The 204,119-nt window shown below is 52.6% G+C and overlaps 8 protein-coding genes across 8 annotated transcripts; 5 read left to right on the forward strand and 3 right to left on the reverse strand.

Moving 5' to 3' along the window:
- Nucleotides 1–7,703: 7,703 nt before the first annotated feature.
- On the reverse strand, nucleotides 7,704–9,361 carry NKX2-3 (NK2 homeobox 3; the record flags this gene model as incomplete). The annotated part of the gene is made up of 2 exons (XM_082286552.1): nucleotides 7,704–8,344; nucleotides 9,019–9,361. 2 exons carry the CDS (start codon nucleotides 9,359–9,361, stop codon nucleotides 7,704–7,706), a joined length of 984 nt encoding a protein of 327 aa, XP_082142678.1.
- Nucleotides 9,362–33,123: 23,762 nt separating this feature from the next.
- GOT1 (glutamic-oxaloacetic transaminase 1) lies at nucleotides 33,124–37,384 on the forward strand. Its single transcript, XM_082285778.1, has 9 exons — nucleotides 33,124–33,337; nucleotides 33,659–33,840; nucleotides 34,394–34,517; nucleotides 34,702–34,814; nucleotides 35,020–35,124; nucleotides 35,679–35,829; nucleotides 35,965–36,130; nucleotides 36,259–36,401; nucleotides 36,683–37,384. Exons 1-9 carry the CDS (start codon nucleotides 33,223–33,225, stop codon nucleotides 36,820–36,822), a joined length of 1,239 nt encoding a protein of 412 aa, XP_082141904.1. The 5' UTR covers nucleotides 33,124–33,222; the 3' UTR covers nucleotides 36,823–37,384.
- A 1,724-nt stretch (nucleotides 37,385–39,108) lies between these two features.
- On the reverse strand, nucleotides 39,109–58,779 carry CNNM1 (cyclin and CBS domain divalent metal cation transport mediator 1). Its single transcript, XM_082286413.1, has 13 exons — nucleotides 57,251–58,779; nucleotides 47,435–47,578; nucleotides 46,727–46,867; nucleotides 46,292–46,461; nucleotides 46,004–46,103; nucleotides 45,779–45,826; nucleotides 42,759–42,821; nucleotides 41,635–41,792; nucleotides 41,236–41,413; nucleotides 40,783–40,896; nucleotides 40,575–40,691; nucleotides 40,192–40,319; nucleotides 39,109–39,822 (listed from the first exon to the last, which is right to left on the reverse strand). Exons 1-12 carry the CDS (start codon nucleotides 58,755–58,757, stop codon nucleotides 40,240–40,242), a joined length of 2,820 nt encoding a protein of 939 aa, XP_082142539.1. The 5' UTR covers nucleotides 58,758–58,779; the 3' UTR covers nucleotides 39,109–39,822; nucleotides 40,192–40,239.
- Nucleotides 58,780–69,759: 10,980 nt separating this feature from the next.
- HPSE2 (heparanase 2 (inactive)) lies at nucleotides 69,760–175,308 on the forward strand (the record flags this gene model as incomplete). Its single annotated transcript, XM_082286416.1, has 12 exons — nucleotides 69,760–70,019; nucleotides 71,038–71,195; nucleotides 82,743–82,904; nucleotides 141,030–141,203; nucleotides 141,765–141,936; nucleotides 152,543–152,590; nucleotides 159,491–159,584; nucleotides 162,007–162,113; nucleotides 162,921–163,035; nucleotides 173,807–173,952; nucleotides 174,914–175,060; nucleotides 175,143–175,308. The coding sequence occupies 12 exons, from the start codon at nucleotides 69,760–69,762 to the stop codon at nucleotides 175,306–175,308; spliced, it is 1,749 nt and encodes a 582-aa protein (XP_082142542.1).
- A 1,678-nt stretch (nucleotides 175,309–176,986) lies between these two features.
- Nucleotides 176,987–181,664, forward strand: HPS1 (HPS1 biogenesis of lysosomal organelles complex 3 subunit 1; the record flags this gene model as incomplete). Its single annotated transcript, XM_082286414.1, is given in 18 exon segments — nucleotides 176,987–177,158; nucleotides 177,161–177,318; nucleotides 177,385–177,527; nucleotides 177,787–177,895; nucleotides 178,096–178,256; nucleotides 178,333–178,435; nucleotides 178,536–178,640; nucleotides 178,727–178,796; nucleotides 178,901–178,968; nucleotides 179,508–179,675; nucleotides 179,750–179,926; nucleotides 179,996–180,063; nucleotides 180,192–180,314; nucleotides 180,416–180,476; nucleotides 180,672–180,821; nucleotides 180,918–181,031; nucleotides 181,161–181,243; nucleotides 181,502–181,664. Coding segments are annotated over 18 exon segments (2,196 nt in total).
- Nucleotides 181,665–182,980: 1,316 nt separating this feature from the next.
- On the forward strand, nucleotides 182,981–187,217 carry PYROXD2 (pyridine nucleotide-disulphide oxidoreductase domain 2; the record flags this gene model as incomplete). Its single annotated transcript, XM_082285834.1, has 16 exons — nucleotides 182,981–183,137; nucleotides 183,564–183,583; nucleotides 183,811–183,904; nucleotides 183,978–184,051; nucleotides 184,157–184,303; nucleotides 184,447–184,600; nucleotides 184,808–184,869; nucleotides 184,983–185,080; nucleotides 185,493–185,634; nucleotides 185,727–185,861; nucleotides 185,961–186,033; nucleotides 186,144–186,300; nucleotides 186,434–186,588; nucleotides 186,711–186,817; nucleotides 186,923–187,043; nucleotides 187,147–187,217. The coding sequence occupies 16 exons, from the start codon at nucleotides 182,981–182,983 to the stop codon at nucleotides 187,215–187,217; spliced, it is 1,767 nt and encodes a 588-aa protein (XP_082141960.1).
- Nucleotides 187,218–190,380: 3,163 nt separating this feature from the next.
- Nucleotides 190,381–195,263, forward strand: LOXL4 (lysyl oxidase like 4; the record flags this gene model as incomplete). Its single annotated transcript, XM_082285835.1, has 14 exons — nucleotides 190,381–190,654; nucleotides 190,782–190,960; nucleotides 191,110–191,321; nucleotides 191,824–191,862; nucleotides 191,985–192,201; nucleotides 192,341–192,524; nucleotides 192,783–192,937; nucleotides 193,256–193,423; nucleotides 193,633–193,795; nucleotides 193,918–194,161; nucleotides 194,432–194,547; nucleotides 194,637–194,773; nucleotides 194,964–195,075; nucleotides 195,193–195,263. The coding sequence occupies 14 exons, from the start codon at nucleotides 190,381–190,383 to the stop codon at nucleotides 195,261–195,263; spliced, it is 2,271 nt and encodes a 756-aa protein (XP_082141961.1).
- A 2,054-nt stretch (nucleotides 195,264–197,317) lies between these two features.
- On the reverse strand, nucleotides 197,318–203,618 carry R3HCC1L (R3H domain and coiled-coil containing 1 like). The gene is made up of 6 exons (XM_082286417.1): nucleotides 202,215–203,618; nucleotides 198,496–198,671; nucleotides 198,314–198,384; nucleotides 198,105–198,200; nucleotides 197,806–197,946; nucleotides 197,318–197,641 (listed from the first exon to the last, which is right to left on the reverse strand). The coding sequence occupies exons 1-6, from the start codon at nucleotides 203,613–203,615 to the stop codon at nucleotides 197,586–197,588; spliced, it is 1,941 nt and encodes a 646-aa protein (XP_082142543.1). The 5' UTR covers nucleotides 203,616–203,618; the 3' UTR covers nucleotides 197,318–197,585.
- Nucleotides 203,619–204,119: the final 501 nt, after the last annotated feature.

Below are 204,119 nucleotides of genomic sequence, written 5' to 3' on the forward strand. Positions count from 1 at the left end.
TGCAGCTTTGCCTTTAGCCCTCACTGTGCACTGGGGCAATGGGGACAAACCCCGTGGAGGCAAAGGCATAAATGGACCAGGGCTGGGGGCAGATTCACACTATTAAATCCATCAGCTGCTGGAAGAAGCTCTGTAAATGTCAGTGGGTGACGGCATGATCGAAAGTGTCTCCAGGGTGTTTTCCAGGAATAACTACCCACAGAAGTGCTGGGGGAGGGAATGAGACCCCCAGGAACAGGGAAATGAAAAGTCAGCACAGCCCAGAAATGCTGCTATGTGAGCAACTGGCTTAAAGTGTTCCCCTAGCAAGGGCACAGCCTTTCTGGTGGCTCTGCCAGCTTACCCAGCAGCAGCTGGGTGTTGCCCAGTGCAGGCAGCAGCAGCCCTGCCGGGAATGGCTCTGCCTCTGATGGGTTTGGCACTGCAGGGACAGTAGAGGTGCCATGGGGATTCCCATATATGCCTTGGGCCAGGCCACAATGGACAGGAAAAATGTCCTGCTGCCATCTCTGAGCTGAATGCCTGTCACAAACTAAGGGCTGGCCATGGCAGCATGCTGCTGCCACCCAGCTCTGCTAGGGTGGGAGTGTTCCCTTGCCAGCCAGACTGGTTCCTCTGGCACCTTTGGCACGATGAGATGCCCAGAGGCAATGGAGTTATTGGCTGGTTCAGCTATGGCCGCTGCCTTTCCAAGGTCTGATAATGCCTCTCTGTAGCCACGCTGCTCTGGGTCTGTCCTCTGGCCTCCTAGGTATTTGGCTGTGCTTCGAGTGAGATCTCTCCTCCTACAGCCTCTTCTGAGTAAAGAGACTATTTTTGGCTTTCCAGCAAGGAAGCAGTGCTCAGCCCGGCAGAGTTTTGGAGACAATCCCTTTTCCTTTCACTTTCCTGCAGGATCTCCAGCCACATCCAGCACAGGCAGGGATTTGCTGCCTTGCTTTCTTGTGTCCAACTGCCCTTTGAGCCCTGTCCTGGGTTGGGTGAGCCCCACAGCCCCTGAGCAGGGAGAGCTGGGAAGTACCACTGGTCTGGCCCTGCTCCAGGTAACAGGTCTGGGGCTGCCGCAGCTGTGCTATGGCACAAGCCCAAACTATTTCAGGCAGCCTGAGGTTGCCATGCCAGGAGCAGCCCAGGAGCCTCCAGCTGCCTTCCTGGGGTAACTGGAGATGACTGCACTCCTGCAGGTTAAGGGCAGAGCTGGGGTGAGGGAAGCTGGGGGCCGAGGGTTCATCTTACTCAGTGAAAGAAGGGGAGATCTCTCCAATGTCTGTCCTGTACCTTCAGCTGGGGCTGGTGGGCTCCTGGGCTGCTCCTGCCTTCATGACCCCACACAGGGCGCTGAGGTCCCAGTGCTCGGAGGCTTTTGCCAGCCCAGCTCGGGGGCAGGCAGAGGAGCAAGAGCACTGCCCTGGAAACCACATCCCTGTGCTGTCTCTGCCAGCACCCTGGGCTGCCCTGAGGTTTCCTGCCCCACAGCCCCTCTGCAGTGGGTGCCTGACAGCCCTGCTTGGTGGGAGGAGGTGGCTGGAGCCCACGAGGAGCAGAGAGATGGGCTCACCGCCTCCCTCCTGCCCCAACCCACCCTGGCTCTGGGATTCCTCAGGGCTCTGTCAGGCCTCAATAAAGTTGTACAAGTTCTCATGACCTCCCGGCCTTACAGCAGTGCCAAACGCAAGCGCCAGGGCTCCTGGACACAGAGCAGACATTGCCTCTGGTGGGCCTGGAAACCCCTTCTGACCCACTTTGCTGCCTGGGTTAAACTGAGAGACAGCTCTGGGCTAGGCTGGTCCCAGCCTCCGTGCCTCTGTCCAAGCATGGCACTTCAGGGAATAGCCTGAAAGGCTATTTCCCTTTCTAGGCAGGGAAGGTACCCTGAAAGGTAAAGCTGAGGCTGAAAACCTGCTTTCTTGTCTATAGAGAACCACTAGAAGAAGCAATCCTCTGGGCTGGGCTGGAACAGCTCTTGGCATGTCTGCTCTGATGGGGAGATACTGATAATACCCATACCTAGTGCAGGCTTATGTGTCAAATTCCCCCACCACGGGACTGCAAAGTGGCACCCTGGCTGGAGCTGGGTGTGGGCAGGGGGCCTGTTGCACTGGGGAGGCGGCAGAGGTGGGGAAGGAGCTGCTCCTGGGCTGGATGGGAGTGGCACAGGGGTGGCAGCAGGGGTCACTCTTGCAAGCGTCCTCCATGAGGGCAGCTCGGGCACGCTGTGACACTAGAGCTTGTTCTGGGATCATCCTCAAAAGCAGCTGAAGCGATGGCTGTTCCAGGAGATTGGTAGAGGCTTCAGCCCTAATCTCCCTGGCCTAGCATGCCTGCAGCCAGTGTCAGTCCCAGAGAAAGCCTGCAATGCCCCCCGGGGCAATATGGCTTTGGGACTGACATGGGAGACTCCTGGCAGGCACAGACCATGCCTGGCACGGCTTGGTGGTGCCAAGAGAAATGTAAATCCAAGCACCTTTGGACGCCCGTTAGACCTGAGCAGTACGTCAGCTGGCTTATTGCCAAGGGCTATAAAAAAGGTAGGGATTGGGCCAGTACTGGGCTGTGCCTCAATGCGGGACGCAGCTCCCTCTGGTGAGGACGCAGCTGTGGCAGGCACCAGGCGCTGGACACCAGCAGCCGTCCTACGTCCTTGAGCAAGAACTTGCTCGGAGGAAACACGTTAGCTGGAAGCCGCAGGCAGTGTCAGGGCATCAGGAGTTTTAGGGGAGCTCCTGGAATTAAGTGAAACGCATCATTCCGGGGCAAAAAAAAAAAAAAAAAAAAAAAAAAAAAAAAATCAGAGCTAAAAGCCTACTGGGTCTCTCACAGAGAGAGAGACACGCCGGGCGCTCGTGCTCAGCTAAAAGAACACAGCAAAGCATCGCTCGCTAGCAAGGGTCCTGCAGGGTGGCTAGAGGCTGGGAAGGGACACTGGCCTCGTCCCCAGCTCTCCCGTGGCAGCGGGGCACGGGTGGGTGCGTGCCTTTGCTGCGTGCACAGCCCGCAGCGATGCTGCCCGGTGCAGCAATGCTCCCGCGTGGGTCGGGAGTCCCCCAGCTCCCGCAGGGCTCTGCCGGGGGGAGACACCCACCTGCCAGAGCCCACGCCACCCGCCCAGGCTCCCCGATGTCCAGTCTGTCCCGCTGACCTTCCTAGCGGGGACACCACACCCTGCCCCGATGCTCCGCAGCCCTCCAAGCCTTGCAGGGGGACTCGGGCACCCCCAAAGCGAGCCAACACCAGCTGCAGAACCTCCTCGGCGCGGGACGGCGGGGACAGACGGGTGTCTGTCACTCCCTGTCCCCGGGCACTGGCCGATAGATGGCGGTGGCGTATCTCGCTTGGGGACAGGCCCCGGGAGTAAGTGCCCCTGTCCCTGCTGGCAGCCCGGGGGACCTGAGGATCCCAGGCAGTACCCCGGGACCCCGCTGGCCCCGGCACCGCCCGCCCGCAGCAACCCCGGGCGCGGACAAGCGTCGTCCCTGGGGAAGTGTCTGTGGGTTTTATTGCCTAGGTGGGAGACGGTGGCATGATGCAGCCAGGAAGGGCTCTGACAGGACGCAGGGGCAGCTTTGACCTTCAGCAGCACTCTGCCCTGGAGGGGACGAAGATTCAGTCCCCCTCTGTGGATGGGTCATCTGGATCCTTGGTTGAATCAGAGAGGATGCCTCGTGGGTCACCTGGATCCCTAGTGGCAGCACTATGCCTGGTCTCACCGTTGCGGGAAGAAGGAACAGCTAAAACACGCAAGTCCCATCACCCTGCTCAGTCAGGTGTAGTCATCTTGTGATGCAGTGACTCATCCAAGGGAGGGAGGCAGGTCCCTGCCCCTTTGTGCTGGCAGGCAAGTAGCGGGAGAAAGCCTCACTGGAGGCTCCGTAGCACAAGTACCAATATTTTCATTACCTGATCCATGCCTGGCAACGGCTTTCTTGGCACTGGAGAGTTCTTGTGTGACAACCTCATATTGCCATTGCCAGGAGGAGCTTCCAGCATCTCCAACACCTGATGCTCCACAGAGCCCCAGTGCCCGAGCAGCCTTGGCAGCTCCCAGCTCAAAGGCTGGGGTGGCTGCAGTGGGAAGCTCTGCAAAGCAGGAGCTGCCACTCCACATAGAGCAGCAAGAGCTGGGCACCACACTAGCAAACATCTGGATCCCCAGGCTCCCAACCCAGGCAGCAGGAGGTGGCTATGATCAGGTTGAAGCAGATGGGACCAGAACCCAGGGATGCCTACCCAGATCCACGGGCAGCCTGTCCAGCCTCACTGGGAGCAGGCATCTCCCTCTGCATCCAGGGGAGCTCCATGCTTATGGCACCAAGTGGGTGGTGGAGACAGAAGAATGAAGGATAAGAGAGGGGTGACCTCAGCAGTAGGGAGGGAGAAAGGAAGGGAAAAAGATGTCAGGAAGGAGAGGAAACCAGAGCATATCTGTGGTGCTGCAGAAGGAACAGCACAGCTTCTGTGTAATCCTGAGCATGATGGAAAGGCCACAGAAAACCACCAAGAACTGGGCTTTGGGTGGAGCCTCCCTAGGAGCCACTGGACAGAGACAAGTTCTGCTCATGGGCTCCTCCTTGTATAGGAAACTTGAGTAAAAAACACAACTGGAGCCTGCATACAGAGTGGGTCTGAGGCCTGGGAATTAAAACCTAGCTGCCCCAAAAGTCCCTCCTTCCCTTTAAATCAGTGCACTTAGAGAATTCCTGTTTGAAATCAATCAGCACCTTCCCAGCTTGCTTCCCAAACAGCAGTAAATCCCCCAATCGACCAGGAAGAAACACACGCCCCCTGCTCCTTGGTTATGGCCATCCCCGTCCCTCCCTCCCTGATGTCCCTCTGGCCATGGCACCACCACAGCGGGACCATGCCAAAGGAATTTCCACCAGAGATTTCCCTGTGCCTCTCACCCTGCTGGAGGCATCCCGCTTCATCCTGTGGGGGACAGGGTGCATCATGGGCGGGTGCTGCCTCCAGCACAGCCACGCGGCAACTTCCCTCCATTGTGTCTCCCCTCCCTGGGCAGCTGGTCCAATCTGCAATCTCCCACCATCTCCCTCCCACTGGCCTCCGCCGGCTATTCCTCCTCTTTGGAGCGCTCCACTTCCGCCACCCTGCTCCGGGCCCTCCAGTACCGCCAGCTCTTTGTGCTGTTTTGTCCTCCCCATCAGGAGCTTTGGGCGAGGCTCTGCAAGAGGGATCCCTCCCACTAACCCCTTACCCTTCCTCCAATCTGAGCTGGTGGGACAGCTGGGATCTGTCCCAGCAATGGGGTTTATTATGGTGGACATCTAGAAACTTCCAGCACCACGCAACATCAGCCTGCAGTCAGACCTCTTGGAATCCCCCAGCTGGGCGTCGTTCCAGCTCCGTGCAGGGAAAGAAGGGTCAGGGTTGTCACCAGGGGCAAGTGGGGGAGCTCAGCACTGACCTCACAACTATGGCTGGGTACTGTTGGTGCTGGATCATGCTGGTCCTGCCCAGCATCACCTCTTGCAATGCAGCTGTGGGCTCCCTGTGTGATCTTTCACTTTACAGACCTGTCCATGCTCTAGAGACTGACTACAGACCCGGGCAGCATGTCCCATGCTGGGGCTCTGGTCTCATCCAGAGGCTCTGTGTGCTGCTGAGATGCAGTGGATTTCTCATCAACTGCCACGTACTTTGAGGGGATGTGTTAAGGTGGGAACTCCTCTCACACACCCTGATTTTGGAGGAGCTGCTATTGTGGTTACGGTTCCTCTGGCTTGCACACTGAAGCATGAACTCACACGAGTCCCCTATCTTTGCAGACAGCAGTCTGGCAGAACACGGAGGAAAATGCAACTCTTTCCTATGGCAGAGACAAATCTCCCCAGCCTGACTGCTGCTGTGAAGAAAGAAAGCGCATTACCTTTGTTCTTGGCTATCCTGTTTCTACCCACGAGACCACAGGGCCTTAACCACTCATCTCCGAAAGCCAAGAGCAGGGCCTGGGCTTCCTCTCCTGCGACACCTTACTGCCATCCAGCAAACAATCAGCTGGGCGTGCCGCATCCTCTCCGAGCGCCGGCCCCGTGAAGCCTGCCAGCCCCGGGGTGGCTCGCGGGACAGCGGGGTGCCGTGCCGAGCCAGGTTGGGAGCCGGGGGCCCTGCGGTTTGTCCTCTCTGTCCCTGCAGTGGAAAGAATTTCTCCCGTTCCTTTCAAACAGCAAACCCCGAAGGTGCACGTTCAGCTTGAACGCTGGGAATGTGCAGCCTAAAACCCGGGGTCAGTAGCGTCAGCGGTCGTTGTTACCTGCTGCTTCTGCGAGGGCAGAGCCTGGTCCTCTGCTCGGGACAGAGGGACTGTCACACAACACACATTGGGAGGTCAGGGGAAGGACAGGGTGGGCAGCGCTGCGTCAGAGGGGTGGCATATCGAGCCCCTGGTCTGCGTCCTTCGCGCCGGCTCCAAGAAGGCTCCGCTGGAAATACCTTCGGAGCTCCAGCGTCGCGGCCGGACAGATGTGCGGGACGGCACGGGAGAGCTCCCAACGCCTTTGGTCCCCGCTGCCGCCCGGGGTGCCCCAGACGGGGCTCTGCGGGTGTCCGGCCCTCCCCGGCGCGGCTCCGGCCCCGCGGCGGGGCTCGGCAGCACCCGCACGGCAGAGGCACGGCCGCGGAAGCGGGGCCGCCACCGCCCCGAGAGCGCCTCGGCGGCGACAGCGGGACGGGGCGGCCCGGGACGGGACGGGACGGGCGGCAGGCGACCCCGCGGCCGGTCCCGTGGGGCTCGGGGGCCTCGGCGGCCCCCTCCCCCTGCAATCGAGCGAAATGGCTGAACATGTAGCAATAATGCCCCGGCATTCAGGCTGCCCGGCCCGGCCGGCCCTAATCAGCGGCCCGCGGACCCCCCTCCTCTTCCCCTGCGCTCCCAGAATGGGGAACAAAACCCAGCACGTTTCTGCAGCCCCCGCGCATAAAGCGCCGGGCCTGGGCCTCAGTGGGGGGCAAAGCGGCCCGTCAATCTCGGCGCCGGGGCCCCTTTGTCCCTCGCCTCCCTGCCACACCTTTTGTTCCCGAATCCAATAAGCGCCTATTCCCGCTACCTTCCTCGGCGGCTCCTTTCAGCGCTGGCCCGGCGGCCACAATGGGCCCGGCTCTGAGCTACGCGGCCCCATTCAGCGCCCTTGGCACGCTCACAAGCCGGCCGGGCCGCCCTGCCCCGCGGGCACGACGCGGCGACCGCCCCGCCGCCGGGCACGGGCCCCGGCCCCTCCGCCGGGCACCGGCCGGTGGACGAAGGAGGATCGGGCGGCGAATATTGCACCTGGTTTATTGACTGACTGGGCGAGCTGGCGCTGGCAGTGACCGATACAGAATAGAGACAGGGGCCGCGGCACTAGCGGGCCCCGCCGTCGGCTTTTTACAAGCAAAGCTGCTCCGCTGGCGCGGCGCGATCGGCTCCGGCCCGCCCGGCCCGCCCGGCCGTCGCGGCGGCTCCGCGGGGCGGCGGCGCTTCGCTGCGGGCTCACGCGGCCCCGTCCCGCCGCTCCGCTCCGCTCCGTCCGTCGCCGGCCCCGCACCGATGCTCGCGGGAGCGCCGGGGTCCCGCCGCGCCGTCCCGCCGCCGCCTCCGCCTCCGGTCCAGGGCGCGTGGCGCGCGGCCGGGCTGCGGTGCGGGTGATAACGGGGCCGCGGAGCCGCCGGGCCGTCCTGTCGGTCCGCTCCCGACCCTCAGTGCGTGCGGGCTACCAGGCCCGGATGCCCTGCAGTGCGCCCTGGCCGCAAGAAGGCCCCGCCGCCGCCTGGTGCAGCGGCTGGCTTCCGCCGCTGAAGCCCCCCAGGCCGCTCACGTTCACGAAGGGGCTGGCGGCCGCCGCCGGGCTGCAGGCGGCTTGCATGGACGCGCCGCCGGTGCCCGCCGGGTAGGTGCAGCCGTAGCCGGGGTTGTAGGAGGCAGCGTTGCCGTAGCCGTAGGCGGGGAAGCCGTTGTAGGAGTAGGGCCCGTTGTACGCCGAGCTGTAGCCCTGCGACCCGCCGAGGCACGGCTTGCCGTCACGGACCAGCACGGGCACGGCCACTCTGCGCGGCGGCGGCGGGGCCGCCGGGCCGCCCAGCTCCAGCGACTTGTCCTGCCGCTGCCGCTTGCACTTGTAGCGCCGGTTCTGGAACCAGATCTTCACCTGCGTGGAGGTGAGCTTGAGGCTGCTAGCCAGGTGCTCCCGCTCGGGCGCCGACAGGTAACGCTGCTGCTTGAACCGACGCTCCAGCTCGAAGACCTGCGCCTGGGAGAAGAGTACGCGCGGCTTCCTCCGGCTCCGCTGCTTCGGCCTCTCCGCCTCCTCCGCCTTCTCCGTTGCGTCCAGCGGCTTATTCAGGACGCAGCTCTCTGTACGGGGGAGCACAGGTCACGGGTGTGCCTCGCCAACGCCGGGCGCTCGCTGCTCCCGACCGGCCCCATCGGCAGACGAGAGCTCCGCGCCGCGCCCTGGCCGACCCCGCGCCTCTACGCGCCCGTCGGGGCACCGCGGTGCGGGCGGGAAGGCAGCCCTGGGACCGGACGTCTCCGGCACCGCCTGTGTTTGCGAGGGCCCGATTCGGGCGGCGGGGCCAGGAACGTCCCCGCACCTCCAGGCCGGCTGCGGCGTTACCGCTGCGGCACCGCGTGAAGAGCTCCGGGCCGCGTCGCGCACAGCGCCGGGCACCTGCTCCGCCGCCGGGCCCCGCCGCAGCGGGTGCGGACTGGGCCTAACACGACCCGTTCCTCCCTCTCCGCTACCGAAATTACGGAGCGCGGGCCTGATCCGGCACCTCCGGGCTAGGGCCATGCGGAGGCACTCCCCAGGGAGGAGGCGAGCGAGGCGCGGAGGAGGGCGGTGGCAGCCCCGCGACGTGCCCGTCCTGACTCGACATGATCAAGGGACGTGGAGCGGGTTACAGCTCCAGGACTTGGGCTTTGCGGGGCGATGCCCGAGGGCTGGGAACGCACCACGAGCAGCCAGCGCGTGGCCCGTCCCGGCGGGGCGGTGCAGTGCGGGGAAGCGCGGCGGAGACGATACTCACTTGGGTCTCGGACCGCCGGGTCCAGCTCTTCTCCCGGGCCGGAGGCCTCGCAGGAACCACGCAGTACGGCGTGAACGTAGTTGTCGGCGGAGATCCGCGCGTCCGCCTGGCTGCCGGGCGCTGCCATGGGGCTCAGGTAGGAGAGCTTTTCCTCCTCCTCTTCCTCCTCGCCGTCGGAGAAGCGGGCGCCGTCGGCGGCCGCCAGCAGGCAGGCAGCGGGGTGGAAGTGGTGCTCCAGGTGGTGCGGGAGCTGGGCCCCATAGTGCGGGTCCTGCTGCTGCTCCAGGTTGAGGATGTCTTTGACAGAGAAGGGTGTGGAGGTGACGGGGCTCGGTAACATCATCGGGGCAGCGCAAGCGGCCAGGCAGTCCCGCGGGCCCGGCGGCGCTCGGGCGGCTGCTCGGCGGGGAGCGCCGCGCCCGGGTCGGGGGGAGCAGGCAGCGCCGAGAGACGAGGGGCCGCGCCTGCTTCTGTCTAAGTTGCCTCCATTAGCTCAGCGCTGGGGGTCTGCGTTTTGTTACAGCTTCTGCAGGGACAGCCAAAGGCTCGGGAGCCTCCTCTGCCCCGGGCCGGCACGTCACGGCAAGGAGGGGCCGGGGGCGGCCTCGCCATTGGAGGGAGGGGGAGGCAGAGCCGGCCCCCTGCCCGGCTCCGGCCGCCCGGCCAGAAATAGCAATGTATTAAGGCTGCACTCGGGGAGGCTGCTTCCCCGTAGAGCGCCCCGCCGGCCCGGCACCCGCCCGGCGGGCGCGGGGACGGTGCGCCGGGGTCGGGGTCCCCGCAGAGAGCCGCGGCAGCCGCCGCCGCGCCCCCCAGTGCTAAGCACGTGTAGGTAGGTAGGGACCCCCTCCCCGGCGGGCCCCGCTGGCCCCTGCCCGCACACAGCTCGGTCCGACCCCGGCAAGGGCCGACATGTGCGGCTCCGCCGGCCCGGCCTCCCCGCCCTACCAGCACGGCCCCGCAAGTGCCTCCCGCGGCCCAGGACGCGTAGCGGAGGGGGAGGTTCGCCTCCGCCACCCCGCACCCCTCCCGGAGCCGACGGCGACCCCGCCGTCCCGGACGGACCGTAGCCATGCGACGTACACGTAGCCGACCCCCTCTGCATCCCCCTGCACCCCCGGTCCCTCCCGCCGGTGCCCCCGCAAATAACCCCGCGACCGGCCAATCTGCAGACCGGCCCAGCTCGCCGCAGCCGGTGCGACACGCGTTCGCACAGGGAAAAGCGCGCTTCGCCGCCGCCGCCGGATCGGGCCCCGCTGCCCGCGACCGCCAGGCCCAGTCGGGGCGGACCGGGCCGGGCCGGGCTGGCAGGCCGGGACCGCGGTAACGCGGGGCTGGGTGGAGAGCGCGATACCGCGGTCGTCGGTGTTTCCTTTCGTTGTTTTTCGTTTTCTTTCGTTTCGTTTCGTTTCTTTCGTTTCTCCCGCCGGTAACGGGCGGCCAGCGGCTCCGCGGAGCCACCTCGCCTCCGTGCCGGCGGGTGACGCATCGAATGAGCCTGCCGACCCCTTCCACACCGCGGGTCCCCCCACAGGGCTTCGCCGGGTACCGGCCGAGTCCCCCGGTGATGCGGGGGGTGCCGCGGCCCCTCGGCGCTCCCCACGGCCCCCGGACTTTTGCAGGGGCTCCGAGCTGCCGCGGCGCCGGGAGCGGCCACACCGAGGGAGGCGCAGGGGGTCCTTGGTGAGATATTTCGTTGTGATTAAAATCGTGCTGCCCCGCAGGGCTTGGATCGGCGACGAGGGGAGGCCACTGGAGCCGGGCGCGTACGCCGGGCAGGTGAGTGTCCCGGCGCCGGGGCTTCGCGGGGCCTTCCCGGGAGTTTCTCTCTTGTTGTTAACGTCCGGTGGCTCCGCCGTTTAGCGGCTCTATCCGTGCCCTCGTACCTTCGTCTTTCTGCACGCCCCCGAGATGTATTTACTGGTGGCACAGCCCGGGACAGGAGCCGGAGTCCCGAGCACTTCGCCGGAGCTCATGTGCTACCGGTGCCGCGGCGAGGCCGGTTCCCGTTCCCCCGGCACACCGGACTGCTGCCACCACGCAGCTTCAAACCCCTCGCCATATAAATTCAACGATTCGATCTCTTCTCGCCGCTCCCCGCCCGCTCCCCATGCGAGACGCCTTCCTGCGGTCCGGACGGTGTACGGGGAAAGGCGCCCGCAGTAAGCAGGCCTGACCGGGGCCCGACTCTTCCCCATGCCGCCGGTGCGCAGAAAAGCCCGGCGCTGCCTCTCTGCCGGGGCCCCGAAAAGAATTAGTAACAATTAGCTCCTTATCGGTGTTACACATCCGCCACCGTCCCGGACCTGTCCCGCCCGCCTCGGGGCCCCGGGCTCGGGGACGTGCAGGCGCGGGGCCCGGTGGCAGCGCGGCGAGCGGCCGGGCTCTGCACAGCGCCGCGCTCCCCGGGAACCCCACTGCGCCCGGGCTTCGCGGCAGGGAGAACAGCGTCAAGGGCCGGTGCCCTCGGTGGTGGCGGCCATAAGAACTGCCGGGCTACAGCCGATGTCCGCCTGCCCGTCCGTCTGCGGAGCAGCAGCCGCCGTGCCGAGGGCCAGGGCCCGGCCCCGGCAGGGTCTGGCTCGTTTGGCGCCATCGCGCTCCCGCCCGCAGAGGGATCCCTGACGGGCCGACTGCCAGGCGCGGCCTGTGGGCTCTGGGAGCCCGGGTCGGCCATAAACAACGCTTCGGGATGTCTCCCCAATGGTGCGAGTGGTTCTCCCGCTGGGACCCACTCATTTGTGCTGCTGCCGGCCCCACGGACTGCTCGGGGAGCCCACGCCCGACGGAGGGAGCAAGCCGCGGCCGGGCCTTTTCGGGGCGGCCTCATCCTCCACCAGTCTCCCGCTGGGGTAACTGAGCCCGCGCTTTCCCCCCATGCCAGCATCCCCTCTTTGGTGGAGGCGGATCGGCGGTGAGTTCCCGGCTGGAAAAGCCGAGGAAGCGAGGTGATGGTCGGGCCCGACCGTGCCTATACCGAGGCGGCTGGTGCCGAGGAGCACTACTGGACCGAGGCGAGCGGTGCAGAGGTACAGAAACCAGGGGGAGGGAAGGAGCGGGGCAGCCCTGGTACCTGCCGGCGGGCGTCAGCCCCAGGATGTGGCTGCAGGGCTTTCCCGAGCCGGCTGGGCTGGGGTCACCGGGCTATTAATGGTTATTATATTTATATCATTAGCGGCGTCCCCTGAGCTCTGTTTACAGCAGGGCCTTGTTGTCCCGGCCGCTCCTGCGCTCTGTTTAGACAGGGGATTATTGTAATGGATGGAGCTCGCCGTGCGGATGCTGCAGCGGAGCCAAGAGAGCCAAGAGCCTTCCCCCCCCCGGGCCCGGGGAGGGAGCAGCAGCCCTGCTGCGGCCGCGCACACCGCGGCGGGCGGGCGGGCGGGCGGGCGAGCGAGCAGCGCGCTCCCGCCCGAGGGCCCCGGCCGCAGGCAGCCCGGTAGCAGCGGCCGCGGCCAGGGGCCTCGCTCGGGGCGATGCTATCAGCCCCAGGGCTGCTAATTGCTCCATTAGTCTCGCGGGTGCGGAGTGCTGGAGCCGGCCCTGCGCTAATGGCCGTAAACAAACAAACACGCTAATCCGGCCCTGTCTCCAACCCCCGTGCTCGGGGAGCCAACGGGGCACGGCGGCGGGAGGCGCTGGCCGGGCGGCACCCACCTGCCCGCCGCCCCAGGAGGCCCGTAGCCGGAGCGGACCCGCGCCGCCGGGAGCTGCCCCCCGCACCCGGCTCTATTTACACAGAGCCTGCCCTTGTGTAAACGCTGCGCGCCGTGGTTTATCTCAGGGCCCGTCTGGTTCTCGTTCTCTGTCAGCAGCGCCCGGTGAAGGATGGCCCTTTCCCAGGAGCTCGGTCCTGATTTATGTGAGAACCGCAGCGCGCCGGGGACGCCCCCGCACGGCGGGGCCGGCGACGCGACGCGGAGAGGCGGCGGGTCCCGGGGCAGCGACCCGCCGCCGGGGCCGCCGGTGGGGCCGCGCCCCGTGCAGCCCGCACCGGCCCCGCACGGCTCGGTCACCTGCCAGCAGCGGACCCCGCCGTCCGGCACGGCGCGGCACGGCACGGCACGGCGCTCCGCCCTCTCCCGGGTCCGGCTCTCCTCGCACACAGCCTCGGCGCCCCTCACGGTGCACAGCGAGCGCGCCCCGAGGGGCTGCGCCAGGAGCGGACACGGAGTGGCTCCGCCGGCAGCTCCCAGCCCGGACTCACTCCCTGAGTGCGCCCGCCTGGTCACGGCTCCCGGGGGAAAGGATGGCGTTTATTCCTGCCCTGTCGCTTGCACAGGAAAGGCTCTTTTTCACAGCTCTGAAAAGAAACGTTATCAGTATTCCTCAGGAGAGCAGAGGGCTTCTGCAGGCAGTGGAGCCAGGTCCGGGCATGGGATGCTGCATGCTCACCCAGCAATAGGCTGTCTACATCTCCCATTGCTGTGTCAGCTGTGCCTGGGCAGTGCCTAGACCGTCCTGTTCACTCGGGTCTGCCGCTTGACACCTGCCTGCACCTCTCCGAATCTCAGAACCAGCTGGCTTGGTTTGACCAAGAACCACCCAAATAATGCCCATTTTCTTGAGAAATACATCACTGCAAATATCTGCTTTTCTTCAGTATTTTTTTGCTCCATTGACATTGGCTGATTTACTTCTGTTTCACAGTTCTTGCAGGGATGTATGGCTTGGAAATATGTCCTGAAACAAAGCCTCAGTGAAAAATAACTGTTTTCTTAAGGTCAGAACCAGACTCTAGCATTCTACACATATGTTTTCAAGGTGGGAGGTTGGGTTGAAGGATACCAGTAGCTGTGTGAAACATTCAGTGTTCAGCACTTAGAGGGATAGGAGCAGCAAATGCAAGGGAGCTGCCCATTGCAGCAAGGGGAACTCAATAGGCTTGGACACCAAAGGGGAGGTTGTCCTTGATTTCAGTGCCTGATGGGCCTCTGAAGCTGGGGCTGACATGTTGAGCTTGGTGAGAGCCAACTTGCAGGAACAGGTAAAGGTCATCCTTCATCTAAGGCAATGCAGGATAATAAATGCCAGTGCCAAGGACCCCCTCCTGTCTGCTTTTATTTGGCATCTCTTGTGCACAAAGGATATCCAGGCTTCACAAAGCCACCCTGCTGCACAACACAGCCCCATGACTGTGGACGTGCAGAGGGTAGCAAAACACCTCTTCCTCTGGAGTAGAAGCTGTCATAAATCACAGTTACTGACCGTGCAATGAGAGGGTCCCCTGTCCAGCAGAAGGAGGACACTGCTGCAGGCACACGTACATCACCCCGTTGGTGGAGCACACCCCACAGCCTTTCTGGGAGCCCCTTTGCTCCGTGTCTCAGAAGCCATTGCTGTATGTTTGCGTCCACGAGGTTAAGAAGCTGAAATTCATCCTTCACCAGAGGCCCAGCATGAGGCTTGCTCACCACTCACATCCACAGGCCTGCGTACCACTTGCATCCCATAGGGCTTAAGTGGAGCCTAAGTGGACCCTGGGCCTTGTGCTGGCGACCTGCCCAGTGCTGGATTTCAGCTCCGAGCCCAGGCCTGCTGCTCTGATTCATGCACGTAATCCTGCTGAGGTCAGCGGGTTTCATCCTGCTCCCACCACAGCCCGCGGGACAGTTCACACGAGAGTGGCAGGGTTAGGCTCTGTGTTTGCATGTGCCATAGAAAATGGAACAATTAAGATTAAACCAATTAAATTTTAACAGGTCTGGAAAGCGTTTTATTACATAATAAACTGGAGGGATTAACCACGTCGGGCTTTGCTGTGTGTGTGCTGGCGGAGTGGTTCCTTGCTGTCCGCAGCACTTGGTGTTCCTCCGGGCTGGGGACCTCCCTGCGCTGCCGCTGGGGCCGGCTCGCTGGCAAACACAGGGGCCTGGGAATGCAGCTGCATGCTGGCTCCTGCTCCTGTCCAGCACTGTCCCCCGAAGCATTCTGGGTGCAATGCTTTCTTTAGCCCAAGCAAAGCCTTTTCTAGAAGAAATTCTGCAAATTATACGGTGGCTATTTCTATGGCTTCCTTTGGGGAGAGGGAAGCCCTCGTGCTTCTGTGCTGGTGAGGAGCAAGTGGCTTGGCTGGCTCTGTGCAATGTGGTGACAGATGTCTCATCTTGGAAACAGAGCTGATAAGTTACTCTTGTTTAGGGCATCTGCCTGGCAGCCAGTCTCCACTTCTCTCCCTGATTAATCAAGATTCCTATGGCTGTTCCCATGCAGATGAAGCCGTCCCGGCCATGGCTACCCCCAGAGCTGGCAAATCTGTGCAAGAAATGGTACACCACTGTGGGTTTGCCAGGGTGGTTTCAGGGTAATTGAGCTGAGAAAGGATGCAGAAACCAGCTTTGGCAGAAATTATGCTGCAACCTTGGCTGAGCACATGCATAGGACAGTGCACAGGCCTCTGTGTGGTGGCATTCCTCAGCTCTGCTGGCATTTGTCTGTAAGGGCTGACATTTTCTCCGAGGGGCACCCACAGCCAGTGGCTGTTGCACTGTTCTGTCTTCTCAACTGTAATTTGATGCTGACCAGCTCAGGAGGATTGGACACAAATATCCTCTGTCATGCAACAACCTGCACTTGGGGGCTAGGAAGGAAGATGGGGCTGGGGAAGCTCATAATTTCTGTCTCTTCTGGGTAAATATGGGTTCAAAGCCTGTCAAGCTCAGCCCAAAGACATTTTGCACGATGCTTCCAGAGGCTGCAGCAGGCCAACTTCCAATGCTGTGTTGGGTTTTTCTCTGGAGGTGGAAGGGTTGCTGTGGGTGGGGACTGTGGCATGTTCAGGGACAGTGAAGGCAAACTGCTCCCTGGCTGATTACCATGCCTGGAAAGGTTAATGGCAGAGCATTTAATACCCATTCTTTTATTTTCCTTTGGAATACTTTTTGCATTTAGCCATGGCTGCTAATGTGGTTCCCTCCTGAACCCAGATCGTCACCGACAGCTGCTGTATAAATAGGGCAGCCCCTGTGTCCTGCACACGGGAAGGCAGGTAGGAGATTTGCAAGCTTCTGTTAATAGTTTATCTCTGAGTCTGCCTAATGAACTATCCTGGCAATTACTGTGCAGAAATTGTTAGTGTATCCTGATGATTCAGAACTTTCTAACAACAACTCTGGACCAAACTATAAACTGTTTTTCTATCTTGGAGTGGAGACTTGAGAGAGGACTCCTAATTGTTCTCATCCCCTCAGGGGCCAGAGCTGGATTATCCCACACAGGCTTCTCTACAGACTTGTTTTTAGTCTATCGGTGGGCCCTCTGCCAGACCAAAGGGATGGGGAACTGTTTTCCAGATTTAAATCCCCCCCTCCACCCTTCCACTCCACTTACACCTCTGAGGAAGAGCATGGATTAGAAAGGATTTGCCCTCATGGGGCTTTGGTTTGGGTTTGTGAAGATCTGTCCTTAAAAGCGTTGCCTTTTTTGTTTTATCCCTATGTAAACCTAACTCCCAGCTTTACGTAGGGAACGGGCAGAAGTGAAGTGCTGTGTTGTTCAGAGTAGAGATCTCCCATTTCTTTTGAAATACCTGCCTTTAAATGGTATTTCCTCTTGGAGACAATGGCTTAACGTGAAGGACAAGCAGGTGCGGATGGACAAGGGTGGTGTTTCAGGAGCAGGGCATGGCTGGACCCCTCCTGCTGTGCTTCAATCATGCCTACAAGAGGCTGCGTGACTCAAAGACGCAGCCAAAATATGTCCCTGTGCCAGCACTGACAGGGCAACCTGGATCTCTTGGTATGGTTCCTGTCTTGTCCCAGTGCTGCTGATGTTCCAGCACACTGGAGACCATGGGCATCCAAGCATCTCTGGGATGCTCTCCCAGGGACCCATCCCGGTGGTCTGCCCCGGGATCCATCCTGCACTGTGAATGACCCATGCAGCAATGCTGTGTCAGGCCAGCAGTCAGGCACTGGGGCCATAGCAAAGGTGTTGGGGAGTTCACATGGAGCCAAAGTAGTTCTTCCCTTCCTCATCCTTCCCTTGCCGGGGTGGCAAAAGGCCACACTGCCGGCCATGCCCTGTCCCACTGGAAGCACTGACGCCTGTCTGGCTGCCAGGACACCCTGCCAGCCCTGTCCCAGGCACGTTCCCTGCGCCCAGCAGTGGCGAGTGGGCTCTGTGCCGCATCCTAGGGCTGCCTGGGCCCAGGCTCCCTTCTCCAAACATCCCTCCTGCCGTGCACCCGTGGTACCCCCGCGACTCACCCACGTCCGCCCCGCGCACCCGCCCTTGCTGACGGTGGGGAAAGTAGGAGCCGTGTCCTTGCGCTGACCTTCGTCTGACCTTCCAGTAACGCTCGAGAAACCCTCGGAAAGGCTTTCTCATTGTGCAGCCCCAGGGTTTCCAGGGAATTAGTCAGCAGGCTGGAATTGTGCTCTGTGTATGTGACCCCCCCTTATCCCCCCCTCCTGCCTCTCCCATCTCTGGAGCCGGACCGGTCCAAGAGATATGTTGCCAGGGTGACAGCGAGGTGTGATGGATGGACAGAGAGTGGCTGTGGAGTGGCAGGGCCGCTGGTCAGTAACCCAGGGCTGTGTTTATAAGAAGGAAGAGGCTGTTTCCTGGAGCTAACATAATGCAGCTCTAAAAAAGGCAGGGGAAATACATCATGCGAGGGGAGCGCGGCCCGGGGAGGGGAGGGCCACGGGGAGCTCAGCACCACAGCGAGCCTGCAGGTCAAGGTGCCTTTGACAGGGGCCTTTTTTATAGGCCATTTGCGTGAGAGTTCGCTGCTGTTTCTCTGCAGCCCTGACAGCGGCTCAAGGCCCAGCCGGGGTTTGGGGAGGGTCTAATCTAAACTCGCCGATTTCCAGCCCTTCTCCTGCAGGACCCGCTGATTTATTTGGAAAATAAATAATCGACACTGACTATTGTTTCGTTGCTGTGGAGCGACAGGCCCCTGCCCTCAGCTTGGGGCTCTGCCCTATCCCATGGCGGACACTCGGAGGAGCAGGGAGCTGTGGAAGGACCCTGGTGCTGAGAGAGAGTGGCTTAGTTCAGTGCCACAGGGGAAGGGGCGATTCTTTTAGCTGTGGTCCCTGCATGGGGTGGGCACCTGGGGCATCACTCACAGTGCTCGTTGTGCTGGACTCAGAGCTGGGGCAGTGGTGACCAACTGGACAGGCAAGGGAATATCCCATCCTCCTTCCCAAATGCCAGCTGTGGCTGTTTTCCTCCCTTTAGCCACACTGCAGTGCGTGAGGCTCTTGTGCCCAGCACTGGCATCTCCCCCAGTGTGGAGCCAGGGGCTCTGCAGCCCCACACACCTGCTGCTGCCACAGCAGTGGGGTCGTCCCCATGGCTCATGTCACCTCTGAGCCCTGCAACCACGCCTCCCCTAATGTCACCCCTTCTGCCGGAGGGTCTGACTGCAGGAGAAGCTGCTGCTCCTGGTGCGGCAGACAAGGGTTTTCACTCCCCAGCCAGCAGTGTGGGAGCTGAATCCCCCAGGCAGGTTGGGACACTGGGGCCTGAATCATCATGACTAATCAAAAGCAGCACCCCAGAAAATAGACCCTGATTTTCCCCTACCAAAAAAAAAAAAAAAAAAAAATTCCAACTAAAGTATTTCAGAAAAAAAATCCTCACACAAAAAAGGGAAAAAATCAAGGATCATTTTGCTGTAGGCCCCAACCTTTCTTGAGTAGGCATAACTGCTTCTACTACAGCTGAAAAATTATTTAAATGTTGAAAATTTTTTCTTTTTTCTTCTATTACTTTTATTCTTACAACTCTTCAATGGCTGAGGAAGTGATACTGCATTTAGGGTTTTTCTTTTTTTCTTTTGAAAAATGCTCTAATTTTGTAAATCTTGAGAGTAGGGAATAAAGGATGAGAAAAGAGGAGGAAATCCAGCATGAACGTCAGCCATCATCAGGCAGCTTCAGGGCGGCGGAGAAAAAGAAGACAAGGAAAACCTTGAAACACAATGCTTTCAAATTTCAAACAGTTTTCTGCTTTAGAAAACTGAAAGGAAAAAATTGCTTCAAAATATCCCATTGAAAAGTTAAACGAAATTTCTTTCCATAGAACAGTTTTCAATCTAATTCTTTTTGAGCAAGAAAATTTTAAGCAATTTTTTTACAGAATAAGCATAAGTTTTATAATTTGTTTTCCACATCATTAATAATAATTCTACCTCAATATAATAATAAAAATCATCAATTTACATTTTTCCAGCAAATACATGTATTTGGTCCTGTCTTCACTAGTGTGGGAGTAATTTTTAAGTGGAGCCTTACTTTTGGCTGAGGCTTTTGCTTGTCCCTTTTTTCATTGGAGGAGTGTTCTGTCTTCAGTGCTTTCATACTTCCCCCACTCTAATTCATGCAAATACTGCCACATGCCCAAATTCCTCAATGAGTTCAATATTTATCAGCAAAATTTTTTTTTTCAACCCAGCCTGTTCAGTGTCTAAAGCCACTTTCTAAATAACTATTTGATGAGTATTTGTGTATTTAACGTTTGCATTGTTCTAAGTGACTTTCAACATCAGATTCTCTCACCCACTTTTCCTTCAAATTAGCACATTCACAGGCACTTATATATGAATTTGAGTTTGCCCAGATTTTATAAAGCTGTATTTGAACGACTTGCAAAAAAACCCAATCCATATTTTGAAGCTATTTCGTTTTGTCTGACATATCCTTCACAGCTGCCAGTGCAGGGAAAGGCAATCCATACTTCTGGAAGCCCTTGTGCTGGCAGTCTGGGACAGTGCTGTCTGTCCGGGGGCAGCTGGATCACACTGGTCCCTGAGCAGCCCATCCCCACTGCATGGATGTCTAAAATCAGCCGTGAGCACGGGCTGAGTTTTTTAAAAAAGCACTCTTTATTATCGTTTTCATGCCCAGTTCTTGTTGGATTTGTGTCGGCCCTCTGTGGCACCCCGGGACACGCGCTGTCCAGGGAGGAAGCAGGGCTGGGGAGGGGCAGAGGGGGCTTGTCTTTCCAGCACTGCAGATTAAGGCTGCCTGGCTCCTCTGCAAGCCTCCCCAGGTGGCCATGATATTTCTAAAGGACTTGTCCCTGTGCCGCAGTAAGCTCATTAGCTAATTCCCTTATTACAGAGCATCAACTGAAGCATGTGTGTTTAGGCTGCCAGGGAGCCCCCTCTCACCTTCCTCCCCAGCTCTTCTCCCTTCCTCGCTACCCCCTTCTCTTTGTTTTAGCTGAGAAGGTGGGCTTTTAAAAGTCCCCTTGCCCAGCCATTTGGAGTGCAGGCTCCTCCCTGCCTGGCTGGTCTCAGTCTCAAGGTACCCGCAGTGACAGGGGTGGCCAGGGCAGGACCCCACTCGCCCAGCATGGCAGCACAGTGCTCTCGCCTCTGCCCAAGGGGCTTTTTGGGCCTGTTCACATTCCCACGTCAGTCTCGGAGCTTGGCCAGGCAAAGGCACTGAGGGGCTGATTCAGGCAAAGTGAGGCATGGGGAGATTCCTAGGAAGAAGACTGTGGCATGAAACAGCCGTGGTGGGATGCTGCTCTTTGCATAGTCACCCTGGGTTTTGAGAGGGTTGATGGGCTCTTGCCCCTTGTCCCCTGACCCCAAAGCTGTCAAATTCTCACCTGGAGGTGGGGAGCCAGAGCTTGTGGGGCCAAGCCTTTTGCCCTTAAGCACGGAGAGCCTGGGGACCCTCTTCCCTCACCTCCTGCTCTGGGAGATGCCCGGTCACAACCCCTGACTGGGGAAGAGGGATGGAGTGGCAGCCCACCCTCTTCCTTCTGGGGGGCCACACCGCAAAATCCACCTCGCGCCGGCGCTTTCCGGCCCTCTGTGAGAATGTACAGTTTGTGGCTCCTTCATTGACTTTGAAGAATGTCCCTTTATTCACAATGTTATTTCCTTTAATCACTGTGAGGTTGCAGGAAATCTTCTTGGAAAATTGTTTCAGATTGGCTGGAATTACTGTACTGTTGCAGGGATGGAAAACTCACTTGAACTTGTTTTCATTTTACCCTAAAAAGTCACTGTCCCCAGAAGGTTCAGATGAATTTGGATAAACATGTGAGTTCTGAGGATGTAGCTGTTGTTGAGCATTTCTTTTCCCTCCCTTTTTTTTTTTTCCCAAATGAATCTTTGTGGCTTTCCAAGTTCCTGAGCTTTACTCAAGACCAGGGGTACAGAACTAAAGGAAAAAGGGACCTTTGACATAAACAGATCATAAACAGAGTGAAGACAGGCAAATATATCATTAAGTGACACAACCCAAGAGTTGAGAGATAAAGAAACAGTGACAGCTTTGGCCATCAGCTGGGAGCTGAATCAACCAAATTTTCTACCTGAGCATTTCTGTACTGGCTGACATAGGAAAGACAAGATGTGCTAAATCTTGGCTTTCACAGGAGTTTAGTCCCATTTCCACATGAAATTCTTGAATTCTTGTGGGTAATGGAGAAATGTGGTCTAGGTGAGTGTGTTACTACATGAGAGCACAGTTGGCTGCAAAAAGGTATTGAAAGGGCAGTTTCCCATGCTCAGTCCTCAGACAGGGCCTGGTCTTGGTTTAGGGGTACTCACTGCTTTCATCAGTGATCTTCACCTGCAGCACCAGTCTGCAAGAGTGATTTTCCTGAGAAAGCGAAGAAACCTGAAATAAACCTGTTGATAAGAACAAATATAGGGCTCTTCTATGAGTTGGCAAAAATCAACATTGCAAGCAGTGGCTGGGGAATGAGCAAGGTTGCTCTGTGGGAAAGTAGCTGGAGGTGACAGTGGGTCCCACAAGGAGCGTGAGACGGCAACAGCCCAAATGAGAAGAGCAAAATCAGACCAGCACATATAAACAAGGTGTTTGTAAGACACCTGATGTGATCCTGCTGCATTTAAAGAGTGTAAGACTCAGCACTGAATTCCACTTGGGGCTCGGTGTTTCAAGTTGCTGCTCTTGGAGAAAGCCCAGGGAAGAACGAGATCAGAAATTCAGAAAACATGACATACTGGAGAAGGCTGAAGGGTAGCTTAGTATCACAACACCAAGACTGCAGGGAAATAAGATAAAAGTCTTTAAATGCATAAAGCCCTGCTACAAAGCACGAGATAATGGGCTATTCCTTGTTTCCAGGTGGGTAGAAGAAGAAGCCATAGACTCACCCTGCAATGACTGCGGTAAAAGGGATTAAAACTTGTTTTTCCTGGGAGCCGTCGTCACCACTAGAGGCTTCTTTTAGGAAGAGTTTAGACAAAAGCTCCACCAGGAAGGGTTTGATTTGTTTGGGGGCAGGCAGACAGGCTAGGTGACCTTTCAAGGGCCTTCCAGGCTTATTTTTTATAATTCTGTGAATACAGATACTAAAAAGAGGGAAGATCACTTTGCCTGTGGCCAGTCTATTCAGGACTGGTCCTTGTCAGGTGTGTTTTGCTTCAGCTGTGAATGTTTCCATCAGCGCTTTTTCTTTTTTTTTTTTTTTTCTTTTTTTTCTTTTTTTGTTATTTACTCTCAACCAATTTTTTTCCCTATTGAAATTTTCCCCTGTTTCTGTACATCACTGTGATCCTACTTTTCCTGGAATGGTCATACGCCTTGTGTGGTCCCCTGAAGCCCCGTACAGAGAGACCATTTCTTCCCCACCCAATGTGCCATACATCACACAGCATCCAGAAGCATCCTGGGGCAGACCCCGTATCTCTCATGAACTTGCCTGCTGACAGACTCCTGGTGTTCCAAGCTCGTGCCTCACTCCTGGTTTCAGTCCTGTCACAAGGCCCAGCGGGTCGTCCGTGGGCTGGGTGTTTTTCTGTTTCTAAAACAGGAGCAACAACTGTCGTCCCCCTCCCTCTGTGGGTTTGCAGATGTCAACTGTCCAGTGTTTACACTGAGCTTGTGCAATGGGAATTCTTCTATGTGTATTAGTAACACAATGTATTTTTACTCACGATGTTTAAGATCAGAGTTAGTCATTAGATCACCTATGCTGATCTCCCCTGACTGCCTTGTCTTGTTACTCCTTCTGGATCTGAATAACCTGGGCTTTCACTTATGCACAAAAGCATCTGGTCCGGAGGTGCGAGGGAGTTCATGGTTTGGTCTTATTTAATCACTGATGGTTAATCCACCAGCTAATCAGCATTGCTCAGTAAATGTATGTCGTATTTCTTATGCAGAGTTGTCTGGCTTTTAATTTCCAACCATTGATTCTTGTTCTGCTTTTTTGGCTGGAATAAAAAGACGTTAGCACATGGTATTTTCTTACTGTGAGAGTACTTGTGCATAGCAGTCAAATTTCTTGAGCTTTTTTAAGAAGAAAACAGGTTGAGCTTGATTCTGTCACTGTGGGGTGCGTTCTCCTGCAATTGTGTCTTTTCTGTGCCTGTTTTCTGCACTCTCTCTCATTTCACAGAATAATTTTGGCCCCAGGAACTCTGGCAGTGCAGCCCGCTGGTTGGGCCTCAATCCACTGAATTTTGGAAATGTCTGAAGATGCAGATTCCATCATTTCACTCAGTTTTTAAGTCACCTTGTTTCTTCTTCCTTCCAGCCCATACCTCCCCACTCTGTCTGCAAGGACACTGTGGGAAATATGGGGGGTGGGGAGGGGGTGGGAATCGTATTTACATCTCTCACTTCATCTGGATCTTTCTAATGTGGGGCACCAGGCTAGTCACAGTATCTCAGGGTTGGCATCCCATCCTCTGCTGCACAGAGCACTGCCTCACAGCTCCCATTTGCTGCTCTCCCAGCTCTGGTGCCCAGGACTGTGTTCACCATGTGGTCCCAGCACTGCACTCACATCCAGCTGTTCACCCCCAGGACCCCAAACAATCCCAGTCAGAGCCAGAGCCTTGTGTTAGTCCCTGCCGCCCAGAGGGATAGCCCACTTTCTTTGCCAACACATCCAGTTTGGCATTTGGCTCAGTCAAAACCCACAACCAGGTACTCCATCTTTTCCATGACTTGTAGGGCTGTAGCCAAGGCTAGCAGCAGTGGACTGGTGCCAACACTGAGCTCTCCTGTGCCTGCACTGGGTACCTGGAGACCAGTGCTGACACCATTGCAGCAACACCTCCCTGTTGAGAACAACTCCTGGAGACCAGTCAGGGTGTAGGTAATGAGTGGGCAATCAGTATTAATTAAGACAAATACTTAACCAGAATATTGTTAAGCACCTCGCAGATACCCAAGGGTCTGACACCTCACTGCTCCCTGTTTCTTTGAAGCCCTTGCTTTTGGTCCTACGGGCAGTTTGAGTCCCTGCTTGAGACACAGTCAAACCTCTTTGTTCCCCGTTTTGAAAAAGGATTTCCTCAGAAGATCCTAGGAAGAAGCTATGGACTCATAATACCTTCACCATATATGGTGCATTTCATCTTTGGTTTGTGAGCGTGCGTTGCCCTGCATGCCGCACGCAGCCGGCGAGCGCGTTATCCAGCCCGGCACCGCTGGCTGCTGCAGAGACCCGAGGCTCAGCACAAAATCAGGTACATTTTGGCCAGGCTTCTGCTTTTCCTTCTGTGCAATGTCTACACTGGACGAGTTTGGCCTGTGCAGCGATGACTGGTGGTGCTTACATGTGCTTTTACAGTAGCATTTCAAAGGGCTGGTTGCAAGGAGGTGCATGCACATTTCCTGTATGTCTGGCCAAAAAGCCAACACTTGAGAGCACCGGGGAACCCTACAGTCCTGAAGAACATGCCATTTTGGTGTTCACAAAAGACAGTTTTGTCTAAACCTGGGAAACGTCATGGAAGGTGCCAGCATTATTTTCCTGCTCCTGGATTTGCTTAGTTTTACTTCTCATTCTGTTAGTCCGTGACCGTCCAGCTGGCTTGTTCCTGCACTGCATGGGTCCCAGCCCTGTGAGATGTGGTGGAGAGATGTGCCTCGTTTGGGAGGGGGACTCAGGTTTAGCCTTGCTCTCTCCTAACAGCTCAGAGGTGGCAAAGTGCGAGTAACTGCTGCAGTGCTGGTGTGACAAGTGACAGGCTGGGGGAGTACAGGTGTGCAGCTGCAGAGGTCAGGTATGTCCCCAGGTGTCAGCCGTGCCATCGGGGGCACCTTTTGTGCTGGTCAGCCTCCTTAAACCTGCCCAAACATGCCAGAGACTCTAACGGCCAGGCAGGAGGACAGACCCGGTGCTTCCAGGTCTCCTCTCTTGACATCCGCTGAGTCCCCTTCCCGCACTAATCTTGTCCTTCTATCCAAAACAATTATGGAGGGCTTGTTGTTTTTGGCACAGTCCTTTATTTACAAATCCCATCCTGCTTATAGCTCATGGTTTCATTATCCTCTAGATGTTTACAGAGCTCCTTTTCTTAATATTTGTGCCATTATTTTACTAGGGATACGGATGAGACTTTCCAGACAGTGATTGTTTGGCTCATCCTCTCCCCCACCAGCTCTTTCTGCAGAACTGCACATCTCCCCACTGTCCCTGCCAGCCCAGGGCACCCAGAGGGACAGGGATGGACAGGACTATGGGCAGTAGAAGACAGTTGCCCTGTTCTGAGGGGAGGGATGTGCAGAGGGTTGTACCTTGGATCTCTGATGTCGTCTTGAAACTTTGTGCTACTAATGTGCACCTCCCAACCCGTCTTCCCCCTCTGCAGGCTTTCAGCTGGCTGGGGACTGCGTCCTGGGAAGGCAGACAGTGGCAAACCTGTCACTGAGATTTTGGGGTCATTAGCATGGTGCAGACGTGGGTCGGCGGCTTATGCCATGCGTGGCTCTGATGCTGGTCCCTGCCCCTGGGCTGTCTGTCACAGGGGCTTGTTTAACCTTCTTTGCAACAATATCACAGTCTTTAATCTGTTTATCCTCATAACCCTGCTATGAGGTGAAGGATAGTTATCCTCATTTCAGAGGTAGGGAACCGAAGGGATTCTTTTCAAATGTAGATCAGTGTTTAATGATGCAGAGATAAAGATTTTAAAAACATGCCTGAGACAACAGGCGTATGGTGTGTAACTGAGCTGTGTTTCTGCAAATCCCATTAAGTGCCTCTGCCTTTTTCAGCTGGTGCTCTCTTGGGGCAGGCCTGACATGAGGAAATGCCACGCAGACTCCAGCCTCCTGGTCCATGGGTGGGACACAGGCAGGACAGAGCTGAGCCCGTGCCTTCCTTCCGTACCCTGGGTGTGCCGTGGGTGTGTGAGGCTCTAGGCACTCACACCTGAATTGCATCAGTGAGCGTGTAAGACCCTCGGCAGTGTTTGGGAACTAAACTTAAAGCCTGTTTGTACTGCAGGTGTGCAGATAAAAGCGTGAGGTAGGAAATACAAAGGTGTGCTTGTGCAGCACCCCTCTGGCTGTGCAACGCAGCAGGGCCGAGCTGCTGAACGAGGAGCAAGCAACGACAGCAAGCTCTTTGCTCTCACTGCCCAGACAGCTGGAATGGACAGTAGATTTGGTTAAAAACCCCAAGCTGTGGTTTCTGTGCTGTGATCCTGGCAAGAGGTGCTCCTGGCTGCTGCGGGGGCCTTTCCTGGTGGCTGGCCAGTGGGGTTGGGTGCAGGTCTCAGGGCTGCTCCTGGGCAATTGTTGCTGTGCTTGTGGGAATGTGGCAGCTCGTGCAGCGAGGAGGTCAGCGCCTTTGTCTTGCTGCGGGGAGTTTATCTCTGCGGATCTTGCCTGCTTTCCTGGGTCAGGCTTTACCTCCGCTGTTATCAGCAAATGCAGGAACAGCCCGCTCCAGAGCCAGGCTGCATAGGAACCTCTCGACCCCCTTGCAGGGGGAGGCAGCACTTTCACATCTCTCCCACGCTAATGGGCACCCAGCAGGCCGGCGATGGGGTGAGGTGTGCCATGCCCTGTGGTTGCTGCTCCTCCTTCACCGCTCTGTCAGTGCCATTCCCGTGCACCCCAGCAGTGTGGGATGCAGGCAGCAGTGAAGGAGGAGGCAGCAGAGCTGGCAGGGCCCTCCCTGCTCTCACCTCCCACCGGGCTCTTCACCATAAGCACAGGGGACAAGTCCCTAGTGGCAGCACTGATTCCCCCTTCTCTGCTGTCCCAGTGCACCCTCCCCTTCTCAGCAGCTCCGTCCGGACCCCTCCAGCTGTCTCCACAAACCCAAACCATTAGCATTTCCTGTTCAAACATTTCCAATAAATAAATGGAGACATCATGCCACAAGCCCGCAAGTGACCCAGAGGCGGGTCCAAGGCCGGGATGGACACGACCACCCAGCGCCCGACCCCCTGGCTGGGCGCCAGCCCTGCCTTTGTTTGAATTCCCGGGTGAGTAAGCGCTTGGCTGACGCCAGCTGAAACGCTGTAAGAAATTATTTTTGATATTAAATAAATTGTTTTCAGTAAATCTGCTCCTACACCAAGGTCCAGAAGCTACCCTCAGCACTGGTCTCCCTGCAAGAGAGCTGGACTCCCTTTTCTTGGCCTTGTCCTGGCTCTACTGGGGGACACTCCCTGTCCAGAGGGGTCCAGCTGGGACCGGCTGTGCTGCTGTTGCCTCAGCCCCATGGGCACAGGTCCCGCGGCTGCCTGGCAGCCTGGGTACACCATGGCAGAGCAGCTCCCTGCAACACATCCAGTGTCTCTGTCCCAACGCTTGAGCCAGGCTCACTGGGGAGAGGGCAGAGGCTTGACCAGGAGGTTTGCTGCCTTTGGGAATGGCAGCTGTCTCCTCATGTCAAAACCCATTTCCTTGGCTGTGCAGAAGTCTGTGCTGTGACATAGATGTGCCTGTCTCTTCCCCCACAGGTCTTCCACACCCTTAGGAAACCACCTTCAATGCACCAGGGTGCCAGCTGTCAGTGCCTGAGCGGGTCACAGTCCGTGGGTCAGTCCCTTGACATCTGCCAGCAGATGTTGATGCAAAAGGAGAAATTAGGGGAAACTCCTGGGTGCCTGTGGGAACGAGTAGACATAGAATAGGTAAGCATCGCCATGAGTGGTCCATAAGCCAAGCCAGAATGCCAGGGACCCCAGGACTAATGTGCAAAATGGTTTTAGAGAAATAGCAAACCTCTGGCTATGCCCAAGAAGCTGCAATGGCAGAAGAGGTGTGAAGCTGATTAGGTAGGTGGATATGCTCCTTCTTGGGGTGCACAGACTTTGTCCTCACTGCCCTGGGTTGCTCTCTGGCCTTGAGCTGGAAGCAAAGATGGACTTGGAGCTAACCAAGTTCTGTCATGGTGGCAATTAGGAAAAATACCAGGAACACAGCTTTCACTATTTTTTTTGGTGGCAATTAGGAAAAATACGAGGAACATAGCTTTCACTATTTTTTTTTTAACGTATGTTTTGCTGAAGCCAAAACTTCCTGTAGGAACATGGTGTTTAAAAGAAAAATTTTGCTCTTGAAATTTTCTGAAGCATTTGAAGGGATTGAAATATTCTTTGAAAGAGAAGACATAGATATTCTGCTCCAGAAGCATTAATTCAGTGGCGTGTTATGCTCTGGCATTACAAAACTTCAGAAACTGAAATACAGTGAAGCCATATTTTAAATAAGTTTTTTTATGGAGAAACAATAAAGTCTTTTCTGATTTTGATTTATTTCATTATAGAGCTTCTGCTTTGCTCAAGAGAATCTCCTGTTCCTCCCACCCACAGCAGGGGAGAGAGGAGGTGGGATAAAGGGGCAGGGGGCTGCCACAGGCACAGTACCTGAGCAAACAGCCTCTGAGCACCCAGGTGTTGATCTGCAGCTCAGCAGAGTGGGAACTGATTTTTTTTGGTGCCAGTGGGTGAAAGCCCTGGCACTCTCCATCTGTGCGTGCAGTGGGACTGGCGGGGCAGGAGGACAGGAGCTAGATGCTGCAGGGTATCATGGCCGGGAGCTCAGACTCAGGGGGCACCTGCAGGGCTGTGCACGGGCTCGTCCAGGGCACGCTGCAGTCCGAGCTGCTGCCAGCGCCCTGGTGCAGCGGGAAGGTGGTGGCAGGGCCCCATCCCCCCCTGACGGTGCCCCTCGGCAGGACCTGCACCCCGGCTGCCACCAGGGCCCGATGCCATCAGCACTCGGAGGCGCTGACAGATGGACCCATGGACCCGGCAAGGGGCTGGCAGGGGCCGGAAACTCCTGATCCCTTTTTATCTGCCCCTCAGCCTGCTCTCTCATCTCCCTGTCATGCTCTGTGTCTCGCCCGGTATCTCACGCTCCTATTCCTGTGCCTTGCCGGCTGCTGGGGGCTGCCCAGCCTCACAGCACCCTGCGGCCAGGCACGGGCCCCAGGCTCCCCCATCCCAGCCACAGTGTGAGGTTCTGGACCACCCTCCCCCGGGACCTGCTGGGCTTGGTGCCTGCAAGGAGCACCAGCTCTGAGTGAGGGAAGGCACCGCAGATGCCCCCATCCCGTGTCTGCATGCTGAGCATCAGCCACAGCGGCAGGCAGGTGCCTGGGACAGGGTGCCATGGCTGCTGTGCATGGCAGGTTGGAGTGGGAGGGAAGGATCAGGCCCAGCTCAGCATCATTGTATTCTCTGGGGTCAAGGAGCCTTGCTGCTGTCTTCCTCAAATGTACCACCTGCTCCTGGGCAGGGTTCAGTTGGCTGCCAGCTCAAAACTAATCACGAGCATTTCACTTGGCTCTTGTGACATTCCTAATCCCCACTGCTCCATTGCAAACCCACTGTCCCAGCTGGGCAGGGTGGCAGTGTCAGGATCCACAGTTAATGTAGCTGCCCCTAAATGCACCGCCAGAGATCAGCTAATCTGATAATTACAGCAACAAAAGCCATTTAGACAAACCATGACCTGACCTCCAGAGCTTGGAATGAAAACATTTTACCCTCCTCTGTCTGGATCCTGCACTGAGAAAACATCTGTATTCGGAGGATGCTGGGAAAACAGCCCCCGCATGGCACCCGCTGGGAACAGCCTCAGCCCTGCTCCGTGCCACACACTGCTTGCACCCAGCCTCAGACCGAGACAGGCAGGCTGCTAAACCTTTGCTGTGATGCCAGGATCAACAGCATCCCAGTACTGGGTAGGGCACTCTGGAGAGGAAGAGGATGAGGCAGAGGCTGGAGGGGTGGGAGCGTGAATCTTGCGAGGGGGAGTGAATGGGATGGGGTCAGTGGAGCTCACCCTCATAAAAATGGCTTTTTTTCCAAGACCATGTGAGGCTTGACGGTGTAGGGAGGCCATCACCTGGTCTCCAGTGGTCCCTGTATCCCTGCAGCAGCCTGAGCTCTGCAGGAGCCAGGCTGGCTGCCGAGCCTCTGGCTCCCAGGAGGAGCTGAGTGTGGGGGGCCCTGTCTGCGTGTGGCACAGCCGTGCGTGCCCGGGGGCTTCTTCACTCTGGGTAAGGTGTGCAAGCTTTCCCACTGAGTGGCAGGTCATTGCTGGCTGTCAGTCCAAGGCAGGAGATGAAGGAGGGATGCCTCAGGGCTGGCTCCCATGTTCCTCCTGCTTTTACATACATGTTGGTGGCACCCTTTGTGTAGGCTGAGGAGATGAAAGCTCAGGGCCAGAGGGATATTGCTAACGCAAAGCCACCCAGCTCGGGGGCCTGACGGCCTGCTGCTTTGTCTCTTATTGTCTCGTTCTTGCATCTCTTCCCAGTAGAGTCCCACTCTGCACTGTCAAGGGCATGGGACACCGGCCGAGCCGGAGGCACCAAGCGCACTGGCAGGTAACTCCTGCTGGGTCAGCGACCCCAGCCTCAGAGGCACGGGTAGTGGCACACACGGTTTCCACCAGACTGGCAGCACTGAGCTCACACTGCCCAGGAACTCCTGAGGAAGGGGAGCAAAATGGTGCCAATTTGGGGAAACTGCATTTTTTTCCTGCAACGAGTGCTGCTCAGCCTGCTCTGGCAGTCCCAGACAGCAGCTTAGTGCAGCCAGCTTGGCAGGCAGCACCCCTGGGCCTTTGTGAATTCCCTGTTCTGCACTGGGAAAGCACTTGGCCATGTCCCCAAGTATCCCAGTGCTCTTTAGAAAGTGGTAGGATTAGAAACCAGTAAGTGCAGTGAGAGCCTGATAGTCTGGGGACTCCCTAGCACTTCTGTCTGCTCCAGAAATAGGATGCTCTAAGCAGCCTCTGTCCATTTTTCCCATTGCAGCATTCCACTTGTGCAGTACTTTACTCTCAGTGAGCAGAAAAAATGACTCACCCTGCAGTGGGCTACCCCCAGATCCCTCTGATGCCCTTCTCTTCATCAGCTGCTTCCTTGCCCACCACTGCAGTATCCCTCATTTAGCAGAATCCACTGACCTTGAGAAACCCAAGAGCTCTTCATCCAGTTGGGACTAGAGTTAAGGGTAGGGTTAGGGTTAAGGTTTGGATGCCCTGACAGCAGCTTGGCCACATCAGGTGTTTGCAGAGCTTCACAGCTATTGCAGAGAGCAGACCTGAAGCTCTTTTTGGGTTTCCATGCAGCTTTTTCTCAAAGCCTGAATGAAATTTTATGCAAGTTGGACTAAAAACCGCACCAGGGCCAAGGCTTTGCTGTAGCACTGCTGTCTTGCTCCTCTACCTTTCCCATTACGTTGTTTTCTCTGAAGGCAGAAGTGCTGGCATGCTAGTGTGCCGACAGACAGCTCTGCCTCTTCCCCGCTCTCATGCTAAGCAGAAAGTGCACTGGGCAGTTCTTCCAGGTGCTGCCCGGAGCCGGGAGAGGCGAGGGCTGTGCCCCTGGGCTCCCTCCCGGGCAGCCGGGGCTGTGGAGCCACCTTGAGCATGGGAGGGGGGCAAGGAGCCAAACTGGTTTTCAGAGGGATCTTGGCTGGATTTACAAAGGGAGCATATAACACGGGTTGTCTACAAAAGCATTTGGGGACAGCATGGCCTTTCCTGTCCTGTACCCCCGTGTTTTATTTCACGAAGGGAGGTGTGTGTGGTGTGTGTCACGCTGTCGGGGCTGTTATTCGCGACGTCCTTCCCGTTTCCCTCAAAGCCTTTCCCAGATGTAGCAGGGTTGCGGGCGGATTCTCACAAACTTCAAAAGCCGCTCGAGATAGGTGGCGGGATCCTAATGCAGCCGGCCTCGCACCGGGCGGCAACTACCCCTCTCCCCGGGAAACCGTGGGGCCAGCCACGGGTGGATGCTCGAGCAGCCCCAGGCCGCCTGCCCCGCCGGGCCGGAGCCGTGGATGCCGCTCCCCGCGGGGCTTGCGGGATGCGCGGCGGGATGCGCGGCGGGATGCGCGGCGGGATGCGCGGCGGGATGCGCGGCGGGATGCGCGGGCCGGCTCTGCCCCCTGCCGGCAGTGCCCGGCACCGCCGCGCCCCCGACGGCGGCCGCGCCCAGGAGCCCCAGGGGTCCCCGCACGGCTGCAGGGCGGTCCGCAGGAGCCACAGAGGGCCGGTGGCACCGTGAGCAGCGCTGTGCCTGCGCGATGGGCGTGGAGTTTGGCAGCGAGGCGCTGCGAGGAACACCCCACGCATCAGTGCCATGTCCCGAGCTAACGAGTGGTAGGGGAGACCCTCATAGGTGACCCTGGGGTTTCCCCGGGGCTGGGAGGTTCTCGGGGATCAGCCCACAGCGTCTGACCTGCAGGTGGCTGTGAATCAGGGAAGTGCCTTAAAAACCCGGGGCAGACGCACAGGGGCGTCCCCGTGACCCGCCCTGAGGTGGAAACACACCCCGTCCTCACAGCGGTCCCCGTCCCGCACCCGCGTCACTGCAGCCCTGGGCTGCCCCCGCCCCCCGGGCACTGCGCCCGGACCCATCACACCTGGGCAGGGCCACCCGGCACCTTCCCGCCCCCGCCGAGCCTGGCACCCCGGGCACAGCACCCTGGGGCTGCCGTTCACCTCAGCTTTGCGCTCCAGGGCTGATCTGCAGCCCCGGGTACCTAATGGGGACTGTGCCGTGACCCCGATCACTGCAGCCCCGAGCACTACCGGAGCGCAGCGCTGCCTCGGGCACGGCATCCCCCGCAGCACCCCGTACTGCACGGGGCATTGCACCCCGGGACCCCTTCCCCATCTCTGCAGCTGCGGGAATCCCCCCGGCCCCGGGCGCCGCACCCCCGGCGGCGGCTCTGCACGCCCCGCCCCGGGCCCGGCCCCTCTCAGGGCAGCGCGGCGGTCTGGGGGCACGGCCGCCCATGGGCGGTGCCTGCGTCCCCGCGTCGCTACGTCACCGGGCGCGCTCCCCGCCGCCATTGGCCGCCCGCGTGGCGCCCGAGGCAGGGCGGGGCCGCCGTTGGCTGGCGGCGGGGGCGGGCCCGGGCGGGCGCGCTGATTGGCCACGGCAAGCGGCGGCCCCGCCCCGCCGGTGAAGGTGAGCGTCTCCTCCAGGCGCCGCGCGCCGCTCGTGCCGAACCGGAGCGGACCGGACCGCAGTGGCTGCGCCGCCATGGCCGCCTCCATCTTCGCCGCCGTCCCCCGCGCCCCGCCTGTCGCCGTCTTCAAGCTCACGGCGGATTTCCGGGAGGACGGGGACTCGCGGAAGGTCAACCTCGGCGTGGGCGGTGAGTCCGTGGCTTTGCCCTGCTCGGCGGGGCCATTCCCCGCGAGGCGGGCCGGTCGGTGCCCCTGCGGCGCCTTCCGCACCTGCTGCAGCGGCCGGGCGGCCGCGGTGGACCCCGAGCCCCAGAGGTCACCGGGCCGCAGCAGGCGCCCGGTCGGGCGCGAGGGGGTGGGCGGGCAGCGAGGTTCAGCGGGCGTCAAGGTCGTGGGGCAGCCCGGCGCCGTCCGGGCCGCCGTCCTCGGTGTCCCGGGCAGGTCCCTCGGGGAGCCGGGCGGCGCAGCGTCCCCCCGGTGCAGTAAGGACGGCTCTCCCTTTCCTGCAGCCTACCGCACGGACGAGGGGCAGCCATGGGTCCTGCCGGTGGTGAAGAAGGTGGAGCAGATGATCGCCAACGACAACAGCCTGAACCACGAGTACCTGCCCATCCTGGGCCTGCCCGAGTTCCGGGCCAACGCCTCCCGGATCGCCCTGGGTGATGACAGCCCTGCCATCAAGGAGAACCGGGTATGTGGTGGACGGGGAGCACTGGGGTTCTTGGGGTGTCTCTACAGCAGAGTGGAAGAGCACAAATGCGTAGAGTACAAAATGTGCATTTTGGCAGGATTTGGGCATTTCTCACACGTGGTCTTTCTCGATTGTAGCTTACTTGATGAACCCATCTCCTTGAAACTGTTTGTGCAAGTAGTTGCAGTTTTGGGCAAAAACCAAATGTGGGCTGTGATTGGAATCTGTGTTTTCCTTAATCTTTTAATAGTTTCCCCACAGGATACCCAAGTCAGATAATATACCACCTTTCCTGAAATAAACTACTAGCTGGGAATCTGTTCTGTGCCAAAATATAACAGGAATGGCTGGAGTCTATTTATAACAGTAGAAGTTGTCAGGATGGGCCTGAGCACTGAAGGAGGTTGAAGACCACTGGAAAGGGATGGCATTCTGACTGGGGTGACTCCAAGGGACACGTTTGGGATCCTGTCTCATCCTTGCAAGCTCATCTGCTTTCTACACATAGCAGTGTTGACCTGGGTGGACAAAGCTGGCAATGTCTCTGTTGCAGGTCGGAAGTGTTCAGTCCCTGGGCGGGACGGGAGCTCTGCGGATCGGCGCAGAGTTCCTGAGGCGCTGGTACAATGGAAACAACAACACGGCCACCCCAGTCTACGTCTCTGCTCCGTCCTGGGGTGAGTGCGGCTCTCAGGGAGCCCTGTGGGTCAGCCGGTGAGGGAGGTACAGCCCTGCTTCTTGCAGAGGCCTGGGCAGTGAGAGAGGGGCCTTCCCATGTGTGTAGTGGGAGATGCTGGGACTGGAGAAGGTAGCTTGCTGGAGATAGGGCCTGCTTTTCTGAAAAGTTATTTCTTTCCTCAGAGAACCATAATTCTGTATTTATGGATGCTGGCTTCAAAGATATTAGAACATACCACTACTGGGATGCTGCCAAGAGGGGTCTGGATCTCCAGGGGCTGCTGAATGACATGGAGGTAAGTAAAAGTGGCATGGGATGGGCTGAGCTTGGTGCTGTACTGTTGGTATCAGCAGCTGGCTGGGCTCTTGTGTGCTGTGCTGGGAAGTGGATCACTGCAAAAGAGGCTGTTGTTGCCCAGAGCAGCACCAGGCCTCTCCCTGTGCTGCAGGTGCCCAGTCTTATCCATGTGTGTATGTGACCAAGACACGTTCTCTCCTCAGCACGCCCCGGAGTTCTCCATTTTCATCCTCCATGCCTGTGCGCACAACCCAACAGGCACAGACCCTACTCCTGAGCAGTGGAAGCAGATTGCTGCTGTCATGAAGGTATGGGCTGCTGCTGGGGCTAAAGCAGTGCTGAGGGGACAAATAGCTCTTGAGCCAGCCAGAGCATTTGCATCTGAAGTGGGCTTTGGGAAGTGGCATGAGATGTGGCAGAAGCTGAAAGAGTCCCACAAGGCAGGTGTTGAAGGGAGAGGTTGACAACAGAATGGTGGTTGCCTGTGCTCAGAGCATGGATGCATTGCAGTTCTTGTGCCTCCAAGTTCTTGTTCTCAAACTCTGCGGAATGGGCTGTAGTGAGGTTTCTCCTGCTGGAAAGATTATCCACAGGCAGGTGCTGAATAGTAGCATGTGAAGTGGTGTACTTCTTGTGTCCTCAAATGCAGTTTTCTCCTGCATTGACTTTTATTGACCACTTTAATCTTTCTATTCTTTTACCCCAGTAGAAAGAAGGTAGTTTTGTTTCGTGTTGCTGGACCACTTTTCCTTTGAATTCACATAGAAATTCAATGGTCATTTTTCCCTCCTACGGGTACTGTGGGGGGTAAAGCAGAGGTTATGGGGAGGGGATTTCCCTCTAACACTGTTCCTCCTTGCAGCGCCGGAGCCTGTTTCCATTCTTCGACTCGGCGTACCAAGGGTTTGCCTCTGGCAGCCTGGACAAGGATGCCTGGGCTGTGCGATACTTTGTCTCCGAGGGCTTTGAGCTCTTCTGTGCACAGTCGTTTTCCAAGAACTTTGGGCTCTACAGTGAGTGTCTGGCAGTAAGCTGGCCCAGTAGCATCATACCCAGACAGATGGGGCTGGCATGCTGAGGGGTGGGGAATGCTCTGCTTTGCCACGCCGTGTGGAACCAATGGCTCACATCTCTTGGCTTGTCCACAGATGAACGAGTGGGGAACCTGACCGTGGTGGGGAAGGATGCGGACAACGTGCAGCGTGTGCTGTCTCAGATGGAGAAGATTGTGCGCACCACTTGGTCCAACCCTCCCTCCCAGGGAGCGCGCATTGTGGCAACTACACTTTCTTCCCCGCAGCTCTTTGAGGAGTGGTACGTGTTGCTAGGGCCGGTGGGAAAAGGGAGGAGAGGGAAGCTGTCTCCCTGAGTGTCAGGCTTGGCCAGATGGCTTCAAACCAGATGGGTGCCCATCCTTATGCTCTGCTTCCTGCCTGCTGCAGGAAGGGCAATGTGAAGACAATGGCAGATCGGGTCTTGCTGATGCGGTCAGAGCTCCGGTCTCGCCTGGAGGCCCTTGGGACCCCAGGCACCTGGAACCACATCACAGAGCAGATCGGCATGTTCAGCTTCACAGGGCTGAACCGTAAGTATCGAGTGGCCTGGTGAAAGGAGGATTGGGTGAGGACAGTTTTGCTGTGGGTGGATTGGGCTGAAGCAGTCCAAGCAGGAATCTCTCAGCCTTACTGGAGTTGTGACATCACTGCATCTGTGGCTGGGGAGGGATGAAGCATCAGACAGTATTTCAGTGGCCAGTGCTTGAACTCTTTTGCTTGTTGTGAAAGATTCAAGCATCCCCGACTGGTTCTTTAGGCTTTTCTGAGCTGTGGGTCACTGCTCTGACTTGATGCCCAATTGTTTCTGCAGCTAAGCAGGTGGAGTACATGGTAAAGGAAAAACACATCTACCTGATGGCTAGTGGGCGCATCAACATGTGTGGTCTAACTACCAAGAACCTGGACTATGTGGCCAAGTCCATCCATGAAGCTGTCACAAAAATCCAATGAAGCACATGAACAACCAAACTTACATGAAGTCACCAAAGCTATAGTGTGTAGTCCATGTCTTTCTCTGCTCATGGCTTGCCTTTTCCCACACCTCTTGGGGTTTAATAAAGATGGGAGCTGTAGCTCAATCAGGGATAATCATCTTCTGACGTTTTTTAAGTGGTCCTTGCAATATGGTAAGCCAGTGTCCCCAGGAGGTGGGGGCAGCATGAGCCCCCTTGGCTCTTGTTTCACAACAGCAGCCTGGTCTTCAGGCCCTTTGAGCTGCATCTTTAGCACGTCCAAATCAACTCCATGTAACTGATCATTTTGATCATGGTGAAGTCTGGTGCCAGTGCAATGCACTGTGGGATAACAGCCCAGTGGTTGGGATCTCACATGGCTTGTGAACTAATGTCACTCAGTAGTATTCTGGAGAGGGGTAAAGCTGTTGCTAGCTTCCTCTCTCTACCTGTCCCACCCCTTCCCAATTTCTGAGCCTTACACGAGCAAATATTTGTAATTGTGATAATTGCTTCTTTATGTTGCTGACATGAAATTAAACCTTAGTCTCTGAATACTACCCCTGCCTTGTGTGATGTTGTGTCTTCAGACTGTATGAACCTCTTCCCAGGCTGAGGTTAAAGCCTCAACATCCTGGTTTGTCCACTTACTCAGTTTGTTTCAAGGCTGTCCCTTTCTCTCTCAGGGTGTGTTGCATCTGTGATGATCTACTACTAAAGGGGGATTCTTATTGGGGGAGTGTTGTTGAGAGGTCCCTGTGACTACATGAAGCCAACCAGTTCCTCCTATATCCATCTTGTGTTCTTCCTGCCCCCCTGTCCTGTGCTGCCCAGCTCATCCTGTCTGTCTGTCTGTCTGTCTCTGCTTGCTTTCTGGATGGTCAAGTGTTTCCAGCTTTTTGGCCATCCCTCCTTGGCCCAGGGCTGCTGGGCTGCCCCTAGGGTGTCAAAAACCAGATCTCTTCTGTTCATCCTTTTCAGCAGGCCCCTGGTGAACCACCATCTACTCCCATTGGCTTCAGGGGGGCCTGCCAGCAGCAGCCTGTGTTTCTGGCACTGAAAAAGAGCTGGGACCATCTGTTTCTGCTCTCTGCAGTCACTGCAGATCTATTTGTGAGTTGACAGAGCAGCCTCCTGACAGGATCTTGTAAAGAAAGGGACAGCTCCTTTCCTTGGGTCGGGTAGCAGTACTCACTGTTACCCTGATGGATTTGCTTGTGCTGCAGCTTAGACAGAAAAGGCAAAAATGGTGCCTTATTGCCTTGTGTTTGCACAGAGTGCATGGGGTCTCTTGTTTGTTCTTTTTGGGTTAGCATTCATGTCACAGAAGAGAGTGAGCCAGAGAGAGCCTTTCCTCCTCTCAGCTGGTGGGGAGCTTTTTCTCCTTTTGGTGTCCATTCACAACAGGGATGATGGGGAAGTGGTTAAAAGGTGGCTTCTAGGGGTGAACTCAGGAGGAGTTAAGGAACCAACTCTGCTTTTGTTATTTATGATATTTGCTTACACTTCTGCCCTTACAGACCTCCTGGTGTGAAGGCTGGCCCACCCCATGTGATCTATGTCGGTGTTTTGCTAGTCTTACCAGCCTTGTTTTTCCTAGCAAATGACCTAAATTTCTCCTTTTCTGTGGTGTAAGCTTATTACCAATTATCCCATTCACCATGGCAACAGAGAACAGATTATTCCTTTCCTCTGTACAACAGCTTTTTATGTATTTGAAAACTTCCTCTCTCCCCTTCACATCCTTCACCAGTTAAGATTAAGTGACTCTATTTCCTTCAGCCTTTGGGGTAGGTTGTTTTCCAGCCTTTGCTTTCCTCTGTCCACTTTTCAATTGCTGTGTGTTTCCTTAGAAGGGCAGTGCCCAGATAGGGCTGCAGTTATTCCAGCTGAAGTTTTATCAGCATGGGTGGACTATGAGATTTCTGTTGTTATCTGTCAGGCTGTACTCCAGCACGTATATTCCACTGCTGTGTTTGCAATGGCCTGATACTAACTCCTGGTTTTCCCCCAGTCCTTGTCAGCACTGCTGTGGCTTATCTCTCTGCTTGCCAAGTGCTCTCCAGCTTCATGGCAGGAAATTGGGCAGCACTTGCTGATCTGTTCTCTTGCTTCCTTCAGTTAGGCCGAGTCCTGTACTCCAGCCACTTCTGGCCATGGGTAGGAGGGCAGCCTGGCCTGGTGGGAGAGGTTAGCATCCTTCCCTACACCCATGGACACAGAGAGGGCATCACTCAGGGAAAAATCACTTTTAATGTTGATATCCCCATTGCATTGAGCCTCTACAAAAACTACTCACTGGTCTGTACCACGCCGAAGTCTTGGTGCGAGCCTTCCTCGCACCAGCAGGCGTGTGTGGGGAGCAAGATGGTCCAATGCAGCATGGAGAGGCCCCTCCCCAGGGAGGGGGCTGCACTCGGGGGTGAGCGGGGCTCCTTGCCCTGTGCCTAGCAGGGCTTCGGGAGTGCTGGGCTGTGCCGATGGTCAGCGTGAGCGAGGCACTGCAAGCGGGCGTGTCGCCAGGCACGGCACAAACGTGCGCTGGGGCCTGAGCTGCGTGGGGCACCCCCCAAATAGCACATTCTCCTCGTGGTGGAGACCACATCTGCAGCACCCAGCACTGCTGGGCTCTGGGCCTCGCTGGGATGGGGATGGTAAATGGTGTTAAAGGGCAGTTCTGGGTTGGGCTGCCCCTCCCTGCACTGCCTGCAGGGATGCCGTGACAGACACTTTTTCACCTTTCCTTTTTCCACCTCTTCCTTGATACCAGATGCCATCAGGGAGCAGCTGGGCAAGGGCTCTCGGACTCCAGCTAGCTGGTCCAGGCTGCCTGGGTGGTTCAGCCCTGCCAGGGGTACATCCTTTCTCGCCTGGAGATGGGGCTCTGCACAAGTCCTGCAGGGAGGGGCGGCACGAGCGGGTGGACAGGCAGCGAGCGAGTGCAGACCTCCTGCTGCTGGACATGAGCCTCAAGGCAGGAGACCCCCATGCTGCAGACCTGGAAGACACAAGCACAGCCTGGTGCAGGTGGCCAGAACTTGTCCTCCCTGACCTGCTGCTGCTCAAGCCTGCAGCACCTTTCCTAGCCACTCTCAGGGGTATACTGGTGCAGACACAGGTTTCTAGTGAAAACATGAGCCAAGGTCTCACTCCAATCTCTGACATCCAGTCTGCTGTTAAGAGCAGACCCTGCTCCATATCCCTGGACCCTGCTCCAGCCCCCAGCAACACATACACCTGCACGGGCTCCAAACCACACCATTTGGCTTTGCTGCCTGCAACTTGATTTTACACTATTTAAAATGATAAAATGAGTGACCTCCCACTTGCTGGGGAAGGAGTGTTACACCAAGAGGCAGGTTCCTACCTCCAGTCTGCATGGGCCTCCAGCACTGTGCTCTGGCCACGCTGTTGCTCAGGTGATTAATGGGGCGAGATTGGAGCTTTCCTCTGGTGACTTCTCACCTTCTGATGATGTCCGCCGCTTGCGCCCACCTGCAGCAGCAAGGGCACTCAGGGCAGGGGTGCATAGGCTTGGGCCAGGACCTAGTGGCTGGCTCTGCCTGAGCTAGCCGTAGGTGCAGTTTTGCCTGCTGCTGAGGTACTGACAGGGAAATAGGTTGCCCCCTGTTCCATGCCAGCCCCATGCAGGGTGTCCCCAGGACAGAGCTGGGGAGCAGCTGACACAGGCAGTGGGGTGCCAAGGCAGAGCTCTCCCCTGGGTGTGCCTTCCCCGGGTCAGTCACTCACTGAGGGATCTCAGCAGCCTCTTGCCCAGTGCCTCCTCAGAGCTGCTCGGTGATGAGTTGGTCCTGGCCTCTCTACCCGGGGACTCTGCTTCCAGGACGGTCCCGCAGCACTCACTGTCTGCAAAAGCCCAGCGTGGCTGCAGCGCCTCAGGGCACCATGGCCTCGCCACCCCCGGGGTCAGGCGTGTGTGCCCCCCGGCCAGACTCACTCTGCCGCTTGCTGTTCTCCTCGTTGTCAGCCAGCTCCTCCTGGATGAAGGGGATGCCCTCCATGCGCAGGAACACTGACTCGCTGGGACTGCGCAGCCCCTCGGGGCGGCTGCCTGCAGGGACACAGGGCAGGCGTGACAGCAGGGCAGGGAGGTGCCGTGCCCTGGGGCAGGATGTGGCAGGATGCCAGCCATGGCAGCAGGTCTCGCTGCCAGGAACCCCGGGAGACACGAGCGCATGGCAACGAGGAATTACGTTTCTGCACGCTGGCAGCTGTGTGCAAGTGCAGGCATCCACAGGTGTGTGTGTGCAAATGCCCACGAACCCCACTCCATGTGCAACTGCATCCCAGAGCTGGTGTGTGCATCGTGCCGGAGGGTCCCAGCACAGACCCCCCAGGGGACATGCAGTGTTGGCCTGTGGCAGGGAAAGAATGCTGCTGCGTGACTCACACATGATGCTGTTCCTCTCATTCAGGAGGGTGGCGGGGTCCTCCTTAGGTGTCTGTGGGGTTCCCCGCGCAGTCGAGGCCTTGGTTGAATCCCTGTCGAAGGCCTCCATGTCAGGGGACTGGGGTGAGCTGTCCATGCGGCTGGCCACCAGTGCGTTGTGGTACTGCTGCCGGGTCACCTGGGCACACAGACATGTGCACCCAGCTCAGTGGGCACCAAGCCCCACCGGGACCTCTCGGAGACTTGGTGGCTCCAACCAAACCTCCAGACAGCAGGAGTAAGTGCAGGACTCCCCAGCACCCACTGGGCACCCACCAGCCTCCTGGGGCACAGTAGGGCAAGAGGGCACCCGGACAGGGGTGGCCAGGGTGGGACAGTCCCTGCCAGCCCTGCCCATACCTTGACAAACTGCACGTCACAGAGGATGTGCACGGAGTAGTCGGGCGTGTAGATGTTGTTGCTGCTGCTGTGGAGCTGCGTGCTGCTGCCTCCATAGTCCTCCCGGTTGGGGGACTCGGAGCGGTTGAGGCCACTGCAGCGCGACGGTGACCTGTTCACTGCAGGAGGGGACAGCAGAGAGGCAAACACTCACTCTTGCTCGAGGTGTTGCTTGTGTTTCCAGTGCCAGTGTAGGGCCAAGGTGGACCAGTCACCTCCAGCGGCATTCCCCAGGACACGGGGCTGGCAGGGGCCCTGAGGGGGACCTGCAGCTGGTCCTCCTCAGTGCACGCTGCTGTGGAGACTGTGTCATGTCAGCCCCACACAAACCGAAGGGACCAGGCAGGACTCTGACGTGGTGCCAGCAGCAGGGGTTAGGGCTGCTGCCTGCCTGTCACTGACAGCTCTCCTGTTAATGCTGGCCTTTGCACTGCATTTGGCACAGCTCTCCTGGTTGCAGCCGGCAGCCTGTGAGTATTTGTGCAATGTGTCTCAAGGGCATGCTCCTGTTCACCCCGACTATGACAGATCAGGAGAGGCTGCCATGGCAAGCTGGCCTGTCACTCACGTTGACTGATGGCCTCTGACACACAGCATGATGGATTTTGTCTAGTCAGTGATTTATTAGGGAACAAAGGCAGCTTGTTCCTTGCACGGGTGACATCTGCTGACTTTGCTCTGCTGCTAAAATGCCCTTTTATTACCCAGATCACAAGAAAGCAAAGGGGGCAGGGCACCAGGCATGCAGTGCTGCAGGTCACTGTCACCAAAAGCAGCAAGTCAAAACCCCCAAGTGCTAAGTGCAGGAAATTACAGGAAGTGCACACCAAAGCAAGCCCAAGCTGTCCATGGCTCCCCCTTGTTCCCATCCCATTCTTCCTGGGATTTGCATCATACTGGGGAGGCTGTGGCAGGACTGCTGTCCCCAGTCTGCCACCAATGCTCCAACCAGTGAGGGGCTGCCCAGGGGTGCCGTGGGGTACTGCCCAGCATGCAGGGTTGAGGGGGCTTGAGGCAATGGAGACAGGGTGCTGGAAAGAGCCTGCCACATGCAGAGGTCCCTGGCCAAAGCCACACCCTGTTACCTGGAGAGCCAGCCAGGGAGTCCCCTCTGCTGAAGGCGAAAGTACGGGACACTGAGACAGGCACTGCAGAGAGAGGGAGGGAGAAGGAGGGAGGGGACCCGGGGGAAAGGCGAGGGATGGAGGTGAGGGTGGGATACAGACCAAAAGGAAGAATGAGAAAAAGAATCATGTGCCAGCAGTCCTGGGCTGAGCTCCCATTGCTGTCTCCAGCATCCCTTCCCACCCCTTTAACGCCCTCCTGCTTCTGCCCTGGGGAGGTGCTCACCAGTCCTGGGCCACCAGCAGGAACACAGACTTGAAAGCTGTAAATCAGCAGGTTGATCTGTGATGAGGTAAGGGGAGGTGAGGCTGGCAGGGAGGACCTCCTCCTGCCAGGCCTGTCTGCAGAGCCACACAACTTCCTAGGGCCCTGGAATGGGTAGAAAGCATCTTTTCCCCCATGGGTTAAGTGCTGGCAGTTTGCTCTAGCTCTTTACCAGCCATTGCCAGAAGAGGGGACTTGGTGGTCAGCTAATGCCACCTGGGAAATGGGTGGAAGCTAAATCACTGCACTTGGCATCTGGGATGCTTCTGTGTGTGCAGGCACATAGCAAAGAAGGAATGTGCTCTGCAAAAGCCACTGCCCCAGCCCTACAGCTGCAGGCAGGGGCTGGCAGAAGCTCTTCAAGGTGATGCAAAGCAAAAGGATTCATGTCAGGCTGCCTGCAGTTCCTTGCAAGGTCCTAGGTCTCAACAGCCTTAGGGTGATGCTGAGAAGAGCTATGCACTGGAGGCTGATCCCTGCAGGAAGCGCAAGAAGCCAGGACTCTGCATCTGGGGCTGCCTGACCCATCGCCACAGAGAAGGTAAATCATAGACACTCACTTTCCGTGTTTTATTGCCATGGGTTACAGCAGCAGTGACAATTTCTAGGGCAGGCCATTCCCCCTCCAGGTGATTGCTGCCCTCCACAGCATTCCTGGGCCATGCCACAGGGGATGGGGGAGCACGGAGAGACCAACACACAAGGGTGAGTAATGTACTCCTTAACACTTCCCAGTCTCTGCTTTCACCACTGCCATTGCCCACCTCGACAGTTCTGGGAGATGCAAGCCTGCTGGCTGCCAACCCCCTCCTCCAGCCATTGCCATGATTCCCCCAGCTGCCAGCCCTCCTACCCAAGGTGTCCTGCCCTACCTCCAGCCACTCTGTCCTCAGCACAGCTGCAACACTCTAGGAACTATCTGCTGCCTATGTGATTAACATTTTAAAATTGATTCAAATGTAAAACCCCCAGGAAATTTGCCCTGCAGTCCCCTTTTCTAATCTCCCTGCTGCTCCCCCAGGAATTCCTGTTCCATGTCCTCCCCTGAATCAAAACCTTCTGCAAATAAAAAAGACACCAGCATGAAGCACTGCCCAGAATGACCTTGTCCAGAAGGGAGCAAAGGACAATTTGGTAACCACTAGCATTGACTCCGCACTCCCACTGCCTGACCCTCCCACAGCATTTGTCACCGCACAGCACCAATGCCAAGAATCAGCTGGTGATAAAACAGTTGCATAACAACAGTTAATTAATAACAAACTGTTAAATGTTCTAGGTTAATGTCTGAATTCTCAGCTGTGATACTCTACTCACACTCATTTCTTCTGGGCTTTCCTTCAAGGAGGAAAGAGGACACCAGCCTGACAAGGGAGATGCCCTGTCACCTCTGCCTCCTAGCCTGCTCCCTTGCTGGCCAGGGCTGGGACACCGCACGTGTCCCACTGCAGGCAGGAATGGCTGCGTGGCAGAAAACACCTCATGACAGCGTCATGCGTGAGCACTGGGAGCGAAGGAGCCCTGAGCAGCAGTGTCCCGGCAGGAGGCACTGCAGACACGCATGGCTGTTCTGACACAGCTCCCACCGTGGCTTCTGCCCTGCCTGGCCCAAGGACCGTGGGCAGCACTCACTGCCTGAGCCCGGCGGGGCCCTGAGGACTGTCACCTAGGATACAGGACATTGGGCCACCCAGCAACACCTGGCAGAAACGGGCCACGTCACTGATTTCCTCTGTCCAAACCGAGTGCACTGTGGACACACGGAGGAGCAGGAATGCGCACTGAGGGGTTAATCCATCAGTCCATGAGCCAGCCTTTGGCACAGAGGCAGAGCAAGCAGCAGATGAATCCTAGAGCTGCAGAAAGACTGGGACCCACCGGGGTGAGTCACCTGCCCTAAGAGACTCTCCCTGTTCTCTTGATGACATTCCTCTTTACACCTCCCTGAAGATAGAATTTAGTAGGTCCCTGTTTTGATTAGGCAGGTAGAGCATCTCAGCTTACCATCAGCACTGCAGATCTGACTGCAGCATCTGGGGTTTGGATGAGGGATGTGACAGACTGGGATTGGGCAGCACCTCCACCTGCTCCTGAGCCACCAGGGACTAAACATCGGCAGGGGTTATAGCAAAGAAGGGGGTACCTGCCAGTCTCCCCTAATCAGAGCTCCCTCTTAACTCCTGCAAGCAGGGGATCTGCTTCTTAACCCATCAGGTCTGCAGGCAGGGAATACATTGGCACTGGAGAATCTACTCAGCTAATTTCCACCCCTAGGTGCAAACAGCTCACAGGTAAATCAGCCCATCTCTGCAATTCCCGAGCAGCCCAATGCAGGGCTCGTGTTCAGGTTGTGCCCTGAGCCTCAGGAAGGCAAATGGGTCTAGAGGTGTTATGCTGAGACCTAGAATGAACATAACACCCACCTGTGGGCACTGCCCCCTGCAGTGCCAGCCGTGCTGGGACCTACTGGCAGAGACCTGGAACATGGTGGAAACTTCAAAAGGATATCAAAGGGACCTCCAAGGGACTTCCAAGTCACTCTGTAGGGCCTTTGCTGCATCAGCCCCTCAACATGCTGTTTCTCTGTCTACCTCTTTAAAGGGTGACCTCAGCACAGAGTCTGAGCAGTTTTGCATGGGGAGAAAAGCCATCACTCCTCCAGCCAGCTGGTGCTGCAGAGAGGTTTTAGGGCCTCAGCCTGTCCCAAAATACTTACATAGGAAGGAGGATCCTGCCAGGCTTCCCATTTTTCGCACATCGTTTTCTGAAACAACAGTTGGAGGTGTGGGAATAGCAGAGGAAGGGCTCTGGCTTGCCCCATGCCCTGAAGCAGGGCCACCCCATCCTATGGCCAGCCCCTCCTCCTGGCACCAGCTGGCTTAGCCTCCACGGATGCTGCTGAAGAAAAGGCAGGGCCAGAGGGAGCCCATAGAAGCCTCACCTGAGGAGACAACAGCCATGATGGCAGGGACACCATAGTAGGTGAATGCCCCATTCTCAAACCGCAGTCCTTCCTTGCCGACCTCCACCTGCACTTTCCCCTGGAAGGAGGAGGAAAACCCTCTCAGACAGGCACCCCAAGCTCCTGACCCACCCAGGGCTGCAGGGTCCTCTGCCATCCCATACAAGAGGATGGGCATCTTTGCTGACAGAAGCAGCCCAGAACAAAGTGGCAAGCAGAAAACAGGGCCACCCCCTGCCACCCTCTGCTTGCTGCTGCCCCAGGCACCTGCAGGATGAGGACGAAGTAGTCGACGGGGCGGTTGCGCTGGTAGAGGTAATGCTCCGCTGCCTTCTTGTTCTTTCGGTCATACTTAAGCTCCTGGATGACATTGGGGTGTTTCAAGAGCCGCAGCAGGATCTTCTCAGAGAGGTAGGGGGACTTGAAAGGCTCCACTTCTAGAGGGGAGGCAATACACAGATGCCATGCTCAGCAGGTCCGGGGCTGCCAGGAACCTCTCATCCTCTGAGCTGCACGGCCCCACACCTGCAGCCTAAGCACCCGCTGCCCAGAGGGGAGCTGAATGCACACCCACACTGGTAGGGCAGTGGGATGTCCAGGTTGTAGGTGGAAGTTGCTCAGTGGAAGGGAGCCTGAGCCAGGAATGGCTTAGGGATGCCCTGGGGGGCTGGTGCTGCAGGGATTGCACAAGGGCAGGTGTACCTGTTGCCATGAACCGATGGGTAGCCAGGAGGAGCTGCGGAGAGATCTTCACCTTCATCTCACTCTCTGAGAGCCTGAAGATGGAGAAATCCTGGGGCTTGCGTCCCCGGTGGGGAACCCGCTCCTTCTTCCGATTGTCAGCTGCAGGCAGAGCAGAGCGGTCACTCGCCTGCAGCAGCCATAAAGCTGCTGCAGCTGCAGGGCCCCATGGCACATGCACACGTAGGGACAGGCATGTCTTGCTGCACCCTATGGCAGGGGTGCTGTGGAGGAGCAGATGGAGCAGTGGGGCACATAAACCATGCTGTGCATCCACCTTGGGAGCAGCTCCCTGGGCAGGGAGCAGGATCGTGAAACACACTTATTCCTCAGGAACAAGTCCTGGGTTGTCCTGGCTGCATCCATCACCCAGGGTTGCAAATGAGCTTGGGAACCACCCCAAGACATTTCATGCCCAACACAGATGTTCCTAGGTCAGGCCCTGCCCAGGCACCAGCTGCTTCTCTACTTCTCTATCTTGAGCATTCAAGACTCCCTGACACCTGACCAGCATCTCCCCACCATTCTTGTCTTTCCCATCATGACAGCAAATTACTCTGGGGAAGGACCACAATTTACTCTGGCCTGTTTCCTACCCACATGTCTGTCTGTCTGTGCAGGCTCCCACCCTGGCTCCTGCAACTGCAGTAGCTGCTCTGGGACACTAACTGTACAGATCCGTCTCATCCAGGATCTCGGACTTGATGATCTCCTCAATGACATCTTCCAGGGTGACAATGCCCATCACCTCGTAGAATGGGTCTCCTTCCCCTTCATTGTTCACCCGCTGCACGATGGCCAGGTGGGACTTTCCTGCAGGGGAAAAGCAGAGTGGCAGTGAGACACCGATCCCGGTGATCCTGAGAGGGGTCCCCAGTGTGGTGGGCAGGGTTTGGTGTGAGGCAGACACTGTCATCCAAAGCCACCCCAAGTGTGCTAACCCAAGGGGAAGGGCTGGACACACAGCCCAGCCTAACAGGGCAGCTGCTGTCCAGAGGGATTTGTAGATGTAGGCTCTTTTTTGGGGCCACCTTCTTTCTTTACCCAGGCTGTGAGTCGCTCTGTTCAGCTCTTTGACAGCCTCCTGTGCAGGAATGAAGTGTACATTATACCAGCTCCTCCTTACCCTCAGCTTCATTGACAAGAGACAACTCTTAACAGAGCAATAAGACAATGTTCTCCAACACAGAAATGTGCATGTGTCCTTGGCTCTACTGATTTCCCTTACCCCCCTGGTGTTTTCTTATTCTGTGGCTAATTATCTCTCCTATTAAATTGCCATGAACAGCTCCCCCTCATCTTTCTATCCATCACTGTCTAGACCAATCCTAAGATTTTTCTTAAAATATGGGCAAAGCCTCCATCTTCTTGAAACAGCAGCTGGTTTTTATGCAGAAACATGTATGTTTGTTTGCAGCTTTCAGTCCAGGTCCTGCAGAACTCTTGGGTGAACCATCTGGATGCAGACACTGAACACTTTTCAAGCCATCAGCTTGCACCTGAAATTCTTCTCCAAGCCCTGCCCTTGACAGCATCTTCTCTATGTTACCTTAAACAAGCAGAGTGGGACCAGGACCTTCATCTACAATGACAGTGACTCCTGCTTGGAAGTTCCAGTGTTCTTGGATCACAGTTTCAGCTTCCCTCACTTGTCCCTTGTAAGCTGGCAGCTCTGCTGACACATTCTCAAGTTTCTTGGTTTTGGCATACTTGAAACATTTCTATTTGTTTTTGCATGTCCAGCTCTCTGTAAGCTGTTTTGACTTTTTCAGCATCTCCCTTCCTTTTCTGGCTGCTCTGATTTACACTCCTGCTCAGCATCTTGACCAGAACCCAATTTCCAAGCCACAAACAACTTCGGGGTTTCTAGCTCCAATGTATTCTTGGACCTGCCAATGAACAGCACTGGGTTTCTTACTGCCCATGTGGCTCCTACGCTGCTCAGCAGCGCACACAGATTCTGAACCTCTAGTTTTACTTAAAAACACCCTCATTGGTACCACAGCCAAAAACCTCTCCTCCCTCTGTTTGCTCTGCATCCCGGGGATCTCCTGTTGCAATGCCTGCACTAAACCAAAAGTCCTGCAACGACCTCTGGAAAGCTGTAAACACCTTATTTTTGCCATGGGCTCAGAGCTGAGCTCCTTGAGCAGCAATGGTCACCCAAAACGGGGGCAGGTTCCCTCTGCTATGCAGCTGCCTCTGCCTCCACTTCTCCACTAAACCCGTCTCAGCAAGCTCTCCCGCTGCTCCCGACAAGGGACGTGAACAGTATTCATGCACAAAGGTGTGACAGGATGGGCTCCTGCCCGGTGTGCAGCTCCCTCCTTACTCGCAGCGCCTCCCGGCTCGTCCCTGCAGAGGTGCAGGGACGAGCACAGCCCGAGCATCGTGGCAGTCCCACAGACGCCTCTTGCTGGGGATCATGTGACCTTCAAATAACCCTGCCCTGGATCTGAGACGAGCAGACGACATTTCTCAGCTGAAGATCAGCACTATACATTTCTCACAGCAGATCTTGGGCATTTTCCACAGTATAAATTCCCTCCTCCTCATACCAAGCTTTTATTGCAAGATTTCAGAGAGCAGCTCACTGCCTCCCACGGCTACAGATTTAGAAATGAGAACATAACATTGCAGCAAGTAGCACTGAGATGCACTTTAAAAAACCAAATCAATAGCCTTGGGGCACTGAAAATTCAGCACGTCCTTTGGACTGGGCTATTTCACTCCTTTCGTACATAGGTTTGCGCATCTTATCTGTTCAGTGGGTAATAAAGCAACACAGCACTTAAAAAGAAAAAAGAGGAATTGGCTTCAAGACAGCAGCAACAGCTACGTTTCATCTTAGCGAAGTCCAGCTTTTGAAAAGGTCTCCTTTGCCAAACTCTGCTCCCAAACACTGGGGCCATCTGGTCTCCTACAAGTCCTTGGGTGAACGAGGAGAGGGAAAAAATTATTTCTTTTGGCCGAGAGCTTGCTGTTAATGACATTTACATGCAACCCAAAACCACCAAGCCCTTACCAAAAGCTTAGGTGCTACTTAAAGGCAGTCAGAGAGTGATGGAGGCAATTCTTTTTTTGGCCAAACACCTACATCGACACTGCAATTTACACTAGAAATGTGATTCCAGCTCCATGTTCATGTAGTTGCAAATGAGATTATTTAGAAATAACCCAGCACTGTTAGCCTGGAAGGAGAGCCATGGTTTCACTGCACTGGGGGCAGAGTCAGTAGGGCTGTTAGAGCACTCAAGAGTTCTTTATTTTCACAGAAAATAAACACTTGTATTCACACTCCAAACCCCCAGGTTCATGATTCCAGGCTAACACCCACATCAGAAATGGAGCAGGTACCCAACAATGGAAAATTGTTGCAGTTCTGTGTGGTTGCTCCTGCCCATACTGAGAGAGCTGATCCCAGCCCATGCCTGGCCAGCTGGTATCCATGTCACAAAAAGCCCTGAATGCCAGCCAGTCCTGGTCCTTTCAAGCGAGTGCTGCTCTCAGCTGGTCCCCTCTGGGAAAGGGCTGACTTGCTCCGATTTTCCACCTGAGGGACATGAGATCATTTGCAAAGTTGTGCCCCACCCCCCTGACCTGACTGGGTTCTGTAGCTCCTCCCATCAGCTTTTTAAGCGACCCCATGAATTTTGGTGGAGGGTTTGTGGGTGTCCTGGCTGTACGGTCATGGCTTGTTCACTCCTGGGCAATGCTGCCAAGCTCAGCTATATCCCTCTGCCCAGCCCTGGGAGCTGCTACACTTGAACAGGAGGAAAAGCAGTGGCCTTTAGAGCATGTACAAGGGCAGAACCTGGCAATGAGATGGAAGCAATGTCTAAGGGAGGGTGGCACAGGGACAGATCTGGGGATGCCATAGGGGTCACATTTGCCTCTGCAGCCACTATCCAGCAGGTCAACCTCAGTGGGAGCACAATAGAGGGAGATGAATCATTTAAACAAACCCCCAAACTTGATCTAAAACAGCTTTAAGATCTGTAAAACTGATTCCAAAACCCGTCCTATTGTAACCACTGCTTGCTAGCTCAAATGAGATGAATTGTAAGGGTGAGCTGCTTCCCCACTAGCAAGCTGTCACATATGAACTTTACAGGACTATCACTGATGCAGGAAAGCACAGTGAAACACTTGAGAATCAAAGCCTTGGTTTGGCAAATGCAAGAACAAATGGGCAATTAACTTTCCTTGTGCGAGCAGCTCTGCAGGCCTCCGCAGGACTGCTCTCGCACAGGAAGTCTATAGGTGATTAAGTGTCTGCTCAGCATGGGATACAACTGCACTAAATTCTTTATGAGCTACATGAAATCTGCTCTTTTCAAACAACAGCTTCAGTGGAAAGTTAATGCCTCAAAATGCTAAATTACAGAGCTAATATAAACAGCTGAGAGCTTCCAGATGGAGCAAGCATCTGAACAGATATCCAAAGCTTTTATGCCCATTTTTAGGAGCCTTGTTTTTCATAGGCACCTAAATGACCTTGGGCTCATAGATCCACCTCAAATCACCTTCCCCAATGAGAGAACAGGGTCTGAACACATGGAAATGCCTTGGCTTCTGGGAAAGAAAGTGCTGTTGGGTTCAAATTTAGCCCAGACTAATTCTTCATCATTTTTTTTATGTAGGTACCCTGCCACAGGAATGTTAAAGATGCTTTAGCCTTGTCTCTCTTTCCACGGGATGAACATCCTGAGCATGAAATTCATTTTCATGAATTTTATGGTAAGATCTGAAGCTGTTATTATGAGATCAAAGGTACAGGCACAAACCGTGAACCATTTACAGCTACAAAATGGAAGGCAAAAAAAAAAAAAAAAGCAATTTTTAAATAAGGTTGATTTGTGAAACAACCATGATGTAACTGAAATCTATTTTCTACGTGCTTTTCTTCAGAGCTCTCCACAGGGGCTGGCAGCATCTCCGTGCCCTCTTGCTGGCCTGCATCTGGAGAAAGTAGGGACCCTGATCTGAACAACTTGAACTGAAAATGTGTGTGAGTGTGCTTTTGTGTTACCACGACTCTGCAGCCAAGGTGAAACCACACATTGCATCTAGAGGAGATGCACATCTACACCTAAGCAGGGGGGAAATAACCAAGAGGGCTGCAGGGTCACCCAGCTCTACAGGAATAAGAGCTACGTGAAGGAAAAACTGTAAATCCTAACCTAACCCAGACCTTTCTCAGAGACAGAAACTTCACCTGCTTACATCTGTCTGTAGCCTTTCTCATACTCTCCTTTTGTGCTTTTCCTAATCCTAAGGAAGACTGTAAAAAGATGGAATATTTGAAATAGCTGATCTATTTCCATTGACAAAGCAGATCAGGAGAGTAAGGAGATGATTAGAAGGGACATGGAACCTCATCTTCCATCTGTTGTGCAACAGGGTTCTGACCTCCTGGGTACCCATCAGCTCAGTATGAAGGTGCCTTTGACAGCTGCAAAGAAGGAAATGTGTGGCAGGGTGCCCTCTCCCCCGAGGACTTGGCTCCCTTCTTGCTTTGCTGAATGCCTGCCCAGAGCAGGCCTGATCCTGGGATTTTTGGGGTGGGATAGAGTAGCCCAGGGTTTACACAGTAACATTAGTACAGTTTAGCAGGAAAAGCACAGTATGTTTCAGGCAGAATTGCAGCATGAGACGCTGAGACCATTTTTTTGTCTATCAGCAACTCACTTGCTCTCAGCTCGGCAACCACATTCCAGGGGAAGTGTAGGTGGTACTTCCTGGGTAAAACTGGCTCCTTAACCCATACAACTGCCTTGGGAGGTCATTGCTTCAGCTCATCAAGATGCCCAGCAGAGTGACTATAACGCTTGCAGAAATCTCTTGAAGGCTGAGTTAAATTTGAAGCAACACTGTGTGCTTGCAATGCCTGCGGGCTCAGAAAGATGGTACAAAAAGCATCTGAAATGGTATTAACCTCAATTCCTGGCAAATATAAGCACCTTCTCCAATTTGCAGAAGTCTAATAGAGACCGTGGAGCATTTTGAAATGTAAAGACAGACCCTAGGGCAGAGCTGTCCTCTGCAGGACAGGCTGTTTTCCCTGCTAAGCCTGAAAGTTTGAGGTTTGGAGAATTTATTTTTAGTAACTCTTAAAAGATGCCAAGCCACAGAAGTCTAATTTGAGTTGCAGCTCAGCCTGTGCCCTGCTGCAGGAAAATGAACATTAAGAACAAATTTCTACTGCTCCTCTGACAGAGGAAAGTTACGTGCTGAAAGGTGCCACTGCTGTGTAGAGGCTCCTCCAGGAAATCAGTCAACAAAACCCATAAACAACTTGAGAAAGGGACAAGACTGACTTCCCAGCAGCACTACAAAACAAGGAGGTGGACCTCACAGAAGAGGTTCCCATGAGGAGTTATATCACTGGACTGGAGCTGCAACATGCATTGCTTGGTAATCTTCAAGAAAGGAGCAGAAACAGATTGTATCACCCACAACATTTCACACTGAATAAATGCACAAACCTTTCCTCATAGCTCCACACTCCCTAGGTGAAGTTTATCCTGCAGGAAGCTCATCTGCCTCCCTACATTGCTTTAGCTTGCTAAATATGGTGCAGTTACTTTTTGGTGTATTAGGTATTTTCTCCTGGGAGCCCAGAATAAAGCCAGGTACTCCAAGGTGTACCAATACAAATTGCCAAGAAATTGTCTCCCAATTATTTCACTCCTTCAGTATTTTCATCTTCTTTCACCAGACTACAGGTGGGAAAATTACTGTACTGGTATGTATTTTCTCATTTCTAGTGAAGGGAGGACACATTTTGCCATGTTGCTGCACAACAAAGTATGCCTTCTATAAAAGACCCCGTCTAGTTTCCCTGAAAAGATGGCAAATTGGGTGTCCAGCCCTCATTATTTCTGAGTTCTTTTTGCTGAGAAGGTGAACTCAAAACCATATTGCAGCACAAGTATTTGCTTCCTTCAGCTGAACCTGTCTCAGCTGCTCTAATGTTGTTTCTCTAAAAGGTTTTTGCAGCTGCCCTCCTCATTCGGGCTGTGGGTTGAAGTCTAAACTGTTCTCTTGCAGGCCCTTCTGCTGCTGTTTGGAGTCTTCACTGGGTTTTTCCCACTTCCAGTTGGGACCCCCAATTTAACCACCTCTCTGCAGGACCTACTGCTGAAAGACAAATCAAACAATGGCTGTGGCAGCAGGGTTGTGAAAAGGCAGAGGTGAAGAGTTTGACCAGTTCTACTGTGATGGAGCAGGGGCCAGGTTTTGTTAACCAGGGGCTCACAGCTGCTCTTGGGCATTGTAACCACACTGGGCCAGTGGCTCCCTTGGTGCTACTGAGTGTGTGCTACTATTTCATACAATTTAAATGTTCAATTAAATGGAAAGCTGATGCCACAGGTCTGTGGAAGGTAATCCCTTCTACACAAAGTCCTGCTGGGGGAGAGGCAGTTTGTGACATATCTGTGAATTAAAATCAAGGTAAACACTAATGCATTTTACTGGAACTGCACTCAAACAAGGTTAGTGTGAGCATACCTAGAAGCAAATGAAGGAAAGCTTCCCCTCACACCCTGCTATAAAAGACCAAAGAGGAAAAAAAGCTGATTATCTTCATAGCTGGGACAGAACAGCAAGAGAAAAGAAATGCCTCAGGTAAACAAGGACAATAGTATGATAGCAGTGAGTAGGAGGAAACAGAAAATGAAAGTGCTGTCGGAGGTGTGAGCAAGAGTCCCAAAGTGCTGTATTTAATAATCCCTTGACATTTTCAGTAAGAAAGAACAAATGTTTGTGTACTGTGGCAAGGAGCTCTGGCAGTGAAATTCTGTTACTTATACATTACGCAAAAAAATGACATTATGGGTATAGCATATGTGGCAGAACATTAATCATTAGTGAAACAGATCAGAAGCACACATTGTTATCTGGGAAAGAAGGATATAAAATGTTGTAGGTATTTTGTATAAATATTACAATAACAAAAAGAAATAAAGGGTACAGTACAAAAACTGTTTGAGTTAATCATGGGAAAAAGGAAAGAAAAGCTGGCTTTTCTAAAGGCTTGTGAAGGACATAAGGACCTGGAGTGGTTATGAATGGCCATCCTTACCAGAGACTTTAATTTCCTAAAAAGAGGCTGGGCCTTATCAGTGGGAGCATTTGCTGTCCTGCAGGCACCTTGGAGGTGTGAAGTGATGAATGCCTTCATTAAACACTCGCTGAGCCAGCAAGCAATCAGCCTACTTTCTAATTAGTGGAGGTGTCTCAGAAGACCTGGCCATGGAAAGAAACCTCGATTGGATCAAACAAGATACTTCACCGTAATTCAAATGGACACAGAAAAGGAGACAGTGATAAAGATTCTTAATTACAAACGGGAAATCTTTATTTTAGAAATTAAATAGTCAAGTGAACAGGGCTGACGCAACAGTGGATGGGGCTGAAGGCAGCTGGGAGCTAACATCTGTCGCAGTGTGGGAGCCAGCACAAGAACCTGTATTTGGAACTGGGAAAAGAGAGTTTAGGAGGGCTCAGGGCTGGGCTGAGGGGTGACTATTTGCAAACTCAGGGGTGACCACGTGCCTACAAATAGGGGAAAGATGAATCAGAAGAAAACATCAACCCTTGGGAAGAACATTTGGGGGAAGAGCTGGAGTTGCTAAACACCATGCTGAGTTAGATACTAAGACCAAAAGCAAGGCTTTTCAGCCTTGTAGTTCAGAAAAGACAAGGAGAAGTGAGGTGGGAACAGAAAAAGGGTTTAGGGAGAGCTCTAAATAGGGACTGTAGCAAAACACCCCAGAAGGCCACAGTGGCAGACAGATATAAAGGAGGAAGAACCTGAAGTGATATGCCAAGAGTTTAATGGAGCAAAGTTAAAGAAGGATGGATAATTTTCATCTCAGATGAAGACCAGCATATGAAAGTGCAGGGCAGGCAGCAAGGCTTGTTACCATACCCGTGAGCTCAGGGAGCAGCACACACAGAACAACTCTGTTTAAGGAGGGCAGAGAGGACAGCAAGCAAAGGGCAGGGAACTAAGCAACCACAAGTCCATTTTTATAGGTTCTATTCATCCATAGGGTACCAGGCTGTAGAACAAATTTGGAAGGGGAAGTGTATCAAAGTAAATCAGATAAATTGCAGGGGAGCCTGACCAAGGGAGAGAATGCCAAAATCATCTGACATCTCTAGGCAAGAGAGAGGTAGAAGAGACCTCAGGTGAACTTCAGTGCTGTTGCGGGAAAACACAGTTAGGAAGGAGGTGCAAAGCACGCAAGGAATTAGGAAGACGAGAGACAACTGGCATGGGGGGAAGGGGGCAAGCATGGACTACTGCAGCTCACCAAGGTTGAACCCAGAGAACAATCTCAATGCTTTTGCTAACGGTCTTGTATAAAACCCGGGAATTTTCTGATTTTCACCATTGGGAGTCTCTAGTCCTGCTGAGGGGCAGAGAGGGCAGGTGGTGCCACACAGAACTCCTCTGCCTGAGATCCTGAGTGGTAGTGGGGACACAGCTGAACATCTCTGGAGAAGATGCTGACCTGCATGGATCTGATGAGCACATTCCTGGTGCACTGAGAAATGTCCTATCTTCTCCTCCTCCCACCTCTAAAAACGAGCATGGAGATGACTCACAGAGAGGCTTTCTCTGTTACTAGAGTGGACCAGGTTGGCCTTTCCCACATGATCAGCTCTGCCTGCGGCAGAGCGGCGCCAGGCAGCCCAGGAGCCAAGCGCTGCCCTCCCGCATTACATAATGCAGTGTGTCACTGCTGCAGCCATTTCTTAGACTCACTCACCACAGTATGAAGTAGTGAGTAACACGCGGCAAAACACAATTCCCAGTGGGAGGGAAAAACACATGCTGTGCGTATTCTCAAGGTATGGTTAATGAAATACAGCTCTCAGCATCTCTGGGGCTGCTGGCAGCTGCTGCATTATGAATGCTGTCACAGCTGCAAAAAAAGTACCGCTCTTTCTAAGGGCTTAATCTTTTCTTCTTCCTTTAAACCACTTGCATAGAAACACTTTACAGACCTCCTTCTGACTGCTAAGCTGAAAATGTGAAAGCTGAGTAATGAGATGCGATTTCCTGTCATAAACTCCTTTGCACAGAACAGAGCAGCAAACGCTGTCTGGGCAACACTGCAAGGCAGGTACCATGCCCATGCTGCCAGGCCACTGCAGACACATCAGCCCCTGGGGGACAGCCTCACCTGCCAAGCCAGCAACCTGTGAGGCCAAAGGCTCTTACAGTCTTCATAACATCACAGGTACATCAAGGGCACTGCTGGCCCTCAATTCACCCGGGGGTGTTCCACCAGGTGACACCAGGGTCATCGACACACCAGCACATGCAGGGACCAATTCCCCCCAGCATCCCTGGTACCTGCCACATCCTGCCGGGAGGCCATGCGGGGCTGCTGACCTGGAAATCATTGGGGGTGCAGAGGGGTGCAGGGGAAGCCCGCGGGGGGTGGCGCGGCCCGGCGGCCTCACCCTTCTTGAACTCCTCAAGCAGCGTGTCGAGGCGCGTGTCGTTGAAGACGCAGTGGAGCGGGCGACGGTAGAAGCGGGTGACAGTCTGCAGGGGAGTGCAGTCATCAGGGTCGACAAAGGCCAGGTCTTTGACAAAGAGTAGGTCGACAATGTTGTCGCGCCGGTCACCCTCATAGACTGGGATGCGGGTGTAGCCAGAGCGGAGGATCTCAGAGACGGTGGCGAAGTCCAGTACGGCATCGGCCCGGAGCATGAAGCAGTCGGCCAGCGGTGTCAGCACATCCTCCACCACCTTGGTGCGTAGCTCCAGCGCGCCCTGCACCATGGCCAACTCCTCCCGCACCAGGTCGCCGTGGGGGCCAGCGGCGCGCAGCGTCTCCAGCAGCCGCTCCCGCGTAGAGAAGACACTGAGCTCCTGCCGCAGCGCCCAGTCCAGCAACCGGCTGAGCGGGTAGCAGACGGGGAAGGCGGCCAGCATCAGCAGCCGGGTGAGACAGAGCGTGCGGGAGGCGATGGCCAGCCCGTGCCGCGAGCACACCGAGTAGGGCAGCACCTCGCCGCCCAGGAAGACGGCGGCGGTGCATAGCAGTACCGGCAGCCAGGGCGCTCCCCGTGGCCCGCCGCCGGCCGCCGCCGGCCCGCCGCCGGGCAGCGAGGCGCAGAGCCAGCCGGCCAGCGCCGCGTTGGCCCCCGCCTGCCCCAGCAGCAGCGTGCAGAGCAGGTAGGTGCCGCCGCCGCCGCGCACCGCCTGCACCCGCCGCGCCTGCTCCCGCTCGGCGGCCGAGCCGCTGTTGCGCAGGACGCGGAGCTCCAGCGGGTCCAGCGAGAGCAGCGAGAGGCGCAGCCCGCTGAACAGCGCCGACAGCCCCAGCAGCAGCAGGGCGCCCAGCGCCCGCAGCCAGCCCGCCTCGGGCAGGGGCAGCAGCCAAGTGCCCAGCGGCGGGGCGGCCGGCCGCACCCGCAGCAAGAAGCCGCCCGCCGCACCGTGGTGCGCCCAGGCCCGCCCGTCCCAGGCGCACAGCGAGAAGAGCCGCCCGCCCGGCGCCGCCGCCGCCTCGCCCTTGCGCGGCTCCCGCACCCGCACCTCGGCCAGCGCCGAGCCCGCCGCGCCGCCCGAGCGCAGCGGCCCCACCACCTCCACGTCCGAGGCCCAGGCGCTGCGCTCCCGGCACCGCTCCGCCGGGCCCCGCGTCGCCGTGCTCCCTGCCGCCGCCTCTTCGATGAAGACCAGCCGCGGCTCCCGCTCCCCTGCCGGCCCGCGGCTGCCGTTGCCCTCGGGCGGCGGCTGGAAGTAGAGGCGCAGGAGGAAGCGGCTGCCCTCCGCCGCCTGCACCGCGCCGCCCTCCAGAGACACCCGGCCCGGCGTCGTGTCCTCGGGCCGCAGCCCCAGCAGCCAGGCGGCCCCGGCCGGCGGCCGCGGCGACAGCGAGAAGAAGAGCAGCAGCACGGCGCTCCGGCTCCGGCCCCAGCCGCCGCCGCCGCGCCCCGGGCCCGCCGCCGCCGCCATGCCGCTGTGCCGACACCGCAGCGCCCGCCCGCCGCCCCGGGACTGCAGCGGGGAGCCGGCACGGCGCGGCACGGCACGGCGCGGCGGCACACGTGGGCCGGGGGGCGGGCGGCCGCCGCGCCACGTGCGACCGGGACCGGCCTGCGGCGCCCCGGCGGGAGGGGCCGGCGGAGCCGGGCCGCCAACCGGGACGCTACGCACGGGACCGAGGAGTTCGCCCACCCGCCCCGTGCGGGAGCGTCCCCCCGGCGGGCGGCACCGCGCGCTCTCTCCGCATCTGGTGAGACGCTGGTGGATCTACCCCGGAGCCCGTTCCCGGTAATACCGGTCAGCGCCCGGCCCTGGCAGCCAAAGTGGGCTGCGGGCCCGAGCAGCCAGCTCTGCCCCAGCCACCCGCGGCCGCTCTGGCTCCCGGTGTCATCCTGGGTACACTGCGTGTGGGGTGCGGTGTGGGGGCTGCGCCTCCCCTGCACTGTGCGGCTGGGGGTTGCTCAGGGGCTTCTGCCCGCAGTCTCTGCAGCTGGAATTTGCAGTGAGCCTCCCTCTGTTACCTGCTGAGGCCCTACTCATCAGCTTTTCAGTTAAAATTAATTTCCGTTCTTCCGTTGGGAGTGGTTTGATCTTTTTGTTTGTTTGGGGGTTTTTTTGTTTGTTTGTTTGTTTGGGTTTTTTTTACGGGGGGTGGGTAGTCATTAGATTTGCAGTCTTTCTAAGAAACAAAAGTACCACACTGTAACTACGTTTATTCTCATGTCTAGACCTGATGGGGAATGTTGCTAGGGTTTATCAGCTTCAGAAGCATGTGCTCAATAATGCACTGAGGGACTGTTGAAACTTTTGTGTCTTCCCCGGACCAACATTCACGACAACCTTGAAACGAGGCTGGGGAACTGGAAAACAGTTGCTTACAACTGCAACAGGCTCAGTAGTGGCAAAGCAGGAAGCTAGAAAATGTCGTGGAGGCAAAGAAGTGCCCGAAAAATTCTGATTATTCACTCATTATTCCTCCCATGAAAATAGGTCACTTTCTGTGTCAGTATGTCAGCAGGCAGACAGGCATGAAAAGCTACCAGGGGAATCTGTTCTCCTTTCTGTGTTAGGAGACTCTTGTCTCACTCTCTCTCTCTGGGGGAGGCAGCTAATTTTTTTCCAAATGTGATAAATTCACTGGGTGTTCACAGGCGCTGTGTGCTGCCTCACAAGCTCTTGCTGATCTTCTGCTTTCTAACTCCCCTTCAGTACCGCTGGGGAAATATTGCCTGGTGCTCTACCTGGGCATGATTGATGGTGGAGCCCACTGATAACGTACTTGTGCAGACCTTGCCCCAGGTTATACTGCCTGAGGGACAGATCTCACAGGCTGCCCTAAGCAGTACCCGGAGTGACTGGGGACCAGCACAGCCTGCTTCTGCCTTCCTATCTGCAAGGTGATGGGGATGAGCACATGGCTGCTCCTTCCTTATTAGGACCTTGTTGGAGCTACTGCCTGAGATCATTGCATATTCTAGCAATGGCAGGCTGTCATCAGCCCTGAATTTCTCGCAGATTTCTTGGTGCTGAGAGTATTGTAAAGACGGTCTGGTTTTGTACATCACTGCCATAGCGTTTTGTATTGCTGTTTGGGAGCTGTGTACCCATGCCAGTAGTCACTCATATTTATCAACTTGCAAGTTAGGCTCCTGGAAGGTTTTTTAGTGATAAGTTTCTCAGTATAGGAACTGAAGACTGTGAATTACAGACGTGCTTTTTTTAGTTAATTAAGTATTTGGAAAGTATTATTGTCCAGTACCCTTGTCACTAGAGATCCTTGGACAGCGGTTTGTAAACCACTGGTCTAGCCTGGAACAAGTGGGGAAAAAAACATGGCACTGCAGGAGGAAGAACCACAAGGTGGCAATCTCTCTCCGCACTTTTACTGGCAAAATAGAGCTGTGGCAAAAAAAATCGCGGACAGTAACTGTGTAAAGCTGCAGAGGCGGTTGGTCACATCTTGTATCTTCCAGAGTCACAGCAACGTTCGTTCGAATGCTGGATTTTCTCTTCTGAATGCTTTTCCTTTAGTGTGAAAAGCTCAGTCTTGAAGAGCTGTCACTGTAGGCTACTCTTTGCTGGCTTTTCCATCCTTTGCCCTCAAATAGGCAGCAGATGTTGCTTGTTAGATTGCTAACTACCGGTGCTGCTTGCGTGCCTGCAGGCAGAGCTACTGTGTGCCTGGAGAGAAAGTTTGCACTGGGGGCACTGGCTAGTTCAGGGCACTGCTAACCTCATGTTGTACTGATGTACAATATAATGGTTGCATCAGCACCCTGCTTCATGCTCTGCCGTGCCTCAATGGGAGCAAAATCACCTGGATGTTAGGACTAGGCACTGACCTGCTGGTTGAGCTTGCATTTGGTCTTGAGGGGACTGTGAAGCCATAGTGACAGTGGCTCCACTCAGAAAAAGATGTGGCCAGAGGGTGTAAAAATTCAGAAGAGAAATAATGCTCAGTTTAAGGTAGTGCCTCTCTGGTCCTGCAGTATCAAACACCATCTGTTACTATGAGCTCCATCTCGATCAGGACATAGTTGTGTTCTTTCCAGATGTTAGCTTACATGTGCTACATGTAAAAGTAAACTGGTGTGAAAGCTGTGGTCTGATGTGCTTTCAGTAGGATTTGCCCTGCATAAGTGATGACGTGCTAGCCAGCCTCTTGCTGAGAGGATGCACTCCAGAAGTTGCAGGTGTGTGGTTGGAGTGTGTTCAATGAGTCAAGATAGGAAATATCTTCCAAAGCTCCAAATAAGACAAAACAAACTAAGCTTTAGCACATGCTCAATTGATTGAGTCTTTGGCAAAATATGACATGAATTTGCAATGTTCTCACTGAGGCCTGTCCTGGCTGTATCCTGCCTGGTGAGTCCTTCAGCAGGCACAGCATAGCTGTCCTTCTTCTCTTATGCTGAACCCTACTTTTCTTACCTGTTCTTCTCTAACTCTTCAATTAGGAATGACAACCTGATTCCCACTCACCAGGTTCTGCTTTACACTATGTCTGCCACCACTGAGGTCTCTCTGCAGCTTGTGTCACAGCCTGCAATATCCACAAACCTGCCAGTGGTGACTTCTCTAGTCACCGTTGTCCTCTCCCAGCTGTACAGGTCCAGCCAGGACCTGGAGAAAGTGGGAAGCATGGACATGGGGAGTCTCCTAAAGTGTCTTTATATCACCTTGACTTTAAGGTCTGAAATCAGAGTCCAGGAGGCTGCAGGTTGCAATTCACTTCCTTCCTGGTTGATGGGAGCTCAGGGGCTCTGCTGTCTGCTGGTCCTCTAGAAAAGGGCCAGGAGCCTCCAGGGACTCCTAGTGGGGATAGAAATGTTAGCAATCCAAATCATGATGGGAAACAGAAGGACTAAAAAAAAGACAGATTTTTTTTTTACTCCCCAGAAAGCTGGAGGAAATCTAGCAAGGACAAGGCTGGCTTCTCCTGGAACATATGTGCAATCTGATTGTCACTAATGCTCTGTAGCCAGCTTAGAGAAGATACTTTCTTTGAGTGAGTGAAATAAGCACTGTGATGTGGGATATATGATAACTTCAGAAGCAGAAGGAATAAGACCCCAGGCAAGAGAGCTTCAGTGTCCTCTTTTTTTCTCTCCTTTTTTCCATCTCTAAGTCTGTGGTGTTCGGTTAACCCCCTTTCTCTGTCCTGGCCATGGTTGCTGCAGCTTTACAAGGCTTTACCCAGCCTTCTGGATGATGATGTGTTAAGCATTTGGTTTGTGATAACCAGTTTTCTCCTGAAATGATACCAAAAGTCTGCTGTTTTGATTTAAACTGTTTTCCAAGCATTTTGGTTAATAACAAAAGACAGTCCATTCCAAGAGAATCTAGCTTGAGGAAGCCATGAAATTTAACTCATTTTTGCAACTTAAATATATAATCAGTGACATATGGTAATAGTAAATACGGGGGAAATGTCATTGTTTCCGTCAAATTTCTGCATTCAGTCAAAACCTAATAGTTGTAACATCAAACTCTATTTTCCATTGAGCAGGAAATAAAGCATCATTTTTTCAAAGAAAATAGACATGCAATTGCATGCCTATTACATTGCTTATATAGCTTTTATTTTTAACTTTCTCCATTGTTGCTGTTACTAAAGGACTAACAGAAGGGAGGCTGTGGAGGGAGAAGATACAAGGCAACACCCAGTTGCCCATGGTAGAAAGGACAAAGATGTCTGTGCTGTGAATATATGCACTTTCCCTGCAGTTTTTTTCTGAGCAATAATCTTCAGTGCTTGGGTTAGGGACTCTGCACCTCACCCCTCACTTCTGCAAACATGCCAGCCCTTAAGCAATGCTGAGGTGAGGATGAGTTGCTGTAAGGGCTCTGGAATTTATGCAGAAAGAACATTGCTTTTTCTGGATTTATTTGAGAGTTTTTTCTGGGCAAGGGAAGCAGATTATTTGGTTTAAAGTCTGTTGGCATCAGCCCTTCTCCTCCTCCCTCCATGTGTACATGTCACTGATGTACTTCTGGCCTTCTCCCCTCATTCAGTAGTGCTCTCTTCTGAGTCTCCTAATTTCCTGCTTCCTTCTGGGCATTTCACTTTATTTCTACTTCACCTACTTGTCTGGTTTTCAGGCATGACCCATAGTTTACTCCTCTTGCTCTCTAGCTGTGAGTTTCATGTGTTGCTTCTGATTTCTATAATGCACACCCAAGAGTTTGCAGCTTTGACACAGCTGATTTCTTCTGTCTTTGTCTGTAGCAGGGCCACACTCAGATGTCTGGATAGAGCTGGTGACAGAGATGCCCTCTGCAAATAAATACAGAGGACAGGGGCTTACAATTTTATCATTACCTGAAATATTCCAATTCTTTTCTGTCTCTCTCACCCCAGCAGCATCTCTGATTTGAGAGCGTTTTGGCTGCTATTTCCTCCCCTGAGCTCCATCTCCTCGTTGATTTCTGCACACAGTTCCTTCCTCTTTTTTGTAATTGACTCCTTTGCTCCTCCAGTCTTGCACTTCATCCATCTTCCTACTTCCCCTCTCTGATCTAATTCTCATGTTTGCTTCCTCCATTTTTGCTGCTGGAATGTGAAGCATCCCTCCAGAAAAATAGAAGGTCTCGGTCAACTTTTACCATCCCCCTCATATTCCCTCTTCCTTCACCTCTATCATCTCCCCCAGATGGTGGAACAACTACTTGCTTGCATTCATTCTCAGGCTTGTAAAATTGGCATATTCACTTCTCTTTCTTTTTCACGTGATCATGTGAAATGGGGACAATTTTACACATTTCTCTGCTGCTCAGGGTTGGGCTCAGTTTGAAGAAAAAGTTTCCAAGGCTATTGTGGTCTTCAGGGCACTGCAGAGCTCCGGTCTCACTGTTGTGTTTTAGCTCTGTATCTCTTTGACTGTGACAAATTGCTGCCACATTTGCTGCTTCTCAAGATATGAAAGACAAAAGTGAAATCAGACCTGGCCATTGATGAGTACAGAGAAGTTAATGGAGCCAAAGAGCATTCTCTGTCCAAGGGCGTTGTTGTACACTGAAGTGTTCTCAGTCATTATGTAGATTTTTTTTCTGCTTGCTGAAGAGGCACTGGGCAAAGGGGATTTCTGTCTGCTGCGATGGCACCTGGTTTGTACCCCCAGAGCAATTCGTACAGCTTTATGGAAATCCTGCATCTCAGTCTTTGAAGGACCTCAGAAATCCTATTGGGAGTTGAACACTTCAGGATTTCACAAGTTCTCTCCATGGACAAATCTGCAGGACCAGGGCACCCTGGGTTTGTAAGAGTATTTTTACCATGCATCAAAAGTCAGATAAAGTAAAACAATAAGGCAGATTAAGGAAAACAATAAATGCTGTTTATTCCAGCAGAGTACATGGTATCAAACTTCTCACAAACTGGAAATTAAGTTACCAAAAAAAAAAAAAAATTAAAATCGTTGATTGGTAGTTGCCTAAAACTCCACTTCATCCTCCCGGTTTCATTCTGAGGTGTGCCACCCAGGGAGAGCACACATTCACAACCTTTATGGCACCAGTGCTTGCTTTATGCTCCTGTCCCCCCCACATTTCCCCTTTTTTTTTTTTTTTTTTTTTACAGGTTTTTTCATTGTGCAGCTAGTGAGTGCAGACTGACTCTCAGAGAAACATGCTCCATTTTCCTATGGCTAGATTTGGAAATACCAGTTTGTGTTCTCTTCGCGCTGGCAAAAATGCAAAGACAACATTGCCAACTGTGCTTCTCCTGACCAGGCAGTTGGTTTCGGTCGATGCCTTGCCTTTTGCATGTATGGAGGGAGGAAGCTCTCTCAGTAGGCTTGCTTTCCTCCTGCTGTGGCTGAGCTCCCTAGCCAGCCAGTCCTTCTAGCTCAGACAGAGGTATTTGTTTTTTACAGAACTTCCCAGGTCACCTACTACAGAGCAATATGTGGATACTGTAGTAAATCAAGCAACTGTCCTCTGTCTGTTTGATCAGGTTAGACATGATACATAAACATGCTAGAAAATGGTTTCAGCAGAGGAGTTCAGACTGTGCGACACCCACCTTGAGGCACTGGCAGTTTTAGGAGGTTGCATTCCAGACATTAAGGCTCTTGTGGTGAAAATGATGGACACTGTGCTCCAGAAGGAGCAAAAAGCTCAGTAAAAAGAATCTGTCATGCAGTTGCATGCTCTGATGATCACAGGTTTACCACATTCACTGGTCCTGCTCTTCTAAGAAACTGTCATGCCATGGTGCAGGGCAGGAGCTTAAGAGCCTGAAAAGAAAGTGTATTTTTGTGAAGTATGGATAACACTCTTAATTTTCACTTGCTGAATTTTCTCCTTGCTGGCTTCTTTTAGAGCATCCATAACTCAGATTTACTTGACAGCACTACAGAAACAGACATGGTTGATATCTTGGGAATCAAAGACATGATTATTTTTTTTTTAAAGGGCTGTCTAGCCTGTTTTATCCTTCCCAGCCTAATGGAGGTTTGTTTGGTACAGGACATCCTCTGATGATAATAACTTTCATCATTTATGAGCAAAGTTTATTTTTTAGTGAACTAAAAATGTTCCTCCTAAGGAGATTTCCCCCATTTTCTTTTGGGCCGATTTGCACAGCCCGAGATCTGAGTTTAGATTTCCGTTGCGCTTTTTATTCTCTTCTTTTTTTTTTTTTTTCCATCTAAAGAGGTTTCCTCTGCTGAAAACCTTCAACAACTGCTCAGACCATTTACAAGAAGCACTTTCTCAGGCAGTAGCTCTACAAAAGAGAGGAGAAATCGAAGTGACTACCTATAATAATGAAGTTAAATGCAGTTTTAAGCGTTTGTGAATTGCAACTGACTGAAAGGGTGCCAAACATTTTGCAAATATATACAAAAAGACAGGCCCCTGCTCTAATCAGCTTATAAATTAAAAGGAAAGTACATTGGCAAGAGTAGAAGAGATGATATGGTATGCTTTAAATAGTTTATAGGGAGCTGGAGGATTGTTGTTTATTTGGTGATGTTGGGAAAATATTTAATGTGCTTTGGTTAAGCTCTTTATAGAAATGCTTCTCCTCCCCCAGTTTTCCAATGACTGTTTTGGAGATTAAAAGCAGCAAGTTTAGAGAGGATGGAAAACGGAGAAACCTATTTCGAAATTGACAAAACCGCGAGTAAATCTTTATAGATACTTTTTATGTGAGTCAGGCTTTCTAAAGTAATTATCATAATTCAGGCAAGGACCATCGCTTCGCCGCCCTTGCGGACATCGAGCCAGGGTCGCAGCTGGTGTAAATTGAGATATCTCCTATCTGGCGTGCGTGGCTGGGGAGGAGGTGGCCGTGGCCCCCCTTTGCAGTCTCCCGGGCCATCCCCGAGCTGCGCCGGACGGCAGCGGCGGCTCCCGGGACTCGCAGCGCTCGGGGCCCGGGACTCCCCGCACCTCCGCTGCTGCCCCAGCGCTCGCAGATAACCAAATATTTTTTAGCGTTTAAAGGGTTTTTATAGCAACCCTACAATTTATTGAAAAACAGACCAACAAACAAAAAGCCCAAACCACTTTATTTTTAGATTTAACTTGCCGCTGCTGGAGTCAGACGCAAAGTGGGGTGCAATTGTATTTCCGAGGGCACAGGATTGGGGCAGGCTCCCGGTGTTGGTTTGGAAAACTCGGACAGGTAAATTAATATTTCCTTTAGCGTCGTCTTCCCAGAATCTGGAAGGCGACTCCGGCATCTGGGAGTTTTTTTGCCTCTTTCCCTGCTGTCTAATGTTGTTGGTGATGTCTCTGCAGATAAGTGACTTCACTGCATCCGGAGTTTGCGTTCAAAGCAGAGACTAATTGTGGGGAACGTTTCAGAATAAACACATTTCTCTTCCGAAATAGTGTGTTTGTAAGGAAAAAATATATATAAAGGAGGTTAAACTGGATAATTTGTTTAGGTTTTGTTTGGGGTTTTTTTTTCCCTTTTACTACAGAACACACTGGAGTTTTGTTTGAAAATAGAACCGTCTTTGGCGGGAGGCACAATACAAAATTTCGGCCTGCAAGCACAGCAAATACCCCTGAAGCCTTGATCACATCTCTGATAACGTAGAAAAAAATTATTTAACAAAACCGAGATAATTCAAAAACTCGTGTTCTTCATTTGGAGATGACCCAAAAAACTGCGCTTCTGAAGCAGAGGCTTTAGGTCCTGGGTCAGTTTTAAGTGCTATTGCAAACCGCGGCAGAAGTGTTTGCAGCCGAACACAAATTTCCAGGCTTAAATTGCCTTCTTCCTGTCCCGGGATGCCAGGGCTTTGCACAGCCGAAATTGCACAGCTCTTTTCCCCGGCTCCTCTTACTTATTCCAGAGCTCAGAGCCCGCTGCCCCGGGCACCCTTTTGCTGCTCTGGGTCAGCCTGCGCTGCGCTGCGCTCGGCAGCCTCTTCCCAGGCGCGGCTTGAGCCCTGCTCTCCGCTTTAGCGGGATGGTTTCACGACAAATCCTCGTTTGTGTATTCCCTGCTCACCCCTACCAGAGCCAGAGGTATGTTTCATCCTTCCCCACGCGTTACCATAGCGGCCCCGTACCGCCGCAGCCCCTGCCTGAGTGACCCGGGACTGGCAGGGGTGGCTGCCCCTCTTCTCTAGGAGCGTTTCGTGGGCCAGAGAGACAAGGGGAGTGGAGATTTCCACGGGAGACAGCGCTACCCGCGGACTTCCCCAGGGGCCCAGGCCCGAGTGCTTTCCCCCTGTGCGGGGCTCCGCCGGGCGCAGCGAGCTCCGGGACTCGCCGCCGGGTCACCGGGGCCGCTCCCGCCGCCTCTCGGGCCCTGACTGGGGCGATCGGGGCGCGCAAGTAGCTCCGCACAGACACCGGGAGAAGCTGGAGGCGGTTCCCAAGGGCGGGGAGCCCTGTCGGGACAGCGGGCTGCCCGTGCGCTCGGAGTGCCCCTGATCCGGCTGCCCGGGCCGCTCGTACCTGGCCCGCCGGCTTCCCCGAGGGCGGCTGGCTGGTCCCCGGCGCCCGGTCCGCTCTTGCGGCGAGATTTGTGCCTTGATGCCGAAGCCGCGCTGCTGCCCGCAGCCCCGGCGCCTCCCGACCGCGGTGCGAAGGGTGTCCGCAGGTGGGTGCCGGCTCCCCCGCCGCGCCGGGCCCCTCACCAGCAGATGGTGCTGCGGGCGCCCCATCCCCAGGGCTGCGGGGCCCCGACGGACCGCACCTGGCCCGGCTCAGCCCTCCGGCCGTCAGCCCTCCGTCGCCGGGCCGGCAGCGGCACCGGGGCCAGCATGGCCCGGGCCACGGCGGCCGGGCCCAGGTAAGGGTTACGTGCCCCGGAGGTCGCAGACTGCTAGCGGGGGTTCGGGGCTTGCCCGGGAAGCGGCTGCTGACGGAAAGGATGTCCGATTCGGATGGATATGCCCTGAGGCTCCCGGGATTGTCGGCAGCCGCCACCAATCCCCGGCCCGGTGCCACGACCTTGCGCCCAGAGCTGACAACCGCAGCCGCCTGCACTTCTGCAGTGCGCCGAGCCCGGTCCGTCCTGCCCCGGTCCGTCCTGGAGGCAGCGACCAAGGGCTTGCCCCGGCACGGGGGTCGTCGTCGATGCCATCAAACCGCGCTGTCCCTTCCATCCCCGATGAGGACGTTTGCACACCAGGCATTGCTACTGCCTCCCCTCTCCTTTCCCTGTTAGTGGTCGGACACCAATGGGGCCGGAGGAAGGCGGGAAAGAGCGACCAGCGGCTCGGTTCCCTGCTGTGCTCGACGGCCTTCGTGCGAGGACCGGCCGAGCCCCAGCTCCGGGCAGGGCGCACCGAGCGTGCCGCGTCGGGGCTCCGGGGTGCTGACGGCCCCCAGCCCCGCTGCGCCCGTCGGGTCCCAGGGAGCCTCCAGCGTTCAGCCCCGAGGGCCTCGCCCAGCACCGCGGGTCCCGGCGCGGTTTGGAGCTAACTCTTCCCGCAGGCAGTGTTTGGAGTCTTTTTCGGGGTGATTACCCCCCTACCCCCCCCTTTCCCCCACCGGGCACCCCAGGGCCGTCCTCGCTGCCTTACCGTCTCTGTCGCTCCTGCAGCCGGCGACCATGCCGGACCGTACTGGCCGGTCCCCAGGCTCCAGCCCCCGTCCCGAGGTCCCCGGTGTCTCGGTGTCCCGATTCCGTCCCGGTTTTGCGTGGTGCTGGGGCTCCCGCCGCCGAAAACGTTCGCCGGAGCCGGCACGAAGCGAAAGCTCGGTGTTGGCGGGGCTGCGGCAGGGCGGCGGGCCCCGAGCCGAGGGGGTTAAACCAGGAGCCTCCCCTTACCTTCAAAAAGTTAAAAATGTCTGGAGCCTGCATCTCTTAAAGGGGCGGTGCTGGCTGCAAGGAGTCTTGGCACCGGCTGCGAGAAAGGCTGGTCAGGGGCGTGAGTTCCCCTCCACCAACACCAAAACATTGCAAAAAAAGGCAGAGCGCCCCACACTTTAGATAAGGACAATTAGCCACCAGCGAGCCCCTGCAGACAGCGAGTTAATTAGGGGTTTCCTGCTCTCCGGCATGCCCTGTCCCAGCTCCTGCCCCCCGGGGCTCTTAGCCCTGATGGCACCTGGGCTGGCCCTCATGGCCACCTTCTCGCTGCCCTCCCAGGCTGGGGACAGGAGAGCACTGCCGGTGGAGAAACCTCCAGGTGTGAAGGGAAGAACTCTCATTCTCCTTGATGTCAACACCAAGAGCCCTGTCAGGATAATCAGTGAGAATTTCCTCTCCCTGCAGCTGGACCCCTCCATCATTCATGATGGCTGGCTCGATTTCTTAAGGTAAGGCAGGAGCCCCCCGGCGCCCTCCCCACGCCGCCCGCGGGGCGCCCCGGCGGCCCCGCCGCCCAGCCCTGCCGGGCTCCGCGCTGCTGGCGGCGCTTGTTGTGACGGAGGGAGCGAGGCCATGGTTTCCATTAAGATGCACATGTTTGCAATGGAGAAAGCATTTCGGAGACTTATCAGTTATGACTGCAAAAATGTCGTGCTCCCCTCGCTCCAGCAACCGCTCCTCTGCAAAAAGCACAACACGGGGCCGAGGCAGCACAGGGGAAAAATCAAAATCAAACAAAAACCAGCAGCAGGAACGGGGCCGCCTGCCGAGCCGAGCCGAGCCTTCCCCGGGTCCCGACGGGCAGAGAGCGGGTGTCGGCCAGGTCTTCTGAGCCCTCCGCTCCCCGGACTTCCAGCCCCGCGCGGGGGGCAGAGCCGGGCTGCAGCTGCGCTGGGCTCCACCGGCGGTGCGGAGCGGCCGCGGCCTGGAGGCGCTGGGACGGCCAGAAAGCCTTCTCCCTGCTGGGTAAGTCGGGGAGGGAGAGCGGGTCTCCTCCGCACGCCCGCTCCGAGGGTCCTTTCGGCAGCAGAGGAAGGAGCGGGGCGAGGATGCGGGAAGGCGCGAGCGAAGCGGAGCCGGGACGGCTCCCGCTTTTCTCCCCTCCCCGCTTTTCTCCCCTCCCCGGCGGCTCGGCCCGCGGCACGGTCCCGCGTGGCGCTGAGCGCCTCTGCCTCCTGGACGCCGCTGCACTTGTCCGGGGGGCGCCGGCGGGACGGGGGGGAGCCGGGCCCGCCGGCCTCCGGGCCACCACCGGCGGGCGGGGCGGCTGCCCGCTCCGGGGCCGCGCCGCTCGGCCCGCGCAGAGCCCCGCAGCCGGTGGTACCGCGTCGCACAGCCCCGGGCGGGGCAGCGGGGCCCGCCAGGCAACGGCGGGTCCTCGAGCCCCGCGGTCCCCGGTCGTTGGCGGTACTGGGGAAGCGAGGGCCCGGCCCACGGCTTCCTCAGCCCTCTCTCTCCTCTCCCCAGTTCCCGGCGTCTGGTGACCCTGGCGCGGGGCCTGGCCCCCGCCTTCCTGCGCTTCGCGGGCAAGAGGACGGACTTTCTGCAGTTCCACAACGTGAAGAACCCGGCCAAGAGCCGCGGCGGGCCCGGCCCCGACTACTACCTCAAGAACTACGAGGATGGTGAGCCCCGGGGCCGGGGCGGGGGGCGGGCGCTGCAGCGGGGGGCTGCGGGAGCCGGGCGGTCCCGCTCCGCCTGCCCCGCTCTCCCCGAGCCCGGCGGGGCCGTGCGGCGCCCGGGCACGCCGCCGCCGGGCACCGGGCAGGAGAGAATTCCCGTACCCCTTCTTTCCCGAGAGAGGGGAGCCGAGGAGCTCGGCGGAGCTCGCCCGCCCCATTGCCGGTGGATTCGGCGGGTGTCGGCCCTCGGGAACAAAAGACCAGCACTGGGGAGCGGGACTTTGCATATTCCCCCGCCCCGCTGCGTCCTTCCTCTCCCTTTGCCCCCGAGCGGGCAGCACCGCCCGCAGAGGAGACTTTGCCGCGGTTCCAGGCGGGGGCCGGGCATCGGAGCCCCGGGAACTCTGTGCACGCCTTGTCCCGCGCTTCTCCCGCGGCTCTCGGGAGCCCTGCCTTGCCCCACGGACCTCGCCGTTGTGTGCTTTCTGTGCCCGCCGCAGCCCCTTGGGCTCCCCGCTGCCCCTCCCGGCTTGGTGACGGTCGGTCGCCGCGTGCCGGTGCCCGGTCGGGGCTGCTCCCCCTCCGGACCGCTCGGCCATCCGAGCTCTTTCCAAAGTCACCTCTTGGCCCCTGCCTTTCCGCTGCTCCCCGCTTCGCCGTCTGCCCTTCTCCCCATCGGACCTCAGTACACAAAAGGCTTTCACCTTTCGCGGCCCGTAATTCACACAAAGAAACTGCGTAGAAGAATTAGGGCCACATCTCCGTCCTAAGGCATTTCTTTTATGAAGCAGAATACCATGTCCACATGCAAGAATTTATTGATTTTTCTCTCTTGCTTTGTTTCTTTTTTTAAAGAAACAAGCTTTTTTTTTTTTTTTTTTTTTCCCCTTACTCAACGACTTAAAAAATTAGCTTAAGATTTTTCCATAAGTAACTGTGAAGGCCAAATAATGCCAGACAGATCCCACTGGGCAGGTCTGTGGAACAGAGGAAATTTTGCAGAGATCTAGTCAGCAGCACAGTCCTGAATGGAAAAAGCAGATGCATTTGCCAGTTTTCTGATGGCTCTCACTCCCGCTGTTTCCCCACATAACATCTGATCGCTCTGAGATGAATGTCCCTCTATTCCCACACACAGGCAGGTGGGTAAGTTTTTGTGCTCCATCTTTCACTTGGTCTCCTAGCTGGGGCAATCCTGATGTTATTCCTTGTTTTTCTTCTTGTGACAAATCTCAGTCGAAAGGTTTGTTTCAAGTTCTGTCTGCTGAGATGTACTTGAGGAAAAAATGCTGACCAAACTTGCCACAGACACCTTGTACAGTAGAAATTAAGTGTGATGCATAAAATTGTGGATGGGACTTATACAAAACGTTTGTAAGAATAAATTTCCCCACCTTCCATATTTCAACAGCTTGCAGGAGAGAACTTACTTATTAAATGTCTTCACAACAGCTTCCATGTTAAGGAAGGACTGATATATTTTGGCTTTTTTTTTTTTCAGTTTTCCTCATGGCAATAAAATTGAAATGTAGCAGCCTTCAAAATGAAGCTTTTCATAGAAGTTGTAACCACAGGTCTTAACTTTTCATCACTTAAATATGGAACAGGACCATTATAAATGTGTGTGAAGGAAGGAGAAGACACATGTGGTGTGTATCAAGCATTGGTGTAAATCAGAAAGGTGTGGCAAAAGGGATTTCCTGCCTGGAAGCAAAGCTCTCGTATTTGTTCTTAAGATCTGTGTGCAAACTCCAAGGCTAGAGTTGCTAGTAGCTCACATCCTTTTGTGCTGAGGCTGCACTAAGTGCTTCACTAGAGGGATCTGGCTCTCTGAAATAAAATCCTGGTGCCACCACAGCTCTTTGCCCTGCTGTACTGGGTATGAGCAGCCATCTTCTCCATTTGAAAAACTGGTCCCATTTTTGTTCCCTTATCTGTGGCTCACCCAGGACCTGCTTGGGATCAGGGCATGTAGTTTGCTCTTGCTGCTAAGGACTTACATCCTCAGCAGACAGTACAAAAAACCGATGGCAATCAGCACCTGAGCATGGGGGAAGCCATCAAGCATCCTGCTATGTACCCTTCCTTCTCCCCAAGCTGTCTGGGGTGGTTGGGGTTGTTTTCCATGTCCATGGACTTTTATATGTCCAATACCCATTTTCTGGAATTTCATATAATGCCATGGGAGTGGGGAAGATGTTGGGGGGCTTGATTAGTTAAAAAAAGTCAAAAAACATTTAAAAGATAAATCAGTGAATTTTTAAGTCCTGTGCATCACCTTAGTGACTTTTAGTGATGTGACAATTGATTGTTTGGTTGTTTTTTGCTTTGAGTGTTTGTCTTTTTGCTGCTTCTGCCCGTGGGTGCCCACAGACTCCAGGCCTAGGCCCCAGAGTCTGGGCTCTCTTTGCAGCCTCCACGGGTGTTCCTGTGCCTTGTGTTCTCCTGTGGCCCGTGCACAGAGTGGGAGGGAAGGGCACTTCTTATGTTCCTCTAAGCTGCAGCAACTCATAGAGTGCAGGACTGAGAGGTGAAGGGCATGTGTGCAAGTGTGCTCAGAGAACTGCAGTTACAAGTGAGTGACTGTGAGTGGTGTTCACATCACAGGCAGCTGCACCCCACTGTGTGCTCCCAGGCCACACTGCTGTGGCCCTCTCAGGCATTCAGATGGGAGGCAGCAACAGCAACAGGACTGCTTTGCATCATCCTTCATGGATCCTGTGACTATGCTTGCTAGAGTTGAAATGAATCTCTGTGCAGGGATCTTCATCCTGTAAATCCCCCTCTGCCACCCTGGTGTTCTTCAGACCAGATATCCCTCACTGCTTGCTTTGAGGGGTTTTCCATCTCTGTGGTGCTCTGCCTTTCTGACTGTCAGACCTCCTCAGAAATACACTTTACTCTTTCCCCTCCACTTAAAGTTGTATTTGATTCCCTTTTAAATGGTCCCAACTATGCACACCTCCACCTTCTGAAAATTGCTTTTACCTAGGCCTACCTTTGGGTTCATCAACCCATCTTTTCTCACTTCTTTCTTCCACAGAGAGTGTAGGCACTCTCTGAGGGTAGTAATAGTTGCTTTTGACTTGTATCTAAAATGTACTTCATTTTCCTGAAACAAGGTGTTTCCTTTAGGTTTCAGGGTAACTCTTTTCTTGTTCAGATTTTTCCTGGAAACACAGAACTGGAGGTATTGTATATTACCTGGTGTGTGTGATATCTTTCCTTTGTAAGTCTGAACAGCCTCACCCCAGTCTAGACTAGTCATGTCTGGGCAGCAAAGGTAGCAAAGTGGTGCATGCTCTGTGGTGACTGCCCACAAAGATGGTGCATGTGTCAATTTGTTTTCACCATTGCATATAAAACTGGCACAGCAATTTCATCACCTGCTGGCAGATTTGTCAGTACCTGACAGAGTGACTCATAAAAGGGGATGCCTATGATAGATGGTTGTGGTGAGCCGTGGGGTGTGCAGTCCCTGTGGATGGTAGCATGGCTATAGGTACCTCCTGGACTTTGCTAAATATTAGGTCATTTAATGTGTTATATTAACACCCCACCTATGTTGCACACTGGGTGGCTTCCATTTCATGCAGCCCCTACTTTGGATGGTCAGTCCTGGAGTCCACCCTCTTTGGATAAGGCATTGGCCAGCCTGAGGTTTGTTAGAAACAGAAACCCAGTTTAATGTATGTCAGGCTCTCTGGTACCAGGAGGTGGGGCTGTGCCAGAGACTTTTTGACATTTTATGATCAAGAGGTGTAACATTTTTAGCCTGAGAGACTTTTCCCTCCCTTAAATGGTGTTTCTCTGTATATGCCCTGCTGAGTTCGTTTTTCTTCCCCAGCTGTGCTCAGCATTGTGCTTTGTTATCTGGAGATGTTTCTCTGCTGCCGTAGGCACGTCCGATTCCAGGGCAGGTACCAAGATGTGAGGTTTCACGCTCAGCCTATCAGTGGTAAATCTGCTTCTCCTTTAGCTGCTGGGTTGCCTAACAAGCAATCTGTTCAGCCTGTTCTTTCAACTGCCTCATGTGTGCCAAGGACCAGTTGGGTCTGAGGAATGGAACAACAAGAAACACTGGCCTCTGGGAAAACACACTTGAGCAGCTCTCTTTGGAGCAAAAGCACAGGTTGCTGCCGGTACAAAACCTCTTCTGAAGCTGAGTTTGCTAAAACCTGACTTGCATGCTGTCCTGGAGCTTGGCGTTGGAGTGTTATGTGTGTGTGGAGTCCTGGTCTTGTTTCAGCAAGAGATGCTGCAGGTGCTGTCTCAGTGCCTGAACCTAGAGCCCATTTTGGAAGCTCCTTGCCGGTGCTCCAGTATGAGTTTGGTGGGGTAATGTGGAGCCCCCTCATCTGCAGGGTGATCCTCAACTGCCTCTCTCCTCAAAGCCACACAGCCCAGCTTTGGACAACCTGTGGTGACATAGACATCGCTTATAGCTTCCCCCTGTGCGTATGTGCTGCGAAGAAAGACTCCCAGGGAAAAAGAGAAGTTACTCATAGCTGGAGTTCTTAAAGATGCATTGGCCCAACTGCACAGATTCTCACTCCTGTCCCTCAGCATTTTGTAGACTTTTGTAACCTTTTTATGCTGAGACCAAAGGACACTTGGTGTGGCCCTGTGTGGGCCATGGGAGGGAGAGGGGAAGGGGAGTACATTTGAATGCTGCATGTAGTGCATCAAAGAAGTTTTCTGAACTGAAGTGTGTATGAGCAACGCATTTCAAAAATACTCTTTTAATTGCTATTTAGTTGCTTCCTTCTATTTTATGTATTTTTTTTTTAAGAGGATAATAGGCATATGGAAAAATGGCCAATTACAACAAAAAAAAATCACAAAGACATGTTTCTTAAGCCTTCCATACTAGTCAGGGGATTTTGCAGTATAGTGTGGGAAACTTCACATCATGCTGTGTAATACTGGCTAAGTTTTCTGTGTGTTCTTTCAGTGTTGGATCCATTCCTTCAGGCATCCTCAGGAACCCAACACTACATATAAACCTCAAAATCTGTGTGGCAGTGGGAATGTATTCTCACCCTTGCTCAGTCCATAGTGCACAGGGGTCTTCTAGGATGCCATGCTGTTTGAACATGTTCCAGGGTATTGAGAGGAAAGGAAGATAATAAACTGTTAAATGACCTGAGGATTCCTTTATGTGTGTGTGTGTGGTTACACGGGGGCTGGAGCTGACCCCAGCTAGGGCTGCTGTTCCCACCTTTCTGCCCTTTCTGGCATGTTCCTGCCCTCTTCCACACCTGGAGCCTGAGTCTGCGTGGTGAGTCAGTTCAGGGATCTCAGCTGACCAAAACTTGATGGTGGAGAGGTGGCTGCACTTCAACTTGTTCAGCTGCCAAATTGATTAATGCTGCATGACCGTGCAAAGGTGTAGAGCACAGTGCTGGGAAACTCTGCATTGAAGGCAGATGGGACTGCAGCAGTGTCAGTCTTGGTCAGATTAAATCCTTCGAATCTGTGTCCTGAAGGCAGGAAATCTCACCTCTTGTTTCTCTGCCATCAGAAGGATTGGTCCCCATGCTTTCTTTATGATCTGTGCACTGTTCTGCTGCTTCCCTTGTGTGGCTCTGGCACATTTCTGATCCTCTGCTAAGCCAGCAGAAAACTATTTTAAGTAAAAAAAAAAAAAAAAAGCAACAGTTTTACTGTGAATTTAGTGAGCAGGATCATGAGGATCATCATGGGGTATGAGGATACCTGAGCCAGAGGAAGGGAGGGTTGTTGCCATATGTCTGGGAGTGTCCCTTTGGCTCTGCCAGCTCATAAAACTGCAGTAGATGTTTCTGAATGGAGAACCATCCTGTTGTCGTGGTAAAAATGAGCAAACGAATTTTTCTTTATTCAAAGAATCATCTTCTGTTTCTGGTCACCCAGGGCCCCTTTTCTGTCTGCTTTGTGTCCCTCAACAGTTTAGACATCTGTCCTTTCAGAGCTTGAAGAGGAAATAGTTGTTCTTTTCACCCTCTGAGTGTTACAAACACAGCCCCTTAGCCGAGCTGTAGCATTTCAGGCATAGCAAGACCTCAGTCCCCAAGAGGGGAAGATCCTCTGATGTCCTTTGGACTTCTGGGATTTGCCAGACCTGGGGCTGCTCTATGCCTCACCATGAGCTCTGAGGCAGCCTCCTGCTCCCTAGTTCCCAGGAACCACGACTGCAGGGAAGGAGCTACAACCTGCTCTGCCTGTATAAGGAGTCCCAGGGCTTAGTTTTTTACTTAGAAATTAGAAAATAATAAAAAAGTTGTAGAAATCATGTTACACAAGGTAAGGGAAATACTGCCTAGGCAGGAGACACTTCCAAAGATTGTCTATTTATCTCCACTTTTTCTTTTTAAATTAAACACTGTTCTGCTAGAATCATGCATGAGAAGTGCTTTAATAACTGAAGGAAATGGTGCAATCAAACAATTAACTCCTGATTTGCTAGCCATTTGCTTGCGAATTGGTGAGATTTCTATGGTCATATATTTAATTGTTTATAATAAGCATCCTAAATTCTCTAAAAAATTTACATATTTTTGTTAGTTTCACACTTCTTTCTATGCCACATCTACTTTGTATGAAATAAAAGTGATTCATGCAAAGTTATATGCACGGGGAAAGACATATGACTTTTTGTACACAACTATCCATTCTAAATTAGCATTTGGCATTCAGGGAAAATGTTCTGAACTTATTATGGCTTGGTCTCTGAATACATTTGGGTAAGTAAACAGTGATTCTAATGTTAGGGATATTAGAAAATAATTGAAAAACTCACTGAGAGCATTCTTATGCTGTAAGTAAACTAGGTGCTGACACACTAATCAGTGTAAAGGATATATATGTGAGGGGTAGGATGATGGAAATGATCAAAGTCATATCTTTCACTCCGAGATTTTTCATCTTGGGAAAAATGACAGATTATGACAAATGCTGTGAGCTCGGTGTCACACAGAGAAGACAATTTGGGAATGATTATTTCCTTGTTTTCATGACACAAGAAATAGGAAGCATCCAGTGGAATTATTACATATAAAATGAACAAATATTACTTTTTTTTTTTAATATGGTAGGAAACAACTTGTGGAATTCATTGTCAGGGAACTTCTCCCAGCTAAAATAAAGGAATAATACTAATGTGTCAAAAATTTCCCTATTAAAGACAGGCACGATGGGGATGGAGTTTGTGTCTTGAGAAATCTGTCTTTGTAAATAAAAGTTCTGTTCCAAATTTTACAATCACTGGGAATTTTATAATAATTCCAGCAGACAAACCTGGTTTTTAAAGCATTTTAAAATGTGTTGATTTAAAAAGTAGGTATTTTACAAGTTTGGCAACATGCAAATTGTAGGACCTTTGCTTGGTCACTCATTAAACAGCTATTTAACCTTGGCACTAACATAATGTCCTAATATTCCATTTTTTAGAAAAAGTATTCGGGTTTTGTTAGAATAAAATCGATTTTTTTTTCCCCTTTTGAATTCACTTTTCAAGACTGAAAATCTGAAGCAAACAGTCCCATGAGGAGGATGGCCAAACTCGGCTTGTTCTGTTTCCATGGCAGTGGTGACTCCTGCTGGAGCGGTGATCGCTGTGGGCAGTGCTCGCTTTCACACACACAGACACAGAAAGATGAGTTGCTTCTCCTCTTTACCCTTCCGTCACACATCCTTCTGACAATAACCACATCCCTCTGCCCTCTCCGCATAAACCTGGGACTGTGCCTTCCTCCTCCCATCTTCCAGCTGATCAGCTGCAATAGTCTGTGTCTGCTCCATGACTCCAGCCGCTCCTGGGATGGAATTGCCTATGGGCAGATGGTGGTCTGACCCATGGGATGGTCACTTGCACACCGGCCATACTGACACCATATAAATTCTCGGCTAGAGAAGCTCACTCTGTGCAAGGGAAACCTGGCCCTGGCTGGGAGCTGTCTCCACATGCTGTGCCCCGTCCTCGAGGTCTCACAGCTTGGAACCTCTCTGCCTCGTGGATAATGGTGACTGTAACCGCTTGGTGCAGGTGATTCACAGAAAGGGACTGGTAGAGCTCAGCTCGTCCTAGGATGCCCGGAGAAGAGCATCGCTGCCCTTGTGCCACTCCTGGAGGGTGTTTTCTAACTTGTTCTTCAACGTTTCCCCGGTAGTTTCGGTGACCTCCATGGGCGGCGTGCGCGGAAGCGCAGCAGATATTCCGAGGCGGGACAGAGATGTGTGCGGGCACTCGGAGACAGAACAGCGTCCTCCGGCCCAGCTCCGCAGCCTGGCGAGGGGAGAGCTCCTGCGGGATGCCGGCTCCTCAGCCGCTCCGGGCGGGGTGGGACCGGCGCGGGGCCCGAGGCTGTGCCGGAGCGGGCGCTCCGCCGCCGGGATTCCCGGTCGGTGCCTGCCGGCAGCCGCAGCTCACCTGGCCGCCACACGGGTGTGCTCCCGCCATTCCGCTCGGCGCTGCCGGGCCCGCACCGCGCTGCCGCTGCCGCCGCGGGACCCGCGCCCGCCGCCCCGGAGCGCCGCGCCCGCCGGGGTCCGGCCGCGGGGGAACCTGAGCTGGCCAGGGTACTGACCCGGCCCGCCGGGGCACGGCTCCTGGCCTGCCGGCTTTGGAAAATCCTCTGGGGCTCCCACATCTGGAGTTCTTTCACACTGCTGCCAGGAGCTGCTCGGTTCCGTGTTCTGCTGGGCGGTTTATTGACTTTTTCTTTTTTTTTTTTTTTTTATTGGGCTCAGGAAGGCAGTGAGTGCCCTTCTCCTGCCCACTCGGGGCTGCCCTGCCCAGATCCTCCGGGGTACCCTCCTCCTTCTTGGCCTCCTTGCATCTGCCTTCTTTTTTTATCTCTTCCTTTTAAGATTTCAGAGCTGAGAACTCCTTGCTGTCTGCGTCCCTCGGGTTGCACTTGCTGAGATTTCCCCTAGGCCTTCAGAAGCTGTGGTCTGCCATCCCTCTTCCCTCAGTGCTGCTGGTTCAGCAGAGTGGTGCAGAGGTGCCTGTGCCTCCTTCCCTGTACTGAGCACAGCCTGCTGGGGTACGAAGGACCAGGCACCGACTTCCTTGGTGAGATCCATATCCCAGGCATCTGCCCACAGTTTCAGCTGGAGTCATTATGACTGTGAGGTCCACCTCCATCTTTAAGTCTTTGGCAAGTTTCTTGGGTTCTTCACCAATCTGAGAAGACAGGACCTTGCATGTCTTGCCTCTGCTTCCTGAGTGTCTGCAGTGGCAGCTCTCAGAGAACCCCATGAACATAACTATCAGAGAGTGCTCCGACTTCTGTGCCCTGCATGCTTTCTGCTACCCTCACAGGGATTTGCCTGAATGTGACTTGACATCTTTGTGGTAATCCCTGTCACAGCAGCTTTATCACAACACTGCTCCTGCTCTTCATTCCTGGGCCTGCCCTTTGTCCCCAGGCCCTGCTGACAGTGCATGCAGAGCCATCCCTGTGGTCCCCAAAGATGGATGTCACACAGGACCCACTGCCATGGTCCTCTGCACCCTCCAAGGTGCTGGACCCTGACCCTGCTCCTGGGCCAATGGTTCCTCCACATGGGTCCATATTGGCCCTGGTTTGGGTTTTAGATGTCATCCATTCCATTTAGGAAATAAACTTGTTTTGACCCAGCCTGGACTCCCTTACAGCAGTTTGAAGAGAATTGCAGACAGCTTATTGACCACTGAGTTTCAAACCTGTCTGCCTCTCAGTCTTCTCCTCCTTCAGGGCCTCCTTGATGTGTCTGCCTTCATTTTGCCTTGGGGTGGGGGGTGTACAGCTCTTGCCTTCAGTTCTGTAGGAAGGGAAATCCATCACCCAGGAAGGTGAATGGCTGTTCATGGGCTCCAGGTGACTCCAGCAGCCCATGGCAGCAATACCCTTTCTGGTGTGGGAGAGAGGTAAGGTGGCATGTCTCAGTCTTCAGTTCTCCAAATATTTCACACAACAGGGGTTCAGGATTTTACCATTCATTAGTTGGTCAAAGGTTGGGTAGGTCCAAGTCTTACTTAGTGCCTACCTAAGAGAATGTGCACTAAAGCACATGGTTGAGGGGTGTGTGCTCATTAGCTGCAGAGGAACATTAGTCTTTTCTCTTGCTCCATCTCACTGATGCCCTTGTGCTGGGTGTAGAAATATTGAACCATATTTTCATGGTAGCTGGATGCTGCCCAGTATCCACTCCTGAGTAGGCTAGCTGTGGGTGTAGGAGAGAACTCACATGGCTAACTACAGACCGTGGGTACTTTAATGACATTGCTGTTCTGAGCAGTCTGGTTTAGACAGGCTTTAGAGAAGTTGTAATAATCCCAAATGCAGAAAAGAGATAGAACACATCCTGGGCAGGGAAGTGTGGTGAGTCTAGGATGAGGCTCAGAGACAGGAAGATAATGTAGCTTCCAGTCCTCCACTGCATGTTTGGAGGCAGTTCCCTGCCAGCCCAAGACATAGCACAGCTTTGAACCTAAGTTTGCTGAACATGAGATTGGACACCTCAAGAGACAGGAGCATGACTTTTGGAAGCAACTTAGGTGTTTCTTGATGTGCATAACCATAAAGGAGCTGGAGAGTGTGTGTGGAGCAAGGTGTGACTCTCTTTTGACAACAAGCTCCTTCAGCAGCTTCTAGCTAGATGGGAATTAAACCAAGCAAAGATCAACCTCGTGAGGCAAAGTAACCTTATGCAATGTGGTGGAAGAATTCCAGCTTCGATCCTTGCTTATCAGAGCTGGCCGCCTGAGGTTTTGTAAGAATTATCATCTGGTGCCTGTGGATCTGAACATGTTACAGAGTTTATTAAACTCATAAGGGACCTTGCAAGGACCTTGCAAGTTTGCACCATTTCCCTCCTGCTTAGACTGCCATATCTTACTTGATTCTTGTTCTGCCTTGCTACTTCATCATTCCCTTTACCCAGCATGTGAGTAGTTCTAGGAGAGACAATATCCTATTCTTATCTCACAATATGACTTAGAGAATGCTCATACGAAGAGAAAACAATTTTTGAATAATCCTGTCTCCTGAATGTCAGGCATTAGAAGGGTACAGACACTTGCTCAAAGAGTCATGAGCCATGCTGACCTGTGATAGCTGCAGTGAGGATAAACAAGGTGAGAACAAGCCTTCTTCATCACCTCTTTGACAGGCAAGGTTAAATGGAAGCCAGGGGTTACTGAAATGGGATTTAGTCTTTTCTCATCATTTAGTGTCAAACACACATGTAACAGGGTTGTAATATAAATGTTGGGAGATTTTGCACTTTCCTGTGAGGGAGGGGTCAGCATTGTAAGAGAGCAACAGCTAGGCAGGTAAAGGATAGAAGGGCCAGTAGGTTTTGTGAGCAGACAACTTGAGGTTTGTGTGGAAGAAAAGGAGACGGGCTGGGAAGGGTCATTTGATAGGTGGATCCAAGGGGTTTGGATCCTTTTTTGGGGTTGCTCTTGCTGAGTGATGATTGTGTGACTGTCATATTGGCTGGAGCTGATCCAAGCATCTGGCAAAAATGAAAATGAAAGCTGAGGTTTGGCCATCTCCCTCTTTTCTTTCCCTTTTGCTGTAGACATTGTTCGCAGCGACATTGCCCTGGATAAGCAGAAAGGCTGTAAGATCGCCCAGCATCCTGACATAATGTTGGAGCTACAGAGGGAAAAGGCAGCTCAGATGCACTTGGTTTTGTTAAAGGAGCAGTTTTCAAACACATACAGCAACCTCACATTAACAGGTAAGGCTGCAAGACCAGCTCGGGAGCCAGGAGCTGGGTCTAGTTCTTGCTAACTCACAGGTGTGTTAAAACCCTCGGGTTCTTCGCCTCTGTATGAATCAGCATCTCTCTGGCTGCTTCTGTTTCCAACCACGGTTACTGGGTATTGGGAGGGAAAGGACCAGCAGGAACTGGAGGTGGACTCGTAAGGCCTCTGCAGCTGGCACCTATGCAAACACTCCAGATTTGGTGTCCCTGAACAGAACATTTTCTACAGTCTGACCTAAGCAGAATACCACGGCATGTGAAGTGCTGGAGAAATCTCCCTGCTAACTGTTCACGTCGATGGGGCTGCAGCAATTACTAAATTTGGAGTCCTTTAAGCTGCAGCTGATTTTTTTTCTTTCCAGAGCATGCACTTTGTGTGAACCCAGTAAATATTAAAGAGCAAATATAAAGGGATAATGGCCTAGACAGAGATGAGAGGATACTCTTTTTCTGGCAACTGTTTGTATTATCCAGGGAACAGAATCTCGATGGAGGAGACTGCCACATTTTGGATACACATTTAATGGTGCTTGTAAAGGACTGATGTCTTCAGGCAGTGAGTGGGCAGAAAGATGGGATCCCAGCAGCCAGCAGGGTCCTTTCATATCTCTTCTCCTTATCGCTACAGCTGGATGAGCCACAGACAACAGGAAGGAGGAAGAGACTAATAAATCAAACAGGACCCCCTTGTCCTCTTGACAAGTCCCTTTCCTGTGAAAGGCAGGCAGGCATCTTATTTTTATAAGAGAGAGGGCCCTGTGCTCTGTCTGGGGAGGAGATGGCAAACCCCATGGTGGCCCTCCCCTGCTGCTGGGCTGGGAGAGACAAACTGGTCCTGAACAACCTCCTCCTCTCTGCTGCCACCCCTAATTCAGTGGCCAGCCCCTGCCTGGAAGCCAGAATGGGTCTGCATCCTCACCAGTAAGCTCTAGCTCTCCTGGGGACATCAGCTGTGTTGGAGCTCTAGGGGACCCCACAGAGGTGGGATGGTGACACCAGCACTACCGAAAGGCTCAGCCCAGGGGTCACTGGATACTGGGGCCATGAGTGTAGCTGAATCGCATCATTCCTGAGGGCCCAGCATTTAAATGGGATCCTCAGAGCCATTTCTCATTCTCTGTAACGTAATCCACTTGGCTGTTTATTCCCAGTACAACTGCTGGAATCAACATTGTCAGCTTTTCCCCTGACAACTTGCTTACTTTCCACTAAACAAACTTCCCTCGAGAAGTGAAGCTGCTCTCCCCTATCCTCCTTCCCTTGCTGCTTCAAAAGCTCTCTGGCATTGCTCACATTTTTTACAGAACCTGCAGAGCAGAGGTGCTACCTGGTTATCAGCTTAGCTCTTAGCCTTTCCAAGTGTGTTTACAGGTTAGTTCAGAAGGTTTTAGCTCTAGCTCTCCAGGGTGGAGAGAGCAATTTCACCATAATATTACCCAAAGAACTATTTTAATGTTCTTTAACTCCCTTTGAATGTGAGCAGAGCAACTTCATAATTGTTATGAAGTTTAATCTTTTATTTCATAGACGTAGTCTGAGAACATGGACTCTAGACAGCTAAGCATAATATTTAACTGGAACTCTACTAACTTGTGTAAATATTTCCCTTCTCTGTGATGGATCTGGTGTTTGGGGTGGGTAGAGGGGGTTGTACATCTGTTGCAGAAGGGCATTTCTTACCTTCAAAATTCAATCAGAGTTTGCTTGAGGACTTCTTTTTGTTCTGCACAGTGGGTTTGTACAGTGCTACAGGGAGTCCCCAGGTCATGAGGCAAGGTGCAGAGCAAGAATGCAGATGTGGTTTAGGGAGTCCTTAGTGAAGGACTGAGTTTGCAGGGATGGAGTATCCATGAGATCCTTGAGAACAGGGTTTCCTCCTGGGAGTCTGTATCTAGGAGTCACTTGACCTCATGCAGTGCATGTACTGTGGATGACCTTCAGTGTCCAGCCCAGACTGCAGGAATATTGAACCCCACACCTCAGTGTGAGAGGGCTTCTACTACTGCTAGTTCTTTAATTGTAACCCAAAAATGTAAATGGAATATCTTGCTCAAAGTCATATGAGAATAAAGGTGCTTTATGATGGGATAGCTACTCTAGGAGAGCTTGAGAGTAGAAATACTACCGTGTGGCACTTTTATTCCCTTACCAGTACCACTACCACTGTAGTGATCTGGATAATAAGTCCCATTCCCTTCTTCCTCCTCCTTGTCCTCCTCCTCCTCATCCTCCTCCTCCTCAGTAATATAGTTATATGAACAATTTGAAAGACTGTAGATCAGGCCTCCTACTCTGCCTGCAAGTGTGGACAAGGGATTCTGCCAACAAACTTTCATGCAGTATCCTCACGGGTTTAGGAATGAAAGCTCTTAGAGTGCAGGGCATGTGATTCTGCAGTTCCTGTGGCATCAGTGTAAGTTGGGGGCTTCTTCAAATCTATTCACCAGTTGCACATAATTCCCAGTGTGTTCCTTATTTCAAGCATCAGGCAGGGCTCTGTTGTACTGGGATTTAAGCTGTTCACAGCAGCAGGTACCTCCAAGGTAAGAGGGTGTCTTAAAATGAAATGTGTGTTTTTGTGCTAAGACACAACTGAGACTGAGTGAAACCAGGCAGTCTTTCTGGCTCTCATTCCTCCAGGAACACATGTGAGACTCTGGCTTAGACCACTTCGGTTTCTCTCATCGAGTACGAGCCTTCCTCGGCTCCTGTCTGCAGGCTTTCTCTTGCATCTTGCCGCTGCTTTCTGTATGTGATCTTTCCAGGCTTACTGAGCCTGCCTCCCTGACATGAGCAATCGCCTTTGATCTGGGACAGTGCTATTTGAATGCTGTAAAATATTTTGAGGTTTATTAATCTTTGCTGTTTCCCCTGCAGTGCTCAGAGATGGGTATCTCGTTTCACAGATCAGCATCTCTCATGCTCCCGGGTCAGTCCGCGGTAGAGCAGGGGGAGAGTGCACAGCACTGCCTGCTCGCCTCTGGGAACCAGCTCTCTGAGCTCAGCCCTCCGTGGGATAGGGGAGCAGAAGGAATCTGTCCCTCGAAACGCTTCTTTGCTCCTTCGCAGCTCACAGAGCAAGCAGCGATTCTTTTTGTGTTTAGGATCAGCTGGGGTAGAAGTTGCAATCCTCACAGCAGGCTCCCCTCCTTTGCAGCCCTCAGAAGAAATGTTCAGGCCACAGGAAGGTTATTTTGGAGTCCTGGAACCGGGTGGAGGTGGGGGGGGGGGCCGGAATGTACAACATAGGGCTGGCAGTAGGTGAGGTGTGAGGAACTGCCTCGGGCAGTGGAGACACAGTGTGCATGCAGATTTTAGAGAGTGAGATGTGGGGAGTGGGGCAGCATCAGGCAAAGCTTCGACAGACTTAATCCAAATTTCTCCACCTGTGGTGCCAGTTTGGGCTGGGGTAGAGCACTGCATTTGTGCTTTGAGAGACTGGACATCCACAGGTTTCTGCATTGTTCTTAAGTAAAGCCTGTTAAGCCTGTGGAAGAGGGAATTGTTCAGGTCAATAGACATATGTGAAAAACTGTCCCCTCCTGTATTTGCATGAAGTGTTAAGCATAACCGAGCTTCCCAAGAAACATGTATGGACTATAAATTTCCCTCAAATACTGCCCCACTGCTCATTCTGAACTATGGAGAAACATCTTTCTGCTCTACCTTCTGCCCGAAACGGTGACACAGATTATTTCTCTGCATCAAGAGACTAATGATGACAGCTCTCCAGCCTGCCCTGCCACACCATATCTGCACTGAAAAGCCAGTGAGGGGACTGCAAGGTGTGTGGTGGGAGCCCTGAATCCCTGTAATATCATAGAGCACAGCCTCTAAAAGCAGTGATTAAGGGGCCAGACCCTCCTTGCATGGCATGGAATGCTCCCAGTTGACCCTCTGTGGTCCCACCCTGCTGAGGGTATTGGCAGTGTTTCTCCCCACTGCACTGAGAGAGACTTGGAGGGATTAAACTCAGGTGGAACTGATTGGAATGGAGCTGAGAGGTGCCTTCAGTGCATTTCACTGTCTGTGTCCAACACTGCAATCGGGTGTTTTACACTGGCATCCCACTACCCCATTAAGGTAATTAGATAGCTTAAACACTGCCATAACAGCAGCTGAGATTTCTCTGTGAGGTTATTCCTTGAAAAAGATCTACTTTTGGAGATGTTAGCAGCCATGCAGAGATGCTCTTTGTCCAAGGTAAGTGGTTTGGGGGTATGAGGTGGTGGTGACAGAGTGCACATCTGCTTTCCACGAGCGGGATGTGTAATGTGGGATGAGTGGAACAAAGCAGGGTAGGAGAGCAGAGAGTATGCGTGGCTACTGCAGAACACTTACGTGTGGGAGGCACAGAGCAGAGATGAGGGCAGTGTGTCTGCATAAAGGGCTTGCTAGTGAGATACTGTCCCACAGAAATACATTTTTTGCTTCTCCCCAAAGACAACAAGAACCCCAGTTGTAGTTGTTCTTTGGCAGGGAATCACACGGCTCAGGTTGAGCACCTGTGACATGTGTGTTTCCTGCACTTGTGAACCTCCCCTGGTGGTTTTGTGATTCCTGCTGAATGCTGTGGCTCTGGGAGATAGTGGTCCTTGAGCAGGACGTGTTTGTAGGGCCTGAGGCTCATCCCATGGAGTGCTGGGTCTGGAGACAACCATGGCTCAGAGGCTGCTCTCACAAGAGGGTGTGTGTAGGAGGCAGGGCATGGGGCTGGGTGTGTTTTTGGTGCCTGTGCTGCCAGGCAGTAAGGCCACTCTGGTTATTTTTGCTCGAATTTTCCTCAGCTCCACCTAACTCCATGGGACTGGAGGGTGGGCCACCTTGTGATATGGTACCTGACAGGGTTGTTGCAAGGGTAAGTACAGCTTCCTTGCCCTTTTGGCATCTTGTTTGGGATCAGCCTAAATGTGCTGTGGTCTTCACAGCAGAGATACGTATCATAGCTGTGTTACTGGGTGCTGCACAGGCGTGGTCTGCACTGCACTGGCTCTCCAGCTTTCCTTCAAGGAGGGTGCTCCCTGGAGCTGTGTCTCAGGCCTGGGAGTATATTTTGGACCAAGCTCTCTGCCCTTCTGTCCATCACAGTCCCTTATGTCATACACATTATCCACAGAATTGCAAAAAATAGATCTGAAAAGGACCTCAAGAGGGCATCTTCTAGCCTTTTCCATGGTAAGTCTGTACCTGATCTCTGCCTGGGGAAAGGTGGATGAGAAGAGGCAGTATCTTTTGTGCGACCAGCTGGTACGCTTGTAAAATCAGTGAAATTTTGGGGGATTGAACCCTTCAAAGAAGAAAAAGTAGCATTCAAAGCTAAAAATACAGTGAAAATAGTTACCCAGAATTTGTCTCCTTGATAAGCACAACTGGGGTACTGGTGGAGAAGTCCTGACAGCAAAGGGAACACAATAATGTCATCAGCTCCTGTGGGAAAGAGGGGGAGAGAACTGCTGTGAAACACTGGAGGCTTTCCTGGGAGGAAGGGACCAGGAAAACTGTAATGTCATTAAAACAGTATCTGTACTGAGCCCATAGTTAATGACCAGCAGAGGTGCCAACCTTTTGAGGATAATTTGCAGGTGTCTTCTGAGATCTTGGGATCAGAACCAGTGGAATAGTGCTGGGAAAAATAAATCTTGGAAAACAGTCTCTGGTAACTGAGTGTTTTTGTGCCATTATCAGCTGTTTATATGAGCTCATTCTGAAACAAAGTGGCTGTTTGTTTTTACTACAGAGCCTTGTGAGGGTGTTTGCTGTAGCTGAAATATATTGTGTTCCTGGGCATGTCCATGTAAAGCCTGCAGGCTGTCAGGGCTCGGCAGCCAGGCACCAGCACTGCCCAGGCTGTGGGGACATCACTGTTGATGACTCAAATGATGTGGCTTTATCTTTGTTTTAAAGCCTTCTGTGATGGCAGTGATGTACCCTCCCTCAGCAGTCAGCTCTAGGTCATAATTAGCTCTATCATTATGGGGTTGGTATTTTTAAAATCTCTTGCTTCAGTTTAAGCCCATGATGGCATGTCCTTTCCCCGTGGATATGGAGAAAAGCTTACAGCACTCCTTTTCTCTTTGCAGAAATCTTTTACATATTTGAGGCTTGTTACCATGTTTCCCTGAGGACTTCTGTTCTCTGCACTGAACAACTGCCTTTCGTTTGGTCTTTTCTCATGTCCATTTTATTTTCAAGTTGAATGGCACGTGCGTAGTTGATTCTGCCTCTTGAGGTCCCTTTCAGCCCTCTACAATTTTTTTGTGGCTCTGTGTTTCGTTGGGATCCCCTGGGCTCTCTCCACTGGGTCTGAGGTGCTTTTTAAGTGCTTTGCCTTGAAATGAGACCAGTATTGCAGCTGAGGCCTTTCTTGACTGGGAAAAGCAGCAGGGTTATTTCATGTACCTGGTGTGTGACACTTCTGTCTGTATAATCATGGAATTTTTTGCTGCAATATTGCTTGTTCATGTCTGCAATTTTGTGTACCATTTCCCAACCAGCTGTGCACTTCCCACACAGAATTTCATCTAGACGCTATTTTCCTAATTTTCTAATTAAAATGTTACACAAAACTGGAGGTAAAGCCTTGAGAAAGTAAAGGTACAGAACATGTGTTGTCTCACATACGAGACCTTGTTGCTCTATCAAAGAGAAGTCAGGTTACCTTCACATGGCAGGGCTATTACTTCCAGCCCTTCCTTGCAGATGGATTGTTTGATGATTCCTTTCAAAATTTTTCCAAGAATTGAAGTTATGTTGGCTGCCCTGCAATTTCCTTGGTTTTTCAACCTGTTGAACATAGCCACTATATTTGCCCTTTTCAGGTCTTTTAGAACCTCATTCATCTTCCAGACATTCCTACAGATAGTTGCTGATGGACCTCCCCCTATTTTAAAATGTCAAACTTCCACAGTTTTCATTCTGCTAAGGTGCTACTGTACATTACCCCTCTACTCTGATTCTTTTAATTGCATTAACTTTGTGGTCCTAATGTTATCATTTTTTTCATGAGGTCTGAACCAACGAAAGCATTGAACATTCCTGCTTTAACTCTGCGAGGTGTTGACTATTGTGAAATTCTGTCCCAATTTATACCTCTTTGCTTCCTGAGACAGCTGTGAGCCAAACCCCTGGGATCCCCTGCCTTCTCTTACCCTAATTAGTAGTTTTACAACTCGTTTTGTGCTGACAGCATGTGTGTGTGTGAGAGAGGTCATGAAGGTGAATCTCTTTTTCAGGTGACACCCTCTAGTCTGTTAAGCCACACTTTGGCTTTCTCATTATCTGATTTGGTTATTGTTTTTGTAACTGTGGGAAATATGGCTTCTTGTGACGTGTTCAGGATTTATTAAATTCAATTTACTGTCCAATTTAACTAGCCTCACCACAGAAGATATTTTATAAATTGTGAATCTTAAAATTAGCAATTATACATACATTATAATATGTAATGTCATTACCAGAACCAGCCAGTTCTGGGTGCTGTGTAGAGAATAAAGAAAACACATAAACCTAACAGAAAACAGATTTTGGTGGAAGAGGGGGAGGGCTGACACGCACTAACAGCTTTGGAAGGGCTTGTGGCGTGTTCAGTGTCATAAAGCAATCTATTAACCTTTTCTCCCTCCTCAGGAGGTGCTGAACTCTTTGGTCTGTCTCTTCCCACCGATGCAGTTATCAAATGTCTCCTGGTTACTGCTGGCTGTGAGCAATTTCTGTGGAGCACTCGGCTCTTTCGCTCTGTCCCTCTCTCCTGGTGCTGCTCCTTTGTGCTCATCCACATCAGCCTGATGGAGCTGCCATTTCTCCTTTGCATGCTTCAAGCCACGGAGGAGTCTGTGAATTACCCTAATCGTACCCCTGCGTTAAGATAATTTACATCTGTTCCCTTATCTTGCTGTGTGTTTACAAAACACTGTCTTTCCCAAACTCTCTTTTCATTTGGAGCAAAATCTCCCTTGCCAACCCTCTCAGATTACTGAAGCCTCTGTTCTTACAAAGCACTATTTTTATTCTGCCACTATTTCCCATTCTTTTTCAAACAAGTACAAACACTCGTTCCGGGCTTCCCCGCCTGTGGTTCTTTCCACCTTCACGGCTTTCCCCAGTTTCTCTCTGTTGATGGGAATCAAACCTCAAGGAGACTCCTTCCTAGTTTTGTTCCTGTCACTTCTTTCTCAATTTTTTTTTGTTGGTGCATTCCAGGAACTTGATGCGAGGCGGTGTCTGATGTCTTCCTTTCCCAGCAAATGTGTGGGCAGTTAAAGGTCCCTAATTACCAGCAGGTTCTGTATTTCAGATGCTCCCAATAAGCCGATGCTTCCGATCTCCCTGATTTTGTAGCCTAAAGCAGACCCCCAGTGTGCCAGTGTCTGGGCTCCTTCCAGTCTTACGTTACACGCAGGTCTTTATACCTGCCTTTTGTACTGCTGAGTTTCACCCCCTGCTTTTATGCTGGGCCCCAAGATCATCCAGAGCTTCTTGTGTGATATTTCTCATCCTCAGCTGTGCTGATGTTACTTTTCCTCTTTGTCAGCACAGTGCTTAATTCTGACTTTCAACCCCTGGAGCTCACTTTGCCTCTCGCCACCAGGTTAGGAACCCCCTCTCCTCCCACACTAACGTAATGCCTATGTGCAGCAGTCAAACCTTGTGGATTTTTCTTTCAAAAGCTGAATAGATTTGGCTCCTCAATCTTCACTTTGCCAAAGTCCTGTTATACCTCCTCCTTCGTCCTGTGGCCATGCAGGACAGACATTTCCATCCCGGAGATACAAGCCCTATATTGTTTTCCCGTACGTGTATTATCTTGTGCTTGGCTGAATTAAAGCACGCTTGGTTGGATGGTGGCCATTGAGCCACACAAATTGGATCACAGGATGAATGAAGGCTGTTTTGTTCGTTATTTACTAACCTTCATTTGTGCTATCTGCAAGCTGCCTCTAAGGATCTTTTATTTATCTGAATGATTGGTAAAAACACTGCATCTTGTGGGATGGGAAACAAGCAATGGATAGGTCTTTGTCTCATTAGCCACTTCTGTCCATCTACTTATGCCAAATTACTTCTATTAATGCAAGTTCTTAAATCAAGCTGTAACACCAGTTAGACAGGACTTGATTCTGTACAACATATGCTGCCTGGTAATTAGCTGAGACATGAATATAATGAATTACTGGTAGATTCTCATATTGTCTTTAAATACCCTGTCAGGTTCTCCTGTCAGCCTGACTGGCTGTTGGTCCCTAGGTCAGCAAGTCCTGCCGGAGCGCCAGCATGGGGTTAGGGCTCACCTACCCTTCTAGAATTACGTGGAATTCCAAGATTTATTAAAAATTAACATCAGCAGGTCAGAGATCTCCTTAGTGCACTTGGAGGTGCAAAGTATCCAGGGTGGGGGATTTAACAGTGTTTATCTAAAGCAGATGTTATCTAATACGTCTTGGTCATTCGTAAATGGTGATGTATATAATCATCTTATGATGAGTTCATCATCATATTTTTTTCATAAATACAGAGTGCCTATATTTATATTTCTGTAGTTGCACTGGTAATTTTACCATGTGCAAAAAATAATACAACTATATCTTCATTTTCCTTCTTTCCTATATGTTTAAATTCCCACTCATAAACCAGCAAGACATGAATTTTTCCATCATGCTTTTTAAATGCTGTATTAATTTTCTATACTTTGTAATTTGCTGTTGGTTGCTATTTCTTTAGCATTACAATCATGGGTTCTATTATCTTCTATTATAGCTATCTATACCACTGCATAAGGATGGGTTTCCTGCCAAAATCCCCTTCCAGCATGGTGCTGGAATACGCTGATTTTAGCCATCACCTAAAAACAAAACAAAAAAACCCAACCAAAATCCCCTTTAAATATTCCTTTGGTTTCTTTTGTCCAGTATTTTCTCCCCAAAAACTTAATCAGAATTTTTTTCAGCCTGGAGGTGTTGAAGCAGCTTGTGTATGTATTTTTGACTGGGATTACGATCCCACTAGCTTTGCTCAAATACAGACTCGGAGAAGGTAGATGTCTATGTGGACAGAACAGGAAACTGTGCCTGGTGAGTTCTCAGCATTTTTAAAAACCTCTCTAACAAACTGTGACATAGCAACTAATTTTGCTGCAGTTGGAGGAGTATCGCCAGTTTCAGCCCTCCAGCCAGCATTCCTGTGTGTTTGCTCCCTGTGAAAAATACCAGGAGCACTATTTGCATGCTGGGGATCGGGGATGTGGGACCGTGGTGTGCAGGATGCATCTGACAGACCCAAGCTTTGTGGCTGGGCTAACTCCTGGAGAGAACAGGGAGGAGAGGGGAGAGGCACGGCTGGTGAGCCTGGCTTGGCAGGGAGTGGCGGGGATAATCCCTGTGGCTGGACCCTGGCTCCTGCCCCACGCTGCTCGGTGGGGGCACTGCCTGCTGGTGGGAACGCGGTTTGCTTCCCAAGGCTGCTTCTCTAGTTGCTCTCTCTAACCCTTTTTCCATCTGTCCGTTCATTTATTATTTACCGCTTTCTCTTGCTCCTTTCTTCATTAGCTGGTTCCCAGTGCTCCTGGCTCTGGAAGGGGCTGTCTTATGGGGAACACAAGGACAGCAGCAAATATTGTTGCACTGCTCCTCTGCCAGCCCTCCCTGTTGCGGGGACAGGACTGTGTGGCACGCACAGTTAATTAAACTCTTTTACACTTTTTCCAAGCTAAGAAAATGGTCAAAATCCTGTAAATGAGAGTTCCTTGAGTCTTGGAGTCCCCCATGCAGTCCATGCTCTTCTTTTTCAGAGGCTCATAGTGGGGATGGATACACGGGGGTGGGGGAGTAACGTGAGAACCTCTGGATATGCATGCTTTGTGCAGCTAAAAGTGGTGGGGGAAAAGTGAGGTTACAAGGTGTTCAAAAGAAATTTTGGATCTCTCTTTACTTCATTAAGTTTTATATTGGATTGCTGTGCCAAGAGACACAATCATTGACTTTCTTAAAGAAATGAAAATCTCTATGAGTTTAAATTTTCTTTTTTTCCTCTGATGAAAAGGTGGCAAAACCAAAGGTTTTATAGGAGAAACTGAAACCAGTTCAAATATAATTCTATTAACTAATTAGGGGAACTCTGGAAATGGGACTGAGACTCGCAGGCCTTTTTTTCTTCTCTTTGCTGGGGCACTCCAAGAATTGGATCACCTGGGGAAAGCATGTTTAAGAAATACCAGATGGTCTCTGCGATGCTCCAGCTGTGGACAATCACTCCCAGCCAGGCAATCTGCCTTGCTGTCGAAGCCCTCTAAAACTGTGCTGCCCATTTGTCATGCTTCTCCAATTGCAGCGCTCTGGATAGCTTCTTTTTTCCTTGTCTGGCTCTTCCTTTCCAGTTTTTATCACCCACCCCCTCCATGAGCTAATGTAGTAACATCCCTTCATTGGCTATAAATCCATTGAAGAGCCATATATAAAATATTACTTCGTTAGGGAAGATTGGGAAACATCTGTTTTTTACCCATAAGAGTCAGTCTCTACTTGTCTCATATGACGATGTGACTATTTATATATTTTTAAAGAAAAAGAAGGAGAGAAAATGGGAATCCTAGGGAAAAACTTAATGGAGCCTCTAAATGGAGGAAACTGATTCAGCTCTGGGATTTGTTTGGAGGTTTTTTGGGGAGGTGGGGGGGCACAGGCCAAGAAATTGCTTAGATGTCTGGCAAAGTAGCAGTAATACAGAAGGTTCTTCTGGAAATATTTTAATGTTGTATAACAGTTTCTAGGTGCTTCCCAACACATACTTGCACAAGAAAACTGTGGGTCTAAATCACTATGTATTATCTACTATACAGAACAGAAACCTGGGAACAGTGACGGTCCTTGGATTAGTAGCAGACTGTAACTATAGGAGTGTACACACAGAGCAGAAAAGATGTAGCTCTGGAGGCCTTGCATATAGGTGGCTATGCCCCTAAGTTTATGCACCTAATTTAGGTGGTTTTGCCACCAGGCCTTGCTGTCTGAGCCTACTGGCATGACCAGTGTCTCTTGCAACCTGCTCAGTGCTGGTGCCTTGCTGAGCTGTCTGCTTTTCTTCACATACAGCACTTAACCTATGTCTCTATCTCCTTGCTGGACAAGGGCGTTGCTATCTGTGAGTGCATGTGTGGGGAGAACTGTCTCTGTCACACCAAGGTGACAGGGGTGCAAGAGCAGGATGCTGGGGCTCCATTGTGCCTGCCATGGGGTGTGACATAAGAGTTTGGGTGGATATGGGGCCTCAGACTGGTGTGGAAAGGCTGTACAAGCAGCCAGATAGGCTTGGGACACTTAGTTTATGCTGCTGGGCCGAGCTGTGGAGTAAGATGCTCTGTCAGCTGTGCTGAGGTGGCAGGAACAAGTCCTTAAGGAAAGAGATTGGGAGCACACAAGGGAGGCTGCTGCTTTGGATGAGCTGGGTGGGCAGGGAGGTTGCACCTCCAGAAGCCTGTGGTGCTGTGTACCTTGCCTGTCAGGCAGGCACACTGCCAGTCTCTGAGCCCCTCAGCATGTGAATATGGAAGAAGGAAGAGGAGACTTTGTTGTTTGCAGGTGGTGGCAGGGTTTGCCACAGCTGCTTTCTGTGCCTTGCAAGGCTGGCATACAGGAATGAAGGTCTAGAGCTGCTAATGATTGATGGTGTTCCACATACAATCATAGGATGGTTTGGGTTGGAAGGGGCCTTAAAGATCACCTAGTTCCAAGCCCCTTGCCATGGGCAGGGACACCTTCCACTAGACCAGGTTACTCAAAGCCCCATCACACAGGTCTCCTTCTTTCCTGGCTGGATTTGGTGCCTTCAACCTGCCCCTTTGCTGCACAAATGTGAGACTCTCCAGTCTCCTTTCCTCAGGGTTATGGAGTCCAGTGTTGGTCTGGACCCAGCTCACCCATCTGAGACGAGGAATGCCCCAGAGGGGACCTCTTTCATCCCCCTGCCAGCCAGCCTTGCACATCCTACATAAGATCCATAGTGGATGGCTGCCTGCTTTTCTCAGGCTGGCCAAAACCAAACTCCATGTGTGTCTCCCCTGCTGATCTCTCTGATGCCTTTCTGCAGGGCTGTAGTTGACAGCTGTGTCTTCCCTGTGGCCTCATAACATGCTCATGCTGCTCCTTCTCTCCCTCTCCCACATGCTGGCTGCTGTGCTGCTGTCCCCTCCCACCACGCTGGAGCTCAGCCTGTTCCGATGGTTATCTGCCCTCACCGCAGCTTTGTGCCCTTCTGCTTGGCTCTTGCAGATTTTCCGCTTTCAAAATCCTTCTCATTCTCCCTCCCATGGTGCTAATCAGACCTTGAGCCCCCTTTTCTTCCCTCTGCTCAGTTCACTGACCAGTTGTTGTTGAGCTGTGCTCCAGCCACCATGGGCACTGGTAAAAGCTCCTCAAACCCCACACAACACCCACCTCCAGCTGGCGCAGCTCCCTTGTAATGCTAGTGACAAGTAAAAGGTTATTTTTAAATGGTAAGATACTAAACAGACAAAGCTGCTCTCTCGAACAGCTGCTGTATCTTTGTCCTCTCTGTGCCAAAGCCTTGGGTTATCTCACAAGGTGTGTCAGGGCACTGGTCTAAAATCTGCTGCTTGGCTTTGGCAAGCTCCTGTGACAGCGAGCTCTGTACAGCTCTGAGCTTGGGAGTGGCATCTGATAGTTTTACAGGTGAACTAAAGTTCCTGTGTTTTGATACTCAGTATAGATTTGGACTTCACAGGAATAAAGAGAAAAGGTTAAATTTAAGGTGGAAGCAGATAAATAAAAAGGAATTGGAGATGTTGCAAATATCTGGGTGGGCATGAGCCACATGGGCAGAGCAGCAGCTGGGAGGACAGGTGCACCCAGAGCCCCCTAAGGGTCAGTGGGATGCTCTGACCTTGGAAATGGTATTGGGAAGCAGTGTTGAGCACCATGTCCAATTCTCATGCCCATTTTAGCCAAAATGCTATATGGTTGGGAAAGATTCAGAAAAGACCAGTAAATGTGACCAAATCCTGGAAATAGGGGGCTACAGATAAGATTTCAGTAAGATTCATCTATTTAAGAAAAATTAAAAAGTAACTTAATCATAATGTGCAAGTACCAACAAGGGGAAGAAAAAGTTCAAGGCAAATACCTTGAAATGTTAAGAGAAGAAAGGCAAAAGAGGAAGCTATGGTTTAGAACATAATGCAGGACAACCTTGGAGTGATAATGTGCAGATTTGTAATGCTGAGAATGGTCCTTTCTGTCCTTAAATCTGTATAAATGTGCAACATGAGTGTTGTGCCTTCTAGAGAGTAGGTGATGGCAGGAATTAAATACTCCTGAAACCAAAATGAATTTGTTAGCCTTTGCTGATAACTTGGCCAGCGGGACCTCTCACTCAACTGGAAGCAAAGCTGAGCTTGGACTATGGGCTCTGGTTCACTTCCCATTAAAAGAGGAGGTGACTTTAGCCCCTGCCTATGCCAGAACCTGCCTGGCCTTGATGTGATGTGCATTGGTATGAGAAGAAAGATCTAGTTTAGGTCAGGGTTTTTTGGACAGAGGTGACTGAATTTAGGAAACCTCAGCTACATCTCCTTGCTATGACCACCCCCAGAGAAGAGCTGATGTGCTGACCAGGACAGCAGGGAGTCTTTACTCCCCACCACCAAATCCTTCCCTGAAACAAGATCCAGAGACCAACTATGTGAAATGTGAGTGCTTCCCCAGGAGGAACCTGTGTTTGATACAGTAGTCTTTATTTTCCTGCTTTATTTTGAAGCTTGTTCATTCCACCTCCCAAAAAAGATTTAGCAGATATTTCATTGAATAACTTGACCTCTGAACCTGGGTGTCCAAAAGTTCATTTATGATCTTGCTGTATATAAATTTCCAGATATAGGGTTTTGACACAGAAATAGCCTTCCTTTGATAAAATGTTACAAATTCAAGTTTCAGAAATTATCCTCTTGAGCCATCTCTGTGGTGTTTGGCATCAGGACAAGTAATTAGTCAATCCTGAAATAGTCATCAAGCAGAGAAACAGCTTATTTTATATACTGTTTCTTAGAGAGTTAAATATTTCCACATATTCAGGCTCTGATTGGAGTCTTGGATCCTTTCCAAGTGTTCAACCTGTAAAGATATTTGAGAACACCAGGACTTAGGCTCTTTCCAAAAAATGATAGATTTCACTTGAATTTTCACAAATGGAAAACCACAACTCCCCATAGCTGCAGAGAAGCAGCTGTCGTACCAGGTATGGAGTATGAGAAAACACTTTCTAAAAGCTTCAGGGACTTCCCATTATCTGGAAGTTTTTAGTGCTCTTAAAATCTGCGAAGAAAACAGCATTTCTTTTCCTGCTCAGATTTGCCTCAGATAATCGGCTGCACCTGTTTGGAAGCGGCGCTTCACGTTGTTCCCTTAAACAGACCCTTGCATGTGTTCCTGTTAATTTTTCCTAGAACCCAAGTGTCAACAAATTGGAGCCCAGCATTGGAACTCCGTTCACAATCCCAAACTGATGTTTCTGAGCACTTTGCCATGCAAAGTCTGTGATCTAAGGGACTAAATCGACTTTGAAGTTTTGAAGTTGAAATCCTGGGATATTGGGATACAGACAGAGATCTACAGAAGAAATCAAAAGCACCAAATCAACAGCTCCAAACCTGAAGTTTTGCTTTTTGTTGTTGTTTCTGCTCTATTCTAAAAAAAAAAAAAAAAAAAAAAAAAGCAATTAGGCAATTTTCCAAATTGGTAATGGACTAATTTTGGCAAGGGTTAATTTTTGGTGTGATTCAGCGCATGATGAGAACTTGGGAAATAAGGAGTTAAGTCATGATGATGTAAACCATTGTTTCGCATTTAAAATAATAGCACTTGGATAATTCTGAAGTTGTGGCTTCTGCTTTTATTGGCTGAGAGGTTGCCAAAACATGTGTGTGTTGCTCTGAATTGGCAAATGATTCCTATTTATAGGACAGGTGTCTTCTGATGTCCTGAGTTCAGTGTGTTCTGTAATCCCAGATCCTGTTTCTGATCTATGTTTAATAATGTGTGACAGAAGGAGATAGGAACCTTGCAGACCAAATCAGGCTCGGAATGTTTTGCGCTTAGCTCTGCCCAGCTCTGTCCACTTGTAATGCAGGGTATCTTTCCATCAGGGTCTTGCCCTTCTAAAATTAATTTTTGGACTTATCTTGTCTTTCTGAAACACATAGCCTTTGGACTCATTTACATGCAGCCTCCTGAGTGTGTCAGTCTCCTTCTTTTGCACTGACTCAAGAAAAATATGTTTTCTTACATATTTTTAACACAGCTTTTCTAACGCAGGAACCACAGTGAGGCAGTGCTACAGGGAGGGAAGTGGTGGCAGGAGCAGAGTCAAGGTGTATGTGATGGCAGTCATGCAAATAAACCCTTATGTTTCCACCAGCATCAATTTTAACTGTGCTTCACAGCTGTTGCTTTGGGCTATGCAGGGTTGGATTAGATGCAATTAGTTATGTGACTGTCAAAATCACTCTTTTTCATTATTTTACAAGCTGCTGGTGGAAATTAATCAAGAATCATAGAATCATGGAATGGTTTAGGTTGGAAGGAACCTTTTAAAGGTCATCTTGTCCAATCCACCTGTCATGGGCAGGGACGCCTTCCACTAAACCAGGTTGCTCAGAGTCCCTTCCAACCTGGCCCTGAACACTTTTGAGGATGGGACATCCAAAACTTCTCTGGGCAAACTGTGCCAGTGTCTCAGCACCCTCGTGGTAAATGCATACAGATCTAGTTATTATGTTGCTGATTTATCTGCTCTGGTCATTATATTGCATTTTCAAAAGATCTTGTTTTTTAATTATTTAAAAATATGACCAAGCTCCTCTTCTACAGACGAGTGCAGACCTTGGAGCTGGAGGTTCAAAAGAGACACAGGCTGTTGATAGAAGGGAGAGAAATGCAGGTTCACGGGCAGAGAGTGTCTTGAGGTGCCTAATTCAAGGGAAGAGGTGCAGCAGCAATGGTAGGGACCAGGATGGAGGAACAGATGGGGTTTCCTGCCATGTCCACTGCCCCACCACCCTCTGGTCTGGCCACCACAGAGTCAGGGCCTGTTGTTCTGTGTCCAGGATGGAAAAAGCACAGAGGAGCCTCACCAAAGAATATGTGGCAGGGTTGGTCGGCAGAGCAGTTAGCAAGGAGCAGCTTGCTGTCAGCAGAACACTGAGGATACCATCATGCCAGAAAAGGAACTGGGTCTGGAGGGAGGTGGAGGGGGCCATGAGAACTGGATGGGAGGCTTGGCTCTCTTTCAAGCAGTTCCTGAAGCCAGATTAGTCCTCTTCGCCAGCTGGTGTGAGACGTTAGGTTTGTGTTATTTCTGGCAGCCCCACGGGGACTGGGAGTAGCTCCATGCCTCATGTTTCTCTTTCTGAGGACAGGACAGTCCAGAAAGCAGCACAAGTTTTGCATTCCTGTCCCCAAGAGATGCAAGGGCCAGTTTGCCCTCAGGTAGAAGGTGTGAGGAAAAGAACCCAAGCTGCCATGCCTGTCCTTCACCTCTGATGCCACCAGCTTCCTCTGCTGGCTGCACCTCCTGGGCTGGGCTGCTCTTCACATGACCAACCTTCCAGGTTTCCCCAGAAGTGTTCTCTTGTCTGTCACTGTCTAGCCAGACTTGGGGGAATTCATGTGTCTCCTGGCCTTGCATGCTGCTGTGCGTGCACAGAAACTCTCCACTGCCCTGTGTCTGGGAAGCCCAGATGTGTCCACAGATGCAGGAATCCTGAGGGGCTGCCAGATGTCTGGAAATGTAGGATATGCCCCCATGCATAGGAGCCTTGAGTTGTTCCTTGCCTGGAAATCACTGATACTTTTATGTGCAAGGGATTGGACACTCAGGGAGTTTTGGATGGACAGCTGTACGTGTGTGATGCAATTGCTTTTAGTGCACTTGAAGGAAATGCAGGATCTCAAGGAGAGGAGTTGGTGTGTGTGTCCTGGTACATCTGCAGATGTTTAGGGTTAGGTTTGTTGCACATGCACAGGCTGCTCTGTACAAGCATGCATACTTTGGAAATCCCTGTCAGACCATCCTAGTCCTCCTTCCTACATGGGACTATTTTCCATCAGGATCAGTAGGAAGGCCCTTTGTGTTGCGGTCTTGCTTTGAGGCAATTCCTTTTCCTGCCTGATCTTTGTGCTTCCTTGCTAGGCTCCTCAATCCCCTTTCAGCACAGGTCTCCATGGGGATCTGTATCTTCCCATTCCTCTCCCAGAGGAGAGCAGGGGGTGGGACAGGGTTACCCTAATGTTTGTCTGACGTGCTGCTCGCTTGCACTTGGGACGGGGAAGGGCTGTAACTGGTGTGTAAGCTGCTGCATTGGCACTGTGGCTCTTCCAGATCAGGATCCCAGATTTTTGTGACAAGCTGGAGAAGGAAAGGGAGGAAGGTTTAATAGTTTTCCCCAGGTAAAACACAAACAAATTCACCAGATTTTTCTCTGTGCCTTTTTTTTTTTTTTTTTTTTTTTTTTTTTGCTTGTCCCTTACAGGGCCATGGTATTTGGTCCTGACTCTGGAAGCAAGTGAACCTGCTCTCCCAAAGCCACTGCTCGGTGTGATGCGGGGTGGATGCCTCCCACCTTCCCTTCCCAGCTGTTGGGTGACATGTCCTGGGTGTGGCTGGTGCAGAAGCTGCCTCATTCCCTGAGCCCCTGTTCTGGGGTGACTGAACTCCCAGTACATTCCCTTTTTCTTCTGGAAAACAGATTTATTCTGGCATTCACCCTTGACCACACACTCCCCCTAGTGAATTCCAGGGTTAAAGAATCATGTAGGCTTTTCGTAAGAGCTGCCTCACTTGTCGTTTAATGATTCCACCTCTGAACCAGGACCCTGCTGCTTCACTGGCTGCCTTGACAATATCTCATTTGTCTTTTCCTCTTTTATTTGGTTTTTCCTACATTTTTCGCACATTCTGTAGATTCTCCTGCATTCCAACTGTCTTATATTTTCATGCCTCCTTTTATCTCTCTATTCATCTATCCCAGTATAGACAACAGAAATGCTAAATCCACATAATCTGTAGAAAGCATGAACTGGATTGTTAGACATTTTCCAAACATTACACTTCATGGAAATATTTTCCTGTAAGAAGTAGAAATGAAACAGCTGTCTCCTGCTCTCTCCTGGGCTGTTCCTGTGCAGACTCTCCTGCCCTCTGAATTTACAGCACCATTGCTTGGATGAGTGTCCAACAGCCAGCTTCAAGCAGTTGTATTTATGATGTGCCAAGCAGTGGTGAAGATGATGGTGTTTATATGCTACTCAGATCTATGTGGTGGGATTAACGTACAGTGAGACCTGTACTAAGGCTTCCAGAGTCAGGAGCATTTCACCAGCAGAATTGTTACTAGGAAATCTGGTGCAATTCATAACATGACTCCCTGCAGACTGTGGGAGAAGCAGGGATGTTGCTCGCTTACACATCCTCCTGCTTGCCCCTGTCCTTCTGGCTTTGTGCTTGGCCAAATGGTAAAATCCTTCCAAGCTCCTGCCAGGAGCTGAGTACTGGCATAATGAATGAAAGGCATAAGTGCCTCATGTAACTCAGCTAGCTGGAAGACAGTAGGCACCTGGCTTTTGTTCTTCACTCCCTGGCTTATTGGGGGGCCTCATCTCCCACTGACCTTCCATGGCTGGCCCAAGCATAGAATGGAAGCCCAAAACCCATCCCAAAATCCTGCTGGGGTACCTGCTGGATGTGGGCAGGGTTCTGCTCCCCTTCACTAATGTGTTTGTTCTGCTGGCCTGGTGCCTGACCTCAGCGCACAGTAGAAGATGTATTGGTTGCTAGAGGGTAACTGTTTCTTGAATCCTATGGACATTGATGGGAAGCTTAATGCATTAGTGGAGTTGTCTGAACTGGAAAGGTAAATCAGGAAGAACAGAAACACACAGCAAAAATTTTTGGGCTGAAACAAGCAATTCTTCCTCTTCGACATGGAGATGTGAGCACCAGGCTTTCTGGATGGAAGTGTGAACATCAGTGTTACTGTGAGCGAGCAGAGTAGGCTCCTGAGCAGATGACAGAAGAGGAGAGAAATAGTGGAAGTTGTATGTTACCATCTCCAAACTGAGCAATCGGAAAAAGAGTAGGAGAGACCAGAAATTATTTGAAGATTCGCTTCCCTTCAGTGTTCTGCTGGAACTGAGTAAGCAGATATTCATAGGCTGTATTCCAAACTGAGGTTATTTCTTCAGAGCATGTTCTGGCAAAGGATTTTTGGCTACAACCCATTCTCAACCTGAATGACTGGGTGATACCATGGGGAAGAAATCAGCTAACAGCAAATCACGGATCTCAGTTTCAGGCAGTCGTTAACTGTGCATCTGTTACGCTACTTCTGTAACACTCTCCATATTGTAATACGCTGCTTTTGGCTGTGACCTTGATAGGATAAAGCAGAACTACTCTTGCCCATAAATGCTGCCCCATGACAAACATGGTGCCTTTGTGCACCAGCAGGAAGGGTGCTCTGCTCCCTGAGAGGATAGAATCACTCTGCAGGTGCCTGAGAAGTCCCTCAGCATGTGTCACCTAAGGGTGCCATGGGTATCTCATGGCTTGGGAGCCACTCTGGCATGTGTGCTGATGAGTCACAAGTGCAGCTGGGGAATACTAGAGACTTCAAACAGGAGCACATCTGGATACACACAGAGCACATCTGGTGCATCAGAGTTGCTGTATGTTTGCAGCATCACTGTATTGTGTGTGCAGTGAGCCACTTTCTACCCCTCCTGTACTCTCTGGGGAAACTTTTATCATATTTACATAAAATAACATTTGGGAAACACCTTCCCTTCTCTGCCTCTGTGGCAAGGCTTCCCAGGTCCCTCAGCATGAGCAGCAGGGATGCTGCACAGAAGGATGAGCTGCGTCAGGACTTGTGAGCACTCCAAGGTTGAATAACTGGTTGTTATTCCATGTGATGTCCAATGCTTAGGTATCCAGTGGTGTCTCTGAGAAACATTTGTCAGTGTGTTTTGCTGGGTAGCCTGGAGAGCCTTTCATGTCTTTGCCAAGAACTGGTCTATTGTATCATTTTTCCAGGCATGATACAGCACTTGGCACAGCAGCCCTCCAGGCTTTGCCCTTGTAAAGTCCCCAGAGTTATCCCCTTGGATGTGGCTGTCCCTGGAAGGGGGATTTGGAGGTTGACTACTCTATCAGTGTGCATCTACATAAAGGAAGGGAAAAAAACAGGTTATGTACCAGCACCAAATTCTTCAAAATGTGCTATCCATATGCTCTTTGAGCATCTTCTATCCCTGTCCTCTAATTTGGAGTCTCTTGACTTCTTGGGAAGAAATGAGGGGTGTGGGTTTCTCCCTTTTCAACTGTGGCTGGCTGTACAGGATGACAACTGTGGTTTCTTGTACACCTGGTCACCTATCTGGAGCAGTTTGGGGAATTTATGCCATCCTGGGTTTACAGACAGTACTTCTTGAAGTGCACTGGGTACATCAACATTCCCGGTCTTGGTGAGAGGGTGACTTTTTCTTTCAGCACTTGCCACTGGCAGTTCTGTTGTTGCCCGGCCCGTGTTGCCCTGGTGCAGTTTGGGGAGGCTGCAGTGGGAAGAAGTAGGGGGAGGCTGGACTGGGAGCCTTTTGTCTGTCATCAGGCTTCTAGATAAGCCAGTCCTTAAGTCCCAAGTGCCTGGAACAAGATGGGTGGCACTTCCACTTGCACATTGTCTGAGCAAAGTGATCATGGATGCAAATATGCATGGTTTGGTTTCAAATAAATAGAGGGAAAAAATTTTTTTCCAAGCTTACAGGTAGAGATTTGAAAACCTGGAAGAGGAAGGAGAGCTCTGAAAAGTCTCTGGAAACAAATGTCCTATACCTTCAGCACAGCTCAGATGCATGAATACCAGGGCTGGTTTGACTGGTGATCCAATAAGTCCTTGCAGGGAGGTAACACTGATTTTTATACTGGGATTCAAATACATTACTGGGTTTGAACAAAACCACTCTCAGGTGCTATTTAAGAAGATTTTCAAAACTCCCCTGGTCTTGTACCAGCAATGTAAATGAAGAGATTTAAAAAAAAAATAAGTGCAAGTATACTGCTAATTTAAAATAAATATTTCACCTCTACTGTTTCAGAGCATTTAGGAACACTACTTTCAGTTGTTTGCTTCCTACATAACCAAAAAAATGCCTTTCTTTCTATATCTGTTTCATGATGGGAAAGTTGGTAAGTCACCTTATCTCTGTAGGTATCAGAAACATCACACATGGCACTGCCTTAATGTCTTTTTTTCTTGCAATTTCCTGGATTACCTGCTATGTCTTTGTTGAAGCAAAGCATATTCAACCACTGGAGAGACTTGTAAGAGAGCTAAATTAAACTTTTCTCCTGAGCTTTGTAAAATAGGTTAAACTAACACACAGTGCTCATGGATGTTAAGTTCAGATATGCGCATAAAATGTGAGGCTACTGAATTAAGAAATAACTGCTGTTCACTGTTTCAGCATCTTGCTGCAATTATATTTTTATTTTAGCTGCTGTTTTTTTGCCAGGCAGAGATTATCAGAAAATTGAAAATGAGTTTAATACTGAAATATCTGTGTTACTGTTTGTGCAAAGCTCAAAGTTCCTTCAACACCCAAATAATGCAAATTTCTCAAGCTGAACTTGAGAATACATAATGCAAAGCACATTAACTAACTGGAAACGGGCACGGGAATTGTTCTTTGATATGCCCAGCCAACTCCAGCTTCCACCGCTCTCAGTGAACATTTCACAAATCACAGAGTACTCTGAGTTGGATGCTTCATCTGATATGACTAATGAATTTAGTCCTCTGAAAATGCTGGCTTCACTTCAATGTATGGAAATGCTTGTGCTTTTAAATGATACTAATACATTACCCCAGGTTTTTCCCATCCTGTGCCATGCTCATGTGGGACTCCCACAAGCTGGCCCTGTGTCACTGCCACAACTGTACTGATGTACTATCCTGTGTCTATCTCCTGTTTCCCTGTCCTGCAATTTATGACAAGAGCTGCTACCATATAAGTTACTTTATATGTTGGGGTATTTAGCCGGTATATCATAGAATCATAGAATGGTTTGGGTTGGATGGGACCTTAAAGATCATCTAGCTCCAAATGCCCTGCCATGACATCTTTAGGGGACTCATGTCCTGTGAAGAGTCAACCAGACCTCTTCAGGTCAACCCCTCATCTCTCCTGAATCTCAACACTGTGGTCTGGAGCTGCAGATCTGCGCTGAGAAGTGGCCTACAATGTACAGTCTGAATGAGAAGCAAAAGCCACCTTCTGTAAGAGGTGGTTCAAACCGAGGGGCTTTGCACTTTGGCTGCAGCTCTCCTACTGCACAAGAGTAGTGTTTACAGGCCTTGAGGCTGAAAACCATCCTGAAGGAGCCCAGGCACAGATAGCTGCACAAATATCCCAGGGTCATCTTCCTAAGCAGCTCCTTGCCCTTGGTCAAAGCAGGCAGTGCGTCACCAGCGCCTCTGGATGAGTTGCTCTGATCTCAGGAAGGGGCCTCCAGGACTGCTGCAATAAAAATGAGTCTCTTCTTTTCCTCTTCTCCCCTCAGAACTGCATGTATCCACGTGATTTATGTGACTCTGGATTGTAGCTCATATTTACTCCACAGAGAGCCTGATGGCTCCTCTGTTTGCCTTGGTGCTTGCCTTAGCACATTGTTCTTGCTGCTGACAGTTGTGCTGGTGGAGTTTTTATCTGGAAAGAAGGGGTGGGGAATGTGAGGAAGACAGCCCTAAGGAAGAGGTGTCATGCTGTGTGGAGCCAGTGCTGCTTCCTGAGCCTGGGCAGGCAATTCCCACCGGCACTCTGCTCCTCAATGGAAAATGCAGAGACAGGGAAGTGTGTTAATGGGTCAGGAACCAAACAGGTTGAAAATGTTTGGAGCATTCTGCAGGGGCTGGAGAGAGGTAAAAATCTGCTTCCCCCATCCCTGGCTACCACTGGTGAAAGGAAACTGATAACTCAAGTTGAAGAAAATGAAAGCTGAGAGAGGTGAAAGCAGGTCCTTGGATGACGTGGGATACAATCACTGCTCTGCAAAAGACTAATTGCTATAGGTAACATGCAGAGTTCTGCAAACGAGAAAGAAAGAAGCACAGGGGTTTGCCAGAGGCTCGTTCCCATCAGTTTGGTTGCATTTTGTGGCAGTTTAGGGAAGAATGGAGCAGGAAAAAGAGACGGATCTTCTGCAAACCTGTGCAGATCAGCAACTTCCACCCAAGCTGGGAGGAATTCTCCAACTCCCAGTGGGCAGAAGAGATTTCTGTGTGAGAGGGGCTCGTGCAGGCTCTGCTGCTGAAAACACATCTTGAAGTAATATGTGGCTCTTGATGACACCTCCTCAACACTTAGTAAATTTGACCTTTTCTTTCATGTGCCATTATACTGCCTCACATGGCTGCACAGGCAGCTAGCATGTTGAATCCAAATTTTACATTTCCAGGCAAGGAACATGTGCTCTTTCAAATTGAACAGTGATGCTACCAATGGCTGGTTCGACTTCTCTTCGCCTGGGAGGTGGGAGGTCAGTTGACAGGAAATCTCATTCTCTGTCATCCAGAATTGCCATCCTTCACACGAAGGCAGATTTGTTTTGGTTTAAAGCCCTTGTGCATTCTGAGCAGTGCAGGTGTTCAGCCCCTCCTAGAAGCATTTAGCTGTAAGTGCGGTGTACTCATCCTTGGTGTTGTTAAATAGCTTTTATAAGCACTGTTTGCAAGTGCTCTGATTATAGACGACCTTCCTCCTCTGTTTAGTGTCATCTCATTAATCTATCCATTAGGTGAATAATTCTGGTTTGGGGAACAGAGCAAATATAGAAATTGCACAATGAAACACATTTAATATATTCAAACAACTTTTTCTTAATATAAAGCCAATCATTTGCTATTCATTTTTCATGTCGTGTTGAGTATTTGCAGGCCAACACTGGGAACAGGCTGGTAATTTGGTCCTCCTTAATTTTGGCACCTGTAGTTATTTTAGAACTAGAGGCTGTTTTCTGTGGCTTTACTGCTCTGTAATTCAATACCCTTTTAGGACCTTAATGCTGCCATTACTAGTAAATTGGCCTCTATTCTGAATAAAACTCTTTATTACATTTGTTTGTTTAATTTTTATTGGAGAAGTGTTACCCAACAACCACAGGGAATGAATTTCCTAGAAGGTACAGGGGCAGCGCCTGGAATCCCATCCCCATTACTGCTGGTGTGAGCAGGAAAGCTCGAGTCACTCTAGGGCTCTGCAGGGTGCAGGTGGTTCACTCTGGGCTTTGTGTAGCCAGGCTGATGCTGGTGGTAGCCTCCCTTCCCATGAGCCTCCCCTCTGAGTAATGAGCTTGGTTAACTAATCTGTGCACTTCTCTACTGACATGGTTTTCATTTTTCCCTTGAAAGTTTTTTTCTTGAAAAGATAGTCGTTGAAATTTTAATTCCTTCATCCATTTTGTTGACCCTTTTCTTTGCTTGTGTATCTTGTCTTTTTTTTTCTTTGTGTTCACCTTAGCAGGGGGAGGACAAGGGATGGAACTGGGGCTCCAAAGGAAGAAGGGGATGATGTCTGTGCCCCTTCCTTTGTCTTGGTGACTCGGGAAGATGGGATGAATAGGAGCAAGTAAATCCAGAAAAGTGTTTCCCCCTCTCTCTTTGCAACATTTGCTTGTACTTTTGATGGTTTCTAACACAAAAAAAACATTAGTTCTTGTTCAAGCAGCCTATGAGAATGAGAATGCAGTGCCTGCCTATGCCTGAGTGCTGCCGAATGCTTCCAGCACAACAAAGAGCTCAGACTTGCTAATTTCCAGCATCCCTGGCTACTGGAAGGGAAAAATCCACCTAAAGCCCATATGTAGTGAAGTGCCTGTTATGTAATTACTGCTCCAGCCATCTGCTCCCAGAAGTTGCTCTGTTTGCTCAAGAGATGGAAGTCGATGTTGCTCCTTTAAGATTCTGAGTTAAGGATCTGCTGCAGACTTTTGCAAGCAGTCCTGTATGTTTGCATCATTTCATTTCTATTTCTCTTGTTACTGTAATGAAAGGTAATCATAGACAACATATCCAAAACCTTCCCTGTAAAGCTGCAGAAATCACTCACACATAAGATGGAAAATACCCAGGCCCTTGCACCCTTAATTCACTTCTCTTGCATATATGCATTACAAGAGTATGTGATCATGTAATTAAAAACTATTGGCTTGGCAGGACCTTGGCTTACTCCTTGTGCAGAATAAGATAGAGGACTGTGAAAGAGAGGGAATGTTTACTTGTAGTTAAGGCACTGGTGAGGGATGTGGGAGAACTGGATCCTAACCCTGGCGCTGTCACAGGATTCCTGTGTGATGCTGGGCAGAGCCAATCCCCCTGCAGCCACAGAGGGTGTTGAACTCCAGTATCAGCAGCTCGTCTGCTCTAGATTTTTGAATGTTCAACTTTCCAGCCTAAAAAAATCTGTTAGCACTGGTTATTTGTATAAGATATTAATCTGAATAAACATATGTGCAGACAATTGTAGGGAAAGGATGAAAACCTCTTATCAGAGATTTTATCCCAGATTATTTCCTTCTGTAGCCACTCCAGAGCCCGCAACTGAGGCTGGCTGTTTTCATGTTAGAGCTCTCGAGCTTTAAGGGCTCTCTGTGTCCAATTAAACAGTAGCATATCTCTTGAATATTAACACATTAAAAGCAATATACTTCCAGCAAAGAAATCTGATCCTAGTTGGCCCTGGAATATTTTATTTTCCAAACTGAGCTGTGAGCCGTTAAGCTTCCTTTTTTAAGACTAAGCAAACATGACATTCTTAGGGGAGAGTCAGCCCAAGGAACGGGGAAAAATAGACTTTCAGACCGTACCTGTCAATCTTCCATTTTCCAGTGTTTTGCCCAGAAACAGGCACAGGAACTAATTGACTTCTACCCCTTCTGTCTTTTTTTCCCCTTAACATAGTGACTCAAAATAAAACAAAGATAAAATTCCAGGGGAAGCTGGCATTAATCAGGATTTGGATTAAATTAAATTAAGCACTTTTTATTGAACTCAGCAGTATTAGTTATTAAAACCAGAAGGACTTTCCCAACTAGTGTAAAAAAGCAAACAATGACTCATGCTGTGGCATAGATTTTATTGGGAAATTAAAATGTTCATTTTCTCTTGTTCTTTCCTTTTTCTTTCTTTTTTTTTCCCCCTAACTTCAGACAAACACATGTAAACAACTGCTGGTGAGCCCACACTTGCAGACCCTTAGCCTGAAGCCACGCTGTTATTGCTGGCACTGATCTGGCTCTGCTCACAGTGGCACCCAATGGTGATAGTGAAATTGCTTATACAGAAACTGCTTCCACAGGTCTCCTGTGCCCTTGATATCAAAGGGTCAGTTTTGAAGAGTATGTAGATAATTAAGCCACCTTTAGCAGTCCATAGAGGACACGTTGTGCCCTGGCAAAAGGAGCACAACAAGCATAATCCTTCTTCTCTAAGATGGGAGACATGGCTAGCTATAAACCAGTCATTTTCACTTTGATAATGAGGAAGATACTAGAACAAATTATGAGCCAATTTAAAACCACTTCCAGGATGATAAGATGACAAGAAACATTGGTTTAACCTAGGCCAGTCAAGAACAAATTTGTTTTCCTTTTTGACAGCCATTGATTTGGGAGGGTAATAGGAGCTCTGATATATTTTGACTGTGAGGTAGTACTTGTCTCTAAAGCAAACCAAGGACACTTGGTTTGGATGAAATAATTACAAAATAGGTGAAAAAATTATATTCAAAGAAATAAATACATCTAGTTCTCTGTCAAACTGGGAAAAGAAATCATGTAGAAAGCCTTAAGGGCCAAGTCCAGTGATGTTCAATAGTTTCATTAACTTATTTCATTCCTTCCATTCCAATTTAATTTAGAGGGGTTTCAAACAAGCACATATCCATTGCTGATCCCCTGTGGCATGTGTTTGTCAATGAAGACAGCTGAGAAGAAGGGAGATCAGTGGGTGAGGATGTGCAGCCCTCCCCACCATTAGGGAGAGGGTGACGTGAAAAGCTGGAGTTACTGATCTGGACTAGTCACGTTTAACTCCTCCTTCCTTGCCCAGCATGGATATAAACTACTGAAAGGGCTTGGAAATTAAGAAAACATCATCAATTGATAGCTCTTCACCAGCCAGCGCTATTGCTTTACAGATAGATAAAAGCTTTGACTATGACACAGCTGGACTGAAGCACTGGAAAATTTAGTTGTAGATTGATTGGTTGAAAAAAGATGTATTTCCCGTGGGTGCTGGGCAGCTTTTTGTTACCAATGCAGTGGCTGTGCATCGGTGTAAGGTGCTACAACACAGCTGGGGCAGAAGCACACCTAAGAGCATGAGAGTCCACTATGAGTTTGGCTTCTGTGGGCAGTGCCTGATTTTTCCTTGCCATTTTGGGCTGTTCATGGCCGGTTCAAATAGCAGTAGCTTTTAGCTGAGCAAGAACTAGGCAGAGTCTTGCTATGTCTCACTGCAGAGGAGCACGCCTGGCCTAAAGCCACCTTTGTGTATCTGCCTGCTCCGGGGTGGTGCGTACTCGGGTGTCCCAAGCGTGTACATGGAGAAGGAAAGTATTTAAGAATCCACAAAGCCTAGGAACATGTGGCACCTTGCGTCTGGATTTCGTTTAAGGGAATTAAGAGCTGATCCTTAGCTGGAATATGAATCAGATCTGATTGTGTCTGTGTTGTCTAAAAGAGGTTGAGTGGTGTGCACGGGCTGGAGCTCAATCTAATGTGGAAAAGTTTGATCCAGAGCTCTGTTTAATTTAATACTTGACTATTCTACCTATTTTAGTTCTGACTCAAAGTTCAGTGTTCTTTCTCATCAGTGGTTGTTTGTATTAGTGGAGGACATGTGTGAACCAGAGGAGAAGGACCTTCATGCATCCAGACCTCAGCAAGTCCAGCAGAAATTCATGACTGGGCTCTAATATGTTGTCTCTGTAGCTAGAGGGGCTGGAGGAGCTTTCCCTTCACCCTGCTGCTGTGATGGAGAGGGGGTGGAAATTAATATCCTGCAACATCCCATCAAATCCCCAAATGCAGTCATAGCACTGGGTTAGTAATCCATAGTTTTACAAGGTTTTAAACTTCTAATATACTTCAGATATTTTACATGCTTCAGTAAGTCTATTGTGCTATATTAAATATATGTTAACAAAAAGTCCCATGATTAGTTTTAGTACCTTTTGATATCTAAATAAACACTGCCTGAATAAGAATATCTATATCAAAGCAAAAATTTTCAGAGTAGTTCAAAGAAATACAATTTAATGCCCTTAATATAATTTCTTTTAATGGGAAACCTCTCTCATTACAATCAATCTTGACTGTTAAGGTCAGTAGGCACTAATACAATAGTCTTGTCTGTTTTGCATAATAACATTGAACAAAAAGTCTTATTTAGAAATTTCTGCTTAAAACTCACAGCTTCTGGTTGAACCAGAGCAGATTTTAATAAAATTTTCTATTCTTGCCTTAAGAAGATAACATGTGATGGAGAATCATCCACAATGCAGATAAATTGTTCCAATGATTAACTGCCTTCACTGTATGTATGTATAAAAAGGAGGCTTATTTCTAGTGCATACATTTGTCTTGCTTCATTCTGTCTCTAAAAACTGCCCTGGCTTTGATAAATTAAAATGCAACATATAATTAAAAAAAAAAAAGTCTTTTAACATATTCCGGTGCTTAAGAGTTGATTGGCGTGCTATCTGTCACTAGAATAAATTGAATAGCTTGAAGATCTTTGGTATTTCACTTCAGAGTCATTATGCCAGCGTTTCTAGGAGCAAAGCCATCTTCCATTCATCTGCAAATTTCCCCTTGCTATAGCCAGATTGAAAACCCACATTTCCTGTCCCAAGGAAATCAAAGTGAATAAGAAAGTGAGACTTAATTCTTTTTTTCAGGCTAAATATGTGAACGTATAATCTGTAGGCTCTTGATTTTGGTGAAATTTTGAGATTTTCCAGGGTGCTGTGTGTGGCAATTAGGCTCAAATATAGAAAATATCAACCTCCAGGTGCTGGGCTTCCTGAGTTTTTTTCTACAGTTCCCTTAAGTACCAGGTGTCTTGCAGGTGTCAGGGGACCATGGTGGCTGTGCAGAACCCTCTTATCCAGGAGGCTCCACGTGCCCTGGTAGGCTAAATCCATTTCTGTAGGTTTGAGAAATGGATTGGGATTTGCCTTTAATCCATCAGGAAGGTTCAGTGGTGAAAAAACTGAGGCTGGAAAATGCAGAGGGGCAAGCAGGTGCTGAGAGGAAGGGGCTTGTGCAGTGCAGTCTAGACTTAAAAAAATAAAGTCCAGTTATGAAATTACACCTCTCCTTAGCCTATACATTTCCACCTCCAACCCCCCAATTTTCCCTTCACTCCTGTATTTGTGTTCTTTTTCTCTCCATGAAAACAATATTAACCTCAATAATACAGCCCTGTCACAGACAGCACTGCAGTGGGCTCTCCTGGGAGGCACCCTGTGAGGCCAAGTGTTGCTCAGGATAAGCATCCTGGTCCTAATTTCATCATCTGGGGTACCGTGGTTTTTCTTCACAGCCATGTGAGTGATGATGACAGAATATGCTTGGCACCAAATCACATGAAATTTGTGCTGGAAGCAGCCAGGAACTTGAACTGATGCATTGCCCAGCTACTGGTGGTTCAGGCTGCATTATGACCAAGCATTTCCAGTGTGGATTTAGGCACAGACCTTGACCTCTCTGGTACCCACAAGTAAAATTTTTCTGAACCCCCAAAAGACTGGCAGCACCACTCTCTCTCTCCACTGTCGTCCTTTAATTATAAGTTGCACTCTAAATCCTAATTACTGGGATATTTTCCCAAATAACAGGCTTAAAGCAATAATGATGGTGATGGCAAGTCTGATTGGGGTGTCCACCTTCAGCCTTCCCTCCTTCTAGGGGCTGCTTCTCAGTCCCTCAGAGGGAGCTCGTGCGTCTCTTGCCTTTAACGGAGAGCCTGGGCAGGAGAGTTGTGGAATTGCCAGTGCATCACCTAAAGGTGATGGTGCATTTCTTCCTAGTCATTCATCTCAGAGTCCAGGGAATCCGTCCAGCCTTCTCCCACCCTCAGAGCCCTTCTGGTCACGAGCTCCTCTGCCTAATTACATATGGTGGGAGGAAGCTGCACTGGCTGTGTGAGTTGATATTTCCACCTTGTGGTTTCCTGGCACTGGTGTTCCCTTTGCAGCGAGGAGCAGTGACCAAAGCTCCCATCCTGCTCAGCTCCACGAGCCCCTGTCTCTGCACCTCTGTGGCTGGTACTGTGGCTGGAGACATTCCTCTGGCTCATCCCACATAAAGCAAGGCTCTGCTGTGGGAACCTTCTTAAGCTGTTTCACACACATGCCAAGAATTAATTTAACTTTTCTGCTGGAGTCTTATCTTTTTGCCTCAGCCATCTTCTGGCTCGACAGACTCTGGCAGCCTTCCTCCTTTTGATGTGTTTGAAAAAAGCTTTTATTAGTTTTAAAGGCTTTAGTAAGTTGTTTCTTAAAATCTTTTTTATTTGCTTTATTATGCTCTTACATTTAATTTGCCAGAGTTTATGCTTTTTCTGGGGGTTACTTTTTGGGTCTTTTTCCCTGACAATCTGTGTGGAGCTCAGAGGAAAAAAAGACTGTCCCTTACACTGCAGTGAGGTGGTTCTTGGGCATTTGTTTCCTGCGTAAATGTCCCAATCTGCCCTTCCTTCCCTGTGATCAAAGTCTGTGTCCAGAAATCTTCTGACAAGCACTGTGGTATCTCTTTCCTTTCCAGTCCCATCCCAGGATCCCAAGGGGCCAGTGCAGTGCAGGAAAGTATGCAATTACAAAAGGACCCCAGTGTCTCCACAGGGGTGCAGAAATGCATCCTGACTGCAGTAACACACCCTGCCATAGCCACATCCTCAGCCTGCTTTCTCCACGCTGAGCACCGACCAGGAGGGTGATTTAGTGCAGCACCAGGACGTGGCGGGCACTCCACAAACAAACTCTCAGTCATTATTTCTGTCGAGCTGGTCAGATCAGCGGTGTGTTCCTCTGGAGGTGCTGGAGGAAAACTCTTCAGGAAAACTCTTCAGTAAAAACCACATGATGGGCACCATGCACACCAATCTCATGCAACCCAAAGGCATTTGGTGGCTGTGTCTACAGATACTTTGTCCCACAGCGTCCTGCTGACCCCACTGTGGGGCAGGAGCAGACAGGCTCCTGGCTGAGATCAAGCAGTGCTGCTGTCACCACCCACACCCATCACTGTCACGGGGTGGCTGTGGCCGAAGATCAGCAGGACCTTCTTGTGAGCACAGCACAGCCAGCCTTCAGCAGCACCATCTGTGTCTCCTCCCCACTCCTGGCCTCCAATCTCCTCCTTGCTGTGATTTTCTCTTCTCAGCCCAGGACTGTGTAGCTGCAGAATTTAATCCTCTGCTGTATCAACACAGGAATGCCTCCATCACCAAGGTGGTGATGCATAATTTAGGTCATTTCCATCCCCTCTTGCATTTCTAGCCTGTAATCTGGACACAGGGTGTCTTAGCCCTAGCAGAAGCCCACCTGTGAGCTAGCTGTGCCCGTCACCCCAAGCACCAGCCCTTGTTTAATTTACTGACGTGAGGTTTCTGGATATGTAAGTACATATTGCTAATTGCTAATATTTAAGTGCATCTCCTCTTTCCTTCCAAAGATAATTATTTTGCTATTTCCTCAGCCTTCTTTGAATGAACCACTAGTGGATTCTTGATTCATGCATGACATTTGATTACCTTTTCATAGGCGTATCTTACTTAACTCTAAGTGTTATTAATGTCCATAAAATTACCCAGCCCAGAAACACAGTGAAAATGTAATGAAAGCTTTAGCTTCGGTGAATTCTAGAGAGTGTGAATCCCAGAGAAGGGCTGTGTGTCACGCAGCCATATGTTCCCTTGGGGCAATCATGTCCCAAACCCCAGAAATGGTTGCAGCCACTGCTTTAAAAAGCTCATGTGTGAGTTACCTCATGCACTTGGGCTGCTCGCATTGCCTTTGTAGCAGGAAAGTACATGTGCTTTTCTCCTCGTTGAACTTGTTACTGCCCTGAGCAGTATATAGAAACAACCTAGATATGTTTTGCTGTTAGTGGTGCTCCTGCAGTCCCTCTGTCCTTGTTCAAGAGCACTGCAAGGCTGAGCTCCTGCTAAGTGAATTAGCCAGCTTCAAAGCCAGCTGTTTTGCAGCAGCAGAGCTGGTGGATGGTCTTTTTATTAGTGTTCACATCACATTTAAGCTGCTTTAAAATGGCAGATTTAAATTCCAGAAACGTGAGGTTTAAGGAGTTTATGCTTTGCAGAAATGTTTACTGAGACCTTGGAGAGCAGATCTGCGCTGGTGGCTCTTGTAGGCTTGGAGGAGTGCCGTGTGCTTTGGCACACGGTGGCATTAGTGCTACCTCCTGCCTGTCTGCATGGCTGTGAAACTTGGGGGTGCCTGGGGATGGGGACCCCTCCATGGCACATGTTCCCTGAAGTGACTCCTGAGGGAAGAGAGCCTCCAACACCATAATTCAGTGCCAGCAGCTTCAGTACCATTTGGTTTCATGCTGTTTGGATTGTCGACTCTCAACATGGGAGCACGGTTCTGTGGTAGCCCTTCCTCGGGCACTGAAGGAGTCCTACTCCCACTGACAGAATCTATGAACAGATAGTTAAATGCAGCCTGTGTTAGGGCTGGGACTTGAGCTCCCATGGGTTTCTGTTCTTGGGGAGGCTTTCTCTCACTGAATGAGCAGGGTGGTGGAAGAGATGAGGAGGAGAATAGCACTAGGTGTTACGGCATGTCCTCGCTTCAGCTCGCTGCAAGAAAAGACAAATGGACTGTGTGTGCCCTGGGGATTTAGCTGCCACAGAGCATCTCTCATCCCAGCAGATGTGCAGGCTTTGGCTTGCTCAGCATCTGAGTGTCTCAGAGTGAAGCTGACTAAAGAGAGATGTGAAACTTTATATGCTCAGAAATAAGCTGGGCATCATAGACAAAAGAGTGTTCCTCCCAATTTAGTGTGATGGTATTTGGGATAATAATGACAGGAAGAGGAGTCTTGGGGCTGGTGGTTGCAGTAATGGCTAGGGGCTGCTTGGGCACGTGGGAGCTGCTCCAGTTCCCCTGGATTATGGTACACACATGGTGGTGGGGGGTATCATATTCTGAGAAGAAAAAGCAAGGTTTTACTTCAAGTAACTTAATGAATGACAGACAGGTACAGGTCTTTGGCAGCATTATAGAGGGCAAAAAGATGACTGCTAGTGGAGATATTCATACACCAGAAAGCCTGGGAGAAAATGAAGGGATGTGGGAGGCTACATGCAAATAGAAACCTCATGCTTAGGGAAAAGCTGTGCTTGCTCAGCAGGATAAAGCTAACTCCTAGGTATCCGTTTGTGCACTGTGAGCATCACCCACAAGAAGTGCATCCCTGTCAGGATGTTGGTGCCTCCTGGTGTCTGAAGGAAGTTTCTGTTCAAGCAGTGTGGAGGCAGACACCTTCTATGCTTCAGCTGCATAAGGTTCTCATTGTAACATTAGTGCTTATTTTAATTTAAAGTCATGATTTAAATTATAATTGCTGTTCGGTCCCTGCTGACACTGATGATTTTGAAATCACTTTTTTGTGTCCCAGGTGTCTCCCTGTGCTGCTGAGGAAGCACTGTGCCAGGGACCCCTGCTCCATCCATGGCCCTCATACCCACTCTGCATAAGAGATGCACATAAAACCAGCCCTGAATTTCTTTTTATTGCATGGTGCTTGCCCTCTGCTTTAAAATGAGGAAGGCATATAGCTCTGGTACTCTGTGGTTAACTGATTTCATACCTGCTTCTTAAGTGGCTTCTTTAGGAGGTCCAAGAGAACCTGTAAAAGCTTTTGTGATGGTAACAAGTGCCTGCTGACCCCTGAATCCTAAACACCATCTCTGCTATCATGTTATTTATTAAGCAACTCAGGCTAATCTTTTCCAGGAAAGATGTTTCTCATAATCTGCCAATTCATGTTACTTTCTTAATGACTAAGTCCTTGCAATTGAGTGGGGGGTTGGCCAGAGTTAAGTTGGAAAGTGCTGTCAAACAAAAGATGCACAGAAACGGTAATGACACAGTTATCACTGGGGTGTGGCCTTGGCAGGGACAGGCCCCCCAGTTTCTGTGCAGGATGGACAGAACAGGGTGCTTGCAGCTCATCTGATGTGACTTCTCTGGGCTGTGGGGCGGGTGGGGTTAGTGGTGAAGAACCTTGAGCTCAGGTTTAGCACTAAGCAGGGCTTAAGTGACAAGTTATTTCATTAACCTGCCTAACCCTATGTGTTTACAGTGGTAGGATGAAGATACGAAATAACAGAATTCATCATCACTTAAAGAGCAGGTTTGCCCTGAGGTTTGCAGCATCTTGGGGATCTGAGCCTCATTTGTCAGTCACTGACACTCTCTCAGGACTGAAGTGCAGCATCTTGGCTTTTCCTCTTCTTCAAACTGCTACTCACAGCACAAAAAGGTGACATGATCCTCTTCTAACTTCTTTCCCCCATTTACCCAGCCCAGGTTCCCCTGGATGGGCACTGGAATATCATGGATGCCATATCATATGATGCATGTCCATGTGGAGATCTGTCCATTTTTGTCTCCCCTTAGCTCTGCTTCCCTCATTAATGTTTCTGCCATACACCATCATGAGACAAGGATAATTGGGTGAGTCATAAATCACTGTCTACTCTGGGAATTGTGAAGTGTGTATTTTAAAGCCCAAGAATCTCATGTCACAGTTGATATCTTTGTTCACATGTTGACAGCTCATGATAGTCCAGTTATTCCAGCTGCCCCATGTCTGAGGCTCCCAAAAGTTACATCATTGCTTGCGCCCTATCCCAGGAAACATTTAATGCTTCACTGAGCAGGCAGCAATATAAAAGTGGATCACTTGTTTTCTATTTAAGAAAAAAAATTAAAAATCTGATGGTTTTGCTATTGAGTAAAATTCAAGTTACTGAGTTCAGTGAAGGTGGCTCTGGGAAGTACCTTTGGCTGTGTGGGACAACAGCCTCAATGATGTGATGACCTTTTCTGAGCTTTATATGGACTGAGGTTTTTTCCAAGAATCATTTTCTGTGCACTGATGTGTGACTCACATGTGAGCAGGAACAGCTCTTTGTGTGTTGCTGTAACTGGAAGTTTAGGCCCTCTGCAGGACAGAGTTTGGTGCAATCTCCAAGCTCCCCTGATTTTCCCTCGTCGCTGAGAGTTGTCTTTACTCTTTGCTTCTTCTTCCCTGGGCTCTCCGTGCACCATTTGAGACTGATATTGAACACATTCCATTTGCTGTTGCACCTGGATGAGTGAAGGTGGTGGAGTGGAGGGGACTCCACAGGGTACCAAGAGGTATTGGGTCCTTTTTGTGAAGGAGCCTTCACAAACTTGGTCAGTTCAGTGTATGAAAAAACCAACTAAAATGTGACTTGATTTGTGTGCTCTCATGAAAAAAACACATAATCTACTGCAAGGTCTCTTGATCTAATGACTAGAGGCTGAACAAGAGTCAGGGTCTGGAAGCCAAGACCAAAGAATTCCAATTAGAACTGGGACACAAATATTTAGCCAGTTACATAAACTACCTAAGGAAAAAAAAAGGTGGCTTCTCTTCATCTTGTAATGCTTTATATTCAGTCTGGCTGCCTTTATAGAAGCTACGGTTCAGCCAAATTTGAGTTATTTGGCTCAGCACATGTATAAGTGGGTGAAATACTATAGTGTGTGATGCACAGGAGGTCAGACAAGGTGATCTGATGGTTCCTCCTCCTTTAGAACCTCTAAGAAGTATTAGTGTAGGCAGAAGGTTGGGGCCAGTTAAGGTCTGAGGCTGTGCCTCCATCTATATTTGCCTGGGATTAGCAGAGGGTCTGTGTGTGACCCTGCCTCTTGTTCCTCTGATCTCAGGGAGGATGATCTGAAGAGAAGCTGAAGGTTTGCAAGCCATCTATAAAACTGAATTCCCATGTTTTGTTTTTTTTCCCAGCCAGCACTTAAGCCATGCATGTTCCAGACCACATATGAGTTTGAAATGTTCCATCATGTTTTCATTATTTGTTTAAAAATGGGAATTGTCAAGATCTCTTTTGCTCTAATTACCTGATATTATAGGGCTTCAGAGCACCTCTTTACACTCTCCAGAATGTGCCCTTGGGATGTGACAAGTCTGAGTAGTGCAGCAGATGCTTACAGAAGAAAGTTGTTGGCATGAGTGGCTGAAAATAGAAGCTTGTTTACAAGGCTGGTTTTGCATTATCAACTGTAGTGCTCCAATAATTAAGGCTGTGAACCTAATTAGCTCAACACTCCATAATTCTCTTCTGTCTCTCCCGGGGCTTGTCTGTCTACAGCTCTGTACTGCTTCAGCTTATGCCGGGAACATCTTTATCCCAGGGCAGCTGCATTCACACAAGTACCACCTCAACTGCCATGAATCCTGTGCTCCTTTTTCAAGTGCACAAGCCCACCACAAGGCTTTCTAGAGAGCCCATACTGGGATTATTTGGCTGCTTTTATTAAAACCATGCAGGCAGAAGTACTGATCTCTCCTGAAGCATCAGCAGAACTGAATGATGCCATTGTTACTACTGATTGAGAGGGTGCTTTTACACTGGCTTCAAGCTTGTGTCTGTTCTTAAATGGAAAATGTTTTTTAATGCTGAAAAATGTAGTAACATTTCTGGCTAGCACAGCCTTTTTGACAATGAAACATTGCCACGCACTTGAAAACAGCTCATGGCTGCTGCTTTCACCTCTCCCATCTGGGTTAGGTGTCTTCTGAGCAGGTCTGAGCCTGCGCAGGGGATGGTGTTCTCTCCATCCCCGACCCAAAGTGGCCTGTTCCTCAGTGACACCCCTGCAGCGTGCCCAAGCACGTCCCATGACCGAGATCACCCTGTCCCTGGGCATTGTCTTCTGTGTATTTCCTGATCCTCAGAGCCAACCCACGCACAACTGGGAGATGTTTTCCTTCTTGAGTGCGTGAGTTTCAGCTGTTCTGACTATCCCGGGTGTGCGTCCTTCCTGTTTGGACAGATACTTGATACATACACCTCAAATGGAAAGGGCTGGACATGATTAAAACACACTGTCTAGCCACAGGCATCTTTTTTTCACTCAATCTTCCTCATGAAGCAAACCTGAGGGGTTGTAATGATATTTAGAGTTCATTGTGCAAAGTATTCAGTAATTCTTTAACTCTTTTAGATGCAGAGATAGATGTAAGGTGCTCTGTGCTGACATGCTGTGCCTGCCTGTTTTGTGACTGAGACTTTCCAGGCTTACACTGAGGTACTTTCTATTTCTGCAGAAATACCTTGGCATAAAAACATCAAACCTTCCTGATTTATTTGGAGTTAAATTGAAGTTGGTATGTTAACTGATGAGCTTTATCGAAATACTTAGATTTTTAAATTCACTGAACTCCCAGGATAACTGATGTTCCAGGTTATTAACATGCAGCATTAACATCTCCCTTTAATTACAGGTCTGTGATGAAAGCCCATCTCCCAGTGGGTGTGTAACTCTAGAACCTGCAATGGTTCCTGGAATGTGATTAGCAGCTCTGAATCAAGGCAGGATTGTTCCCTTGGACATACTGGTTCTGCCCAGGGCGATGGCATTCCTGCAGTGTATCACCTCCCATCATGTTGTTCACATGCAAGTGCAAATCCATATTTGCTTTACTCTTTTAAAAACAGTGCCTGCATGGCACAGATGCCTTGAAAGTCAAGGTAAAAGCACATGCTGATGTGCTGGGTTTCAAGAGCCGTGTTGTTAAATGGTTATGTGTGACACGATTGGCAGAACATCAGCAGCTAAAGCAAATGCACTCTTTCTTCCTTAGCCTTGCCCACACTCTGTGGGCTTCCTGCTGCATGCTGCCAATTGGCATAAGGCTGGGCAGAGTGCCATTGTCCCCATCAGGACAGTGGGGAATGGGACTAACCTTTTATCTTCTATGTTGTCTTTCATTCTGGTTCACAAATGCTCCAGTGAATTAATTGCTAGAAGAGGGAGAGGCTAGAAGAGGAGAGGAATATTTTCAGCTGGGACTGAGACAAGGACAGGAGCTGTGAAGAGTGGTAATACTGAGGCTTGACTCTCTGGCCCCGTGGAGGGGAACGTTTGTGATGGATCCATGGAACTGCGGAGCTGGCTCGCTGAGCAGAGCCGCAAGGGCAGCTCCAGAGCTGTTGCGCTAGAGAGCATAAAGGCAAAACCTGCCACACTTACAATGGATAATTTATGATGTAACACACACAGAAACAGAGCCCCTCCATTTTGTGAAACAGAATGTCCTCTAGAAAATATTTGCACTTAGCTATTACACGCAGATACAAGGAAATTCTTTCAGGAGGGTTTGAGTCTAATAAAATGGGAATGTGTGACCTGGCCTGCATCATTATTTGCCCAGTCTTATCCATTTGTTATTATTTCCAAATGTGGAATTCTCATTCCTGACAATTCTGCAGGTGAAGCTAGGCCAACAAAAAACAATGGTCTCCCACAATTACAGGGAACACTTATTAGGGCTGTAAGGAGTCTAGCAGTGCAGGCCAGCACCCAGAATGGCACAAGTTCCCAGGAACTGTGCAAATGTCCCTGTCAGCACCAAGAAGCCCCATGCCCACATGGGTGCAGAGGTGCTGACTGGCGTGGTTGGACCCCCACAGGGCTGGGCAATGTTTGCTCTCAGCCCTCCCCTGTGAGCAGATGGGTTGCCTTGGCCAAAAAAGTGCAGTGTTTGTCTCTGATGTTCTGGGATGCAACAGCTTACAGATGGCACCGTCCCCTCCTCTTCCAGGACATAAATCCTCTGGGACGGAGGCTGTGCCATCTCTACGTGCTCATGTTGGAGCGTTGGTCCTTGCGGGACGCAGAAGACAGAGCTGTTGTAAGCACACCACTGGCAAGCTCCAGGGCTTTTTGTCTGCTCTAATATTTATGATTTTACCTACCAAAAGATGTCTTTTTATAAAATGTGAATGTTCCCACTTCTACACCTGCCAGATATTACAACTGGAAGAGCTGGATCCTTCAAGTGTGTCCTTGTTTCTAGTTATAAAACCAAATTTGGACACCAGCATACAATATTTGTGAAGGGGTTTCCGTTGGTTTTGTGACACAGACGTGGCGAGTCCTGGTGCCTGGTGTCAGCTGGTGGTCAGTGGGGCTGTGGGCAGCAGAGCCACTGCTAGCATAGTGTGGGGACGCTGGGGCTGCAGGATGAGGAGCAATCAGGATGAATGCAATGACTATTTCCCAGAATGTAAACAGCCTTGCAGTTTAATGGCTCTATTTATGTTGATGGAGATCAGGAAACACACTTTGTTATTTTAGTCTGAATAAGCTCATGCAGATGGTAAGCAGAAGCAACGTGTTTGGAGTTTCTGGTGTTCTCTGACAAGCCAGGTCGCACATGAGTGTGTTAACCTTGCCTTTGAAAAGCTCTTGATTTTTATCAGCTTGTTTACCAAACTGTCACAACAAGGCATAAAACCACAGAAGACTCACATGTTGATATGAGAAATGTGCATGTTCTTGGTAGTGGAAGAGGAATAGGAGCTTTCTGCTCTTTGTTAAATGCAGCAACAAGCCATTTTTTTTTCTACAAACCTTGGAGTGAGCTGTCGAGTGGAGAGACAGGGCTACAGGAAGATGTTCCATACGACAAATTACTCCCTGCTCCCACCACTTCCAGCCCCCACAGATGTGCAGAGTGGGATCTGTCAAGTTACTCAAAAAACCCCATTTTTATTCTATCGTTTACAGGCACCAGTAAGTCCCCTCTTCCTCCCGGGCAGAAGCTTCTCGGGTCAGCTCCCCACGAGCTGGTGCTGCAACTGCAAGAGCTGAACGAGTTAAGCTGTGCTCGCCGTTCCAAGTGGGAGCGAAGAGCCATTGCAAAATGTTTTCTCCCCCGTTGGCTCTGCGTGTTGTTTTAAAATTAAATTGGTTCTGGTTAGCAAACAAGAACAGGACAGCAAAATTAAATTTTCTGAGGAATGTTGTGAATCTTGTGTGAAAAATAAACCCCAAAATATTTTTTCCCTCCCGCACTCTTTGGCTTGCCTTTGTCCCCTCTTTGCCTGCCATGCCTCCCTCTCTATTCTCTCCGTGGATGTATTGGTGGGTGGCAAGGCTGGTGTCCTTATGCTGAGGTGCTCTGAAGAGCAGGAGTGGCAGTTAATGGGAGCTGGGATGTCATGGCTTGGCCATAAAAATTTATTTCTTTTCCCCTTCTGCTTATTGTCTCACATCTTCCTTCCTTGCTCCTTTGTTCTTGCTGGGCTCCCAGACCGCGCTCTGCCTAAGGGACATTGTTGCTCCCTCTCTGGCAGATCAATGCTGTGCAGGTCTGGAGCGTACCTTGGGTGTGTAGAGGACACAGTATTCATTTCAGAGGCAGAACTGGACCTATGAAGTACAACTCAGCCCCACGCAGATGACTACTGCCGGCCATCTGCAACACTTCAGTCTCGCTGGAGTTCAGCGCAGACTGCACTGGAGGAGCTACACCCACATAGGGCTCTGTGATGGACAACACAGATTTCTCCCTGTCTGCTTCCATCTTTCTTATTTATTTATTTGTGTGCAGATGGAAAATCTTTGACACAAATTGGCACTCCTCAGATTCTGTTCCTTTGGAAAGCTTCTGCAGCTCTTAAAAGCTTCTCCTCCATTTGGTCAGCCCTGCAGGCATTCACTGTGCACTTCATAAGTCATTTCTCTAGTCATTGCCTCAGTATTGTGTCAAGTCTTCTTGGATCTTTATTTATAATTTGGCATGAGTCTGTTCTGAGGGTTCAGCAGACTCTCACTGTTTCATGTGAGCTAGGACATCTTGGTTTCAGACCTTCAGGTGGCACAGCAGGTTACTCCTAGCTGAGTTTCATCATACATGGTGCATGTGATGTACCGGGGCTATCATTGTATCCTGGCTTTTGCTATTGCTTTTATTTGGCAAGTACGACTCCTGAAGCCTTGTGTCCTTGCTGCCCTGTGCCACCAGTTCCTGGAGGCCAACCATGCTGTGGTTGTCCCTCCTGTGCTCTTCTCCAGGTGTCTCCCTTGGCCATTGCTGGAGAAGGGAGGCTCAAACAGTCCTCCAGCATGATGTGGAGCAATCACATGGGCTCACCTGGCTGGCAAAGACATGTCAGACAGCAGGTCTAAGAGAAGAATGAATGTCTCTTGGGAGGCAGCATGAGTCTGCTGAAACTTTGCTTCCAGGTGGCATGTAAGGATGGGCGCCTTGTCCCTGTGAGCAGTGTTTTCTGGAGAAGGGCTGTGTGTTGGACCTCTTGCCTGGAACAGGGCTGGCGTGGGCAGCCAGGGAGCACTCCTCCCTCACCATCAGACCATTAGAATAAATAAAACAGCTCCACTTATGCTGGATGAAATCAAGTCTTCTGGATCACGGCCTAAACACGGTCAACAGCTCCTCTGGGCCCTTGAGCTGCCAATAGCTTGCACCTCCTAGTGAGTCTGTCCTTGGGAAGGAGCCATTAGAGGCTAAGGAAACTTCACAGATCTCCATCCTTTGAGAAGTGGGAAATCATCACTGATAGGACTTGCAGCACCTCTTGTGTCAGGAAATGGAATACACAGGAAACACAGTGGTTAAAACCCAGCGCTCACGCAGTGTCCCAGCCAATGCCTTCCTGGAGCATGGTTATCAACAGCATTTCCAAAACTCCTCCAGGGCACTGTGGAGGCTGGGTTGCCCTTCTGCTCTGTCCTTGTGGTGATTAGATTGTATTTGAGTGAAGAGCCATCAGAAAGCTAGTAAGTTTTCCCGATCCTCTGATAGTTGTGGGCTTATGTTGTGACAAGTCCATCCCAGGACTTGTCAGCACTGGAGTATGAGTAAAATTCACCAGAAAGAAATCATGATTGACTAGGGCCTGATGGACCAGCACAATAAACTTCTCCCTGCTGCTGCCGCCTCTTCTAACACAAGTGCTGCATCTGTGACTTTCTTGATTGGATGGCCAAAAGTGCTCTAGAAAGACAGAGTCTGTTTCAACACACATGTGCATAAAATATTTCACATTCCTCCCTTAATCACTAGAGATATCTTCTTCTTCATTGCCATCAGTCTTTGTGATCAAAGCTGTTGTGTTGCACAGCAGCACATCACCACCAGGTCTGGTCAGTGGAAAGAGACTGAGGCTGCCCAAGTTTGCTGCTTTCATCCTGGGCACCCTCTGTCTCTCTGTTTTCTCTCCAGGAGGTGATTCTAGTGGCTGACTTGTCCTCCTGGTGTCCAGATGCTTGCCCTGTTTGTCCCCCTGGTGCTGACATAGCACAAGATCATGCGGAACCCTTGGTCTGTGGCTGCAAACGTGGTTTGAGTGTTTATAGTTTTATCCTATCACCTCTCTTTAAATGGAAATTCCTTATGCTAAAGTTTCAGATTGAGGGTTTGAGGAGATGACCTGAAATCTAAGTGAGAATCTGTTGAGTCATTTCTGAGTGCTGTGAGCATAAGTATATTCCTCAGTTTGGAACATGTAGCATTTTTCAGCTGTACAATAATGCACAACAAGCCACATTCTGCAGGATGAGGCTTCCAACATCCACAGCCTCAGCAGTAAATGGAGCAAGGTCATTGCTAATCTGGAAAGTAAATGCTTTTGAAGCATTTTCTCTCAGGACAAGACTTACTCTTTTCTTCCAGTTGCTAACACCTTCCTTCCTTCTCAGAGCAAGCCCATAACCTTCCTCAGACACAGAAAATTTCCTGTTCTCTACTGTCAGAAGCTTTCATCCCTCCTTTTGTGTCTCACTTTAATCTCCCCCAACATGCCATGGTGTGTCCATCTGCCTTTCACTGGGCTCACCTTTTCTTGCACTTCCCTCTCCTAATGCTGCCCCCATGGTTCCCATTTACCAAAGGTGGCAGCCAGTGGGCATATCGCATAAGTAATTTGAGGCGATGGGATTTCAGGTAGAATTATTTAATTAGAGACTGCCAAGCAGTTTGGGGGGGAATTTATTTTAATAAGTTGATTTTAATATTTTCCATACATTTATTTTTAAGCAGAGACTATGCCATATCCAGAAATAAAACCATTTACTTAACCAGTGAGATATTCAGTTAAACCCTGAGAAATTGTGGTTTTTTAGATCAACCTTTATCCCCAAGAATTGTCTCAGAAGGCTGTCTCCTCTGGCTGGGGGCAGAATCCCTTTCAGAGGTTTAACAGTGGCTATTTGTTTAGCTGAGGAAGTTGAAAAATCTGACAAGTACATTGCAAAAACCTCAGATCCCTCTCCCAGAAGGCAAGCCAATGACACCATTAGCTTAATCCAGCACCTCATATACTCGATTTTAATACGACTCTTTAGCTCCAGAGTTTGATGTATTTTCAGTTGAAGGATTTGTGTTTCAGTAGTAAGAGGGGAGCAGGAGGGAAGGCGGTGCTGTAGGTCGCTCAGCAGTTGGGTACACGTGTGTTAAAAGCCATGCAGACGATCTGCTCATGAAAAGAGCTGACGTCTGACATCTAAATCCATTCAGTGAGTGGAGTAACTCACTGTGGCACAGCCTTCTGCTGTGTGTTTAGCCGAGTCCCACATACCACCAGTGAGTTGTGCTCTTCTCTGCCTCTTCTGCCTACGTGGCTCACTCTGTTTTTGACAACCACCTCTAGGCATGATACCATTAATGGATGATACTTTGGGGCTACTGTCCTGGCAGGCTGTGTGAGCACCCTCCCCATCACTACAGAGACCAAGGATGTGCCAACCAGTGCGGAGGAGTTGTGTGGCAGCAGTGCCTGCAGGGTGATTGCTGTGAAATTTAACATCCATCCCATCCAAGTCCACGTACCTGCGGTGTTGATCCACAGGGCTGGGCTGGCTTTGGGTTATTGTCCAGGAATATAAAGAGGTATGGAGCTTCAAGGGAGTTCACTCAAGGCACTTTGGATGCTTACATCACTAGGAGTCATCCCTGTTCTTCCCTGCTCACCTTGAAAGAACAAAGTAGTTCAGGTAAAATCTCCATTGCACTAAAACTGGAGGAGATGCATCCCCCTGAAATGCTGGAAAATGGTGAGGAGAAATTGAGAGTATTTGGGATGCATCTCTGCTCAGGGGAATAAAGCAATAAATATGCTTCCAGTGTACCAGGAGTAAAAACCACTTCAGCAAAATTCAGAATTATTGTAACAGGGCATGCTGATAGTGGCAAAATTCTGGGTGAAAAATGCAGAAAAGGTATTTATTGAATACATATGAATCTTCTGTATTTGACAAAACAATTTGACACAGATTTAATAGTGATTATTGAGCACTTTTGTGGTTTCAGTTTCCTAAGTGGTCTTTCATTTGTTCTGTCCCTCTTCAGGTCTGCTGCTCTTTCACACATCAGATTAATGTAACTAACAGCCATGTCACAGTTAATTGTCTCGATGAAAACTAAAGAAAAGAGCTGTTTCTATGTCGATATGTTGCTTACTCTTTTTCACTGAGTTACCAATTGATATTTTCCTCTTTCTTTCTCTTATTTGTACGTATTTGCAGGGTATTTTCCTGCTGTTCTTTCTGCTGCTCTCTCCCCTGACCCACAGCACAGCTGTTGCCTCTCCATGTCTCACTGGTTGGGAAATGCTGTCTTAAACTCCCTTCCCCAGAGATCCTCTTGACCTGTGCCCTGAATTTGTTCAAATTTGCTTTTTTTGAAATACATTATCTTTAATCCGTTTTACTTATTCCTTCACTGCCTTAATTTGCTGGACTTTTTTTTTTTTTTTTTTTTTTTTTTGCAACCACTTGCACTCAAATTTACTTCCATTTTTGGATTATTAACCAACTTTCTGTATCAATAATATCCAAGTAATAAACATCTCCTCCCCTGTTACTTTCCCTTCTCCAGAGCAACTTTTCCCCACGCATTCCAGCAGCTTGGAGTGTCTGGGACCTGCCCTGCTCTGTCTTTAGCAGATAACAGGGTAATTAAAATAACCAGTTCCTACCAACTCCAGTTCTTTTAGCTGCTTTAGTCAGACACTCAAAAAGATGTCCTCCATGTTCTGTTTGTCATTAACAGAAGTTCTGTGGGACATCGTCTGTGCTCCTTTTCTTTTTCTTGGTCCCTGGAGACATGCACAGCATCTGTTTCTCACCTCTTTTTGAACCCCAAAATACTCTTCATACAAAAAACCCCAATCAACCCTCCTATTTCCTTCTTCTTTTTCTTAAGCAGGTGACATAATTTCATATAGCATTCCCCTCCAACAATCTTTCCATGAAGCATGTGTGAGGCTAATTGCTGTAGTTGCTTATAAGGGCTTTAAATGTGTCTTGTTTGTTCTCCTGGCACTTACGTACAGACAAGGCTGCTTTGGCTCTGCAGCTGGTGACGAGGAGAAGGAGTCTGAGCACACCTATCCTCTCACTTCAAATCAGTTGGTTCATGAGATCCTAAATGTCCCACATAGCAGTGGTTTGTTGACAGTGCTTGGTAAGGCTTGTAAGACAGCAAAGAGCTGAAGAATTGATTGGAAGTTTGGAACATCTTGCTTTACTGTGAACATGGTGAAAACCTGCAACAAATACTGCTTAATGAAAGTGTGTTTAGAGGAGGCTTGACCTTAATCTTGAGCTGTCCAGAAGAAACAAAAACCTAGAAGGGCAGGGGTATAGCAAGATCCAGTCACTAGAAGACCAAAACAGGTAAGTTTGGACTCGAAACCAGGTGCCTATTTTGACCATGGATGTTAAATAACTGCAGAATTTCACACAGGGGTAGGCTGATTTCCATACTTGCAGCAGATTTTAAGCTGACAGTGGGTACCTTTATGAAATATCTGATCTGTCCTGCTGAGGGACTGGGTTTGACTCGTTCATTCCACATGTACATCCCAGGCTGCCTGGTGCAAGACATCAGGCTAGCGATGCTGGCCTTTTCCAGCCGTTCATCTGTGCCTCCAAAATCAGGTTCAGACTCCACCCTGTGTGCTTTGGTACAAGATTCCCCCAAAGATTAGCCGGGGAGAGCTCCTGCCAAACCGGGTCCCTCCAGCTGAGCCGTATCTGTGAGCCCAGAGGAGCAGAGAGAGCCAGGGCCAGTTCCTTCAAGTATTTTACAGATTAAGACCCGGGTCTGTGGGAATCGGTGGAGGTCTGACCCCAGCGGGTTGTGGTCCTTGCTGCAGCACTCTCAGTCTGCACCAGTAATTGCCATGTTCCTCACCCGTCAAGCGTGGTCGGTCGCTGTTGTGTTCAAACACAGCCACACTCTGCACTACAGACGAGCCCTCTGACATTATCTGAGTGCAGCTGGAGGCATCTACTGTAGCCTTGAAAATGCCTCTTTCTTGGCAGAGCTCTGTGTTTATTATAATGCTGTCTGTAATGTGCAAAAGTACATTTCTGTTTTAACTTCCTTCTTTATGTACTAAAGAGTGTGGTTTTAATTAAGGATTTCAGATTGAAACATTTCCGGTTTTATGTGTTGTTTTTTGGTTGGGGTTTTTGGGTGGGTTTTTTTTTTTTTTAAGACAGTTTTCAGTTAAAATGTTTCAGAGTTTTGAAAAATACCAGATGCCCAGCTCACAAAGTGTGCGAAGAGCCATAGTCACTCCCTCTTCCTCCCAGGAAAGTCAGCTGCTCCGCTGAGTAGGAACAGCCAGGGACGGCCGATGGCGAGAATGGGGTCAGCAGGCAGGAGAGGATGTGCTGGGACGGGGACAGGCGGTTTCAGCAGCACACCATGACTGCGGCTGCTTGCACGATAGGAAACATTGACTCAGACCCACAAAACAAAGCACCTGATATTTGTGGACTCTGGGTTTGTAGAATAGCTAGGGATTGTAAGAGGAGATGGCCACACCCCTGTTTAGCAGCAGAGCATTTCTGCTGCAGCACCCGGAATTGAGGGACTTCAGGCGTGCCCCTGCCATCCCTGGCCACCGGCTGCGGTCCCCGCCCTTGGGGAAGGGAGGCAAACAACTTGTAAATTAAACCGGTTGTTTTGCTGCTCATCAACTGCCATAAAAGGAATAAAAAAAACAAGCCAGATTTTAGCTCTCCTGGTAGTAGAAGAGCTCAAAAACATACATAAAGGCACCCCAAATTTTTGAAAACAGCAGGCAACGAAAATTATGTTAAAACCAGGTTTCTTGAGCCAGTCCCATGCTTTTTGTGAGTTTGACTCATGATTTTTGAATGTTGGGGTTTGGCAACACTGAAGTCCTCAGTTTGAATTTGTTCCCGATGTGGTAGTTCAGCCTCCTTGCATGACTGATCAATGTCACTCTGCTCTGGAGCAGCCAGAGATCTGGGGGGTGGGAGGCAAAGGGCCTGGTACAAGGCTCTGCTCCTTCTCTGGCTCTAGGGATGCTGTGGGGTGGATCTGGCTTGCATCCCTGCTTGAGGCTCTTCTGAATCAAGCCGTGTGTCTGCCACATGACAGCAGTTTAGGCAGCAAAAAATGGAGTATGGGAGCTGCTGGCTGGGCTGAAGGGATTGGTGAGCTAGATGCACAGATTACCTGGGCTAAGCATTTTACTGAGATGAAGTGAACACGTTAAAAGCATGCTTTGTGCCTGTGCATCTTTCATTCCAGTTTAGCCATGCAGCATCTGCACAGGGTGTTGCTCAGTCTGTGCTGCCCAGTTCGCTTTTTGCAGGGAAGTGCTGAAAACATCCATCCTCTTGCTGCAGTGTTAGTGCTTCAGGTGCTGCTAGAAAAAGTATTTCTAAAGAAAACCTCTGCCTTGCATCTGTGGCAGCTTGAAAGAACAACGTGGATGCACCTTGCCTGAGCAGCAAGCGATGCACAGGGTATGTGGGTTCCCGTCATGGCTGTTGTCATCTGCCCTACAGCTGGCAGGAGGAGGTGAGTGTAGGGGCAGGCACGGCACAGTTATTGCCCTCTCGCTCTGCCTTGTGTTACAGCATCCAGCTGAACAGCAAGCTATGGTGTTATCTTGTATGTACCTCTGTGGGTTTGAGCTGCACAGGGTTTCCTGAGTGGTCAGACTCAGTCACAGGAGGTCCCCCTCCATGTGGCATGGGAGCAGAACTGTGCAAGGACCAAGTCACCTCTCCTGGCAACACAGAAGTGGCTCACATTTGCACCTGAAGCCGGCTTTAAACTATACAAATCACCATTCTCCCATCCATGGGTAATGCTATGCAACTGCCCAGCTAACCCTGCCTCAACACCCCCCACCCCGATGGGATTCACAGCCCTGTCCTGCCTGTGAGGTGGCCAGGGAGGGCGTTTGGTACTCCCATCAGCCATCCCTGTCCATCTCTAGCTGCCTGCCATGTGGGAGCTTGCTGAGTGCTTGAGGACCTGACCACTTCTTACCTATTTGGGAATGCTTTTAAATTGTTCCAGAAACTGCTGTTTGTTGATAAATCGGGGTGATTGCAGAGAAGTGTTTTAACTAAACCGTGTAAAAGAAGGAATGAGCTGCAGTGCAGCACTGCCAGCTGTCATTGGGTTTAGAAACACACATCATAGATTTTGTTGCTTTTCAGACAGCTGCGCTTATAGCTGTTCTTATAGCCATATAAAACAGTCATTCTGTCAGCAAACGGTCTGGCAGTGGAGCTGGGTTATGTCTGCAGCCGTGTTCCCAAGCCTGGCAGGTTTGCTCCCTCCACGTGCGTAGCTAAAGCCCGAAGGAAGGCGGCTTTGTGGCTGGTGGGGTAACCCATCCCCAGAGTCACAGCTTTGCACAGAGTACAGAGCAAAACTCTGGGCTGTGCCCACCACCTGTGCAGGGGATGGTGCTGACAGGGCTTGTCTCCAGCACCCCTGGTCATTAGGAATGGGTAGTTCCTCCTCCGAGAAGGAGTTTTGGAGGGTTTTACCCCAAGTCTGCCGTTGCTGCTCAAGAGTCTGGCTAACTGCAGGTCAGGTTCGCAATCCACAGCCTGTTATAGCAGCGCTCACAGATCAGGCCCTGTCTGCTCTGGTCCATATCATTTGGACTTTGGAGATAAAACTGAGAGTCACAGAGACTGGAAGGGCAGGAAGATAGTGCTATCAAATCTGAAGCTTTACACAGGATCAATATATAACTTTGGATAAAACCTTATCCAGGAAGGGTTTCCTATGTAAAAGACGGGCTTTAAATGCCTGGACAAAATAATATTTGAATAGTTTCTGCTCATTTTATTTGCATTCCTTTATCCAAAATGGAATGACTCAAGCAAGCTGCTGACTTTACTCCCTGCTGCTCACGCTGTTTCCCACCAATCCCTTGTGCAAGCAGTGTCAGTGAGATGGAATTGCCACGCAGGCTGTCACTCTCTTGACGGGACAAGCTGCCTCCTGCAGAGGCCACAAGGACACCCAGAAGTGCAGGCACTGCTGAGCACTGAGGATGCTGAGAAGCTGTATCCAGGTTTTCCCTGGAGCAATTTCCGTGGCTCAAATCCAGTGATCTGGGGTGGCCAAGAAGATGCGGAAGAGCAGGTGGTGCTCACAGTCTTATTTTCCCTTGCTCCGTTCTTCAGCTCCACTCAAGCACGTAGCACTCTCCCTGCTCACCTCCATTTCCCTCTGAAACTTTAGAAGATGCTGGATTCATCCTGATCCAAAAGGGAAAATACCTTAAGTTATGCAGCAGGAGAAAACAGCTTTCTTAGCTGTAATATGATCCTGGTTTCTTCCCAGACACCAGACTGGAACAGAGGGTTTGGGAATTGCCCCTCTGGCCATTATCTGAGCTTTACAGCCCTTGGAGATTGAACCCAGATCCCACATCTCTTCTGAAGCTCCATGTCAATTTACACTTGTTCCTAGAAACCATTACTGTCCTGTGAGCTCTTTACCACGCGAAGATTGAAAACAGAGCTATTCTGCTCATTTGAGCTCTCTCTTTTTGCATGAAGGCAGAGCTCAGGGCTCATTCCTTTTTCTCACCATCTAAGGATTAAGCCCAATCCTGACTGTTATCCGACCTCAATACCATTTACACACTGAACCCAATGCCTATGGCTTTTATCTGAGGCCTTAGAGCATTTGGAAACAGGCCATGCCCCATGTCTGGTATCAAAAGAATTATATTAATTTGGGATTCATTCCACAAAATGAGGCTGTCAGCCAGACTCCTTAGCAATTGGATATTGAACCCAGACCTCGTGGTTGTCTTCCAAGTTATATGCCAGCTGGGAACTCAGCCCACAATCCATGGCTGCTGGCCAAGCTCCTTATTGGTGAGAGATTGACACCAAGCCCCCAGACTGCTATTTCTGTACGGCAGTGTTAAGGACTAAACCTTGCTCACGTGGTCAGCATAATCACCTCTGCTCTGGCAGTGAAATGAAAAATCTAGTTAAAGACTTGAATGAATATTGAGGGTCAGTGTTCGGCTGCTTAAAGACCAGGGATGATGACAATTCCCTTGGAAAAAGGCCCCCTTGATACTCCAAAGGGAATAGCCCCAGATCCCCCATCTGTCCTCCAGCTGGATATAAAATCCAGGTTCTCATTAACACACAGTGTGCAGCATTTCTTTGCTGGCTGGCAGTATTGAAGCCAGTTCCTCCAACTTTCAGGTATTCTTCAGATGGGATTAAACTAGATCCCTTTTCTATAGCACCATTAGGCTCTGCCAAAGCACTTCTTGTCACTCAGAAGAGACCTCCAACGTTGCACCTTGCCTTGGAGCAGTAGGAGAGCCTGGCAGGTAAGGGACAGTTCTGAAAACCTTAATCCTCTTTGGAGAGCATTGGGAGTCTCACCAGGTAGAGAGATCATTTCAGGTGAAATGTGTATCTGAGGCAAGCAAATTTTTCCCTCCAGCCAGCAATTTTGCCCAGGAATTCTTCAGCATCTTTATACAGTGTGGTTTTACTGGATGGCAAAATGCTTCAGAAGACTGAATTAAAACCAAACAGCTTCCCAGCTGGGATGGTCGTCACTAGAATGCAATTTCCAGCAACTGTGTGGGTTCCTTGGTAGCCATGAAATCTCTAAAATTCTCATTAAGCAGCAGCTTTGAAGGAATGGCTTAGCATGCAGCTACAATAGGAAAACCTTCCCTTGATCCAGTGGGTCAAGCTGGATGTTACAGTGCATACAGACAGTGTGGGATGTTGCTTTGCAGTGATGGGGAAGGCTGATCTTTGGTGCTCTAACTGTGCAGATTGTGGATGGGGGGTTTCTGGTTGCCGTGTCTGAAACCTGTCATGACTTGGGATGCGATCCATTGGAAGATTTCAAGCCAATGTTGCAGACCTGTCCCATGGGTCTGGAGTTACTCTAATTGTCTGTTGCATATCTTCTGATTCATATTTATTTGCTGACAAAACATCAAGTCCTTGCCACACACAAATGGTTTTATGAGGATTTTCAACACAAGAGAGCCAGAGCAAATGGGATTCAGCTGAGTGTGGTGCCAATTTGTTTGTAAATAAATTTTCCGTGTACCCACTTGTTCTTCTGTAAGTGGGATTATCTTTCTTTTTCCATTCATTGCTCTGACCAGCCATCTTACTCATCTCTAGGCTGAACAGCCTGTACTGCCCTTTCTTCCCCCTCCCTGTAAAGTTCTCTTTGGGCTTCTCTTTGCTCTTTGCCAGGTCTTTCCCAATCCTATCGCTCTGCTATCTCCTCTGGGGTGCTCAAGGGGCAGGGGATGCTCTGGCTTCAGTGCTGGCACCAGGAGCTGTGTGCAGGGATGCTCCAGGCTTGCTCAGAATTTATGGAGAACGCAGAGTTGAGCAATGTCTGTGATTAATTGAAATCGTTATTTCTAGAGCTACATTTCTTTGCTATATCCACAGAAGGGTTCATCTGTTCTTCATTGGATGGGTCTCTCAGCTAACCTGTGGATTTGGGAACTGTGCTGTGTGCCGCCCACCCCATGCTCAGCTCTTGTCTCACCCTCCTTGGTGCTTGCATGCTCTGTACGTGCAAGAGATGGTTGTGGTGGATGGTGGGGATAGAGGGGGAACAGGATCTTCTTTCCCATCCTTCTGGTTGCCTTCCCAGAGTTATGAAAGCCCCTGGCACACCGTGCCATGCCCCGCCACCCCTCAGCCCACTGACTGATCCCAGCCTCCATCTCAGCGTACACATGAATTTCCACTCTCTGTGCTAAACTCTGCCAAAGCAAAATTCCTGAAGCAGAATAAAAAATGTGGAAGACTTTCAAACCCAGAGATTCTTGAACTGTCCCTCTTACCAAACAGCGGTCAATACTGTGCTCTTTATAAAGTCTCTAGTATAATGTTTAATTCAGTAACTACAACTGGAAAGTCTTTCCAATTATTTTAAACTGCCAGAGATATTTTAATGTGCCTCAGATTTTGTGTTGGCATGCTACAGAGTTAAGTACCATCCATCTTTCAGAGAACATTAAAATTTAGCCTTGTATAAAAAGAAGAATAATGGGAAAGAATCCCAAAGGACGTACTTGTCCCTTGAACCCCACCATCATTTGTGGTTTCACAGACACCTTCTGCATTTTGAAATTGTTTGTCTCTCTCTGTGCAGGGTATGAGATCAATACAAGCAGCTAAAAGCTTTAATTTCTGTGCAGAGCTTCAGCTGAGGGCAGGACTGGGAGCAGATCTTTACTGTTGGCCACCCAGCCATGCCTCATCGGGCTGTATTCACTCCCTAAATGAGTTCAAGCCTCTGCAACCAAGGATGTAAAAGGCTGAGAAATCCCAAATATCTTCTGATTTAATTTTTCTGCCAGGGCTACATGGTCTCTGTCTCTGACTACTGGCTGCTGTTTGTCTGTCCCAAACCCACCAAGGCACTCACCCCAGTGCGACCCCTGCCACCAACACTGCTGCCAGGCATGAGGGGATAGAGCATGGGGCTTTACTGCCTTGGGTGGCCTCACTCCAACCACATGAGCATTATAAATGGAAGAAGCTGACTCTCAGCATGCTGGCACTTTTTTTTCTTTTTTTTTTTTTGTTATTCCTTCTTGCTGAGCTCAAGTGGCACATGAGTGCTGAGCATGTGCATCTCTGCACTGGGCAGAGGGGGAGAAGGAGCAGGGAGAACATCTTATAAATCTAGTTCTGCTCTATTAAGATTCATTCTGGTACGACAATGGCTTTTTCTATTGAAGTGCTTTGTAAAAGCCTTGCCTAATGATCTGTTAGCTGGGGAAAGGTTAAATTCCTGTATGATTTTCTTTGTTTGATGAAGAAAAAACAGTGCAATTATCCAGAATTCAAAGTGAGTTTTAGCCAGCTGTTAATAATACCACGATTCTTCATGTTCTCATTACTCAAAAGTAATGTTGCCATCCCTAGTCATGGCAGTAAAATATTTATAGCATTTTCTTATGGCCTTATTTGTACATATGGAGGACTGGACATCACTCAAAGTCTTCTAAATGGGCTTCTTTTCGTGCTTTAGCCATCCATAGAATCATTTGGGTCGAAAAAGACCTCTAAGATCATTCAGTCCGACCATTATCCTAATACTGCCAACTCCATCACTAAACTATGTCCCTAAGTGCCATACCTACACATCTTTTAAATATCTCCAGGGATAGTGACTCGACCACTTCCCGGGACAACCTGTTCCAATGCTTGATAATGCTTTCAGTGAATAAATTTTTGCTTGTATCTGATCTAAACATTCCCTGGCACAACTTAAGGCTCTTTGGTCTTGTCCTTTCCCTTGTGGCTTGGGAGAAGAAGCCAAGCCCCACCTCATTACAGCCTCCTCTCAGGTAGTTGTAGAGAGTGATAAGGTCTCCCCTGAGCCTCCTTTTCTCCAGGCTGGATACCCCCCGCTCCTTCATCTGCTCCTCACAAGACTTGTGCTCCAGACCCTTCAACAGCTTTTTCATCCCTCTCTGGACACGCTCCAGCACCTCAACGTCTTTCTTATAGTGTGGGGCCCAAAGCTGAACACAGCACTCAAGGTGCAGCCTCACCAGTGCCGAGTGCAGGGGAGTGATCACTGCCTTGGTCCTGCTGGCCACACTACTGTTGATACTAGCCAGGTTGCCATTGGCCTCCTTGGCCACTTGAGCACGCTGCTGTCATACACTGCATGATGGTATTCTTGTCATCGAACTGCAGCTGTCTGCAATGAAGATGTCCAGTTTTTAAGGCGATCATCTCAGAAGTGAGACACATGCCCCTTAACCACCAGTGCTTGGGTAGCTTGTGCAAACTGATCATCAAGACGCTGCCAAGGTCACTGAACTGGTGCTTCCAAGTTTGCACTATCCCAAGACAGTTGCCAAGAATAAAGGAGGAAAGTGGATTTGGCACCTGATACTCTTGACATCGAGAGTGGCTGTTTTAACAATCTGGTTTGATGCAGAGATAGGTTTATTAGTACTCTTCTGCTCTTTGTAGCTTCATTGCAGGCTGTAGGTCGGTCTGTCCTGGGAGACCATTGGAAACGTGCAGGACCAAACCCCAGACATCTGTGTGTTTCTCCAGCTCACTCCCCTGATTGCTGAGGTTTCCAGCTTGGAAAGTCATGGCAGAACATGAAATACACGTGGCATCTCTGCGTCCAGGCGCACGGAAACAAAATAAGTGTCATGGGGAAAATATAATTTCACAGTGGCAGGCCCTGCATTGGGATAAACAGACATCTTGTTTCCTCTCATGGATGCATGGAAAATCAATTCCCAGTCTTCTGCAGTGGCTCCTGAACATGAACCAAATCTGCTTTTGTAGTACAATTGTTTTGTGCCAGTGAAAAGGCTTCATTTCTAGCAGGGGAACTGCAGGTAACACCTTTTATGCTATCCTGATTTGTCATTTGGGTGTCTGTCTTCTCCTCTTTATAGGAGTCTCATTTCAAGTGCAGCTTTTTGCCTTGGAGTCTGAAGTAAATTAGTAATAAGTAACTGTATCTGCCTTTAATTCACTAAACATCCAGAAAAACAGCTAATGTGCCTGAACCAGTGGGATGAATACATTAGTTTAATCTAATTCAGCTACTTTTCACTCAAACAACCAGTAGCATTTAAAAAAAGGTTGTGAAAGGGATTAAGAATTTATCTTCCACATTTTTGCATTCTTCTTCTTTCCATAACTTTTCTGTGTTGCATTAAATGTTAGTTATTCAGTTAGCTTATTTCCTGGATCCTCCTTAAAATTTTACTTTGAAAATAAGTTTATTCTTCTCAGACCTCAGAGCTGGCTCCGTATTCACTGAGACTTTCAGTGACCAGGAAAGGCAACAGAATAAACACAGACATACAGTGAACAGCTTATCCCACCTGGAGCAAGCAGCTCCCACTTGTCACTGTTTCCCTTGCACGTCAGGTGGGCAGCATGGCTGCAGGAAATCTTGGAGCACCACTCCTGGGCTTAGAGCAATTCCCTGAGTGTGCGGTGACTTCCCTCCATCCCCTTCATTTTCCTTGGCAAAGGTGGTGCATGCTATCACCCTGGTGCCGTGGCAAGTCTGATGCATCCTCTGCTCCTTTATGCCCCACTTTTTTTGGAAATGTGCAAATAGCCCCAGAGCAGGCTGCCTAACCCTTCACTGTAACAACAAATTACTGAAAGCTGACCTAGGTGTGCATATTTCTCACTGCAGTTCAGTCTAGATCAGGGTTACCTCCAATTCTGGAGGGAATATCGAGTGCAATCCTTTGTGTACGAAGCCTCAGACCCCATCAAGGTACCAGACCTAAATGGCTGCTTTGCTGCCCACAAGCCCTGCTCTCCTGTCAGTAGATTGCTTCAGTGTGATTTGTTCTTGGCACTTTCCTGTGGCTGTTGACCATCTCCTTATATTTTGTAAGTGCTGACAAGCAACTTGGTTATTTGTCCAAGTGTTTTTCTGGGACCTGAAGCCAGTCTGCCTACTCTGTAATTCCCAAGCACCTCCTTCCCCTCTTCTGAAAGTGGAGCCTATGGTCTGCCCTCCCTGGCCCCCTGGAACCTCCCTATCCCTGGTGGCTCTTCACAGTTAAGTGGTTGCATCTCCAGGGCTGCTTCAGGAAGCTTGCTGAGTGTCCTGGGATGCAGTTCAACAGGCACGGATGATTGAAAACACCACAGTTATCTAATTGCTCTTTAACCAAATCTCCTCTCGCTGTCACGTGAGTTTGTATCCTGCTAACACTGGCATTAGCTTCATCAGCAATGTGATTGCTGCTGAGTTTTTAGGGAAGTTTTCAGAAAAAAAAGGCATTAAGTGTTTTTGTCTCTCTGCCCTGTGCTAGCGTCACACCTCCCTAAATAGTGGGTCAGCTCTTTCTTTTGTCTCTCCTGTTGCTGCTGGCTTGTGCCCCCACTGCTCATTGAGGCCACAGTATGGGGAGGTGCCATCCAGGGAGTTTAGGGACTAGCAGATAGGACATGGATCCCACAAAGCCCCCAGCACCCCGAGAGGGCCTGCTGGGCAGCAGGGTTTGGCCAGGCTGTCACTAGGCAGGGAGCCCCTCTCTCCCCAGGTTCAGGGGGTGACACAAAGCTCCACTCTTTGTGTGCAGGACAGATGTCAGCCAGGTGCATGAAGCATGGAGGCTCTACTTGATCATTGTTGGGGCTGGGTTACTGCACTGGGGCTGCAGAGCAGAGACCAGGCTGTTGTGGGGTGCAGGAGAGGTGGCAGCTCTAGGGTGGTGACTTCCTCATCTGCTCCCCAAGCACTGCAGGGATCTGCTCTGGAAGAGAAGCAAGGCTGAATAAGCACAGGAAAGGATGAACTTTCCTTGCCAAGAGCAGATGAAAAGCGATGTTATAAAGTCACTTGTCTCTGGTAACATGGCCCCAGCTCTGACACAGAGGTGGAGGGCATCCAAGTTTCATGCTGGAAGAAGATGAACCCACACCTGGAATCCTATCCGGGTTTCAAAGGTCAGGTGTCTTTCTGCAGTTACGGATGTCGTGGGGATGGCATTTGACCCTGGCTCATCCTACATAGAAGGCAAGGTATGATGGACAGCAGGATCATTTGAACCCCCCTGGAACTAGCTTTCCTTTGAATTACAAACTGTTTTTTGTTTCTTCCCAGCCAGGTCTCTAGACAAACTCTATAACTTTGCTGACTGCTCTGGCCTTCACTTGATCTTTGCACTGAATGCTCTGCGCCGAAATCCCAACAACTCCTGGAACAGCTCCAATGCCCTCAGCCTGCTGAAGTACAGTGCCAGCAAGAAGTACAACATCTCCTGGGAGCTGGGCAACGGTGAGTGTGGGAACAGGAGAGCCACAGGAATGGAGCTTGCTGTAGCAGAAAGACACTCAGTTTTGGAAGAGGATACTTCTAGCTCCCAGGATGCTTTGCCAGTGTATTTTCAGAGGGATTTAAAGGCCCTTGCTGTACGGCAGCACCGTCTCTAAGACTTGGTGTGAGTTAGTCTCTTAGCTGGACATTTCTCTCAGTTGGTATTAAGCACATGAAATGTTTCTGCCCTGGCTGCTGGGCTCAGCTGGTCCTGGGGGGCCAAACCAGCTACTGTAGGGACTTGTATGGTGGCTACAGTGCCAGGGGAAATGGGCAACCTTACAGGGACAGGAGCAAGGTGCTGAGGTACAGGTTCTTCATCCCGCACACAGCAAAAGGGGCACAGGAGAGCAGGCAGTGGCTGTCATCCACTTCTCAAAGGCTCCTTCTCTTGCTCTTCAGAGCTGCCTACGTCCTCTGCAGAGCTCGAGCTGTGTGACAGGGTGAGCTGTGTGTCTGTCTGGAAGTGCAGAGGAGGAAGCAGAGCTGTCAAGTTTTGCTTGTCTGTTTTTATTTTCTCAGAGCCCAATAACTATCGGACACTGATCGGCCGCTCGGTGAATGGCAGCCAGCTGGGAAAGGACTACACTCAACTGAGAAGCCTGCTGCAGCTTATCCGCACTTATTCCAGAGCACACCTCTATGGGCCAAACATTGGAAGGCCCAGAAAGAATGTCATTGGTTTCCTAGAAGGGTAGGTTATGTTGCTTTGATGAAAAAGAGCTCAGAAACCCCTCCTGGCACCAATGGCCTTTGCAGCAGGAAGGTTTTTTCTTTGGCTTCCAATGTCCAACAGCCCCCAGGATGGTGAGGCTCTATGTGGCTGGGCCACCACAGTACCAGAGGCTTTGGGACATGGTCATCTGTACTGCTAAAGCTCTGCAGAGGTCCCTGGTGGGATTTTGGGATGGACTGATTAACACTCTCCCAAGAATTTCCAATGTTTCCCAATTACAGGCAGACTGAGGTGTCCACCTTGTTGGGATGTTAACACAATGCAGTGGTGTGGATGCAGGCTGCTGCATGCCCCTGGGCTGCAGGATCAGGATGTGGGTCCTGGCACCACTTACCAGTGCGGACGTTATTATCCCTGGGTCCTCCTGGACAAATTGCTTTGCTCTTCCTATTTGGTGACTTCTTCTCCCTGTGCTTTCTCCATCTGTGCAGAGGAAGAACCTGTAGCAACTTTCTTCACTGGCCAAGCTCTCTTCTCCCTCCTAGGGGAACTGGCATGTCTCTAGTTTGGGAGGGCCAGAGGTGGAGAAGGAATGGTGACAGAGAGGGATGCAGACACCTGGAGGTGACATTGGACAGCTACAGGAATCAGGGAGGTGTGGGAGCCTGCTGGCAGCAGGAGTTGGGACTGTGCAGCTCGAAGACCATGCAGCAGAAGGGAAATTCCCTGCAGGACTGTAAACAGAAACTCCAGTGCAGAAGGCTGGGCAGGGGGAGGTGTGGAAGGGACTCTGCTGGGAGCAAAGCTGGGTCTAGCATTCATTAACATCTGCAGGAATGATCTGGCAGAAACAATAAACAGCACACTGATGCAGTCCCCAGCGAGGCGGGGAGGGAGCCAGGGCCAGATTCTCAGCTCTGCTGCAGCAGCACAAAGAGACCATAAAGCTGGTTGAACCATCTGCGACGCCAGCATCCCTCCCACTGACCAAAGTGGGGGAGCAGCCCCTGTGCCCACACCACAGCTGCCACCGATGCCACGTGAGAGCATCGCCTGACGGAGCCCCGCGTTCAGTGCCGCGCGTGAGAGCGGCGCAGGGGGAGTTACAAAATGTTGTAGTAGCCTTGATCAGCAGGAAATCTATTAGCGCCGGGAGGAGCGGGCTGAGTAAGGAAAACAATGGGGATGAGAGCCAAGAAGCTATTAGAGAAAGGGAAGTCCTACTGCTGTGTTTGCCCTTCGTGCACCGCAGCCGGGTCCCACAGAAGAGGGGTCGGAAGAGCCAAGTCGCACGGCCAGGGTGGTCCAGCAGCTAAATGTTTCTGGGCTGTGTTTTGACTGACGGCAAGCCTGGGAGCAAGGCTGTAGTGTACAGTCTGGTGGAGATAATGGCAGACACTCCATCTCAAATGAAAGGGAAGGTATGTAAGAGCTGCAGCCCTGGTGACGGGATAGTGGGGGCTCTCCATAAATCCCCAATTGCCGTGGAAAAGCTGTGATGGGCATGCCTGCTCTGCAAGCTGCATGTGCTTTTCTCTGCTGCCATCCCTGCCTTTCAGGATGACTCTGTTACATGGGTGCTCAACGTGTTTTGTCTTTCCCATGGAGAAACCTTGTGTCCTGAACTCCAAATCCTGGTGTCTGCAGCTCACGGCAAGCAGCACATGCCTGCATGGCCATACAGCCTGCAAGGTCCTGTGGGAAAAGAGCTGCTTGTCTTTCCACATAAAGACCCCATTATTACCAGGCAGGGCGTAAAGAGGAGGGATAAGTCTGATTACACAAAGACAAAGGGTTTAACACTCATTTGCAGTATTTGGACATGGAGTTGCAAAAGGATAAACAAACAAACCCCAGTGCCTAAGCTCTTTGACAGCGTGAGCTTTATTCCCAGTAGCTCCCCAAGGTCTCTTCAATATGTGGGTTAGTGCTACCAAGAGCTCTTTCTTCTGCAGCATCCAGAACTGGACAGCGGGATGTGGCTCAGCATGTGCCTGGTGCTGTCACAGCCAGGACATGCCTCTCAGGGTCCTGAATGAGCCACACACAGTCAGCAAACAGCAGAGAGGAGAGGGAATTTAGGAAGATTCTCTCAAATCTGCCATCTGCCTTGCTAGACCATGAGTGGTCTACGTAGTGTTCACAGTAGGATGAAGGCTCCTGAGTGAAGTGTGTGCAGCTCATAGTCCTGATGATGTGAAATCTGCAATTTTTCTCTTCTTTAAAAAAAAATATGCTGAACAGCAGAAGTCAACCAGGTGGGAGGAGATATTTCAAGTGGAAGATTATGCAGCAAGAGTTAACTAAGGCTGGAGGGCTGAGGTGACACCCCCGAAGAGAGATGGGTGGATTTGTCTGCCAGGCAAGCATTGCCTTGTTACCAAAGTGAGGAAGTGAGTTTTGGTGAGGGAAGTAATGGAAAGGAGTTGAAATGGGAGAGGAGACCTCAGAGAAGCCCAGGGAGATGTCCTCCAGGGAAAGCCTCTGGAGATACCTGAGGTCCCAAAACACTCAGAGAAAAGTCTCACTGTGAAGTATTAACTAGAACAACATTTTCCTGTTCCATGCTCTGTGTTCCAAACATTGTAGACCATTTTTAGCTGCTATCTTAAGCAACTAAGCAAAACTTACTCTTTGTGTTAAAATTTTGTCCTGAAATAATGGCAGTGTCAGCATGAGCTGGGCATTTGTATCTGCTGAACATCAGGCTCTGTCTGAATCAGTGGTGGAGATGGACACCTCCAGGGCTCTTCTGACTAAATCCCTATGCCTGTCCTCCAGGACAGGGTGGGACTGAACCCTTCCTGAGGTGGTGACACCGAGCTGTGCTGGGTGACAGCTGTGCACTTCCCAGTGGTGGAGATGGGATATAGTGAGGGGAGGAGAGCCTAAAGCACAGAAGCCTGGGCTTCACACACCCTTCAGCACTGAGTTATTGCCCCTGAGCTCCTCCAACACCCTGCACGGAGCAAGAGCTCAGAGCAGCCACACCCATCGGTGTCACTCTGGGCCGGCAGGGCCTGGAGCCGGAGCGCTCTGTAAGGACAGGTTCTGCAGTGGAGCGCTGCTCCAAGGGCTGGGCCTGCTGTGCAGGAGGCTACAAATGCTGTCTCGTGGATGCACAGGTGCAAGAGAGAATTTCTCCAGACACAACCAACAGTTGAGTTTGATGAGGTGTTAATTAGACCATTCATGCAGCCTGAGCTGTTGCAGAGCAGACCATGTTAGCTACCTACTGCGTCTGCGGGTACAGGAATCCCAGACCTGCTCAGAATTTGCTCAGGGAAAAAAAATATGGGATTCTAAGGAATTAACGTAGATTTTAACAGCAGATCAGGAATCTGACACAAAGGTTAATGCATGGCTGCATTTGGTGCTGGAAGAAAAGAAACACGAGGGAAAGCTATCAGGCAGGAGAGATGCTAAAACATGTTAAAGCTCAGAACATGTGGTACAAAACTTAGGCTGGCATGTCTGCATGGATTTGGCTCTGGGCTGTCATGACCCATTGCTCCTCAGCTGGTGTAGCCCAGTTTTTGCCACTGGACACTCACAAGCTTCAGTGTGTTACCTCCACCAGGGCAGGAGCTGCAGCAATGCAGCAGGGTAAGGGCTGGAGGCACTTTTGCCCATGCTAGACTGCCTGTTGTTGATGCTCTGTGGCCAGTTTAGGTCCTGAGACTGCTGAGTCACCAGAGAAGTGAAAATCTTGTCTGGAGCTACATTCTTTCCCTATTCCTCATCCCACAGATCTCAAAGTCACCAGGTCTTGTGCCTCCTTGGCTTTTTCTATGCCCTCTTTCCAGCCTCCCTGGCCCCTCTTTGCCACTGAATCACCATTGTGCATCCATCCTCTGGTCACAGAGCCACAGCACTGCCAGCCACATGGCAGAAGTAGGTGAGGAGGCTTCCAGTTGTCAGTCTTTCCCTTGCAAGGCACGAGAGTTTCTCATCCTTCATGATTTTACTGCCTCTTGCTCCTGGTTTGTAATGCCTGTGGAGATTTAACCACCCGCCTGGTTCTCCGTGTCTCCTTTTGGTGATGTCATTCCACAGCGCTCTGAATGGAGCCTATAAAGCTGGAGAAGCACTTTTGCCAGTGGTGGCAAAGCCCTTCCTCCCTGCCAGCTGTGGATCCCAACCAGGATTGGGAGGAGGCATGTCTTAGTTATTTGTGGGCAGCCAAGTAGGGGTCAGGTTAATACCTGACTCACTGTTTAGCCCTGCTCCTTTCACCCACAAATCAAACCCAAGCCGAGGTTTTTAACACTAATCTGGTAGAGAGAATTGTTAGCTTAAAGCTCATGAAATGGCACAAGTTGAACACTGGGGTTCCACCAAAGCAAAATCAAGGTGCTAAAAATAGGAGAGACTTTGGTAGCGTTTTGATGATATCTGCCCTTGCCTTATGTCTCTACCATCCGGAGGATGGAGAGGGCTGTGTCTGTCTGTGCAGGTCAGCACACCTCAGTCAGTTCAAGCATTGGTTTTTATCCAAATAGCAGCCAAAGACAGTGTATGGACAGGGCTTGTTTGTTTAAATTCAAGTAAGAAGGAGAAATAAGTAACTGGAGTAGATGGTATCTGGCAAAGGGAAGGACTCTGGATGAATTTTAGGAATGAATGTAGGCATTTTTCCCATCCTCTTGCTGACAAGGACTTCTGCCATATTTGACACAGGGGACTTGTAAACACTGCATTTTTAGAAGCTGTTTTGGCTATTTGACTTTCTTTAAAAAAAGTATATCCTTGCCATATTGTATTACACAAGCTACCACAAGGCTGGTGGCACACACTGTACCAGGACACTCAACAGATCCAGAGCAAGAATTTTGTGCAAAAAATTCAAGCCACAAGACAAGGAACTTTAAATTAATGATACAAAGGGAGGAGGGGGTCACTGCAGCATGAACTCAAGCTCTGGTAGCATTGAACTTATGAGTGACTCAATTCATAAATATGTTGAAATGAGGTGCGAAGGATGTGATGACTCATTTTGCAGTTGGTTGTACAGCAGGGTCAAGGAGCTGAGATATAAGCAGAAGATTTAGCTGAGTTAATATAGTTGTTACTTCTGAAACTTAATTTGATTTCTGAAATGCCAGAATCACAGTCACCCATATAGGAAGAACAAAATGGGTAAGAAAAGACATAGATGAGATTATGGCACTGAATAAGTACACCTTGTACCTTCATTCTGATTACTATCTAGAATCTTAGTCATTTCCCCTCAGAAAAGATGTAATAGAACCAGGAAGTTACAGGGAGAGGAGCTGAGGATGTGCATAGTATGTAATTTCTTCACATGAGAAGAGATTAAACAGGCTCTTCAGCTCAGAAGAGAGGCAGCTCAGAGGAAATGTTACCAAGGCCCAAGAGCCTGTGAATGGGGTGGTTTATCCATGGTGCAGAAAGAAGTTTGGAAGGAAGCTTTGGAAAGAAGGAGGAAGGTTATTCACGTGGTATGCAATGGCATTGTGTAAGTAATTGTCATAGCGTGTTGTGGAGGCTAGAGGTAGGTGAGTCCCTGTCTCCGAATTCCTTGAGTTCCCCCAAGGACATAAAGCCCTCTTTTCTGGAAGGCTTGTGCAGCCCTGCTGCACAACAGATCAGGTTGGTTGAAGAAAGGTGATGCTAAGCAGGTGGAGAATACAATATATCAGCAGATTTATACCTAGTTCACACCGGACTCTGCTCCCCAGAATGAAAATCCTGTCTGAAATACAGCACTTCAGGATAAAGGCTTTGCAGCATGTGGCATTGGTGGGGTCTAGTACCTGTTTCTGCTGCTGCAGAACCTGAAGAAGTCAGTAAGTGAAGCCTGTGCCTTAGTGCCCCTCTGTGCTGCTGGAACCTGAAGAAGTCAGTAGGTGAAGCCTGTGCCTTAGTGCCCCTCACCAGCCAGCTGAGACACAAGATGAAGCTTTTTCTACCCATCACTGTTGGGGCAGAGATCTGCCTCCCTGCTCTAGGGATCCGCCAGGGCACCACCACGACCACAGGCAGGCCAGTCTTGTTCCTACATTTGGGGCTTGTGCAGGGTGGGGACTCTGTTTTGTAGTTTTTCAGGGAGTAGCAGATGAAATAACCCATGTTTGTCAAGTCCAGCACTCGGGAGTCAGTCAGATGCTAAACCAGCTGGGCAGCTCTGAAATAACAATTTGTTTCTTTGTGCAGCTGCATTCTTTGTGACAGCATCGCCTTTTTTTTTTTTTTTTTTTTTTTTTTTTTTTTTTAAATTTAAAGGATGACAATCTGAAATTACCTGCATGGGAAAGAGATTTCCAAATGTGGATGTCTCTTTAATGTATCAGGAATAAGCCTAAGAAATTCCAGTGGCTGGAAGCTGAAACCAGACACATTCAGATGAGAAATAACGTACTTGGAGGCTAATTAACCATGGGAGCAATTTACTTAAGGTTGCAGTGGGTGCTCCATGACTGACAAGCAGTGAATCAGGACAGGAGATGTATTTCAGAGATCTGCCGACACTAAAGTGAAAGTCGTGGTCCTGGAAGATGTGGTTATGGGAGATGCTCTGGAAGAGGTCAGATTTGACCCATGGTGTCACAGTACAGAGTTGGGGTATCAGTACCATCCTGAGGTGTTGCAGCCCTCCTGCTCCACGCCCCCACAGCTCATTCATGACCTGTGAGGTGAGCCCCACCTTGCGCTGGCATTACCATTTCTGGGACAGAGCTGTGAACTGTTTGAGCCACTGAGCAATGCTGAATTACATTTTTCTCCGTTCTAGCTCAACACAGGGCCCCACAGGTAGCAATGCTGGCATGGGATGCTGGCACAGGCCCGGCTGCAAGGGTAAGAAAATGGACATATCACAGAATAATGGGATGGGCTGGGTTGAAAGGGAACTTAGAGATCACCCAGTTCCAAGCCCCCTGCCATGGGCAGGGACACCTTTTGGTAGACCATGTTACCCACGACCCCATCCAACCTGTCCTTGAACACTTCCAGGGATGGGGCATCCACAGCTGCTTTGGTCAGCCTGGCCCTGTGCCTTATCACCCTCACAGTGAAGAACTGCTTGCTAATATCTAATATAAACCTACCCTCTGTCACTTAGATGTCCTTATCAAGCTCAGTAACTTTGTCTCATCCTCAGTATCACAAATTCCATACTCAAGGTTCCTATTGCTCCACATGTCTCTGCTGTGTTCTGCCTTCCCACCTAGAAATGCTGTCCCAGAAGATTTTGAGGACTTTTCTTGAGGATTTTAACACGTGCCCAGGTTTATGATACGTGGAAATCCAGCCAGGGGTACTACATGGGCAGGCCTTGGAGCTGCCACCCTTCTGAATTATGGGGCAATGCTCCAGCATTTGCCCCTACAGCCTGCACAGCACAGGCTGAGCTTGCCCCACTGCTCCTGGGAGGGATTTATTGCACATGCGCTGCAGGGTCCATTGGTGCTCACAGAGAGACCCCGGTGTGTAGGAAAATGGCAGATTTACTGTGCCAGCCCAGCCCATCTGTGCAGCACATGTGCAGGGAGCTGAGCTCTCCCGGAAGCGTCTGGCTCGCTGTGCCTGCGCCGCGCCGCGCACATGGACATTGCGCAGCCCAGGAAATCCCAAATGAAAATGTGTCACCACTGATCATCTTGACCGTATGGATCTTCAGTGGCCTCGAAATCTGTGGATGGAGCAGCACAAGTGCTATAGGAATAAAGGGATTAGTTAAATCCCTCTTCCTAAAATGAGGATATTTGGATACCTGTGCATTACTGCATCTCCACCTCCCCTAGGTTTTCATCTCTTGCTCCTGCAGTACCACTTACTGGCTGCTGAGCTGCTCTAGGTGCCCTTTGGAGTGTATAGACCAAAGATGCCCAAGACATCTGGGGTGCTCCAGGAACAACTCCACCTCTAAAGGCAGGACTTGAAGAACTACCAGGAACTTCATCTTGCAAAAATCTCAACAAAAGGAAAAAGGAAGAAAACAGAAAGAAAAACAGACATGGAAAAGAAAATTTGAGCTAGATATGTATATTTTATCATAAAATTTTAATATTACCAGAACTAACTGATTTATTTTACTATTATAGAGGCAGAAGAGAAACACTAAGCAAGCCAGGGCTTTTCTGTCCTGTTTTTGGTTTGCACTGTGCTGTCTGAGTGATGCCTGTGCCCTAGAACAGTTGCTCAGGAATTTTTAACAAGAGGCCAAGTAGCTTCCTAGAGATGGGGGAGATGGGACGTATGGATGTCCTGCTTCTGCTGCTCCAGGAGGTTATAATGAGGACTTGCTTTGCTTTTCAGTCCCTGTTCAAACATCACTGTGGAAAGTGTGTCTTCAATGGTGTTGTAGGTCCTATGGAAATGGCAAGGAAAACCAGAGACCTTCTTCCTCTAAGCTTGGTCTGCTCATGGTTTTGGTCTGTGAAGGGAGAGTGCCAAGCTGAGCCTGAAGAGGTGATTTAATGAAGTCAAGGATGGTTTATTTTCAGCCAGAATGTAAAGCATTTGAGGTCAGAAAACAAGCTGGGCTAATTTTCAAATCCAATTGCAACATATTGATCTTCAAATCCAATACAGATTGTGTTTGTAATTTCAGTTTAGAGTTCATTAGTTCACTCCTACACACTTTGTGCATTACATTTTAGGCAGCAGCCCCTGTACAGAGAATTTTAAACCTGGGAGCTGGGTTTTTTGACTCTTTTGACATGTCTGCACACTCAGTTTTATACAACAGCAACGTCTCCTCAGCAATATTTGCAAAATCTTCTTTTTGTCAGGTGACCAGTGTGAGTTGTGGGGAGCTCACACCACTCCCTATGGTTGCACTAGGGCTGGCCCAGCTGATATCCTCCCCCTGCTCAGCTGGGGAGGAACTGTCCCCAGCCATCACACTGCCACTGGTTTTCCAGGCCTGACCCTCAAGAGAGATGTAAAAGCATTTCAGAAAGGCTTTTACATCTTTTGCAGAGCCTGGGAGCTGAGCTCACAGCACTGCTGGGCAGCAGAATCGGGGATGCATCAGTGCTACAGGAGTTCACAGCATGTTATTGTTTTTCCATTTCTAATTGTATCTCTTCCCTCTCTGTCTGCAGGGATTTATTATTGCTGCCTTTGCCAGCATCCTCTTATGCTCCACAGGGTCCAGCTGCCCTTTTGTCCCAGTCTATAATTGACCCTCGTCATTAATTTAAAATCAGAATGATCATTTCCGAGCTATATTTAGCCCAAAGCTTGCTGCTCTTGTTTCAGACCTGATTAGAGGCTCGTGTGCCGGAAAGCTGCTGCTCGTCCCTGCCACGACAAATAGTCTCATGGTCTGTCCTCACAAACCTTCCCCTTCCCTACCCTCAGTCATGGGGCTCTCGTTGGGGTCACTGGACCCAGCACCACTCAGCCCCGTGTGGAGTCAGGACAGCTGTGACATTGCTGCTCTGTTCCCAGGATCCTTGTGCATCAAAAGCAGCCCAAGAAAATACAGTGTTGTTTCCTTTCTCAGCATATTGATGAGCTCAAGCAAATGTCTCCTGTCATGTGTGTGCATTATCACTTCCAAAATGCATCAGCCACTCAGTGCACGTTGCACTCCTGCACAGACAACGTGCCTGTCCAGTTGGAGTGTGCCTTTCTGTGTTTCCACATCTGTGCCCCTAAACATAAGAATATAAGAACTACTTGGGCTTCCTCGTGGGAGCTGCAGTTTTCCAAGGTGCAGTTTGGATTGCTGAGCTGGGGAACCAGGGAGAGACCCCTGCAGCTACCAGCTCCTCCTGTGGTGGTTGCATATGGGGCCCAAGATTAGGAATTGTTTTGGTTTTGGGACTGGCAGTGTGAGCAGGTAGACCTGTGTAGCCTTAAGTCTGACTCAAACAGGAGCTGTCTGGAAGAGATATTTTCTTAGTCAGGTCAGAAGCCATCAGGAGGATAATACCTGTATATAACTGACTGTAACCTTGTCCATGGAACTGCTGTGGTTAGGCACAGGAATGGAATAAACCAAAAGTGCACCCAGGTCAGAATGCCATCAGTTTGCTAGTAGCCAATGCCAAAGAAAGAGGCAAAAAAAGAAAAGCACTTAGCAGTATTGGTCCAGCTTTTGCTCGCTTCCTCCAAGGCTCAGGAGCTTCCTGAGCAGGAGGTGGCATTTTTGCATTTAATAGTTTTGCTGGGGTTTTTTTCCCATTTTCTTCCATTTTCCAATCCTTGCTTGAATCCAGGCAAAGAGTTCCTCAGGTTAAATACATATTGTGGGATAAGAACTGTCTCCTTTTAAGATGGACATTTAAAACATGTTCTTTAATTGCTATTTGGAGTTGTTAAAGTCACAGAATTTAGTACCTACCTCAAGATCTTGTTCCTGAAATGCTGTTGTGCTCTGAAAGCCCTCCCTACCTGCCCCAAAATGATGCCCAGAGCTCTGCTGCCGGCTGGGGGTTCGCTTCGTTGTCCTCAGCTGTGCTTGCTACAAGCATTCGGATTAAGTAGAATTTATTCCTTCTATTTAAGGACACAAAGGCTTCATTAGGATGTATTTGTGGGCACAGTGGCCACCTTTGGTATCTCACGATGTAGGATGAGCATTGGTTGTTTTAGGATTTCCCCTGTGACAACACTAGGCTTATCTGGTTTCTTCCTCTGTTTCCCATAGGTTCCTGAAAGTGGCCGGCGGCACAGTGGATGCTGTTACCTGGCAACAGTAGGTATTCACCATTCCTTCTATTTTCCAGCCCTCAGTGCAGTGATCACAGACACTGGGAACAGAGCTGATGTGCTCTCTGGGTGTCAAAGGGGCACATGTGCTACAGCCACCTCCTCTGTCCTGCTGCATATAAACAGGTGAAGGAGGTTCTGCCCTTCTCTCTTGAGCCTCTCAAACAATTACAGGAGTGGATGTAATAACCTTTACCTCTGCAGCTGAAGCACAGGATAAAAATACCACTGCCTGCATGCCTGGCCTGCCACATTGCTGGAAACAGAGCCCTGCACTGGACTGCTGAGTCTCCAGAGGCAGCTGGGAGGACAGGCAGCTCTGGGGGTGGCCTGGGTAGGGACAACAGGGAGGCAAAAGCCACGTGTTACAGTGTATGGGACAATCTGAAAGCCCTTTTCCTTTCATCCCAATCACTGTCTCCTCATGCCCACTGGCCTGAACCTAAACTGGTTCATCCAGACAAGGGAGAGGAAGCTTAGTCCAAAGGTAAATGCATAATGCCCCAGACTCCACTCTGTTTTGTAAGGGTGTCCACAGACACACCGCTGTGTCCTACATGCAGGTGGAGCCCCAGGAGCAGATATCAGTTGAAAGGGGATGAACATCCAAGATCCTGTCCCAGCTGAAGTTGAGAGAGGTGCTGTTACCTGCTTTTCCTCCTGGTCCCACAAATGCTGCATTTCAGAAGAGCAAAGGAAGCTCTGAGCTGTAGCACTGAGTGTACCAAGCACTATGTGGAGGGAGGGGTTTTCTTATTTGAGGGAAAATCCATAAATATATTTCTCCTCCTCTTATTTCCACCTGCCCCAGTTTGCATACTGTGGCCAGAGGTAGGGTCCCTGGCAGTCTGTGGCTCTCTGCAGTGGGAGTGCAAATGCCAGTGCAAAGGTGAGGCACCGTACAAGCACAGCAGTGACCACCAAAACTGATAGCAATAGGGTTTGTGGGGAGAACTCTCTCCTGCCACAGAAAGGACACATTTCAGAGACAGGTATTCACTGGAGGGAAAAAACTATGATGAGCCCACACGGTTCTCAGATAAAGTGGATTTGCTGTCATGCTGGGTTAAACTTCCCGTGCAGGACACTGGCCTGAGCATGGGAGCCAGGGTCTCAGGTCCAGCATGTGCTTGTGTGTGCTGCCCACAGGACTTGGTCCCAAGCTGATTCTTCAAAGTGACCCTTCATGGGGTGCTCAGGCTGCTTTGCTGAAGTGCAGTAGTGGGGCTTGTAAATCCATCACTTGGCCATTTGGAGACCTGCTCCTGAGTAGAGCTCAATGGGGTTTAACGTACAAGGTTTTCTTGCAAGTGCCCCCATGGTCTCTGTGTCAGTGTGTTAACCTTGGAGGCTTCTGCAGAAGCAACTGCAGGCACTTCAGAGGGGTTTATAGCACCAGGCACGGCCAGCAACCTGTGAGTCCCATTCCTGGAGCTTGGCTTGTCTCAGTGTGCTTGCCTGGGTGTTTAGCTCCTTGGGCTTCCCTGCCAGGCAGCAGCAGCTTGATGCAATGGGGACAGTGGGGTAGCAGAGCAATTGGAGCAGGATTTGTGTTACTTACAGGCTCATGCTGTGCAATGATGATCTATGTCTCATCTGGGAGTTTGCTTTTCATGATTACACGATGTGCTGATCGCATTTACTTAGTCCAGGAATTTGCTTTCTGCAGCAGGGCTTGATCACTGGGCCAAGCCCTTGGATGAGTTGAAGGAACAAATTTCCAGGCTTCAGATGTGGAGTTTCATCTGGTGTGCAGGGAATCTGCCTGCATGGCTGCTTTGAAACCTTTTCTTATAGGATCAGTGTGAAGTGCTTATCAGGTCTGGTGCTGAAGCAGCAACCTGTGGTTTGGAGGGCTGGTGCAGCTCTCCACAAGAGTCAGCAGAGCTGAGCTGCTGCCTGCTGACCCATTTCCACTGCAGTGTTCCTGCTTCTCCCGCAGCCAGGGTTTGCAGCTCTGGAGATAGCACCCGTATGTGATTGTGAGGACTGGCAATGGCCACAGCTCTGAGCTGGGCTTCTGTACTGTTTATGAATAAATGTCAAAACAGTGTCTCATTCCTCTGCTCCAAACAGCAAAACAAAACAAAACAAGTTCCTTTGTATCCAAGAAGAAAATTATTAGCAGGAAACTAAACTGCTGTCTAATTTCAAGTATGAGTATTTTTGTTCCAAACCCTAACGTTCTCCTGGGATATTGGTTATAAATTTGTCAAATCTGTTATTCCTTTGAAAAGTCTGTGCTCAATCCAGAAAGGGAACTGAGAAGGGAATATATTGCAAGGAGTCCTATTCTCTGTGTGAAAACAGAATATATCTTGAAATATAATTGATAGAAAAGTGACACTGAGTAGAAAGAAGCAGCTCACCAATGAGCCTCACTCACTCAGCTGAGTATGGTTTCACTTACGTACATAACATAACTCAGCATGTGTGCTTTCCTCTTCAGAAGTAAAGTGTTGCTGGAGAGGGATGTGTGAATGGCTTCAAAGTGTTCAGGGAATTTCCTCTAGAGGAGGATGTGACAGTGGCTCCAAGAGTTTTGGCATTTCACTGGTGATTTAGATTGTTATGTTTGGTTATGAGTAAATGCAGACCCCGTCAGCCTTTGGATGTGGGTCTCCACTGCTCAGAATCCTCCCCACAGCCATCTCTTTGCTCTGTGCTGGTGTCCTCACACATGGTGAAGATTCATTGCCCACTTAAACCTGCAGCTGTACCCAGTTCCATCCCTGAGCATACTCTCTCAGTCTGTACAACTGGTTCTCCATTCAAAGTCTTGCACACAGCTCCAAGTCTGTCATGCTTAATGGACAAATCCTTATGCAATGCTGCCTCTGAAACACAAATCCCTGCTACTTATGGAGAAAGTAAGTGTTTGCACCTTCAAAACCAGTCTGTCCCTCTGGCTTCTTGGAGAATGCCACTTCTTCTTCCAAGATAGAAAGTCACTTGACCTATGTGGCAAATCTGAAGTGCCAGACACACAGGCATGTGTGAGATGTTGCTTAAAATGCTTTTGCCTGGCTGGGTTTGGTTGACATCTCTTCTGGCCTAGTCATGTTGAGTGTGCAGGGGGAGACGCTCACAAGCAGTAGCACAGGGCAGATTTCCCAGAGGTGCCAGGAGAGAGTTACCCAGCGTGGGCACATCCACAAGGGTGTATATTTGGGCTCACATCAGCCTGCTGCAAGTGCTCAGAGTGCAGTGTCTTCACAGGCTGTGCCTGGAGGAAGGGGCTGCAAGAAGGAATCCCTGGCCCATCAGCACCTGTACACAAACCTGGTCAGGGCACAGCTTTGCCCACTGGCTTGCAATCCTCTTCACTGTCTGATGGAGGGAACAGTTTCTGGCAGCATCCCGGCCCTGGCCACCAGCACATTCCCAGGCAAGGCCAGGGCAAGGCTGGGGAGATGGCACAGGCCAGGGATAGCTCCCGGTGTTGGGATGGAAAAATGCATCTTGTCTGGGGACAGAGAAAGGCATGGGTGTGAGTTGTGCCTTTGAGGCCAGAGAGCAGCCCCTGATCACTCTTCATCAGTGCAATTATTACTTGACTGGAGTTGGGCAGCATCTCTCCTGTGCCTGCAGGCCTTTGGAAGGAGCAGGTCGCATCCTGCCTCTCTCTCCATGACAAGCAGTGTGGCTGCCCCAAGTCCTGCGCTGCAGATGCCCTCTCCTCAGGAAGATGCTCACGGATCAGGACCACCTGCCAGCCAAGGTGTCTCAGTTTCCCAGCTGCAGTGGCAGCAGGGTGTCATGCTGACCATGGGGATCTGCCCTGCTCGGTGTCCCTGGCAGGCGGGTGCCCTAATTCCAAGCAGACTCTCCCTGTAGCAGCAGGCAACAAAGTAGATCCGGAAATTCCTGAGCTTTGGGAAGTGGGCTTTAATGCAATTAACTACAACAGAAGAAGAGGTCAGATAATAGGGGCAAAGGTTGCTCTTTAAAATGAAGGAGGAGGTAAATGAAACCAGCTGCCCGGGAGTCAGTGCACTGCCTTCATTAAACACGGGACAATGCTTATGGTCCCATGCAGCAAATCATGGATCCTTCCAGAAAACCCTTTTAAATGCAACACAAGACTTAGAGGTGAGAGGATGGAGACACATAGCCAGCCCCAGAATCTCCCAAGTGCTCTGGTGCCTGGCACTGTCCTTCTCTGGGAGGCACTGGGGAGCTGTGTGCAGCCTGGCCTTGCAGCTTGCTCAAGAACAGAGCATTTCTGACTGGCAGCTGTGCTCAGCCCTGCCTCACTACTGTTCTCAGCTCATCTTTATGCCACAGCTGGGAACCCATTCCTGAGCAGCCAGGTATCAGCACAGAGCTCAGTTCCTCTCTCTTCCTCACAAGACTTGTGCAACTGGTGCCATTTTCCCTTTTTCCTAGTCTGAGGAGGATGAAAGTACCTGTTGGCAACTGAGAACTTCCCAGGCAGATTTGCAAGACATCCTTGCCCATTTTACTGAAGCTTGTAATTGTCTTCATGCTTTTCTTACACACCCAAAGCTGAAGTGTTTCCCTCTTCACACCCCCAGGAAATATGCTACCAGGATTTCTTGACACTGAAGCAGGAATACTGATACTTCATTTCTGCCCTTCATGGCTCTACCAGTCTCTGTTTCACTGTGTTGTTAATGAAGGTGTCAAAAAATGTGACCATGGCACATATCCCAGGGTATTTCTCTTCCCTGTAGGGTCCCGGGTGTGCTGAGCACAACAGCACCTTCCCAGACTGCCTCCATGTGATCTCTGGGATGGCAGAGCCTCCTCTGGGTCTGCTCCTGGTCCTCTCCCCTTGGCAGTGGACCTACATGTCAGAGCACACCTTATGCTTGAATGAGCTGATGACGAGGTGCAAGCCTGTCTTTGCTCTCTGAGGGGTTTATCCTGGGCTCTGGGACCATATTGGCCAAGAAGCTAAACCCTACAGAGACCCTGATGCATTGGAGGGGTCATACACAGATTGAGGTTTATCTAACTCCATCTTTTCCCTGTGAATGCAACCTTTTTTTTATGGTCTTTCAGCCAGTTTTCGGCCCAGGTGATGGAGTTTTTAGTCCACAGCAGTCTGAAAAAGTTGTTTCTGTTCAGTTTTTAAGTGCAGTGCTAAAATCCAAACATCTGCCATCCCCAGAGAATATTGCTTTGTAATTTTGTCTTAAAAAGTAATCTGTGTAAACCCCACCACTGCCTGCTGCTCACAGACCTGCTCTGCTCCCAGCAGCCAGTGGTTCAATAGTGTGTGAGTGATCAGAATGATTTCGAACACTTCCTAAATTCTCCCTGGAGATTATCTCCGCCCTTAGCACCTTCCAGCCACCATGGATGTACAGAAATGCCTCTTGCCTCTTTGCCCAGGTCACACAGTGTTGGGGGGTGCCTGGCATGTTCCCGTGGTTCGCTGGGGACACAGCTGGGACTGCACGCCTGGGGGAGGGTTGACAGAGGAGGTTCTTCTCCTGTAATGCATTTGCAAGTTGAGCCTGTAATAGAATTCTGCTCTGGGACAGTTAGTGACTTGGAGCAGTGAGACACAAAAATCCTCTCCAAGCACTCGTGCATGTTGCACATGAGCCAGGTGCTCTGTCTGAGCTGAGTTAGCCCACGGCATCCTTTGGGGATGCTCCTGCATTCCAGCACCCAAGTGAAACAGCCACTACAACTACTACAGCTGCTCACTGGTGCAGACGAGATGCATGTTATGGAGAAAGCAGTGCTGGAAAGGTGAATTCACCTTTCTTCAGAGCCCAGGCCTTCAGCCCGTTATGCATCCCAGCACCCACAGCTGCACTGAGGTCTGCAGAGAGGGTCGGTGTAACTCTGGTGAAATCCAAGTGGGCGTAGATCCAGTGGGGGATGGGAGGCAATGACTAAGCCCCACCAGCCCCAGCCAGAGCTGCTGCAGCTCCTGGGAACCTCCATCCCCCCAGCATGGCTCTGTCATACTCTGGGGCTTGTTGTGGTGAGTGGCTGATGCACACTGCAGATTTGGGAGGACAAGGTTCATAAAGTTTCTCTTGCAAAACCTATTAATCAGGAAAAGGGCCGGCCCAGGGGTATGCCAGTGCATGCTGCAGCAGGTATCCTGGTCCCTGCAAGACTGGCAGGAGCCTCTGGGAGATGTGCATGGGCTGCCATTTCTCCTCGCATGGAGCAGAGGTGCCAGCCCAAGACTTCCTCAGGAGGAGCAGGTTGGGATTACCTCTAGACATGGGGTATGTGCAGTCAGGACAGAATGCTTCACCTAATGTCCCGGAGCCAGGAGACAGCAGTGAGACATTTCAGAGCCTTCCTCTCACACTTGAAGATAGATGATTCACATGGTTATGGGCAGCACTGTAGCTGTACTCTATAAAATCAAGCACAAGGAGAGCAGGAATCAGCCCCCTCTATGGGAAACACTCCCTGGCATTCATAGGCCAGAAGGTATTTCTGTGAGAGCAGGACTTCCTCTGCTGGTGACAGCCATGACATTTCTTGAAGGGGGATTCAGCTGTGGATTTTGCTGGAAAAGCAAGCAAGGAAGGTGCAGGTTGTGCAAGAGTGCTGCAAAGCCTTTGCAGGCGGCATTTTGTTCCCAGCCTTTGGAATTCTTCCCCCAGAGTTTCACCAGCAAAAGTTAAGAAACTGCAAAACTTCCCATGGTTCCTGAAGTGCAGGATGCTCAGTGTTCAGGTTGTGTCCACCTTACATCCTGTTTTGGAGACTGAAGCATCTGCCAGACAGGCATGGCCAGAGGGCCAGGATAGGACAAGGTGCAAGCAGGGACTCGCCCAGAGCAAAGGAGGCTTCTTGGCAGGGGGCAGCAGCAGAACAGGAGGACATGGTTTGGGGGCAGAGACACTCACAGCTCTCTGACCTTGTCTTCTTATTTTCCTTCCAGTTACTACATAGATGGTCGAGTGGCCAAAGTGACAGACTTCCTGAAAACACGCCTGCTAGACACACTCTCAGACCAGATCAGGAAAATCCAGAAGGTGAGCGAGTGCAAAGGGTCTGCAGGGGCGAGGGGGCACCATGCCTGCAGTGCCTGGGCTCAGCATCGCCACACTCGCAGGGGAGCTGGCATGGAGTAGGGAGGGAGAGTGGCTGCTGGGCCCTGTGCTGCCCCCAAAATGCAGCCAGCCCTCATTCAGGGCTGAAACACCAGGCATGGGGTGAAACACCAGGCAGCACAAAGCCTGGCCCCAGGGTGGGATGTGCGGCGGGTTTTGAGGGAAGTGGCCACAGGCTGCAGCACAGCATGGGCTATGCAGGTGTGCTGGGACACAGGCTGGATACACAGGGCAGGAGCAAACCCCATGCAAAGACTGGCTTGAGTCTCCCATCCATCTGTTCTTGAAGGGAGCAGCATGAAATGAGGGAGAAACTGAACTTGCTCACAGTGCCTGGAAATGTTGCTTGCAGAGTAGTGACAGGTGCATTCCCAGAGTGATTCTCACTAGTGGAGAATTGTGACCATTATGAACAACTCTCCTTTCTCCCTGCTGATCATGTTTTGACTGTCAAAAAACCAAGCTGTTGCTGGCCTGCAGTGTCAGAGTCCATGGCTCTGCCTGACTCATGAGTGCTCCTTTCCTCACTGGTCTGGGGGACCCAGCTTGCATATCTAACAATGGGATACACGACAAGGGCTTTGCAGGGTCCCCCTGCTTTGGCTGATACAGCGGCCAGGGCTGTGACTGACAGGCTCAGCTATCAGTCCTGGAAGAAATAAGGAACACCTAGTGAGTGAAAAAGGCCTTAGGGATTGGAGGAGATGTCCATCCACCCATCTTGTCTAGGTTTTCAACTCTTACCGCTCGCCACAATGTCTCACTTGTAATTCCTGCAGGGAGAAACCATAGAATGAGTAAACAACTCAAAGAGGCCCTGGGAAAGGGGATGAGAGGGTCAGTGCAGCAAAGCTGGAGGAGAGAAGCTGCTTGCTGAGCCCTCTGGCACAAGCTGGGAGCCATCCACGTATGTGGATGATACTCCTGCTGTGGGGGAGGCATGACACAGTGGCCAGTGGAATCACTGTGTCACAAGCAAGAGACCCAGCCCCCACTGGGGGTATAATACCCTGCCAAAAGTGGTGACACGTGTCCCACCTCTGCTGCGGGTTGGAGCCTGCTGGGAATGGAGTGGGACTCCATCCATTCCCAGACCAGAAGCAGCAAGGAGCTGCCCTTGGTGAAGTTTAGGGGAACCCTCGCACCCATGGGCCAGAATTTGGCCCGGACAGGGCAGGGCTGGGGAAGGCTCTCCTGGGAATGCCAGTGTGGCTGAGCAAAAGCACAGCACTGGGTGCTAATGGCCTCCAGCTTGGCTCTGAGTCCGTGCATCCTGCCGGGGCTGATTAGAGCAGCTGGACTTGTCCACTTCCCTGTTTTATTGCTTCCTCTCCGACCGGGGAAGGTGGCGGGCTTAGATAATTACAGGCAGGATGCCAACACCTCTGGGGCTTCAGTCAGGGTTGTCGACTCTCACAGGCTGTGAGTGGGAGGCAGCCCAGAGCTGGCGTATTTAACATCTTTGAGGGATCCCAGTCCATCCAGCACATTCCATCGCTCCTCACTAATGGGGCAGGATCCATCAGGCTGCGCAGAGCGTTCCTGGGGCCGCTGGGTTTGCAGACATCTGGTCGTGGGAGCTTGTCACCCAGCCTGGAGAAGTGGGATTGCAGGAGAGAAGATAGGGTGTGGTGCCGAAGGTTGCTCAGGCTGGGAGAGGGCAGCTCTGGCCATCTGAGCCCTCCTGTCCCATCTGGCACTCACAGATGTCTGTTCACAGGTTCACTGCTGGCTGAAGCCTTGTAAGGGGTGAGCCAGCATGCTCAGACCTGCATGTCCCACCTGTGCCACAGACCCTTCAGGTGGCAAAGCAGCCCCTGCCCAGCTGTGGGACTGACTATCTGTGACTGGAGGAATCCCACTGCTTTCTCATTGGGTGCCCACACACCTTTAATCCATGTGGCTCCAGTATGTGACCCAGTGCTCCCACACTGCAGAGCCATTGGGGCTCAGGGGCTCCCCATGGCTGGCAGCCACCTTGCAAGGGGGTAGGGAGAGGTAAGGCAACATGAGAGTGCAGTCTGTGGGATGGAGTGCAAGGGGAGACTAAAGGGGAAGAGCAGGGTCTGGGACTGGGAACACGAGAGTACATTTGGGAGCAGCTCCAGAAGATGCAAGTGGACATGTGGCAGTGGCAGGAAAGAGTGAGGAATAGTGTCCCCCCACCCAGCCAAGGTAAAGACACAGAGTGACCTGCCATGCCCAGGCCGGCACTGACTGTCCAGCAGCGCCATCACCAAAAGTCTCCACAAGTCTTCCCAGGGTGTGGGACAGGAAATGTATGCCTTGGCTTTGAATCAGAGGTTCCCCAGGGTAATTTTGGTTACTTTTGTCTCTCATGCAGGTAGTGAACACATACACACCAGGGAAGAAGATCTGGCTGGAAGGTGTTGGCACAACCTCAGCTGGAGGCATGAACAACCTCTCCGATTCATATGCAGCTGGGTTCCTGTGAGTGACACTGGCTTGCCAGCACCAGGGCACTGCCACCTCCGTGGGCTCTGCAGGCTGAGGCGCTGCAAAGGCACTGCAGCTGGGAGAGGGCAAGCTCCATGCCCAGAGACCCCCTCAGTACTCCCTGGTAGCCTGAGTATTGTTAACTTCTCCATTTCATCCCTATTACCCCTCCTCAGCTCTGCTTTCCATTTTCTCTCCTTTGAAGCTACAACCATTCCTGGCTCCTGGGGCTTGTCCACTGGCATAGCCCCATGGCCTGGACATCCTGCTGCAAAGCCCCACTTCAGATCTTCAGAGCTGGCTGTGATAATGAAAGATGGAGGAGGATTATCTAAGCTTTGCAGGGAAGCACAGGGACAAGCCCGGGCTACCAAGGCTGTGGCAGGCTGTGAGAGTTGAAGATCTTGCCCAGGGAGTGTGAGAAGGCAGGCCAGTGCAAAGGTCTGGTCTGCCTTGCTCAGACAGAGAGTGCAGAGTGCTGGCAGGCTGGGGGAGCACCCCAGGCTCTGGGCAGAGGGCTGAGATATTGGGGTGCACACAGAGGCTCAGGCACAGGTTTGGGACATGCAAGCTGGGCACAGCTGGGGCAGGGGGAGAAACATGCAGATTTGCTGGGGCAGGGATAGTGGGAGCCAGTTAATGCCCAGCTCACTAAACCCTCTGGAGACTTCAGCTCAGGTGCTGGAGCAGGGATCAGGTCAGACGCATGAGAGCAGCTGTGCCACTGGGACCAGGCAGCCCCCCATGGTGCTCCCCCAGCCCCCCCCCATGGTGCCCCAGCTCTGTTCCCTCTGTCCCCAGGTGGCTGAACACGCTGGGCTTGCTGGCCAGCCAGGGCATCGACGTGGTGGTGCGGCATTCCTTCCTCGACCACGGCCACAACCACCTGGTGGACCAGAACTTCAACCCCTTGCCGGTAGGTCTGCCCAGGAATGTCGTGCTGGTGCTGCCTTCTCCTTGCGCATTTGGGGAGGTTCTCTCCTTGTGGCGTCTCTGAACTCTGCTGGAAAATGAATTTTCCAGATCTGTTCCTTAGAGTGTTAATAGGAGATGTTAGTTCATGTCAAGTGCAACATGTTGGAGGCAGATGGGAGAGTGATACCTCTGTAGCTGAAATTTCATCTAATGCCTCAGGGTCCATAGCACAGGAGGGAGGCTGGTGCCACTGAGGGGTGCCAGGGCAGGCTGGTGAGTCGGAAGGATGGATGTGGCAGGATTACCATGCATGGCATGGGGCATCAGCTGGATTGCTAGTGTTGAGCTGGCCATGGAGAAGCCAGGATGGAGCTTCAGCACCTGATTTCAGACCTCTAGAAACCAAGGTGAAAGCTTCACCGTGAGCAGTGGTCCTCACCAGTGCCCCACAAAATCCCTCACTCTTCAGAAACACCTGGGCAGAGGGGAACTCCCAGAACACATGGGGCTGATAAGGAAACCATATGAAAAATCCTGTTAGAAGTAGCAGGTTTCCTTTTCCTCTGGGGCTTAGTAAATACACTGCCTTGTAAGCAGAGAGCCTGGCAGAGCGGCTGGGTGCTCTGCATCTCCCCTAGAAGGGATTGGTCCATGACCCAGCAGACACTGCCAGCAGGCTGGGGATCCCTGTCGGAGATGTGCACAACCCTGACACTGTGAGCCTGCCCTCAGTGCTGTGCCAGGATCTCAGGGTGGCTGCAGGGGAGCAAAGTCTGAGGGAGCTGCATCTCAGTCAGCTCTACCTACTCAGGCGATGAAAACAGCATCCCTGCAACAGCATCCCTGAGCATCAGGCTGGCTCCAGAGAGCAAACCAGAGAGCAGGAGAGCAGGCCCACTGCCTGCACTGCTCTGGGTATCTCCTGGAGCACCTTGGTCTGCTCCCACATGCAGCCTTCCAGCAGGCACACCCACCAGCTCTGGGGGCCCAGGTAGGGAGAACCTGGGGGGGCTTTGAGCTTTGTTTGAGATGAACCTGAGCCTGCAGCTAGCACTTGATGGTTTTCTCCTGAAGAGCCAATTTCCCTGGCCAAGCCACATCACCCCTTCTCCCAGGGCTTCAGGGCCCCCTGGATTGCTCCTGGCTGGACAGGTGGAGGCCAGCTCCTCCTGCTGGGTGCACAAGGGCAGCAGGTGGCTGTGGCCAGCTCTCCTGGCACAGCAGGTCAGAGGGTGGCCCATGGCCAGCTCTCTTGGCACAGCAGGGCAGCGGCCCAGAGTGGCTGGAGAAGGAGTGCAGTTCAGAACGGGATTAAAGCCAGGGAAGGAGTTAGAGGAATAAACCCTGGGCTGTTAAACACAATGGAAGTTTTAACTTGGATTTTGCTGTTGTTTTAAAGATAAGTCTCCCAATACATTAGATGCCAATCGCTATCATGATTGTTTCCTCACTCTCCCATGTGCTTCAGCACTGATCCCACATCCCACCACAGTTTCTTCCTGCACAAACTCTGGTGGGTGCTTCCACAACCCTTTTCTCTGCACTCCTGTGCTATAGAAGAGCTACAGGCAGGTGAAAACCGACAAAGGGTTTAAAAGCTGCAAACACCATAAAGCCCAGCAAGACCGGGCCGTGACCTGCTCCGCGGGATAGCTGCTGCTCTTTTCCCGTGGGAGCTATCAGGAAGATAAAAGCCGCTGGCTGTACCTGTGCGGGGCCGCGGCGCTGTGAAATACAATCTGCTCATTAGCTGCCATGACAAAGAGGTTTCCGAACGCCGGCTGGGCGTGAGGCAGCTCTCAGCTGTCTGCTGAGAGAAGGGCTGCACCGCCGCGGCATCAATCACAGCTCCAGCTGGCAGCTCCTCAGGGAGCTGGGAGCCAGGCCTGGGCTCCCCGGAGCAGTCTTTGCACCTTCTCCTCCTCTGCCGCTGCTGATGCCTGCTTGCTCAATAAGAGGATGGCCTCAGGTGGCAGCAGTGTGGCCAAGGGGCACTGAAGCTTCTCAGTGAAATTAGGAAGATGCTCACATCTCTGCTGGGCTTCCCACACACAGCTGACTCATGAGCTCAGCGGTATTTTGTGGCTTTGTGGATGTCTTGCAAGGGACCTGGTCATTGTGTGCCCCTCCAGGTCCTTCACTCATGGAAGGGCAGCTTGAGTGCCCATCCTGGTTGCCAGAATTGCCTGTCCACTCTCCCTCTGAGCTCAAGTGTTTTACTGCCTTGTTATTTTTGAGATAACATTTTCATGTATGGTTGGAGTGCTTTTTCTTCCTGAATGATTGGGGCAGTCAGCTGTATAATAGTCAGAGGAGCCCTTCAAATAAAGCCTTTTGCAGGTACATCAGTCTGCCTGCCTGCACTTAAACCTGTACGTGTGTGGGAGTAAGGAGTGGAGGGAAGGAGGGCAGGAGCAGCACCAATACTCGCTCTTCACAGGGCAGTGCCTTCAAAATGCTGATCTGGCATTTAGTACCTCTAGGATCATTTCAGGCATGCAACGTACATAGTCTATCTCTCTTTCCTTAATATCTCTCTGAAACAGTCCAGAGGGAAGCAATACATTTATTTCACCCCAGGCAGGCATGAGATTTCTCTTCATATTCTTACAGAATGTTAAAGACCTTTTTCAGTGCTCTTCCACGTGGCACTCACTACTTTTTTATCCATCCCTGATATTGATTTCTGCTCCTTTAATGTACAATGCTGTAAGGTTACATCTATGCAGAGAAAAAACTTGGGCATAGTTCTAGGCAGGGTTTGAGGAACACAAACTCCAAAGAAAAGCCAAAGCTGAAAACCAGACTTCCATTTCCTGTGGCTCCTCATGGGGCCTAAAGAGCTCCTCTTCCCCTGAAGAGTATGGGCAGTGAGATACTGGGTTTGGTAGACATTTAAAGCTCTTTTCTGCATATAAGATTCATATACAGGATAAGGAAGTCCTGGAGGGATCAAGGGTGAATCGACAGCAGGGGCTGCCTGCTCAGCTGTGGTGGTAGAAGACAATATGATATTGCCTGTGAATTGATGGCGTCCTTGAGAAAGCATCACAGCAGTGCGAAGGTCTGTGCCCAATGGTGCTGTGATCAGATGCTTGGATGCTGCGGGTGATTTTTCACCTCCTTGGCTTTGCCCAAAGGCACTGAGGAGAACACAATGGGAAAGAATACCACTGTCTGTCCTGGAGGAGGGAGGGCCCTGGGCTCACACTAGGTCTATCTGACCTGTTCCGAGCACCTTCCCACTGGGGAATGGGTTGCCCCCCCCCCCAGGTTTCCGGATCCCACAGTTTCCGAGTCCGAGGAGGCAAGGGGCCCTCCGGTGAGGTGCCAGGAGCGGGAGCGGGTCCCCGGCCGCGCTCCCGCCGGCTGCACGTACACGCTCCCCGGTGCGCTCATTAGCTGAGCTGGCTTGGCAGGAGGCGCTGCTAATTGCAGCTGAAGGTCCCACCCGGCCCCCCAGCCGGTACCTCTTCCGCCCCCGCGCTGCCCCCGACGGGGTCCTCCCCAGGCCAGGGCTGCGGGGGCTGGGTCCTTGCCCACCTGTGCCCATGCCCGCCCCGAAGGGCCAGGGGAATCCAGCCCTGCTGCTGCACCCGCCCATCTGCACGTCCCGCACTGTCACCGCGCTGCGCACATGCAGCCGGCCGAGCTGCCAGAGCAGCGCTGTGGCTGCTGTTGCCCCCGCGGCGACCCTCGGCTGCAGGTCACCGTCTAGGACAGGGTGGTCAGGTCGGACTGCAGCGTGCCATGTGCCATGTGCCATGTGTCATGCCGTCAGAGGCACGGTCCCAAGTCTGGGAGTGGCAACGGGTGGGGAGAGTGAGGAGTTTCAATGGAGCTTGTACACACACGGAAGCTGTTCCTGATGACTGGAAGTCTGCTGCGCGGGCGTCTGGCACCCCCATCTGCCCTGCACGCTGGAGCACTAGCTCTGGTGGGAGTGATGCCTGCAGGCAGGGAAGGGGTGGGAGAAGCAAGGACTGGCAGGAGCTGTTGTTACAGGACGTTTGCTCTGACCACAGACGGGAGGGATGAAATCCCGGGCAGTTCAAGTGTGCATGGGGGAAAAGCTCTCCCATGAGATGTCAAGCGAAACCATGGTCTGCTTAAGGCAGAGTGGAAACGGTGCCCTGTGGAAGTCTTCCAGCGAGCCTTGGCACAACTGCCTGGAGCAAGTTTGAGCAGGGCATCCACCACCTTGTCCTTTCCATCATGTCTCAAGGACTGAGGCATTGTCTGCTTTCTGCACTCTGTCTCCTTCCAGGAGTTCCAGGTTAGCTCTGAGGATCATTGTATCTGTGAACAAGGAGACAGATTTAAAGCACCTAAACTCTGCTTGCTGTCACAGTGGGTAATGGGGCCTTTCCCTCTTGGTGCATCAGAAAAAAAGGTCTCTGAAGTGCAGATGCATGGACTCTCAAATGAATCAAAGCCATGCTGTGCTAGCAGCTCTGGCACCCACCCGCCGGAGCTGCAAGACATGTGCAGAGCTGGAGCCAGTCTGTTCCTCCTGCGCTGGAGGATGGGGCAGAGACAAACTCCATCTGGGACCAGCAGCAGCAGCAGCATCTTGGTCTTGGAAGGACAGACACAGCCACTGCCCACACCTCTCAGAGGCACTATGCTAGTGTGAAACCTGCCCACCTTGGTCACAAAGCCATCCCAGGGCTGTGGATGAGGTGGGGCAGAAGGACCATTCCCAGAGTGGATTTGTGCTCTGGAAGAACAGGAAACAGAAAAATTGCATTTGGTTTCCAAGCCCTGTGATCTGGCAGCTCCGCTCCCTTCCTGTAGCCTCCATCGCCTGGACCCTGTTAGGGAGAGGTGATGACAAAAGAGAGATTTGGCTGTTCCTCCATTTGCTCAGATCCCAAGAAGGTGGAGGCCACTGGCTGGGGCCAGGCTGTGAAGGGCAGTAGGCAGGGTTCACATCCTACTCACCACTTCCCTGTTTTCTGGGCAGGCTGTCCCCTCAGTGCCACTGGTGCCTGGCAGCACAGTTCCTGTGGCTGTTGCTCCCACGGTAGGAATTTTGCTGTAGATCACTTGCCTGAAGAGAAAGCTGCAGGAAGATGTAAAGGCATAATGCAACGCAGGAAAGAGTGGTGTGAGATGAGGTGTTCGCAGCCGTTAGAGCAGGAAGGAAGCGGATCAGCATGGTGAACGCAACAGATGCCCAGGCAGAGACTGTCTGCAGCTTCAGGGAACTGGTGGTGGGGCTCCTGCAGGGACCTGGCCTCAACAAAAAAGGAATTGGTCAGCATCAGCCATTCCTTTCATGGGCAGAGGTGTCTGGATCAAGGCAAAAGTCTGTCCTGCCCAGGAGGGGCAGAGCACAGGGAAGATCCAAGGGGCCGCTTCTCTGCAGCATCTCTGTGTGCTGCCTCCTCCTCCCCTGCTGGTGCCACCAGCCTCTGGCAGCCCAGTCCACGTGAAGCCCCCTTGTTTGGGGCTAGAAGCAGCCTTGTTCCCCATTCATAGACCCTCTCTGGAGTGTCCCCCATGGTGCTCACTCACAGACGTCCCCAGTACAGCAGCAAATGTTGTAGGAGACTTCTCAGTTCTCCAGAACCTCCACACAAGGAGGGGGCACACACAGAACAGCAAACAGATCATGTCCCTGAGGGTGGGGGCATGAGAGCTCGCGAGGGCAGCATTAGTGTCTGCAGCTGATGATTTTGACTTCAGAAAAAAGTTTTTCCCTTTGGGATGAGGCTCTGCCCCGCTCTGCTTGTCACAGGACCTTGTACAGCATTTGGCTGAGAAAACCTTTAACTCCCCCTAAGAAGCACATAAAACTCAGGGATAACTTTAAAAGCAGAATTATCCAGCCTTGCTGAAGGAACAAGCAGCTATGGCTTGAACAGGATGTAAGGACCTCCGCAGGGAGAAAGCTTTGGATGGTGAGGATCTCTTTAATCTAGTGGAAAAAGAAAGAACAAGAACCACCGGTTGGAAGCTGAAGCCAGACAAATTCAAGACAAAAATAAGGAGTGGGATTGTTAACAGTGCGGATATGCAACTGCCGGAAGAGGCTCCTTGGGAAGCAGCAGCTTCTCCATCCCTTCAAGTCTTCACAACCACAATCACTACTTTTCTGTAAGATGCTTTTGCCAAAAACAAGCCATCAGGCTCAACAAAGGGATAAAAGAGCAAAGCTCTCTGTCCTGTGATGTTCAGAGCAGCCAGCCGTTATCTCCATACAGGTTGCTGGGACTGTGGAAAAATGCAGATGAAGGTGCAGGAATGGAGCTCTCTGTAACAGGCTGTTGAAACTCGAGTGTGCCTAAGGCACAGGGGAAGAACTTGGGCACCTTCAGAAGCGAGAAGAAGCAATAGAAAGAGGAATAGGGTGAGCAGCAGCCAGCTGATGCTGCTGGTGACTTGGGAACAGAGAGCTATGCCCTGGAAGCCCCAGCCAGAGGAGGCTGTGCACCACAGGCTCACAGCCAACTCGTTTGAAGTTCAGCAGCCTTTGCTGGTTACAGTCCCCAGGAGACTGAAGGGCTATGGCTCTTTTACTCTGGTTTTCTGGTTATGGAAACATCTTCTCACACGTGGAGAGCGCGGAGCTGAACAAACTCAGGTGGGCAGCAGAGCTGCTTTGCTGCCTCTAGGAGAGAGCGTGGGGATAACTCCTGCACTTCTGATGGCTCTGCAGACAAGAGGGTCTGGCTAATAGTTCTGCCTCAGGGTCTGCCTAATCAACCTTGTTTCCAAAAGCTGAAGTCTCTAAACTTTCTCCAATGAAGTAAAATGTGCAAAGAGATCAAGTGGGACCCTCTGGGCTTTCCCTCTCTAGTGGAAAGCTTGTACGTCTCACTGGCCCCATGGGGTTCAGAAGATGAGGCTCCCTGAGCTCTGCACATCAGCTCACTCAACACAAGCACCCCTCCTGCCCACAAATCAGGGGTTCCAGACAGGAGAGCTCCTGAGGCACAGGAGGGCTTTGCCTTCAGGTGCTCCTCACCTGCAGTGCTGCTTGATGGGTCTGCAAAGTAATTAAAGCAAGAAAGATCCCTCAATTCCCGTGGGACTAATAGCAAACCAGATTCCTCTCTGCTATACCCCCTCTACTGCTACAGCTGTATTGCTGGCTCAGCCCTCTCAGTAAGAGTCTTCTGTGACTTCAAAAGACAAATCCTTTCTGCAGTTGCACTGATTGGAGCAACCTGTCTCCCTGGACATTGCTGGAGCTGCCCCTGACAGGATGTCCAGCACCACACTGCACATCCTTGCAAGGGGTGTGTGGGCACTGCCAGCCTGGGGAACTTGCTTGCACAGGCTGTGCCACATGGGAGTAGGTGCCACCTGCTGTCGGGGGCTCAGGAAGAGGTCACTGATAGTGGAAAAGCCACCCTGATTGCAGCCAAACTGGGTTTCAAGAGCAGCTATTTCCCAAGCTTGTCCCATTTGAACAGGAGCTGGTAGCTGCAGGTGCCCAGCAGCCCTGGTGTGATTTTTACTGGGGCTCACTCACGCCAGTGGAAGGAGCAGCCCTGGAGCATCAGCCCAGCTGGGGAAAATGTCTGCCCTCAGCAGGTTTGTTTCAGTCGTGCTAGGTGTGTGTGTGTGTAATTCATCATCCAAGTGCTTGGTGTCACCAGGTCCTGGTAATTTATTGCAAATAACATCATTTTGGCCTCTCACAGAAGTGGATTTGAGATGATGCGAAAAGCTGCAGCTGTCTTCAGTGCTCCCCTGCAGTGAGCTGAAGAGCTCAAGTGCCTTGAGACCAGTGCTGACAACTCCTTTTTCAGCCCCGGGTCATTTTTCTGGCCCTCCTTTGAACTCTCTTTGGTATTTTCACATCCTTCTTGAAACTGAGACTTTGGAGCTAGCTTTGCCAGCAAGGTGAGGTAAAATCACTGCTCTCCCCTCTCATCTCCTGCAGATGTTGGAGGGACACAGTGGTCCCTGCACTGCCCTGGAGGCATTGCCTGTGCTGAAATAACTGCACACTCAGCCATGATCACCTCATACTTTGCAGAACAGCTCACCCTAAATCACTGCTGACTGTCTCACCCATCTCATGGCACCTGCATGGGAGTTTCTTCTCAGAAAAGCTGGGTACCCTTAGCTGGGCCAGAAGCTCACAAAACATAGCCAAAACTTTTCAGAGAGACAAGCATCTGTCCTTGTGCCCGGCTGGGGACATGCTGAATGGCACAGCTCTGCCCATGAGCCATCATGGCAGGAGCCTGGGGCTTGACTCCCCCAGCTCTGCAGGGTTTGTCAGAGCATCCTTGGGAAGAGCATATGCTGAGATGTGAGATTTGGCAGCAGCTGGGGCAGGTCATGGGGCTGGGCAGCTCCCAGCATCCCCACATTACAAACCTTGCTGCTGCTGAGCTTTGAGAGTGGAGGGACACTAATGTCAAAGCAGCAAATCTCTGGGGACCACCCAGCCCAGAGGGGTGGGTGCTCAGCTGGAGGCTGGAGCTGCTGGTGCCAGCTCCCCATGGAGGCAAGACCATCAAGAGTCCCCTGCAGAACACCTCTTGAGATCCATGTGGAAATTCTGAGGGCAGACACCGAGAGTCTGGCCTCTATCACCCCCATCACTTGTGGGTGAAAGCAGCATCTCATCAGTGGAAATATGGAGAGGAGGTAAGAAAGCCCAAGAGGGCTTCTAGAAAAGACCTAAGAGCCTGAGCTGACAAGGTAGCTCAGGACACCAGACTTAGTTTTAACTCATGACCATGGGACTAAACACTGAAGTCTGCACTTAGCTTTGTCCTCACTGCAAACTCAAGTAGTTACTCATCTAATGACCGCTAATCAGGGTGGCTGGCCAGAGAGACAGCAGTACTTTCTCCTGCCTGCTGTGAGCCTGAGCAGCACAGGCTGGCACTGCTTCCCACAGAAGCTTGGTGCAGGCAGGGACATCCCCAGGCTGTAAAGTAGTCCAACAAGCCAGCAGGGTCAGGGACAGTGGCGTGGCCTCGTTTACAGCACACATAAGCAGCATTAAGCAACTGCAGCTCATTCTCCCTGGGCGCTTTGGCCTTGTGGCTGAGCCTTTTCAGGCTACACGAGCCTCTCCTCACTCTCCTCTTCACACTCACATCTCCTTCGGGGCCCAGAGTTTGCAGAGGAAGCAGTTACCAGGCTGGTGTGGCACAAAGCCCCGTGGTTTTGGCTGGGAGTAGCAAGAAGAGAACAGAAGGTGGCTTTTCCTCTAGCATTGTGCCAAGATCTTGCCCAGAAAGTGAGAAGTGTGTCTGGATCTCTCTTTGCCAGACCAGCTAAGTGCTGATGGAACAGATCAGCTTCTGCTGAGCTGGAAAGAGCATGGGGCTGGCAGTCCCATCTGGCTGGTGGGTTTTGGCCTTATGCTGGTCACTGGTGCCCCGCTGCTCGGTTTTATATGCCGACCTCTTTACCCAAAATGCATGTTAATCAGGGGTTGTGTGAGGGCTCCCCACAGACAGGACGGATAACTGAGTCTATATGAGATATCTGCACTTCCACCTGCCCATTCTGCCCTGCATCTGGGGGCCTGGAGACCCCATTCCCAACCACATGCCCTTCTGGGATGCAAGACCCCTTCCTCACACTATCCTGACCATGTGGGGCTTTCCTTGCCCTTCCCAGGCACTGTGCAGAGCCACAGGGTGCTTGTTCAGTACTCATTTCCTCCTCGCTGTGCAGGTCAGACCTGAGGAGCAGAGCAGCCCCTGGTGCTACTGTGACCATCGTTGCTGGATGTTTGACAGGCCCAGCAGGGAGGGGGATCATCCCAATTGCCCTGGGGCACATGGCCGCTCTAGGATATCCAGTCTGAGCTGTTCAGAGGGTGTTCATCCAGAGTGCTCATGTGTGTGAAGGTGCCTCAGCACCCACAGGCAGCCCTCAGAGAAGCAGGGCGAGGCTCCATCTCCCCAGCATCACCTGGTGTGCCTGGAGCAGCAGCGGGGCCAGAGCCCCATCCTGCAGAACAGCAGGCAAGGGCCTGAGCCTGCCCTTTCCCTTCCCACAACACTGCTTCATTTACCACACACCTCCCAGCTTCTGCAGCGGATGAGTGGGGGGCCCTGCCGGCAGCGGCCTCCGTCACCACACAGCCTCACCTCCCTCCCCAGGGCTTGGGGCCCATCCTGTGTGCCGAGCGAGGCCGTGCCCTGCGGGAAAAAGTAGTGTGTGGTGACGTAATTAAGGTTGCACCATTTATGCGTGTAGGGTCTGAGCATTTCCTCTTTCTTGACTGCTTGGCTTCCCCATGCTCCACAGGAGGCTTTAAAATGGGAGAAATACCTCTGGAAAGCTGAGTACCCTCAGCAATCCCAAAAGCTGATGTGCCATGAACAGAGACAAAGAGCAGGGGAGAGCTCTGGTGTGCTCCAGCTCTGTGTAAAGAGTGGGGGAAGAGCCTGCTCCGGTGACATCACCACCCTGTGCGCATCAGCTGGAGCTGGTGTGCAGCTCCACAGCATGGCTATGTGTGCGTCCATGGGTATGTGCAAGGGTACTCATGCTGCCCCCCATGCTCTGCAACCCAGCCAAAAGCTGAGCTCCTTCAGAGGGTACCCACGTCTCTCAGCGTGGGCAATGTATTCCTCCCTGAATCTCTTCCCTGGAAACATCCATGCCATCATGGCTTGGACCGCTCAAAAAAAGCTCATCCCAAGGCAGACATCTGGCACACAACATTTTCACCCCAACAGCCAGAATTTTGCCAGGCTGCAAGCCGGGGAGCCAGCCTTTCCTGCCCACGCCCTCTGTGAGTAGGGGCTGTTTTGCTGCTGACTGTCCCCTCTGACCCCCAGGACTACTGGCTGTCCCTACTCTACAAGCGCCTCATTGGTCCTAAGGTGCTGGCGATCCACGTGGCCGGTCTCCAGAGGAAACCCCGGCCCGGCAGAGTCATTCGAGACAAGCTCCGGATTTATGCCCACTGCACCAGCTACCACAAGTAAGCAGAGCAAGGAAGGCTGAGGGTTACAGGGTGGGATAAGTGGTATCCCCAGGAGATGGGGACCGACAAGGACACGCTGGGGCAGGTTGGCTTCCCAGGATACTCAGTCAGGTGCTGCTCTGGCCGCTGTCACACTGAAGGGAGAGCGCCGGGATGGCGATGCCTCCGATGAAAGTTGTGGCAAGCCCGCGCCTGGGAACGGGGCCGGCTGGGACCGGTGCAGTGGCCGCCGGGCAGCCTGGGCAGCAGAGATCAAGGGAGTGGATTTCACACGAGGGGCCCCCGGTCGGTCGGGTTACTCGCCAGGCCGCGCTGCCGAGGAGCCTGGCCTGGTTATTGTTTCGCTGATAAGGTCTTTGAAAGCACCTCAGCGAGCCGGGGGGGCGGCCACCTCCTCCGCGGACACAAGTTGCTATTGTGGAGGAGGAGAAGCTGTTTCTTTACACAGTCCAGATGCTTTCAACATGCCTCCAGCTCGGTAGGAAACCTTGTCCAGTAACTGACAGGTGCAAAGTGCTTTATAGCCTTTGTTTGGGGCTGCCTGATTAGGCAGGGACAGAGGATCAGTGTCTGGACCTGTCTGTCAGGTGCCTGGGGTGGAGGGGGCAGACGCCATTCACGCACAGAGCTCCCCTCCGTTCTCAGCCTCCTCCTTGCAAGGCTGCGGGAGCTGTCCTGGGACTGACACTCTGTCCTGGGCCACCCCCACTCTGGACACCGTTGCAGCATCCTCCTGTGCAGTGTCACTGCTGGCTGAAGAGGGGGGTTGAAAGGTTTTGTCACAGAGCCAGGCTTCATGATGGGAAGGTGGCATCTCCCTGTGAAGGGGCAGCAGGATGGTGAATCTGGATGTCTCCACGAGGCCAGTTCTTGCAGAGACCCCCAAGCCCCTTCTTGGACGTGATGCTCCTTGGGCACACGGCAGTGCAGCCCTCATCTCCCACTCTCCCCTTTGCAGTCACAACTATGTCCGGGGATCCATCACCCTTTACATCATCAACCTGCATCGCTCCCGGAAGAAAATCAAGCTGGCAGGGACGCTGCGGGATAAGATTGTCCACCAGTACTTGCTGCAGCCCTATGGCAAGGACGGGCTCCACTCCAAGTAAGTTTGATGCTGGTGGCTGGGACTGCCACCACTGTCCCATCCTCAGTGCCGCTGCGCTGACCCTCCCCTGGTCCCACAGGTCAGTCCAGCTCAACGGGCAGCCGCTGGCCATGGTGGATGACGGGACTCTCCCCGAGCTGAAGCCTCGCCCGCTGCGGGCCGGCCGCACCCTGGTCATCCCCCCGCTGACTATGAGCTTCTACGTGGTGAAGAATGTGAACGCGCTGGCCTGTCGGTACCGATAGCCCGCGGCCCACAATGGACTCGCCAGCCCCGCTCCTGCCCCCGTGCACTGCCCAGGTCATGCTGCCTCCTTGGCAGCCCACGCAGCCTCGCCGTGGGGCCGTGTTGGGCAGCTCCACGCCATGCCCTCATCCTCACCCCCAGGATGTCCTCCACCTTGGCACCACTCCTGCCCTGTGGCCGCGGAGCTCCACATGCCTTGGCCGCCATCCCGCCAGAGCAGTACGACAGCCACTTTGCAGGGCCTGCCACCATCCGTCCCGTGAGCTGCGAGAAGCACCCGGGCTCTCGTGCCTGCTGGCTGCAGGGAGGGTTGGGGTGCTGAGCCCCGGTATATCCCGGGACGGACACCCTCCCCGACCCCCTGGTCCCGCTGCCCCTCGGGATGACCCCTCCAGCAGCCGGACCCCCTTCCCTGGAGGCGGGCAGTACCCCGGTGCAGCAAGCGCATGGAAGCAGCTCCCTCTACTGCCGCCGGGATGCCGCCAGCGGCCTGGCCCGCTGCGAGATGCACCGGGCGGGGCGGGGCGGGGCGGGGCGGGGCAGGGGGCTCCGGGGCCGCCCCGGGCGGGCGGGCTCGGGCTCCGCGGCGGGAAATGTTGATTGTTAAATTATACATCCCGGAGCGGAGAGGGGAGGAGCGGTGGGCCGGGAGCGTCTCCTGCCCGGGAGAGTGGCGGTGTCGCGGGCAGGAGCAGCTGCGACGCGCCCAGGCGCTACCGGAGGTGTAATAAAGTTGGGCTCTCAACCGTGCCGGCGTCTTCTGTCCGCCGCGGGCCGGGCCGGGCCGGGCCGGGCCGGGCCGGGCCGGGGCGGGCGGGAGGGGAGCGGTGCCGCTGTCACACAGTGCGGTGCGGCGGACACACGGTGCGGGGCGGCGGTCACACGGTGCGGTGCCGCTGTCACACGGTGCGGGGCGGCGGTCACACGGTGCGGTGCCGCTGTCACACGGTGCGGCTGGGGCGGTCACACGGTGCGGGGCGGCGGTCACACGGTGCGGTGCCGCTGTCACACGGTGCGGTGCCGCTGTCACACGGTGCGGGGCGGCGGTCACACGGTGCGGTGCCGCTGTCACACGGTGCGGGGCGGCGGTCACACGGTGCGGGGCGGCGGTCACACGGTGCGGTGCCGCTGTCACACGGTGCGGTGCCGCTCTCACACGGTGCGGTGCCGCTCTCACACGGTGCGGGGCGGCGGTCACACGGTGCGGTGCCGCTGTCACACGGTGCGGGGCGGCGGTCACACGGTGCGGTGCCGCTCTCACACGGTGCGGTGCCGCTGTCACACGGTGCGGGGCGGCGGTCACACGGTGCGGTGCCGCTGTCACACGGTGCGGGGCGGCGGTCACACGGTGCGGTGCCGCTGTCACACGGTGCGGTGCCGCTGTCACACGGTGCGGGGCGGCGGTCACACGGTGCGGTGCCGCTGTCACACGGTGCGGTGCCGCTGTCACACGGTGCGGGGCGGCGGTCACACGGTGCGGTGCCGCTGTCACACGGTGCGGTGCCGCGGTCACACGGTGCGGTGCCGCTGTCACACGGTGCGGTGCCGCGCCGGGCCGCCGGGGGCGCTGCGCGCGTGGGCGCGGCGGTCACGCGCGGCGGAGCAGGAAGCGGCGCGGGGCGGGTGGAGCCACGCCGTCCCGGTGTCCCGGTCCCGGTGTTTCTCCCGCCGCGGGCCATGCGCTGCGTCCTGATCGCCAGCACCGCGGCCGAGCTGCTCTTCTACTGGGCCGATGCCGCCTTCCTCCGCCGGCTGCGGTCGTCCCACGTCGGGCAGGTGAGGTGGGACGGGGCGGCGCGGGTGCGGGTGCGGGGAAGGGAGCGCGGGGTGCGCGGTCGCGCGTGGGCGCTGACCGGGAGCGTGTGGCGCAGGGCCCGGCGCTGGAGGACGGCCTCAACACCCTCTTCGCCCCCCTCATCATTTCCTGCGCCGCGCTGCTGGAGAAGCTCTCCGACACCTACACCTGCTTCGCCACCGAGGGCGGGCGGCACCTCCACGTCCTGCACACGGTAGGACCGGCACCGGGGACCAGGGACCCCTGGCCGGCCCCCGCCTGACCCCGCTGCCGGTTGCAGTTCGGGGACTGCCTGTACATCGCAGTGAACGGCGACGGGACGCAGAGCGAGGACGACCTGCGCCGGACTCTCTTCGTGCTGCGGCGCTTGCTGGAAGTTCACTGTGGCCTCGTCACGCTCGACTCGCACCTCATCCGCAAGGAGTGAGCGGGCACAGCCACCGGCACAGGCTGGCATGTCGGGATGTTGGGGTGGCTGCCCCGAAGTGCCTTAATGCAGCACCGGGGGCTGGGATTGGGTGTCTCCAGCTGGGATCCCCCCTTTGCAGCAGGACCCCCTGCCTGCCGGGCTGCAGCTGGGTTTTGGTGTGTCCGTCCCGTGTAGGGAGCTGGGTTTTGGTGTGGACGTCCCACACAGGGAGGTGACAGCCACCAATGAGTTTACATTCTCTGACCGCCGCAGGTTGCGGCCGGCTGATTCGGAGCAGCGGGAGCGTGTGTGGAGCCTGCTGCGGGGCCTGCTGGAGACCTACAGCCACCTGCGGGAGGAGGACCAGAGCTTTGCAGTGGAGGTACCAATGCTCTGGGGTGTCCCTCACTTTTGGGGTGTTCCAGGGGTGGGAGGCTGCATGGAGTCCCAGGATGTGGGAAAAGGTGGTGGGCTGGGGACTTCAGGGCAGCTCCCCTCAGCAGTGGAAGCTCAGACCTGCCTGTAGGGCTGCAAGGCTGGGTTTGAGGGAGTTCAACAGCCTTCCCTGCTCCTGCACCCCAGGCCGTGGAGCGGCTGATCCATCCTCAGCTGTGTGAGCAGTGCATCGAGTTCCTGGAGCGACAAGTGGTACAGTACATCAATGCCAGCCCGGAGCGTGGTGGGGACGAAGTGGGCCATGCCTTCCTCCTGGTGCACACCAAGCTGCTGGCCTTCTACTCCAGGTGTGCCCAGCCCCACCACCCTCCCCAGGGCAGCCATTTGTCCTGCCAGCTGACCCTTTCCTTCTCTGGCCTGCAGCCGCAATGCCAGCTCCATCCGTCCAGCTGATCTGCTTGTCCTCATCCTCCTGGTTCAGGACCTGTACCCCAGCCAGAGCGCCGAGGAGGAGCTTGGCCTGCAGGTGCTTTAGAGGAGGACTGGGGGCGCAGCAAGTCAGGGCGCTCCCATGGGGTGATGCCTTGACAGCTGGGGCTTAGGGGTTTTTTCCCTCTTTTTGAAAGCCCACAGCAGGGAATGTTCTCCCTCAGGGACCCAAGAGAAGTGAGAGCATCCCTGTGAGTGGCCCTGGCTCCCATGGAGCTGCAGACAAGGACTCAGATGACCAAGTGAGTCCTTGAGATCAGGAGCTGCAGGATGCTGGAAGGGTTGCCTGCATCGCTGCCATCGCTGACCCATCTGTTTTTGCTGGCAGGACACAGATGATCTCTCTGTGCCTGAGGTCTACTACACACCTGAGCCCTCACCAAGCAGGCACAGTACAGGTGAGTGCCCAGCTGGGCAGCAGCCATGCCCCACACCCCCAGCCCTGCAGAGGCTCCGGGGCTGTGAGGGGGGCTGGAAGGGTGCCCTGCCATGTTCTCTGCAGGCAGTGAGAGCTGGTCAGAGGGAGCCGAAATGGTGAGCATTGGGGAAGTGGATGCTGCAGACGTCCAGGTGAGCATGGAGTCCTGCAACACCTCCCAGCTCCACACCTCACCAGCCTGTCCCAGTGCCCTTTGTGGTCTCTGGTCCTTTTCACTCATCTCTTGCTGTGCTGCAGCTGTGGGTGCCCTGCGTCCCCCATGTTGTGCGTAACTGTGACAGCTCTGAACTCCTTCTCTGAGGCATTGCTTACAATGAGCTGTCAGCAGAGAGGGAGAGGGGCTGCCTCAGAGCAGTCCAGTGTCTCCCTCTGCTGCCGTTGGTCTTTCTGGGCTCCTTTCCTTATGGAAAAGCACACTGCAAGCAAACACTGGCCTCGGTTTAAGGCATTTGCAGCCTTAATCTTTGCAACAGGCTTCTTCTCTTCTGCTCCTCTGGGGTCCCTGGGCGCTTTCCTCACTGCTGATCTTTTGCTACATGGCCCCTGCAGCTCCTTTGGTTCTGTCATGCCTGGTTGCAGCTTTCAGGGCAATGATGCATCTCTACAGAGCATCCTTTGTGTGAGCTGTCTCATCCCCACAGGGCACTGAGCACCTCCCCTGTCTTCCCAGATCGCAGAGGACTTGCTCCAGACCTTGGGGCCTCTGGTGCCTGAAGCTTCAAACCCCAGAAGGATCTTTCTGGATGCCAGCCTGCGGGAAGGTTACTACCCCTTGCTGCCACACACCATGCACTGCCTCCCGCTCTGGCCAGGCATCTCCCTTGTGCTACTGACCAAGGTGAGCTGCCTCTGAGGTGAGGGAAGCTATGCTGGACTGAGTCCTGCCTGACCCACCTCTCCCTTCCCTGGCAGGGCCCCATGACCCAGGTGGCCATCACCTTGTACCAGCTGCTGGATGGTTTCTTGGTGCTGGAGAAGAAGCTGGAAGAGGGACCAGAGGTGGGAGTCGCACGCTCCTACCCGTTCCTCGCTGAGCTGCGGCAGCGCATGGACAAATTTGTGAAGAAGCTGAGTGGACATGACATCCAGGTGGGAGTGGGGACATGAGGACCCTGTCCTGTTGTCCCCACAGCCTGACACAATCCTGTCTCTTTCTAGTTGCAGAACACCTGGTTGGACTTCAAGAACAAGATATTTTCACGGAGTGAGCCTGGGAGCTCCCTGGAGTGAGTAGGGGGAAGCCAGGGAAAGTCTCCAGGACAGGCAGGGACCTTTCCCAGCCTGGGGACCAGCACTGTCCCTGCAGTGCTAGGGACCCAGTGTCCAAACCTGGTGTCTGTGTCCCCTGGCTCAGGCTGCTGCAGTCAGTGGCAAACGTGAAGCGGCAGCTCTGCTCCGTGTACCGCCAGCTCTTCCTGACCTCTGCTGGCCACAGCCTGTCCCAAGGGCTGCGGGACCGTGCTCAGAAGCTGATGAGGTGAGTGCATGGGGATGGTCAGCATCCCCAAGGGGCTGCCCCACACCCAGCTGTGCTGGGGCATGTGGGTCCTGGCCTCTCACTGTGCTTCTTCTTGGCAGGGAGAAGCTGCTGGACTGGCGGGACTTCCTGTTGGTGAAGAGCAGGCGCAATATCACCATGGTGTCATACCCATCTCTGCAGCTGGGAACCCAGCCTGGCAAGGGGGTGTCCCCAAGGGGGTAGCAGATGTGGGAGTGGGACCCTATCCCCTGGCACCGGGATCAAGGGGAGGAATGTAGTGGGCAAAGGTGGTTTCCCTGAGGCTCAGGGGCTGTCCTGGAAGGGCACCAAAGTTGTTGGACACCCTTAACCCATCCCACGTACCTGGAAGACTTTCCTGGTCTGGTGCACTTCATCTATGTGGACCGCACAGCTGGACAAATGATGGCACCATCGCTCAGTGTGACAGAGAAGTCCAGCTCAGAGCTGGGCAAGGGTCCCCTGGCCACCTTCATCAAGAGAAAGGTACTACTCATGGGGTAGGTGTGGGGTGGGAACCGCAGAAGAGGGTGGAAATTGGAGGGGTTTCTGCTCAGGCTTCAGATGCCCCTTGTCCCCCAGGTCTGGTCCCTGATCACACTGGCCCGGCGATACCTACAGAAGGGCTACACGACACTGATGCTGCAGGATGGCGACTACTGCTGCTCCTACTTCCTCTGGTTTGAGAATGAGATGGTATGTGGGGCCAGGAAAGGGCTGAGCCCCTCTTTCCCTGGGGCAGGGAGCAGGGCTATAGACACAGCCAGCTCTGACTCCTCAGTAGTTCCATCCCAGCTCCTGCCCTCTGCTGTCATTTCTCCCCAGGGCTACAAGCTGGAGGTGATGGAGGTACCAGTTCTGTCTGACGATTCTGCTCCCATTGGGATGCTGGCAGGGGACTACTACAGGTGAGCAGTTTGCCAGCCCTATGGTTTGGCACCAGGGCTCGAAGCTCTGATGGCACAGGGGTCCCTGTGAGTGATGGCAGGATGTCACTGCAGGGTGGTACCAGTTGTGGTGTCACTGGGGTTGCATCAGCCCATCTCCCCGGGCTGGTGCCATGGTTTTGCTGTGTCCTTGCAAAGTACTTTATAGAGGGAAGGTGGTTAGAAAGGGGTTGCCTGTGTGCACTGTACCTGCCAAGGCCCCTGTCTTCTCCTCCCCAGGAAGTTGCTGCGTTATTACAGCAAGAACCACCAGGCAGAGGTAGTGAAGTGCTACGAGCTGCTGACTGTGCACCTGGGCATCATCCCCTCCGAGCTCATGGTCCAGCAGGCCTGCGACTTGGCCCGGCGCCTCTGGGAGCCATCCCGCATCCCTCTGCTCTGAGCTGCCTCCAGCCACCTTGGGGCCAGGATTAAAGTGGGTGTGTGGGTGTTCCCAGAGCCTGGGTTGCTTTCTCAGTATCTGTGTGCCATGCCATGGATTGTGCCTGCAGGCAGCAACTGGCAACTTTCCCATCCTCCAGCCTGGCCAGGGCTGGCATTGTCTCCTTTCCTGCTCCCCATGCTGCCACCCAGCAGCCAATGGGGACAGGCAGAGAGCGGGGCTGGGAGGTTGTTTACAAATCACTGTCTTGCTGAAAAGTGCATTTCCAGAGCAGGATTTATAATGTTAGCTTGGCATTACTGCCTGGCTTTGGCCAGAGATCAAGATAGTGTAGCCAAACCTGAGTGGAGCAATGGTCTAGGGTGCATCTCTCTTCCCCCTCACCCTGAAATGTGGGGTGCAGGGCCCTCAGAGGTTTGGCAGGCTCTGGGGAGGTGCAGCCCATCCTGCACCCCCTTCCCTGCACTCAGGCTTCCAGGCACCAGTTAGCCACAGCTCTGAGCTTAGCTGGGAGCAGCAAGTAAATCCTGAGGCAGCTTAATGTGTTTCCCAGGCACGTCTGGGCTCAGTGCACATCCAAACCTCAAGTACAGCTGGGAATGGGGCCAGCCCCAAGGAACTCATGCAGCCACTGCCCCTTGTTGCTCCCGTGCCACTTGCTGGAGCTGGGGACGGCGATTCAGGGAGCACTGGACCATGACAGGGCCTTTGCCCCGTCGTGCTGAGCCGGAATTTGCCCTGCTGAGCAATAGTGCTGGATTCAGAGCCAAGCTCATCCCCAAGCTGCCCCTTTTCCTGCTGCTTTCAGGGCTGTGCTCAGGGCTTGCCTGCTCACGGGGAGGGTGGGAGGGGAAGAGGGGGGGGCAAACTCCCTCTGTCCTACCGTGCTTGGTCCATCACCCCAGCCACGTGCCTCTGGACCATCCCTGGAGCAGAAGAGGAGCTGGGGCACGGGGGCGCTCAGGCCCCCGCCTGCCTGCTCAGCACATTCCCGGAGTACAGGCTGGGGAGCTCCTGGCACTCTGCTGAGCCCCAGGCAGGATCTGTCGCCTTCTCAGCACTGGGGTTTGTCTCCGGCCCCGCTGTAAGCCCCCAGCAAAACTGTGCCAGGGTCAGCACCTCGCTGGGGACAGCCCCAGCGGGGCAGCGCTCGGCGGGTGCCCCTGTCCTGACCAGCCTCCCCGCCTCTTCTAGGCGTTCCCTGCCCTGACCCCCCCGTGCATCCCTGTGCCCGGAAGCCCTGGGAAAAGTTCCGCCGTGAAAGCAAAGTCCAGGCTGCTGGACGCAGGGCAGCCGTGGCCAGGCGCTGTGGGGCGATGGCAGCTGGGCTCCCGGGAAGACTGAGCCTGGTCTGCTCTTCCCGCTGGCTGCAGGGCTGGCGTCTGTCCCTGGGGCCGTCAGGAGCGCGTTTGGCCCATGCCGGGGCTGCAGCCCGGCTGCAGCGGGAATACGACGCGGTGGTGATCGGGGCAGGTAACAGAGCAAGGGAGCAAGAGTCGAGCTGCGGGGAGCCAGCGGGGGCCCCCATCTGCCCTCCTCCCAGGGCACGTAGCAGAGGAGCAGCCAGGTGGGGACCACAGTAGTGCTGGATGCATTGCAAACCCCCAGGCTGCTCCTCATGCCGGGGAGGACGCAGGGGTCTGGCACAAACTGCAGCCCCCCAGCATGCAGAGCACTGTTGGAGCATCTGCTTTGAGCACTTCTGTCCGCCTTTGCTGCAACCATTAGGGCCAGGGCTGTAGGGCCGGGGGAGGAGGCTCCTTGTCACCCGTATCCCTATGTCCAGAGCCTGTTATTGGGCTGGCTGTGACAGCCCCATGCCCCAGGCATTGCAGGGTGCCCTGTGCTGTGGGCCCATCACTGACACTGGACTCTGTTCACCTCCCTCTCTTCTTGCAGGGCACAACGGGCTGGTGGCAGTGAGTACCAAGAGTGGCATTCTGCCTCTCCTCTATCCACAGGGGACAGCAGGGGACTGGGAAGGGTCAGCGCTGTGGGCAAGGGAGGGCTTTGGTGGCAGTGTCCATGGGGCTGGGGCTCCCACAGGCCCTCCCTAGTAAGGGGGGCACCACGTGCAAGAGGGTGCTCAGGTTGACAATGAGATCCCGGCTGGAGGGATGGGCAGTGCGTGCCGTGCTCCCCACAGGCTGCCTACCTGCAGCAGGCAGGGCTGCGCACGGCTGTGCTGGAGAAGCGTCACGTGCTGGGCGGCGCAGCCGTCACGGAGGAGATCGTGCCAGGTATCCCCCCGTTCCCCTTGTCCCCCGGGCCAGCCCCGGTGGCAGACATCCCCCACCACCCCACATCCTCCAGGGTTCAAGTTCTCCCGGGCATCATATCTGCTCAGCCTGCTGCGACCACAAATCTATGCTGATCTGGAGCTGCAGGTACTGGCACCCACCCTTTGCTGGGCTGCTGGCAACTCCCACCATGCAAGCAGGGGGACCCTGCTGCCAGGCTGTCCCTGCAGTGGGGACATCCCTGTCTTGCAGCGGCACGGTCTGAGGGTGTTCCCACGGGACCCCTACTCCTTTACCCCACTGCTGGAGGACAGGAGCCCTCCTCGCTCCCTTCTGCTGGGACATGACATGGCTCAAACTCAGCAGCAGATTGCTCAGTTCTCCCAGAAGGATGCCCAGGTACCATCAGAGACATGCACCTGGCACAGCAAAGCCCATGAGGGGCTGCCCTGCCCCTGGAGCGGCAGGGATGCTCCTGGGTGAGTTATCCATTGCACCCACCATGGTGCAGTCCTTGTTGTCCCCCCTCTGTCCCCTTCCAGGCCTACCCTGAGTATGAGGCATTCATGGGGCGCATGGTGTTGGCCCTTGACCCATTGCTGGATGCCCCTCCAGTGGATACAGCTGCCCTGGGGAAGGGTTCCGTGCTCCAGCAGCTCAGGAACCTACAAACCCTGAAGCCCTTGCTGCAGGCAGGTACATCTGGGATGCCAGGGAACTCTGATAGCAAGGGGTGTTTGCCAGTGCCTGGGGTGGACAATGCAGAGCCTCCTCAGGAGCCCCACCTGGGCTTGCAGGCTCTGGTAGCCTTGCTCACCTTGGTCTTGACCTCCAAACCCAGCTGGGCACCAGTAGCCAGCCCTGGCGCAGCCATGCAGGTCTCACACCACCTCTCCACCCCAGGGCTGGCACTGGGGCGGCAGCTGCCCCGCTACTACGAGGTACTCACAGCCCCCATCTCCAAGGTGCGTGCTGGCAGTGGTGGGGTGGAAACACCCACTTCCTCTCCTCCTGCCTGTCAGGGTGCTGTGGCAACTCCCCACCCCAAGCCTGGTGTGCTCTCTTTCTCCTGGGCCAGATCCTGGATCAGTGGTTTGAGTCAGAACCCCTGAAAGCAACTCTGGCTACTGATGCGGTGATTGGAGCCATGGCCAGCCCACGCACCCCCGGCAGCGGGTGAGGGTCCCTTCCTCCTGGGGCCCATGCCTGCACTGTCCCCCCATGCCATGCTCTGTGCTTGGCTCTGCTGCACCCCGGTACCACAAGCCCTGCCCCCCTGCCTCTCCCTCCCACTGCCTGCTCAACTTAGCCAGGGTGCCTCAGGGGCTGGTGCTGGGCAAGGGGCTGCCCCCAACCCTGCCATATGGCGCTCCTGAGTGGCCCCCACCTATCCCTTTGCTGTCTGGACACCTCTGTCCCCGGGTTCGGCTGAGTCCTGGCTGGTGCGTGCTCCCTGTTGTAAATGAGTTGACATCCCATGAGCTGGCATGGTTCCGCCTGTGAGGGCTGTGGCACCGTCCTCACTGCCCATGCAGGGGACAGACCCATCCCCTCAGCTCGCAGCTAACCTGGGGTCCTGTTACCACAGGTACGTGCTGTTGCACCATGTCATGGGTGAGCTGGAGGGACGGCGGGGGGCCTGGGGCTACGTGGCAGGTGGGATGGGAGCCCTGTCCCAAGCCATCGCCCATGCAGCGACTGCCCGGGGAGCCCACATCTTTGCTGAGAAGGTACGGGGTGTCTGTGAGAGGGGAGCTGCCTGGCCACCCCCACAGGCAGCAGGGATGTTCTTGGTAAAGTCTTGTCCCCTACACATGCCCAGGCAGTGTGCCACGTGCTGCTGGGCAGGGACGGGGAGGCGCAGGGTGTCGCACTGCAGGATGGGACAGAGGTGAGGAGCAAACTGGTGCTGTCCAATGCCTCCCCCCAAATCACCTTCCTGGAACTCATTCCTCAGGTACAGAGTGCATGGGGCTGGTGGGGCCTTGGCATGTTGGAATCCCCCATCCACACTGCCCCTCACAGCCAGCCTCTGCACTGGTGTATCCCACCCTAGGAGCAGCTGCCGAAGGATTTTGTCCAGCGGATCCGGCAGGTTGACACATGCTCCCCTGTCACCAAGATCAATGGTAGGTACCAGCAAGGACACTTCCGCTGCCATCCCTGCTGAAGGAACACTGGTGTCAGGCTTAGCAAGAGGCTGCACCCCATTTCCTCCATCTCCCCATCCCATGCCCAGTGGCGGTGGATCGGCTGCCCAGCTTCCTGGCTGCCCCCAATGCCCACAATGGCCAGCCCCTGCCCCACCACCAGTGCTCCATACATCTCAACTGTGAGGGCACCCAGCTCCTGCACCAGGCATTCACTGAGGCCACCCATGGGCACCCCTCCAGCAGGTAGGCACCTGTACTGGCACGCCTTGGTGTGCTGGGGATGGGAGAGGACAGTCATGGCAGTGGGTGCTGGGTGAAGAGGTGTGGAGTGGCTGGGTGCCCCTCTGCCTGCGCAGCTGGAGTACTGCTCCCCCAGGCCCATGATCGAGCTCTGCATTCCCTCAGCGCTGGACCCAGGGCTGGCCCCGCCGGGCTGCCACGTCGTGTCCCTCTTCACTCAGTACACCCCGTCCGTGCTGGCAGGCGGTCGGTCCTGGGATGAGCAGGCCAGAAATGCATATGCAGACACGGGTACGTAATGCACACACAGACCCCGCTAACACCCGTGGGCAGAGCTGCCCTGGAGCTGCACAGGAGCTCGCTACCATGTCCCCCCCTGGCCGCCCACCAGTAGTCCCTTCATCTTTCTCTAGTGTTTGACTGCATCGAAGACTATGCCCCAGGGTTCAAGGCATCCGTCATTGGCAGGGACATCCTGACGCCACCAGACCTGGAGAGGATCTTCGGGCTGCCTGGTGGAGTGAGTACCACACATGTCAACTCTGAGTGTCGTGCTGGTGCCAGTGCTAGTGGGCACACAGGCCTGGGCCAGGCACAGCCAGCTCACACAGAGCTCTGTTGGCAGAACATCTTCCATGGAGGGATGTCTCTGGACCAGCTGTACTTTGCCCGGCCAGCACCATCCTACTCTGGCTACCAGTCCCCAATTCCTGGCCTGTACTTGTGTGGAAGTGGAGCCCACCCTGGTGAGCAGAGCTGGGAGCTAGGACCCTCCTGGGGGCCTGCAGAAGAAAGGAAAGGGCACGTGAAAGAGGTGCACCACCATTCCCCATTTCTGCTTTCTTGCAGGAGGAGGAGTGATGGGAGCAGCAGGACGCAATGCTGCGCAGGTGGCTATTAAGGATTTCAGGCACCTCTGATGAGATTGGTGACACTGACTTCACCCAACACAGGGTTGCGACAGCAGCAAGCCCTACTGATCCCATGCAGAGCCCTCCCCATCCCCAGCTTGCTTCCCCAGCACCTCAGGGCAGCTCAGCTCCCAGCTGTTACCGTTACCTTGGACAGGTGGCGGCTCACAGCCTGCCACAACCCAGCCTTTCCCCAGTGGCTCCTGGACCCTGCATGACTGTGGCAAGCCTCACTCAGCCCCTGCCTGTGCCCATGGAAATAAACCCTGGCCCAGGCTCTGTCATGAGCACTCTCACTGTGTTTTTTGAGCAATTCATGCAGCTCCCACTGTGCCATCCACACTTGCTGGTGATGCAGCCCTGGGGGAGCTGTCAGAGAGGACAGGCACATTTCAAAGTAGTGGACAGGGACAAACAGCCCCTCACCCTCTCCTCTGCTCATTGATGCAGGCTCAGGTGCATGCAGGGCTGTTTGTACAGAGCTCCCCAGATCCAGGCAGGTCTGGGCCATCCTTAAGGGGCTTAGAACAAGCAGGGAGCCAGGGAGCTGCCTGGAAACTGCTTTGGTACCTGGAGTCCCCAACTGTCCTCAGTGCCCCGGCTCTTTGTGGCTGTGTGTACAGCAGACACGTGTCCAGCGGCTCAGAAACCACAGCAGCCAGGACTGGCAGCTGCTCCCTCGTGCCTCACACATGCTCCTATTCCCGACGGAAGCTGCCCGCACGTGTTCTGGCCCCGTCCCTCCATCCCCAGGGCAGATGTTCCGTGCTGGACACTCCTCAGCCACAGCAGGCCCGGGGTGTGCCCCTCACCCGGGCTGCTGCCGGGAGCCGCTGGCTGCAGATTACAGAGCTCGCATCCTCTCCCTGCCCTCTTCCTCCCCCAGACAATGCTCCCGATTCAGCCGCCCGCCTCGCCTCCTGCCGGGCCCTAAATACGGTGCTGACAGGGTGAGCTGCTGCACCTGAGCTGGCTGAATCAATATTGACCGGCCAGGAATAGTCCCGCAGCCCTCTGAGAATAGCCCCGCACGCCCGCCCGCCGCCCACAGCTTCCCGCGCACGGGGCTGCCCTGCTGCCGGCCGCGTATTTTTAGCTGCTGCCCTTGCTGGCTGCCCGGGGCTGCAGGTGCTGGCACCCACTGAGCCCCGAGGGAGGTGAGGAGCTCATTGGCTGACTCCTCAGGGCACAGGGGGACTCCTCCAGCCTGCCACCATCACATGAGCAGCAGGACACTGCTGCGAGATGAGGCTGGCAGGTCCCAAATGTGGGAGAGCCCACTAGCCCCCTCACTTCTCTCTTCTTACTGTGCCCAGGAGCAGAGGCAGAGCTGGGAGCGGGACCCAGCATCCGCCTGCCCTGCACCCCTGCCAGCATCTGCCGGGGGAGGAGTTCGGGGGAAGCTCCTGGCCTCACACTTAAGCAATTGAGCTTCAAAACGTCAAGACGAATGAGTCACGGGCTCCACTGCTGGCCCCAACCCTGCTCTTCCCCAGGGCTTTCCGTGGCCCCCACTCTGGGGCTGGCCAGGTACCCATATCGCAGCAGAGGCTTCAGGACATGCCCTGATCCCGGCCAAGGCAGAGGGCTGGGGTGAGAGTCCCCTGCGAGGGGGTCCCAGCGTTGTGCATCCCTGCACACCCAGAGGTGCTGGAGGCCCTTGCGAGACGTGGCGATGAGCTCACGGGCTATTCCCGGCCGTGTTGATCCTGGCTCCTCCCGGCAGGATCCGGCTGCTTTGACTCCAAACAAACAGCCCGGTGGCCACCGGCACATTCCTGGCCGGTCCCTGGGCACGGCCAGGGCACTGGGCTTCCTGTTTATCCCCATCCCACGGCGGGGCACGGCGGGCGTGTGGGCAGCAGGGTGCCCCGGGGACTGGCGGCACCCCAAGCCGGAGGTTGCTCCCGGGGCAAGTCGGGGGGGGCATCCCCAGTCTCCACGTCCCACGGAGCGGGGCTACGCCTGAGGACCCTCAGCCAGCCTGGTTCAGGGATGGTGCAGGTGATGCCCCAGGCCCTGTGGGAGCTGGGCTTACGGTACCATCCCATAGCCTGCCGTGGTCTCTGAGCCCCCCGAGTCCTGGCCCCTCTGCAGCACCTCCAGGCATCCTATGCCTGTGTACCCACCTGAACCATTCCGTAAGTGGGAAGGTGCAAGGAGTGTCCCTAGCATAGCAGTTCGTCATCTCCAGAAAGTCCATGCTCTGCCTGGCTGGGCGACAGCCCAGTGGGGGGAGCATCCCTGACCAGGGACGCTGGCACTCAGGGGAGGTCCAGCCTCGCGGCAGGTAGGGACTGTGCGGGGTAGCTCAGATCCCGCTGGCTGGGGGAAGGACAGGCTTTGGGGCAGGAACAGGTTTTCCCCAGTGTGCAGTGAGGCAGAGTAGGGCCGGGGGTGTGCACGGAGCAGGGCTGGGCTCCAGACCAGAGGCGGGGAGGCGGGGGGCCCCCCCGGGTCGGCCCACCCCGCCGCACCATAAAAGCGGCTGCAGGCGGTGCCCGGCGGGAGGCAGGAGCTGCGGGAGCTACCGCCGCGGGCGCTACCGCCGCGTCCCCTGGCCATCACCGTGTCCCTCGCCACCGCCTGCCCCGCAGCGCTGCCGGTTCGCCACCGCCATCCCTTGTCAGGGTGAGTACCCGGGGTGGCCCCGGGAGGGGAGATCTAGGCAGCTGGAGGGGGGTCAGCAATCCCACCGGTGCTCTGAATGAGGATGCAGGGGAAGACGTGAGGTGACGGGGACCGGGCTGTGTGCACGATGGGGACGAATCCCTGGTGTTCGGTAAAGAATCCAGGTAGAGGAAAAAAGGGGGCTCTGTGGGGCCCCCACCCATGTCCCAAAGCATGGGGCAGACAGGACGCAACAAGAGCACAGGGCAATGTTCGTGGGGCTGCCCATGGCTGTCGGTGCCTGGAAGGGCTGTGTCAGAGCTGGGTGACCTGGTGAAGGGTGCAGGGCTGGGGTACGCCTCTGAGTAAGGCAGGGAGTAGCCCATGCATCTCCCACAGCATAAGGACCCGAACGTCACCACCGTGTTAAGAGGCCATGATATCCCTCCACCATTGCCCAGCTCCTGGGGCACAGGGGGCTGCAGCTGCACCCTCACTCTGCCGTGGTCCCCAAGGGCTCATTGTTGCACTGTTCTCCAGGCATCCCACCCACAGAACCACGATGGTGATGCCAACTGGCGCAAGTCACGTCCTGCTGGTGCTGCTGCTGTGCTGGGTTGCCCCCAGCAGGCAGGAGCTGGCCCCGGTGCAGCTGCGGCTGGGGGGACCACGGGGACCAGCCGGAGAGGGCCGGCTGGAGGTGCTGTACCAGGGACGTTGGGGCACAGTGTGCGATGACGGCTTCGACTTCCACGCGGCCACCGTCGCCTGCCGACAGCTGGGTTACACCGCAGCCATCACCTGGACCCATAGTGCCACCTACGGCCAAGGGGAAGGTAGGGGGCAGGGGGTTCTGACGAGGGCAGTGTGCTTCCCGCTGGCTGTGGGAGCCTGCCCACGGAGCTGTGGATGCAGACAGCTTGCGGGACACACTGGATGGGGCCTGTGATGCTGTGTCCCCAGGCCCCATCTGGCTTGACAACGTGCGGTGTGGGGGCAGCGAGGGCTCCCTGGCAGAGTGTGTCCACAATGGCTGGGGCATCAGTGACTGCCACCATGGCGAGGATGCTGGTGTGGTGTGCTCAGGACAGCGCCTGCCTGGCAACTCCTCCCAGGCTACCACCTCTGGTCACCCGGGAGAGGTGAGTGGGGGCCCGTGGCATTCCCCTGTGCCCAGCAGGGTACACCAGGACAACCGGAGCAGGTCCCTCTAGCCCTTCTCCTGGCCCTTTTTCTGAACACCCTGCCCTTGATGCTGGAGCCCTGTGCCCACCCCATGCCCATTGTGCAGGTGTCGGGGCTCACCCTGGAGGAGGTGCGGCTCAAGCCCATTCTGGCACGGGCCAAGCTGAGCATGCCAGTGATGGAGGGTGCTGTGGAGGTGAAGCACAATGGGCGCTGGAGGCAGATGTGCGATGCCAACTGGACCAGGAACAACAGCCGTGTGGTCTGTGGGATGCTGGGCTTCCCCCGGGAGAAGCACATCAACACCAGCTTCTACCGGTAGGGATGCAGGAGACACGCACTGCACCTGGGCATGTGGGGCAGGTGCCTGGCTGGGGACACTGTGGGGACAAGAGACTGGAGCAGTGATCAGAGAAGGGCTGCACAGATGGGTGGGTGTGCGAGGTGCCAGTATGGCCTTTGACAAGGGTCAGAGTTGGGCTCCGCAGCATCCAGAGGTCTGTGGGGATGGTCACCATCATGACTGGCAAAATGTGAGAGAAAGGAGAGGAAAGACAAGTGTCCCTTGGTCCCTCCCAGCCCGACTCAGCCTGGGGCTATAAATACAGCCCATAATGAGCCCCTACCGGTGCCAGGAGTCACACAGTCCCGCTGGGACACATGGTACAGACAGGCTTGGCACAGTAATTGCCAGTGGGGAGAGAACATGACGTGCTGTGGGGTCTCCATCTCCTGCTGGGAAGGGCAGAAATGGGACATGGAGTTCAGAGTCGTGCAGTGTCAGTGTGCTCCCTCACCTCCTGGCTTTGTACACCCACAGAAAGCTCTGGAACAGGAAGCTGAAGGACCCCAGCTCCAGGTAGGACTCAGCACTGGGCATGGTGGGCAGGGCACCTTGGATGGGCACCCAGCATGAGCATTGGGTGGAGGAGAGTCTCTGGCACCCGAGCTGACCCTGGCCCTGCTCCTCTCCCTCGGCAGCCTGAAGACCCTCAGCCAGAAGAACAACTTCTGGGTACACAAGGTGCGGTGTCAGGGCTCAGAGCCCCACCTGGCCCGCTGCCCTATGCAGGTGGCCCCACCAGCCCCACACCAGCACGCCTGCCCCCATGGCATGCACGCCATCGTCAGCTGTCTCCCTGGCCCTGCCTTTCAGAAGGGCACAGGCAAGGGCAAGAACAAGACCACCCCAGGAAAGGTGAGCCCTTGCAGAGTTCCACACCCTCTCCCATGGATAGAGAGTCCCAGAGCTGAGCAGCACTCAGCCACCCCATTTGCACTTGAGGAGGGGGGTGGCTGCGTCCTGGGGTGGCTCACTGGCTGCTCCCTCTACCCAGGTGCTCCCAGTGAGGCTGCGAGCAGGCACCCATGTTGGCGAGGGCCGGGTGGAGGTGCTACGCCACGGGCAGTGGGGCACCGTGTGTGACAAGCAGTGGGACCTGGCTGCAGCCAGCGTGGTGTGCCGGCAGCTGGGCTATGGGACAGCGGAGCAGGCCCTGGTGGGAGCCCGGATGGGACAAGGTGAGGCAGTGTTACAGCATGGACTTGGGAAACCTCTGGGCTTGGAGAGGTATGATGGGGAAATCAACTGGTTTAACGTGTCCTGCTGAAGAATCCTGGGATGTTCAGGCAGCTCCAGCCTGCCCTGGGATGAGGCTCTCCTGTCTGCTCCTGCCATGGGAAGCTCCATAGAGAATTCTCAGACCAGGGGAACGAAGATGAGGGTCCTGCTCCAGGATGGGCATGGAGCAGGGAGCACTGACCCTTCCTGTTCTTTAGGTCTGGGGCCCATCCATATGAGCAATGTACGATGCACTGGCCATGAGCGCTCCCTGGGTGAGTGTCGCTTCCAGGACGCCGAGCAGAGTGGGTGTCGGCACGAGGCTGACGCTGCTGTCCGCTGCCACATGCCCCACATGGACTTCAAGAGCCAGGTGAGCCCCTGCCTCCTTCCCAGAGCCTGTTGAACCCCAGGCTGTTGCACAGTCCCTGCTCCCCAAGCTCTGTGCCCAGTGTGGATGCTCAGAGCAGCCCTGGGGTGACCCTGGGGATAGGGGGACACAGAGCAGCACCCTGATGGGGTTCTGCAGGATGATCTGGTGGCAAAAGTGGTCTTATAGGGAGGAAAGGAGGAAGAGGAAGGTGAGGGAGATGTTCAGCTGGATGTGTGGGGCTGCTTGTCCCATAGCAGCGCTGGGTGGGAGAGCTGAGGTTCTGCGCCACATCCCAGCTCAGCCCCTCTCTGCCAACAGGTGCGGCTGGCCGGGGGCCGCAACCCCGAGGAAGGCGTGGTGGAGGTGCTGGTGCCAGTGCAGGGGCGGCTGCAATGGGGTGCAGTGTGCGGTGCACAGTGGGGCCTGAACGAGGCCATGGTGGTCTGCAGGCAACTGGGGCTGGGCTTTGCCAGCCATGCCCTCCAGGTGAGTGGGGTACCAGCCTGGGGCAGGGACTGCAGGGGTCCTGCAGGGTGGATAGCGTGGGCATGGCTTGGCCAGGGGCTCTGGGATGGGACGGTGGGGGGACAAATCCTGGTGGCAGTGTTAGGGCAGGAGAAGAGGCAGGGGAGGCAGGTGGGTGCTGGCAGGGGCTGCAAGGACTGATGCAAGCACTGTGCTCCTCCCCTGTTCAGGAGACGTGGTACTGGGCGGGCAGCCCCGATGCCAGCCGGGTTGTGATGAGCGGGGTGCACTGTGCCGGCACTGAGCTGGCCCTCCAGCAGTGCCAGCGCCATGGCCCTGTCCACTGCCCCAGCGGCGGGGGACGCTTCTCAGCAGGGGTCACCTGCACTGCCCGTGAGTAGCAGGAGCCCATGGGGTACTGCTGGGAGGGGGGACCCCCCTTCTCCTGTAGGAGAGTAGGGGGTGCTATGCGTGGGGATCACCTTCTCAATCCCTGCTGATCCTCTCCATGCCAGATGCCCCAGACCTGGTGATGAACGCCCAGCTGGTGCAGGAGACAGCCTACCTGGAGGACCGGCCCCTGGGGCTGCTGTACTGTGCCCATGAGGAGCGCTGTCTCTCCCGCTCTGCTGACAACATGCAGTGGCCCTATGGCCACCGCCGCCTCCTTCGCTTCTCCTCCCAGATCCACAACCTGGGAAGAGCCGATTTCCGGCCCAGGATGGGGCGACACGCCTGGACTTGGCACCAGTGCCACCGGTGAGTGGTCCATAGGCAGGGGATGGCAGGGAGCTGCCCCCTCCTGGGGCCAGGCAGGGCATGGTGGCACCCGTCCCCAAGAGGCTGTCCCACCCGGGGTAATTAACAGCGTCTGAGCCAGCACTGTCATTACGGCTTTATTTGGCTTCAGGGTTGTAATTTGCTGGGTCCCTGGGTGCTGCCCTGCCGGAAGTTGTGCCGGGGTTGCCTGGGCCAGCCACGTGCTCCCTGGCCAGGCACCAGTCCTGTGCTCAGCCCTTGTCCCCACAGACACTTCCACAGCATCGAGGTCTTCACCCACTACGATCTGCTGACACTGAACGGCTCCAAGGTGGCCGAGGGGCACAAGGCCAGCTTTTGCCTGGAAGACACCAACTGCCCCGAAGGTAGGTGCTGGCTGCAGAGCTGACAGTGGCCCCCCATTCTGCTCCACAAAGGGGCTCTGTGCCTCCCTCACTCCCCCTCCTTCCTGCAGGTCTGCAGCGACGCTTTGCCTGTGCCAACTTTGGGGAGCAGGGGGTGAGTGTGGGGTGCTGGGACACCTACCGCCATGACATCGACTGCCAGTGGATTGACATCACTGATGTGCCACCAGGCAGCTACACCTTCCAGGTAAGGGGATGGAGGGGTGGGGGACACCACGCTACTACACCTCAGGGCTGGGGGTTCCTCTCCATGAGCACCACAGCATCCCTCACCCTGCACATCGGGGTGCTGTTCTGCACCCTGCTGTGCATGCCACAGCCCTGCCTGGCCAGGGCATAGCAGAAGTGCCCCCAGCCCTGCCCCTTGCCCTCCCCAGGTGGTTGTGAACCCCAAGCATGAGGTGGCTGAGTCAGACTTCTCCAACAACGTGATGCGGTGCCAGTGCAAGTATGATGGGCAGCGAGTCTGGATGCACGGCTGCCACACAAGTAAGGAGCGAGCATTGGGGGTATGGTGGGCAGCGTGGGGGAAGTGATGGGGCTGGGGGTGCCACAGGTTTCTTGTGCCCCTGCACGCCCACCCACCCCTAACATCGCTCTCCCCAGGTGATGCTTTTGGCGCCGATGTGGTGAGCGATCTGGAGAGACGGGAGCGCCTGGCCAACAACCTTGTGTGACCGCTTGGCACGGGCATGGTCCCAGCAACGCCACCGGACAGTCCGACTCCCGTGCCCCAGCCCCTGTGCCCTGGCAGCACCGGACTGAGCTCAGGGACTTGCAGACTTTTGTATTTATTGATGCTGCTGCAGAGGATGGAGATGAGCGCCAGGGCCGGTGGGGAGTGCCTGGGGGTGCCGAGTCCCGTGCTGCCAGCAGCACTTGCAAGAGTGGCCCAAGTACCGCAGCAGCCCTCACCTCCACAGCCCCAGGGCCCCCCAGGACAACTACCTCAGCCTGCCCAGCCCCCCATTCTCCAGCAGACTCAGGACAGTCCCCGGCCACCCATGCACCAGTCCTGTCTTCAATAAAGATTCCATGAGATCGGAGCAGGGCCCTGTGCTGTGGGAGAGGGGGTACTCCCTTATCAATCCCACCATCACCTCCTTCCCCTGCGCTCTTTCCCACTACAATCACAAAGGCAGTCCCCAGCTGGGAACAACTTGGTCTAGGCAATGTCTCCCCAGCAGGGCAGTGTCCCCCCTGTGCCACCCAGGGCCACCAGCTCCCAGCTGTCTGCATGCGGCTGGCATCAAGGAGCTCTGGCTTGCCGTCAGTGGTCCCCATGGGCCAGGGGACCCTGGCCCTGAACTGGCTAACCCTGTGCATGCAAAAAGACAGTGCTCTGTGGCAGCATGGGCTGGCAGCCAGCCCACCAGCCACTGTGTCTGCAGCTGACATGCTGGGCTTTCCCAGGCTGTCCTGGCAGCTTCCCAGACATAGGAGCAGTGGTAGGGCCACTCTGTCCCTCAAAGTCCTTGCTCCTCAGCACAGGGTGAGGACACAGGGTACACCATACCCTTGTTCTCTGTTTCTTACCTCCCATGGTTTCTATCCTTTTTCTTACAACAGGAAATAAAAGGGAATGTCACCAACACACTCTGTACTGTCTGTTCCCCAGATTGCCAGCCATGGGGCAGTGCCACCCCTGTCCTTGCACACCTCTGTCCATTCCTGCCTCACTGGCAGGCACCAGCCCAGGGCAGGGGGCTGTCAGCACCCACATTGACCCAGGACAAGTCAGGCTGCACCCACGTGATGGTTCCTGCACGTGGAGCTGCTGCTGGGAACGGCGATGGTGCACTGGGGGGCCCGAGGCCAGAGACCGTGGCAAGGCACATGCTGGTGGAGGCTCATTCGGCCAGGCTCGGGGTTTGAGGGATGCCGGATGGCGGGGAAGATGTTTTCCACATGAGAGCAGCTTTGCGCCCTGAAATTTCCACTGGCCAAGCCACGAGCATCCGGGACCGGCAGCCGAGACGGCTCCCAGCTGGCAGCGCTGCCGGATGGTGCAGGGGCAGGCAGCCACCACCACGGGGTCACGACCAGCTCCACTGCTGCCGAGCTGGGGGACAGCCAGGGGACACAGGGCAGCCACATGAGCTCTTCAGCGACCAAAACCATGCAAACTGCTGGCAGTGGTGGCAGAAAAGCATCATTCGCATCCTCGTCTCCTGTGAAAGGCTCCAAAACCTCAGAGTCTGCAGAGCTACAGGGTGGGAGCACTGGTACACACAGGGCTGTTTTTCAGGTGCTGAGGGATGATGCAAAGCAGAGGAGGCAAAGGCAGGTCCCAGCCGCCAGCCTCCGCCCGGGGGCAGGGCAGGAAGCCCCCAGCCCGCCACGGCCGGCAGCGTGGCCACATCACAGCCCCGTGTGGGGCCGGGAACACGGCCCTGCCCATGCTCTGACAAGGGCCCTGCTGTTCAGGGCTGCAGCTGCTCCGCGGAAGTAAACAGGGTCCCTGCCAGCACATTCCTGCCTGCCGTCCTGCCCGATCCCTCCTGCCTGCACATCCCCCACAACCGCTGGGGACACCCAGCACCTGGGAGGGGTGGACATCTCCACAGCGGTGCAGACCATGCGCAGCTGTCCCCGGCACGCACACCGTCCTCCGAAGGGAGGTGGAAGGGAACGGCAAGCAAATAAAATAAATGGCATTTATTAGCAAAATAGAGGACAGAAACTCTCACTCACAAGGCCCTGCCAGGTGGCCAGGGCCGCCCCGCACAGGCCCCAAGCTCTCTGCTGAGCTCTGTGCATCCTGCTGTTGCTCCTGCTGTGGCTGGTAGCCTTGGGGGTTCTGCCCTGGACAGGGTGGGCAGAGCTGTCTGACAGCAACAGCATCCCCACAGCACCAACCAGCCCGCATGCTGCTCAGCCCTTTCGGTGAAGCAGCCCAGTGCTTTTGGACGCAGTGCAGAATCCGTCCCAGCTCTGAGACGCAGAGTGCTCTGCCCGCCCACAGAGAGGGACGTGGGCTGAAAGTGCAGCCTCCTGGCTCAGTCCCGGCCCTCCCAGGCATCCTCCCGCTGCTTGTTCTCCAGGCGCTTCCTCTCTGCAGAGACAAGAGGGTCAATGCCACATCCCTATCATCCCACCTCCCTGTGGAGGGGGCTGGGGTCCACCCTGGTGCAGCCCCCTCCCACCCACCCTGTGAGAAGGAGTATGCATGAAGAAAGCCCTGCCATACTGCAGCCCCTCCAGGCATCCAAAACTCACCCTGAGCTTCTTGCAGCTTCCTCCGCTCAGCGTCTCGCTGGGCTGGTGTCTGGTTGCTCCGTACCCCGAGGGCACCAATCACCAGCCGCCTGGCCAGGACAGCTGATGTTTCAGGGCGCTCCTTGGCCGGCTGCAGGTATTCTGTGAAGATGGGGGACATCAGTGGGGCATTCTGGGAGGGACAGGGCAGCGGGCACAGCTGTGGAGCCGTGCTGGCTGCCCCACCCCTCCCCAATTATGACGATGATATTGCAGCACAGTCAAGAAGGCACAAGCTGGCACAGGGCAGCACCACTCACCAGCATATGCCCTGGCTTTGGCTTTAGAGGCACGGGTGCCCTGGGAGAGTGGGCGCGTCTTCACCATCAGGTGCTTGGTGCTGAGGGCATCGCGTGCTGCAGGAAGAGAGCAGCATGTCCACGTGCAGGGCCAGCCCCATGCCCAGGATCTGGCTGCAGGAGAGGGATGCCTCCTCTCTGCCCATCCCCAGCTGAACCAGGAGCAGTACCTGTTATGGGGCTGGAGAAGATGCCCAGGGCGTGCGTATCATCCACCCACTTAATATCAAAGCCTTTTTTCCTGCCAAAGAAAGGGAAGCTCAGCAAGGCATCGGCACCTGATGGGCAGCCGTCTGGAGCAGAGCCCAGGCAGGGAACCCCAGCACTGGGGACAGAGTGCTGGCAGACTCACTGATAGCTGCAGAAGACACGCATCAGGTCCTCAGTGCGGAAATCTGAGGGGAAATCGTAGATCTCGATGACGTGGGGCAGCTCATCATCGCTGATGTCTGGCGCAGCAGGTTCAGCCCCATAGTAGTTGAAGCGGGGTGACTGCTGGCTCTCCTGGTGCTTCACACCCCCTGAGAGCTGCAGCAGTAGGACAGGCACAGCTCTGAGCAACTCATGCCCACCTGCCCCACAGCAGTTCCCAATCCATAGCAAGTGCTCCCCAGAAAGTTGCTCAGACCCCAGCCCAGCATCGCAGATGGATTCATGGCATTAAGAATTAAGAGTTATCAGCCAGGTTTCTCACACCATGCACTTGCTTTTCCCATTACCAGCAGCCCTTCACTTGCCACGCTCTGCATCCCCATCATGGACATGGTGGGAATGGCAGGGGTGGAACAGCATGTACACCTCTGAGCACACCACTCCTTCCACAGTGATGTGATGACCTGAAATACGTTTGGGGAAGAACAAGGAGCAGGACAGTAATGTCAGAAGGAAATGATGTCTCTCTGCCACATGGAAGCACCAGGTTCAGCGCACCCTGACTGCAGCACATGCACCAAAGCAGCCCATCAGCACCCCAGATGCCAAGATGAAAAAGACAGAGGAGCACTGAGGAGCAAGTTCTGCTGGTTAAACACCTGTGCACCTAAAAATTTATGCTTTGTTTCTCATTTGAATTTGTCTGACTTCACTTTCCAGCCGGCAGTTCTTGTTCTGCCTCTGCTGGATTAAAGAACCCTCAGTCCCTGGTCCCCTCCCTGTCACAGCACTTACTAATGTTAATCAAGTCCCTTCTCAATCTTCTTCTTGATAAAATGGGTTGTGCACCTTTAATACCTCACAGCGGGACACTTTCTCCAGCCCTAAGAGATGATGGCTGTAAAGCTTTTCTACCTTGCACATTTTTCAACCTTTATTTCAAAACACAGGCAGCAGCCTCCCACTGCCACAACACAGGGGTGCAGCCAGCCCCTATTTCCCTCTGTCTCACAGCATTGCCAGTGCCAGCTGGTCACCCCGCACCACCTTCTGCCCAGTGGGCCACCCTGCATCACTTGCTGAACCCTTGCTTTCCAAACCACGCCGTGCCACTGGCCAAGGGGACTCACTGCCCTGCTTCAGCTGAGAAACCAGGGCAGGTGCAGTCCAAAACCACTGACAGCTGCCCTGTTCCTCCTGGAGCATGGGGCTGGCACGATGCCAGGAAATGGGTACATAACTCAGGCGGGTTCCCACCCTGATCCCCTAAGCGATCATAGCAGAGCACACCACGGCTGCAAGGTTAGAGTCCATAAATCCCAGCCAGCTCAGTCGATAAAAAGTGCTCATTCCGACAATTTTATGGGGAAGATGGATTCACGGCAGGTGAGGGGGTGCTGCCATAGCGGCTGGATGCCAGCGGAGGGTAGAGCTGAGTTATGGAGCTCACGGGACAGGCCAGCACTGCCAGCAGAGCCGCCTGCCCTGCCATCACCCCCGTGCAGGGCGGCACACTCAGGCACCCTGTGCCTGCTCGGGGGAGGCAAGGGAGTCATTCCCAGGCAGGATAAAGCCCTGCGGTGCTGCTTGAGGGAGCAGAGCACTCAGGTAGTGCCAGGCACTGGGAAGATGATTAGAGAGCAGGAGCACAGAGTGCTGGAGCGGTCCTTGACCTTCACAAATCACCAACTGTGGTGGGGCAGGAAGGACAGGAGCCGTCTGGCAGCAGGGCTCAGCCACACAGCAGGCACGGCTCAACAGGTCCCCCGGCACTGCCAGCCCCAGCACGCAGCGTGCCAGCAGCTCCCCAGCCACGGGGCAGGGCAGGGATGGGAGCCATGGTAGAGTCCCCAGCCCTGGCAGGCATCCTGGGGACGGTTCACTGATGGATGGACAGACAGATGACCGGGAAAATGAAGCCCGTCCATCACATCTCACTGCTCTCTAAAGACACACTCCTGCCAGAGCAGGTCAGAGGGGTCCGTGGCTGCTCACTTATACCACAGCCCTGGGCACGCACGCACCGCAGACCCTGCCGTGCCGCACCGCCTGATGGAGAGTCCACAGAGCCTGCAAGGAAATGGTCGCAGTGCTTAATTACTCTGTGTTCAAACTGATTTCTACTCTGAATTTGTCTGGTTTCAGCTTCCAGCCAATGGTGCTCACTATGGTGTTTTTTTCCTGCTAGATTGAAGAGCCGTCCACTATCAGAAATCTCTCCTCCACAGAACGTCATAAATCTTGCTCTCTGCCAGCTATCTGCATTGCATAAGGATTTGGATATGGGGAAGACGTTACTAATTTTCTTGGTTTTTTTGTTAATTAACAACAGCTCCATCTTCCCGAGAGCCTGCACCGTCCCCAAGCAGCTACCTCCACCTGCCAAGAGTTCAGAGGGCTCAGGAAGCATGAGGCTCCACATGGGAATTTGCAGGGGACAAAGATGGCAGCTTTTGATAAATCCCTATTTCTTTTTCACCCATTTTGGGAAGCTTTTTCAGGGTTTGAGCTCCCTGAAGAGCTCAGACTTGTTTCAGAGCTTGTGCATGGGGGAGCCAATACGGATACTCCTTGGAGTGAGAGCCTGTACTGCACAGCACAACCTTGCCCACAGCACCCTATGGCTGCACCATAACAGGGATCCTCCCTGACCTTCCTCCCCCGAGGAAAAAGCCATGCCCATGGCAGCAGCCCACAGAAAGCCAGTGCCACCTGCACCAGCTGCCTCAGAGCAGCAGTGCTGTCCTCCTAGCACCAGCACTCACCACAACCTCCCATCTGGAGTGGCTGAAGGGAGCACAGCCAGGCAAGGATGGGGATACCCAACGCCCTTCCACATCCCCCCAAACGCGAGCCCTGTGTGTCTCACCCACTGTCTCAGCACCATGCCAGGCTCCGAGAGGACACATCAGCGCAAGCATGGCCTTGCAGACAAGGTGGGATCCACGTCCCCCAGTAAGTGTGCTCTTGAGTCAATCTCATCCCTTCACTGACACTGTAAGGAAGGCACCACCCACCACTTCACACCCTGATTCCAGCGGGGGTAGACAGACGCTGGATGTAACCATATTAACAGTTTGTTTCTTCAGGTACATTAATGTCATTTGGAAAATTACCAGTTTGACACTACTGATTTAAAATGCAATAAGGGATATCCAGCCTTGCTGCAGGAGCTGAGCTTTCCTCGTGAACAGCAGCAGAACGGTGAGGGCCCTGGCACTAAGCAGCCAACTGTAGTAAATTCAGCAGCATGTGTGCAGGAGGGAATGGCAATGAGCCACAGCTGATTAAGAAGCCATAGTTTCGAGGAAACATCCTGCTGCTGTTTCAATGGGAGCCCATACATCTCAGCCCATTTCTTTATCACCAGCCCTGGTTTCACGAGGGTGCAGTTGCAGTTTACGGCACTTCAGCAGTTTTACTGGGTGCACTTTATGTACTACAGAGGGACGATCACCCCAGCCTTCACCAGCAACGCGGGATAGGATGGGACAGACGGGGAAAGGTGGAGATCCCAGGTGTTTTGACACCACAGGGGAAGGCTGGCTCACAGCCAGCTAGGCTGACTATGCCCTGGGTGCAGCCCGCCCACCCCATGCACTCACCCCAGAGAACAGAGGAAAAGACAACCCCCACATCCCAGTGGGCACCAGTCCCCATCCCTGCAAATCCCCACAAACACTGGCTTGCAGGAAGTACCTCCTCCAGCAGGCGTGGGTCCAGGCAGTCCCCATCATCGTTGAACAGCACATCCCAGCTCTCCTCGGCACCCGGGCTGGTCTGGCTCAGGGTTTCAGCACTGGCACTGCTCTGTCCTTCCTTTGGAGAGCTGCTGTGGAGACCTTTCTCTTCCTTCTCAGCCTCCTGGTGCTTCTGCAGCGAGCCCATATCCTCATCTGGCCTTGCCAGCTCCTTGGCCCAGGATGCAGGTGAGATCCCCTCCACGCCATGGCACAGCAGCTCTAGGGGCAGTGGGGGCTCACAGCTTTCCAGAGGTGCTCCGTCCCACGGGCTGCTCTCAGCCCCAGCACTGCCATCTCTGCAGGCAGAAGTGCTGCCCACTTCCTCTACAGCAGGCACCAGGTCACCCTCCCCACCGGGGTCCCCAGCACCAGCAGTGCTCTCCTCCATCACAGGCAGGAGCTGGGATGGGCTGCCCATGCCCTGCCATGGAGTGCTGTCCCCTGGGAGTACTGGCACACCGCCCACGCTACCCCCCAACAACACAGGTTCACAGCTGACTCCTGGTGCACACAAGGTGCTCTCCCCAGGAAGCTCAGCCCTTCCTCCCCACGTCTCCTCTTCCTCCAGTAACCCAGTGGCACAACCCTTGCTCCGCTCTGCCAGGAGAGACCTGTCTTCCTCCCTCTCCTCCTCCCAGGCTTTCAGACCCACCAACTGGGGCACCCTGTCATGGTTGCCCACCCCTTCTGACTCCAGGACAGCCTCTCCCAGGCTTTGGGAGAGGTTCCCAGCTGGATCTGGGGTGCTGTCCCCCAAGTGTTCCAACACGTCACTCAGACCTGTCTGACAAACCAGTGCTGGGCTAGCAGCAGGTGTTGGGCTAGCGGGGTCATCCCCAGGCTCGGGGGTAGCCTTCACAGCCCCAGTCTGGGCACTCGGTGGGGATGGAGGGTCAGGCTCAGTCCTTATCATCCTGTGGCCGTGGCTGAGCTCTCCAGGTCCTTCATGAGATGCTTTATCCTGCCTGTCCCAGGGCTGAGCAAAAGCTGGATCTGGGCATGGCTCACACATGCTGGGTGATGCCTCCAGGCTTTCCAGTGCAATGGGGCAGCTGCCTCCCATCCTATGGCTGTGCCTGGCAGAGGCTGTCCGCAGCTCCTTTGGGCCGGAATCCACCTTGTTCTCCCTCCTTGCTGCTCTGCCTGCCTGCGTTCTGGCACGGGGGCTTGGCCTCTGCCCCTCGCCACTGCCCCAGCCAGCATCCTGCACCAGGCAGTGGTTCTCGGGCTCCCGGCGGTGCCCCACCCGTGCATCGCCTGCTGCCTTTGCCTCTCTCTCCCGCCGCGCTTTGGGCACGTAGAGGGCCATGTCAGGCTTCCTGCGGCGCGTCCGGCTGCCCTCCGCCTCCTGCTGCATGGTGCCACCGCTACCTGCAAGGAGAGCACAGCGTCACTGTCCCGCCCACAGCCCAACAGCCCCAGAGCCAAGTGCACAGTGGGCAGCCCCCGCCCAGGTCACTGAGTCGGGGTCCCAGCACCCATCCCTGCTCCCTCAGCAGCTGGCACACAGTGATGGATTGTGGAGCCCCAACGCTGCCCCGCAGTAGCGTATCTGCAGACAGGGTTTGGGGCCCAGAGCACCGCACAGCCCTACAGCCTTTGGTGGGGCATATCCAGCTCAGGGGAAGCAGGGAAATCCCAACAGAATCACTGAGGCACCAGACCCATTCCAGCAGCTGCTACCTGGGACCCTCCACCCCAAGGGAGCAGGGTCTGCAGCTGAAGTAGAACACCGACACCATGCACTACTCAGGCATCAAAAGCCACAGAGAAGCCTGAGGCAGCCACAGAACAACAGAAAGCAAACCCCAGCGCAGGGATACCCTGGCGCGGGACCATGGCATGCTGCAGCCCCGCTCAC

This window comes from Coloeus monedula, assembly GCF_965178545.1.
Source record: "Coloeus monedula genome assembly, chromosome: 8".
NCBI lineage: Eukaryota > Metazoa > Chordata > Aves > Passeriformes > Corvidae > Coloeus > Coloeus monedula.

What these genes read in the sequence shown, in the direction of transcription:
- GOT1 (XM_082285778.1), top strand. Translation starts at nt 33,223, where the DNA reads ATGGCCGCCTCCATCTTCGCCGCCGTCCCCCGCGCCCCGCCTGTCGCC. An exon ending in AGATTGCTGCTGTCATGAAG is followed by an intron (nt 35,125 to 35,678) that starts GTATGGGCTGCT and finishes TCCTCCTTGCAG; the next exon opens with CGCCGGAGCCTGTTTCCATT. An exon ending in CAGCTTCACAGGGCTGAACC is followed by an intron (nt 36,402 to 36,682) that starts GTAAGTATCGAG and finishes TTGTTTCTGCAG; the next exon opens with CTAAGCAGGTGGAGTACATG.
- CNNM1 (XM_082286413.1), bottom strand. Translation starts at nt 58,757, where the DNA reads ATGGCGGCGGCGGCGGGCCCGGGGCGCGGCGGCGGCGGCTGGGGCCGG. An exon ending in GGCAGGATCCTCCTTCCTAT is followed by an intron (nt 42,822 to 45,778) that starts GTAAGTATTTTG and finishes CTCTCTCTGCAG; the next exon opens with TGCCTGTCTCAGTGTCCCGT. An exon ending in GGAGAACAGCAAGCGGCAGA is followed by an intron (nt 40,692 to 40,782) that starts GTGAGTCTGGCC and finishes GGGCTTTTGCAG; the next exon opens with ACAGTGAGTGCTGCGGGACC.
- R3HCC1L (XM_082286417.1), bottom strand. Translation starts at nt 203,615, where the DNA reads ATGCAGCAGGAGGCGGAGGGCAGCCGGACGCGCCGCAGGAAGCCTGAC. An exon ending in ACCCACGCCTGCTGGAGGAG is followed by an intron (nt 198,672 to 202,214) that starts GTACTTCCTGCA and finishes CTACTGCTGCAG; the next exon opens with CTCTCAGGGGGTGTGAAGCA. An exon ending in GAAGCTGCAAGAAGCTCAGG is followed by an intron (nt 197,642 to 197,805) that starts GTGAGTTTTGGA and finishes TTGTCTCTGCAG; the next exon opens with AGAGGAAGCGCCTGGAGAAC.